Source organism: Oncorhynchus mykiss, chromosome 1 (genome assembly GCF_013265735.2).
Source record: "Oncorhynchus mykiss isolate Arlee chromosome 1, USDA_OmykA_1.1, whole genome shotgun sequence".
Lineage (NCBI taxonomy): Eukaryota > Metazoa > Chordata > Actinopteri > Salmoniformes > Salmonidae > Oncorhynchus > Oncorhynchus mykiss.
This window is the reverse complement of record NC_048565.1, coordinates 51,172,257-51,454,737: the sequence shown is the minus strand read 5'-3', so window position 1 is coordinate 51,454,737 and position 282,481 is coordinate 51,172,257. Positions and strand designations below refer to the sequence as shown.

Sequence of the window (282,481 nt, the reverse complement as noted above, 5' to 3'; positions counted from 1 at the left end):
AAGGAAGCTGAAACGCCAACAGACTGTTACACAGGGGACAGTTCTATAAGTGAATCCATAAGTAATTCAACCGCTTTCTTAATACGATTTTCTACTTTTTGACTACCGAAAATATTGGACGGGCTTCTCTTGCACAGAATATAATCATCAGACACAATATAACATGGTGCAAGTATCTCAAGACATACAATATCAACAAAACGTGTAATATGTTGATGCAAGGCACAAATAAGTTTAATCTTAAAACAGTTAGTGGCCTTATCAACCCAAGCCTCCTACTGTTCCATGAAGATGAGCTATATAAATTAATCGAATACAGTTCTCTTTTGCCTATCTGATCAACCTAACACAATGTAATATCCGTAGACTGTGCCAAGCACTTATGTACAATGTAGGCTACTAAGCCGTTACGCATAGGATGTTGAAATTGTCTGTTATTAGACTGAACTTCTGGCCCACGGTGAGTGAAGTACCCATGCGTAAAACACCCATATCAAAGGTTCACTCGAGATTTGAACCCCATGTGTGACCATCCACACCATGAAAAGCCTATTGTCACTTAGCCAGTGTAATACACAACCACCAACCGAGATGACATAGAGGTATCAAGTGACACGCACGGAGCAACGACTTTTGCACCTGCTCACAAGTTTATTCTTTTCTTTCGAACTGGGGAATTACTGGTGGAAACAACGCGGCTAATTGTTGTTAAATTATACCTAAAACTAACCATTTCGGGAATTTGTGTGGCAAATAATCTCAAATTATAGACGTCTTCTTTCATTTGATGTTTCAAAATATTACATTTTTCATTCAATAGATTCAAAATAATCGTTATTATTTGGGGCTGAAAGTTGAATACTTATATATATGTTTTTAAATAAAATCTAACTTCTACACTCTCAAGTAGACTAAAATTAATACATTATCATAAATATTCTATAGCGTTTGTTGACAGTAGTCTACCCACCTTTTGTATCAATGAAGAGCCAATATCGCAATAATAATTTAAGATAGGCTATTGAATTTCTGATAGTATCGTCAGAGTTTTCTCGTGTAGGCCAGACTACCTGTTCTCAGCCGCTCTCCAAGGTGCTGCATTTCAGTCACGTGGTTTTGCGTTATCATCACCTCACTGTGCTGGCCAGGGTGCTGCATCAGTGACGTCCTTGTTACATTTTGTAAGTGAGAATACTTTACTGAGATTAACAGATTAACAGGCCCTACAACTTTCTTGCTGTATCATTACAACAAATTACCTTTATGTTTTTGTTGTCATTGGGGAACAATAGATTTAGATAAAAGTAATGTTGCTCTCATGGAATGTCATTTCTTGGGTACAGAACCTCTGAAGAGAGAGAAGATGTTTGACTTGCTGCCTCTAGAGTGCAGTGTCGACAAAGGAACAGAACAGAACCAATCCTGTGCTTAACTCCGAAATCACACAGACCACATGCCAATGAAACGCAATGATAACTGACACAATATGCTAGCAGTAGCCCTGTGTTCAGAAAAAATCTCAACACTGCATATCCCAACACTTTCAGTCTGGTAGTCTTTATTATTCAATTGTTTTATAGATATATTTACTATTTATTTTAAGAGAATTCTTCAAAAATGTAGCCTAAAATACATCGGGAGACTGAATAATTAATATTGAAACTTGAGTTTCATAGACTAAAAAAACAATATACAAAAAGACACAGAAAACGTGTTTATGATATAACAAGTAATGGAGGCAAATAAATAAATTAACAACACAATGGCAGTCTATACACAGTGCATTTGGAAAGTATTCAGACCCCTTTACTTTTTCCACATTTTGTTAGGTTACAGCCTCATTCAAATATATTACATTGTTTTTCTTTCCTCATCAATCTACACACAATACACCATAATGGCAAAACAAAAACAAGTTTTTATACATTTTAGCACTTTTTTTTAATAAATACTGAAATATCACGTTTACATTTGGAAGCGATTATAGACTCAAGTCCTCTTGGGTATGATGCTACAAGTTTGGTACACCTGTATTCTCGGAGATTCTCCCTTTCTTCTCTGCAGATCCTCTCAAGGTTTTCAGGTTGTATGGGGAGCGTCGCTGCACAGCTATTTTCAGGTCTCTCCAGAGATGTTCGGGTTCAAATCCGGGCTCTGGCTAGGCCACTCAAGGACATTCAGTTGCTTGTCCCAAAGCTACTCCTGCGTTGTCTTGGCTGTGAGCTTAGGGCCGTTGTCCTGTTGGAAGGTGAACCTTCACCCCAATCTGAGGTCCTGAGCACTCTGGAGCAGGTTCTCATCAAGGTTCTCTCTGTACTTTGCCCTTGGCATTCAAGCCAAAGAGTTCAATCTTGATTTCATCAAACCAGAGAATCTTCTTTCTCATGGTCTGAGTCCTTTAGGTGCCTTTTGGTAAACTCCAAGCGAGCTGTCATGTGCCTTTTACTAATGAGTGGCTTCTGTCTGGCCACTCTACCATAAAGGCCTGATTGATGGAGTGCTGCAGCGATGGTTGTCCTACTGGAAGGTTCTCCCATAACCACAGAGGAACTGAGGTTCTTGACCATCGGGTTCTTGGTCACCTCCCTGACCAAGGCCCTTCTCCCCCGATTGCTCAGTTTGGCCAGACGGCCAGCTCTAGGAAGAGTCTTGATGGTTCTTCTTCTATTTAACTTCTTCTATTTAAGAATGATGGAGGCCACTGTGTTCTTGGGAACCTTCAATGCTGCAGACATTTTTTGGTACCCTTCCCCAGATCTGTGCCTCTACACAATCCTGTCTCGGAGCTCTACGGACAATTCCTTCAACCTCATGGCTTGGTTTTTGCTCTGAAATGCACTGTCAACTGTGGGACCTTATATAGACAGGTGTGTGCATTTCCAAATCATGTCCATTCAATTGAATTTACCACAGGCGGACTCCAATCAAGTTGTAGAATCATCTAAAGGATGATCAATGGAAACAGGATGCACCTGAGCTAAATTTCGAGTCTCAAAGCAAAGGGTCTGAATAGTTATTTAAATAAAATAAGGTATTTCTGTTTTTTTTTTTATTAACAAAAAATTATAAAAAGCGGTTTTTGCTTTGTCATTAGGGGGTGTTGTGTGTAGATTGATCCGATTTTTTATTTATTTCATACATTTTTTAAAAAGGCTGTAACTTAACAAAATGTGGAAAAGGGGGCTGATTACTTTCCGAATGCACAGTATATATATACTGTATATACATAATTTTGCAGATGATTTCATCCAAAGTGACTTACAGTCATGCCTGCATTCATATAGGTGGTCCCAGCTGGGATCGAACCCACAATCCTGGCGTTGAATGCATCAAAAGCTACTAACTGCGCTACAGAGGACAATTATTAGACCAATGTGCTTTTTGTATAACATATTATTGAGTAATCCACATGCATCCTTCCAGACATCTTTGTATGGAATGGTCCTCAAGAATAATTACACGGGACATTAACTGCATGTATTTCCGATAATGTGAGTTAACAATAACAGTACAAAGATACATTCAAGACATTGACCACTTTATTCACAAGACAGTATGATGCATGCAATCTCTATATAAGGTTGTACATTATTCCAACAGTATCATTATGCCAGTTTAAAGGAGGGAAAGGCGTCCTGGTATCTCTCAGTATCTCTCAGTCACCAGGTATCTCTCAGTCATCAGGTAGGTAGGTAGTCAGGCTTTGGGCAGTGTGGAATGACATGAGTCAGACTAGTCATCAAACTGCCTGGATATGGAAACATGTCTCTGTCTCCGTGGCCCTGTCTTTCCTGCAAGTCTGAGGGCAGTCTGTCTGTACCCGAGACTACTGTTGAACAACAGGTGAACCATGTCATGGTCCTTGTGGCCAAGGACCCTGGGCAGGAAGAGGGAGGCCTTCTCTGTCCTGCGAGTCTTCAGGCCACGCTTTGGCCGGCCCTTTCCATTGATTGACACGTACCAGAGCCTCTCAGCGCTCGCCCTTCGCCTGCTGCTGCTTCCTGTTGAGGTGGAGGGAGGGGTTGTCTGGTAGTTGCGAGAGGCGTACGTGTTGTAGCCTAACTCATGGATCCGCTCCATGAACTCACACTCCTGGTTGAAGGCAGCCTGAGAAAAGAGACATTTAGTTGAAACCAAATGCATTACAACGGAAGCTTTATGAATATGTTATATTAAAATGAGACTGAACATGAATGGTAGTCAATTATCCAATTATTAGAGAGAGAGAGAGAGAGAGAGAGAGAGAGAGAGAGAGAGAGAGAGGCAGACAGACAGACAGACAGACAGAGAAAGACCTCAGCGATCATGCCACATTTACCGATGCATATAGTCCTCCTTTTTCGTTCATGGCCAGATATCTATCAGAGAACAGTCCTTTAATCACCACCACTCCCACATCCACTGCTGCTATCTCCAATATGCCTGGACGGAAAAAGGTATTCATTCTCATTTCCTGCGACACCAAACGCCATGGCAATGTAATAACAATGCTATTATAATGTAGAGTTGTAGTGTCTCTACAACCATGCTTCTGTCTTCACTTTTTGAAGTTGCCTTCTGATCACTCCAATTTACCAATGCATTCGTGACGGGCAGAAAAACCAACAGCATAATAACGTGCGCAATTGGTAAGAAGTGTTCTTGTTTACATGATATATCCAGGCCTACTTTAAAAGTGTTTCTGTACAGGCTATTCTTATTCGGCTATAGCCTATATAGTGGCTGAACATAAACGTCACATGCATAGCATTTAACAAGGCATAAATATACGAGAGTAAGTTATATTGTACTCACTGAAAGGGTTATTCTCCTCCAGGGTCCCGTCTATTCTCCCGTTGGGATGTATTTGTAAGTGATACTTTGTGGCACAGTACAACTTTCTGTGTCTCGGTGCTCCCCCAAGGTGCTCGTACACTCCCCCACGCCCCGCAGCATCCCTGCGCTGCCTCGGGTTAAAGCTCTGATGCTGTGGAGTAGATGTCCTAAGCGTCATAGAATAACGGGGCTTTTGGTGACTGGGATGCATCAAATTCAACAATAACAAAACCAGTATTATAACCATTATGGCATGGCCGAAAATAGTATTTTAGTCCTTTTCCATGAGTGCCAAAATCGGAATCAATAGTTTCCATCGAAGTCTTATTAGGTCCATTGATTAATCCACCCCGAAAAAATGGGTACTTTTCAAACATCTACTTTTGATTGAAACAGCCTCTCGTGACAAATATAGCGCGCAAGAGAGAATGCCCAAGTTGCGCGCAAAAATCAAATTATCATCATTCAAGGCAAGGTACCGTTTTGTGTGAGCTGTGTGTGCAGTATGCTAGGCTATGGATGGATAAAATTACATGACATTACACACAGAGGCTCATTGCTGAAAGCCGCATCACAAAGGGCGAGCCAGCCATCTAAGGGCAGGGCTCTCCTCTCAGCTTTACTTTTGATGGATCCAAAACGCCAATTAGACATTCCCAAATTAGACACTGGGTTTCGACATAAATATTCTCCGGGTCAATTCCATTCTTGGCCACTTGGTGAGAATAAGCTTAAACGAGGACATCGGCTGCGAAGATAGCAGAAATTGTTTGAAATTCTAAACAGCTAGACATTAAAACGTTATTTAGAGGGCAGACATAGTAATACAACATATATACATATTGTTACATCAAGTATTCATACAAAGAATGCATAGGCTAGACCCCTAACATGATATTGGTAAATGTTATGACTGATGTCTGTCTGCTTGTTTTTCAGTGTCAAAATACATCTGACTGAATAACAAATGTATATTTCGAAGAGTTTGATGTATAGAGTAGAGTTATGGGTTATGCCATACAGTAACGGTGCGTGGTTAAAATCACTGGGGAAGCCATCGTTGTTTGCTGTTAATTCATATACCTTGCGACCATGATATATAGGCCTAAAGTCAGAGACAATAATAAGACAGTGGCAGAATAAATTCAACCACACCTTTGGTTTATCTCAAAACCGAATAGCAACCTCTCTCCGGTGAAGTCCACGATGCATTTTGCATGTACCAGACAGTTGTTTCCGACATTTTCGGACCACCAAACAACTATTGATTTAGAACCATAGCAAGTTGCAAAGAAAACAGCAGCTGCCTGAACTATTCCAGCAACTTCCACATTTCGGCATCACCAAATCACCTCTGCTTAGTCTGATACAGTGAAACTAATGTAGTCCTATCAATATAAACTAAATATGACGTGGCTGTCCATGGTTCTGATTTCTCCTTGCGTGTGTGCATGCGTGCGCGCGCGTTCCTGCAAGTAGAAAACATGTTGATCCAGCCTACTTGTAGAGAACCGCCAATGCCATCCTCCTTGCTTTCATGTTGAGGAAACGTCTACCACTATGCCATACAGTACATACAGTACACACCTATATTTTTATGTGTCCTGGGCTACCTTTCTAAAAATGCTTGCTCACTAGAAACCCTAGTTAACGTTAGTCTGCTACTGTACATCCAGCTACTGTACATATTGAACTTAAATCCTCTCAGGAAAGGGGCAGGACAATGTATGAATTAATGGTTGGATCAGAATTGCTATTATAATCATTGGCCAGTATGGAGAATTAAGTAAAACCACAAGTCCAAATCCCAATCTGTGTCCTTGGTTAATTTCGTAAAGGGACAATTTTAGCTAGCTAGCCACCGGAGGACAACAACAACAACGAGGTGCAACAATTCAAGTTGTTTCTGTTAATGATGTATGCCCATCAAAGCAATTTGATAAGAGTGATTTGATAGGAGTAATGCCAAATCCAAGCTGGCTTCCCATGACACTTTTATTTTCCCCGTCAGGACCATTCACAGTTGAGCTCGCTCAGTTTAACTCAACGCAGATTGGCACATTTTTTGTACTTTTTTTTTGTCAGAGGTGGCAAAATAATCGCTGGCTTCCCTTGCATTCAACGCTACAGGCAACAATGTCGTACTTTTTTGGACCAGACAGTATCAGACAGATGGCCTACACGTAGAGAGACAGGGGGCGCTGTTCCTCTCGCTCGGATGCTTTCTCCTGTGAGATACATTCACCCTCAGGCGAATTGAAGGAAAATGATGAAACACAGAGAGATGGACGATACATGATTTATGTTATTATTGTTTGTTTTCTTGCATTATTTTGTGGGAAGCCTGGTTTCCCTCGGCGCGCATGAATATACGCCACTGATGCGATATTGACTGCAAGTGTAAAGGACGTCACGCTGCTTTCTTGGCAAGTACCGCTTCCTCCTGATTCGGGTCATACTGAGGCTTGAACACAGGATCTCTGCTTCTCAAACACATCTGACCACCCTCCTGAAGAGTCTGAACCAGTCGCTCCGCGAAAAAGCTATCTATCAAGCATCGCAAGTGGAGACAGTTCAAGGTGACGATTGAGTTTCACAGATCCCCATCTGCTACACAAGCCAGTGTTACTAAGATTGTCCCTGGTCACCAGGATAAGGCAACACATGATCAGCCACAGAGCAACGCCCCTGAAGCAAGTTAAGTGCTTTGCTTAAGGGCACAATGGTAGTTGGTGGCACCTGATATAGTCAGATTTATACTGATGGCAGATTTGGTTAACAGCTCACTCCCACCAAATATATCCAGTCAGCACTGGGACTTGAACCGGCAACCCTCTGCTTACTGGCCTGTTTCTCTAAGGCTCATTGTTACTGTCTATTCACCTCACTTGGACGTTAGACCAAAGATTGGGACTCCATGTTCTCTCCATTCTTTCTCACACGATCCTAGTTCACCGTAAGATATTGAAGTTTGCTGAAGCCAAGATTTGAACCCGCAAATTACTCCTGCTAAAATTGCTTCCATCTCGACAGCATTGTGGTCACAATCTTGATAATTAGCACCCCATCGTTAAGCTAGATATACATCATGCCCTAGGCGTTATGTGAGAGTGGGGCGCTTGCTCATAAAGCCATAGATCCATGGCATATTGCACAGAGCGTACTCACTGGATGGTGTCGATAATTTGCCCGGCCCTTTATAGAATGCCTGTTGGCCACACTGTTTACCAGGGAAATCTGTTGTGTAGTTTGTTCCACTGTTTAGCTCATAGGCCTTAAAAACTGACTATCGTCTCATGTTTTTGCTGGTGACTGTGTCTGTCTGATGTGGTGGCACTGAGAGTATAGTTAGATGAGGCACTTTGAAGTATTTTTGATCTGAGGGCCCGGTTAGGGTTGTAGAGAATCAGGGCTGTTGGGCTTCAGGGTTGGAAAGTTGTGAGGCTGTAGGGTTGGAAGGCTATAGAGTTGTAAGCCCTTCTGGCTATTGAGCTAGGACTGTATAGGTGTTTTCTGTCTTTGAAAGAGAGTAATGTCATTTTTTTTGTCATTTTCTGTGTTATTCATCCGGTCAGTCTGGATGATGGACAAAACAATATTTTTCTCCTTTACTGAAGTCTGTCATTGGAGATTAATCTTGAGAGAGAAGTCAAAGTGTTTACGTCGAGTCGAATTGTTTTAACGGGTTCCAGATTGCAAGAGATAAACACTTGTTGATAGAGATCGCCGACCTCACAGATTAGCTAGCTGAAAATACTTACCACCCTCAGGGCACCGCAACAATTATCACTCGGAGTAGGAAATCACCTGAGATAAATGGTTCTGAACGGGTCTATGTATGAATATAAACTGCAGGCAGGCTGTGGAAACACAACACCTCCAGGGTTAAAGGGTTAAATGTTGTTCGCTTGTTATAGAGGGCCCTTGGCCCTGGATCGAATGATTGGTATACATCTTGCGTAGTCATCAACTTTGTCCAAAATAGAGATGATCCCAATATCAACAAAAAAAATTACATCAAATGATTCCCTATATTGTCTCAGAGAATAACACCCCTATTAACGAAAGTAGTAGGCTAATGACTTAACAATAAACCCATGCAATGCACATACAGGCAGATCATCGACCTTGCAGGTTATCTAGCTGAAAATGCCCTCCACCCCCAGGGCACAGTGACAATTATCTTAAGGAGCAGGAAACTATACAAGTGTAGCCCAGTACATCACTGGGGCCAAGCTTCCTGCCATCCAGGACCTATATACTAGGCGGTGTCAGAGGAAGGCCCTAAAAATTGTCAAAGACTCCAGTCTCCCAAGTCATAGTCTGTTCTCTCTGCTATCGCATGGCAAGCGGTACCAGAGCGCCAAGTCTAGGACCAAAAGGCTCCTTAACAGCTTCTACCACCAAGCCATGAGACTGTTGAACAATTAATCAAATGGCCACACAGACTATTTACATTGACCCCCTTGACCCCCCTTTGTTTTTACACTGCTGCTACTCGCTGTTTATTATCTATGCATAGTCACTTTACCCCTACCTACATGTACAACTTACCTCGACTAACCTGCAGCCCCGCACATTGACTCGGTACCAGTACCCCCGGTATATGGCCTCGTTATTGTTATTTTATTGAGTTACTTTTATATAATTTTTTACTTTCGTTTATTTCTTAAATATTTTCTGAACTCTATTTCTTGAACTGCGTTGTTGGTTAAGGGCTTGTAAGTAGCATTTCACGGTAAGACCTGTTGTATTCACGTGTGACAAACACAATTTGATTGGATTTGATTTGAGATAAATGACTCTGAAGTGGTCGATGAGCTATTTGTTGCCTGAGAAGTTTAGCTTTGTTCATCTTGATCATCTTCAGGTCTATTGATCATGACAAATTATTCATGGATATTTGGCCTTTGACCCTGGATCAAACTTTTAGTATATCTTACATAAAATGCTTCCATGTATATACATTTTAATATGATTTGATGATCCATATATTTATATAGATTATCAATATGAGTCTTTGTTGCTTATAGACCTCTGCTTTGGAAAAAAAGTAGTGAAACAATCAACAAACCCGCGCGTACACAGCTCATATAGAGGCGGTTGATTTGGATGTGGTAAATGATCATATCCATCTGGTCTGCTCCTTCAGGCAGATCTGATCTGAGCTGCAGGGAGAATGCAGGGAGCATGCACCCAGCATGGGGGGAGGACTGACATGAAATAAGCAGCAGAACGTTGTTCAATGAACCAGATGCTTTCTAATCTGTAATTAAGGAAGTGTTACATTTTGATGCTCTGCGTTCTCTCAACTGGTTGGTTGGCTCCTCTCTCTGAACGTCATCTGGAAAGGAGAAATGATGACACATCCTGGTGTCCCTACAGTATTATCAGAACATTATAATGGTTTTGGAAGTGAGAATTCGAACAGATTGTCTCACAAATCGCAGCAATGCAACATACAATATCAATCATTTCAGGAGGGATCTTTGATATCACAGATATGAGTATGACTGAAAGGGGGTTTGTCATCAGGTTCACTACTCATACATGGTATTATACCTCCTTGATTTTTGTCTCTTGAAGTCATCCGTAAACATAGCATAGCCATGATACAGTCGGGATAACTATTGCCTCCACAGTGGCCCTCGGGGGCAAAGTACCTCCCCACCCGGCACGCCCCCATAGACTTAATTGGTACGTAGTGCACCGAACCCCTCCATTCTCAATGCAATTAAGATCACTCAATGTTCAAACAGTATTAATTCACATGCCAACCAAGCAGGCTTAAGTACTGCATACACGGTACATTATCATCCACTCCAGCTTTACAAAGACACTGCCTTTGTCTCCATAGTCTAAGGGCATGTCCCAAATGGAACCCTACTCCATATGGGCTCTGGTAACAAGTAGTGCACTGTATAGGGAATCGGGCGCTATTTGGGATGCATACTAAGTATGGAGAGGCTCTACTTATCAGCTCAATAGAGATCCGGTGTTCATACTTACTACAGAGCCCTGCCCAATCCTAATTACCCCATTCACTGATATTTTAAAAGCATTTTATAGCTTCCCATTGATGTCTTAATTTGGATTATGTTTGATAGCCTATGTGCAGGAGAGAGAGGCAGAAAGAGAGGAGCAGCTGCATCTACGACCCTCCAGCCCAACTCCTTCCCTTCTTCAGTCGGGAGGTGCACGTGTGTCAGGGCAGGAGCAACACTCTAGTCTCGACTCTAAATAACCAGCATATAGTCAAATATCCACACAAGCCAGGAATATATCATTTGTCAGAGACCTTTAGGAATATTACTGTAACAAATTACATTTTTCTGGATTCAATTCTCCCATCCTTTAACAAAATAAACTAAGTTAAAGAATGGAAATGAAGCTAGTGGCACACAACTATCCAAGCTGTAGATACATCTCCTTTAAATGTTGTTATTTGGTTGTGTTGTTAACCGAACATCATTGAATATTACTTTTGGTAATACAGTAAATAGCGCAACGTAGCGTAATGTTACAAACTATGTGACATTCAACTTTAAAATGAGGAACACATCCATGGGCACATTTTGAGATTACTGTAACTATACATTTATTCTTACGTGATCATATAAAGCGTGCATGTTCAAGATAGCATGCATAGGTCGTTGCAGGTCTGTGGAGACCTTTACAATTGCTGTAATAGTCTGTGCAGAATCTCGAACAGCATTGATCACTTGAACCATGGATTTCGAATGTAATCTCAACTCCAATCCAGGTCATTAGAAGAAGCACTGTGAATAAACGTCAATCTGCTGTATAAATATACAAACTGTCTGACATTGTATTCCCATTTGAACTTTGCTGTGCTTTCGAATGGTTGAAAAGCATAGTGATAACACATTGGAAATTAAACTAACTTTTGGAATGTAGGTTTCATTGTAGTCTCATTGGTCAACGTCTCAACCAAATATTACACAATTATCCACAATTATCCCAATTATCCAATTATCCATTGAGATGACGTGGTGTGCCCAGTTGGTCTGCTCTTTCAGTCTGCTGAGAATACTGAGCCACCTACAGGGATTTCTATACTGAGCCACCTACAGGGATTTCTATACTGAGCCACCTACAATGGTTTCTGGTTGGTTTTACAACAGCCACCTACATAATAGTTTGAACAATATGCCTCACACAGTCCCTCTGCTTCAGCAGCTGTAAGCGAGAGAATGACCCTCTTGGCTACACTGAAAGAAGAGGAGGTTGAATGCAAGTACGCATGCCAGAAATTGTTCACAGCTTTCAAAGGAAGCCACATTTCACAACAGTGTGCTAAGGTCTACCATTCTGCGGTTTGGAAGTATTATGGTTTTATTTCACTCTGCCTCGGATTCCACAAATGGTTGGCACAGAAAACGAACATAAACAACGATAGAGAATAATACGGACCATATTTAGAATATGTCAACAGCAGCGTAGGGAGTCTTTTGGATTGCTGCCCTTTCTTGCCAGGTCAATAGAGACAGTACTCTTTGTCGAAATCCAGCTGTTAAATCACTTGGGTTTTCTTCTGAGATGGCACATTTCATACTCAACATGCTGCTTCATACTCCCGTACATACGACTGTAGTTTACTGTCTGCTCCCTCATGACCTTTTATTCTGGCACGTTTCGTACCAAGGAATGTTGAGGACTGAAAACAGATCACTTCATCTAAATCTTCACTGCAGTCACCTTCGTGAACACTTGTGGGTGGCGACCTTTGAGGACATTGTTTGCTCTTGGACTTCATCACTTGTCGTGTGGCTTCAGTTCAACGACCCAAGATTCTCCCAGCTGCTCAATTCAATCTGTTTGGGATTCAGGCTTGATATTTGGAGTGTAATCAAACAATGCAAATAGTCCAGGTAGCCAACATGTGGCTTAGCAACAAAAAAACACAAAATATTGGATTGCTGATTCTTCGGGGAAGACTACTTTCTAGGTGTCCATAATACGAGGCACGTTAATGAATTGTGTGACTTATCCCTTTAACACTAGTTGCATCTCAAATATTCCAGAACTGCTCCCTAGTGTCTGCCATTGCTATGGAGAAGAGGGAGTGAGAGAGAGGAAAACAGAGAGAGACGTCCCTGTACACGCAGTCTTAATGTGTTATTGGTTTGGTTCTTGGCTACGTCTTCAGAAGCAGACCTCTCTCTCTCGCTCTCTCTCTCTCCCTGTGTGTGATAAAGTGTGCAGGAAGCCCCAGGCACCCTGTATCCACTGACAGATGTTTATCCACTCGTGTTATTTATTACTCATTACACTAACAGTGCACACATTTTAGATTTCAACTTTCAAGTTTTAATGTCACGTGCACACGTACAGTGAAATGCCTTCCTTGCAAACTCAAAACCCAACAATGCAGTAATCAATATCAATGTATCACTAGAAAAAAACACATGAGAAATAAGAATAAGAAATATGGAATACACAATCAAGTAAGTAAGTAAGCATACTACATACAGGAAATCATTTTTTAAAGTCAGTTCCAATACCATATGTACAATGTGCAGGAATACTGGAGTGATGGAGGTAGATACCGTATGTAGAGGGGTAAAGGGGACTAGGTAACAGGATGTAAGGTACACAGAGTAGAAAGCAGCTTGTATGTCAGTGGTTGTGCAGGTGTGTAGAGTCAGTATACATGTATGTGCATATTATGAGCAAGTGGGCAAATTATGGCGTGTTTGTGTGTGTGTTGGAGTGACAGTGTGTGTGAGTGTGAAGGGCCCTGTGAGTGTGCATAGAGACAGGGCAAACATTGAAATTAAAGGTCCATAAAGATACGATGTTAACTCAGATAGTCCATGTAGCTATTTTGTTAACTATTTATCAGTCGTATTGCTTGGGGATAGAAGGTGTTCAAGAGCTTGTCAGACTTGATGAACCGGTACCTCTTGCCGTGTGGCAGCAGAGATAATAGTCTATGGACTGGGTGGCTGGAGTCCTTAACAATTTTTGGGGCCTTCTTTTTACACCAGCTGATACAGAGGTCCTGGATGGCAAGTAGCTCTGCCCCAGTGATGTACTGGACTGTCCACGCAACCTCCTGTAGCGCCATGCAATCGAGGGCAGTGCTATTGCCATACCAAGCAGTGACCAGTCAGTCAATGTGCTCTCAATGGAAGTGCTGTAGAACATTTTGAGGTTTTGAGGGCCCATGCCAAACATTTTCAGCCTGGCATTGTCCCACCTTCTTCACGACTGCGTGTGTATGTTTGGACAATTTTAAGTCCCCCCCCCCTTTTCCTGTAAGTCCCGATCAGCTCTTTGGTCTTGCTGACGTTGAGGGAGAGGTTGATGGTCCGGCACCACACTGCCTGGTCACTTACCTCCTCCCTTCAGGCTGACTCATTGTCGCCGGTGATCAGGCTTACCACCCACGTATCGTCAGCGAACGTGATGGTGGTGTTGGAGTCGTGCGTGTCCATGCAGTCGTGGGTGAACAAGGAGTACAGGAGGGGACTAAGCACACACCCCTGAGCAACCCCTATGTTATGTGTCAGCGTGGCAGAGGTGATGTTGCCTACCCTCACCACCTGGGGTCGGCCTGTCAGGAAGTCCAGGATCCAGTTGCAGAGGGAGGTGTTCAGACCTTGAGTCCTAAGCTTGATAGCGAGATTGGAGGGGACAATGGTGTTGAACGCTGAGCTGTAATCAATGAACAGCATTCTCACATAGGTATTCCTCTTATCTAGGTGGGTGAGGGCAGTTTGAAGAGCAATTGAGATTGCGTTGTCTATGATCTGTTGGGGCGGTATGCAAATTGCAGTGGGTCTAGGGTGGCTGGGATGGCGGAGTTAATGTGTGCCATAACCAGCCTCTAAAAGCACTTCATGATTACAGAAGTGAGTGCTACAGGGCGGTAGTCATTGTGGCATGAAGCCTTCGAGTTCTTAGGAAAAGGAATGATTGTGGTCATCTTAAAACGTGGGGATTACAGACTGGGACAAGGAGAGGGTGAAAATATGCCTGCCAGCTGTTCTGCGCATGCTCTGAGAACTCGCCCTGGAATACTGCAGTTGCCTTGCGTGTGTTGACCTGATTAAAAACTCTTCTCACGTTGACCTCAGAGAGCGAGATCATTCAATCCTCTTGGTCGGTGACAGTCCTCACAACCCAGGCTCGATGTTGTTGTTGTCAAAGCGTGCATAAAATGACTTGAGTTCGTCTGGCAGAGAGGCATCGTTGGACAGATCACGGTTGGGCCTTCCTTTGTGAGCAGTAATGGACTATAGCCCCTACCACATGTGGCTGCCATTTGAGCCTGTGTAATATGATTCCACCTTATCCCTATATTGTCCTTTTGCTCGTTTGATGACTCTGCGGAGGTCATAGCAGGACTTATTGTACTTATTCCTGTCCTTGGCTGTGGCATCAGGGTTGTCTAAGATAGCTCTGTGTGCGGTAGCCTTGTTCTTTACTTTAGTGCCATCTGTGTTAATCAAGGGCTTTTGATTGGGGAAGCAGCGAACCGTCACCGAGGGTACAACATTGCCTATGCATTGTCTAATGAAGCCGGTGACGGAGGTGGTTAGCTCGTCAATGTTATCAGCGGAGTCTTGAAACATACACCAATCAGCACGAGCAAAGCAATCCTGTAGAATAACCTCTGATTCTGTTGACCATTTCTCAACTGAGCGAATCACGGGTACTTCCTGTTTCAGCTTCTGCTTTTAAACAGGAAGCAAGTGAACAAAGTCATGATCTGATTAACCTAACGGCGGACGAGGGAGAGCCTTGCATGCTTGCTTGTGGGTAGAATAGCAGTGGTCTTGAACTTTATCGCCCCTAGTGACGTTGGAGAGATGTTGATGGAAGTTGGCAACCAGAAGGCAGCCTCTGGGTGTAGGTTTTCCTGCTTGTTTGTAGTCTTGTACAGTTTTTAGGCACCTGCTTCTTATTTTTACTGTCCTGAGGTGGAATGTATATACCGGTCACAATAACAGCTGGAGGTAGAAGGGTCGGCATTTGATCATCAGGTATTACAAGGCAGGTGAACAGTGGGTTGACACTTCCACCGAGCTGGAATTAGCACACCAGTCGGAGTTGATGTAGAGGCAACACCCCCCCCCCCCCCCCCCGATTTCCCCGACTACACTGTCCTGTTCGCCCGGTGAACGGACAATCTTTCGAGTTGGATAGCCGTGGGGGTGTATCTTGTCCGAGTGCTGGGTTTCTGAAAAGCAAAGACTATTGCAGTTCCGAGAGTCCCGTTGGTAGCACATCTGCGATCGGCGGTCATCCATCTTATTATCAAGTGAATGGAGGGAAGAGGTGGCCGGTTTTCCCTCCGCCTTAATCTCACCAGGATCCCCCCTCTCTTGCCTCTATAATGGCAGCGTTTCCTCTTGGGTAGGCCAAAGAAATTGGGTCGGAATTGTAGAGAGAGCCCCGGGCAGATGAGTCAAAGCCTAAGTAGAACTGGGGCAACTTCCGATCTAATGTTCAACGGTTGTTGTCGGTTATAAAAAAAAAAATGAGCGTATACATTCCATGAAACTAAAGAAATAATAAACCAAAAATGAATCACAAAAGGGCAAAGTTGGGTTGGAGCTTGTAAAACGACGGCCATCCAGTATGGCTCCATCTTCAGCCATTTTCCCCTCACAACAAAGACAGCCTGCAAAGCTATTGCAATACAATGAAACATCCTATGAAGAACACTATCTATGGTGTACTGGGAATCTCCATAAAGATATTCAGGGGGGGGGGGGGGCTTTAACACCTATTAAATGTTATACTCATGTTGTTACTATAGGATGTATAATTGACATCTAAGGCACTTTTTTATTTTGTATACCCAATAACATTTGTCAAGCTGATGCATCATGTTTAAAACCAGGAAAGGAGGCAAAAACATTATCCTTGTCCCAGGGCAGACCTGGGTCCAAATACTATTTAAAATAATTTAAACACTTTATTTGTGCTTGGTTGACCGTGCCTGGCTTAATGAACCTATAGAATGGTCCTACAACTTCACTAAACCCTTCCAACTGGCACTCCGGGAAGACTAAAGCAAAGGATCAAAGTATTTGAATGATTTTGAATAGGTACCGAGGTCTGGTTGGTCCTTTTGGAGGTTGTCCTGATACAGTTCTGCCCGGTGCAGCCCTGCCTCAGATGTAGCCCTGGGCTTGGGCATTGGGAGTCAAACTGTTGTTGTGTTTGAGTGAAAGCATGGCTCCCCTTCATGTCCTGCAGTCAGACTGTTGTCTGCTCCTCACATCTTAAACTTATTCCACATTCACAGAATCATGTTTATGACCACCAGCATCTCTATGGATTATAAAGCACTGGATAATTGGGTCTCTTACATGGCTAGTTGGGTCATTCCACCAATATAGTGAGTGCCCTTTGGGTTGTGTCATTTGGTTAAAAAAAACGAACAATTTATTTCACCTAATTCATAAAGAGCATATGTTCAACTTAATGAAAGAAATATTGTCCCGTCTCAAAAGGTTACATTAAGAGTTCATCTTAAAGGTCAAATGCAGCCATTTTTAGCTCAATATAAAATCATTGCAGGGTAACGATTAAGTACCTTACAGTGATTGTTTTCAATTAAAATTGTCAAAAAGAAACAAAAATAGCTTCTTCGCAAATGCAATTTCTCAAGCAACATTTTTGCTCGGACTGTTTTGGAATGGTCTGAGAGCGGCGTCTAATTGGAGGAGCCTAATGGGAGGCATGTGTAACCTGAAAAACCAGCTGTTATTGGCAGAGAAGAGGGAAAAAACTCTTTGTTATTGGTCTATAAACTTATATCGCCTGGCGATGTCCCCAGGCCGGACGTTTCTGAGATACTGGAACCGGCACGCCTGACACTGACGATCATGCCATGCTCAAAGTCACTTAGGTCACTGGTTTTTCCTATTCTAACATTTAATCGAACAGTAACTGAATGACTCTCTGCCTGTATTATATAGCCATGGCCACGTGACTCACTATCTGTAGAAGCAAACCATTTTCGTGAACAGGGCGGCGTACCTAATAAACTGGAAATCACATTTTCGACTGCACCGCCCCATTAAATGAGCCACGAATCCCCTCGTGACATGGGGAATGGAAGCTTGTCGTGTGCAACAGGGATGGGCAATTGAATGCAAGTTTCAAAACAAAACCAAACACAATTCTGAAATGACTTTGTCAAAGCAACAAACTTGTGGAAATGTGGGGTTAAGTGGGTTAAAATCTTCCTAGATGGAAAACATGAGGAAGGACATTTTTTATAATATAAATATCTATATAAATATCTATGTTACAGGGCACTTAATTAAGTATAAAATTCAATATTGTTGCACCATTTCTACTGAAAAAAATCAAGGTGACTCAAAAGGCACTCTTTTCATGGAAAGACCAAGTTTATTACGCTCTTGTTGATCAAATTTGCACATGCGAAAAGTCAATCCAGTGTTTTTTTTCATTCAAGTTATAAGATGGATGTCAAAAACAGTTATAGCTGTCTTTACAAGCAAGTGTAACTCACACTGCAACAATCCATTTATGAAATCCTACAACATCTGTGCTGTGAAAGTGAAAGTGAAAAGTAAAAACACTGCCATCTACTGTGTTTTTTGTGGTATTGCCTCACTTTGTAGTCTAGTCCCAAGACCGCTGTCCTTGGGACTGCTGCTATGCCAACTTAAATAAACAAATTTGCACACCATTATGAACTGCCTCATGTTGCGAGTTTATAAAATATGTGACTGTAGGATGTTAGATATGAAACTGGAGACGGGGTCCATATTCCACAGTGAAAAATCCAGAGAACCTTTTAAAAGGAAGCCATCAATACAAAATGAAATCAAATTGTGTTTGTCACATGCGCCTGTGAAAGGGCAGTGTGGAGGGCAATAGAGATTGCATCATCTGTGGATCTGTTGGGGCGGTAAAGCAAATTGGAGTGGGTCTAGGGTTTCTGGGATAATGGTGCTGATGTGGCTGCAGACATGAGTGCTATGGGTCGGTAGTAATTTAGGCAGGTTAAACTAGTGTTGCTGGGTACAGGGACTATGGTGGTCTGCTTGAAACATGTTGGTATTACAGACTCAGACAGGGAGAGGTTGGAAATGTCGGTGAAGACACTTGCCAGTTGGTCAGCGTATGTTCGGAGTACACGTCCTGGTAATCCGTGAATGTTGACCTGTTTAAAGGTCTTACTCACATAGGCTGCGGAGAGTGTGATCACACAGTCGTCCGGAACAGTTGATGCTCTCATGCATGTTTCAGTGTTACTTGCCTCGAAGCGAGTTAAGAAGTAATTTAGCTCGTCTGGTAGGCTTGTGTCACTGGGCAGCTCTCAGCTGTGCTTCCCTTTGTAGTTTGTAATAGCTTGCAAGCTCTGCCAAATCCAATGAGTGTCGGAGCACACCAACGAGTGTGTAGTACGATTCGATCTTAGTTCTGTATTGATGCTTTGCCTGATTGATGGTTCGACGTAGGGTGGATTTCTTATGAGCTACCTGATTAAAGTCCTGCTCCTTGAAAGTGGCAGGTCGGCCATTCAGCTCAGTGCTAATGTTGCCTGCAATCCATGGCTTCTGGTTGGGGTATGTACGTACGGTCACTGTGGGGATGACATCATCAATGCACTTATTGATGAAGTCATTGACTGATGTGACGTACTCCTCAATGCCATCGGATGAATCCCGGAACATATTTCCGTCTGTGTTAGCAAAACAGTCCTGTAGCGTAGCATCTGCTTCATCTGACCACTTTTTTATTGACCGAGTCACCTGTGCTTCCTGCTTTAATTTTTGCTGGAATCAGGAGGATGGAATTATGGTCAGATTTTCCAAATGGAGGGCGAGGGAGAGCTTTTCATGTGTCTGTGTGGAGTAAAGGTGGTCTAGAGTTTTTTTTCCCCCTCTGGTTGCACATTTAACATGCTGGTAGAAATGAGGTAAAACTGATTTAAGTTTCCCTGCATTAAAGCTCCCGGCCACTAGGAGAGCCGCCTCTGGATGAGCGTTTTCCTGTTTGCTTGTGGCCATGTACAGCTCATTGAGTGAGGTCTTAGTGCCAGCATCGGTTTGTGGTGGTAAATAGACAGTTACGAAGAATATACGCTCTAGGTAGATAGTGTGGTCTACAGCTACAGCTCTGCCTCAGGTGAGCAAAACATCAACTTCCTAACTTCCTTAGTTATTGTGCACCAGCTGTTGTTTACAAATATACACAGACCACCACCCCTTGTCTTACCAGAGGCTGCTGTTCTATCCTTCCGATACAGTGTATCACCTGCCAGCTGTATGTTATTCATGTCGTCGTTCAGCCACGACTCGGTGAAACATAAGATATTACAGTTTTTAATGTCCAGTTGGTAGAATATATGTGTTTTCAGTTCGTCCACCTTCTTATCAGCGATTGTACGTTGGCCAATAGTACCGATGGCAAAGGCAGATTAGCCGCTCGTCGCCGGATCCTCACAAGGCACCCCGATCTCCTTCCATGAAACCTCCGTCTCTTTCACCTGCGAACGACGGGGATAAGGGCCTGTTCGGGTGTCTGGAGTAAATCCCTCTCGTCCGACTCATTAAAGAAAAGTTCTTCATCCAATTCGAGGCCAGTAATCGCTGTTCTGGTGTCCAGAAGCTCTTTTTGGTCTTAAGAGACGGTAGCAGCAACCTAATGTACAAAATAAGTTACAAACAATGCTAAAAAACTTACAAAATAGCACGGTTGGTTAAGAGCCCATAAAACATCAGCCATCCTATCTGGCCATCCCACCATCCCACCATCTTATCAAGTACAACATGTTCAGTAGAGGTTTTATGTTAGTTTGTAGTCTTTCTGCAGTTTGGGATGGTGTTATTTAGGTCAGTTTAGGGGAGAAGACTTTGCTAACATATTCCCTCAGTGCACAGGACAGGTAATGTGATTGGTCAATGCACTCTAAAAATAGAGCGCTTATGAGTCATGAGCCGTCGGCTGTATGTGTCTTAAAGTGGACCCAATTTTATTTTATTTATTTATTTAACCTTTATTTAGCCAGGCATGTCAGTTAAGTTCGTATTTGCAATGATGGCCTCGCATTGTGACACCGTAGCTTTCACTGCTGTCATTTAGACTTTGGTGATAGTCATTTTCATTTTACAAAGTGTAATTATAGTTAGAGAATGTGCTAGTTCGATGAGCACAGGAGCTTCAGAAATGTGATGACGTAAAACACCATTTGAAATTAGTCTGGTGAGAATGTTGCAGCACATCAATTTGGTCCCTGATATATTTTAAATGTCAGCAGTGAATCATTTTAACACCTTCAGCCCCGTCTCTGTATGAGGCGGTATTACCTGCGGCTCAGAGACACCGTGAAAGGGGAATGAACCTGCAGACCTGGGTTCAAAAAGTATTCAAAGAGACAGCATTAGATCAGACGCTCAAAGTGAAATAAAAAATAATATTTGAACCCAAGGTTGGAACCCTGGGCAGTTCAGGCTGCAGCACTACATTGGGGGAAATGGCAGGAAATGACCTCAGCGGGTTACAGAGAGCCTCAGGGCGCTCCATGTCCACTCTGCTGGCATTAGGACTGTTCGGTTGGCCAAGCCACTCTGGTCTGCCACCATTTTGTATAGGTCAGTGCACCAGGGTGGCTGACGGTGGCTGCGTGTGCTTCCGTGTTGTACGTATATGTGTGAGGAGAGGAGAATGTAAAGCTGTGCTGTGGGAATAGTGACTCACCACCAACCAGTGTTGGGCATTAGTCACCCTCCATGTGCTCTGAATATGTACCAATGCTTTAGTACTAAATGTGTGTATATGAGTAAATGTCTCTTGAGTATGTGCATAGGTGTGTGAGTGTAAAGAATGTCACAATTTTGTAGAAATTGTATTATCTTAGATTTGCGCATTATTTAAATAAAACGTTTGAATAAACATGTTTTTTTCCCCCGTAACATTTCTACGAATAGCTTTACCTGCAATCAAATGATTTAACATGCATCACGAATGCAATATGATCAAACCTAACATGCAGGTTTAGTGTTCGGTCAGTTGGTCAGTGAGCATGTTGACCTGTTACGCAAGACCAGTGGCTTTGCTAACACTGGAGTGACGTGAGTCTGTAGGGGGAAAGTGTTTATGAAAGCTCCGGCAGCTTCGATCGTCACCAAAACCTTATCTACAGTGTCCATATTAGGACAGCTTCAGTCTCAGCAGGATCTCCCCCGTCGGTGTCTGTCCTTATCATCTCTCTGGTCTTTATTTGATTTATTTAACCTTTATTTAGCTCGGCAAGTCAGTTAAGAACACATTATTATTTACAGTGACAGGCTGGCCTGATCTGTTTGATGTTATAACACAGTTCCCATCCTGATGCTGTCGACCCGCTCAGGAGGACCAGCCCTCCCCTGTCAGCCTTCAAATGGAAGTCCCAGGGAGATGTGAGGACCTACCGCTGCTCTTTACCCCTCTCTGACGCAGCCCACGTCTGGGAAAATCAGCCTCTCCCTCCTTCTGGTGCATATATTTATTTGTCTGACTCAATTTGTTGGTGGAAATACGTATGCTCGAACAGACTCAATACAGCCACAGGGCCCAACGTTATAGGACATAGTTAGTCATTCACAGTCACTAGGTTTCAAAGAACTGGAAATAGTTGAGGATGAAAAAGTTGCTAAGTTTTAGACATTGATATTGTACACACAGGATAGCAGGGTTGTTCAATTAGAGTCCTGGAGGGTTGGAACACTTCTGTTTTTTTGTTTCTATCTGATTGTTAATTGCAATCACCTGGTGTCCCTGGTCTGAATCAGTCCCTGATTAGAGGGGAAGAATGAAAACCAGAGTTCTACTGTAACTGGATCAGTATAGGCTATTGTACCGTAGTGGTGGTCGTCAATAATAAGGATCTAGACGTTAAGTTTATCTCTAGCCCAGTGGCGGTCGGTGCCGTTTAAGATGAGGGAGGACGATTTAATTTTTCCATGACCATGGCCTTATTTCTATTACAACATATTGGATGGCTGTCACTCATGTTCCATTCACCCAGTTCAATGTAATAACGATAGGTTTAGGCTACTACATGATACTCAAATTTTCCCTATACCCATCATGAGGTTGCTACAACCTAGCCTATGAATGAAAGTTTACAACGTGGGTGCACATAGGCCGAGAGAAAAAAATTGAGGTGACACAGTGACACATTCAAAACCGCCTTGCACACTCTTGCCTGCACCTAGCTGATCTAGGGTGTAATCACTAGTCCAACAGTTGAAAATGAGAGTTTCTACTAGACAAATTCAGGTGTTTGTCCCCATTTCGTTGCATTTCCTTACGTTACATCATTTTTTTTCAACAGAATTGATGGAATTTATACACCATCCATCACACATAAAGACAGTTCACTATCATAGCAACGATGTTGTATTGCTTCTCGCATCTATGCACTCTCCTCCTCTCAACTTTTCCCTTCGCTTGTGGACTTCAATGCACAACACATCAGCTGTATGTGACCAGATGAAAAAACCTTTCCAAGCCAAACAATATCATAACCACTACACACAGCCTACACCATATTAGCTGAAGTAACGTCATAGTCAACCTAGATACTAGAACTAACGTGTTAGTAAACTAGCTACAATCATGCAGTAATGTTACAATGAACAGTCATTGAGCAGTTAAGCACTTACACCGGTGGGCTCCGGTGGCAATAAACTAGTAAAACCAATAGCTTACCTTGACTTGGAAGAGTTCCAGGTGTTGTGTTTGTTAGTCATAGCCAGCTAGCTAACATAGCATCCCTCTGTTTGAGCAGGTTGTTTGAGAAGCTGCATTTGCTAGCTAAGTAAGTGAAACTAAAAGTAAAAAGAAATGATGAAATCTCTCTAACTTGCTTCTCCTTCATTATGGAAGAAATTAATTTGTTCAAAACTGTTCAACTATTGTCTTTCTCCCTCTTTGAGTTAAGTACACACCATATTTTATGCAGTGCTAGCTAGCTGTAACTTACTGTATGTTTTCGGTATTAGATTAATTCTCTGATCCTTTGATTGGGTGGACAACATGTCAGTTCATGCTGCAAGAGCTCGGATAGTTTAGAGGACGTCCTCCAGAAGTTCTCATAGTTACTGTGTAAGTCTATGGAAGGGGTGAGAAACATGAGCCTCCCAGATTTTGTATTGAAGACAATGTACCCAGAGGAGGGCAGAAGCTAGCTGTCCTCCGGCTACACCATGGGGCTACCCTACAGAGTGCTGTTGAGGCTACTGTTGGCCTTCATTGCAAAATAGTGTAATATTGTTTTCTATAATCCATGCGCTGGACACAATGGATTGAAAGTGGTCCTTTGTAGATCAGTTGGCAGAGCAAGGTGCTTGTAACTCCAGGGTAGTGGGTTCAGGACTTGTAAAATTAAGCAGACATGACTGTTGCAAGTGATAAAAGTGTCTGCTAAATGGCATTTGTTATGCTCTTCACATGGTTTAGTGAGAATCTTTGGATAACTCCCAAATAGAAAACTAGCCTGACCAGATCCAACACTACCCCACGCCTCCACATTTCCACTTACAATAATTGGTGGCAGCGGTGAAATCTGAACTCACCCCTCCAATGACTCCCTAGGAAGACATACTGGCCTACATCTTCTCACACAAGACTCCAAGGTCTTCTCCAGTAAAACATCCAGTCAGGACTCCTTTGTTATCATACACAGGACTTACCTTACCTACCTTCTCAGTCATAGGACTCCCTAGGTCTTCCCCTCCATGACTCCCTACCTACATGGTTAATAAAGGGACTCCTTTGTGCTTTCACTGAGGACTTCCTATCTGGTCAAAACATGACTCCCTGCCTTTGTGCTGTCTCTGTACTCCCTAAAGGAGTCAAAGGACTCCCTGTGTGCTCTCAGGACTCTGAGGACTCACTACATGCTCACACAGGGAACTCCTACCGTGTCATACCAAGGACTCCCAACCTACTTGCATGCTCAGTCTCAGGTCTCCCTATGTTGTCATAAACACAACTCCCTACGTGCTCTGTATCAGAACTCCCTCTGTGTCATCAACAGAGTAGAGGCAGGGGCCGGAGGCGAGGGTTGCACCTCACTATGAGATGCAGAGAACCACCCAGGAGGCCTGCGAAGAGCACCGGCTGGGGGTATCCCCACCATGGCAGCTTGTCACCCCTGATCTGAATAGGCCCCATCCAGGGCCCATTTGGTCGGTCACCCAGGCCAAGTTTTCGCCCACTGGTCTATCTTCAGAGGGGCCTTCTCTCTCTCTGGGTGCTGGATGATGTATTGGGAATAGGTGTGTGCGTGTGTGCTGTGTGTTTGGGAGGGCTATGGGGGGGGGTTTGCAAGGAAGGGGGTACTCAGCCCTCCTGGAGGTTCCCATGAGGGGGCACAACAAGTGATGCGTCACAAGGAGCCTCTTCGATGGACCAAGGAGCATCTACCTGGATGCTTTGTAGGATGATTGGATGAGGACCCCTACTGGTAAAATAGGTGAATGCAGTTTTCTGGTACTACAGTGTTATAAATCTGTTCAGCGACAGAACTATAGTTTCAACTGTACTTTGTTCAATGAAATATGGTGACAATACCTAAGAAAATATTTGCATAGTAAATTATTTAATAATCCTAAACAGAACTTGAGATATACATAAGCCTTTTCAGAATGCTAAACTATGGCTCAGATTCCAACACATAGACATATAGGTAACTGCCAAAATAACGGAAACACTTGAGTAAATGAGGGATACAAAGTACATTGAAAGCAGGTGCATCCAAACAGGAATGGTTCCTGAGTGAATTAAGGGGCTTGTATAAAAATGTCCAGTTGACCATTATTTTGGCTACCATGGCTAGAAGAAGAGATCTCTGTGACTTAAGCCCCTTTCATACCGGGCGCTGACATGGGTTCTCTGTCCTGAACTTGTCTACATTCTGATCGTGCCCACATTTCCAGAAATGTGTCTACACATGGTATTAAAATGTGTCTGTTATCCGTCCACTGTGTCTGCATTGTGACCAGATATCCTGGTCCCTTCCTTTATGCAAATTATTTCACAGCTATTCTTTAAAAAATGTATTTGTTTATTTATTGTTAGACACATAATATGATTTTAGAGTGCAGAATAAGGATGATTTAAATGGTTTCTCTATCTACACTCGTAAGATATCCAGACACAATGCGTGTCTGACTACCTCCGGAGGTGGGCAGGTTGATCTGATCACAATCAGATCACAATGTGTCTTTTGATTATCTACATCAGTCAAAAGATGTGGGCACAATCAGAATCAGAACCAGATCAGGACAAAGGATGCAAGTTAGAACCAGGTATAAACAAACGGGGCTTCCGTAACCAGATCTCAACCCAATTGAATACTGGGAGATTCTGGAGCAGCGGTTTTCCACCACCATCAACAAAACCCCAAATTGTGTCGCATCCCTCCAATACAGTTCTAGACACATGTAGAATATATACCAAGGGCATTGAAGTTGCCCTGGGCTTGGGGTAACCCAACGCCCGACTAAGACCCTTTATGTTGGTGTTTCCTTTATTTTGGCAGTTACCTGTATGCCCCACACTGGCAATGATGAAGAGATTACTGTATAAAGACCACTGTTACCATCTAGTGGTTATAAGGAATAAAGCAGTACATACACAGTACAGTATATGCATTGTGCCAGCTGTGCACAGAGGAGCAGGTAGTGTGTCATCCAGACACTTGGCCATAGTGAGTTAGATAAGCCACCAGACACTTGGCCATAGTGAGTTAGATAAGCCACCAGACACTTGGCCATAGTGAGTTAGATAAGCCACCAGACACTTGGCCATAGTGAGTTAGATAAGCCACCAGACACTTGGCCATAGTGAGTTAGATAAGCCACCAGACACTTGGCCATAGTGAGTTAGATAAGCCACCAGACACTTGGCCATAGTGAGTTAGATAAGCCACCAGACACTTGGCCATAGTGAGTTAGATAACCCACCAGACATTTGGCCATAGTGAGTTAGATAATCCACCAGACACTTGGCCATAGTGAGTTAGATAAGCCACCAGACACTTGGCCATAGTGAGTTAGATAAGCCACCCTAACGTACCACATAGGTGCAGGAATATTGAAAAAACGTTTAAAAAGAAAAACACACACACAAGCAAAGAGGTATTTGCTTTCATTCAAAGATGACTGTTACTATACCATAAGGCTGAGCATTAGGTTTTGGCAAAACATTTGAAAGCATAAATATTTTGGAGCTAAATTAGTATTAGCAGGTTTCCGTCCAACCTTTTCATTCCAGTAAAGTATATGTTGGATAAACATTTTTACAACAGCCCTGATGGAAATAGCAAATTTGTCAATAAACTTTCCAAATGTCTACAAAAACAAAATACGCTAGACAAGGTGAGATCCTTTTGTGTCGGTAAAATGAATTATGCCGGATATTGCGGTAGAAATATTGATATAATATCCATCATATCGAAGTAAAGCTGGAGTCGTGTGGTCCTTCCATTACGACTATGGAAAGCATACAGTTTATTAGGCTACATATGAAATATGCTGAACAAAAATATACACGCAACATGCAATGATTTCAAATATTTTACTGAGTTACAGTTCATATAAGGAAATCAGTCAAATGAAATCAATTCATTAGGCCCTAATCTATGGATTTCAAATGACTGGGAATAGAGACATGCATCTGTTGGTCACAAATACCTTATAAAAAAAGGTAAGGGTGTGGATCAGAAAACCAGACAGTATCTCGTGTGACCATCATTTACCTCATGCAGCACGACACATCTCCTTCGCATAGAGTTGAACAGGCCGTTGATTGTGGCCTGTGGAATGTTGTCTCACTCCTCTTCAATGGCTGTGTGAAGTTGCTGGCTATTGGCAGGAACAAGAACACGCTATCGTACAAGTAGATCCAGAGCATCCCAAACATGCTCAATGGGTGACATGTCTCATGAGTATGCAGGCGATGGAAGAACTGGGACATTTTCAGCTTCCAGAAATTGTGTACAGCTCTTTGCGACATGGGGCAGTGCATTATCATGCAAGAGGAGTTGGTGGCGGATGAATGGCATGACAATGGGCCTCAGGACCTCATCCCGGTATCTCTGTGCGTTCAAATTGCCATCGATAAAATGCAATTGTGTTCGATGTCAGTAGCTTATGTCTGCCCATACCATAACCCCACCGCCACCATGGGGCACTCTGTTCACAATGTTGACATCAGCAAACCTCTCGCCCACACAACGCCATACATGTGGTCTGCGGTTGTGAGGCCGGTTGGACGTACTGCCAAATTCTCTAAAACAATGTTGGAGGCAGCTTATGGTAGAGAAATTAACAATCAATGTTCTGTCAACTGCTCTGTTGGACATTCCTGCAGTCAGCATACCATTTGCGCGCTCCCTCAAAACTTGTGGCACTGTGTTGTGTGACAAAACTGCACATTTTAGAGCACCCTTTTATTGTCCCCAGCACAAGGTGCACCTGTGTAATGATTATGCTGTTTAATCACCTTCTTGATAGGCCACAGCTTTCAGGCGGATGGATTATCTTGACACAGCAGAAATGCACACTAAAATACATTTGTGCAAAACATTTTAGAGAAATAAGCTTTTGGTGCGTATGGAACATTTCTGTGGATCTTTAATTTAAGCTCATGAAACATGGTACCAATATTTCACGTTGCGTTTATATTTTTGTTGAGTGTAAGTTATGATACTCTTTATTCGTTCCACTAGCCTATCTCATCACGCAACAAGTCAATTTGATGGAACATTTGCATATTTTATTTTTGCGGATTTTAGAATATCCACAGGAAAATCTGAAGCCAATTGGATGGAAACCTAATTAGTGATTGGAAAAAACAACTTCTGGGAAGATCCAGAATTCTATCAGTTTGCTTTATTTCAGAAAAGATTTTGTATTTTCCTCCAAAAAGTAAGTTTAGTCTAAAGTCTGAAAATATATATCTCTTCACAGTCCGTTTCTGATTTTTGGGTACGATTTCCAGTTAAAGTTGCTTCTTTTGTCTCGTCTTAAAAAATGTCATGAGTGCTATCAAGCCAAGGAGAGGAAGTTCCGTTGTAGGCTGAAATGGAACATTTCCCTTTATTTACATCAAGAAGTGCTTCCTCTGAGTTCCATCTCCTGAAAGCTCCATTAAAACTATCTGTCCTGTCCTGGGTCAGGCCTGGCCTATCTCAAATAACACCGGTTCCAGAACACTGCAAAGTGTCTAGGATCCTTGACTGGCTTGGCTTGGTAGGATAGTAAGTTACAATAGGATTTGGTAAACACCGTTTTGATTATGTTATCAAATGATGTACGGCACTCTTACATTTACAAATGTTACTATATATAGCAGGTACACTCTATGGCGAAAAGTATGTGGACGCCCCTTCAAATGAGTGGATTCGGCTATTTCAGCCATACCCGTTGCTGACAGGTGTATAACATTGTGCACACCGCCATGCAATCTCCATAGACAAACATTGGCAGCAGAATGGCCTGTACTGATGAGCTCAGTCACTTTCAACAGGACACCATCATAGGATGCCACCTTTCCAGCAAGTCAGTTCATCAAATTTCTGCCCTCCTAGAACTGCCCCGATCAACTGTTAGGGCTGTTATTGTGAAGTGGAAACGTCTAGGAGCAACTCTCCAAACTGCCTCTGGAAGCAACGTTAGCACAAGAACTGTTCATCGCTTCATGAAATGGGTTTCCATGGCCAAACACAAGCCTAAGAGCACTATGCACAATGCCAAGCGTCGGCTGGAGTGGTGTAAAGTTTGCCGCAAATGGACTCTGGAGCAGTGGAAAAGCGTTCTTTGGAGTGACGAATCGCGCATCACCATCTGGCAGTCAGACGGATGAATCTGGGTTTGACGGATGCCAGGAGAATGCTAATGCATAGTGCCAACTGTAGAGTGTGGTGAAGGAGGAATAATGGTCTGGGCTGTTTTTCATGGTTCAGGCTAGGGAAGGGAAATCTTAACACTTCAACATACAATGACATTCTAGACAATTCTTTGCTTCCAACTTTGTGGCAACAGTTTGGGGAAGGCCCTTTCCTGTTTCAGAATACACAAAGCGAGGTCCATACAGAAATGGTTTGTCGAGATCAGTGTGGAAGAATTTGACTAGTCTGCACAGAGCCCTGACCTCAACCCCATTGAACACTTTTGGGATGAATGGGTATGCTGACTGCAAGCCAGGCCTAATCACCCAACATCAGTGCCGATTTGACTAATCTCTTGTGGCGGAATGGAAGTAAGTCCCTGCAGCAATGTTCCAACATCTAGTGGAAAGCCTTCCCAGAATAGTGGAAGCTGTTATAGCAGAAAAGGGGGGACCAACTCCATATTAAAGCCCTTGACTTTGGAATGCGATGTTCGATGAGCAGGTGTCCACATACTTTTGGCTGTGTTGTGTATTTGAACGTTGAATGTCGAATAAAAAACACTGTTTAAACAAACTAGGTTCAACGAGATTCTATTGCATTTGATACCGATACTCTATTTTTAAATTCTAAGTTACTGCAAAGGCCACAATCCTTTTTGGAATTACATTTCTCTCCCAAGCCTAAGAACATGACAGCACTCAATAGCCATACCACATTGTTGTTTACATTCAATTTAATGCATTATTTATTCAACATCACATCAAAATGATTTACAACATAGTCAGTATCAATACAGTAAAATATGCTGCTATGAAATCACTCTCATTTTGTATGAAGACATTAGTTTGACATATAAAAGGATCAAAGTGTCCTTGTCCTCTGAAGAAAGGCAAGTAAAGAATGAGAAATATTATATTTCTTAGTATATCCAGTAGACAGAAGTAAGTGTAAACAATATACAATTTTAAGTACAACTGAAAGGTTTCATTATTATTGCTCCACATGTAAGAGAATATCCTGATTGGCTTTGAAGCGTAGAAGTCACATAGTATAATGTATGTCTTGTGGCAGAGAAAGGTTTGCCTGAACTGTACATGTTACAACAGGGGTATATTCTTACAACACTGCTAAGTCGTATATATTCTGAACTAAAGTGATTTAACGTATTTTACTATGTTTAGCAGCATTCTAGTCATCATACATTGCTATTTTACTTGAATACTGTAACGCAATAAAATACTCTACTAACAGCTTTTGCTATATGATAGCATGGGAGCCCACAACCAGGTGATGTATCAACCATGCTCAACTGTGTGCTTGGTAGCTAAAAACATTTGAGATCTTTGAATCAAAGACATACAAAAACCTGTCACCCATTTAAGATGATATCCTTTGCTCTACACACATACATTTCAAGATATCCAAGTTAGTTTTTTTTATAGTTAAAAATACAAATAAAAAAAAATCTAGGTAAAGAAAATAATTGTTCATTAATGTTGTGTAAGAATTGAATACAAAGTTTAGCGTTTATGAGAGTGGTTATTCGCACGGTTGCACCATGGATATGGTTGAGTCGTAAGAGTAAAAGGATTATGTATAATCTACATCCTGTTTATAAAGAGGCAAACATCGAAATACCTCAGATGCAAGATATGCTGTAACGTAAAGCACGTAAAGAACATTTTAAACAAACATTTTCTCTCTTCTCTGGCTGCTCTGAATATGGTATGGTCCGCCACATTTAAGATCATCCCTCAAAACCATGACCCCACTGGCTGGCAGTTCGTTATCTGGTTGGCAGTTAGCTAGTTAGTTATTCACTGAATGGTTTGACAGGAAGGCATTGTGCACGGGGACTGTTTCTGTTTCTCGTAGTTCGGCCTCCGACAACGTCTTGAAGGGAACACTTCTCCCTTTCTACGGAATGTCTGGACATGGATAAAGACACAGAGAGTAGTAACCCTTGGCTTAGCTAGCAAGGCTAGACCTTATAGGAGCTGCTAGAAGTTGTTGGCGTGCGTGTGACTGTGTGTGTGTGGGATGGAGCGCGAGCGGGCTATAGGGGCGTGGTTGTTGCGCCCCTTGCCGTCACAAGGAGTCATGCTGTCTATGAACTGCATCTTGCCCTGCTCCTCCTTCATGAACAGCTCCACCATCAGGATCTTCTCCTTGTGGATCTGAAGGCTGATGTCTTTAGGGATGTCTGGGATCAACCAGTCCACGATGTCACTCATCAGCATCACCACGTTCTACAGGGAGGGAAGAGAGGTATAAACTTTTCAAATATCTTTTGCCTAAAGAATATTCACTTTCTTTTCCCATATAATTGTAAATGTGTTAGCTAACATATTTTCTATTGACGCACTAATGACATCAATATTTATTTAATATTTAATAATATTTGGTCAGTCCACTAAGTCACTCATCAGCATTACCACACTCTACAGGAAGTGGAGAGACAGCATGTCATTGGTCAACCAGCAGGAAACAGGAAGTATACCAGGGTTCCCCAACTGGTGGCCTGTGGGTGTGGTTTTATTTGTCCCCCCATGTTTTTGAGCAAAAACTTGTTCAAAAAGAAAGACTGTAAATAAATAAAAGACTGTAAAAACACCAGGAAATCATCTCCAAGTGATTTTAATTCGGGAAATATGTTCTCAGGTATTCCCACGCATAATAGAGAAACACATGCGATCATATACAAATGTAAGCAAGATGCGAAATTATGTTTAAGTCTAATATATCTGTTAGGCCATCTTGCGGTCAATTTACAGTTTACAATTATGTTCCGGCCCCCCAACCATCCACTCAAGAAAATAAAATCGACCTGCGGCTGAGTCTAGTTGATGATCCCTGCTGTATACTAATCTCACAAAGCAAAATTAGTGTGTCTTTGAATACCTCATATACATACACTGTAGCTGTAAAATCTGGCACTAAGTGTACACTTCCATCAACTGCATTCTTTCTTTTTTCATGTTATATTTAGACAGTTCAGATGGAGTAAGATGAAGAGGGGAGACACAGTGGGAAGGGAGGGTGGAAACAGGGATCGAACTCCAGTCTCCGGTGGGGAGGCATATAGAAGTGCTTGCAGACAAGTGTGTTACCAACTACAAAGAGACTTCTCCTTCACTCACCTGAAAGACTATGACGAAGGCCAGTCGGGCGGCCAGGACCGCCCAGAACTCTTTAGAGACCACATAGGGCGTGTTGGACCATGGAGGCTCCCTGTAGTCCTTATACCTAGAGTCAAGAGTCAACTGATCACAAAGACTAAAGCAGATAGCAAAAGTCTGTGGAACAGACGACACCGCAACAACTATTTATTTTTTACGCATGACAAAAACTGGTAACACTTTATTTTACGGTACAGAAAATGAAGACATTACATGGTCATTACACTGTAATTACAAAAATCGAAGTTGTTGACCCAGTGCTGTGCGTTATCTCACCTACACATCTCCACCTGGTAACCCAGATGATGAGGATCCATAGGTTCTTTACCATCCTGGAAGTCTGAGACGTTAAAATAGGACATGGTGTGGTTGACAAAGCCGTGCATGGAGCCATCTGGGCTGTACATGTACTGGTAGACTAGCCTCGGGATGAAGTCTGACGTGAAGGAGATCACAAACGCCTGGCGAGAGACCGACAGTGATCAATGAGAAAGCACCTGAAGACATAAGTAAGAATGTAACAAATGTGAACCGTCTCAAGAAACTAGGCGTATGTCACACGTCGCTTCTTCACATTTGACCGTTTAATTTTTTTTAAATTCATATATGCCGGCTGTGGCAAGCTACTCACCGTCAAACCACCATGCCTACTCTCTCTCACATTGTGACTGAAGGCTGAATGATGTTCAATGAGCTGCTGGTAGAGCCAATGGTTTCTTCTTCAGGAAACCATTGAACATAACCAAAAAATTACCGCAAATGAGCAGACGTATTTGTTTATTCTATGTACAGTACTAGTCAAAAGTTTGGACACACCTACTCAGGTGTATTTCTTTATTTTGACTATTTTCTATGTTGTAGAAAAGTAGTGAAGACATCAAAGCTATGAAATAACACATATGGAATCATGTCGTAACCAAAAAAAAGTGTTAAACAAATCCAAATATATTTTATATTTGAGATTCTTCAAAGTAGCCACCCTTTGAGCCAATGAGTTGTGTTGTGACAAGGTAGGGATGGTATGCAGAAGATAGCCCTATTTGGTAAAAGACCAAGTCCATATTATGGCAAGAACAGCTCAAATAAGCAAAGAGAAACGACAGTCCATCATTACTTTAGGACATGAAGGTCAGTCAATCCGGAAAACTTCAAGAACTTTGAAAGATTCTTCAAGGGCAGTCGCAAAACCCATCCAGCGCTATGATGAAACTGGCTCTCATGAGGACCGCCACAGGAAAGGAAGACCCAGAGTTACCTCTGCTGCAAAGGATAAGTTCATTAGAGTTAAGAAATTGCATCCCAAATAAATTCACATCTCAACATCAACTTTTCAGAGGAGACTGCATGAATCAGGCCTTCATGGTCGAATTTCTGCAAAGAAAGCACTACTAAAGGACAACAATAAGAAGAAAGTACTTGCTTGGGCCAAGAAACACGAGCTCTGGACAGACAAAGTAGGTGACGCAGAGTAGGTGAACGGATGACCTCCACATGTGTGGTTCTTTGACCAAGAAGGAGAGTGATGGCCTCCACAATCACCCGATCCCAAACCAATTGAGATGGTTTGGGATGAGTTGGACCGCAGAGTGAAGGAAAAGCAGCCAACAGGTGCTCAGCATATGTGGGAACTATTTCCAAACTGCATCAGATGACCTGGCCTCCACAATCACCTGATCCCAAACCAATTGAGATGGTTTGGGATGAGTTGGACCGCAGAGTGAAGGAAAAGCAGCCAGCAGGTGCTCAGCATATGTGGGAACTACTTCCAAACTGTTGGAAAAGCATTCTAGGTGTGTCACGTTGGTATAAATGGGTCGGGAGACAGGCGCAGGAATGCATAATAGGGGTTTTTATTTCCAAAATTAAAGCGTGCCGTGTAAAGGCATGGGGGCGAAGACCAAACAAACACGTATACAAAACACAGGGTAGAAACCAAAACAAAAGAGCGAGGAGTACCTCGAGTAAATACACATTCGCACAATGATTTTCAAACGGGACGAGAACCGCAATCATCTGCATAATATACGTGGCACGAAAGCCAAAACAACATAGCACAGGTACTAACACAAACCAACAGACATTGTAACAATAATCGACAGGACAATGATGAACAAAGGGCACACTTATACAATTACTAATCAATAGGGGCCAGGTGTGTGTAATGAAAGTTCCGGAGGGATCCGTGACAAGGTGAAGCTGGTTGAGAGAATGTCAAGAGTGTGCAAAGCTGTCATCAACGCAAAGGGTGGCTACTTTGAAAAATCTAAAATCTAAAATATATTTGGATTTATTTCACACTTTCTTTGGTTACAAAATGATTCCATGTGTGTTATTTCATAGTTATGATGTCTTCACTATTATTCTGCAAAGTAGAACATAGCAAGAGTAAAGAAAAACCTTTGAATGAGTAGGTGTGTCCAAACGTTTCACTTGTACTGTATATAATATTTGCGCGTTATCTGTGGAGTAAAGACTGACACAAATGTTTCTGTTAAAGGCAAATATCGGCAGATAATATCGGCCAATGGCTTTATCGGTTGGGCTCTAGTAATGCTATATTGGTTGAATATAGGGGTCAACTTCAGCAAAAGGAGCGCTGTCTTCAGTGTGCTTTATACCATCTACAAAAATTGAATCACATTTTATTGGTCACATACACATATTTAGCAGATGTTATTGTGGGTGTAGCGAAATGCTTGTGTTCCTAGCACCAACAGTGCAGAATTCACAACAATACACACAAATCTAAAAGTATATGAACGGAATTGAGAAATATATAAATATTAGGAGTCGGAGTGGCATTGACTAAAATACAGTAGACTAGAATACCATAATACAGTATATACATATGAAATGAGTAAAGCAGTATGAAACCACTATTACAGTGACTAGTGTTCCATTATTAAAGTGACCAGTGATTCCATGTCTATGTATATTAGGCAGCAGCCTCTAAGGTGCAGGGTACAGTAACCTAGTGATTGCTATTTAACATTCTGATGGCCTTGAGATAAACTCAGAAAAAAAGAAAAGTCCCTTTTTCAGGCCCCTGTCTTTCAAAGATAATTCGTAAAAATCCAAATAACTTTACAAATCTTCATTGTAAAGGGTTTAAACACTGTTTCCCATGCTGTTCAATGAACCATAAACAATTAATGAATATGCACATGTGGAACGGTCGTTAAGACACTAACAGCTTACAGACGGTAGGCAATTAAGGTCACAGTTATGAAAACTTAGGACACTAAAGAGACCTTTCTACTGACTCTGAAAAACACCAAAAGAAAGATGCCCAGGGTCCCGGCTCATCTGCGTGAACGTACATTAGGCATGCTGCAAGGAGGCATGAGGACTGCAGATGTGGCCAGGGCAATAAATTGCAATGTCCATACTGTGAGACGCCTAAGGCAGCGCTACAGGGAGACAGGATGGACAACACATGTAACAACACATGCACAGGATCGAAACATTGGAACGTCACACCTGCGGGACAGGTACAGGATGGCAACAACAACTGCCCGAGTTACACAAGGAACGCACAATCCCTCCATCAGTGCTCAGACTGTTCGCAATAGGCTGAGAGAGGCTGGACTGAGGGCTTGTAGACCTGTTGTAAGGCAGGTCCTCACCAGACATCACCAGCAACAACGTCGCCTATGGGCACAAACCCATTGTCGGACTGGCAAAAAGTGCTCTTCACTGATGAGTTGCGGTTTTGTCTGACAAGGGGTGATGGTCGGATTCACGTTTATCATCGAATGAATGAGCGTTACAATGAGGCCTGTACTCTGGAGCAGGATCGATTTGGAGGTGGAGGGTCCGTCATGGTCTGGGGCGGTGTGTCACAGCATCATCAGACTGAGCTTGTTGTCATTGCAGGCAATCTCCACGCTGTGCGTTACAGGGAAGACATCCTCCTCCCTCATGTGGTACCCTTCCTGCAGGCTCATCCTGACATGACCCTCCAGCATGGCAATGCCACCAGCCATTATGCTCGTTCTGTCCATGATTTCCAGCAAAACAGTGTCATGACGTTGGCCTGGGGGTTGGTTTATGGCAGTCATAAATACCTCTTCCCCCCTTTTTCCTCTCTCTACCCTACTAAGGTTACATTTGCAAAACCCCTTGGTTAACATAGAGATTCTGGGAACGTCAGAATGTGTGGGGGGGGATTAACTATATTCTGGTAATCCGAACAATTGAACATATGCAGTGGTACTTAATGAATATGATGTCAGTTCGGGTGTCATCTGAGACATTCTCATCAATGATAAGATTACATAAACTCTACAGTGGAAAGTCTATACATCAGAGTTATCAGATTCACATGGAATTGTTGTTCAATTTAAATGTTTGAATTTGAAATTATTTGTGATGGGATGAAATGTGATTTTAGTTTCTAAAATGTGAGATTTGGATTTTCATAAGATAGGGCTGCTCAATCAGTGGCCCTCCCCTAGGCTATAAAACTATAAAACTTTTCAAACACATCCTCCTCTTCCTTCCTATATAAGCTCTTGACTACAACATAACTTTCTGTTCCGCGGATGTGAGGATGACAATCCCATGTCAGAATGGTTCAGATAAAACTACAAGCCAACATCAGCATGAGCTTTGGTTGCGAATGGTATGGACTTTGAACTCTTATTCACGACAGAAGTGATACCTCCTAGCTGTTGAGTTAGCGACCGCAGCTGCAAATGCAGGTTAGGAAGGAACAGACAGAGTATCCCATCTACCACACAACGGCGTTCTACCGCACAACAACGTTACTACAACTTATTCAAGTGACCACCAGAGACATTATTCAAAGGACAGAGGACTCGGTTTGGCAACACGGTCTTCCGTCTACCACCAACCTACTGAAGCGCAGCTCAGAGTAAATATTTATTGCATTTTCCTTTTCTAAATGGGCGGTAATTTAGAATGCATAAGATACTGTATTTACGATAGTATTGCTTCTCCTTTTGTCCCCCAGTCTTCCGCTCTTTCACTCAAACCCCGCCCCTTTTCCTTTGTGTAACAAGCTGTCATATCTGTTCCGCCCGCTAGGGACGTTTCCTATGAATTAAAGAATTATCCCGGTATAATTAATTCTTTGTATATGTTATTCTGTGTGATTAGTTAGGTATTTAGTAAATAAATAATTAAACCCAATTTTGTATTGCTGATTCAGCTTGTTAGCCAGGATTCTTGCAGATAACCAAGAATTTACAACTTTCAGAATTTGAGACTGAAGTAAGATGACGATTAATGTTGACTGCTATTGATGTAAAATATTGCTAAATCTTTAAGAGTTTATTCGGAAGATAACAGCTCTATAAATATTATTTTGTGGTGCCCAACTCTCTAGTTAATTACATTTACCTGATTAGCTCAATCAGGTGATATTAATTACGGAGAAAGTATTTTATAGAATAGCATGTCATAGCAATTAATCCGGCATAGCCAAAGACAAGAGAACAGGAATGTCAGTGTTCTGCCATGGCCAGCGAAGACCCCGATCTCAATCCCATTGAGCACGTCTGGGACCTGTTGGATCGGAGGGTGAGGGCTAGGGCCATTCCCCCCAGAAATGTCCGGGAATTTTCAGGTGCCTCGGTGGAAGAGTGGGGTAACAGCTCACAGCAAGAACTGGAAAATCTGGTGCAGTCCATGAGGAGGAGATGCACTGCAGTACTTAATGCAGCTGGTGGCCACAACAGATACTGACTATTACTTTTGATTTTGACCCCCCCCCTTTGTTCAGGGACACATTATTCCATTTATGTTAGTCACATGTCTGTGTAACTTGTTAAGTTTATGTCTCAGTTGTTGAATCTTGTTAATTAAGTTCTTACAAATATTTACACATGTTAAGTTTGCTGAAAATAAACAAAGTTGACAGTGAGAGGACGTTTATTTTTTTGCTGAGTTTAGAAGCTGTTTTTCAGTCTCTTGGTCCCAGTTTTGTTGCACCTGTACTGACCTCGCCTTCTGGATGATAGCAGGGTGAACAGGCCCTGGCTCGGGTGATTGATGTTCTTGATTATATTTTTGGTCTCCTGTGACGTCGGGTGCTGTAGGTGTCCTGGATGGCAGGCAGTGTGCCACGGTGATGCGTTGGGCAGACTGCACCATCCACTGGAGAGCCCTGCTGTTGCGGGTGGTGCAGTTGCCGTACCAGGCGGTGGGTGATACAGCCCGACAGGATGCTCTCAATCATGCATCTGTAGAAGTTTGTGAGGGTCTTAGGGGCCAAATGGAATTTCTTCAGTCTCCTGAGGTTGAAGATGCACTGTCGCGCCTTCTTCACCACACTGTCTCTGTGTTTGTGGAGCATTTCAGATAGTCAGTGATGTGTATGCCGAGAAACTTGAAGCTTTCCACCTTCATTGCGGTCCCGTCAATGTGGATAAGGGCGTGCTCCTTCTGCTTTTCACCTGAAGTCCATAATCGACTCCGCCAGGGCCCTCGCCTCCTCCCAGTAGGCAAAAAAACAAATACTGCAAAGTTGCTTAGGCGCTAGAAGCAGAGCTGCCATATCTGTCAGTGCCATCTTGCTGTTTCATCTGCAACTCTCTGCCTGCCAGCACATAGGGTGACTGACTGTTAACAGAAATGTTAGCCCTAACCCTAACCTGTGAAGCTGGCCAGTACCCACGCGATATTTGGTTCTGGGTTCCGCGATTGTCAGCACATAAACCTACAGTGAATCCAAGGCCTTAAAGTAAAAACACATTGACATCCTGTACTGTTGAAAACCTTATCAGTAAGAGAATGGAGGTGATGAAATCCCTCCCTCCCTTCCATCTTGATTGAATGTCATAAATAACCCAGATCTGGATCTCAACTCACCATTGCCATGACGATTGTGATCCCTGTGGAAGGGAAGTGTGAGCCCGGTGTCGGATTTATAACCAAGCTAGCTCTCTTTCTGACCAAGTATGGTCTTCTCTGCACAGAGGGGCAGGCATTTAAAAGCCGTATTATGAGCTTTTACAAGTAACCCCCCAAAAGTGGGGGTAAATTCCCAGTAAATGTTGTGTGGACCAGGGCTGAGCTTCAATGAAATATGTTCTAGTTTTAAGTGCAGACTTGTTATTGTTGAGGGGGTTGTGGAATGGATAAGATGGAATAAAAAACAGTACCTTTGGCAGAACATTCAAAACAATCAAAACAGTATATGTGATTTCTTTTACATTTTTATCATTTGGTCACTGTTATGTTTTGCTGGGAATACATGACTTACGTTTATGATGACGGCCACTTTAGCCACACCTCGGAGAAGGTTGTACCATATACCTAGAATAAGAGAAGCAGAATCACATGAGAGTTAGAACTCTTGATGGTAATTGACATTACAGTCTTATAACAAATATATTTGTTAATTAAGTTGATTATAATCACACAGAGTTCCATTCATTGGGTTCCATTCCTCAACAATCATTCTCTTTGGGTACATCTTAAATATGAATAGCCCCATTTTGGATGGATTTTCGTTATAATTTAATTGCTTTATCAAGGAATATCAAGGTAATTTGCTTATAAATGGCTTCACGGCAGTTCTGTCTAAAAGCTCAGCTTCCCTACTTCAAAACACTTGGCCTTGAAAGACTATGGGGTATCGGGTTACATATCCACAGCCATTAGAGGCTCGGGAGTCCCGCCTTAATGGTCATTTGCTGATTGGACGGTCTGTCAATTTGTGACAAAATGGTACGTTACAGGTACAGCGATAGGAAACAGTCGCATCTACTGCAGCGATAGGAAACAGTTCTATGACAAACACACATCAATTTATATTGAATAAAAAATGTAAAAAAACGAACACAATTGCAAGATACAAAACCACTTTGTCTTCATCACAAAAGGACAAATCAACTCATTCACAAGGCTAGAGACAGCAATGATTAAGAGCAGTGCACCACAAAATAAGTCAGATTTTCCCTTACCACTAACTAAATACAAAATTATTACAGTATTAAGGCAGCTGAAATCTTACATCATGTCAACTTCATAGTTGATCGTGAGTATATGTATATTATATGTAGATGAAATGTTTCAAGCCCTTTTCCCCCATGTTTCATGAGTAGGTTGATCATAGCATACGAAATTCGCCTACAGATCCACGTACGATGCAATCGCCATTGGCACTGCACACTGCCCTCACCTACCTGGGCAAAAGGAACGCATATGTGAGGATGCTGTTCATCATCTACAGCTCGGCCTTCAATACCAAAGTGGCCTCTAAGCTCACCACAAACGGCAACTGGGTCCAGGACTTCCTGATGGGCCGCCCCCTGGGTGGTGAAGGTATCCAATATTACCTCCTCGACACTGATTATGACCATCATGGACCCCAGCCACCTGAGCCATGGCCTGTTCTCCCCATTTCCATCAATCAGATGCGGGCAGTAGAGTAGCATCATGGCAAAAACTGTAAGACTGGCTAATAGCTTCTACCCCCAGACCATCAGGCTGCTGAATAGCCACCACTAGTCAGCTACAGTACCTACCCCCCCGGACATTTACCCCTGCACCAACCCCGATGGACATTTATCCTTGTCACAGTTGTTAATATTATAACTTGTATTTTTAATGATGATCTTTTAATTTTTATTATATTTGTATTGTTTTATTTAACATTGTCCTGCATTGTTGGCGCTAGGAGCGCAATCATTTCACTGTACCCTGTAATTACAACTGTGACCCTGTATATGTCACTCTGTAATCAAATAAAAACAATTGTCAAATGAAATCAGCGGTGTACTATTTACTATAGCGGTGCATACCAGTGCAAAAAAGGGCATACAAATCATTGATAAATAATAAATACAATAAAAAAAAAGCAAAGAATCTGAGCCTTATGCTTTAAGCGGTTAGAAAGCTATGTTTTATATGGTCATCCGCTTAACATTGACACTCCAGAGCGTCAAGTTTGTGACGATGTGCTATACATCCGTCATTCATTCATTCCTATGATAATTGATCTGAAGAAGCTATTCATTTCCTTTCTTTCTGTGCGCCCAAATGTTTGGATATACTGGTCAAGTTATCAGGTTCTTAGCTAGCTAGCTAGTTAATGAGGTACCATACATGACTGAAAAATGTGTAAAACAAATGGTTAAGATTCCCGCAAATAGTTTTAGAAGAGCCCCCAACATGGTTTAAAATGACATTTGGGCTCGAAAGAAGAAGTTTTCGCTGTAGTAATGCTGCAAGCATGACGCTAACGAAACTGCGCTTGTGAAACAACAGTACTGCGAAGCCTTATAATTCCAACCATTATTATTTAAAAATTATAATCCCAAATTCAAACTACAGGTCGCAGAGCAAAATATCGCACGCCAAATTGGTCGCACTTTTAAAGCCTTGGGTCATATGGTAAGGAAAAACTCAAGGGACCGAAGAATCCCAAAGACAACAAGTGTTTTTTTCCCTTCTTTGTAAATCACTTCTATTGGAGTGACTTCAATATTATGTTTAAGGAATCAATATAGGAGTGTAATAAAAAAACGAACCTGTGTGCAGACAGAGTTTGAACAGTAAACCCACCAATGTCTTTTGCCCTCGCAGCGACCGGCCTCCTGAGCTCAGCCACAAACTTCTTGGCATCCAGGCGTATCTCGATGATGTTGTTGAGCAGGGCGAACAGTGGGGCCAGCGGAAACGACGCCACGAACAAGGTCACAAACCCAAACTGGATTACTGCAAGGACACAGATATACATCGCCTTCAGAAAGTATTCACACCCCTTGACTTTTTCCGCGCATTTGTTGTGTTACAGCCTGAATTTAAAATGGATTCAATTGAGATTTTGTGTCACTGGCCGACACACAATAACCTATAATGTTAAAGTGGAATTATGTTTTTAGACATTTTTACAAATAGATCGGAAATGAAAAGCTGAAAGCTGTCTTGAGTCATTAAGTATTCAACCACTTTGTTATGGAAAGCCCAAACAAGTTGAGGAGTAAATATGTTCTTAATAAATCACATAATAAGTTACATAGACTCACTCCATGTGCAATAGTAGTGTTTTAACATCATTTTTGAATGACTGCCTCATATCTCTGTACACCACACACGCAATTATCTGTAAGGCCCCTAGCCGAGCAGTGAACTTCAAACACAGATTCAACCACAAAGACCAGGGAGATTTTCCCAATGGCTTGCAAAGAATGGCACCCATTGGTAGATGGGTAAAGAAAAAGCAGACATGGTATATCCCTTTGAGCATGGTGAAGTTACTAATTATACTTTGGATGGTGTATCAATACACCCAGTCACAACAAAGATGTTACAAAGATGCAACTCTGTTGCCGCAGAGGAAGGAAACTGCTCAGCAATTTCACCATGAGGCCAATGGTGACTTTAAAACAGTTACTGAGTTTAATGGCTGAGATAGGAGAAAACTGAGGATGGATCAACAGCATTTTAGTTACTCCACAATACTAACCTAATTGACAGCATCAAAAGAAGGAAACCTGTATAGAATACAAATCTTCCAAAACATGCATCCTGTTTCCAACAAGGCAATAAAGTAAAACTGCAAAAAATGTGGGAAAGAAATGAACTTCATGACCTGAATTACAAAGCCTTGTGTTTGGAGCAAATCCAAAACACCACATCACTGACAACCACTCTTCATATTTTGAAGTATGATGGTGGCTCCATCATGTTATGAGTATGCTTGTCATCAGCAAGGATTAGGGAGTTTTTTATTTAATTTAAATAAATGGAATAGAGCTAAGAAAAGGCAAAATCCTAAAGGAAACCCTGGTTCAGTCTGCTTTCCAACAGAGACTTAGAGACAAATTCACCTTTTAAAGCACAACACACTGGAGTTGCTTACAGTACCACGATGACATTGAATGTTCCTGAGTGGCCTAGTTATAATTTTGACTTAAATTGGCATGATCAACAACCAATTTGACAGAGCTTGAAGAATTTGTCAAATAACAATGTGAAAATATTGTAGAATCCAGATGCAAAGCTCTTGGAATCCCAGAACGTCTCACAGCTGTAATCGCTGCCAAAGGTTTTCAATACATTTTCTAACATTTCTAAAAACACGTTTTTTTTACTTTGTCATTATGGGGTATTGTGTGTAGAGGTGTGTATGGTGGAGAAAAAAAAGATATTTAATACATGTTGAATTCAGGCTGTAACACAAGACATGTGGAATAAGTCAAGGGGTGTGAACACTTTCTGAAGGCACTGTAGAGAGACGTCCTATGAATACAGGCCCTGATCACTCGACAAGACTAAACAAATCAATCAAAAGAGATTCTCTGAACCTCACATCACACTGCAGCTAGCACTGAAACATGCTCATGTTAAAGGTTTCTTCCCTCATCACATGTAGGATAACAAGAAACACTTGAATGACCCTTGTAAAAGTATAAATAAACTAATTAAGAACATTTGTTACGTAGTAACAACTTTGACCTTTAGGTAATTCAAAGCAACATCATCCTCCTAAGTGGTTAACTTATTGAAGCAGCTGAAGATAATTATGGGAGTGGACCAGACCAGAGAGAACAGAACAGGGACCCTCTTCATGGGGCAGGCAGGGAGAGGATATGGTGAGGGAAGGGGCATGGACATTCGAGGGGGAGGAGGAGGTGAGGGGCAGGGAGAGGCAGGGACAAGTCAGGGATGAGGGAGGGGCAGTTACCATGGAGAAGAGACAGTGAGGGGATGGAAAAGGGATGGGGGCAAGAGGGAGCACGCAGGGACCTGGGAGGGGACAGACAAGGACGCAGGCCAGAGGAAAGCTGATCAGACCAGAGACCCGGGCTGTAATCTCTACTGACATGGAGCCAACGCATGACCAAGCCCAGAATGCCACTCTCTCATAACCCCAGTACTACTCCTGTACCCCTAGTACTCTGTAATGTCACACCACAACCTCAGTAGTACCCCTAGTACTCTGTAATGTCACACCACAACCTCAGTAGTAGCCCTAGTAGTCTTTGATCCACACAGCAAGGGTACATTGAAAAACACTTCAGACAGGTTTTGCATTCAATCATGCAGGGCCTTTTGCTAATTGTAGTGTTTTCACTGTTAAATGTTCTCTCTCTCTCTCTCTCTAGCCACACTCACACACACACACACACACACACACACACACACACACACACACACACACACACACACACACACACACACACACACACACACACACACATACACACATACACACACACACACACACACACGCACACACACACACACACAGAGTTCTCAGTTGAGTTTGAGAAGCAGGTGCTCTTCAAAAGCCATGCTAGGGGAAATCGAACACCACAAGGTGCAGCATTTTGTGAAATTTTGACAACTCTTATAATAAATGTGTGGAACTTGGGTGTGCCTGACGAAGGCTTGGACTAATAGACCGATGCCTGCAGGTTAGGAACATTGGATAAGAACATTCCTCTTACAATCCCTTAATACCTATAATGTGGGAGCGTGAAATATATGCGATGCCATGAAAATGAAGTTAAGTCTTGAACTCTCTGAGAATAGACCTACTCACCGGGCATTAACTGAGAGTCACTGCGTCTTCTGAGAGTGACCTAAGTTAAAAAGCCCTGGAACTGGGGTCTCCTGTTGTTTAAGACATTCTCAAGAGTACAGAGAGCAGACAGAGAACAAACAATGTATGTCTTCAGAGCTGTCTCAACAGTCCTCTTAGATTGCAAATATATACGATAATCTGAGAGATACAGATGTAGGATCTTCATTTGAACCAGTTTGCTACAGCAGGAAAATAACCCCGCAGCAACAGGAAATGTTAATTATTATGTAGACATTTTTCTGTGAAGGGAAAATCAAGTCTGAAATTTCTAAATGGAAATTACAAACTTCAGAAGCCTTTTTAAAACCTCAAATACACGACACATTTTAAATTTCCTGCACCGCAGAAAAGTTCTCCTGCTACAGGGTTATCAAAATAAGATCCTACATCTGTAGATCTTGAAAGAGAGAGAGAGATGGAGTATCGATACAGTTGAGAGAGAGAGCGAGAGATAGATAGAAAGATGGAGCAATCGAGACACTTGAGAAAGAGAGAGAAGAAGACAGGCAAAGCAAGATGAGGGCCACAGGACCAGGGCGATGTTGACTAAACTACGGGACAGAAGAGGTGTGTGCCAACAGGAGGATCTGCATAAAACACTGCTGTCTGTCGTTGAGGAGAAGGCCCAGGGTGTAGGTTTGGTACAGAGTAAGGAAGTAATTCATTCAATTAGTTATGTGCTTGGCTTAGGAGCAATTCAATTATAAAACGGTAATGAGTTTCCAGGATGAATAAAAACAATATTCGTCTAACTCCCACACGAAGAGGAAGTATGTTTCTTTTAAATACTGTATCTTGCTGCTCCAGATATTCTTGTTTCACTCAATGAACATGAGCATCAAGTGCATTCGGAAAGTATTGAAAACACTTGACTTTTTCCACATTTTGTTACATTATAGCCTTATTCAATTTTTTTTTTTTTACAAAATTATCCTCCACAATCCTTCACACAATCCTTCACACAATACCCCATAATGACAAAGCAAACCAGGTTTTTAGACATTTTTGCAAATGTATTAAAAATCAAAACCAGAAATACCTTATTTACATAAGTATTCAGACCCTTTGCTATGAGACTCGAAATTGAGCTCAGGTGCATCCTGTTTCCATTGATCATCCTTGAGATGTTTCTACAACTTGATTGGAGTCCACCTGTGGTAAATTCAATTGATTGGACATGATTTGGAAATGCACACACCTGTCCATATAAGGTCCCACAGTTGACAGTGCATGTCAGAGCAAAAACCAAGCCATGAGGCAGAAGGAATTGTTCGTAGAGCTCTGAGATAGGATTGTGTGGAGGGAACAGATCTGGGGAAGGAAACCACAAAAAGTCTGCAGCATTGAAGGTCCCCAAGAACACAGTGGCCTCCCTCATTCATAAAAGGAAGAACTTTGGAACCACCAAGATTCTTCCTAGAGCTGGCTGACTAGCTAAATTGAGCAATCTGGGCATAAAGGTGGTCGGCCTCCTGGATGGCACAGTGGTCTAGGGCGCTGCACTGTGCCACCAGAGACTCTGGGTTCGAGCCCAGGCTCTGCCGCAGCCGGCCCATGGGGTGACGCACAATTGGCCTAGGATTAGGGAGGGTTTGGCCAGTAGGGATATCCTTGTCTCATCGCGCACTAGCGACTCCTGTGGCAGGCCGGGCGCAGTGCACACTAACCAGGTCGCCAGGTGCACAGTGACACATTGGTGCGTCAGGGAGGTGACCAAGAACCCAATGGTCACTCTGACAGAGCTCTAGAGCTCCTCTGTGGAGATGGGACAACGACCCAAGTCTCTGAATGTCCTTGAGGGGCCCAGCCAGAGCCCGGACTTGAACCTGATTGAACATCTCTGGAGAGACCTGAAAATAGCTGTGCAGCAACGCTCCCCATCTAACCTGACAAAGCTTGAGAGGATCTGAAGAGAAGAATGAGAGAAATTCACCAAATATAGGTGTGCCAAGCTTGTAGTGTCATACCCAAGAAGACTCACTGCCAAATATGCTTCAACAAAGTACTGAGCAAAGGGTCTGAATACTTTTAAAAATGATTTTAAATTAGCAAACATTTCTAACAACTGTTTTTGCTTTGTTATTATGGGGTATTGTGTGTAGATTGATGAGGGGAAAAAACGATTTAATTTTTAGAGCTATTTTAGAGCAAGGCCGTGACCTAACAACATTTTGAAAAAGTCAAGGGGTCTGAATACTTTCCGAAGGCACTGTACAAGTGACTCTACACACACGCACACCCACTCACATACAACCATCATATACGCTGCTGCTACTCTCTTTATCATATATCCTGATGCCTAGTCATCTTACCCAATATACATATACATTGACCTCTATCACTCCAGTATGCCTCCAGCATCTCTGTACTGCAAATATGGTACTGGAACTTACTAACCCGGTATATAGTATGCTTACTTACTTTCTTGTGTGTTTTTGTTTTACTTTATGTAATTTTTTTGTATTACATTGTTATAGATTTCTGCATTTTTAGGTTTAGTACTTAAAAGAAATACATTTCACTGCACATTAAAAACTTGAATCTTGAACGTTGCTTTTTTTGAGTACTTTAAATTACTCTAAAATGTCCATACTTACAGTGCAGGAAAAATTATGTCTTAAATAATCGATATTCTACTCAATCAATGTTACTTTACAATAGCAGTAAACACAAATACAGAATTTGAATAATAAAAAACTTAAGATCCTATCCCCAAATCTTTTTTTCCCCCATACAGCCTTTGCAACACATTATCCAATACCCTGTTAAATATTTAAGTCATAAATATCTTCTACTAGCTCATCAAAAGACATGGGCTCTAATTACCTAGCTGAGGAAAAAGGCCTGTGGGTCTCTCATCTATTAATTGTGTCTATCTTTGACATTTGCTAAAGCCAGCCACCTGAGGTTTCATCAGCATTCAAGTCAATACAAAATAAAAGCCATCTCCATCTAATTCTTGAATCAATCTATTCACATCTGCCGGTTTGAAGCCAGAGCCAAACTCAGTACAGTGAGACTAAAAAGCTTTGCTTATTTGATGCAATTAATTTACCATCGTTTCTAAACCAACATGAAGGCCTATCAGAATTCTCTCACGACGGGCTACATCTAAAGATCTCCATAACAACAAAAACAAGGATATTTGTTTTATTCATCACAGGGTCTCACTGGTCCTCTGGCCAACAGAAATAAACCCTGAGTTTACTCAGTAGAGACCCCAGTCCCCACAGTTTCCACAACTTTTACTGTGCCACTTCCTGTTGACATGACAGTGTTCCAGGCCGAATACACTGCAGTCACACTGCACGCATCAACCAATGGCTGTGTGGCACGTCATCGACTGCTTAGTCGGGCACCTCGGGCATCAGATTGCTAGATCATATGATGTGGTTCAGCTGATTTGTTAAACACCTATCCAGGTGCTATGTCATCCGTCATGCGACTGCAAAATAGTCTACCTAGAATGCTACCATTATACTGACCTTGAAAGGGACCTTCTTCCACCTGCTGTGACACTTGTCTTTGAATGAAGGTGCCAACTAACCAGCTTGTGGATTGTGCTACCAGTGGTCCTTCACATGTTATCACCTTTTGAGGATAACATGTATTAAAGCATTACAGTGATATTGTCCTACACTCTTGGAAAAAAGGGTGCTATCCAGAACATGAAAGGGTTCTCCGGCTGTCCCCTTAGGATAACCATCTGAAGAACCCTTTTTGGTTCCAGGTAGAACCCTATTGGGTTCTACATAGAACCCTTTCCCCAGAGGGTTCTACCTGGAACCAAAAACAGTTCTATGGGGACAACCCAAAAAAAATATTTTCTCTAAGAGTAGTATGTGATCAAAAATAAAATTCAAAATGGGAATGGAACCTTCTTCAAAGTACAGTACAGCTATTTCGGACTAAAGCCCACTCGAATTGCCATAGCAGAGGTGTGTAGTGTGAAATATCTGCCATACTAAAAACATGTCACAGTCACAGTGCAGCAGCAGAATGGGTTTGGTTACCTCACACCTAGAGGTCAGGCAACAGTTCCCTCACAACTCAATTGGAACATAAAGGAGAATCAGAAATGCTTTTGTTACCTTGCTTTCAAACCAAGGTGCATGAAAAATGGAGAAAACAAGCAGAGAAAGAAGAGGATTTTTAAAAAACTGGACAATGTAGACAAGACATGCATATCCAGATTACGATTTGCATGGCATTGAATGTAACTAAAGGCAACATTCTATATTCAAAACAAATAATTGAGAATAGGGTCTGTCTGACTGATTGGCCTTGCTACCGAAGGTCTCACAGGGAGTGTCAGAGGGTTCAACAAACGCACACATAAACGCTCGCAAGCACGCACACTCGTACGCACGTCCACACACACGCGCACACAAAGAGAGACTCACTCATCTCCATGTACTCTGGAGTGAGGCCTGCGAAGGGCTCTAGGAAGTGGTCCGTCTCATAGCGCTGTAACTTCTTCTCCCTCTCCTCTTCCTGGAAGGACCTTCTCTTAGACTTGATGTACCTGATCAACTTCTTCAGCTTCCTGCACACAAAGGATCACAAATCATAAGACGCCATACAGCATATAGGGCAGTTACAGACAGGGACACAGTCGCAGACAGGGACACAGTCGCAGACAGGGACACAGTCGCAGACAGGGACACAGTCGCAGACAGGGACACAGTCGCAGACAGGGACACAGTCGCAGACAGGGACACAGTTACAGACAGGGACACAGTTACAGTCAGAGCCAAAGGCAGGCAGTGGCACAGGAACATAGTCACAGTGGAGGGACAGGGACAGGAACACAGTCATGATTTGGGATCAAATCAGCATAGAAAAGTACTTATGGGCCTGGCATTTGCATCCTTGATATGTATTTATATAATGTATTTAACCTTTGTTTAACTAGGCAAGTCAGATATGCAGACTTTGCTTTGTGGTGTGTGTGACGAGGCTGGCGTGTGCGCTTGTGTGCGTACTCACGGGATACCGATTTCAAATAAATTGTTCTGGATGAGTTGCTTTCCCAACATGGTGATACTGAGCTGAATACACAACTCCATCAGACATCCTCCATGAGCACACTGCAGAGAAGGAAAAAAAACACTAGTTAATTAAACACTTCTGTACTGTAACACACTTTCATTACAGAAAGACTAACATGATAAAAGACAAGTACTAAGGACGGGATTCGAACAAACCCAGATTTACGACTTCCTCACAGCAAAAGGCAATTTCCCTGACATTCAAAGAGGTCGAAGTTCACTGTAAACGCTGCGTATCGGCTCAAGAGAGACACTCGTAGCCGTTTATCTATGTTTGATTGAATCCCAGCCTAACACTGTTCTTAGTGTTTTGATTGACAGCTTCAAGAGAGCAGCACTTGAATTCTACAGATTTATTTTGAACATGTGAACTCCTAATTTATGTTCCTAGGTTAACTAACAGTGTTTAATTCGTAGCCATCTGCTCTTAATGACATTATACTTCACTATGCAATATGATAACACGTATCAAAATTAAATATACCTGTATAACATGGCAAATAATGTGATAAATCTTTAATAAAACTCTCTAAAATTACTGTTCATGATGCAGAGTTCTCTCAGACTGAGAGGAGGGTTTATAGTGAAAAAGTGTTTCACCTCTTCCATGCGGTACGACTCAAACACATACAGATAACTTCCAGGTCGTCCAACAAGCCTGTATGAGGAGACATGAGGAAGGAAGTCGGGAGAGGCAACACTGAGAGAAACTCTACGACCTCTCACTTGACATAGACTGTGACATTAAAATGGCACGACATAAGATAGCATAGCATAGCGGAAAAGCATTGCATAACACCACATTGCGTCACACCCCACATCACATCACAAGCTCACACAGAACAATTGGGGGTGGAGAAAGCAGGTGCGGGAACTCACCTGCCTCTGAAGAATGCTATGTATATGATGGGAGTAAAGGCATTCACAAACTTTAGGACGAACGTCTTGAATATCAACCTCTCCTCAAAGCTCCTGTCTGTCTTTGGGACCTCTGAGAAAACAGACAGGAGATGAACAGACGTTAATGAATAACTATGAAGGCCATTGCTGCTCGAGACTTGACTCGAAAAGAGAACAGTAGGATCAGCACAAGGCCTATAGAGGAAGAGGAGTGTTTAGAGGGTTTCTGCATAAGCGCTTTGTGACCTCTGCTGATGTAAAAAAAAAAAAAAAAAAAAGGGCTTTATAAATACATTTGATCGATTAGATCATTCAGTACACCTAATGACGGTACGTTTGTTGTCACTTAGATGCAAATACATTTTGGAGCTACAGTATATTCAGTGGGAAAAGTCGGTGGCACAGTGACGCAGTACATTGGCCTGTTGTTAGAAATGGCCAACGGAAATCCTTGCTAGCGGTGACACAGCTAATAGGGAAGTTGGCGGACTGTCAATGCAAAATGCACACTTTACTTTCTGTAAATGGGTCTTGCCCGAGGAATTGTTCAAACAAGTTGTCAGACTGACCTAGGACACTGATAAATAGAACCCAAAATGCCTTGTTGATAGCTTGGGACAGTCTTTAAAAGCACATTAAATGTGCTATAGGCATGTATTATTATTATTACAGTATCGGAATTAGGTTGTCAGGCTGACATCCCGAGGACATGCAAAGATAGGGAATCTTTCTTCCATGACTTGATTTTGTATACCATGTACTGTACTTGATGGTTACTGGATGTGCATGCCCTACTTCTATACAAGTTGCCAGACGTACCGAGGACAGTGAGCCAGCGGGCCACGGCTCCGTAGACCTCGTCCAGGATCAGAATGACCACCAGGTTGATGATTGCGGCCGTTGTTTTTACCATCAGACGGACGTTGGATCGCGTCGTGGGGTTGTTGCTCATGTGCAGCGCTGCCGTGATGGAGATCCGGTAGAGGATGACCCCGAACACTATAGCAAAGGTCACCCCGATCTGGAAAGAGGTGACAGGGATAAGGCCTCCCGGCAAAGGTCAATACTGGTAGGTTTGGTTTTGAGAATCTTTTCCAGCGTGCCGTCAAACGCTTAGGTACTGTATCATCTGTTACACAGTTTAGGAATTGTAGGTCTAAACCCTTGGATTAAAATATTTACTAAGCTAACGTATGGAATTCTTTTAAGATGCTAATAAAATTCAGAATTTATCCATTTGATTTAGAATTCTAGGACCACTGTAGGTATAAAAATATATACATACAAAATATTTGATGAAAATTTGACCTTTACTGCTATAGCCCATAGAGACACATTGAATAACACATTTGTGCATGGCAAAACAGACAGTCAGAAAATAAATGATAAGGAATAAGGTTTCAAAGTGTCTGTCCCATATCTGAGAGATATAAGAAAACGTAGGAAAAATAATGTTTTCGACCCATGTTTACTCACGTTATTCGTGGCACATTTGACCCCCTATACACTTTTTGACATTTTTAAAGCCCGGTACTGTTTTACCTTCAGACCACTCCTCTGAAGCCGACGCCTTTGTGAGAGTCCCCCCTTTCGATATTGGTGACATATTAGTTTGTAGCTCCGACGGTTCGATCTGGAGAGTCGGTTTTGTGAGAAAACCTCTTTGAAATGAGGACATCCACAACAGAGAGTTCAGACGACTGCCGGAAAGTTTTGGGATGTCGTAGAGCCAAATCACCAACACTGACTTGTTCATGAGTCTCATCTGTCGATAGCGGTGACATATTAGTTTGTAGCTCAAAACGGTTCAGGTTTTACAGACGAGTTTGTGACGATTTTCTTGCCTGGATCCTCTCACGTGTAGAAAAATACCCCTTTCACAAGCCCCATGTTATGGAATAGGCACAAACTTTATATCGTCGGAAAGAGGGGGATTGAGATGCAGCCACTACAAATAACGGTAAGTCTATAGAATAAACACACAGGGAGCTATTCAACATTCAAAATGATGTCATTGTTGACGCACCGGTTTATTTTATGAACGATGTACGGTATTAGAAGTCTGTACAATGCATGTGGTTCAATCGTAAATGCCCCTTGGCAGTTGTGCTTTGCTAAATGGGTTGGACTCACCATCAGAAGCATCATGACTATGTTGGTCATGTATGCCGGTAACCGGTCTCTGCAGGTCAGCTTTTCTTTTTCAGTCTAAAAGAGGGGAGAAAATATTCAGATCTATAGGAGGTGCAGCCAAGTCTACTGTTACTGTTTGCACGTGGAAAACATCGCAGCCAGTCAGCAGAAGAATCCAAACAGCAATGGAGGAGGAGAGGAGAGAGGAGAAAAGCTGGTGTTTTGATGCGGACAAACCATTACGCCGAAATAAACGTTTCAAACTGAATTATTCAAGCCTGGAAGTCAAGATGACAGTGTTCCAGCAGTTTATTCACTGTATTTCAAGCATTTAGTCATTCATCGTTCTCATCATTCCATTCTCTATGCAGCAAATCTCAGGCAGAACATGACTAGTGTCTAAAATGGCACCTTATTCCCTACATACAGTAGTGCACTATTTTCGACCAGAGCCCTGTAACAAGCCCTACGGCATCGGTCAAAAGTAGGGCACAGTATATGGAATGGGGTGGCATTTTCGACGGAGCCAAGTCAATGAAGGGGTCAGCACCTTCCAGCAGCCATTTTGGAACAGAACAGGCTAACATGCTGTCCATGGAAGTACAAGAAAACAAACCATACAGTCTCCATCTCATTACCAGGACATTTTCAACATGCACCAAGCACCAGGCACTGTCACTATGGCGATCCAGGCACTATCGCTATGGAGAATTCAGATTCAAGTTACACAGAATAGAACAACAACAAATAAAAGAACAAGAAAGTCAAGAAAGAAGAAAGTGCACTGGTTCTGACAGACGGTGACAGTGTGTGTATGTGCATGTGTGTGTGTGTGTACATGGTCATTTGTGTGTGTGTGTGTGTGTGTGCATGTGCGTGTGCGAGTGAGAGTGAGAGAGAGAGTGTATGTGTGTGTGTGTGTGGGGGTGGGGGGGGTCTTAGTGAGGGGGCTGTTTAGGTCAAATGGACAGAGATGTCAAGTCACATCTTACTGTAACCCTTATACTCTATTCGTACTTTGTACTGGGAATTGTTGTGAAAATGTGCAACATGCTTTACAGACAAAAGAGCAGTTTCTCTCTATTCATTGAAATAGGCCAGGAGGAGGAGGCGAGGACACTAAAAGTACCAGTTTAAGCCCAGCCATGGCAGATTGAACCGTTTGCTTCCATTTGTTTGTTGGTTCTTCTGCTATCTCTGTAGGCTTCATACAGTCAGAGGACACAAACACAACAAAACCACAAGACAAAGAGGTAAAAGAAGACAAGACAAAACACACGCTAGTCATGTAAAGGCGTAAAGACTGTTACAAGACAGACAATCTCACTGGAGTCTTTTAAAGACCTGTGTGGTACGAGTGTCACGTCAATCTACCACAGGAGAGGATTGAATCATTATGTAAGAGGCAAACACTTTTCCAAACATCAGGAGTCAAGAAGAGACTGCAAATCAATTCACAAGAAGAAGTTGGATGACAGTAAAAACCCAGGAATAAGAAATCAGTACCTTCTGCGTCTTGTGTTCTTTCTTCAGGGACTTCTGCATAACGCAGAGCTCGTACTCAGCTCTCGGGTGGTCCTAAGGATGTAATAGAGGCAGAAGCACTTAACACTGTATGAGGACTGACTGGGATACATAGAATCCTCCCATCAGGTGCAGAATTTAATACAGGCGTTAAGGATGTCACTGTCCGTCCAACTGGGTCAACAAACCCGGCGTCGAGGTGAGGTTATACAGTCAAGTCAAGTTCTACAGCATAAAGTAGGTTGAAGATTTTCAAAGACTACAGTTGTCTGCAGTTGCTGGTACCAGGTTCAAGTCAGGTTCTACCTATTTCTACTGAGATGGGTAGGACATTATCACAAAGACAAGGCTGCAGTTGCTGCTGGTCTGGAGCAGGATGGATCTTTGCAGAGGGGACAGGTCAGGGGAGACAGAGAGAGACAGAGAGAGGACTGGCCAGGCCAGGAGATTGTGGGCTGGTGAGCTGGACCTGGCATCCGACTCCAAGGAGACAGGATGTTTCAGGTGCTGTAAAGCAGGCCAGAAGCAGTGGCCATTAGGGTTGTAAAATTCCCAGGTATTATACAGCAAACCCCAGTTGGAAGTTTGCAGAATTTTGTAACCCTAGATGGCATTCAGAGAAGGAGTAGTGGTTCAATGGGTCGTGGTAGTTTGTGGGTGCTTTGGGGGGGCGTGAAGGTGTCCATGGACAGTCTGAAGAAGAAGAGCCAGTGTGGAGGGTAGCAAAGCCAGATGGTGACCGAGGGGGGAAAGGATATTTGTGTAAAATGAAATGTTCCAAACCTTCAGCTCTTCCTGTAGGTACCCACGGGGGAAAGAGGAGGACAAGAGAGTTACAAAAATCTCCCAACCTTGAAATCTTTTTGAAAATGGACTTGAAGAAAAAAAAAAAATTCTGTCATAGTCTATTGTGACAGTTAATATTACTGTCTCCAAATAAAACAACACTGACAAGACAACTGAAATGTAGTTATGCCACATTTTCTCTTCTATTCAGTTTTCCATGGCTCGTGATGGAATTATGAATAATTAACTATTTGTGGAGAAAATATTCCTGGGAAGTAAGAGCAGTATTTTTGAAACAAACAACAACTCGCGGCATTATTTGGTCAGTCTACAATATGGCGCTCCCATTCACAAACAAATAGCAGTGAAATGCAAGACACCGACAGGAGAGCACTCACCTCCTCCTCCTCGAAGCCGGTCAGATCCCATTCGTAGTTGAGACGCATCTGTCTTCTCTTCCAGTGCTCCATGAACATGGCAGCTGCAGAAACACGACGCGGTTAAGAGTTAACGCTAAGAGAGAACATTATCCACAATATCAACAAGAGTGTCAGTCCCTCCATCTTGAGTGCTGTCTATGAACTTTGAGAAGGGTCCACACGTCCAAAGCCTCATCCCCCAGCTGTATGCCCAACAAGGTGATGCGCCTGCTGGTTTGATGTTTTTTCAAATCCCAGATGGTACAGTTTGATACAAATCTAAAGCCATTCAATCTCCTTAAAGCGTTTTATTCAGCAGTTTTTTCAACATTGGGCAGATGTTGCGTGGACGGGTGTCCTGCGTGGCTCAGTTGGTGGAACGTGCTGCTTGCGCTGTCAGGGTTATGGGTTCAATTCCTGGCGCCACCCGTACATAAAACGCACGCATGCATGACTGTACGATGCTTTGGATGAAAGTGTCTTTTAAATGGTATATTTGTATTAGTTATTATCAGTGACACTGGCAGTCCAATTATGGCTCCTCAGCCAGACTAGAAGGATAATTATTGCGGCATAATAAAGGTGCTAAAATTAAGATTGCAGTGATCAATTATTACATGTATAATGAGCATGTAATAATATGAGCAAAATGATCAATTGCCACGTGCGTGGGATGAGGGGCTAAACGTGTCACTAACTCAATGAAACTCAGTGTGGAGATGACATGGATTGAAGGTAGGTATTTTCTAGTCCAGTGGAACAGCAAGGGCGGTGGCAGTCTATATGCAGACAGGCACCTGGGGCGATAGCATGTTCTACATTTCCTCCGTATAATGGTCATCCACGAAAGCGTCTTGGCAAGAGTGGATACGCCGAGACTGGATGAGCGAGACTGGATGAGTGACCCGGGATGAAGGAGCCTGGAGGAGCGAGACGTCACGACTATACTGTTTCCCATAGTGTTGACGTCGAGCGACTGAATGAAAAAGAACCCCTATGTGGAGGATGACAATGTGTACAGGTATCTGACTACATTAGGGATGCTGCTATGTACATTTGTGGATAACCAAAACATCTATTTGTGCTCACGATATTGACTCTGACAACAGAGGCAGGGAGGGCATACAGACAATTATTTAAAAATATGCATCATTTATTTGACTTCAGTTGGCCTGAAACTCCCTTCAGAATGGCACCTTTTAATCCTAGTAGACCGGTAATGCCCTACGTCCTACTTCCAACAGCGAGGGACCCCAGTTGCATCACTCTTTCCCTAGTTAAACAACAACGAGACACAACATACTGTACTACTTGAATCGTGTACTGTGCTCTATCCTACAAAGCCTCATCCACGCCTGTCACATCACCGCCAGATGATAACGCCCAGTAGTGAAAATAACACACACAAATAAATCCCAGGGCTGTACCTGTGCCCTCATACAGTGCTCCAGTCTATTGCTTCCTCCCTTCAGTCTCAGGCCACACAGGCCCAGTGTTACTGTGACACTGAACAGAGCACAGGAATGCATCACCAAAGAGTCCGTTTTTTAAAGTGAATGTGGTTTAATTCACTTCAGCAAGACACTATACAGTCTAGTCTACAGGGCTTAGTGTTGCTTGGACAGCCATAGAGGAAAGAGCCCGGAAGGAGCGAAAGAAAGAGAGAATAGTGGATGCAGATGGTCGGAAAATGAACGGAAGAAAGAAAGAAAGAAGACAACCCGGGAGACTAAACATCTGGAAGAAGAAAATAGATGGAGCTGAGAAAAAGGAGTTTGTCCTATTGTTTCGAGGGGTCCTGTGTGGCTCAGTCGCTACCGACGCCAAGGCCGTAGGTTCATTTCCTGCAGGGATCACATACACACACTAAAAACATATGCACTGTGCTGTCAGTCGCAGGTGGGAAGCCGTACAGAGGAAATAGTCTGTCTAACTGTGCCCTCTAAGCACACAACTATCTCCATGTTTGAACACTTTGGATAAACACATCTGCTAAGTGGCCTATCTCATTTTTTACATTTTTTTTTTTTTTACAAAAGTTGAGATGCACTTTGGATAAAAAGGAACTGTCTAGCTAAGTCCGGAACTGTTACATTTTAGTATCATCTTGTCCAAGCAAGAACGGCCCATTGGGCAATAGCCTATTTCCTGTTTTTGTAGTGTGCGGCAGCTTGATGTACAAGTCCACCCCATGGGCAGGATGCTAGTCTATCGCTGGGCTTCACAGTACTGTCCGAGTGGTTGATTATTGAGTATTTATCCCTGTTAAATAAATCCTACAGACACAGACAGTGTCCTACAATCCTACAGACAGAAATAAAGTTGTGCTGTTCTGTTATGTGGTGTGGACGAGCCTCAGCCTCTTACCCCAGAGGGCCATGAAGATGGAGAAGAAGACGGTGGCAGGGTTGTCAAAAAGGTGGCTGGCCCGGGCTGTCCCGCAGGCTTCCTTCAGTTTCCAGTAGTTACAGGCTCTGTCACACAGCGGGCACATGGTGATGTTGTTCCTGGGGTGGCAGATCTCCATGCTGTAAAGAGGGAAGATGGTAGGAAGGAGGTGTAGAGGGAGGGGGGGGGTAGACAAACAGTCAGCCCTCTTCATCTCACTACCACCAGTGTTATTAGGCCAGCCTGTCAAGCCAGTGTTTCCCCTATATTCCTTTAGCAGCTGTGGCCCGTCACTGCTAAATTGTTGCCGCCAATCCCCCCAAAAATGTATTTGTATTCTGCAGAGATGCTCTTTTAAATGAATAGTGCGAGATTTTGGCAGAATGGATACTCATGGACACAGTTTATGTCTCTACATGCAGTTCAAAGGAAGTAGCTAACTAGCATTAGTGCAATTGCTAATTAGCACAATGACAGCTATTAGCTGTTCCTGTTGACTTCCAGTCATTGCGCTAACTTTAGTTAGCGATGGTCCTCGAAAACTACCTTGAACATCCTCAAACCGCACACAGAGACATACAAATGGTCTCCATGAGTTCATATGCCTTTGGGTAAGTAATAAAATAGCTCAATTGCCAAAATCTTGCATTATCCCTTTAATATTATATTTAACATTATCTCTTGCATTATCCCTTTAAGATCAGTGACAAGTTACATCATATATTTGTAACAAACAGAGCACAGTGTAGTGGCACGCGGTAGTTATATTTCAGATGGTGTCAACATACAGTAATTCAATTTTTGTGCATTTTGGAGTAGAATGTCTTTAAAACAATATCACCAGAAGTGACCTTCTCATAGTCGTTCTACAACATCCAAAAAAAACCTCCCTCGCTACCTTGTCCACCACCGCTGAAAGAAATCCTAGGAGAACCACTGCAAGCTATAGGGACTTTTGACTTCTATAGATCTAATATACAGTATTATAATATTATAGTGAGTATTGAATAAATCATCGTAAATGTGGTGAATGTACACCTGCCCAGAGTTCGCTGAACCGACTATTGATGAAAATATTTACACAATAATGTCAGGGATCTGGATTGTGTAGTTTAGCTGGCTCTAGTCTCACGAGCCAGGCTCTCAACACAGTAGAACGCTGGAGCTCGAGGCTAAGTCTAAGTATGTTCAGTTCCTGTGAACTCCAGTGGCAGAGAATTGAGACACAGAGAGCAGTGTCGAACTATCCTGACTGAGACGAGAGACGTTAGCCAGGGGTGAAGCTTCAGCTCGCCTTGTCGTCTATTCTAACATCAACCAGATGTTGGTCGTTAGAAATCACCCCTTCTGTCTCCGGAGGAACACGTTTCCTTGTTTCCTTTTTATTGTTCTGGACTGCCAAACCAAGACTAAGCTTAAGGCAGCAGGCAGTAGGAAGTGACCTGGTCTATCTTGTCAATGCGTTATTAAACTGCATTATTTATGCTAGCAGGAAGTGAAGATGATTGAATACAAATCGTTTACATGTCTGTTTGTTCCATCTTTGGCCAAGGCTTCAAGTTGAGCACTTGTCAGTTACCATGGCACAGTTCCTCTCTACTGTGTGTCACCATCCCACTGTTTACCACTCTACAGCCTACAGCTGTCTGTCTGTCACAATATTTGAAGCGATTCAATTGGATGTCTGATTAGGACGTGAGGTCATACCTCTACTTGAGCTATGTCTCCGGAGGACACTTTATGGGCTTTCCATTTGGTTTCAATGGTTCTTGGCCCCTTGCACACAGTGAACGAATTGTGTGTATCGTAACCTCACGTAGACATGCCCTATGATTCTGTCTGCTAGAACCTGTGACTATTTCCTTGGTTTTCTGACAAGCTGTGTATGGGGCCTTATGTTGCTAACCTGGGAATGTTGTTGTCTACAGTGGCACAGCCGTACAGGAACACGATGACTCCCACTAGAGAAGCAGGGATCAGCATCTGGGTGTACAGCCCCAGCCAAGCAAAGTACAGCCCTATCTTCTCCCCAAAGTACTTCCTGCATGGGAAGAACAGAACAATCTCAGCTTTTGGATAGAATAGAACACGTATAAAGGACTTCCTGCATGATAAACAACACGCTGCATTAGAAAGTAAGGTCCAACACTTTCTCCATTCCGACTTTTTATATATTTTTTACATGTAGATAAAAACATATTGTGACGTTTTGATCTGAACAGACATTAACCAGGCAGAGATTGAGGAAGAACAGAGCAATCTAAGCTTTCAAGATCCGGTTCAGAATTTGAAACTTTAACTCACCTCACTAGCCCGATAGGCTGGTATTTGTAAAATACACTGTAACTCGCCCACTCCTCATACAAGAGCTGAAACAAAGAACAACGTGATGGATTACTTTGAAACCATCACATGCATTAGAGGGTCCACACTCTCACACACTTTTTTTTTGCTTGATCTCTTCATTCAAGCAGTAAACAAGTGTAGAGGAAATGTTTTGGCTGTTAGTCTCCCGTCAGAGATATTGCTTTCAAACCAACATGCATTCACTTCAATCTTTCAGCATTAGACCCCTCTTCCCTATGACTCTCACTGACAAGTATATTCGTCTCAGCTCTAAGCATGATTGCTGGAGAGAGTGTGTGAGAACTGTGAATGGGTCTTTTGACTTCTGAGGGCTAACATGAGCTGCAGTTAGAGACCCGCGGGCCAAAGGGTGAGAGATGGTGCGAGAGCGTGAAAGGCGTTTGAAGCCAGCTCCTTTTTCTTCCTTCAACTGACAACAGATGACAGGGGGGACGAATAGAGAGACAGTGCTATCGTGGTAAAGTACAGATGAGTGAGGTTGTTAAGGGGGAGGTGGGAGTTGGGAGGGCTCAAGGAGTAGGCGAGACAGAGAGGGGGAGGGGTGAGGTGGTGAGGAATAGGGTGGAGAGACTGGGAGTAGGGAACGTTGTGACTGGTGGAGTTGGAACACAGTCTACAGTATTGGGGGGTTGGGGACACAGGCTGTGTTCCTTCCATCAAACACAGTTACTGTGTGTTACAGTCCTCCCTCTCCTCTCCATGACACCACTGTGTCTCTGATCAACACCCTTCATGCTGGTGTTTCGCTGAGTGACTGCTTTTGTCAAGTGCTAGAGTAGAACTGTGAAGCTGAACATCCTAGCGCAACAATGTCCTTATCTACTACTGAAAGACTGATTTATTTTTGACTCCGTCACGTCTCATTCATCTTCGTCTAATTCATAATCTCGTCTAGCCTCTTATGTATCCTTGATCATTTTATCAACCCCCCAAAAAATAATGGTTCTCTTGAAGTAAATGGAGTAAAGAAGACATGCTCTGTTTCTCTCTTTCTCAGCCCCCCCCCCCCTCACCAAAAAAGTGTTAAACAAATCAAAATAGATTTTATATTTGAGATTCTTTTAAATAGCCACCCTTTGCTTTGATGACAGCTTTGCACACTCTTGGCATTCTTTCAAACAGTTTCACCTGGAATGCTTTTCCAACAGTCTTGAAGGAGTTCCCACATAAGCTGAGCACTTGTTGGCTGCTTTTCCTTCACTCTGCAGTCCGACTCATCCCAAACCATCTCAATTTGGTTGACGTCGGGGGATTGTGGAGGCCATGTCATCTGATGCAGCACTCCATCACTCTTCTTCTTGGTAAAATATCCATTAAACAGCCTGGAGGTGTGTTGGGTCATTGTCCTTTTGAAAAACAAATGATAGTCCCACTAAGCCCAAACCAGATGGTATGGCGTATCGCTGCAGAATGCTGTGGTAGCCATGCTGGTTAAGTGTGTCTTGAATTCTAAATAAATCACACACAGTGTCACCAGCAAAGCGCCCCCACATGCTTTACGTTGGGAAATACACATGCGGAGATCATCCGTTCACCCACACCGCATCTCACAAAGACACGACTGCTGGAACCAAAATCTCCAATTTGGACTCCAGACCAAAGGACAAATTTCCACCGGTTTAATGTACATTGCTCATGTTTCTTGGCCCAAGCAAGTCTCTTCTCCTTATTGGTGCCCTTTAGTAGTGGTTTCTTTGCAGCAATTCAACCATGAAGGCCTGATTCACACAGTCTCCTCTGAACAGTTGATGTTGAAATGTGTCTGTTACTTGAACTCTGTGAAGCATTTATTTCGGCTGCAATTTCTGAGGCTGGTAACTCTAATGAACTTGTCCTCTGCAGCAGAGGTAACTCATAGCACTTTTACCAAATAAGGCTATCTCCTGTATGGCCAGCCCTACCTTGTCACAACACAACTGATTGGCTCAAACGCATTAAGAAGGAAATAAATAAATTAAATGAACTTTTAAAAAGGCACGCCTGTTCATTTAAATGCATTCCAGGTGACTGCCTCGTGAAGCTGGTTGAGAGAACGCCAAGAGTGTGCAAAGCTGTCATCAAGGCGAAAGGTGGCTATTTGAAGAATCTCAAAGTGTATATTCCCTCATGGACGAGGCCCCCTGGTATCGGGTTGTGCCTGGGCGGGTCACATAGTGGATCTCACAGCCATGCAGACATTAGTAAGTGATCTGTGTGCGTGCGACCCAGTTTTTAAGTTTTAGAACACACAAACATTCCTTCTAACACTCCCGCCCCCAACACCTCAGTGTCACTATGGGTGAGGCAAGGTACTCTGAAACCAAGCCATCATATCATATTTATACCACATTCAGACAATACATGTAGAGATAATCCAACTAATGAAGAAAACAATGAGTAGCCTCAGGGTCTCTCTCTCTATCTCAGTGATGTGTCATTCTCTTGCTGGGTCAAGTGCCACTGTACCAGAAACCAGTGTAAAATTTTAGGAGGTAGAGAGAAAGGGAGGGAGAAGAGATTGAATTAAGGAGAGAGAGAGTGAGTCGAATTGAGAAAGGGAGAGAGAGGCTTCCATCAGGCCACACATTAAATGCTGATTGGTGGAGTCCTCCCATCTCCACAGAGGAACTCTGGAGCTCTGTCAGAGGCTAGTGCTCAGATGTTGACAGTTCTCTGATGTGGACAGAGAAGTGTGGTGACGCACGCTTGGTGCCAGGGCTTTGTTTTCCTCCCCTTGCTCCTCTCGTCTCCTCTGCCTCGGGTACAAGATGCTGAGGTTGGCTGGGCCATGCCAGTGGCAGTGCAGGCTCAGAGTGTTGGAACTGTCCCCTCCTGATGTCCTGCCAGTGTCACAAGAGGGTGATGAGGCCGTTCTTTCTCTCTCCCTTTCTCCCCTCTACAGTCAGGGTCTCTCTGTCTCTCCACCCTCCACCCTTAACAGGCAGGGTTTCCACCACAACCATCCTACTGAAATACTGCAGAGGCCACATCAACATAACACACAAGACTTTTCTCTCCACAACGTCTAGTTAATCAACAGGCTACAGACAGGCAGCTTTCTTCTCTTGTTTTGTCACCACTCAAAACTACCCTCCTCCTCCCCCCTCTTCCCCCTCTCATTTCTGAGAGACACTTATCCTTTGTGAACTATATTATGCGTGCATTGATTTTATCAGCGTGATTATGCTAGCTATAAGAGTGTAAACAGTTGGATAGTTAGACACATTTTTGGTTATCGTGGGGATGGGACAGATGGTGGTGGTGATAAGTGATGAAACATGAAAAGGCATCTGGCTGAGGATGTGGCAGCACACACACACACACACACACATGCACGCACACACGCACACACTAGGAGCTATGTAGATTCCCTCTGTTGCCAAGCTGAGCTTATTGTAATCGTTCCCAGGGGGAGAAAGATAAGAGACTTTGAGACGTCTGCATTCAGAGAGAATTCCTCAATTACATGTCGTTATTCTCTTTTTCAATGATGGGGATGCCAAGGATCCTCCTTTTAGCACTCAACAGATGGCCCATACAGCACCACACCACCATTAATACGCACAGCAGCCTAGCTAAACAGCAATGAAGATGCTGGATATTTCCTACTTTTCATGTTGTTTTAACTCATTTATAGGCAGAATTATGCCTTTTTGCTTTCTTATGTTTTAGGGCATCATAAATGCCCTTTACCAGATTGGTAAAGACAAAGCACTCTTCTTGACTAGCCAATTTCCAGACCTCAAAGCACGGTCCAGACCTCAATTCCATACGACATCTGAGGTGTAAACTCAAGGACGTAGCCCATTAAAGAACAGAGGACCAAAAAATATGAAGGTGCTGAAGAACAGGAATGTCTGTTGGAAAGCCAAACAAACCTTTGAGTCTGCTCTAAACTAAAACTGGGTTCAAATACTATTTAAAAAAAAAAACGTTTATATATTTTATCTGTGCCTCTGTTCCAAATCCACTATACATATTTATATTCCAGTCAATGTTGTTATACTAAGCTGAGCGTTTCATATTTCAGATGCAATTGGAGTTGCAAAGTTAGAGTCTGATGGCCCTGGCACCTACTGTACATCGCTTATAACGCTCATATTGGCGGCCATCTTAGGTTGTACCGGTACGTCAGCTCAATTGCCAAGTATCACAGAATCAACACTGAAACAGAAACATGTTCATGGCAAGTTGCTATAGATGAAATTGGTCAAAACAACTGTTAAAAACATTTTGAAAAACATACAAAAAGTAATATTTTTTAAATATCAAATTTGACTATAAATGTTGAACATTTTCAAATATGTGCTTATTTTGGGGGGATTAAAACCAATAATTTATGTAACCAAAGTGTCTCTTTTACAATCATGACCAATTTGGGATAAAAACATATTTTTTAAAGACCCATGTTGGCACTTTTAAGAAAAAAACATGTTGGCGCTTTTAGGTTTTCACAAACACACACAGCTGTACTCCAATTGATTGTCGCAGCAGCAGAAACACGGCTGCAGTGTGGTATATTAACATCAGTGTCTCCTTAAAAAAAAAGTATTAGTTCAGTGTGGTCATGTTTATGTCACTCACCTTCCTATCATTGGGCTCCACGTTTTCACCATCCACATCTCCCTGCAAAACAAATGAAACAGAGTTATGTCTCTGTCTTGTGATTCGTCCAGACTAGGGTCACTGACATCTTGACGAAGATGAGCAAATCATTCAAAATAATGAGCCATATTGTATGCTCCAAAAAAAAAAAAAAGGGAAATCATATTATGTTAAACTAATACTAATAATTTCTCAGAGAAAGAGATTTTATTTAACAAGTAATAATTGTGTATCTCTAAAAGGTAGTGGTCAAAATTGACACCCCTAAAGAATCTTATACATAAAGTAGTCAAACGTGTAGTATTTGGTCCCATATTCCCAGTATGTAATGACTCTACAAACTTGTTGGACGCATTTGCAGTTCATTCGTTTTTGTTGTGTTTCAGATTAGAAAGTTAAAGGTCAAAGAAGGTCAAAGGTCAAAGATCACACCCCCAAGACATGCTAAACTCCCTTTTTATTGGTAATAGTGAGAGGTTCGCATTTCTTGGGGATCTTTGACCCTTTCTCACTCATCATTATTCACGATTAATTCAGGATTAGCGGTAATCATGGTAGCATTCACATTAATGTGAAGTGTTTAAAAACATATTCTATTCTTATTTATGATAAAAGTGACTCCAAAATGACACAATACATTATTACCCATTCATTTCTATTGGACACAAAATAATCTGAAACTCAATGAAAAAGAACTGCAAATGCATTCAACAAGTTTGTAGAGTCACAAGCTGTAGTCATTGCATGCTAGGAATATGGGACCAAATACAACATTTGGACTACTTTATTTATAAGAATCTTTAGGGGTGTCAATAAGTTTGACCGTTAGCATTTTGAGATAAAAAAAAAATGTAAAAACATATTAAACAAAATATATTTCTCTGAGAAATTGTATTAGTATAATTTTTTCGTACAATATTGCTCAGTATTTGAATCATTTATTTTATACAGTCATTTTTGCTCATCTTTATCAAGGGTGTCAATAATGTCGGACTCCACTGTACCTCAATTTACTGCAAGCCTAGGCCTGTAACGCATGACCTATTTGACTGAACTCAACAACACCTATTAAAATATTAAGAATCATATCCATAGACAGTCAAGTTGGAAGTTAAATGTATCGTATAGTCAGCACTCAAGAGTTGAATTGACTGCTGATGTCTCAAAAGTCATTAAAACAGCAACACATGTGATGTCCAGGTGGTTGGGAATAACATAATACTGCAAAAAGACACATTTCAGATACAAATTGTACAATCTAGTTTTATTGTAAACACACATGCTGATTGCAATGAGTACTCACATCATGTAGCGGATAGGCAGCTGTGTAGACTCCACTACCTAGCAGGCTGGTGATCCCTACAGGCAGAAAAAAAAACCTGTTTCAAATCCAAATGAAATAGCAGGTCATTCTGTTGATCTTTAGTCACTGCTTTTGGCATATCCAAGTACATGAACAAATGCCCTTAAAAGGGGTTGCACCTCGGGTACTAGTGACAACTCAGAGGTACCATTTCAGTCTAAAGGACCATTTGAGAATCAGCATTTTGTTCAGGCATATAGGTTCTAAAACACACACACACGCAAGGAACAGACTATTGTCTACATTCTGCATACTTACTGCGTTCTTGTGCATGATACATATGTACTACATAAGCACAGATATAACACTCCAACTAACCAGTGACAGGAGAACCCCTCCTAGATGACGGGTATATAAAAACAAGGCAGACTGTTATGACTTACCCATACTATACTTAGCCTTTGTGCATTTTGTACGTTTCAATACTTCAAAAACCTGATAAGATAAGAAGTGAAGAATAAGTGAATACAGAACAGCACATTCCTATTACGTTTCCCCTCAATACACTGAGAACATCTAACCAACGGTCATTATGACTGCAGTCTAGAGTCTACTGTAATGGAGGATTTGGCCGACACAATGAAGAAACACTTACTATTGAAGCTCTTGTTTTACTGTCAAAGAAGGAGTCTCTGTCTGATAAATCAAACCTGTTACAGAAAACGCACAGAGACCGTTGTGTTAACTGGGGACATACAGGCAGTTGGTCTTTGTAGTCATATACCCACATTATAAAGAGAGACACTCTTTCCTACTGTTGTACCAGCACACAATAAAGACCTTCCCAGAAGTGCTTTACACACAGACGTGGAATGAAACCAATTATAGAGAGGATGTCAGTGGTTAGGCACCCCGGACAAAGCCTGGTCCCAGATCTCTTCCTACTGTCTTGCCAACTCCCATGGCTATTGTCACGCGACGTGGAGTTGGCAAGACCGCAGCAACAGATCTGGGACCAGGCTTGCACATCCAGGGACTAGAGGGCCTAAAGGTCTTTAAAGGTCTTGCAGACCTGTAATAGATAACCCATGGGAGATTGTTTTGGTTAGCATAGGTACAGCTACACCAGATGAACAGAGAGCATGGATGGAATAGGATAGACTCCAGCATTAGGCCAGCAGCTCGAGATAGACTCCCACCCAATCTCTAGACAAAACAAATCAACAACAAACGCAGGCAGAAATAACCCTGTTTATAGCTTATGCCCTTAGACAAATACTGTTGTGTGTTGTTTGAGTAAGAGTAAAAGCTGACAAGACCTTTTTTTTTAAACTTTTTTTTTTACATTAAACAAAACATCAACATCATGTTTATTTGACTTCTGCTTCTGGGCTAGATCATGTGTGAGCTGGTATGTCTGTCCTTCCTGGTAATTCTTTCCTGGAAGAGTTACAGAATAATGGGTTCAATTTCAGCTCTCAGTAGAGTAACTCCATCTTTTCAGGAAATTGTTTACCATACCATATCTTCACGTTTATTGTCATTTGGCAGACACTCTTATCCAGAGCGATTTACAGGAGCAATTAGGGCGAAGTGCCTTGCTCAAGACCACATCAACAGATTTTTCCCCTAGTCAGCTCTGGGATTCAACCTAGCAACCATTCGGTTACTGACCCGACGCTCCTAACTGCTAGGCTACTATTTATAACTAGCCTTTTTGTTTTTTTGCTCTTCCTAAACTGTGTCACAGTTAATATTGATAGTCTCTCGTTGTTCAAGCCCTCAAACCTTCAGGCCTTTAGCTATTTTTCTGTTCGGCCTTCAGTGTGTGGCAATAGGTATGCCACATGTTATACCATATGCTGCTACAGTGGTCCATTTGAGGAAGTTGATGAAATGCTCATTAAACACAGATGGATAGGAGCGGCCATTGGGGCTTTAGAGAACAATCTTGTATATATAATCGTGATACTTATATACTCACGTATACAAGCCTTCAGCTGTTTCTCTTGCCTGTCCTTCGATGTGTGCCAACAGGCATATGCCACCACATGCCATACCATATGCCACTACACGTATACATTAAAAGTGCATTAAATGTCCTTGAAACCAAGATGGATTGGAGCAGGAATCGAAGTCCATATGTTACCGTACATGTACACAGTCTATACAGCCTTGTACATTGCATATCACCATAAGACATACAGTGTAAACTCACAAGTGTTGTTTTTCTCTGGAAAATGCGTAGGAGAGATGCTTAACGTGTTGTCCCCTGTTCTCTTCCACGTTGGGGTGAAGTGGTTCAGTGGCTTTGTTTACCAATGTGTTGATCTTCGCCCCAACACCACTGCACTGCTTCACTTCATATACCTAGAAGAAAACCACCAGGAGTTTAACCAGGGCACTATAGAACGGATCATCGGTGATGACAATGACTAGCAGGAAGTCTGTGTCTGAAAAGGTTACTAGTTGTCAAAGCCTCGCTTCCTCAGTCCTCGTTTCCTCTGATTCCTCGTCTCCCTCTCAAAGCTCATTGGAGGAGCAGGTCCAAAGGAGAAAAACGAGGACGGAGGAAGCAAGGACTTGACAGCTGGTAACCTTTACATGTCATTCAACAGTTGACATACTTTTTTCGTGGGCATCTTGAGCTTCATAAACTCTGCCTCTCGACAGAGCACATGCCATGGAGCGTGGATCTTCACAAAACCCACACCTGGAGTTTTAGTCTGAAATAAACAGAGCGGATTCATTTCATAAAATCAAAGTTTATTTTTGAAACAATACATTGTAAGTTTAAGGTTTGTTAAGAGCAAATATATCTGAGTGTCCAACACTTTGCCCATATGGCCCTTTCTATGCTAGACCAACAAACAGTACATGACATGGAGACATGGATAAACATCAGAGGGAAATAAGGTGACCGAATTAAATAATTAAAGAAATGCATGCATTTATCTCGTGCCATTAAGGAAAGCAATACATTCATCTGGATAACAGTTGGGTAAACAATAAACGGGACTCTCCAAACAAATCCCTCCTCCTCTACAGTAACTTCAATCAAAACAACGTCTGGGAACGGAAGGCTACTTACGCGAGACACAGAGGGAAAGACACCATGGGAAATCACGAGAGAAATATGCTACCATTCTTTAGAAACACATCATCATTATCATTACAAACAAGTCTCTCAACGTAAGCATTTCAATTTGATTTAATTTATTTCACCATTGTACATTTACAATGACGACCTGTCAGGGTCGAGCACACGTCGAGCACACAACGACAAAATAAAAGTAAAAAGTAGTACCAACACAAATATTATTTCGCAGTGTGTCTGTTCATGAACATCCACACAGGAGGGATTCACTGTGAAGACTTCGATGCTGCTGTCACTCAGTTACCCAGTTATGACCCACAGGATATCATGGTTAGTTAGTTGTTTATTTACATGGAATCAGTGGTTACTGAGATGATATTTCATGGTACAGCACAGAATATCTGATTCAATGTGCAACTCCTCCTGCAGCAGGGAATGGCCTTTAACTTTGATCTCAAATTCTAAACAACCAACTCTAACAGGCTTTCTCAGTTTATATAGTCTCCAATAGAGCTGCGACAAGCATCGTTAGCAACAAGGGACGCATAATCATAAAACAAAACACAGTCTCTTACTTGGATCTCGAACTCTGGAACCACTGACTGTCTTAACAGCTTTGTCACTTCTTAAGATGTCTTTCCCTTCCATTTCAGAGCCAGCATTTAGTTTTTGGTTGTGATACAGATCATCGGTCTTTGTATAACGTCTTGTCAAAGTACCTTGGACTTGACGTGCCTCTGTGCTGTGTTCTGCACGTCAAAACACAGATGTCACACTATCCAAAACATGAGGAATTGACATTTCCTACAACTCAAGACATGGTGGAGTCGTTGCTATCAAAAGGCTGTATGTCTGTGAGTAATCGGACCGAGAATGATTTTGGAATGCAACAACTAGTCTGTGAGACTGCATTATGTCTCCTGTTCCCACCATCACATAGCAAAACATACAGACCCCTCCTGGACAAAATTAGAGCTTTTGATAGAGCCAGTCTTGGATCAAAATGTAGTTGTGTATAAATAGGATCTTAATTTGATCAATTTTGTTGCCGAGACTTACCCTGCGAACCTAAAGGGGTTCTTTGGCTGTCCTCATAGGAGAACCCTTTGAAGAACCCTTTTTGGTTCCAGGTAAAAACCTTTTTGGGTCCCATGTGGAACCCTTTCCACAGAGGGTTATACATGGAACCCAAAAGGTTTCAACCTGGAAACAAAAATGGTTCTCCATGGAACCAAAAATTGTTCTCCTATGGGGACAACAGAAGAACCCTGTTGGAACTCTTTCTTTCTAAAAATGTAGCATATTAGCAGTATTACACTTTTCATGCAACCTCATTTTGACCTGCTAATAGCCTAAGCACCAATCAAGCAACATTATGGATTAAAATCCTGTTGCTGCAGGATTATTTTGCTGCTACAATACAGACCAAATGAAAATCCTACAACTGACCTTATTAAAGGTTTGTGGAGGAGCAATCGTGTGTGTGTACAGTACCCCTTAACAAGTGATGTGCCAGCTGAGAACAAGTTCTAATTTACAACTGTGACCTGGCCAAGATAAAGCAAAACAGTGCAACAAAAACACCACAGAGAGACACATGGGATAAACAAACATGCAGTTAATAACACAATAGAAAAATCTATGTACAGTGTGTGCAAATGTAGTAAGATGTAGTAAGATTAGGGAGGTAAGGCAATAAATAGGTCATAGTGGCGAAATAACATTGTAGGATTTCTAATGAATTTTTTTGCAGATTATGGTGGAAAATAAGTATTTGGTCAATAACAAAAGTTTCTCAATACTTTGTTATATACCCTTTGTTGGCAATGACAGAGGTCAAACGTTTTCTGTAAGTCTTCACAAGGTTTTCACCTTGTTGCTGGTATTTTGGCCCATTCCTGCATGCAGATCTCCTCTAGAGCAGTGATGTTTTGGGGCTGTTGCTGGGCAACACAGACTTTCAACTCCCTCCAAAGATTTTCTATGGGGTTGAGATCTGGAGACTGGCTAGGCCACTCCAGGACCTTGAAATGCTTCTTACGAAGCCACTCCTTCGTTGCCCAGGCGGTGTGTTTGGGATCATTGTCATGCTGAAAGACCCAGCCACGTTTCATCTTCAATGCCCTTGCTGATGGAAGGAGGTTTTCACTCAAAATCTCACGATACATGGCCCCATTCATTCTTTCCTTTACACGGATCAGTCGTCCTGGTCCCTTTGCAGAAAAACAGCCCCAAAGCATGATGTTTCCACCCCCATGCTTCACAGTAGGTATGGTGTTCTTTGGATGCAACTCAGCATTCTTTGTCCTCCAAAAACGACGAGTTGAGTTTTTACCAAAAAGTTATATTTTGGTTTCATCTGACCATATGACATTCTCCCAATCTTCTTCTGGATCATCCAAATGCTCTGTAGCAAACTTCAGACGGGCCTGGACATGTACTGGCTTAAGCAGGGGGACACGTCTGGCACTGCAGGATTTGAGTCCCTGGCGGCGTAGTGTGTTACTGATAGTAGGCTTTGTTACTTTGGTCCCAGCTCTCTGCAGGTCATTCACTAGGTCCCCCCGTGTGGTTCTGGGATTTTTGCTCACCGTTCTTGTGATCATTTTGACCCCACAGGGTGAGATCTTACGTGGAGTCCCAGATCGAGGGAGATTATCAGTGGTCTTGGATGTCTTCCATTTCCTAATAATTGCTCCCACAGTTGATTTCTTCAAACCAAGCTGCTTACCTATTGCAGATTCAGTCTTCCCAGCCTGGTGCAGGTCTACAATTTTATTTCTGGTGTCCTTTGACAGCTCTTTTTGTTCTTGGCCATAGTGGAGTTTGGAGTGTGACTGTTTGAGGTTGTGGACAGGTGTCTGTTATACTGATAACAAGTTCAAACAGGTGCCATTAATACAGGTAACGAGTGGAGGACAGAGGAGCCTCTTAAAGAAGTTACAGGTCTGTGAGAGCCAGAAATCTTACTTGTTTGTAGGTGTCCTTATTTTCCACAATAATTTGCAAATAAATTCATTAAAAATCCTACAATGTGATTTTCTGGATTTTTTTTTCTCATTTTGTCTGTCATAGTTGAAGTGCACCTATAATGAAAAGTACAGGCCTCTCTCATCTTTTTAAGTGGGAGAACTTGCACAATTGGTGGCTGACTAAATACTTTTTTGCCCCACTGTAGATGTGCAGATGATGATGTGCACGTAGAGATACTGGGGTGCAAAAGAGCAACAACAAAAAATAACAATATGAGGATGAGGTGTGCTATTTACAGATGGGCTGTGTACAGGTACAGTGATTGGTAAGCTGCTCTGACAGCTGATGCTTAAAGTTAGAGAGGGAGATATAAGTCTCCAGCTTCAGTGATTTTTACAATTCGTTCGTTGTTGGCAGCAGAGAACTGGAAGGAACGGCGGCCAAAGTAGGTGTTGGCTTTGGGGATGACCAGTGAAATATACCTGCTGGAGCTCGTGCTATGGGTGGGTGATGCTATGAGGCTTGACCTAGCAAAGACTTATAGATGACCTGGAGCCAGTGGGTTTGGCGACGAATATTTAGCGAGGGCCAGCCAACAAGAGCATACAGGTCGCAGTGGTGGGTAGTATATGGTGCTTTGGTGACATAACAGATGGCACTGTGATAGACTGCAATCAATTTGCTGAGTAGAGTGTTGGAGGCAATTTTGTAAATGACATTGACGAAGTCAAGGATCGGTAGGATAATTTTACGAGGGTATGTTTGGCAGCATGAGTGAAGGAGGCTTTGTTGCGAAATAGATTCTAGATTTAATTTTGGATTGGAGATGCTTAATGGGAGTCTGGAAGGAGAGTTCGCAGTCTAACCAGACACCTAGTTTTTTGCATTTGTCCAAATATTCTAAGTCAGAACCGTCCAGAGTAGTGATGCTAGTCGGGCGGGCGGGTCGGTTGAAGAGCATGCAGGCAGCAATCGGTGAAAGAGCATGCATTTAGTTTTACTAGCATTTAAGAGCAGTTGGAGGCCACAGAAGGAGTATTGTATGGCAATGAAGCTCGTTTGGAGGTTAGTTAACACAGTGTCCAAAGAAGGGCCATATGTATACAGAATGGTGTCGTCCGTGTAGAGGTGGATCAGAGAATCTTCAGCAGCAAGAGCAACATCATTGATATATACAGAGAAAAGTCGGACCGAGAATTGAACCCTGTGGCACTGCCAGAGGTCTGGACAACAGGCCCTCCGATTTGACACACTGAACTCTATCTGAGAAGTAGTTGGTGAACCAGGCGAGGCAGTCATTTGTGAAATCAAAGCTATTGAGTCAGCCGATAAGAATGCAGTGTTTGACAGAGTCGAAAGCCTTGGCCAGGTCGATGAAGACGGCTGCACAGTACTGTCTTTTATAGATGGCGGGTATGATATCATTTAGGACCTTGAGCGTGGCTGAGGTGCATCCATGACCAGCTCGGGGGGCTTGGGAAAGTTGCTGCGGAGGGTGTAGAGCTGTTGGCCAGAACACTCCTTCTGTGGCCTCCAACTGTTCTTAAATACTAGTAAAACTAATTATCGTAGATTTATCGGTGGTGACAGTGTTTCCTAGCCTCAGTGCAGTGGGCAGCTGGGAGGAGGTGCTCTTATTCTCCATGGACTTTACAGTGTCCCAAAACTTTCTGGAATTAGTGCTACAGGATGCAAGGATGCAAATTTCTGCTTGAAAAAGCTAGCCTTAGCTTTCCTAACTGACTGTGTATATTGGTTCCTGACTTCCCTGAAAAGTTGCATACTGTTCAATGCTAATTCAGCACGCCACAGGATCTTCTAATACTGGTCAAGGGCAGCCAAGTCTGGAGTGAACCAAGGGCTATATCTGTTCTTAGTTCAACATTTTTTGAATGGGGCATGCTTATTTAAGATGGTGAGGAAGGCTCTTTTAAAGAAAAAACAGGCATCATCTACTGATGGGATGAGGTCAATATCCTTCCAGGATACCCTTGCCAGGTCGATTAGAAAGGCCTGCTCGCTGAGGTGTTTTAGAGAGCGTTTGACAGTGATGAGGGGTGGTCATTTGACCGCGGACCCATTACGGACACAGGCAATGAGGCAGTGATCGCTGAGATCCTGGTTGAAGACAGCAGAGGTGTATTTAGAGGGCAAGTTGGTCAGGATGATATCTATGAGGGTTCCCATGTTTACGGATATAGGGTTGTACCTGGTAGGTTCCTTGATAATTTGGGTAAGATTGAGGGCATCTAGCTTAGATTGTAGGATGGCCGGAGTGTTAAGCATTTCCCAGTTTAGGTCACCTAACAGTATGAACTCTGAAGATAGATGGGGGGAAATCAATTCACATATGGTGTCCAGGGCACAGCTGGGGGCTGAGGGGGTCTATAACAAGTGGCAACAGTGAGAGACCTATTTTTGGAAGGATTTTCAAAAGTAGAAGCTCAAACTGTTTGGGCATAGACCTGGATAGTATGACAGAACTCTGCAGGCTATCTCTGCAGTAGATTGCAACTCCGCCCCCTTTGGCAGTTCCATCTTGTCGGGAAATGTTATATTTAGGGATGGACATTTCAGTATTATTGGTGGCCTTCCTAATCCACGATTCAGACATGGCTAGGACATCCGGGTTGGCGGAGTGTGCTAAAGCAGTAAATAAAACAATCTTAGGGAGGAGGCTTCTGATGTTAACATGCATGAAACCGAGGCTTTTACGGTTACAGAAGTCAAGAAATGAGAGCACCTGGGGAATGAGTGTAGTGCTGGGGGCTACAGGGTCTGGGTTAACCTCTACATCACCAGAGGAACAGAGGAGGAGTAGGATAAGGGTACGGCTAAAGGCTATAAGAATTGGTCATCTAGTGGGTAGGGAACAGAGAATAAAAGGAGCAGGTTTCTGGGCATGGTAGAATATATTCAGGGCATAATGTACAGACAAGGGTATGGTAGGATGTGAGTACAGTGGAGGTAAACCTAGGCATTGAGTGACGATGAGAGAGGTTGTGTCTCTGGAGGCACCAGTTAAGGCAGGTGAGGTCTCCGCATGTGTGGGGGGTGGGACAAAAGAGCTATCTAAGGCATGTTGAGCGGGACTGGGGGCCCTACAGTGAAATAAAACAATAATAACTAACCGAAACAGCAGTAGATAAGGCATATTGACATTAGGGAGAGGCATGTGTAGCCGAGTGATCATAGCGTCCTAATGAACAGCAATAGGTGAGACAGGGAGCCGTATGATAGTCGCTACTACACTAGGTGAGCGAGAGACACGGCGTTCAGAAATCTAGCGGGCCGGGGATAGCAGATGGGTCTTCGGCGACATCGCAATGAAAAGTCCTTTTGAAACCTCATTGGACGATTACATCGGCAGACCAGTCGTAATGGATCGGCGGGGCTCCATGTCGGCAATAAAGGGTCCAGGCCAATTGGCAAAAGAGGTATTGCAGCCCAAGAATTAGCTGGTATGCCTCTTCGGCTAGCCGGGAGATGAGCCTAGCTTGAGACTAGCTCAAGGCTAACTGGTGCTTGCTTCGGGACAGAGGCGTTAGCCAGCAAATAGCCACTCAGTTGAAGCTAGCTAGCTGCGATGATCCTGTGTAATGGTCCAGAGCTTGCGGCAGGAATCCATTGATGCAGTAGAGAAAAGCAGTCCGATATGCTCTGGGTTGATATTGCGCTGTGCAGACTGGCAGGTATTGACCGAGCTAAAGCTGGCTGGTGTCCGAGCTAACGGAGAAGACCACTAGCAGTGGCTAACTGAGTATAAAAATAGCAGATCCTTACAACATTGGGTCAGGCAGGTTGCATGAAAGTATATTCAGTTCGACTATTTACAAGGGACAAGACAAACACGCGTCCGACTGCTACGCCATCTTGGAATTCATGTTAAATGAAACATGAAATAAATGTTTCAACAAGTAATGAGTTTAGGCCTGCGGCTCTGAAAGACGTCCAATCAGGTATTATGTAGTCTTGCGCTGCCAGATATCACCCTGCATTCTCGTTCAAGGAGTCTGAGAAACATTCTGGAGCGGTTGTGGTCAGATTTAGGTAATGGGTTTCCAGAAGTTTCCATCACTGTTTCAGTCTCAAACATTCACACTCCTCCACATCCCGTTACCACCTCCGCTTCCTCCCTTCCCACTGCAGTCCCATCCCAGTATTAGATCCACTAAGTGTCTTCTATATACAGATAAGTTTAAGTCAACAGCACTTTAATGATCTATAATACTTAGGGCGCCTGTTTTAATCAACTAACTCCACAATGGACGGTCGATGAGAGGAAACGATAAAAAACCTAAACATTACTCCCTTCTCTCCACTCCACTAACATGATAAGAAAGAGATTATTCAGTATGTTTTCCCCCACAGAGAACACAAACAGTTGTAATAACAGCGGTATCTATGAGGGAATAAGCTTCAGTACTAGAATGGTTGCTTTAATGCAATTTGGGGACAAAATGGAAATTATAACCGGATGGTTTATAGATGAATCACAATTCATCTTGGCACCCAGAACCAATTCTCGAAGTGTACACTGCCTGTCACAAAGTCCCAAAGAACACTTGGCATACGACATACGTCTCTTTTTCTCACACACTTACTTTAATGATATCAATAGGACATCAAGCTTTTGAGAAATGTGCCCATTGTAAGTGTGAGAGTGTGTGAGAGTGTGTGAGAATGTGCAGGAGTGTATGTACAGTCAAGGTATTCTGTGTTATCTTCTAGCTGGCATTGCCACATTGCTTGTCTGGAGTGTGTGTATGTGTGTGTGTGCTTGTCTGGAGTGTGCTTGTGTGTGTGTGTGTGTGTCTGCATGGGCGTGCATGGGCATGGTGTGATCCTTCCACTGGACCATCCCTATCCTGCCCTGCCCTCTCCTGCCCTGCCCTGTCTGGTAAAGAGATCCACCATGGCAGCTGTCATCTTGCCATCATCAGCACTCGGACCAACTTGATAGTCTCAGATTACTGAGACTTCACCCTCATGTCCTTCTTACTCTCTATTACAGATTACAGTTGGTCAACACACCACAAGCACACTGAAGGCTATCACTAGAAGTGCACAGGGTTTTCCCTTTTTCATTCACTCTCACTCTCTAGTCCAAAACGTTGATTTGATGTGATCCTGATCAGTGATTTTGATTTCAAAATGCATTGGCTTTGAATGAAGAAAAATAAGATTACATTGAAATTACTGATGTAATGTTGAAAGGATTTTGAAGTCCATAATGGCATTTTCAAAGACAGCCAAACATTGTCAGGTGTGAGAAACAGAACCCTCTTCAGAAAACAGACTGATGATGCAGTTGGTTCTGTGATGCGGTTCTAAATAAATCCAACAAACAAACCAATGACAGCAGCCAGACAGGTTGACGCAGTTAACCCACCCCCCTGCTAGTCCAGCTAGCCTTCTATAGGCCGGTTTCAGCTGGTGCTGTGCCAAACTACAATGTATATTTTGTGTAATGTTGCATGGTGGGGACAAAAATAACCCTGATCCACCAGCCTCCTGGAAAACTCTAGGGGGGCAACAGTATTGTACGTGATGTTCTCCCCTCTTCCCTAAGCTAACGCTCAGCTAACACTAGCTAATGCTAGACCTGGCCGGACATACAGTATATCACAAAAGTGAGTACACCCCTCACATTTTTTGTAAATATTTGAGTATATCTTTTCATGTGACAACACTGAAGAAATGACACTTTGCTACAATGTAAAGTAGTGAGTGTACAGCTTGTATAACAGTGTAAATTTGCTGTCCCCTCAAAATAACTCAACACACAGCCATTAATGTCTAAATCGCTGCCAACAAAAGTGAGTACACACCTAAGTGAAAATGTCCAAATTGGGCCCACAGTGTCAATATTTTGGGTGGCCACCATCATTTTCCAGCACTGCCTTAACCCTCTTGGGCATGGAGCTCACCAGAGCTTCACAGGTTGCCACTGGAGTCCTCTTCCACTCCTCCATGACGACATCACGGAGCTGGTGGATGTTAGAGACCTTGCACTCCTCCACCTTCCGTTTGAGGATGCCCCACAGATGCTCAATAGGGTTTAGATCTGGAGACATGCTTGGCCAGTCCATCACCTTAACCCTCAGCTTCTTTAGCAAGGCAGTGGTCGTCTTGGAGGTGTGTTTGGGGTCGTTATCATGTTGGAATACTGCCCTGCAGCCCAGTCTCCGAAGGGAGGGGGTCATGCTCTGCTTCAGTATGTCACAGTACATGTTGGCATTCATGGTTCCCTCAATGAACTGTAGCTCCCCAGTGCCGGCAGCACTCATGCAGCCCCAGACCATGACACTCCCACCACCATGCTTGACTGGAGGCAAGACACACTTGTCTTTGTACTCCTCACCTGGTTGCCGCCACACACGCTTGACACCATCTGAACCAAATAAGTTTATCTTGGTCTCATCAGACCACAGGACATGGTTCCAGTAATCCATGTCCTTAGTCTGCTTGTCTTCAGCAAACTGTTTGCGGGCTTTCTTGTGTATCATCTTTAGAAGAGGCTTCCTTCTGGGACGACAGCCATGCAGACCAATTTGATGCAGTGTACGGCGTATGGTCCCACCCCTTCAACCTTTGCAGCAATGCTGGCAGCACTCATACGTCTATTTCCCAAAGACAACCTCTGGATATGACGCTGAGCACGTGCACTCAACTTCTTTGGTCGACCATGGTCTTGGCCACCATGCTGCAGCTCAATTTCAGGGTCTTGGCAATCTTCTTATAGCCCAGGCCATCTTTATGTAGAGCAACAATTATTTTTTTCAGATCCTCAGAGAGTTCTTTGCCATGAGGTGCCATGTTGAACTTCCAGTGACCAGTCAGTATGAGGGAGTGTGAGAGCGATGACACCAAATTTAACACACCTGCTCCCCATTCACACCTGAGACCTTGTAACAGTAACGAGTCACATGACACCGGGGAGGGAAAATGACTAATTGGGCCCAATTTGGACATTTTCACTTAGGTGTGTACTCACTTTTGTTGGCAGCAATTTAGAGATGAATGGCTGTGTGTTGAGTTATTTTGAGGGGACAGCAAATTTACACTGTTATACAAGCTGTACACTCACTTCTTTACATTGTAGCAAAGTGCCATTTCTTCAGTGTTGTCACATGAAAAGATATACTCAAATATTTACAGAAATGTGAGGGGTGTACTCACTTTTGTGATATACTGTAGCTAATAATATCAGGTGGGTTTGAGGCTGTAAAAAAGAAGAGAACAGAGAAGCCATAGAGAAGCAACTCACATCCTCATCCTTCTCCAGCTCCAGGCCCATATCCCTCAGGTTGCCCTCAAACTCTTCCCGGCGGTAGCGCTTGTCGTCCTCGTGGTAGTCCATGCTGTGGTCCTGAGAGGCCACCTCCGGGTCACCTCTGGGCTGCGGGGGCGGGGGTCGTCCCAGCCTGGCCGTCCCGCGGCGGAGGCTCCGTGTGAAGGCATTGTCGGTGAAGCGGGAGGACTGTCTGTTAGAGCGGGAGCTGCTGGGCTTTTTGATGTGGTAGGTGAGGATGTAGTCCACACGCCTCTCTCCATCCTGGAAGTATAGGCCGTGCTGGCATTGGGTGTTCTCCTCGGGTGTCAGGGAGTTCAGGAGCTGTGGAGAGAGGGGAGGGCTGTGCATTAGAGAGGGGAGGGCTGTGCATTAGAGAGGACTAGTTGCCTACCTGAACCATGTTCATGTGTGTGTGCTGTGAAGCTTTTGCCATTCGACTGGTCAGTGAGCCAGTTAGATTACAGGGGTCAAGTTGGGAGAGTCACTTAGTCCCAAAAGGGTTCCTGTGGATTTCTGGTTCCCCTTGGGAGAAGTGACCACTTAGTGACTTTGAACCTGAATGCTGATTTGCAAGGCAAGCACTATTGAGAATTATTCAGTAAACAACAAGTTATTAAACAAAATTGTGTCCAACAAAAGGCTAGTGTTGCTACTATGTATGTGTGCATACAAACGATTAACCAAACACACCTGATTCTTTATTTCATGATATATCATTCAATTATATGAATGGCATCTATAGGTATGATATTATAATTTCTTATTGTACAAACTTTGCTGAACATCAAACACAACATTTTTTTATACGGTAGATCATTCAAATCCCTGTGATTTCTCTACTCTTTCTAAGTTTGTTGACATCCACCTGAATATCTGGTGTCACAATTCTAACTAGGTTCATCACATACGCATATGTTTGATCCGGTCAGAGTTGGACATTTCCATGGAGTTTTCAGAGGGATCGACTCCAAAACTCATTGCTTATTCCTGATCTGCTGGCCTTTTATTGTATCAATAGTTGGTATTATCGTTGGAGACATCCAACAGTCTCATCTCTCAAACATCTGTAGCTATTCAAAGACAGAAAATACATTTGTTTTGGTAGACTGATGAAGAACCGCACATACCGGTATTCTGTGAGCCACTATCAATATAGTATTATTTACCTTAAAGGCAGTTGTACGAGGCACCTTCAAGACACCCTTGAACTGTTTTATTTCGGGTAAGAGTGCCAAAATGGTTGATGATTGTTTTTTGTGTGTGTGTAGACGTGGGTGTTTGGATGTTTGGGTGCAGACAAGACGACATGCTAGGCATATGCTGATGGTCTTGAGAGGTCTGGATTGGTTGGGTCCAGCTGACTACAAGCTGCTGTTCACAGTGTCCAGCCCATTGACCATACCAACATACTTCAAATTGTGTGACTTATCAGTTAGAATAATATTGTTCAATATTCCTGCGAACTATTTTAATAGAACAGACTGACCCCACTGATTCTCTATTTTTAATCACAATATTTAAAAAGTGGATTGTGGCCCGCCCCACATACACAATCATTTTGACCTAATTTGACAATTCCACATTCTACCCTCACATGACAGCAAGGAAAACTGAATACACTGTTCCATTTGTACCACTGGTTGAGAAGGTTTCAGGATCCACTCGCTACTAGCCGAACGTTATGTGTAAAACTGGAAACACATGGTCACAGACCGCAACAATGATAAGGGAGTTGAAAAAGAGTGATGCGTGATGACGTTATCGGATATATACATTTCACTCATTTCACACACACCCCTCTCTTATATAGTACAAGTCTTCACAGGGCTTCATGTGTAACGTGGAACGAGACAGACGTGAAAAAGTGTCAGACGTGTGCGGTAGATACTTGTTCTGTAATTCGGCTACGTGATCCTTTTCTCTCTGCAAGCTGGCAAACCAGGTCAAGCCATCTCTCAACTATATTGAGATTAAACAATCCTAGCACAACAGTTACTAAAAAGGGATTCACAACCGACAAAATGAATGTATTCATTACTTGACCAAGTTGAAGTGGAAACCTCATTTCCACAAAACAATCATACGTCTGACTTCCACCTACAGTATTATTTTCCAACAAATCAAAGTTTCAAATCATAAGCAAAGTGAAATACCTGCCAAATGAATCTTCACTCTAAAAACCAAATACCAAACTACGACAAAGCAGCAGTCCCCCTGAGATAGTTTGTCTCAGTCTCTACTGAAGCACTAGTACGTTAACACGTGATGTAAATCCACACATGCTGTATCTTCGTCATTCCACTCACTTGAAATTTGCCATGAAAAACCACATCCTTTAAGAAGTGCCTGGGCTTGCTAGATGTGTCTGCTGAGTTATGAAGCAGTGAAGTCCCTGAGCTCTCTGGTGTTTCTTCTGCCATCTTCCCATCACTAGGCGAGCGCCACCGCTGACTACTGCTATTAAACAGAGCTCTCTCTCTCTCTTTCCCTCGCTCTCTCGTTCTCTCTCCAGCTTTCTCTGTCACCGTCCACAGGGGTGAACAAGCCCAACGTCTCTCTGCTACAAGACCCACTACTTGTTACTTGAGAAGAGTCTGAGACGCCAAGTAGCTAATATTAGCCTTGATCTGAAAGCGACAAGGTGCCCTCTCCTATCTCAATCCCTCATTACATATAAAAGCCATACCAGATATTCAGCATTATTTCAGGGGCTGCTAATCATTCGGAGGTCAAGGTTAAGCCACAATACATTTAAATATAAACTGGGTGGTTTAAGCCCTGAATGGCTGTATGACAAAACATGTATTTTTACTGCTCTAATTACGCTGGTAACCAGTTTACAATAGCAATAAGGCACCTTGGAGGTTAGGGATATATGGCTAATATTAGCACGGCTAAGGGCTGTATCCAGGCACTCTGCATTGCGTCTGCCTAAGAACAGCCCATAGCCGTGGTATATTGGCCACATACCACACCCCTTCGGGCTATATTGCTTGATTAGAACGTAAACATTGGCCCAACCCAGAGGTGACTCCACAGGTCCCAGGGTGGTTTGGTAGAAAAACAATTCTGGAACCTAACCAGTTAAAACTAATACGGTATGATGCGATTAATCTGCCGTCAAAAGGTTTAATATGGCTATGAGGCTATGATGGGACCAGAGTTTTTCTAATCAGGTTGGTTTAAAAAAAGCATTGGGGAGGATGAAAACCCTCGTCAAACTGCAGCATCCTTGTGCTTGTTCATATGCATTATATTTTAAAGAAGGACTAGAGGTGGTACCTTTACGCAGACACAGAGAAAGCAACATGATTGGACAATAAAACTCTGAGCTTGCGTTCTGCAGGTTTGCATCGCCCAGTCCTGCTCTATGTTAGCTATTGTGTTTATTGATTCGTTCCAGTTCATCATTTTGGAATGAAAAAGTCTAGGTAGCCTAGCCAGCCCAAGTTTTAATATAAAACAAATTTGATCCCACTCACATTTTCTCACAAACGGGCTATAAATACACAATGTTACCACTTTGTTTACCCTGGCCAGAGGGACGCAGCCTACAGATCAGAAATGTTTTCTTTTGTCCATGCAATATACAGCATGCAAGATCGCTAATGATTAGGTGTGTAGGCTGCAACATGTATTGAATAGTTTTTGCTTGTGTCTGTCTGAGTGATGTGTTATCATGGTTGCTAAATAAATACCGGAGGAAAGCGGAGAGCGCCCACGACCTGCGATTTCCGTTAATCTGATTTGCATGAGACACGCAAACAGACTGCAACAGCACTCTGATGTGAAGGACAAAGAAATTCTTCGCAAGTTGACATATCATAAGGCCAACCTGATTGAAAAGTGCTGTGGCAAATGCCGCCTCACCACATGTTTTCCGGCGGCCTTTGCCCAACCAGTACAAACATTCCCCTGAGAGGGTCCTCGGTGACATAACTTCTCATCGCAACACAGAGATGGATCACCACTTCGGATGTGGCACAAAATACGCAGCGTTGAATGAGAGGTCATTAAACACATTCAAAAATGGTTTAAGCATCAGCCAATTAAAATCATTGACATAGTGTCACGTGATAGAACGCTACATTGTAGCTGGTCCAATCAGATAATATGGCACATGTTAGCCCCTATGCTAACCTCAACAGGTGGCAGTGAATATTTCCTGCAAGAAATTCCTCATCATCCTATTAAAGATATTACATTTGTTCTCCAGAAACCAATGGCATTTCTTAAAACAGGTCAACTCGGCCACCAGAGGGATAAATGCAAATCTCCAAATGTAAATTCAACCTTCATTCAATTCTTCAGCCAGCATTTCCCAAACGGCTTGTTACAGAACTGTTCCATGTCTACATAGACCCAAAATATCCAACACATAGCAGACATCGGTTCACATTATACAGTATCAGTCAGTCCAGTCCAAACTCTTGTCACAGAGTGGGACATATGCAGACAGAGGAGAAAAATGTGTAACACTAAGATCGTTTATTTAGCTAAGACAGACATCTTGTGACTTGTCATACGTACATCTGTGACATACAACAATTGACAGATAAAGTCGGTCAATGAAAAGGCCATCAAGACAAAAGCAAACAATCATTTCTGTATGGACCTCACTTTGTGCTCGGAGGCATTGTCATGCTGAAACAGGAAAGGGCCTTCCCCAAACTGTTGCCACAAATTTGGAAGCACAGAATAATCTAGAATTTCATTGAATGCTGTAGCGTTAAGATTTCCCTTCACTGGAACTAAGGAGCATAGCCTGAACCATGAGAAACAGCCCCAAACCATTATTCCTCCTCCAGCACACTTTACAGTTGGCACTATGCATCGGGGCAGGAAGCGTTCTCCTGGAATCCGCCATACCCAGATTAGTCTGTCAGACTGCCAGATGGTGATTCCTCACTCCAGAGAACGCATTTCCACTGCTCCAGAGTCCAATGGCTGCGAGATTTGCACCACTCCAGCCGACACTTGGCAATGCGCATGGTGATCTTAGGCTTGTGTGCGGCTGCTCGGCCATGCAAACCCATTTCATGAAGCTCCGAAAAGTTATTGTGCTGACGTTGCTTCCAGAGGCAGTTTGGAACTCGGTTGTGAGTGTTGCAACTGAGGACAGACGATTTTTCCACACTCAGCGGTCCCATTCTGTGAGCTTGTATGGCCTACCACTTCGTGGCTCAGCCATTGTTGCTCCTACACATTTCCACTTCACAATAACAGCACTTACAGTTAACCAGGGCAGCTCTAGCAGTGCAGAAATTTGACAAACTGACTTGTTTGAAAAGGTGGCATCCTATGACGGTAGAACGTTGAAAGTCACTGAGCTCTTGAGTAACGCCATTCTACCGCCAATGTTTCTCTATGGAGATTGCATGGTTGTGTGCTCGATTTTGTACACCTGTCAGCAAAGGGTGTGGCTGAAATAGCCGATTCCCCCACTAATTTGAAGGGGTGTCCCCATGGTTTTGCATACAGTATATAGTGTACAGCAATTGACAAATAAAGTCAGTTAATAAAAAGGCCATCAATACAAAAGGAAACAAACAATGCAGGAATGAGGTACCCCCACTGTCATCTAAACTTATCATCGGGAAAAGCAACCAATTAGTCTTGCAAGGGTGTTCGACACTGTCAACACTAGCTTTACTGTGCTGGGTGTTCTTTCCAGGAATCCGATGTTGCTATGTGCTAGCTACCATGTGCTGTGGACTGTGATTTAGCAGTTGCTGAAAAGTAAAGGTGGCTTACTATGGAATCCGGCTGGACATAGCCTATGTCCTCGATGCCCTTGATATTGATGATATCCACCTCTTTCTCTTTGCCAGGGATGGGGGTGGACCTCTCATTCTTCTCCATGGCTTCCCCAGACTGCTGGCCAGTCTCTTGGGGGTCTCCCGACGGGTCCGTGTCCTGGGTCAGGTGGGCTTTACCTGGGGAGACAAACAGCAAGGTGCACCTCTCAAGTCTCAACACATACATTCTGGGTTGGTTGTAAAGTACCATAGATGATGAATAAGCTTTTCTGTAGGCTATAATATAGGCCTACGTGAGTTCAAATGTATAGGCTCATATAATGTAGAGTATGTGTCCATGATATGTTTCCGGTGCTAAAATTGCAGGAGCATACCTTCAGGCACTCTTTATGCATGTTTCCATCTAGTTCAGGCCATGTTTCAAAGTTACAACTGTGAGTTATCACATGCAACACTGACAGCAAGCAGTAGATGTACTGGACATATAGTGGGCCATATCACAGAAATGATCTAGCTCATGGATGTTTGGCTATATGATTGTTTTTAGTGTTTTAAACTCAATTTGGGGTGGTCCACAATGTGGTTTTTAAAAATCTTTATTTTGTATTGTTATATCATTGCGGAGTGACAATTAAATCAATTGTTCTAACTCTAACTGGATGTGCATGCATATCAAATAAGGACATACTGGCTAAATAATATCAAATAAGGACATACTGGCTAAATAATATCAAATATCAAAAGATTTTTCATCCCCCTTGTGTAATTAATTTCCTTAATAATCTATGCAATAACAAAACAGTTATAAAAGTGTAAAGTGCTATTGTTTGTTTTTCATGGTCATCCATAACTAAAGCATCCAAAAGCAACATTTATATCTGTGAAATCGTCCCTCTCAATCTCCCGCTAGCTGCCCAGGCAGGCCAGGGTCCGACTCAGATGACATCTGAGAGTTTGCAGCTGAGCGTTGTTTATTTTTCAGACATACTGCACTATGTGAATTGCTCCTTGGACTCTGTTGAACCTCACCCGGATGGTGCTTTTCCTCAACTCAAAGGGAAGATGTGCGTGCATCTTCACTAACATAAGCTACTGTCCAGCTGGTCTCCATCAAGTCCCTGACTATCTCTGACTCAGGGCTCACTTCTCTGCAACATGAATTATCTGTTAGCTTCAAAACATTGGGCTTCCACCCAGTTGTGTGTTTGGCAGTTTAAATAAGCAGACCCGAGGATTAGAAGGAGTCTCCGTGGGAATCATTGTTTTTTTTTTTAAAGAATGAAGAGGAAAAGAAAAAGGGAAAAAATAACTTCCTCTCGTTCTAATATTAGAATGGTCTCTGTGGAATTTGGACAAGTTACACTTCAATTAATATCAAGTTGACCATAGGTCAATCTTTCTACACAGGATACTACAAAAATGTTGAATAAAAGAGAAACCAAAGTGCTGTGAATTCACAATTTGTGTTCAATAACCGAATGAAAATTAAATGCATTTAATATTACATATATAAATCAGAATAAAGGAGATCTAATGATAACCATAATGGGTCCACAAACACACCCACACATCTAAAGTCCTATAGACTGTATCCAAGTGAACTTAATAAATGGTTAAATGTTGTTAAATGCTGGTTTTGTTATGATAATGTCATGATGCTATAGGTTATCTTAAACATATTAAACATGACTTTTAAATGAACAATGGACTACACGGACAAATATTCGTACTAATAAAATGTGTCAATTTATTGTCATCGTTCATTCTTAACATGTCCTTTGTTGTCGTGTCCAGTCCCATTCTCATCCATTCTGTTCTTCTTGAACTCTAAAACTCTAAGAACTGCAGTATCTCGTCAACTCAAACGGAAACACTCAACTCGAAAGTAAAGTTCGAAATCCCAGTCCTGAAAGAAAAGTCCTAAAAGATTGCCAGAGTTCTCTTTGACCTGCTTTGAAAAAGTTTGACACTAAGTTATTCATAGACCGAGAAAAAGTTATTCACAAAAAAAATGTTTTAACAAAAAACATGCTTATTCAGCAGAAATCAGTAGACTCTCAACGGAGGTGCACTGTTAGATCTCCCAGACCAGACACGATGCTACTCCAATTAGAACAACCTAGCAAAGTCAACGGATCACAACAATCTCTCTAGACACACACGGTACTAGACACAGAATCAGGTTATCCTTCCACCACAAATTGTAATCCAACACCAAACCCTACTCAAAGTGTGTATCTAGCTCCATCCCGGGCCCCTATAAGACAATGGAAGAGGAAGTATAGGATCAATATAGGACCAGAGATGATGACATCATGGGCTATTGGGGTAATCAAATATGTTTTATGCATATATTTTCGTTAGTAAAGCAGGTGTTTACTGAGAGCCAAACGCCTAATCAGTCCTGAGGTCAATGCTCGTGACTCTTCCAGTTTGACAAACATATGAAGAGTTTAGTTCCATAACGCTATATCCACACATTTTTCACATTTGTGTTTTTTTAAATCAGAAATGATTGGTCATCGGTACCTTCTTTTGTGTGTAAAATATTACTGTTCTCAGATGTTTCATTCATAGTTTTTAGATGTGTATCAAAATGGGTTTTTGTTGCAAAACACTATGTTGCACTTCTGCCATCATCATTACGCTCACTACACTGAGCATGTAAACATACTCAGTGTAGCCTACCCCTTCATCTCAAACTGGTGCAGCCAGAAGAGCCTGGTTCCTCACCAGGTCTTCCTTCTAGAAATATGTTGTGGTCTATGTTACTGTAAAAGCACTTTATGACAACTGCTGATGCAAAAAGGGTTTTTAACATTTGATTGACCAATTGATTGATTGATTGATTCGATGGGACACCATAGGTCATAAGAAAACCTAGCAAAGTGAACGTGACCACAGTGTGTTGACACTACACGGTCACTGCATTTCATCCCACATCCCAAAAAGCATCTGCCACATGACGGTCCCCATGGCAGGAAGTAGAAGGGTGGTGTAGCAGCGAATCTTTCTGAAGACCCTGAGCTGATGACATTGCACTTTCCAGGGGCCCTACAGTTAAACTAGGATGTGATGTGTGTAAACACATAGTAATTCCAAAGCAGATATTGAGTTAACGATGCGGTCTCTAACCTATGTCTCATTTCAAACAGTAGTTTTGAAAGTGGTGCTCACGAGCCAAAACGGGTCCCTGTTTTTTGTTTACTGTGTCATCCAGTTGTACACTAGGTCATCTATTTCATGTGATATGTTACAAATGTAGCAATTTATATGATATCACCCTAGATGCAGTACAATTTGCATGCCGTCCCAACAGATCCATGGATGATGCAATTGCCATCACACTGTACACTGCCCTATCCCATCTTGGAAAAGAGCAATACCTATGTAAGAATGCTGTTAATTGACCACAGCTCAGCCTTCAACACCATAGTGCCCTCGAAGCTCATCACTAAGCTCGCTGCCCTGGGTCCTAACCCCGCTAAGCTCGCTAAGTCCTGGATTTCCTGACGGGCCAAACCCAGGTGGTGAAGGTAGGCAACAACACCTCCGCTATGCTGATCCTCAACACGGGGGCTCCACAAGGGTGCATGCTCAGGCCCCTCCTGTACTGCCTGTTGACCCAGGACTGCGTGGCCAAGCATGTCTCCAACTCAATCATCAAGTTTGCAGATGACACAACAGTGGTAGGCCTGATTAACAACAACAACTAGACAGCCTACAGGGAGGAGGTGAGGGACTTGAGGAGACAGCAGAAGGAGCACGCCCCCATCCACATCAACGGGGCCACAATGGAGAGGATGAAAAACTTCACTAAGCAAGGATGTGGTGAGGAAGACCTCAGGAGGCTGAACAAATTCCATTTGGCCCTTAAGACCCTCACAAACTTCTACAGATGCAAGATTGAGAGTGCCTGGTATGACAACTGCACCGTCCACAGCTACAGGGCTCTCAAGAGGGTGGTACTGTCAGCCCAACACATCACCGGGGGCACACTGTCTGCCCTCCAGGACATCTACAGCACCCGGTGTCAGAGAAAGGCCAAGAAGATCATCAAGGACCTCAACCACCAGAGCCATGGCCTGTTCACCCGGCTACCATCTTGTAGGTGGAGACAGTACAGGTGCCACAAAGCTCAAATCAAATCAAATTTTATTTGTCACATACACATGGTTAGCAGATGTTAATGCGAGTGTAGCGAAATGCTTGTCGAGAAGAATGCTAGGGAGTGGTGCACGATGTGCCCGTCTCCGGAGTCTGACCAGAAGACCGCCTCGTTTCCCTCTTTTTCTGAGTCGTTTTTTTGGGTCGCAGCATGGGATCCATTCCGTTGTCCTGGGTGAAAGGCAGAACACAGGATCCGCGTCGCGAAAAACATATTCTTGGTCGTACTGATGGTCAGTTGACCATCTTATATTCAGTAGTTCTTCTCGACTGTATGTAATGAAACCTAAGATGACCTGGGGTACTAATGTAAGAAATAACACGTAAAAAAACAAAACACTGCATAGTTTCCTAGGAACGCGAAGCGAGGCGGCCATCTCTGTCGGCGCCGGAAGTCACTCTGGGCTGGGACCAAGAGACTGAAAAACTAACTTTCTATCTCCAGGCCATCAGACTGTTAAATAGTCACCACTAGCCGGCCTCCGCCCAGTACACTGCCCTGAACAATAGTCACTGTTACTAACCACCCGGTACCTGACCCTGCACATAAGAAATTGCTGCCCTATGTACATACTGTAGTCATTGAACACTGGTCAGTTTAATAATGTTTACCTACTGTTTTACCTACTTCATATGTATTTACTGTATTCCAGTCAAGGATCATCCTATATACAGTCGAAGTCTGAAGTTTACAGACACCTTAGCCAAATACATTTAAACTCAGTTTTTCACAAGTCCTGACATTTAATCCTAGTAAAATGTACCTGTCTTAGGTCAGTTAGGATCACCACTTTATTTTAAGAATGTGAAATTGCAGTAGTAGAGAGAATGATTTATTTAAGCTTTTATTTCTTTCATCACATTCCCAGTGGGTCAGAAGTTTACATACACTCAATTAGTATTTGGTAGCAGCATTGCCTTTAAATAGTTTAACTTGGGTCAAATATTTCAGGTAGCCTTCCACAAGCTTCCCACAATAAGTTGGGTGAATTTTGACCCATTCCTCCTGACAGAGCTGGTGTAACTGAGTCAGGTTTGTAGGCCTCCTTGCTCGCACACGTGTTTTCAGTTCTGCGTACATATTTTCTATAGGATTGAGGTCAGGGCTTTGTGATGGCCACTCCAATACCTTGACTTTGTTGTCCTTAAGCCATTTTGCCACAACTTTGGAAGTAAGCTTGGGGTCATTGTTAATTTGGAAGACCCATTTGCAACCAAGCTTTAACTTCCTGACTGATGTCTTGAGATGCTGCTTCAATATATCCACATCATTTTCCCGCCTCATGATGCCATCTATTTTGTGAAGTGCACCAGTCCCTCCTGCAGCAAAGCACCCCCACAACATGATGCTGCCACCCCCGTGCTTCACGGTTGGGATGGTGTTCTTCAGTTTGCAAGCCTCACCCTTTTTCCTCCAAACATAGCAATGGTCATTATGGCCAAACAGTTCTATTTTTGTTTCATCAGGCCAGAGGGCATTTTTCCAAAAAGTACGATATTAGTCCCGATGTGCAGTTGCAAACTGTAGTCTGGCTTTTTATGGCAGTTTTGGAGCAGTGGCTTCTTCTTTGCTGAGCAGCCTTTTAGGTTATGTCGATATAGGACGCATTTTACAGTGGATATAGATACTTTTGTACCTGTTTCCTCCAGCATCTTTAAAAGGTCCTTTGCTGTTGTTCTGAGATTGATTTGCACTTTTCACACCAAAGTACGTTCATCTCTAGGAGACAGAATGCGCCTCCTTCCTGAGCGGTATGACGGCTGCGTGGTCCCATGGTGTTTATACTTGCGTGCTATTGTTTGTACAGATGAACGTGGTACCTTCAGGCGTTTGGAAATTGCTCCCAAGGATGAACCAGACTTGTGGAGTTGTACAGTTTTTTTCTGAGGTCTTGGCTGATTTCTTTTGATTTTCCCATGATGTCAACCAAAGACGCGCTGAGTTTGAAGGTAGGCCTTGAAATACATCCACAGGTACACCTCCAATTGACTCAAATGATGTAAATTAGCCTATCAGATGCTTCTAAAGCCATGACACCATTTTCTGGAATTTTCCAAGCTGTTTAAAGGCACAGTCAACTTAGTGTATGTAAACTTCTGACCCACTGGAATTGGGATAGAGTGAATTATAAGTGAAATAATCTGTCTGTAAACAATTATTGGGAAAATGACTTGTGTCATGCACAAAGTAGATGTCCTAACCGACTTGCCAAAACTATAGTTTGTTTACAAGAAATGTGTGGAGTGGTTGAAAAAAATAGTTTTAATGACTCCAACCCAAGTGTATGTAAACTTCCGACTTCAACTGTAACTACGGCTGTACACATCTTTTCTATTCATATACTGCCCATAATGTGTATACACACCATTATATACATGCACATTATATTTGTATTCCTGATTCTGACATTGCTCGTTCAAAACATTGATATATTTCTTAATTCCTTTCTTTTTCTTTTTGGGATTTCCGTGTATTGTTTTGCATTGTCAGGTATTACTGCACATTTGGAGCTAGAAACATAAGCAGAAACATAAGCATTTCACTACACCTGCGATAATATCTGCTAAATATGTGTATACGACAAATAAATCACATTTGATTTGATTTTGATCTGATGCGAATTTTCCAATTTGTGTGATATGTTATAAATTATGTTCCAATTCGTACAATATCTTATGAATTTGTTGTGATTAAGACACAGGAGTGCATTTTTAAGTATTTGGACTGGACTTAAGTAACAATCCCAATGTAACCAAACCAAAATGTATCTCATGCACATTGACAGCACATAGGGCCCAGACCTAATGACACTTTCGATTTGAGGGAGGCCCTTGAGTTTAAGAAAATATGCAATGCGTGAGCACATATTAGTCCAATTGTACAGTAAATATTGACAAGAAGAACTAGTGCAAACCAAACCAAAATGCAATCAGTCTTGTTGTCTTACATGATAAACCAAACACATTTATCAGTTACAAGTTACTCAAGTCTCTCACTTACCGTGTGGATAGCCGCAACCTACAATACGAACTTGATAGGCTGCACTGTAAAACTTTTCTCTCATAATTTACAGCATTATACTGGCAGCAGAGTTGCCAGGTAAATACTGTAATTTGCTTTACACCCGGGATGCTGTATAATGTTTTACAGTAAAAAGAATAGTGGCGTCTAATACAGTTATAGTAATATGAAGGCAACTCTGATGCCAGTATAATGCTGTCAATTTACAGTACAGCATGTTACCGAAACCAGTTTTACGGTACTAATACTCTTATTGTAGTCTTTTTTCTGGAATTGTATTGAACTAATGAATTCGTTAATGGATGGATGAGGGGGCTGGGTTTGCAATTTACAGTTTTACTGTAAATGCATGGGATTGGTGCAAGCAGGTTGGCTGCCAGGTAATGTGTTTACATATTACAGCATATGAAACACACACTGAGTTTGCAAAACATTAAGAACACCTGCTCTTTCCATGGCATAGACTGACCAGGCAAATCCAGGTGAAAGCTATGATCCCTTATTGATGTCACTTGTTAAATCCACTTCAATCAGTATAGATTATCACTCTAGATTAACTGGAGAAGACAAAGGGTGAATGGGCAAGACAAAATATGCAAGTGTCTTTGAAAGGGGTATGATGGTAGATGCCAGGCGCGTTTGTGTCAAGAAATGCAACGCAGGTCCTAAAGTTTTGTACACTCAGTATATATTAATATTTGGTCTTTAATATCACTTGTACTTCTAGAGTCCTTAACGAAGGCTTCCAAACCTGCAGTGACTACAGGACAAAACAGACCAAGGGCATGGCAAACACTCAACCATTCTAGGTTTTAGAGTTGCTACTATCCCCCCTATACACATTTCATTGTTGGGACACTACTAGCACATATCAGTTAAATTGGTACAGCACTCTCACTCAGAGATGCAACAAATGTAGCTTCTTACAAGGCACACCTCAGAATATGTTCATGAGCCAGAAATAACAATACCATGCACCCACCAAAAATACGGTAGGGTACTGTATTCTGCCGGGTGTAATTATAGTACCATTTGAAATACAGTAGATCTTTACAGAAATGTATACTGTTAAACCAATGTTTCATTGGAATTTAAGGTACAATTTACCAGTTCCACCTAAAATCACATGTTAGTTGTATTGTATAATACTGTAAAAACAACAAGATCTTTTAACAGTGTACCCAGAAGGTGCTGAAAATATTTGTCAATTTCACCGCCGCTTCAAGAAGATATTTACTAAAATGGTCTGAGCTTAATGCGTCTCACCTGAAAGCATGAGGTTGGCCCCTGAAACGGACATTTTTTATCTACAGTATACATAAGCAATTACTGTAAAGCAATACAGGGATGGGACTCTTTGATGGGGGTGGGGGCCACCAAAAACCTGAACTTATCAAGAGGGGCCGCAATTGCTAATATCCATATCCGCCCCTGTCCCCAATCGCACACAAAAAAAATGGCCCCCCTCTTGACAGTAGAGATTAGTTTTAGACAGTAAAACTTAGTTTTGGAGTAAATTTCATGCAATTCTACACCTTTTTGCCATGGGGTGTAGGGAAAATGTTGCAGTTTTAAAGCAAGTTTTCTGCAATTCAACACATTTTGCCATGGGGCGGAGAGAAGATTGTACAACACATTTCAGCTCATTTGGAGATCAAAATCCTATCTAAAAAAATGTTAGCTGACATAGGCTAATTGACTGACTATCAGTGACTGACAAAACAAGAGAAGAACTGCTGATCCACAACCAAGTTTACATATTGCACCTTGTGTATTCTACTATTCTAACTTGTAACAGTAAGTTGAGACCCCTGGTGGAAGTTGATCAGAGGGCCCATCCTTGAAATGCAGTGTGTTAAAGTAATTTTCACAAGAGGCTACCAATAATAGGCTACCAATAAAATTATTTTTCTGCATTTTACCCATAATGCAATGCAATTTAATTCTGTAAAAGCTGTAAAGTATTTTACTGTATGTTCTACAGTGTTTAACTGTTGAAATTACAGAAAAGTCTTACAGTGTGTAATGACTGAACACGCAATGCATGCAGCATCGACAATATGACCTTCTGAGAGCCTTGCACAGTGCACACCGACCTGACTGACAAAGACAGGTGAGGGTTTTGCTACAGGGAAACTACTTTCTCACAACATGATCGTCATACTCCTGGATTAGTTTGTACACCTGACACCATAGAATAGAAATTGGCTTCCCCTCCTCGAGCTCGACTGTCACTAAATCACATCCAAACAATAGGAAAGATACGAGTGGATGTTTCTGCTCCTGAGTGGCGCAGCGGACTAAGGCACTGCATTTCAGTGCTAGAGGTGTCGATTCCAGGCTGTATCACAACTGGCCGTGATTGGGAGTCCCAGCGTCGTTAGGGTTTGGCCGGTGTAGGCCGTCATTGTAAATAAGAATTTATTCTTAACTGACTTGCGCTCCAAGTCAGACTTTTGTAGCTTCTTATTTTAAACGGTCAATGGGATTGCCTAATGTTTGTACACCAAATCATATACTCACATTTTGTACAGGTACATACTGACGCCTAGTTTAATGTCTGTATAACAAAACTTTTTTAACGCTTGCTCAGACTCAAAAATATAACGACTTTCCCCTGCTCTCTCTGCTTGAATTCCCTTTCATCTAGCGGAGTCCGACCGATGCAAAGCGCCGCAGGTTAACCAACTCTCTTTACAGTTCAAATTAAAGATGCAAAAGACGAAAGTAAATAATTAATTCTCTGCATTTTATATCACACTCATAATTACACCATTGTATCAATTCACAAAACAATCGAAAAATAGATACACGTCTCGTTGTATGTTTATTACATCGTTATTACGCATGCAGATTAAAGGGTGTTATTGTCCTGCGTGAGAAATTGAGTTGACATGTATCATTTTGAAATATGCATTTAAACACGAAAAATAACAGTTTGCTGTGACAATGACTTAGGCAAGTCTTGTCATTGTTTCAACATCGCCACATAGCCATACCAACTGAAAAACATGATACAGAGATGTATAGCAGCAACTTTATACCTGCAGTGGATGAAATAAAAAGCCTCCGGTCCAACCTGCTGAGAAGGTTTACAGAGAACTTAAATCCATAGTGACCATCAAGCAGTCAGCCTCTCCTCGTTCTTCCGGAGGACAGTCGGTGCGCGCTGCGCTCTTGTCAGCCCTCCTTCGTCGAGTCGCGCGAAAAGTGTGAGGCAGAGGAATATGCACGAAGATCTATATCTGAGGCAGTCCCTCTTTTCCTCTTTGCCATTGAAGTATCAGCCCATTTTTTTTATGGCGTAGAGTAAACCAATTGTAATTTAGGAGCCAAACATGCCCAACTCAATAATTTAATTCGCTAATACATTTAGGCAGGCCATGTATTTAGGCTGTATTGAATTAGCCATCGGGGTTTGTTCCATATGCATGAGACTACTTCACTTGATTGGGCATTATTATGTCCCACAAATACCATAACTTACCACAATGTAATAATGAGGTGCTTTGGAACACTAAACCTGGTGGCAACTGAGCTGCCACCACCTTAAAGGAGACAAAACCTTTATTTTCCTGGAGTATTGAAACATATGGGTGTGAGGGTAGTGGGACAGATTTAAGGTGTACTGAAACATGACAAGGTGTGTTTTAACCAGTGGTGGTCGGTGCCGTTTAAGATGAGGGAGACTACTTTTTTTTCATGACCATGGCCTTATATCTATTACAGCATTTCGGATGACTGTCATTCATATTCCATTCACCCATTTCAATGTAATAACGATAGGTTTAAACTCACATTTTCCCTATACCCATCATGAGGTTGCTACAACCTAGCCAACGAATGAAGGTTTACAAAGTAGGTGCACACAGGTCGAGAGAAAGATTTGAAGTGACAGTGACACATTCAATACAGTGACATACTCTCCTGCATCTAGCTGATCTAGGGAGTAATCATTAGTCCAACAGATGCAAATGAGAGTTTCTACTGGAAAAAATCAGGTATGTTTGCCCCTGTTACGTTTGCTTCCGTTTAAGAAAAGTTGTTCAACAGATTCGATGGAATGAATACAACCCTGATCACCCGAAAACACAGTTCACTTTCATAGCAGCCGCATGGTATTCCTTCTCGCATTAATGCACTCTCCTCATCACCTTTTCCCTTCGATTGTGGACTTCAATGCACAACACATCAGCTGTATGAGACCAGGGGAAAAAACCTTTCCAAGCCAAATCATATCATAACCGCTACACACCGCCTACATCGTTGACCCCATATTAGCTAAAGTAACGCCATAGCCAACATGGCTAATAGATGTACTGTGTTAGTAAACCAGCTACAATCATGCAGTAACGTTAGTGTTCAGCCAGTAAGCAGATTAGCACTTACACCGGCGGGCCCTGGTGGCAATAAATTAGTAAAACCAAAAGCTTACCTTGACTTGGAACAGTTCCAGTGTTGTGTTGGATTGTCATAGCCAGCTAGCTGACATGGCATCCCTCTGTTTGAGCAGGCTAAACTAGCTAGCTGCATTTGCTAGCCAAGTAAGTAAAACTAAAAGTGAAAAAATGTATGAAATATCTCTATCTTGCTTCTCCTTCATTTTGGAAGAAATTATTGTTTTCAACTATTGTCTCTCTCTCTCTTTGAGTCAGCTACTCACAACATTTTATGCACTGCAGTGCAAGCTAGCTGTAGTTTACACTTTCAGTACTAGCTTAAATTCTCTGATCCTTTGATTGGGTGGACAACATGTCAGTTCATGCTGCAAGAGCTCTGATAGGTTGGAGGACGTCCTCCGGAAGTTGTCATAATTACTGTGTAAGGCTATGGAAGGGAGAACCATGTATTGAAGTCAATGTACCCAGAGGAGGACGGAAGCTTGCTGTCCTCCGTCTACACCATGTTGCTACCCTACAGTGCTGTTGAGGCTACTCTAGACCTTCATTGCAAAACCGTGTGTTTTATTCAATTATTTGGTGACATGAGATTAAATTTAGTATAGTTTTATCTAAAAAGGACAACTTTTAAAACGTTTTGCAATTTTTATTATTATGAAATTCACTGAGGAGGATGGTCCTCCCCTTCCTCCTCTGACGAGCCTCCACTGGTTGTAACAGCACTTAATAAAGAGTTGTGCAACACCTTGCCAGAGACTGGGAGCACTAACCCGGAAAATAATCTTTATATTCAGAAGAGGGTACATGGCATGGAAGGTTGTTCTGATGGATTGAATCCCAGTACAGTTGAGTTAGATTATATGATTGACAGTTGACAGTTCAGTTGACATTCCGATTCTTGTCTTGATTGCTTTTGGTTAGAATTGGCCAGCCTGTGTGTTATGTAGTTTGTATGTATGTTTTTCTACAGGGAGACAGAGAAATAGCAAATAATAACAAGCAATAATTAAAGTATATCAATGCATAATTAGGTTAACTTAACTTCTATAATATTAATACATTGCAAGACCATTGGTACACTAAATTGATGAAGCTTATACAGTTAGTAGGCAAACAAGCCAGCACTATTAACTAAATAGCAACATTTGCATGAAAAACAAGTGCACGAAAGGCGTAAACAATGACACGTGTCGATTAACAACTACACGTAGCATCAAGAAAACTGATCAATGAATCAAAATGTTTGTTTGACTTCGACTATTAGCGCACGTTTTAATTTACGCATCATCTCTTGGATTGTTTTGGAGAGTTTTGTCTGAGCATTTGGTGCTCTCACCTGTATGAGTTCAGGAAGAACCCAAACACTGGGGAGGTGCCTGCAAACGTGTTTGATACTTTACCACCTCCATGCCTCAGACTGGGGTAATGCTGAACAGTACTGCAGCACAATGTTTGAAGTTCACATTTTTCCTATAATCTAAACATTTGTCTTCCGATATGGGGGCCCACATTCTTCATTCGGCATGTGGCTGTGGTTGAGAGGGTTAAAATTCAGAAGAAATGTGCCATCTTACTTCCTTCACCCAGCAGTCTGGGGCTCAATTCCCACGTCCAACTTTCATAACTGTTTCTTATCTGTCTAAACAAAGCACTGACAAAATAAAGGTGGAATTTTACAGAAAAATATTCTCCTCAGGCCCTATTCAGACTTGCGATATGTTTATTTAACATAGACTTTAAAAATGTTTTTACTTAAGTCTATGCTTCATTGAGTCCCTGTTAAAGTCTACTTATCTCAAGTCTGAATCGGGCTCCATTTGCTCAGTGTTACAAGGGTGGTTCAGCACAACAGTTCAGGCTTGAACACTGGCTGAGTAGACTAAGGCATATTGTTCACAAGTGGGAGACCAGGGTTCACATCCACCTCTCACACAAAAGCCCACTTTATACATGTTACCTCTGCTATAACTTACATATCCCTAAACATTTTTATTGTAACATTATTTAGGATCTCACAATGGGCCTGCCTATAATTAGTGGCATTTTATACCCTAGGAAAAGTATTACATTCCCCTGTGTCTTCTTTAAAATGTTGATCAAAATATTGACTGAAAATCATCATCAATCAACAGTTATACCTTAAACCATTGGCAATTTAAAACCATTTCATTGTATGAGACAGTCTGCCAAACCAGTATTTTACATGCACAAAAAAAATCTTAAAAACACAATTTATCAGATTGAAGCACTAAATTGGGTTTCTTTTTCAAACACTTTCTGTGTATCATAACACTTACATTCAAACACCCTCCAAACACCAGATCTCATTTTAGATTTAAAACACCCTTACATTCAAAACACCAGATCTCAGTTTAGGTGCACTACTTTTCATGGTTTTTCTACACAGTGATAGTGGTTTGAGTCTTTCGATTTTAACAGTGAACAATAACCTAACCAATCCACTGATAGCTAGGTACTCCCCTTTGTAAAATGTAATAAGGTCCACCGTAAGAAAATATGAGCTCTGACTGTTGTATGTAGAGCTCTCTGAATCTCTATCAAACAGGTGCATCCTACAAGAGAACCCTGACCTTTGATATTTGTCTCAAGTGCATTCCATTAAGGGTAACTATGTAGTAGGTCCTTCATTCAACTCATACACTCAACTCTAATTGATTGCACTAGATCTGTCACCTCAACCTTTGGTGTGATAGAATCAACTATTTCAGGAAACCCTTGTTAGTCACGCATAATGATTACAATCATCATCGTTAAGGTCGCCCTTGTTAGTAGAGAATCTCACTTGCTTACGGCTCGTCATTAGTTATATGAGTTCACCTCAAATAGTAAGATAGAGCTTTTCTTGTCCATGCGACCTGACCAGGTAAAACTCTACTTGAGTATTTGAGTTGTCATTGAACTCACATGACTTCAAGCTAAACAATGTAAGGGAGATTCCCTCCTAAAATGATTATCCCCAAGGCCTGAGGCTTAACATTTGGCCAACATTCTTACAATTAAATGGCAATTGAATAATATGATTTGCCTTCACATACGCAGTTCAAGCAGACAAAACAGAAGTGAACAATTAGAACAAGAATTCAGTGGCCATGCCACAACATTATTAAAAGACTGGAACTTTAACACTTTAGAGTGAAGCAATCTGATAGTTTCTTGTTCTTTGGTGCAATATTAAGTGGTTATACAATCAATAGAGCCACACAACACATTTTGTGACATGATAGAGTGAACCCAAGAGCAGAGAATGAACCAGACCAGGAATCAGCGACTTGGAAAAAACCTAAATACTTGAACGTAACAATACAGGAAAAAACTCAAAACTCAAAACACACTCGAAAACTGATGTGGGGGAAACATTCAGGGAACTGAATTCAAGAGCTAACAAAGGCAAACAGAAAACAAACCTCTCTTAAAGGGGAAATAATGAAATGATAAGACACACCTGAGTAACAAAGTATCTAGGGCAGTCTCTGTTGCCAGGAGGAACCATGACCTGCTGAAGCCCTTCTAGGAGCGGCTTCAGCAGCGGAGCCATGACGACCACCACGTAGTCGGTTGAGGTTTCTAACAAGACCAGGATCCAGGATGTCCCAGGCAGGCACCCACGCCCGCTCCTCGGGACCGTAGCCATCCCAGTCCACCAGATACTGCAGGGTCCCTCGGAACCGACGAGCCTCCAACAGACACGGGACAGTGTAGGCTGGGCGGCCATCCACAAGTCGAGGGGGAGGAGGAGCAGGTATGGGGGGAGAGAAGGGATGGATCCTTACCAGCTTGAGACGGGAGACTTGGAAGGACGGACAGACCCCCATGGATCTGGGAAGCTGGAGACGATAGATGACCTGGTTGATGCGACTCGGGATCTTGAATGGTCCTACGTAGAGGAGCGAGCTTCCGCGAATCCATCTTTAAGGGAAGATCACGGGTGGACAGCTACACTCGTTGACAAGGTCTGAAGAGCCGAAGAGGTCTTCGGTGCCGGTTTGCCTGATGTTGATGTCGAGCATAGGAGCGGAGTAAGGAGGATCGTGCTCTGATCCAGGTGCGGCGACATCGTCGAATGAACGCCTCGGAGGGGGGGGGGGGGGCAAAACCAAACTGACACTCGAACGTTGACAGTTCAGTGGACGACTTCAGCAGTGTGTTATGAGCATACTTCGCTCAGATGAGGTACTTGCTCCAGTTGCTGGCCTGAGTGGAGACGTAGCGGCGGAGGAACTTCTCCAAGACATGAGATCAGCCCTCTCCACTGAAGGCAACTTGGGTAAGGCGATGAAATGGACTATCTTGGAGAACCGATTGACGACCACCAGGATAGTGGTAAGTCCTTGAAATTTTTATATTTATTTAAAGAAGAACAAATTCTTATTTTCAATGACGGCCTAGGAACAGTGGGTTAACTGCCTGTTCAGGGGCAGAACGACAGATTTGTACCTTGTTGGCTCGGGGATTTGAACTTGCAACCTTCCGGTTACTAGTCCAACGCTCTAACCACTAGGCTACCCTGCCGCCCCAATGATGGAGGTAACCCAAAGATGGAGGTAACCCAATGATGAAGTCTACAGACAGATGAGCCCAGGGCCGGTTGGGATGGCAGAGGTTGAAGCAACCCAGCCGGTCGCTGACGTGAAGTTGGGTGAATTTTGGCCCATTCCTCCTGCACAAAGTAAATGTCTTAACCGACTAGCCAAAACTATAGTTTGTTAACAAGAAATTTGTGGAGTGGAAAGAAAAGTGTATATAAACTTCAACTGTATATACTGTATGCATATTTACTTCCATAATATATGGGGGATTAGAAAAGATGCAGACAATTACATTGATGGACAATTACATTGATGCAATATTAAAGCTGATCCACCCCTTTAAAAAAAGAGTCTCACAGTGGGTCACCCCGAACCTGCAGTAGAATGAGCTTGATCTGACCCCTGACCCCTGGACGGAGCTAATGGGGCGTCCATCGAGGGCTTGAATCTGCAGAGGGATGGGACATTTCACACAAGGGGATTTGTAAATCTCCGGTGAAGTCTTGATTCATGAAATTATCTGTGGCCCCGGATTCCACAAAGGCTTGAATCTAGTGCTGACGGTTGTCCCAGTGGAGGATTGCAGGTAGTGACAGAGGGTGCCTGGGTTGCCGGGAGGTAACTGCACAGCTCGCCAGAGTTTCTCCCGGCCTGGCAAGCTCTGGTGTTTCCCGTCAGCTCTGGGAATGTAGCACGGAGATGGCTGAGACCTCCGGAGTAGATACAGCAGCCTTCGCGCATGTGCCTGTCACGCTCCTGTGGACTCATACGTGTGCGACCCAGCTGCATGGGATCATCCATGCTGGACTCGGTGGGCTTGGGGTGCTCAGGAAACCGGAATGCTGGAGTGTTGTCAAAAGGGCACTCTCTCACCCGTTCTCGGATGCGGTTGCCAATCCTGATTGACAGCGTTATCATGGACTCGAGATCCTTTCCCAGTTCCCGAGCGGCAAGTTCATCCATGATGGAGTTAGACAGTCCCCGGTGGAAAGCGGTAACCAGTGCCTCCGTATTCCACCCACTCTTGGCGTCGAGGGTGAAAATGAATGGCGAAGTCACCCACTGGTCTGGCCCCTTGGCGGAGGTTAAAATGGAGAACATAACAACACAGGGAAACAAAAAACTCTAAACAACAAACACCAACACTCGAAAACTCATGTGGGGGAAACATACAGGGAGCTAAATTCAAGAGCTAACAAAGAGAAACAGAAAACACACCTCTCTTAAAGGGGAAACAATAATGAAATGATAATACTCACCTGAGTACCATAAAAAGTCTCTAGGGCGGTCTCTGCCGCCCTCTGGTGCCAGGAGGAACCATAAAACATTTAGAGCATTCAATTCCCACATTTGGTTATTTCAGTTGGTTTATCTAAATCAAATCAAAATCAAATCATAATCTAACCATCTAGCTTCTTGTGAGTTGAGTTCCACAGGTTTCCTTTTTTGAACCAGTATGTTTCCTGACTAGAAGCTGTTTCTATCTTTGATTGACATAAATACAGATATAGTAGTTTATGTGGCTGCCCTGCCACTCTCTGTCCACAATGCACCACTGTGCAAACACATTTTGAGATTGACCCTGGTTCAAGAGACTGTATAGTTACTGTTTGCTACCTTAACCCCTTGTAAAAATTAGGAACTGCCCATCCACTGAAGCCAACAAACGTCAGTCTAACAGTCTTTCATGGTCCATGGCATGGCATTGATATAACTGAACTGAAGAAATCCACTGGGGTTGTCTGGCTGCCAGCAAAAAACACCATAAAATGCAATTACATCTCTGGAGCATCCCTTTACCCTGCCAGGAGTGCCAGAGTGGGAGGGGTTACACTTTTTTGACTATCCAATTGGTTCTATTGTGCCAGGCATGCTTAATCAAGCACAGCTCAAGTATTTGAAATAATTTCGAATAGTATTTGAACCCTGGTCTGCTGTGACGATAAACAGATAGCAGAGGCCTTAGGAAAGTTAAAATAGTTCATGTTTAATGGCACACATTCTACAGCCACGAAGGTCAACTGTGAGGTCAGATATAATCAGTAAAACAACGTAGAGGTAGAATGCATCGTTTATATATGGTTGAGAAATGTTAACTCATACAGATTTGAGATCCCACAAATCTCCCTGTTCGTGAGTCTGATCTTTTTCCACGAATGGCCAATCAAATCAAGGCCATGTTTCCCAGTTGCAATGTAATTTAAGCATTACGATGATCGTACCATATGCATCCTTATTTACTAAGCAACTTTTTAAGAGTGTTTCCCAAGCAAGCACGTAGAGAACATTCGCAAAGTGCGTCATTAAACATATGTCGATAATGATAGGATCGAAAGAAAAGCAGCTTTATCCATTCGGATCTTTCAGTAACATTAAAATTATTCCACAATACTGACGACAGATCAGCTCCTAGAGAGATATTACCACCTATGTCTTTTGAGGTGGTTTATGATGCTTACCCAATAATAATGCACTAAATCACATATTGGGCACATCATTGCGCACATGTTGTCACACATCATGAAACCCATTTAGGCAAAGCATTTAAGTAGCCTAGTCGCAAAATAGAACTCAACTGACTATGTGGGCCTAAATGTGATGTAATCACCTCGGTATTCATTTGAAGCATAATTTTGCCCTTCACTTGTTTGTAACAATTGCAAATACTTTGGCAACTTTGGATTTGTAGTCAACTTCGTTCTGAAGTTATCGGTAGTAACAGTCAGACAGACAGCATAAACAAATCTTGATTATATCTTTAGTGGATAACTTCTATGAATAAAGTGTATCATTATTTACGAGCCAACTTTTTAAGTGTTTCCCAAACAAGCAAGTGGAGAGAACGTTCGCTAAGTGCGTCATTTGACCATGTGTCGATATTGATAGGGTAAAAATCCCTTGCAGATGTGCAAAGGGGTTTTATTACGAGCTCTGGGAAACACCAGCGCTACTAAAGATATATCGTAAGAAGGTTCTAACGATGATTGTAATGCTAGGAAGGCTCTCGGAAACGAGGGCAATAATTAGGCAAAAAAATCTGAATTGGGCTGCCGTTGAAAGTTAGATACATGATTTATGGCTAAGACTATAGGTTTATTATAATTTGGGGCTAAGATTTTAAAACCTAATTCATAATAGATATACTGTGTCCGTGTTGAAAGAAAATGTGAAATTAGACACGTTGGGACCAGCAGGCAGTCAGTCACCTGTGTGTGACTGATTTTAAAATAAAGTATACCACCTTACCACCCAACACATTATTCTCCTTAATCTGTCCAAATAACTCGTCAATTCACCTCATAATGTTGAAATAGATATTGTTTCCTAAACCTCTATCCATTCGGTTTATTTTCCACCAGTCTTTACTTCACTGCCTGGAAATAGAAGCATGGGATGCTATATATAAATGACTAATAACTCTTTTTTTTCCCCCTTCTTTTTTTCCAGATACTAAAAAAACATCTGTTGTCTGAACTTGTGGCGTGGGACCATGTTAACCAGTAGAGTATGTTCGCTTATCAGCTGTTTGTTTTCGAGATGAATGTGAATATGCTGACCCATATATTTCAACGTTTTCATTTTATTTCACTGAATAAACCAAAATCCATTTTTACCGACTGAAGGTTGATTGTTCCATTGTCTCCAAGTCATATTTAAACATGTTATTGTTGGGGGTTGTGAATGTGTAAAGGGGTGAATGTGTCAATGCGTGCTGATAACTATTGTACCCCTTTTGAGGGAAAATGTACTTGCTACGATTGACTTCTTACCTAGCCATCTTAAGAGAATTGCACAAAGGTAGGCCACTCTGGATAAGAGCATCTGTTAAATTACAAAAATGTCAATGTAAAAATGGGTTGGGGTGGGGGAGTTTTATTGCTGATATGAGAAACACAGGAAGTGGAAACATTAGGGCAGGGATCGTCAACAAGATTCAGCCGCAGGCCGATTTTTTTTCTTGAGCTGGATCATACTGAACATATTATTTGTTGACAGACAATTGATCGCCCCGGACATATATAACATTTGACGAAAGCATAATCATTTCAAACATTGCTTACATTTGTATACGACCACATACAGTAGATCTCTCTATTATGTGAGGGAATACCTTGGAACCAATTTCCCAGAATGAAATCACTTGGAGCTGATTTGCTGGCATTTCTTACAGTGTTTTATGTCCAACAGTTGGGGAACCCTGCATTAGGATATTGCTTCAGTCACATTACTTTTACTGATGATATACATTTTTTTGACAAATGGATTTGTAAACTCCGTGTTTTCAACCTACAGCCTTATAAAAACCAGCACTGCAGTGAGTGAGCTAACTCTGAGAGCCTTCTATGTTCCTGTCATTGTCCCAAAGGACTCTGAAGGAGGATGGGTTAGTGATGAAGTGAGTCCTTCGAAACAGCTGGATGTGGATGTAGGAACACACAGAGTGATCTGGCAGAGTTCAGCCAGCCTCCAGAGACTGCCGGGCCAGCCTCGGGTCAAAGGTCACTTAGAATGACCAATGCTAGCGTGACTCTGCGACCACCTCCTCACGCACATCATGGACTGTGTCCCAAATGGCACCCTATTCACTATATGGTGCAATACTTTTGACCAGCGCCGGTCAAGAGTAGTGTACTATGTAGGGAATAGAGTGCTATTTGGGATGAAGCCCATGATAGACTACAGCTCTCTCACCAAAACAAACTGTAGGCTTTCTGCTATTTTTAAACAGTCTAGGGATCCTTAAGTAAAATAATTTTGAGGTTTCAACATACACAGTAAAAACCGGGTTAATCAAATTAAAAGGCAGTGCTTTAATTTTGTTGAGAATATTGAGACCATGAATATCCTATAGGTGAAAAACTAGATCTCTATGGTTGAGATTGGTTCAAGTGGCTCATTTGAATCACAAATTAGCCCTACAGCTGTTTAATGCAGTTTCAACCGGTATTATAATTTCTACATAAATGCACACTAATTGGTTTCCCCTCCTCTTGTGTACACACATTACAGATTAGTCTTGGTAATATGTTTCCTTTCCACTCCTCTGCAGGGTGTGCGTGTGTGTGTTCATGTGTGAATGTGTGTGTGTGTGTGTATGTCTGTCCGTATGTACAATATCAGTCAAACGTTTGGACACACCTACTCATTCAAGGGTTTTCCTTTATTTTTTACTATTTTCAACATTGTAGAATAATACTGAAGACATCAAAACTATGAGATAACACATATGGAATCATGTAGTAACCAGAAAAGTGTTAAACAAATCTAAATATATTTTTAGTTCAGAATATAATTATTCTGTTGGCTCCAAATGGACGATTACCCAGGTGCTCACACAATGAGTAATTATCCTTCAATTAAAATGATTATAAATCAACAAATGTCACACTAAAATGTATATTACAGCAGAATAACATTAGATCACACACACACACACACACACACCTGCTGCCAAATACGAGCTTAATATTGGACAAAAGTGTAATCCTGAGATAATTTAAAAGGCATCATTGGAAAGACACTACAATAGCAACAGCTCAGTATATCAGAAGGTATAACTTTAGCACAGGATTAGGTTGGGTGAGTGGAGTACTGTATATCGTACCTTTGATCAAGCTGCAAGGGTAGTGGAGATGATGACGTATGTCCAAACCTCCTGTGGATTGCATCACATCCATATATCTAAATGATTGAACACTAGGCTGATCTCAGATCTGTTTCGGCTGTCTTGCCAACTCCGATAATAATTTTCAAGCCAAACATTAGCCCTGTTTATACCTGTTGCTAATATGGGTCCCTTGTCTTGATCTTGTCTACATTCTGATCGTGCCCACATTTCCAGAAATGTGTCTACACATGGTATTAAAATGTGTCTGTTATCCGTCCACTGTGTCTGCATTGTGACCAGATATCCTGGTCCCTTCCTTTATGCAAATTATTTCACAGCTATTTCTTCAAAATAATATTTATTTATTTATTGTTAGACAAATATTGATGTAATCAGTTAATGGCGCCACCTGTAAGTGATTTTAGAGGGCGGAATAATGATGATTTAAATTGTTTCTCTGTCTACACTCGTAAGATATCCAGACACAATGCGCGTCTGACTACCTCCCGGAGGTGGGCAGGTTGATCAGATCACAATGTGTCTTCTGATTGTCTCCACCGGTAAAAAAATGTGGGCACAATCAGAATGTGGACAAAATCAGGACAAAGGAGACAAGTTAGAACCAGGTATAAAACAGGACTATATATATTTTAGATTCTTCAAAGTAACCACCCTTTGCCTTGATGACAGCTTTGCACACTCTTGGCATCCCTCAACCAGCTCCACCTGGAATGCCTTTCTAACAGTCCTGAAGGAGTTCCCACATATGTTGTGCACTTGTGGGCTGCTTTTCCTTCACTTTGCGGTCCAACTCATCCCAAACCATCTCAATTGGGTTGAGGTCAGGTGATTGTGGGGGCCAGGTCATCTGATGCAGCACTCCATCACTCTCCTTCTTGGTCAAAAAACCCTTACACAGCCTGGAGGTATGTTGGGTCATTGTCCTCTTGAAAAACAAATGATAGTCCCACTAAACGCAGACCAGATGGGATGGCGTATCGCTGCATAATGCTGTGGTAGCCATGCTGGTTAAGTGTGCCTTGAATTCTAAATAAATCACAGACAGCGTCACCAGCAAAGCACCCCCACACCATCACACCTCCTCCTCAATGCTTCACAGTGGGAACCACACATGCAGAGATCATCCATTCACCTACTCTGCATCCCACTAAGACTAGGCGGTTGGACCAAAAAATCTCAAATTTGGACTCATCAGACCAAAGAACAGATTTCCACCTGTCTAATGTCCATTGCTTGTGTTTTTTGGTCCAAGCAAGTCTCTTCTTATTATTGCTGTCCTTTAGTAGTGGTTACTTTGCAGCAATTCAACCATGAAGGCCTGATTCATGCAGTCTCCTCTAAACAGTTGATGTTGAGATATTTCTTGTTACTTGAACTTTGTGAAGCATTTATTTGGACCAAAATTTCTGAAGCTGGTAACTCTAATGAACTTATCCTTTGCAGCAGAGGTAACTCCGGGTCTTCCTTTCCTGTGGCGGTCCTCATTATAGCCAGTTTCTTCATAGTGCTTGATGGTTTTTGCGACTGCACTTGAAGACAATTTCAAAGTTCTTTAAATGTTCTGCACTGACTGACCTTCATGTCTCAAAGTAATGATAGACTGTCGTTTCTCTTTGCTTATTTGAGCTCTTCTTTCCATAATAGGGACTTGGTCTTTTACCAAATAGGGCGAACTTCTGTATGCCATCCGTACCTTGTCAGAACACAACTGATTGGCTCAAACGTATTAAAAAGGAAAGTAATTCCATAAATGAACTTTTAAGAAGCACACCTGTTAATTGAAATGCATTCCAGGTGACTACCTCATGAAGCTGGTTCAGAGAATGCCAAGAGCGTGCAAAGCTGTCATCAAGGCAAAGGTTGGCTACTTTAAAGAATCTCAAATATAAAATATATTTTTGATTTGTTTAACAATTTCTGGTTACTATATGATTCCATATGTGTTATTTCATAGTTTTGATGTCTTCACTATTATTCTACAATGTAGAAAACACCTGTAATGAGTGGGTATGTCCAAACTTTTGACTGGTACTGTATGTGTGTATGCATGCATTGTGTATGCATTTGTACATGCATACGTGTGTGTATATGTGTACGTGTGTGTATGTACACCCATTGGGTATATAAAGGAACTTTCTCACATTATCACAATGGGCGTCCAGTTTAATGAACCCCAGCTGGACGTGCAGCTGTCCTTAGAGACCTGATGACCACTGAGGGATGAAATCAAATCAAATCAAATCAAAATCAAATCAAATTTTATTTGTCACATACACATGGTTAGCAGATGTTAATGCGAGTGTAGCGAAATGCTTGTGCTTCTAGTTCCGACAATGCAGTAATAACAAGTAATCTAACTAACAATTCCAAAACTACTGTCTTGTACACAGTGTAAGGGGATAAAGAATATGTACATAAGGATATATGAATGAGTGATGGTACAGAGCAGCATAGGCAAGATACAGTAGATGGTATCGGGTACAGTATGTACAAATGAGATGAGTATGTAAACAAAGTGGCATAGTATAGTATAAAGTGGCTAGTGATACATGTATTACATAAGGATACCGTCGATGATATAGAGTACAGTATATACGTATGCATATGAGATGAATAATGTAGGGTAAGTAACATTTATATAAGGTAGCATTGTTTAAAGTGGCTAGTGATATATTTACATAATTTCCCATCAATTCCCATTATTAAAGTGGCTGGAGTTGAGTCAGTGTCAGTGTGTTGGCAGCAGCCACTCAGTGTTAGTGGTGGCTGTTTAACAGTCTGATGGCCTTGAGATAGAAGCTGTTTTTCAGTCTCTCGGTCCCAGCTTTGATGCACCTGTACTGACCTCGCCTTCTGGATGATAGCGGGGTGAACAGGCAGTGGCTCGGGTGGTTGATGTCCTTGATGATCTTTATGGCCTTCCTGTGACATCGGGTGGTGTAGGTGTCCTGGAGGGCAGGTAGTTTGCCCCCGGTGATGCGTTGTGCAGACCTCACTACCCTCTGGAGAGCCTTACGGTTGAGGGCGGTGCAGTTGCCATGACTGGCCTGCAGGGTGTGTGTGTTTTGTGTGTGTGTGTGTGTGTGTGTGTGTGTACCTCGTGCCAGCAGAACCACTGACCAAGGCCACTCCAGGTCCCTGATTGGAACCCTCCAGTGGCTCAAGAGGTTCACCCCAAAAAAAGCTACATTCATAAGTTATTACAGTGTAATTGCAATTGAATTTGCATGTACTTTCAAAGCAAATGCCTTGTGAGGAAAAACAATCTCCTATTGTTCAGTGTAGCCTATATCTGTGCGATATCTTCCGTTAGGATTGACTTCTTCTCTCCTAATTTGTGCAAAAATGTAATGATGGATTAAAAGGCATTCAGGGGCAATTTCTCAGAATCATGATAACCACTAGAGGGCAGGATTCTTCATCTATATAAAGGGCACCTAATTCTAGAAGGATAGAGTTCAGAATATAATTATTCTGTTGGCTCCAAATGGACGATTACCCAGGTGCTCACACAAGGAGTAATTATCCTTCAATTAAAATAATTATAAATCAACAAATGTCACACTAAAATGTATATTACAGCAGAATAATATTAGATCACACACACACACACACACACCTGCTGCCAAATACTAGCTTAATATTGGACAAAAGTGTAATCCTGAGATAATTTAAAAGGCATCATTGAAGAGACACTACAATAGCAACAGCTCAGTATATCAGAAGGTATAACTTTGGCACAGGATTAGGTTGGGTGAGTGGAGTACTGTATATCGTACCTTTGATCAAGCTGCAAGGGTAGTGGAGATGATGACGTATGTCCAAACCTCCTGTGGATTGCATCACATCCATATATCTAAATGATTGAACACTAGGCTGATCTCAGATCTGTTTTGGCTGTCTTGCCAACTCCGATAATCATTTTCAAGCCAAACATTAGCCCTGTTTATACCTGTTGCTAATATGGGTCCTTTGTCCTGATCTTGTCTACATTGTGATTGTGCCCACATTTCCAGAAATGTGTCTACACATGGTATTAAAATGTGTCTGTTATCCGTCCACTGTGTCTGCATTGTGACCAGATATCCTGGTCCCTTCCTTTATGCAAATTATTTCACAGCTATTTCTTCAAAATAATATTTATTTATTGTTAGACAAATATTGATGTAATCAGTTAATGGTGCCACCTGTAAGTGATTTTAGAGGGTGGAATAATGATGATTTAAATTGTTTCTCTGTCTACACTCGTAAGATATCCAGACACAATGCGCGTCTGACTACCTCCCGGAGGTGGGCAGGTTGATCAGATCACAACGTGTCTTCTGATTGTCCCCACCGGTCAAAAAATGTGGGCACAATCAGAATGTGGACAAAATCAGGACAAAGGAGACAAGTTAGAACCAGGTATAAAACAGGACTATTGAGAGATACAAAGCGACCATATGATTTACCATAGGCGTCGGCAAGGCAGCACAAAACGGATCTGGAACCAGAATAATTGAACACATCGTTAGAAGTCATTGCAACACCCACTGTATCAGTTGTCAATCAAACATGGAGCACCATTGGACATGTCCTTTCAAGACAAAAAAGCAATACAACATCAATGTGATCAAATATTGCGCAATATTACATTTATTAACCTCCATAAAATGTTGGTTTGTGAACTTAGGGGAAAGTGCAGTTACAAATACTTATGTTCCTTTGATCGCGATAATATGAATTTCTCTCTAAAGTAAATGAATTATTTGTCGCATAAAATTACAGCAACATATATAGCATGAAAAGGACGTTGACAAAAAGCAGAGTGATTCTGTATCTATGAAGAATAAAACAAGAGGACATAACGTTTGGAGCTGATGCCTGTCGGTTTACGGCATCTTAACATGTCCAATGTAGCCAGACTGCATTGTACTACATTTCACCATTGTTTCCCAGTGGAGTGAAATAAACCTGAAATAAAGCAGAATTCAGTCTGGATTGCTATGCTATGTTCCATTGACAGCATACTACGGTGGCCCTACAGGGCAAAGTAAGGAAAAGTAGCTTTTAAAATGAGCTTCAGATGCCTTATTAAGTATATAGGTCTAGTCAGCTTCACTACTAGGCCTTTAGGCCTGTACATGACCTCAGTGCAACGTGCAGCCGTCAACTCTACTGTACATCAAATGTCACATTCAAGTGGTGTGATTTTCTCTCGGTCATATAGTGGTCATATAACGCTTTCTATAGCAAATAGTGTCGAAATGTACAGCCTGAGAATCTTCATTTATACACACGTGATGCAAAAAACTATGCAAATTAGTTTATATCAGCTTTTAATAATTACAGAGGCTTTGTAAATGCATGACTATCAATTGCTAAAAGTTTCAAATATGCTCTATAGGAATATGGATTATAACACAATTATTTATATCAATTTTAAAAATAGAGAGACTTGAAATCCTGTTACATGTATAATTATCCCCCTGGAAAAGAATAAGAAAAACAACAACTTGAAACAGAATTTATATTATATTGCTTCTTAACCATATTTCTCTTCTTTTTGGAAAACCTAACCACAGCTCAGGGTTGATATGGCAACAACACGGATAGGAATACATCCTAACATTAAATATCTCTGCGTAATCAAAAAAATACTGTACTCTTTCTTGTTCCTATGGTTCTTAACATAAGATCTCATCTCAACGTGTGCCCGCGTGTCAACAGTGACAACTGACAGGTGACAAGTACCCCTCTACAGCCTATCGCACTGGAACTTTTCTGTTATGAGGTCATACTACAGTCATCGGACAGTCGTAGATGAATACCGTACACATTAAGTATGCTTTAGGCAACATCCTTTTGATTGCGGACCATCACACTTTTTAAAAACTTTTTTTGTTTTACAAAGTCATCAGACAGTCATCAGTCATCAGTCCCCCCCCCCGGGATGTCAATCCAAAAGAATGTTTCGTAAATACTGATGTTAGAATTTTAGCTAGCACCCTCATTTTTTTGGGGGGGGGGAGGGGGTTTCAATATCAAGAAGTTTACACTGCAAACTGAGTGGAAAATACCACCTCAGACCGTTTCAGTAAGTAAAAACAGTGGAGAGAGTAAATTACATTTAAACTCATCAACATTACGATGAGCGAATCCCTGCCCTTTTGGACTGGCGATGGTATGAGGAGACTTTGCCTTGAGAACACGGAGGGAAATGATGCTGCACTTCAGGACATTCTTATTCTGGTGATACTGTTTTGGATTTGGCCAGTTTCAGACGTGTTGTATAAAAGAGACCTGTCAAAGAAGTCCAATGGCACATGGTTTAGCAAATGTCCTGTGGCTCCCATATGTTCCAGAACAGCAGTCACTGGGAGTAAAAATCCCCCCTAAAAGCATCACCTAATTCTAAAAAGAAGCATGTTGAGCTCTGTGGGTATCTACAACTTTCTTCCTCATCAACGAAACACATCAAAACACCATCATAGAATAAATACTATCTCTAATACTTCAATAATCATACAACATTTCTAGCAACTTGATTCTTAGAGGTATCTGCCTCTCTTCGATTGCCAAACAAGTTGAACTATTCCTATTCTAGGGGAAGGGGAAAAGGAAATTCCAGCTTTAGTGTTTGTTCGCCTACTTTTTCTCATCGTTGCATAAACGTGACTGATGTTCGTCTTCAGAAACATGCCTATTCTGCAGTGTTGGTTTAAATTCCTTTTAAATTCAGGAAGTAAACGGACATTCTCTTCAATGCTTCTCTATGAGAAAAATGTAGAATTGGAATTTCACTTTACTTCCTGAATTGAAATGAAATGGACCCCATCCCTGCTACTCTGTTGAACTAGGGTAATCCATTCCTGAGTCTTCAATCCCAAAGCCGTAAACATCAGTTCAGGGTATAGTAATAACCTAATGTGATAATGTGTGTATTATTCCTCTCAGAGGACATAGAAGACTGCGAAAGAAAGGATGATGGTTGGTGATAACGATTGGAAAGCCCTGACTGCCAAGCTCTGCTCTCTCTGCCATGTCATGTTCAGGAGACAACAGTAGGGAGAGCTGTTGGCACACATTTCAGCTTCCTGTGGAAGACAGTATAATGATTTATAAACTGAATTTACATTTTCAATATGTATTGTGTTCCACTTTCCATCCTCAAGTAAAACATAACTACAAACAAATATTAAAACTTGAAAGTATGTTGAAAACATGGCAAGTGAAATCTAAGGGCAACAACTTGCTACTGTACCTATTTTGTAATCCATCTGATGTGATCTCCCTTTCAGGAGTAGAAATGTGCAATACCTTCGTCTGAGAAAACACTGCACTGTCCCTCAAATCAAACTACATCCCGGTAAAAAGGGAGAGAGAGAAAAATGAATTACACACACTGCAGGGCCATGGCCGGAGTTATGGGCAATTGCCATGGCCCGCCCCCTAAGCCCTATTGAGTAACACAGTACAAGTCATAAAACCAGGAAATGGTTGAAATCATTTTTTGTCACCATTAATTTTTGTGTCTGGGATTTTAGAACTACTTCGTATAAGCCGCGCAAATCTCTCCGGACAAGTAAATGTTTCTCAATAACTAGCTTTTCACATTGATTATATTAAATTATTAATATATTGATAAAACTCACCTTGTCCGTGGGGGAATTACACAGCTTTTATGGGTATTATAACGCGTCCACTGTGGCGTATAATTTATTTGACCGAGACGCGCGCCGACATAAAGACAGCATCAATCTCAGATAAAGCATCCGAGAGAGCGAAACAGCGCCCCCTCTGTCTCAGTAGGTGCAGTCCACGTATGTGACGGTGTCTGGAATTAAAGAGCATGGCATGTCATTCTCTCTGTTTTTTGTTGCCAGATCTCATCAGATACATGGGCTACATAGAGTAAGACAGAGGAGCGCTGTCTCGCTCACTCGGATGCTTTTTTGGGACGAATGCACGAAGGTAACCTATCTCTTGAAGTGATTTGCTGGACAATCGGATGAAAACATCATGACTGGTTATGTTCATGCCACATTAAAAGGTCATACATTTTTACAGCTAAATGTCTTTACCATAAAAACCCACACAAGCACCGCTAAAGCGGTCATTTGGACTGCCCATTCATTTAAAACATGCACTACTCCCCTTTCGTCCTTGACCTTTCCTAAATAAGTCTATAAATCACACTGTTGTTGTTAGAATCAAACAGAACCAGTTTTATCATGTTTTTTTTTCTCCCCAATTGCCTACTGCCCTGCCGACAGTAGGGCCTGCTCCCCTTCTTCTCATGATAGTGCCATGCCCAGTTGATAACCACCCCGATAACGGTCTCGAATCTGAACCTAAACTATACTGAAACTAATTTCACACATACAACAGATTCAATAAACGAAGTAAAGCACGATGTGGGGAATGGGTGAGTTGATGAGCGAGGGGAAGCGAACAATACATCATTATATAATCACCAATTGTGAATGAAGAACAGTGCGGAACATTCTATTGTATTGATCTATTCTAATTATAACCTCAAAATAGTATGTACCCTATATCAGTTCACCGAAACCAAGCAGTCTTTTCAGTCCTAGTCTGGCCTACTTGGAGTAAACAGCGAGAGCGTGCGTAATGTAAAATGGCAAGCGTTGCTACAAAATCTGAATGGAAAACGATTCAGATGGCAGGGAAAAAATGAATCACGATGAAATCTCTGATGATTATTCTTCTGATTCTGAGCCTCAGGCTGAATCTACACCTCCGAGGCGTAAAGGCCAAAAAAAAAGCCAGAATGGTGCACACTGAGCAGGTGCCTGCGCCACCAACAAGTGAAAGGGTGAGACAGGAGAGAGGAAGGGATGGCACCGCTTGGAAAAGAACAAGCCGGTGACAATGCTACAGGCCAAATAGCAGCACAAAATGTCGTCACTGAAAGAGCAGGGCTCAAGCGCTGTCGTTGTTTATATGAGGTGGACATTCTCCAACTGATAATTGACCATTTCTTACGGCTGTCATCGACACTTGCTGTATATCCATTGTAAAATGCCATTATTGCTTTGTGATGATTTCCACTGTTTATCAAGCACACTTGGCGCTTATATGTTTAGGCTACTGATGTTTTCATCGTTTGACTGCACACCGCGCGTCTTGGTGGTTGGGGTGCGTTTTATTTTGTTGTCATAAAAAGGAAGCTGTTACCGCGTTCCCACACCTATGCTTTCTGTTTCATAGTTGTAACAAAGGCACTCCACGAATACAATTTATTGAACACTTGAATTTGGATGTTTTTTTTTGTCGTCGTGTTTTTCAGCTTTTTACATACTGTATCCCACAGTAACATAAACGCATGAAAATGCTCGTGTTTTTTGAAACATATTTGTTGTATTCTAATGTTACTTAAGATAAACACAAGCCAAATTATTATTTTGGAAATAGCATATATTAAATGAATGCTCAATTTAGCTTGAGGGGGGGAGGGGGGTACCTTGAGGCCAAGCACTTACACACATAGGAGGTCCCGTAAAAAAAAATGTGCCCGGCCAACTGATTGGTTCTAGTGCCGGCCCTGTGCAGTGCAGATTCCCACCCTTTTTCCTGAAGAGATCAGTGTTCACATACTTTCTAACAGAGATACAATAGAAAATGAAACCCCTGCAGAGCTGACTCTGGTTTTGCATTCAAATGGGGTTGATTTCAAAAGTCCTTAAGTCTCGTAGTGATTAGGCTGCCGTTCTGTTTGATAGTGTAGTGTATTTCACATCGCAGCCAGGTCCCTGTGTGTCTGCTTCCTTACTTTCTACTGACAGAGCGGCTGTGTCTCACCTGGGATCACTCTATCCCACCCTGGGGGACTTTTGTGCTTATTCAGGAAACTGCAGTGCTGTTTCAAGTTGCAGTTTCTTCAGGATACATGAGGATATTTCTAAGTTTCAACAAAACAAGCATCGTCATAAGAATTATACAGTAAGTATAGTTTGAAATAAGTCAACGTAAATAAAACTATTATGTGAAGTTGTCGTGTTGGAGACTGAGAGACCTCTATCCTCTCTTCTCATCTGTCCATCAGCAGTTTCAAAGCTCTCTCTATGTTCATCCGATGGCCGACTCTGGTCACCCCGAGATCTATGAGGTCGTCCTTCTGCAGGCTGGGCAGATGGGAGCCCTCGATGTCGTTGTCCATGAAGGTGTCTCTGTGCTCTGCCAGGTTTAGGCTCTCCAACCAGTCGGCCACATCGTGCTTGCTCCACATCAGAACCGGCTTGGTGGCAAAAGGCTTGTTGGAGACGGCCTGCATGAGGGTGAGAGGGGAGGGTGAGCGGCTGCTCCCCGTGCCCAGGCTGAGAGGGGGGGTGGGCAGGCCGAACACATCCGAGAGGGTGGGGGAGGTTGCGGGGAGGGAGGAGGCACAGCCGAGGCCTGAGTCTGGAGGAGAGAGGATGGGGCTGGGGGCTCGGTGGTGGGGGAGACTCTCTGTCTCTCGTTTTGGAGATGGGGCCGGCACGCTCGAGCCGAGCTGGGCAGCAAAAGTGACTGTGGTATTCCGCAGTGTACCTGAGGCAAGGGACCCACCGTCTGGACCCCTACAGAAATTACAGAACGCACCAGGTTAGAGGACGAGAGAGGGTGTTGTTTATCAGAAAATATTGAACTTACATTAGTAAGAGACGCTAAGTCAGCCTGACAAACAAACTGAAATATTCCACAACCACACCTGGATGCAAACAAACACAGTACATAGTATATACATTCATCCACTAATCCTTCCCCCTCCCTCACGGACTGCTCTGACGGGGCCAGTAAGAGACGGACGCTTTGATGTCTCTCTTCCTGCGAGGGGACGGGAAAAAGTAGTCTACCTGACCTGACAGACCTACTGGAGAATAAAACTATGCTACACCAACTCCTGCAAAACTGCAGACTGGGAGTAGGCTACAGTGTGTGTTTGAGTGTGTGTGTGTGTGTGTGTGTGTGTTTGTTTGTTTGTGTCAGAGGAGAGGGAAGTAAAAGAAGTTAAGAATAAAAACAAAAGAGATACTGCATTCACTCCTTTGTAAGTAGGAAGTGGGGAATTCATTCCAAATACCAAATGAACGAACTGTGTTTTTCTTCCCATATAAAGTGACAGCCATTATTTTGAAAGGGTCAGAAGATCTCTATGCTATTCATCGATTCACACTTTGAATCCGGTTGAATCAGGTTAACCTAATGTCTCACTCAGATCACACGGCAGGGATGTGCTCTGCTCTGCAGCATATTCAGCTTGTAGCCACCACAAGCAGAACTTTGCTGGTATAGCCATGCATTTTAGGGTTAGCCTCGTCTGGTTTGCTCTGTAAATAACGGCAGCTTTCCATAATAAGTGCTGCTATCACAGGGGACTGCTGTGGTGAGGAACGCGCAGTGTCTAAGAAATGCCACGCAGGCTTAGGTAGGTAGCCTACTGTACAAAACAGATATATGCAATTTACACAAACGGACAAACGGCAACTATTCACACACCAAATAAACAAACGTACAGAGAGAAACCTGTGTAGCCGACACAAAGCTGGTGACATAAATACGTTTCCACACTGGCAAAAACCGACCACACAATTACAGGCTACAATCGTACATCGCACACACACACAACACTGCATAGCCTACATCTGTTGGAGCCTCAATGTATACACACTTCTAGTCTACAACGCCATTCTACTTTAGTAATCTGACATGACTGGTAGAGGAATGAAGAGGAGGGTTAACTGAAGAGAGAGCCCCGGCTGCTCATAGATATTTCACATACTCTGGGTTTGTTGAAATGATAGATGATAAAGAGACAGGTTACACACACCATCCACCCCGGGTTTAAAGAGACTCTGGGTGGGTCTCAAATTGAACACTACTCCGTATTTCCTTACAGGCCCTGATCAAAAGTAGCGCACTAAATAGGGAATATGGTGCCATTTGGGACGTAGCCTCTGTGCTATTTTGAACCGTGCTGCTTGTGACACACACAGTGACACATGGCTCACCCCTTCCTTCCAAGGAGAGCGCTGTGGCGGTTGGGTCTCTATGATAATCAGACTGACATGACGTTGTTGCTCATCTACTCCTCAAGGCTGCTGCTCTCATTATTAGGTTGCTAGGCAACTCTTTTTGCTCTCCGGTAGAACACACACACACACAAAAACGCGGACACACACACATGCACGGCATGCACACACACAGCAAAAACAAAGATTACCTTGATCCAAAAACGGTCCTACATCCTGAGGAAGAAGAGTCTATCCCATCCCCTGGCTTTGGTGTCTTGTCCTTGTTCTGCATGTCATAGGGGTTAGAGCCTGGCGGGTCTCCCCACAGCTTTGAGGTCCTTTGCGTTGGTGTTCTGGGGGGCTCTGAGTGGACGCATGCCCCGGGGGGAGGTGGCGGGACAGAGGAGGGCGTTCCGAAAGTTCTCAGGTTCTCTTCTCTATCCATCAAGGCGGGGTCCTTGTAAAGTGCATTACTCTTGTTGGCGGCAGGTTGCCTGTTTTTTGGCTTTGAGGTCCGGTCCACCAAAAAGGCCTGTCCGTCTGCATAGACTGTGCAAGTGTTGTCCAGCATCTCACCACCGTCTGACGACAGCGTAGAGATACTGGACACAGTGGATACAGTGCTCGTAGTCTCCATCTGAGGGTCTCCACTACTGCGGCTGTCGGGCTCCACATCGATCCCAGAGTCACTGATAGGCTCGTAGCTCTCCAGGGCGTTGGGGGTGAAGCTGGGGGGCATACAGTTAGTGAGCACTGCAGGCCGTTTGATCATCGTCTGGTCAGGGTGGCTTGGGGTGTTACCGTGATGGGGGTAGAAGGGAGCTAGAGACGATGGGGCTCTGCCAGCGTTTCGATGCTGTTTGAGCAGTTCAGCGATCGCCCCCTTCTGGTCCTCTGGGATGTCGAAGCTGTTGGCAAACTCCAGCGGCGGTGGCAGTGGGTCAGCGAAGAAGTCATCGTCGATGTCAACAGAGGGAACGCAGGGCGGAGGGGGGATGCCGAAGGGGAGTTTGACCGGCTCATCTACTGAGGTGACGGTGATCATGGTCTTACTACCTCTGGGACCAGGGCCCATAGAGTGGGAGTTATGGGGGTTAGGGGAGGACATTTTGGAGGTGTTAGGCTGGTTGGGATCCCGGAGCTCGCTGGGGGTGCTGTCCGGACTCACTGCCCCGTCCCTGTCCCCCTCAGACAGGCTGTTCTCCTCAGACCTGGCTCCGTCAGTGGTGTGAACCATCAGCAGACCAGCAGACTTCTGCTGAGACGTGTCCACGTTGTCTATCAACATGTTCTTCTTCTCCTCTTCTCTCTCAGGCCGGGATAGACTCTTGTCCTGGTCTTTAGCCAGCGGGTGGTCGTATTTGGACTCTGTCTCGTACTTGGCCTCGGTCATCTGCCTGCGAAGCCCTGCCCTGCCTGGTCGACCCATGGTGGCCGTCGCGGAGAAACTCGCATCCATGCCAGTCCTTAGCTTAGTGTCGATGAACAGAGGCTTGTTCAGGTCAGGTTTGGGTAGCTCAGTCTTCAGTGGGAGAGGCTGGGACTGCTCTCTCATGGCCCGGTCCCGTGCAGCTAGAGCCAGTGCAAGAGGGGAGTTAGGGTCCAGAGGCTTCCCAGTTACTGGGTGGACGTAGTGTCCGCTGCTGGAGGTGTAGGTCTTGTTTGGCAGACTGACCGGGCTGTGGTGACCCGTGCGGGTGTGGAGTGGCTCCCTCACCATGTTGGGCTCTGAGGTATTGAAGTTGGTCACATTGCCTCCTCCTTTGGGGATGTTGAGGAGAGAGGCAGGTGGGGCCATGATGCGGCGCAGGCGTTCATCACTACTGAACATCCCCTCGTCGATGGACTTGGAGTGGCGGAGGCGAGGGGTTGGGGCGGGAGGCGAGTCTTCATCACCCTGGTCGGTGAACCTGTAGGATGGGGAGTTCTGGTGAGACTCCACCATCCTCCTCTCGCGCTCTCGCACGGCGCCCGCCATGGCCGTGGCAAAGGGGCTGCTGGGGTTGTGTCCGTCGTCGGGCCGGAGCTGTCCCGGGTGGTCGTGGGCGCCAGTTTCTATCTCCATGCTGCTGCCCTGGCTGCTCTTACCACTGCTGGATGTAGACGGCTCCTTGATGATGATGGTTGGGATTTTGATGGTGCAGATCTTCTCAGGGCTGTCCTCGATCTTGTCCTGCTTCACCAGCATGCCCTTCTTCCTCTGGGGCTTGTTGGGGGCAAACAGCCCCAGGTTGCCCATCTTCCCCAGGTCTGAGTAGGGGTTCTCAGGGATCTGGGCCCTGCGGTTCAGGAAGCTCTGCTGGGCTGTGAGGCCTTGGCCTGGGCTGTGGCTTCCCTGTTGGTGGTCCTCAGACTGGTACTGTTCCGACTGGGGCTCTCTGTAGTACATACCCCCCTGCTCCCTCCACCCATCGCTGCCGCCCGCGGTGAGGTCCCCTCGCTCTGGGGCGGTGCCTTTAGGAGCAGAGTGTCTGATGATGCCGTAGCCTCTGCCCTGGGGGTTGGGGGCGTTGTTGTAAGGGGGAGATGGAGGGGAGATGGCGGGTGGGGGTGGGATGTCCTCTGATGTGTCCGGCATGGAGAGGCTCCTGGTGAATTTCAACATGGGAGGGGTCAGAAACTGAGGGGTCTCCTCTTCTGTTATTCCTGAAAAAGAAAAACGCATGATGAATTACAAAACATCGATGGCAATTACAGTGACTTGCGAAATTATTTCAGGCTTCAAACATAACGATATAAAACTGTATTTTTTTGTGAAGAATCAACAACAAGTGGGACACAATCATGAAGTGGAACGACATTTGTTGGATATTTCAAACTTTTTTAACAAATCAAAAACTGAAAAATTGGGCTTGCAAAATTATTCAGCCCCCTTAAGTTAATACTTTGTAGCGCCACCTTTTGCTGCGATTACAGCTGTAAGTCGCTTGGGGTATGTCTCTATCAGTTTTGCACATCGAGAGACTGAAATTTTTTCCCATTCCTCCTTGCAAAACAGCTCGAGCTCAGTGAGGTTGGATGGAGAGCATTTGTGAACAGCAGTTTTCAGTTCTTTCCACAGATTCTCGATTGGATTCAGGTCTGGACTTTGACTTGGCCATTCTAACACCTGGATATGTTTATTTTTGAACCATTCCATTGTAGATTTTGCTTTATGTTTTGGATCATTGTCTTGTTGGAAGACAAATCTCCGTCCCAGTCTCAGGTCTTTTGCAGACTCCATCAGGTTCTCTTCCAGAATGGTCCTGTATTTGGCTCCATCCATCTTCCCATCAATTTTAACCATCTTCTCTGTCCCTGCTGAAGAAAAGCAGGCCCAAACCATGATGCTGCCACCACCATGTTTGACAGTGGGGATGGTGTGTTCAGCTGTGTTGCTTTTACGCCAAACATAACATTTTGCATTGTTGCCAAAAAGTTCAATTTTGGTTTCATCTGACCAGAGCACCTTCTTCCACATGTTTGGTGTGTCTCCCAGGTGGCTTGTGACAAACTTTAAGCGACACTTTATATGGATATTTTTAAGAAATGGCTTTCTTCTTGCCACTCTTCCATAAAGGCCAGATTTGTGCAATATACGACTGATTGTTGTCCTATGGACAGAGTCTCCCACCTCAGCTGTAGATCTCTGCAGTTCATCCAGAGTGATCATGGGCCTCTTGGCTGCATCTCTGATCAGTCTTCTCCTTGTATGAGCTGAAAGTTTAGAGGGACGGCCAGGTCTTGGTAGATTTGCAGTGGTCTGATACTCCTTCCATTTTAATATTATCGCTTGCACAGTGCTCCTTGGGATGTTTAAAGCTTGGGAAATATTTTTGTATCCAAATCCGGCTTTAAACTTCTTCACAACAGTATCTCGGACCTGCCTGGTGTGTTCCTTGTTCTTCATGATGCTCTCTGCGCTTTTAACGGACCTCTGAGACTATCACAGTGCAGGTGCATTTATACGGAGACTTGATTACACACAGGTGGATTGTATTTATCCTCATTAGTCATTTAGGTCAACATTGGATCATTCAGATATCCTCACTGAACTTCTGGAGAGAGTTTGCTACACTGAAAGTAAAGGGGCTGAATAATTTTGCACGCCCAATTTTTCAGTTTTTGATTTGTTAAAAAAGTTTGAAATATCCAATAAATGTCGTTCCACTTCATGATTGTGTCCCACTTGTTGTTGATTCTTCACAAAAAAGTACAGTTTTATATCTTTATGTTTGAAGCCTGAAATGTGGCAAAAGGTTGCAAAGTTCAAGGGGGCCGAATACTTTCGCAAGGCACTGTATACAATTGAAACCATCAAGGGTGTGTGTGCAAAAAGGTAATTTCCTCATTATTTTGCTCTGTCGATTACAGGGATTCACCCACAGATGTGTGCATGTGTGTGTGTGTGTGTGTGTGTGTGTGTGTGTCCACACATTGGTTCTGCATGTGTGTACCATACAGTATGTACTGTATGCAGGTTCAATATTTAGCCTTGACAGAAACATGTTGATATGTAGTTACCAGATGTTCCTATGGACTTCTGTCGTCTCATGGTCCCCTGTCTGTTAGGCACCCCCAGGTAGGGTCCTCGACCTCTGGGACTGCCTGGCTCTCTGGGTTGGGTCTGGGTCTGCATCGACATATCCTGGCTCTCACACATGGACTGCAACGCAGAGAGAAGACAATGGGTGCCTGGACTGATCTTTACTACATAGTATTACAGAGGTATTTTCGAGGTACATTAAATCAACAATATCCAACTGTGTTTGTTAGTCCTCAGCGTTGCAGATAAACTTGTGAAGGAAATGAAGGACAACAAAGAACAAGAAGCTGTTCAACCTTCATATACTCTTCTGAGACCAAGCAAATCAGGGAATGCAATTCCCATCAGGGCCATGTACAGCGTCTAACAAAGGAAGCCAATCATGCATTTATATTACCAGCCAGAATAGAGCAGTAACTTCCAACAGGCAATGGTGCAGCCACCAGAATTATCTGAGCACTAACTTTAAAAAAAAATCCAGAATGCACAGTTTTTCAAAAAATGGCTATTGATTCCCAGTTGGATTTTCAGTCCCAGCTGATTTTGGGAAAACCTGGGAAATTTGGTCTCACTCCTGTGCCACGCAGCCAACAAAATGTACACTGACGGTAGGGTTTATACCTACATTCATCTCGGGGCTCATGGCGAAGCACCTGCTGTTGGGCCGTGACTTGACTGTGTTAGCGACCCTTACGTCAGCATTGGAGTTCTCCCACATAGGCTTCTGAGGAGGCATGTTCTCGTCCACTTTATCTGGAACACAAAGTAATACACACCTCTACTGTCAGTACAGGACACTGTAGCCTACATCCGTCTCTAAGCTAAAACGAGCCTTCATCTCAGGCAATGGCAATCCAGGCCCGTAAGTAAGAACTGATATCAAACCGAGCAGAAAGGAAAAGAAAGAGAACAGAAATAGTCACACTGACATTGGTCAAAGTCAAAGCCGTGCAAGCTTCCCTTGCTAGCTATACCTCCATCAGGCTTTTCCTTTTGTTTCTATGGTTTAGCGATCCTGGGTGCCAGTCTATTTCTGCTCTCTTTCCAACTCCTTCCCGTGTCCCAAACGGCACCCTACTACATATAGTGCACTACTTCTGACCAGGGCCCATTGGTCTCTGGTCAAAAGTAGCGTAATATGTAGGGAACAGGGTGCCATTTAGGACACAGCCCTTAAATCATTTACAATGAGTGACAAGAAGTCGGTAAGATAGCACAAACAGATCTGGGAATAGGTTTATGGTTCAGCAGCCACTGCACAACCAACATGCTAGCTTTTTTTTTTGTTTTGTAGTTTTGCGCTCCCATGCATGGGACGATTACTTAGAGTGACTGAGAAAACAATCCTCTTCTTTAGACTCTCATTATCGGAAGACTGATCATCTACAACAGGAATACAGTGGAAGAAAAGGCAGTTCAGATACGGACATGCATCCTTATTCTATAGCTAGTGATGAGTACATTCACACACACACTTGTCCCTCAAGTCACTGCTGTCAAAACGTGTCAACGGAGGAGAGAGAAAGCTGTAGGCTACATACATCCCTCTTTATTGTCTTCCTGAAACACATGATTCATTCATCTAACCAAGAGCAGACGTCCCCATGCTGTAGTGTTTTTGCAGTCATAGTATTTACTGTAGTGTTTTTGCAGACATAGTATTTACTGTAGTGTTTTTGCAGACATAGTATTTACTGTAGTGTTTTTGCAGACATAGTATTTACTGTAGTGTTTTTACAGACATAGTATTTAGTGTAGTGTTTTTGCAGACATAGTATTTACTGTAGTGTTTTTGCGGACATAGTATTTACTGTAGTGTTTTTGCAGACATAGTATTTACTGTAGTGTTTTTGCGGACAGAGTATTTACTGTAGTGTTTTTGCAGACATAGTATTTACTGTAGTGTTTTTGCGGACATTACAGAAGTATTTACTATAGCGTTATTGTTTTATTCGCTTTGACATAGAAGTGGAGGTCTTTCTCCTTGAAGAAACCTAGTGGAGAAATACTGAAAGAGCAAATAATTTATCATAACCTCTAAGCAGGTAGGACTGGGGTCTGAACCAATAGTTCAGAGCTTCTGCTCTTTTCTATTATCCTGAAAGGGAACACACACATATACATATATATATATATATATATATATATATATATATATATATATATATATATATATATATATATATATATATATATATATATATATATATATATATATATATATATATATATATATATATATATATATATATATTGTTGTTGCTATTTTACTAGGCAAGTCAATTAAGAACAAATTCTTATTTACAATGACAGCCTAGGAACAGTGGGTTAACTTCCTTGTTCAGGGGCAGAAAGACAGATTTTTTACCTTGTCAGCTCTGGGATTCCTTTTGGTTACTGGCCCAACACTAACCACTAGGCTACCTGCCGCCCATTATATGGTCTACACTTGGCATGTAGGTTTCTCACTTATGGGTGGAACAAATTGGGAAAAGGGGGAAGGGAATGGGCAGAGTATAGGCAATTAAATACTTTAGTATTTACTATAGTAAAAAAAGCTGTTCTGTTTTTGCGGACTGTAGTATTTTTGCGGACATTAGTGTAGTATTAACTACATACGTGTTTTTGCAGATAACATTGTAGCATTTACTATAGTATTTCACAGCATACTACACAATTCTATAGCAATAACTAAACATGATCAAAGGATTCTCAGTGTGTAGTATAGTATTCCATGGTACACTATAGTTTACTACATAATTCTATAGCAAGTACTGTAATATTCTGTAGTAAACTCTAGTTTTTTTTAAATGTCAGTTTAGCTGGATTTTTGATATATGTTGCCTTTTTTGCATTGACAGATACTGTACAGTAGAATCAGTGTATCGTAAATAATAAGCATGTTTGTTATTCTCTTTAAGCCTCCCTTTACTTCCCCTACACTTTTAGAAAAAAAAAGGTGCTACTGGTTCTACCTGGAACCAAAAAGGGTTCTCCTTTCAGGACAGCCCAAAGACACCTTGGAACCCTTTGTTTCTAAAGGTGTACATCTTAAGGATACATCTTGCTCTCCCTCTGCTACATAATAAGCTTGAACACATGCCCATGTGTGTGCTGTAGGATTAAGATGGAGAAGATTCCAAGGCTGACCCTCTCCTCTCCATGAACCCACCCACCTATCATCCACCCCCTCTTCCTAAAGCCATATCTGCCTCTCAATTCAATTCAATTCAAGGGGCTTTATTGGCATGGAAAACACATGTTAACAGTGCCAAAGCAAGTGAAGTAGATCATATGCAAAAGTGAAATAAACAATTAAAATTAACAGTAAACATTACACTCACAGAAGCTGCAAAAGAACAGTAAACATTACACTCACAGAAGTTCCAAAAGAACAGTAAACATTACAAATGTCATATTATAAATATATATAATGTCGTAACAATGTGCAAATGGTTAAAGTACAAAAGGGAAAATAAATAAACATAAATATGGGTTGTATTTACAATGGTGTTTGTTCTTCACTGGTTGCCCTTTTCTTGTGGCAACAGGTCACAAATATTGCTGCTGTGATGGCACACTGTGGTATTTCACCCAGTAGATATGGGAGTTTATCGAAATCGGTTTGTTTTCGAATTCTTTGTGGATCTGTGTAATCTGAGGGAAATATGTGTCTTTAATATGGTCATACATTTGGCAGGAGGTTAGGAAGTGCAGCTCAGTTTCCACCTCATTTTGTGGGCAGTGTGCACATAGCCTGTCTTCTCTTGAGAGCCAGGTTTGCCTACGGCAACCTTTCTCAATGACAAGGCTATCCTCACTGAGTCTGTACATAGTCAAAGCTTTCCTTAAATTTGGGTCAGTCACAGTTGTCAGGTATTCTGCCACTGTGTACTCTCTGTTTAGGCCCAAATAGCATTCTAGTTTGCTCTGTTTTGTTGTTAATTATTTCCAATGTGTCAAGTAATTATCTTTTTGTTTTCTCATGATTTGTTTGGGTCTAATTGTGTTGCTGTCCTGGGGCTCTGTGGGGTCTGTTTGTGTTTGTGAACAGAGCCACAGGACCATCTTGCTTAGGGGGACTCTTCTCCAGGTTCATATCTCTGGATGTGATGACTTTGTTATGGACGGTTTGAGAATCGCTTCCTTTTAGATGGTTGTAGAATTTAACGTCTCTTTTCTGGATTTTGATAATTAGCAGATATCGGCCTAATTCTGCTTCGCTTGCATTATTTGGTGTTTTACGTTGTACACAGAAGATATTTTTTTGCAGAATTCAGCATGCAGAGTCTCATTTTGGTATTTGTCCCATTTTGTTAATTCTTGGTTGGTGAGGGGACCCCAGACCTCACAACCATAAAGGGCAATTGGTTCTAGAACTGATTCAAGTATTTTTAGCCAGCTCCTAATTGGTATGTGAAATTTTATGTTCCTTTTGATGGCATAGAATGCCCTTCTTGCCTTGTCTCTCAGATCGTTCACAGCTTTGTGGAAGTTACCTGTGGTGCTGATGTTTAGGCCAATCAGCAACCTCTCTCTCTCTCTCTCTCTCGCTCGCTCTGTCACATCCTCTGGCTACAGTAACGTTGCAGTATTTATGACAGTAAGGAACACTGGTGGATTGATGAAGCCACTCATTCTAGGACACCTCAGTGTCTGGTGTCACCACACATTCTAGAAGCATTCCTGCAAATCTCCAGTGTTGTGGTTTAAAGCAGTGAACACAGAACGAGGCCAACACAGCTGAAGAACGTGTCTAAGAGTAGGAAGCTGCAGGACTGTAGAGAGAATTTTTTTGCAGGTACTATGCTGTGCTGCTACAGTATATTGGACGACACACTACACTGTATGCAGCATTATTTCCATGGCAACACCTTGTTTCCGTATGAGTCAAAGCCTATCTGTAGTGGGCTCATTGTATAACAGTGTTGTGCCCTTAAAGTTAAGTCACAGTGTATTCTGAGAAGGTAGCTAGCTGCTCTTTGAAATGTGCAGCTGACTGTTGTGCATTACCTAGGCCCCTAGTTCTTATTCCATAAAGGTGTTTCAAATCCTTTTATCGTTACAGAGAACAGTGCAACTATTTCGGAAGGATAAGAATCTGTGGTGAGCTGAGCCCTGCATCCCAAATTGAACCCTATTCCCTTTGTAATGCACTACTTGTGACCAGATCCCATGTCAAAAGTAGTGCACTATAGAGGGAATAGGGTGCCATTTGGGATGCATGTGAGATCTCGGCTGTTGTTTTTTTCCTGATCTTGCATAACTGTGTTTAAAAGAGGGGCAGAGCAATGAATAATGCATGGCAATAGCATTGCACTCTCACACCGAACTGAAGTACGTATGATGTGAACGCTGTGAAAAGCTAAGGACATATCAAGTGTTGTGATGTGCTAACAAGTCTTTAAAAAGCTTCTAGTTCAGAAGGGCACTTTCTTATGTTCTTAATGTGCTTGCACACCCGTTTACAACCCTGAGACGGCGAACATTAGTTGACCTTCATACCTGCCCTCTTACAGTTTAGTAGGCATGCAAGTAAAATGCACAAATTGCGTTGATAAAGAAATAAGGGATCTAAGAGAAAAAGTGAAAAGTGCGTCAAGCATTTTGTACTTTCTATGGACGTACAGATAACATGTAATGTGTGAAGCATGCCGATCACACTTACCACCGGTCACTTTTTTCCTCAAAGTGGCTTAGAAAAAAAGAGAATATACAAACGTATGTAACAAATGGTGATCAAAAAGAAATCAACAAAAAGTATCTCTCAACAAGAACACAGGCAATTTATGCAAAAATAGTGGAATATTGTCATTTAAAGCAGCGTAATATAAAGACCACTACTCATCACTTCTTTGCCAAATGTAAGCCTAGGGGGTGGTCAAAAGTATATGGACACCTGCTCGTCGAACATCTCATTCCAAAATCAAAGGGCATTAATATAGAGTCGGCCCCCCCTTTGCTGCTATAATAGCCTCCGCTCTTCTGAGAAGGCTTTCCACTTGATGTTGGAACATTGCTGTGGGGACTTGCTTCCATTCAGCCACAATACCATTAGTGAGGTCGGGGACTGATATTGGCCGATTAGGCCTGGCTTGCAGTCGGCGTTCCAATTCATCCCAAAGGTGTTTGATGGGGTTGAGGTCAGGGCTCTGTGCAGGCCAGTGAAGTTCTTCCACATGATCTCGACAAACCATTTCTGTATGGACCTCGCTTTGTGCATGGGGACATTGTCATGCTGAAACATGGAAGGGCCTTCACCAAACTGTTGCCACAAAGTTGGAAGCACAGAATCGTCTAGAATGTCATTGTATTCCCTTCACTGGAACTAAAGGGCCTAGCCCGAACCATGAAAAACAGCCCCAGACCATTATTCCTCCTCTACCAAACTTTAAAGTTGGCACTACAGTATGCATTGGGGCAGGTAGCGTTCTCCTGGCATCTGCCAAACCCAGATTTGTCTGTCGGAATGCATCCTAGGTTGAAACATTCAGTACCCCTTGGCCATGGGAAACCCATTTCATGAAGCTCCCCGAACAGTTCTTGTGCTGACGCTCCAGAAACACAGTAGTGAATGTTTCAACAGATGAGAGGTGATTTTTACGCGCTACTTGCTTCTGCACTCGGCAGTCCCGTTCTGTGAGCTTGTGTGGCCACTTTGCGGCTGAGCCGTTGTTGCTCCTAGACGTTTCCACTTCACAATAACAGCCCTTATAGTTGACTAGGGCAGCTCTAGCATGGCAGAAATTTGACAAAGAGACTTGTTGGGACTGAGCTCTTCAGTAAGGCCATTCAACTGACAATGTTTGTCTATGGAGATTGCATGGCGGTGTGTTCGATTTTATACCCCTGTCAGCCACAGGCGTGCATGACATAGCAGCAGTCACAATTTTTGAAGGGCTGTCCACATACTTTTGTATATATAGTGCATTTTCGTAAAGCAATTGTATACATGTTTAAAAGCTTCTAAACATGACACCTGACAAATAGACATAGAATGATCAACCCTTTCATGCCATTTCTACGACCGGCCCTTCAAAAAACACCTACTGCAGAACAGTTATAAGCGACAGATGAGTCAGCAATAAGGTGAAAGCTTTTTCAAATGGTGAAGTTAAATCAAAGCTATTTACATGCTTTATACGGCTCCGAGTTAAAACAATCAAACAATAAATGAAATGATTAAGTAAATGAATAATCCAAAGTTCATTAGGTTAGATGTATGATGACATAGAATGGAATTATGCAATTGTTATGATCATTCAAAGTAGTCAAAATGATCAGTCACGCTGTCTAATGAGCTCTTTATCACATTAGATGTTTCCGCACTGTCGTTAAAATGTTTTCTCTTCAGCCCTCTTCAGATCAAATGGTACAGAGCAGAACACCTTAGTGCCTTTGCGCAAAGTGCATAATTGCCTATGCCCCCTCAAAGTCGAGTAAATATAGTACTATATTAAATGGAGGAAATTAACATTTAAAAATGAGAGAACAAAACTATTTTAAGACAGTTGCGAGCAGCTGTGACCAAACAGTAGCTACTGTATGCTGCGTACCTTTGTCCACTGTAGTCGTGTATTGACAAACAAATCAGGAGGACATAATTACTTTTTTTTTTTTTTATATCTTCCAGAGAATAACATCACTAAACAAACACACAGAGAACAAACCAAGAGGATACAAAATGCATTTGACCTCTTGGAATTACAATCTCCCATGTACGGATGGTTTCTTACCAAGCTCCTCCAGCTCTGATGTCATGGATTTAGAGCGCATGGCCATGGACAGGGCAGTGGAGGGAGCCCTACGCGGAGGTGTGGGCACTGCAACAACACAGAAAAGCAGGGGTGTATTCAGGGTCGTGTTCTGAACGTTTCAGATAAAGATCGAATGAATAGAGCTGACACTATTCCCGATTCCATCTGACAAGAAAATCATTTCTGCTTTATGCCATAGGCCTATATTTATATGTGAGCGTTCTGTAACGTTACATCATCCTGAACAAGCCCCAGATGAGAGATCGACAGTATACAGCTGGGCGTGTTAAAAAGTTCCTTTCCAAAATGCTTGTATGCGCTTCAGCAACGCTGAGTTGTTAATGTGACAACTTCACAAGTCTCGTAGGGTGACGCCAAGCAGGCGACCAAGTTCAGCAATCATCTAACAAAGTACCTTACAAATGCCCTTCTAAAATATGCCCCTGACAGTTGATGTACATCAGCTTTGAAATATTTTTACCTGTGCTGCAGTACGGGCAATTTTTTTGAATGCCCCCAACTGTAAAACCACCATCTTAACTTCAAGGCTGAAAATCAGCACAGTCATCAGGAAAAACTGCAATGTGGTCAATGCTCTTCTAGCTCGTCAGCTTCTAGCTTCCCGATGCACTACAGTACGAGGACGAGCCAAGACGGTTTAGAACAGACCTGGGTTCAAAAACTGATTCAAATACTTTGAACATTTGCTCTAGTCTGACCAGACTGCGGGGTTCGCAGTTTCGGGCCTATCTATTGGTCAAGCACATATGAAGTATTTGTAATAATTCAAATAGTATATATAGAGAGCTAGAGAGCTAGAGAGCTAGAGAGATAGAGAGAGAGGATAAAAGGCTTACCTTTCTTCCTAGCCGTGTCATCAGGGTCCAGATTCCTGCTAACCGTCACCACTTTGATGATGAGCCGGTTTCCCCCGTGTCGGATCGTATTGACCACCTGTTTGTGGCCCACCTTCACCACATTTTCCTGGTTCACCTGCAACACAGAAGACAAGACACCTAGGGTACAGTCTACATCGCTACATCACGCAATGACTGGGCAGAAACATAGCATCACAACCCTAAAATGCAGGTGAAACAACACGTATTCCCACGGCTGTTACATCTCTTAACAACAACTCACTATCAAGCTGATCTTCGCAAAGTCAACATCCCTTCATCACTCAATGACTGGACAGAAATATAAAATCACAACCTGAACTAAAGCCTCTTAGCCATTATGGTGACGATTTAGGGGACCTTGAGTGGTTCTGGACCAGTTCCAACAGACATTTCTGTGTACAGCACTCTTTGAACGACACAATGTCCATTCCTGTGCACTCTGTGAAAGGTCTGGTTGTCCCGCTTCTGATGCCGTCTCCGACTCACCTATGAGATCCAGTATTTGAAACCTGACACCTAATTTGCACGGCGAGAGACACGTCACATTTCCTGGCCTATCTAGACAAAGGATATTTTTGCTCGGGTTGTGGAGCACGCGGCTCAGACTGCGATTACAAGTGAAACGGAAGAGTCTAGCGAGTCTAACATCGCTGTGATGTTCTCAGATGGATTTAGCACTTTCAGCATGAAAAAATATGAATTTCATTTAGTAGAATTTAAACAAGACTTTCTCTTTTTCACAGAAGGACCAAAACCACCGTGTGATTAGAGCAGAAGTTGTAATGAGTCTGCAGCCACTTGAATGGTGTCTCTGCATCCCTCAGAGGACGTTTTGGAGAAAACTCTCTGTAGTCAGTTACGTGACGTGGTGCCAATATTGTACTGTCATAAAAGCATGATCGTATTTATTAGAAGGTTGTAAGACAGGTGAAATACGATGGTAGATCATTTATCATTTCAATGTTACTATATCTAGAAGGCACTGCAGTCATTTCGTGCCCTATCACACCACTTTTGTTGAAGAGGAAAAACATAATATGTTGTACTACGTATTTGAGCTTGTGTCCTCAAAAGTGAGTACACCTAAGCAATGTATAACTATTTATTTGTCATCAGAAAGGCAAGTTCCAGAACTTTCTAAAAGTATGCAGCATTACTGGATATTGTTTATGGGCAAGTCATGAAAAAATAATTACCTTGGGGCATGTCCATTTAGGTGGAGATCTACATTTTCCCTTAATGTTCATTAAAGTATGCTATAACAACTCCTTAACCACACGGATACAACTCTCCAACAAGTTGATCTGAACTTGGCAAAGTCATGAAGTCAGCATCTCGTCGTGACTCAATGACTGGCCTGATATACTGTATAAAACCACAACCCTTAAAATAGAAATGCAACAACCCAGAAAAACATGGCAAAGTACTGAGGTCTGACTGACATTAAAGGTGACTAGATATCTTCAGCTCTATTAGCCGTGACATTTCTTGTTGTATGGTGTAGGCTAGGTTTCTCAGCATTTCCTGCTCAGAGGTATCTTGTGGTGATTCAGCCAGGTTTTATGTACTGTTCTCAGAACAGTATTTCCTACTTGGAGGTCTCTGGTGGTGTTTCAACCATCCTGTATTACACTGTGCTGCTTTGTCTAATTAACGGTTTATGGACTGTTCTCAGGCCTGTATTTCCTGCTCAGAGGTGGTCACTTAGGTGTTCAACCAGTCTGTACTACCCTGTGCTGCTGTCTAATATATCATCATTTCAAGCCACTCAATCAGGTCCATTACTCTTCCTATAACACCATGTTAAATCTGCAGTCGGTATTGACAGGCTGCTCTGCTCACTGCACAGGCCTGGTCAGTAATGGAGGAGGGGGTCCTTCTATTGATTCCACTTTGTCATCTGGCAAAGGCAAAGACACACCATGTGCGCGTGTGCGTTTGTGTGGGATTTGGTTTATTCAGATCCCCATTAGCTGTTGCCGAAGCAGCAGCTATTCTTCCTGTGGTCTACACAAAAACACAAAAGATGACAAGTAACAAAACACTGATAGACCGACAGACAAGAACATTCACAGAAATAAAAAATACAACAATATACAAACAATACAACTAAAGAATAATGTGTGTAGATTGTGTGTGTTAGAGTGTCAGTGTGTGTGTGTGTGTGTGTCATTTCCCAATCCCTATAGTGCCATAGGATGTTTTTTTTTTTTTAAATGGAGTACATTTTGCTGTTTGCTTATGGCTCTGTATAATACTGTGCATTGCCGAGAATTCGTTTTGGACATGGGGACTGTGAAGAGACCCCTGGTGGCATGTCTTGTGGGGTATGTATGAATGTCTGAAGAGACCCCTGGTGGCATGCCTTGTGGGGTGTGTATGTTTGTCTGAGTTGAATGTTATTTGATTATCTAGACGATCTGGAATTATAATCACAGTAATATTTATCATAAAAACTAGAAGAGAAGCAGTCAATCTCTAGTCAACCCTCAACCAGGAAAGACTGGCATGCATGTTGTTGATGTTAGTTCTGTATGTGCAGTTCAGGGCACGGCTTGTTGCTCTGTCTTGAGTCAGCTGCAGCTTTGCTGCACTTGACCATATTACCAGACAGCAATCAAGATGGAACAAGACCAAAGCCTGAACAATTAGTACAGTTGATTTTTGTGTCAAAAATGCAGACCAACTTTTTATAACATCTCTACAAGAACTTTGTCAATATGACTTGACCATGATAATTGACCATCCAATTTTATACTTAGGAGTTTAGCTTCCTCAACTTGCTCAATGGTCACACCTCGGGCTGTGATGGTCATGACATTTTGTCACCCGGTGATAGTCATGTAAATAGCTGCCAGTCTCACGGTAATTGACCATTCACTAACATAAACACGTTTAGCATTTCCTGGCTTCCAGCCCATTTCAGAAGAACAGAACAGAATAGTATATTCTGAGTTGTCCTTATGTTAGTTTGTGATCTGGCTATGCCAACAATATTTGCTTATTATTCATTGGCATTATTTTATATGATTTTATAGTAAGAAAAATACAATTGAACATAGCTGAATAAAATAGAAAGGACATTTTCCCCCAAACGATTTCCGAGGTGAGCACATGCGGCTTTTCTATGTTGAGCAGATAAAAAAGAAACATGTCCTCGTATATGCTTAATGTAGAGTTATTTATGCAACTTTAGTGATACAAACGTTAGGCTGTGTTTAGATTGTTAATACATTCGAAGGCTGCCATGATGCGACTCTAATGATGATTTGAAAAAAGTCGCATGAGAGGCCTGTGCTCTTCTCTGTTTCTTGCGAAGGCTGCACACACTTCATCAGTCTCTCATTCACAATTTGACAAGCACTTTGTAATATTCTCAGCCTTCAGACTAATCTCAATTGAATCTGTTTTTCTTTATACCTATAACCTACTAATAGCCTATATGTGTGGAATTATTTTTAATTTTCGAACGGCGCACAAAAACAAAACATGTCATCTATCTATTTAACCTAATTAGATTACTCCTTTCTATACAGAAATACATTGAATTATTCAAAATAGACTACTAGAGCTTGGTTTGGCTAGAGCATGAGTTGTGGATTGTTTTAAATCTGCCTTTCCTTCTACAGTGAGAAGGAAAGGCAGCGCACGCAAAGTAAAGTGATCAACCCAGGCATCTCGCAATATATTTCTAAATATAATCACGGGAAAACAGTTTGGAAAGAATATGGTTATTGCTGTAAAGGGAAGACAATGAAAACACAAATCTGTCTTTTAGTATTCAAAATGTGCTAAATGAATTGTTTGAACAACAATAGAGCCTATCTTATTGGCACCAGCAGAGAGCATCAGCAATATCCCTGGTGATTCCCCGTGCGCATATTCACTATTTATCATTGTTGAGTCAGTGCTACTTCAAAGTTTGTTTTTGGACAATACATGTCCTCCAGTTAAGATGGACGTCATATTATATTTGTGTCTCCCCTTCAAGTCACTTTAATTGGTTTGTCAGTGTCAGCGAAGTAGGCTACCCTTTCATTTGTAGTATTAAAAAAGATTAATCTAATGTCTCCAGTCATCGAAAGTGTCGTAGAATTGTATGAAATGTGTTCATAAAAGGCCACATTTTTCCCCATGCAAAGAATGAAGAAATAGATCTTATATAGTCTATAACCTAGGCCTACTCTAAACTATATGTGCTCAGCCAAGCATGGAGCGATATAGTTTGCAAACAGTGATTGAGTTATATTATTAGCCTAAATTATGACTATCCAATCTACTCAATCACAATAGGGATAGCAGGCTATCTTACATAAGTCTGCAAATGCGATGATGCACGTAATGCTTTATTATAAAGGGGCATTTCTATGGTGAAAATGTTCTTCCCCAAACTTGAAACTCACAGGCCTATGTAGGCCTATGCCAGGTAGGCTACACCGGTTGTAAAGCGGATTCATGTGCTTGATTTGAAGAATTGAGCAATAAATATAGCAGAACGAGAAAGCTGGGATCCGCTTTTAAATAGTGGCTAGTCAAAACTCTGTTTTCACACGCGATTGTGCAATTGGGCTTATAAGAACACGTTTCACTGGGTTCTGTAGTATGTGCTCTCTAACTGTGTTCCATGGGTCCTAGGTCTATAGGCCTATGGGTGATCAAAACATATAGGCCTATGGGCGCTCAAAACATATAGGCCTATGGGCGCTCAAAACATATAGGCCTATGGGCGCTCAAAACATATAGGCCTATGGGCGATCAAAACATAGGTCTATGGGCGATCAAAACATATAGGCCTATGGGCGATCAAAACATATAGGCCTATGGGCGATCAAAACATATAGGCCTATGGGCGATCAAAACATATAGGCCTATGGGCTAGGCTACATGCTTCATGCGACACGGATTTGAAAAAGTAGCACAAAAAAAGGTATGCAACATTTATTTCCTTAGACTGCACACGCTGGGCATCATTCACAAGCGATGATACATCATTCACAAGTGATAACATTGTCCCCTATCAGACTATTGATATTGTCTTTACATATCCTAAATGATATAGGTGTGGAATTAGTTTTGATTTAGAATGGACCACTATCATGCGTCTGTTGGAACTGGAGTAAAGAAATTGAAAAAGCTATATTTTGGTTCTCTCTATAGCAACTGCCTCCGGGAACAATAAAAAAAACAATATTTACATCTTACAGTTAAATGAGAAAACGAGGAAAAGGAAGGAAACAACCATATGTACATAACTGCCACGCGGCACAGTATTTGGAGTTTCAGTACAGAAAAAGATCATAGCGAATGGAGGCCGCTTTTCCAGCGGTTCATTTCCATGCCAGCCAGGTAGGCAACTCCTGTTGTAAAGTAGAGCAATGTGCTTCATATTAGGAAAGATGAGAAATAAATATAGTAGGTCTAGCCTCTAGAAAGCTGATGGGATCCTCTTTTTAATAAAGGCCATCAACAACAAAACAATTCTCCCGCAATTACATAGCCTATAGAAATGTTGTGCAACATGAGCTCATGGGCTCTCATGAAGTGTCTGATTTCATTTTTGATTGCATTTGCATTGATGCCAAATGATTAGAGAGGGATTAGAGGGACATGTCATTAGCGACAGGCAGTTAGCAAGTTTGGTAGGCTACTAATGACCGTTAGCAGCATCAGAAGCACAGTTTTGGAGAAGCCGAGTTACCGTGACTACACGTTCACGTGGAATTTGACTGTGTTCATGACTCGTGACAGCTGGTGTGGCAGTAATATGGTCACCATAACAGCCCTAGTCACACCCTTAATACACAGTTGAGGTTTAGGCCTTAGAAAATGTTCTGAACCAAATACAATGCTTTTAGTTTTAGATGCCTTTAAAGCTGCAATATGTAACTTTTTGGGCGACCCGACCAAATTCATATACACCGAACAAAAACATAAACGCAACATGTAAAATGTTGATCCCATGTTTCATGAGCTGAAATAAAAGATCCCAGAAATGTTCAATATGCACACAACGCTACTTTCTCTAAAATTTTGTGCACAAATTAGTTTACATCCCTGTTAGTGAGCATTTCTCCTTTGCCAAGATAATTCATCCTCCTGACGTGTGGCATATTAAGAAGCTGATTAAACAGCATGATCATTACACAGGTGCATCTTGTGCTGAGGACAATAAAAGGCCACTAAAATGTGCAATTTTATCACACAACACAATGCCACCGAAACAGGAACATTTATGTCTGTAATAAAGCCCTTTTGTGGAGAAAAACTATTTCTTATTGGCTGGGCCTGGCTCCCTAGTGGGTTGGCCTATGCCCTCCCAGGCCCACCATGGCTCCAGCTCCACCCAGTCATGTGAAATCCATTGAATAGGGCCTAATTTATTTATTTCAATTGACTGATTTCCTTATATGAACTGTAACTCAGTAAAATCTTTGAAATTGTTGCATATTGCGTTTCGATTTTTGCTCAGTATAGAAATATGAATTACAGATCTGCATTGAAGGCAAGTCTAAGAATTGCTAGACTGGTCCTATGTGCGCTCTTTCTATATTCCAATTCTTAAGTTTAGTTTTTGCTTCTTTTAACTTCAGTTTTGTACACCAGCTACAAACAGCTAAAAATACAATATTTTTGGTTACTTAAAATATATTTCACAGCGGTTTAGATGGTACAATGATTCTCTATACAATACATGCTTATTTTGTCACATACACTGAAACTATATTATAATTTTAGCAACCAGGTAAAATGGTCCTTTACTATTTTTAGGCAGTGAAATGACTTTAGTTTCTGTCCACGCCTGTGGACACACGCTCCTTTAGGCTTTAGGTAAAGATATAGCACATAGAGTTGCTAATACAGTCTGCTACCATTCTTAATAGTTTCCCATTATGGTTGTCTATACCTGGTGGGTATCACTATAGATGGATAAGAATCACTTGAGTGGGTTGAGTCACTGATGTGATCTTCCTGTCTGGGTTGGCACCCCCCCTTGGGTTGTGCCGTGGCGGAGATCTTTGTGGGCTATACTTGGCTTTGTCTCAGGATGGTAAGTTGGTGGTTGAAGATATCCCTCTAGTGGTGTGGGGGCTGTGCTTTGGCAAAGTTGGTGGGGTTATATCCTTCCTGTTTGGCCCTGTCCGGGGGTGTCCTCGGATGGGGCCACAGTGTCTCCTGACCTCTCCTGTCTCAGCCTCCAGTATTTATGCTGCAGTAGTTTATGTGTCGGGGGGCTAGGGTCAGTTTGTTATATCTGGAGTACTTCTCATGTCCTATTCGGTGTCCTGTGTGAATTTAAGTGTGCTCTCTCTAATTCTCTCTTTCTCTCTTTCTCGGAGGACCTGAGCCCTAGGACCATGCCTCAGGACTACCTGACATGATGACTCCTTGCTGTCCCCAGTCCACCTGGCCGTGCTGCTGCTCCAGTTTCAACTGTTCTGCCTTATTATTATTGGACCATGCTGGTCATTTATGAACATTTGAACATCTTGGCCATGTTCTGTTATAATCTCCACCCGGCACAGCCAGAAGAGGACTGGCCACCCCACATAGCCTGGTTCCTCTGTAGGTTTCTTCCTAGGTTTTGGCCTTTCTAGGGAGTTTTTCTTAGCCACCGTGCTTCTACACCTGCATTGCTTGCAGTTTGGGGTTTTAGGCTGGGTTTCTGTACAGCACTTTGAGATATCAGCTGATGTACGAAGGGCTATATAAATACATTTGATTTGATTTTGATTTGATTCGCTTTCCCACCACTCCCATACCAACTTCACCAAATTCAAAAGAGCAATCCTTCTCTTTCACGATTAGATGTTTTATACAATAAAATATGATGATTCACTGCTCAATGTTGATTATTTATTGATTTGGATCCCCATTAGCTTTTGCAGAAGCAGCAGCTACTCTTCCTGGGGTCCATTTTTTCCCCACTTTACTAGTGAAATAAGAGTTGAACAGATTGGCAATATCGAAAGGTTTTGTTATAAATGACCCATCAACTTCACTGAACGATGGAAATGAATTGTGCTTTCTGCCCATGATATAATTTAAGGTACTCCAAAGTATGTTTCCATTGTGTTTTATGTCATTCATGTTGGTTTGGTAATATCATTTACCTCTTCCTTTTGTTAAGTTTAGTCCCAAAATGTCTCAATTTACAGAATGTAAATGCATTTGCTATTTGCCTCATGACTCCTGCATGCTTTGTTGACTACAAACTTTCTTTACCCAACCGTGGGACAGACTATGTTTGTTCCCACACTCGGGGCTCGGACTTTCTATTGGTTACACTGGCGTTTGGCCTCCCATCCTATTCTAAACACCTCTCGCCGGCTTTGTAGTCATGTTACCTGATGAAATTGCTGTACAATATGATCTTGTTGTCATCTGATCACAATATGATTTGCTGGTTTTAAGTATTAAACTTTCAAATAGCTCTTTGTTGACTGTTGCTGGGTGCTATCGTCCCCCATCAGCACCGGCCTGTACCCTACCTGCCCTAAGCTCTCTCCTGGCCCCCTAAGCCAAGTCTGAATTTCTCCTGCTAGGTGACCTAAACTGGGACATGCTTAAACCACCTGACCAAGTTTTAAAGAAATGGACTCCCTAAATATTTCTCAGATTATTACCAATCCCACAAGGTATGACTCCAAACACCCAGAAAAGGCTACTCTTGATGTTATCCTCACAAATAATCCTGATCGGTATCAGTCTGGTGTTTTCTGTAATGACCTTAGTGATCACTGTTTTACAGCCTGTGTTCGTAATGGCTGCTCAGTGAAAATGACCTGTCCTGGTTAGACAGACACATGCTAAAAAAACTCAATGAGCAAGCCTTCATTCATGAACTGGCCTCTGTAAAATGGTATAGAATCAGCTGGATCCCCTCTGTCAAAGACGCTTGGGCCTTCTTTTTGGATATTTTCAGTGGTATTGTTAACAAACACGCCACCATAAAGAAAATGAGAATTAAAAACAGGTTCAGCCCCTGGTTCGACCGTGATCTTGCAGAGTTACTCCACCTCAAGAACTGCATTTGGTGAAAGGCTCAGCACACGCATACTCAGGCTGACTGGCTCTCGTTCAGGCAAATGAGAAATAAGTGCACTTAGGCTATCTGGAAGGCCCAAGTTAGTTACTTTAAGGAGCAGTTCTCGCTCTGTGGGTCTAACCCCAAGAAGTTCTGGGAAACGGTTAAAGACCTGGAGAATAAACCCTCCTCCTCACAGCTGCCCATGTCCCTTGATGTTGATGATGTGGTTGTTACTGACAAGAAGCACATGGCTGAGCTCTTTAATCACCACTTCATTAAGTCAGTATTCCTATTTGACTCAGCCATGGGGAAAAATAGGAATTTTGCTCGTCCAAAATTTCCTCATCTCCCACCCATTCGACTGCGACTATCCCCGATGCTTCTCCCTCTTTTTCCCCTGCCCCGCTACAAAGTTTCTCCCTGCAGGCAGTCAATGAGTCCGAGATGCTTGAGGAGCTCCTGAAACTTGACCCCCAAAAAACATATGGGTCAGATGGTTTAGAATCTTTCTTTTTTAAGGTTGCTGCCGCTATCATCGCCAAGCCTATCTCCAACCTTTTTAACCTGTCTCTCCTTTCTTGGGAGGTTCCCATTGCTTGGAAGGCAGCCACGGTTCGTCCTTTATTTCAAGCTGATCCTAACTGTTATAGGCCTATTTCTATTCTGCCCTATAAGTGTTGGAAAAACTTATCAACTGACTGGCGTTCTTGATGTCTATAGTATTCTCTCCAGTATGCAATCTGGTTTCTGCTCAGGTTATGGATGTGTCACTGCAACCTTAAAGGTCCTCAATGATGTCACCATTGCCCTTCATTCTAAGCAATATTGTGCTGCTATTTTTATTTACTTGGCCAAAGCGTTTGATACGGTAGACCATTCCATTTTTGTGAGCCGGCTAAGGAGTATTGATGTCTCTGAGGGGTCTTTGGCCTAGTTTGCTAACTACCTCTCTCAAAGAGTGCAGTGTATAAAGTCAGAAAATCTGCTGTCTCAGCCACTGCCTGTCACCAAGGGAGTACCCCAAAGCTCAATCCTAGGCCCCACGCTCTTCTCAATTTACATCAACAACACAGCTCAGGCAGTAGGAAACTCTCTCCATTTATATGCAGATTATACAGTCTTATACTCAGCTGGGCCCTCCCCGGATTTTGTGTTAAATGCCCTACAACTGAGCTTTCTTACTGTCCAACAATCTTTCTCTATCCTTAACCTTGTTCTGAACACATCCAAAACAAAGGTCATGTGGTTTGGTAAGAAGAATGCCCCTCTCCTCACAGGTGTGCATACTACCCTTGAGGGCTTAGAGCTTGAGGTAGTCACCTCATACAAGTGCTTGGGAGTATGGCTAGACAGTACACTTTCCTTCTCTCAGCACATATCAAAGCTGCAGTCTAAAGTTATACCTAGACTTGGTTTCCTCTATCTTAATCGCTGGATGGGTTCTGACTTCTAGATTTGAAATACAGTTAATCCTATGGAAAGGAGAAGGGCCACAGTCTTGTTTCTACACCAGAAGTTAATGGTTTATCTGTAGGAGGAATGTATATGGTTGCGGTCACTGATAAGGGTGGAGAGCTGTGGATCGGTGAGGAATAGGGGCCCAGGTCAGGTCAGGTCACATTAAGGGAGTCACTTAACTCCCTGTCTAGCAATAAAGATGGAATGTTTAGAGGGAAGGAGGAGACTTCACCCAAATTGCGGTATACTGTATATACTTGTGCTGGTGGGAACATGTTTTTGTCTGTTCAGCTGTCTGACCCATTGGGTGAATAAACTTAGTTTGAGCTTTTACTACTTGTCTGTGAGTTTTTACTCTTTATTTAGAACCTAACAGCTAGAAGGCTGTTCACACATGGTGTTGATAATGGATGGCCAGTTTGTTTGCCCATTTTGCCCTGAGAAGGTTACTCGAACCTAGTTTGAATTGTTGAAATCATAAGAAAACAAAAAAAACATGACCAGCTGTTATGCAAACATAATAGAATGCCAAAGCTTCTATAACGCCAGTTCCACAGTCCCAGTGTGACAGACAATGCTGATCCTTTGGGGAAGGCAAGTCTCCTCACTGACCTCTGATTCCGCATTAAAGTTCAAAAGCCTTCTGCACACAGCAATCTATCCCCCAGCTTCTAAAGTGTCCAGAAAGAGAGACTACAACCAAAGCTCATGTATTTCATAATGATGATGCCTCCATAACAGAAAGAGTCCCCAGAGTGACAGGATCATGCTCATCCCATGGGGAAGGTGAAATACTCCTTCCCCTCTGTGAACCTCTGCCTTATACAAGCCACCACCACGACTCCCCTAAGGACACAACCACCCTAATGCTGCTTTCTCTACACCACCACAACTCCCAAAAGACACAACACCCTAATACAGGGGTGAAAGTAAGGCGTTACGGTCCGGTACAGCATCCCGGCAAAATAAACAGCGGGGGTTACGCAGGAAGAGTAAAACATGAGCCCATCACAATAATAAATAAAAAAATGTCAAGAAAACTGTGGACTACTTTTAAATCATTACCGCATGTCAGAGGCATGAAAAATGAGCGAATGGACTTGAATACGGGTGGTATGGTCTACACTCCAAAATGTGATGTGGTTTGACGAGAACAATGATATTTTGCCAAGGCAGAGAAGAGTGGCCCGACACTGAGGCATGCACGGACAGCAGTGGACGCATACATTCTAGCCTAATAGCAATTGCCACATTATTGCAACTTCTTGGTGTTTAGTGTCACAGATGATTCTTTCCGTTCACCACTAATTTGGAGGCTGTAAATATGTTTTGGATGAACGTGCACGGGTAGCCTAGTAAAGGTGCCCTTTGTGGTGATTGTTTGGCAATGTTTTTGCCACAATAATTTTGGCCACAATAAAGTGTTTTTGCCACAATAAAAATAATACATTTTAAAAGGGAAATGACAAAATATTTACAACTAGGCCACAGAGATCCTATTGCATTAATAGGGATTCTATGTGTAGTTCTATGATTATGCCCCCCCAGGAAGAAGTGTATTCTACTTTCACCCCTGCCCTAACATCACAACCCCCTAATTCCACCACACCATAACGAGATCTCAAATCAAATTGTATTAGTCACATGCGCCCGAACACAACAGGTGTGTAGACCTTACAGTGAAATGCTTACTTACAAGCCCTTAACCAACAATGCAGTTTTAAGAAAATACCTACAAAAAAGTAAAAGATAAGAACAACAAATAATTAAAGAGCAGCAGTAAATAACAATAGCGGGGCAATATACAGGGGGTACCGTTACAGAGTCAATATACAGGGGGTACCGTTACAGAGTCAATATGCAGGGGGCACCGTTACAGAGTCAATATGCAGGGGGCACCGTTACAGAGTCAATATGCAGGGGGCACCGTTACAGAGTCAATATGCAGGGGGCACCGGTGTCGAGGTAATTGGTAATAGGTACATGGTACATGGTACATGTAGGTAGAGTTATTAAAGTGACTATGCATAAATAATAACAGAGAGTAGCAGCAAAGTAGAAGGGGGGGCAATGCAAATAGTCTGGTGATTAGCTGTTCAGGAAACTTATGGCTTGGCAGCTGTTTAGAAGCCTCTTGGACTTGGCGCTCCGGTACTGCTTGCAATGTGTTATGGTAGCAAAGAGAACAGTCTATGACTAGGGTGGCTGGAGTCTTTTACAATTTTTAGGGCCTTCCTCTGACACCGCCTGGTATAGAGGTCCTGGATGGCAGGAAGCTTGGCCCCGGTGATGTACTGGGCCATACGCCTTGCGGTTGGAGGCAGAGCAGTTACCATACCAGGCAGTGTAGCAACCTGTCAGGATGCTCTCGATGGTGAGGCTGTAAAACATTTTGAGGATCTGAGGACCCATGCCAAATCTTTTCAGTCTCCTGAGGGGGAATAGGTGTTGTCGTGCCCTCTTCACGACTGTCTTGGTGTGCTTAGACCATGTTAGTTTGTTGGTGATGTGGATGCCAAGGAACTTGAAGCTCTCAACCTGCTCCATTACAGCCCCATCGATGAGAATGGGGGCATGCTTGGTCGTCCTCTTCCTGTAGTCTACAATCATCTCCTTCGTCTTGATCACGTTGAGGGAGAGGTTGTTATACTTGCACCAAAAAGTCAGGTCTCTGACCTCCTCCCTATAGGCTGTCTCACCGTTGTTTGTGATCAAGCCTACCACTGTTGTGTCATCAGTTAACTTAATGATGGTGTTGGAGTCGTGCCTGGCCATGCAGTCATGAGTGAACAGCATGGCGGATGTGTTGTTACCTACCCATACCACCTGGGGGCGGCCCGTCAGGAAGTCCAGGATCCAGTTGCAGAGGGAGATGTCTAGCCCTAGGGTCCTTAGCTTAGTGATGAGCTTTGAGGGCACTATGGTGTTGAACCCTGAGCTGGAGTCAATGAATAGCATTCTCACATAGGTGTTCCTTTTGTCCAGGTGTGAAAGGGCAGTGTGGAGTGCGATTGAAATTGCGTCATCTGTGGCTCTGCTGGTGCGGTATGCAAATTGGAGTGGGTCTAGGGTTTCTGGGATAATGGTGATGATGTGAGCCATGACCAGACTTTCAAAGCATTTCATGGCTACAGATGTGAGTGTTATGGGTCGGTAGTCATTTAGGTAGGTTACCTTAGTGTTCTTGGGCACAGGAACTATGGTGGTCTGCTTGAAACATGTTGGTATTACAGACTCACACAGGGAGAGGTTGAAAATGTCAGTGAAGACACTTGCCAGTTGGTCAGAGCATGCTCGTACACTTCCTGGTAAACCGTCTGGCCCTGTGAATGTTGACCTGTTTAAAGGTCTTACTCATCATCGGTTGTGCAGAGCGCAATCACACAGTTGTCCGGAACAGCTGATGCTCTCATGCATGTTTAAGTGTTACTTGCTTCGAAGCGACCATAGAAGTTATTTAGCTCGTCTGGTAGGCTCGTGTCACTGGGCAGCTCTTGCCTGTGCTTCCCTTTGTAGTCTGTAATAGTTTGCAAGCCCTGCCACATCCGACGATCGTAGGAGCCAGTGTAGTGCGAGTCGACCTTAGTCCTGTATTGACGCTTTGCCTGCTTGATGGTTCGTCGGAGGGCGAGATTTCATACAAACTTCTGGGTTAGAGTCCCGTTCCTTGAAGGCGGAAGCTCTACCCTTTAGCTCAGTGCAAATGTAATTCATGGCTTCTGGTTGGGGTATGTATTAGAGGTCGACCAATTAATCTGATAACGAACGCAATAACGACCTGCCTCTCGTTGCACTCCACCAGGAGACTGCCTGTTACGCGAATGCAGTAAGCCAAGGTAAGTTGCTAGCTAGCATTAAACTTATCTCATTAAAAAAAATAAATCATAATCACAAGTTAACGACACATGGTTTATCATATTACTAGATATTATCTAGTGTGTCCTGTGTTGCATATAATCTGACTGAGCATACAAGAATCTGACTGAGCGGTGGTAGGCAGAAGCAGGCGCGTAAACATTCATTCAAACAGCACTTTTGTGCGTTTTGCCAGCAGCTCTTCATTGTGCGCCAAGCATTGCGCTGTTTATGACTTCAAGCCTATCAACTCCCAAGATGAGGCTGGTGTAACCGAAGTAAAATGGCTAGCTAGTTAGCTCTAACTAGAGGGACGGAAGCTATACTGTTACACTGGCAATACTAAAGTGCCTATAAGAACATCCAATAGTCAAAGGTTAATGAAATACAAATGGTATAGAGGGAAATAGTCCTATAATTCCTGGAATAACTACAACCTAAAACTTCTTACCTGGGAATATTGAAGTCTCATATTAAAAGGAACCACCAGCTTTTATATGTTCTCATGTTCTGAGGAAGGAACTGAAACGTTAGCTTTCTTACATAGCACATATTGCACTTTTACTTTCTTCTCCAACACTTTGTTTTTGCATTATTTAAACCAAATTGAACATGTTTCATTATTTACTTGAGGCTAAATTGTTTGTATTGATGTATTATATTAAGTTAAAATAAGTGTTCATTCAGTATTGTTGTAATTGTCATTATTAAAAAAAAAAGAAAAAAAACATATTTTTTTAAAAAAATCGGCAGATTAAATCGGTATCTGCTTTTTTGGTCCTCCAATAATCAGTATCGGCGTTGAAAAATCATAATCGGTCGACCTCTAGTATGTATGTACAGTCACTGTGAAGACGACGTCCCCAATGACTGATGTGGTGTGCTCCTCAATTCCATCAGAAGAATCCCAGAACATATTCCAGTGGGCGCTAACAAAACAGCCTTGAAGTTTAGCATCTGCTTCATTTGACCACTTTTTTTGTAGACCGAGTCACTGGTGCTTCCTGCTTAAATTTTGGATTGTAAGCAGGAATCAAGAGGATAGAATTATGGTCAGATTTGCCAAATGGAGGGCGAGGGAGAGCTTTGTACACGTCTCTGTGTGTGTAGTAAAGGTGGTCTAGAATTTTTTTCCTTCTGTTTGCACATTTAACATGCTGATAGAAATGAGGTAAAACTGATTTAAGTTGCCCTGCATTAAAGTCTCCAGCCACTAGGAGCGCTGCCTCTGGATGAGCATTTTTCTGTTTGCTTTTGGCGATATACAGCTCATTGAGTGTGGTTGTAGTGCCAGCATCGGTCTGTGGTGGTATGGAGACCGGTACGAAAAATACAGATGAAAACTCTCTAGGTAGATGGTGTGGTCTACAGCTTATCATGAGATACTCTACCTCAGGCGAGCAAAACTTTGAGACTTCCTTAGATATCGTGCACCAGCTGTTGTTTACAAATATACATAGACCGCCACCCCTTGTCTTACCAGAAGCTGCTGTTCTATCCTGCCGATACAGTGTATAACCCGCCAGCTGTATGTTTATTCATGTCGTCGTTCAGCCACGACTCTGTGAAACATAAGATATTGCAGTTTTAATGTACCGTTGGTAGGATATACTTGCTTTCAGTTTATCCCATTTATTTTCCAGCGATTGAACATTAGCTAGCAGGGTGCCACTCCTCGCCTAATCCTCACAAGGCACCCTGATCATTTTCCGCTAAATCTCTGTTTCCTTCTCAAGCGAATGACGGGGATCTGACGGGGATCTGGTCCGACTCACTGAAGAAAAACTCTTTGTCTAATCTGAGGTGAGTAATCACAGTTCTGATGTCCAGAAGCTCTTTTCGGTCATAAGAGACGTTTGGGCTACAGTGAGAGAGCAGGATACGGACAGGCTGAGACAGAGAAGGCATAACAAACATACACACTTGCATATTAATTAAGGGGAGAGTGTTGCTCTGTGGTATGTATCCCATAAATCATTAAACCCTGATGAAATTAAATGACTATTTACCAGCACCAAGTCACATTATGATGGCTTGCAAAGTGATGTCTAATTCCTATATTAGTCCCACCCTTCAGCTCCATTATACCCCTCACATCCATCTCTGAACACCATCTGGTTTTGATTGCTATTTGCCATATATTTTTCAACAGTGCTGTGATGTTTCACAAGAGTTCTTTCTAAACCTTTCTATTCTCATAGTTTCTAAATTAAATAATGAATTACCTTTTTTTCTATGAGTATTATTATATTGTTGATCGACTGACTGACTTTTTAAATCCCCCAGCAGTGCTATTTGCAGAGTTAAAATTCTTCTATTTATCTTTGTGTCGCATGAAAGGTGAAATAAATACAATTGTGTAAATGTCTAATAGTTATGTCTAGATATTTTTTTAAGCACTGGCTAGCATAAAGACACTATAAACAAGGTCCCTGTGAGAGAAAACGTAGCAGTTTTAAAGCTAGTTTCCTGTAAAAAAAAGAACATATTTTTAATTTTTTAAATTTTATTTCATCTTTATTTAACCAGGTAGGCCAGTTGAGAACAAGTTGTCATTTACAACTGAGACCTGGCCAAGATAAAGCAAGCAGTGCGCAAAAAGACAAAAACACAGAGTTACACATAAACAAACGTACAGTCAATAACATAACATACAAATCTATGTACAGTGTGTGCAAATGTAGAAGAGAAGGGAGGTAAGGCAATAAATAGGCCATAGAGGCGAAATAATTACAATTTAGCATTAACACTGGAGTGATAGATGTGCAGATGATGATGTGCAAGAGGATAAGTAACAATATGGGAATGAGGTAGTTTGGTGTGCTATTTACAGATTGGCTGTGTACAGGTACAGCGATCGGTAAGCTCCTCTGACAGCTGATGCTTAAAGTTAGAGGGGGAGATATAAGTCTCCAGCTTCAATGATTTTTGCAATTTGTTCGTTGTTGGCAGCAGAGAACTGGAAGGAAAAGCAGCCAAAGGAGGTGTTGGCTTTGGGGATGACCAGTGAAATATACTGTACCTACTGGAGCGCGTGCTATGGGTGGGTGATGCTATGGTGACCAGTGAGCTGAAATAAGGTGGGGCTTTACCTAGACTTATAGATGACCTGATGCAAGTGGGTTTGGCGACGAATATGTAGCGAGGGCCAGCCAACGAGAGCATACAGGTCGCAGGCTATTTTGTAAATAACATCGCTGAAGTGAAGGATCGGTAGGATAGTCAGTTTTACGAGGGTATGTTTGTCAGCATGAGAAAATGAGGCTTTGTTGTGAAATTGGAAGCCAATTCTAGATGTAATTTTGGATTGGAGATGCTTAATGTGAGTCTGGAAGGAGAGTTTACAGTCTAACCAGACACCTAGATTTTTGTAGTCTTTCACATTTTCTGAGTCAGAATGTCCAGAGTAGTGATGGTAGTCGTGCAGGAGGGTGTGGGCAGCAATCGGTTGAAGAGCATGCACTTAGTTTTACTTGTATTTAAGAGCAATTGGAGGCCACGGAAGGAGTGTTGTACAGCATTGAAGCTTGTTTGGAGGTTTGTTAGCACAGTTTCCAAAGAAGATGTATACAGAATGGTGTTGTCTACGTAGAGGTGGATCAGAGAATCACCAGCAGCAAGAGCGACATCATTGATAAGAGTCAGCCCGAGAATTGAACCCTGTGGCACCCCCATAGAGACTGCCAGAGGTCCGGACAACAGGCCCTCCGATTTGACACACTAAACTCTATCTGAGAAGTAGTTGGTGAATCAGGCGAGGCAGTCATTTGAGAAACCAAGGCTATTGAGTCTGCCGATAAGAATGCGGTGATTGACAGAGTGAGTTGTGGTTGTTTGACCGCGGACCCATTACGCATGCAAGCAATGAGGCAGTGATCGCTAAGATCCTGGTTGAAGACAGCAGAGATTTATGTAGAGGGCAAGTTAGTCAGCATGATATCTAAGAGGGTGCCCATGGTTACGGATTTAGGGTTGTACCTGGTAGGTTCATTTGTGCGAGATTGAGGGCATCTAGCTTAGATTGTAGGACGGCCGCATGTCCCAGTTTAGGTCACCTAACAGTACGAAATCTGAAGATAGATGGGGGGCAATCATCTCACATATGGTGTCCAGGGCACAGCTGGGGGCTGAAGATGGTCTATAACCAGCGGCAACGGTGAGAAACTTGTTTCTGAAAAGGTGGATTTTTAAAAGTAGAAGCTTGAATTGTTTGGGCACAGATCTGGATAGTATGACAGAACTCTGCAGGCTATCTCTGCAGTAGATTCCAACTCCGCCCCCTTTGGCAGTTCTATCTTGTCGGAAAATGTTATAGTTAGGAATGGAAATTTCAGTATTATTGGTGGCCTTCCTAAGCCAGGAATCAGACACGGCTAGGACATCTGGGTTGGCGGAGTGTGCTAAAGCAGTGAATTAAACAAACTTACGGAGGTGGCTTCTAATGTTAACATGCATGAAACAAAGGCTTTTATGGTTACAGAAGTTAGGCTAGCAGGCTAGCAGATGGGCCTCCAGGGGACGTCGTAACGGAAGAGCCTGTTGAAATCCCCTCGGCCAGTTATGTTAGCAGACCAGTCGTGATGGATCGGCGGGGCTCCGTGTCGGCAGTAAAGGGTCCAGGCCAATTGGCAAAAGAGGTATTGCAGCCCAAGAATCAGCTGGTGATGACCGCTAGCAGTGGCTAACTGACTACTAGCTAGTAGCTAGTTAGCTGGCTAGCTTCTGATGGGGGATCCGGGTCTAAAGTATAAATAGCAGATTCGTACCACATTGGGTGAGGTGGGTTGGAGGAGATGGAAATTGAGATAAAAAAAATATATACCAAATATATACGTAGAAAACTATATAGACATGGGACGGGACAAGACAAAACAGACATCCAACTGCTACGCCATCTTGTTGTATATACCATAGCCTATGACGTGTTTGTTACAGGTCCAAGGATTGAGACCAGGAAAACAGATGTTTCCTGTAAAACACGAGAAAATATGAGACAAGAGAAAGTTGGCTGGTTTCAGGAAAAGTTCTTAATAGAATTTAATAAAGATATATTTTCCAATAGTGTCAAGTGTCAATTATCTGGTTCATCACAATTGCTTTGTAGAAAAATAGAAATTCACAGTTCTCATTATCAATAGAAAAATATCTACATTAAAAAAAATGTACATTCCCATACTTTCATATCCTATATGCAGTCCCTTTCTACAGTACATATACAGTGCTGTGAAAAAGTATTTTCCCCCTTTCTAATTTTCTCTACTTTTGCATATTTCTTTATACTGAATGTTATCAGATCTTTAACCAAAACGTAATATTAGATAAAGTGAACCCGAGTGAACAAATAACACAACAATTTCATACTTATGTAATTTATTTAATCAACAAAGTTATGCAACACCCCCTGTGTGAAAAATGTATTTCCCCTTACACTCAATAACTGGTTGTGCCACCTTTAGCTGCAATGACTCCAATGAAACACTTTCTGTAGTTGTTGATCAGTCTCTCACGTCGCTGTGGAGGAATTTTGGTCCACTCTTCCATGCAGAACTGCTTTAACACAGCAACATTTGTAGGTTTTCAACCATGAACAGCTAATTTCAAGTCCTGACACAAGATCTCAAATGGGATTAGGTCTGGACTATGACTAGGCCATTCCAAAACTTCAAATTTGTTGCTTTTTAGCCATTTTCATGTAGACTTGATTGTGTGTTTCGGGTCATTGTCTTGCTGCATGACCCAGCAGAGTTCACAGATTGATGGCCTGACATTCTCCTGTAGAATTCTCTGATACCGAGCAGAATTCATGGTTCTTTCTATTAAGGCAAGTCATCCAGGTCCTGAGGCAGTAAAGCATCCCCAACCATCACACTACCACCACCTTGTTTGACCTTTGGTATGAGGTTCTTACTTTGGAATGCAGTGTTTGTTTTTTATCCAGTCAAAATGGGACCCATGTCATCCAAAAAGTTGACTCAAGTTTTCGAAAGAGCACATGGAAGCACCTGGGTGATCATCAAGACTCTTGGAAGAATGTTCTGTGGACAGATGATTCAAAAGTATACGCTTTTGGACAACATGGGTCCAGGACTTAATGTTAATAACCCTACAGGCACCCAGTAGATCTTATGGGGATGTGGTATTCATGGCTTTGACTTTGAAAAACAGATAGCATGGAATGCAGTGAGTGATTTGCCAAGGAGAGAGGTTGTGTGAAAGTGTCTACAGGGCCCTTACATCTTTCAGAAATAGGATTTTGTGTCACTTCTGGTCACTTCCAGCAGAATTAACATTGTACTAAAAGGATGCACACACACACACACACACACACACAGTCATTACATAATGTTGAATGTTTGCCAGCCCAATCATTAAATAGCACTGCTCAGTGAACTATAGAGACCCTCGGGTACCCCTGCCCAGAACACAGAGATAGAGAGATGATCCATTTTAGATTGATAAGAAAATAACTTGAGAAAAACAACCCAATCCAGATACAGCCAATTCGAGGAAAGAGAGAGATGAGTAGATACAGCCTGTATCTACAGTAACAGAACAACACAATCATTATTCATTGCTTGATTCATCACCCAGTACACAGGCTCAAATGCACAGAAACCACATACACTTCACCTGATGTATAAAATATGTATCCAGGTTATGTGTAAAAATCCTTCTGAGACACACCTGTTGTCTTGTGGTTATGGAGTCATACAGTGCAATCAGCTCCAGCTGCCCGGAGAGAATGGATGAGTTCCAAATGGCAACCTATTCCCAAAATAGTCCACTAATTTTGACCAGGGCACTATAAGCCCTACATAGGGAATAGGATGCCAACAAACATTTTCTTCCCTTTTGGACAGGGATGTTATCATGTAAGAGGGAAAAGGCCAGTGGCTGGCAATCAATGGAGTTCAGGCTGTTTCACTGCGGTTTCACTGAGCCACTTCAGAGAGCGGGAGGGTTAACAGTGGCCAATCACCCACAGTCCCATTGCAATCCCATGATCAAGTGCAATCTCCTCTCTGCTATTCTATTCTTCAGTCTTCGGGGCAGGCAAAACTCTTTTGTCTTGAGTAGGCTAATTACCAAGTGCACAGAGGAGCTGCTGGGTGTGATTACTTATCCATTCCATTTTAGAGCCTTTTCTGGGTGGCCTGAATTGGAGCTACCTCAGCTCAAAGCCCATGTATTAAGAGTAGGGGTATCGTACGTCAGGCACACACAGATAAGAGACTAATGAAGAGAGGAAAGGGATCCCCACACACTGATAACATTCAAGAGAAAGGAATTACATAACCCACATTAGATACTATGTGATGTCATTGTCGAAGAGTAAGCATATGGAAACTTAAAGTATAGAAAAAAAGTATAGAAAAACAAAGTATCAATGGTGTACCCAATACCTGAAATGTAAACACCACAAGAAAATATACACTGAGTAAACCAAACATTATGAACACCTTCCTAATATTGAGTTGCACTCCCTCCTTTTGCCCTCAGAATAGCCTCAATTTGTCGGGCAATGGACTCTACAAGATGACGAAAGCGTTCCACAGGGATGCTGGCCCATGTTAACTCCAATGCTTCCCACATCTTGTGTCAAGTTGGCTGGGCGTCCTTTGGGTGGTGGACCATTCTTGATAGATATGGGAAACTGTTGAGCGTGGAAAACCCAGCAGCGTTGCAGTTCTTGACACAAACCGGTGTGCCTGGCACATACTACCACACCCTGTTCAAAGGCACATACATTTTTTGTCTTGCCCCATTCACCCCCTGAATGGCACACATACACCATGTCTTAATTGTCTCAAGGCTTAAAAGTCCTTCTTTAACCTGTCTTCTCCCTTCAGCCTGAATACATTTGAATGTTTTCTAGACTCGGTGTATAATCTCTCGCTTTGGTTTGATCCGTGCACATCTGAGATGACCTTGAAGTGAATACCATAAAATGTAGCTAATCAGCTAAGTTAGAAATAGTAATAGTATACTGTCTGAGTATACAGGCTTTACTACAGTATATAAGACAATAAAGTAACATTCATGGCTTGGGACACACAGCGACACAGCTCAATCACACTGTCACCGAACCCCAGCCACCCGCATACGTTTTAAAAAACACGTTCAGATTAGAGTACCCAGACCGTCAGAGAGATAGAGACAGAGAGGGTGCTGCTAGTAAATCTCTAACAGCTGTCTGCCTCCCTTTTATCCATCCCAGCGAGCCCAGGGACACAATGTGAAGCTGGTTGCTAGGTGACCATTGTGATGTATTACGACGTGCGTGAACCCTGGACGTCCAGCAGCATGTGTAGGGAACAAATGAACAGGTCCCCACCATCGCTAATTAGATTGTATTTACAAGAATCCCCATTACTCAATGAATAGGAAGTATAATGATTCTACTGGCTATTCATTGGGTAATAATGGTGATTCCTGTAAATGCATTGTCCCACATTGCATCTCCCACATTTTCCCTTGGGGAATGTGTAACACTGAACAACGTCATCATTCTAAAAGCTCGGATTGAATTATTTCAAATACATTTGACTACAATATTAACAAATAAACAACTAAGAGACAGTTGGAAATGTTACTAATTCACTTTCCTCCTATCCTCAAAATAGGTTACACCAAGCAGGGATGTGACAGGTTGTGTGGTTATTAGGCCATGAGGTACCTCCAAGGCATGCCCTGCATTCTCTGGGCTACCGTCCACACTCTGGGCTACTGTCCATGAGATAGTCATGGTCACAGAGAAAGCAGAGCACTGCAGAGGGCTGAGAAGGGCTGGCTGAGTGTCATATCAATACAGTACCAGGTAAAGGGAGAGAATGTGCTCAACTCTTATCTTACGCTTATTTAAAATCAATGAAATGGTGTTTGAACGCAACAAAACATGTAACAAAAAGGCCAGTTGCAATTGGAGCTTTGTTTTAACTTTCTCTCTCCTCTACCAAAACAATGGTGGGGAAAAGGCTTTGTTATTGTTTCATCTTCTGATTGTACCTTTAAACAGTGAAAATGCGTTCCTTCTTCACATGCGCGCGCGCACACACACACACACACACACACACACACACACACACACACACACACACAGACCAACCGCATTCACAAACACACCTGCACCTACACCCACAAACACAAACACACCTCCACCCACACCCACACCCACACCCACAACCTTTCCCACTGAAAATGTGTTCCTGCAGGGAACATAACATCAGTGCTAAACATAAGCTAGATTATAGGTTATTTCAAGCAACTGCTGTGTTCTCTGTGAGAGGAGAGGGAGCCACACAGACAGATAAGAGCTCCTCATCCAACGGGGAGCTAAAGAGCATTGGAGGGCCACTGCTAAGAGCTTCTGTATTGTTGTGAGGATGCACTGAGGCTGAGTCCCAAATGGCATTCCCAAATGGCCCATAAGGAATGGTCAAAAGTAGTGCACTATGTAGGGAATAGGAGGCCATTTGGGATGAAGCCTGAGTCCTTTTATCTACACTCTCAGAGAGAGAGGCTGTTCAAACAAACAATGCTTGATTGTGACTGCCTCACATCCGACCTGAACGTCAGGTGAATATGAATGTTAAATTGTGTATCTGAGCTATGATACACTGAGTGTACAAAACAGAAAAAACACCTTCCTAATATTGAGTCGTCCGGTGCGCCTGGCACCTGCTACCATTCCCCGTTCAAAGGCACTTACATTTTTTTCTTGCTTTCATTCACCCTCTGAATAGCACACATACACAATCCATGTCTCAATTGTGTCAAGGCATAAAAATCCTTCTTTAATCTGTCTACAACCCCACCCCACCACTTTCACAGGCTCATAACCAATTGTTTTTTCACATTGTTTTTAACTCATTTTGTACATAATGTCTCTTCTGACCGAGAAGAGCTTCTGGACAATTACTTGCCGATTACTCACCTCGAACTGGACTAAGATTTTTTCTTTAATGAGTCTGACGTAAGATATACTGCTTTATCAAGAGAAGGCCCAAATCCCTATCATCATCAGAGGAAAAGAGGGAGGAAGGCGGGCTGCCTTGTAAGAATTAGCCGACGAGTGGGTAATACACCACTCCCCCCCCCCCCCCCCCCCCCATATTATTGGCCGTGCAATCATTGGAAAACAAATTGGACGATCAACGATTAAGACTATCCTACCAACGGGACATTAAAAACTGTAATATCTTATGTTTCACCGAGACTTGACTGAAGGACGACACGGATAATATAGAGCTGGCTGGCTGGCTTTTCCGTACATCGGCAGGACAGAGCAGCTACATCTGGTAAGACGAGGGGCGGGGGTGTGTGTCTATTTGTCAATAAGTGCTGGTGCACAATGTCAAATATTAAAGAAGTCTCAAGGTATTGCTTGCCTGAGGTAGAATACCTCATGATAAGCTGTAGACCACACTATATACCAAGACAGTTTTCATCTATAATATTCGTAGCTGTCTATTTACCACCACAAACCAATGCTGGCACTAAGACCGCACTCAACGAGCTGTGTAAGGCCATAAGCAAACAAGAATATGCTCATCCAGAGGCGGCACTCCTAGTATCTGGGGACTTTAATGCAGGCAAACTTAAATCTGTTTTACCTCATTTTTACCAGCATGTCACATGTGCAACCAGAGGGAAAAAAACTCTAGACCACCTTTACTCCACACACAGAGAAACATACTAAACTCTCCTTCGCCCTCCATTTGGCAAATCTGACCATAATTCTATCCTACTGATTCCTGCTTATAAGCAAAAACTAAACCAGGAAGTACAAGTGACTCGCTCAATACGGAAGTGGTCAGATGACGCGGATGCTACGCTACAGGACTGTTTTGCTAGCACAGACTGGAATATGTTCCGGGAATTATCCAATGGCATTGAGGAATATGCCACCTCAATCACCGGCTTCTTCAATAATTGCATCGACATTGTCGTCCCCACGGTGACGTACATTTCCCAACCAGAAGCCATGGATTACAGGAAACATCCAAATGCTAGAGCTGCCCTCAGACGAACCATAAATAGGCAAAGCGTCAATACAAGACTAAGATTGAACCCTACTACACCGGCTCTGACGTTCGTCGGATGTAGCAGGGCTTGAAAAATATTACAGACTACAAAGGCAAACCCAGCCGCGAGCTGCCCAGTGATGCAAGCCTAGCAGATGAGCTAAATGCCTTTCATGCTCGCTTTGAGGCAATCATCACTGAAGCATGCATGAGAGCACCGGGTCTTCCGGACGACTGTGTGATCACGCTCCCTGTAGCCGATGTGAGCAAGACCTTTAAACAGGTCAAAATTCACAAAGCCGCGGGGCCAGAGATATTACCAGGACATGTACTCAAAGCATGCGCGGACCAACAGGCAAGTGTCTTCAATTACATTTTCAACCTCTCCCTGATTAAGTCTGTAATACCAACATGTTTCAAACAGACCACCATAGTCCCTGTACCCAAGAAAGTGAAGGTAAACCTATCTAACTGATTCCTGCCCCGTAGCACTCACGTTGGTAGCCATGAAATGCTTTGAAAGGCTGGTCAAGGCTCACATCAACACCATCATCCCGGAAACCCTAGACCCACTCCAATTAGCATACCGCCCCAACAGATCCACAGATGACGCAATCTCAATCGCACTCCACACTGCCCTTTCACACCTGGACAAAAGGAACACCTATGTGAGAATGCTGTTCATTGACTATAGCCCAGCGTTCACCATAGTGCCCACAAAGCTCATCTCTAAGCTAAGGACCCTGGTGCTAAATACCTCCCTCTACAACTGGATTCTGGACTTTCTGACAGGCCACCCCCAGGTGGTAAGGTTAGGCAACAACACATCTGCCACGCTGATCCTCAACACTGCGGCCCCTCAGGGGTGTGTACTTAGTCCCCTCCTGTAATCCCTGTTCACCCAAGACTGCATGTCCAAGCACAACTCCAACACCATCATTAAGTTAGCTGACCACAATGATGAGACAGCCTATAGGGCAGAGGTCAGAGACCTGGCAGTGTGGTGTCAGGACAACAACCTGTCCCTCAATGTGAGCAAGACTAAGGAGCTGATTGTGGATCATAGGAAATGGAGGTCCAAACACGCCATGATAGTTGTGAAGAGGGCACGACAATACCTTTTCCACCTCAGGAGACTGAAAAGATTTGGCATGGGTCCCCAAATGCTCACTAAGTTATACAGCTGCACTATCAAGAGCATCCTGACCGGTTCCATCAACGTCTGGTATGGTAACTGCTCGGCATCCTGTCCAATACAGAGGGTAGTGAGTAGGGCCCAGTACATCACTGGGGTCCAGTACTAGGCAGTGTCAGAGGAAGGCCTCAAAAATGGTCTCCAGTCACCCAAGTCATAGACTGTTCTCTCTGCTACCACACGGCAAGGGGTGCCGGGGCGCCAAGTCTAGGACCAAAAAGCTTCTTAACAGCTTCTCCACACAAGCCATGAGACTGCTGAACAATTCATCAAATGGCCACCCGGACTATTTACATTGACCCCCCTTTGTTTTCACACTGCTGCTACTCGCTGTTTATTATCTATGCATAGTCACTTTACAAATGACCATGACTAACCTGTACCCCTTGTGTATATCCTCATTATTGTTACGTACATTTCTTGCGTTCATTTTTGATTGTATTTTTATAGGTTTTTTTCACTTTAGTTTATTTTCTTGACTATTTTCATGACTATATATTTTCAACTGCATTGTTGGTTAAGGGCTTGGAACTAAGCATTTGATGGTAAGGTCTACTACACCTGTTGTATTCGGAGTATGTGACAAATACAATTTGATTTGATTAATCTAGTGGTGGATTTAAGAAGTGGATTTAAGAAGTGACATCAATAAATGGATCATAGCTTTCACCTGGATTCACCTGGTCTGTCTATGTCATGGAAAGAGCAGGTGTTCTTAATGTTTTGTACACTCAGTGTATATTGTCAATTGGTTAAATTGGAGCCGGAGTATATGTGGAGGTCCGTTTGGCCATGGCCGTTCAGGCCAGCAGCACTGTCATATTATCTTCACTACCAGAGCCATACATACATGTTTATGTAAATATACAGTTGAAGTCGGAAGTTTACATACACCTTAGCCAAATACATTTAAACTCAGTTTTTCACAATTCCTGACATTTAATCCTAGTAAAAGTTCCCTGTCTGAGGTCAGTTAGGATCACCACTTTATTTTAAGAATGTGAAATGTCAGAATAATAGTAGAGAGAATGTTTTATTTCAGCTTTTATTTCTTTCATCACATTCCCAGTGAGGCAGAAGTTTACATACACTCAATTAGTATTTGGTAGCATTGCCTTTAAATTGTTTAACTTGGGTCAAACGTTTCGGGTAGCCTTCCAGAGGCTTCCCACAATAAGTTAGGTGAATTTTGGCCCATTCCTGCTGACAGAGGTGGTGTAACTGAGTCAGGTTTGTAGGCCTCCTGGCTCTCACACGCTTTTTCAGTTCAGCCCACAAATGTTCTATAGGATTGAGGTCAGGGCTTTGAGATGGCCACTCCAATACCTTGACTTTATTGTCCTTAAGCCATTTTTCCACATCTCTGGAAGTATACTTGGAGTCATTGTCCATTTGGAAGACTCATTTGCGACCAAGCTTTAACTTCCTGACTGATGTTTTGAGATGTTGCTTCAATATATCCACAAAATTATCCTGCCTCGTGATGCCATCTATTTTGTGAAGTGCACCAATCCCTCATGCAGAAAAGCACCCCCACAACATGATGCTGCCACCCCCATGCTTCATGGTTGGGTTGGTGTTCTTCGGCTTGCAAGCCTCCCCCTTTTTCCTCCAAACATAACAATGGTCATTATGGCCAGACCAGAGGACAATTCTAAAAAAAAACGCTCTTTGTCCCTATGTGCAGTTGCAAGCCGCAGTCTGGTATTTTAATGGTGGTTTTGGAGCAGTGGCTTCTTCCTTGCTGGGCGGCCTTTCAGGTTATGTCAATATAGGACTCGTTTTACTGTGGATATAGATACATTTGTACCCGTTTCCTCCAGCATCTTCGCACGGTCCTTTGCTGTTGTTCTGGGATTGATTTGCACTTTCCGCACCAAAGTATGTTCATCTCTAGGAGACAGAACGCGTCTCCTTACTGAGCGGTATGACGGCTACGTGGTCCCATGGTGTTTATCCTTGTGTGCTTTGTTTGTACAGATGAACGTGGTACCTTCAGGTGTTTGGAAGTAGCTCCCAAGGATGAACCAGACTTGTCGAGGACTCAAATTGTTTTTCTGAGGTCCTGGCTGATTTCTTTTGATTTTCCTATGATGTCAAGCAAAGAGGCACTGAGCTTGAAGGTATGCCTTGAGATACATCCACAGGTACACCTCCAATCAGAGGCTTTTGACCCACTGGAATTGTGATACAGTTAATTATAAGTGAAATAATCTATCTAAACAATTGTTGGAAAAATTGCAGGCACAAAGTAGATGCCCAACCCGACTTGCCAAAACTACTATAGTTTGTTTACAAGAAATTTGTGGAGTGGTTGAAAAACAAGTTTTAATGACTCTAACCTAAGTGAATGTAAACTTCAACTTCAACTGTACATCCACTATGTGCATTAACAAACCATATTACAACCTGCCGTGACCCTATGGGCTTCCCACTTCCAGTACCTCCTTCAGCATTCACCTAAGCATATACAGCCACTTAATTTGACTGCTGTGTGTGTACCTCCTGGATAGGTTGGTGTTCATACAGCATGAATGCTCATTTGGACCAAATGTTGAATAATTCCGTTAGCAACGAAAAGCTGACACAAGCTCACTGACAACAGTACTCTGTTTACTGGGCTTTGACAGAATGCAGAGCTATGTGTCTATCTGGAAAAACAACAGAGAAAAAGTAGGCTACAACCGTGAGGAGAAAATAAAAGTAGAGATGCGAGAGAGGAGACGAGATGAAACACAGTATACTGAATAGGTGCATTCAATATACATATTCAATATACACATTCAATATACATACAGAGCATTCGTTAAGTATTCAAACCCTTTGACTTTTTCCACATTTTGTTACGTTACAGCCTTATTATAAAATTGACTAAATAGTTTCCTTCCTTCATCAACATACACACGACACCCCATGAATACTAAGGAAAAATTGGTTCTTTTTTTTTGCAAATGCATAAAAGAATACAAACGGAAATATCACATTTACATGAGTATTCAGACCCTTTACTCAGTACTTTGTTGAAGCACCTTTGGCAGCGATTACAGCCTTGAGTCTTCTTGGGTATAACGCTACAAGCTTGGCACACCTGTATTTGAGTTTCTCCCATTATTCTCTGCAGATCCTCTCAAGCTCGGTCAGGTTGGATGGGGAGTGTCGCTGCACAGCTATTATCAGGTCTCTCCAGAGATGTTCGAATAGGTTCCAAGTCCGGGCTCTGGCTGGGCAACTCATGGACATTCAGAAACTTGTCCCGAAGCCACTCCTGCTTTGTCTTGGCTGTGTACTTATTTATTTATTTTACCTTTATTTAACCAGGTAGGCAAGTTGAGAACAAGTTCTCATTTACAATTGCGACCTGGCCAAGATAAAGCAAAGCAGTTTGACAGATACAACAACACAGAGTTACACATGGAGTAAAACAATTGGAGGCCACGGAAGGAGAGTTGTATGGCATTGAAGCTTGCCTGGAGGGTTGTTAACACAGTGTCCAAAGAAGGGCCGGAAGTATACAGAATGGTGACGTCTGCGTAGAGGTGGATCAGAGACTCACCAGCAGCAAGAGCGACCTCATTGATGTATACAGAGAAGAGAGTCGGTCCAAGAATTGAACCCTGTGGCACCCCCATAGAGACTGCCAGAGGTCCGGACAACAGACCCTCAGATTTGACACACTGAACTCTATCAGAGAAGTAGTTGGTGAACCAGGCGAGGCAATCATTTGAGAAACCAAGGCTGTTGAGTCTGCCGATGAGGATGTGGTGATTGACAGAGTCGAAAGCCTTGGCCAGATCAATGAATACTTAGATATACACCGACTTAGGGTCGGTGTATATACTGGTACTCCCTGGTACTCCCAAAGGGGAACCTTTGCCCCAAGTCTGAGGTCCTGAGCGCTCTAACAGGTTTTCATCAAGGATCTCTCTGTACTTTGCTCCATTCATCCTTCCTTTGATGATCAATGGAAACAGGATGCACCTGAGCTCAATTTCGAGTCTCATAGCAAAGGATCTGAATACTTTTTTTTGTAATACATTTGTCAAAAAAACAGTTTTCGCTTTATCATTATGAGGAAATGTTTTTATTAAATCAATTTTAAAATAAGGCTGTAATGTAACAAAATGTGGAAAAAGTCAATGGGTCTGAATACATTCCGAATGCACTGTATACAATATACATATACATGTGGTGTTTGTATTTTCTTTCCAGCATACAGCATATGCTAGAGTACTAAAGTAAGGAAACACACTGTAACAGAGACAATCAGAGATTCAGCACCACATCACAGTGGACAGCATCTACAACTTGAGCTACTGTCACAGTGGACAACAGTGGATCACCAAAGTAACCTAGACTACAGTGTCACAATAGGTTATTTGGGCTATATGCCTGGCACAACCAACTACATAGCAGCATTGGTCTGCTTCTTTAAATGAAGTCTTGGCTGGCCAACATCTGTAATAAAATGGAGCAGCCAGAACCAGAGGCCACCCAAAGAAAAACAACACACTTTCTCGCAGCGAAAAGAACAAGGGATAGTAACTAGGGATGTGACAAATGTGACCATTTTAAACAGGTTTTCTGTTAAATATTTTTTTTGAAATCATAAAATTCCACCTGGCACCATCTAATTTAACTTCTCAAAGTATTTCCATGCAGGACCTCAGAGTACCCCCCGGGCAGAGAAAAAAGTAACCGAAAAGGGTTGGGACATATTTTGCTAGGATATTCAACATGCAACAGACTGAAGACTGAACACACACTCACATCCTTTGCAAAGAGAAAGAGCAGTTGAGCCAGTGCAAAGGAGAGAGAGGACGGGGGAAGGAGAAAGAATGTGTGCACATTCACATACACTACACTACATACACACACACACACACACACACACACGTATCCCGACACAACACAAACACACATTCATACACATTACACACACACATACAAAACCTACACGCATACCGACACCACAAACACACATTCATACACATTACACACACACACAAGTACACTCCTATTGTTCTGCTTCTACTCTGTTTTTAATTTGACTCTTATTACTCCTGATGTCTAGTTACTTTATCCTGCCTTCATGTACATATTTACCTAAAATACCTTGAACCCCTGCACATTGATCTGGTACTGGTACTCCCTGTATTGATCTGGTACTCCCTGTATATACTGGTACTCCCTGTATTGATCTGGTACTCCCTGGTACTCCCTGCTCCATTCTTGTGTGCTTTATTTTATTACTCTTGTGTTACTATTTAATTAGTATTGTTATTTTTAAACTCAGCATTATTGGGAAGGGCTCATAAGCAAGCATTTCACTGTAAAGTCTACAGAAGTTGTATTTGGTGCATGTGACAAATAACATTTGATTTGATTTGGTAATCTTTATATCGCAAAGTCTTATCTTGCATGCCTCGCAAATTCACCAAAGTAGCCTAAAGTTTTCCTCTTCCTCAAAGGTTTTATATATTTATTTTCCTAACATTAAGGATCTCAATATTGTGTTAAACATATTAACATTCACACTCCTAATAGTAACATATCACTGATAGAGTGAAGGAGATAAGAGACAGATCACTGATAGAGTGAAGGGAATAAGAGACAGATCACTGATAGAGTGAAGGGGATAAGAGACAGATCACTGATAGAGTGGGCTTCAGAGACAGATCACTGATCGAGTGAAGGGAAGAAGAGACAGGTCACTGATAGAGTGAAGGGAATAAGAGACAGATCACTGATAGAGTGAAGGGAATAAGAGACAGATCACTGATAGTGTGAAGGGGATAAGAGACAGATCACTGATAGAGTGAAGGGAATAAGAGACAGATCACTGATAGAGTGAAGGGAATAAGAGACAGATCACTGATAGAGTGAAGGGATTAAGAGACAGATCACTGATAGAGTGAAGGGAATAAGAGACAGATCACTGATAGAGTGAAGGGCCTACGAGACAGATCACTCTGAGGTCCCAGACACACCCATCTGTAGAGCAGAACCCCCTCTCCCTGAAGACAGGCGATAAACCTTCACCTCCACATCCCCAGGAGATTCACCCACAACACCCGACAGGCTTTAAACCCTCCATCCCCATCCCCGTTCCCAAAGCTATCCACATCTCAAGTATTGACTGGACCATTAAACAGGGGTTTACTGGCAGCCTGCAAGGACATTGGAGATGTTGGGGATGACCAAGCAGAGCACCAAAACACACAAGAGTAAGCTGTGAACTCCCGAGACTGCCATTGTCCCCCAACCAGGGCACAGATTTGCTGTAATGTCATCATACTATTTGACAGGAATTTACTGTTGAGCTAAAGAATGTAATATTTAATGGGCAATGCTGTACATTATTGGCTAGTTGGATGACATCAAATCAAGATCAAATCCTATTCTGAGGAATAATCACCAAAAAGACGGGAGAAGTGTGACAAATCTTAAAGCTTCCCATGATTAATAGACTGTAATAGCACGACAACAACTTTGAACGCAAAGGGACAATTCCCTGGGGCTATCTCTAGCTTGACTATACAGTAATATGGGAAGTGGTAGGATGATATTAGTTTAGCTGCAAGACATACACCACTGTACTCTATTCAAAACTGTTACAATGAAGTGTTTTGTAACACCAAAACTAGTGGCAACTGAGCTGCCACCAATGCGAAGGAGATGAAACCTTAACTTTGCTGTGGTACCCTAAACACACCATCCTGAGACGTTTTTGAAACCATGCAGAATTAGATCCCTCCTCTTTTGGTGTCGTTTCCTCTTTCTATAGCTTCTAAACACTGTTATGGTGTTTCACCTCCTGTCTAGTGAAGAATTAGATCCCTTCTTCTGGAATATTTTGATGTTTAACACTGATTTATGTATCTGGTCACTTGCCAGTTTAACACATTTTGGCAGGCATTGTTGAGCTCAGGGCTCAATTCAACAGCAGTAACTAGAGGTTTTACATAACAAATGGCAGGATACTGTAATTACCTCTACCATTTAAAGTTGGGAATGTAGGAATGGGTGGTCTCATCCCTCAACGTCATTTTGCCTGACGGTTTTGATATCCGTTCATCATGATCCATTGAGCCTCAGGGCACAACGAGCTGCTTAATACTCATATAGAAGTATATGCTTCTCTCGTCAAACATGCAAACAACGTTGCGTAAAACACTCATTAAGTCTGAGCATTTTTTAAACACACACAACACTTTCAAAACAGAGCAGGATAGGAGATTAGAACCAGACTTCCAATGAGTTAAATCATTCCATGTCCTCTGTCTTTGGTTGTCCTCATAAAATACACTGACATTTGGAGCAACATATTACGTTGGATTTGTTCTTACATTTTTGGGGTCAAATGAAATTAACAAAACATTGAAATGACTTGCATTAATTTATATTAATTATATGTTGCTGTTTTTTTGTTTTGTCAATTTCAATTCACCCCATAATATATTTTTTTACAGTGCGGCTGTCTGGTTGAGTGTGTAAAATTACAATGACATTCCATTTGAAGTTGGAGGTTGAATTCCCACTTCCTCCTGTCCCACTTCTACCTGTCCCACTTTCACTCCATACCTGTTTCCCTCTTGTTTCTAATCTGTCTAAATAAATAAATCACTGAAAAGAATGAAGGTGGAAAAAACCTATTCTCTATCGGTCCTTATCATCAATCAATATTCTGGCTATAAACCATTTGCATTTCTAAACCACTTGACAATATGAGAGACAGTCTGCAAAAAAAAATATATATATATATATTTTTGTGTGTAATGAATAACCCCTTTGGGTGTTATTCAGAGTACTTCTATTCTGTTTTTAAAAATACTTTCTCTGTATCAGAACACGTACACGTTGGGTTTACGTTCAAACACCACATCTTAGTTTAGGTACACTACTTTTCAGGGTTTCGTTACACAATCACTGTGTTTTGACTCTGTCTATTTTTACAGTGTAGTTGATGTCTCCCCCCCCCCCCCCTGTTTTGTAACATCATCACCGTCCTGCTCTGACAGCTGATTTTAAAAACACAGGCTGTTCAGCGCCCAATGAGTCCATGAACACGGCGTCTGTATGCTCTAGGAAGACAGATGGCCAATCGTTATCTCCCCTCTATTCTGCCTTGTAGTACAAAATGACTTCCACCCGTCCCTGTTCAAGTAACCCTAGAAATACAATCTCATTGTAGTTCTGTTGAAGTAACACACTGAAGAACACCGACACGGATGAAATCTAGGACGTGCCTATAAAACATTCACACAGCATGCTGAGTTGGAGTTCTGAATTTATCTCAAGCGCAAAATGCATTTGTTTTGCTGACATAGAACTGAAGTGACAGCCATGGAAAAAAGGATGAACTGGAACGGACCTCTCCTCTCCATAGTCTGTTCAAGCATTCATTAATTCATTCATCTCAACTACTAGACCAGAGGGTCTGTTCCACCACAACCTGTTGTGGTCAAATGTTAAGACAATGAAGTAAAGAAATAAAGAATTTAGGTGAAGCACTGTCCTGACAAAGGGAAGATAAATCCACAGCAAGAGGAGCTGAGTGCTACGCAATACTACAGTATGTGCTGTGTTCAAGTGGAAATCTAATCCATAGTGACTGTCTGAGTTAGCCTGGAATTTAACTGTTCATCCTGTTACGTTTGGGGAAACGACAGTGAAGCGGAACGTATCGGTTTGGATTTCAGGCTATGCTTGGGGATGAACTCAAATCGCCTTACAACCCAAAAAGACTGACAGACAGAACTGGACAGTGTACTGCATGGGAGGACGTTACAGTAGTTCAGGAGGGGAGCAGACAGCGCTTCAACCAACATGAGACGAGGTGCAGCCAAAAAACAATCTTTCAGCACAGTAGCGTAGTATTCCTTATTTCAGCATTAACAGAACACAGATTTCTCATTAAGTATGTTCAGGAGGAATCTTTCTGGAGCTTATCCAGACTTTTATAACTCACTTTTTGAGGTTCACTTCACTTGGAGGCAGAGAAAACTATGCCAGAATTGGCTGTTCTGTTCTGAAAGCCATTATTTTCTGGGTCAAACAAAACTCTAAATGCTAAATGGAGTAAACTACCCTAAATTCCCATAAAAGAGACCCATGCTTATGGAGCTTGTCGGGCCCACATTCATAAATGCTTTCAGACAGACCTCCCATCCAGTTTCAAAAGGCACATAATCATCACAAATTCTTCACACTGAAAAGGCATCTTCCAAGTCCAGGAAGGAACGTTTGAATCCTCACATCCCATCTCCTCGCCTCCCTCTCAACCGTACTGGAGAAGTAGGCCCATCAGACCCTCTTTTCCAATGCATTTTATGGAGGAGGCAAGGAGAGAGGACACAAGCAATCGAGGAGAGATGAATTGAGAAAGACTATGTTTCCTTACCTCGATGAGGAAGTCTCCGTTGCGAAGCCCCGCCCGCCACGCAACCCCGCCCTCGTCCACAGACTCCAAGTACTGCAAGGCGGGGAAGGCAGGGGTGGGAGTAAACTCCTCGATAGGCGTGTCCGCTGGAGGGGTGGGTGAGCAGGGCCAGGCAACGTCCCAGGTAAAGTCAGAGAGAGAAGAGAAGGTGAGAAATGCAGGGAAGCAATGTCACTGGGACAGTATCATTACTGCACATATGTAATACAGGTCATTCAATTCAATTCAACACAAGTGTAACGTGGAATAGACACCTTTGAATGTCAACATTCAAAACAGACACCATCTGGGAAATGGAAAACATGTTTTACTGGATCCAATAATATGACGACGTTGCAAACCGTGTTGCGTACGCGTGTACGCACAAACACATGGACATGGAAGCTGTGCGTGCATTGACGATATACAGTAATACATGCAGGAACATCATTACAGCAACATTGCAGTAACATTTGTATTTAGACGGGATCATCCCAATGCAATGTAATTATCAGTAAGACACGGAAAACATGCATGTAGAAAACAATGGCAATGTAATCACAGCTTAGTGGCATAATCATGCTGTCTGGCCAGGGACAGCGACAGAGACTGTGGGCTAGGGCTGGGGCTGCAGCAGAGGTTTGGAGCTGGGGAGACGCATCATTCACCCCTCCAGACCTGGTCCAAATAAATTCCCTGCACTGACTGTGTACAGTTCAGTAGAGAGCTGTGTGTGTGTGTGTGTGTGTGTGTGTGTGCGTGTGTGTGCGTGTGTCTCAAACTGCAGATCTGACAAACTGCAGATCTGACAGGATCGCATGCCATATACTACACACCTAAACCTATGCAAGTAGATTTTTTTTTTTTTTTTTACAAATATCAGCAAAGTCACATCAAAGTTGACTTCAGTTTAGATGTTGCAGATTGCTACAGATGTCACATGAATACTGTGTAGCATCTTTCTCTAGCAGAACTGAAGTCACAGCACCTCCAAGAAACCGGTGGTGACAAGTGACACTTGCAATAAATCAGCCATGAAAAAAACTCCAAAGGCCGTTGTTAGTCTGCTCATTCAATACAGTAGCTTATGTTCATTTCTACTCTATGGAGCAGATGCAGAGGCTCTTGTCTACTTGATCAGGCACATATGTTTGTGATGGGGGAACCTGTTTAAGTCAACAGAATATCAGTAGTTATTCAGTTATTATAGGCTCCTATAGGCACCAATATTATACTTATTATGGTGGTCACACAAAACATGATATGGGGCAGAGCTGACTTGAGAATGAGCTACAACACAAAAACTATCACACGGTCGTCAACAGAAGGGGGAAAAAAGTATTGGAATTTCTATGGAAGGAAGTGGGTGTTCAAAACAGCATGGGTGCATAATAAGCAATATGTGTGTGATTCTCATCACTGACGCAACGGAAACAAATATTGCAACGTGGACCGGGGACGACACATGAACATAACAAGGGAGCAACAGACAGACACTAAGTTAAGGGTCCGTCTCCTACCTTTCGCCCCTCGCAGCACAAACCCGAATCCCTCATTATCCTTCTTCTGTAGAACTACCGTCTTCTCGTCAATAACACAGTCGCTGTGGAGAAAATTCCGCGCAAAGCGACCGTTGTTACTACATCCTATCATCCGCATCATAGCCACAGCTGCTCGCCCCGAGTGCTTCATCATGACAGCTCGTCGGCTGCACACCGAATTAATCAATTATGGTAATGAGTGATGCTCCCTGTGTCGATGTGACAGCGACAGCGCACCGTCACAGTGCTCCTCCAAAGATTAAGTCCACCTTTGCCGAAAACGTTGAGGCAAAACAAAACAAAAAACGGGTGGAGCCGGAGACAGCGGAGAGAAAACATTTCCACCCAAAGGAGAGCAAAATCAAAAGCGGTTAACATTAGAAGAAAATAAAAAAAAATGCTTCTGAAAAGCCAGCGGCTCTGGGAAGGATGGAGGGAGGGAGCGGTGAGGGGTAGCCTATAGGGTGCAAAGCTGAGTGGATGAATGAACGAACGAATGAATTAATGGATGAATGAAGACAGGCGATTTGGAGTAATTTATTTCAATTTAGTGGAAGCGACCACCCATAGCCTGCCTATCAAATGTATGTCATTCCTCAGTCGGCAGTATCCTTTAGTGTATGCAACCTGGTCTCAGAGATTTCGTATTATTCTGTGTATACAGCAACATCTGGATGAACATCTGTATCATGGGTGAAAGCTGAGAAGAGTTAGGCTATATTAGCCTACATATGTTTGCAAAATTGCATGCAGACCAACATGCAGTAATGTGATTTATTGGAGTAAATAGCCTTTAACTAAACAAATAATTATACCAATATTGTGCCAAAAGAAAGAATACACAATTTGGTGAAAAGGTTTAAAAAAAATAAAAAATACATGAAAAGCGCTCACTTATTATTTTCTCAAGAAGAATTTGCTGAATTTCATTCTCAAGAACCCCTGGAGTAGAAGTAGTTAACAATTTCAGATGCATGGACAATCTTACTGTCATTCTTCCAATCTGGTAGGCCTATGCTTGAATAAAAACAGTAGGTCAGCCTGATTGTCATAAACCAGGCTACAGAAGTAGACATCATTCCAGAATTAGTATTGTGTTCAATGCTTTGGTTGGGTTCCAAGGATGAACTTGAAGGGAGAGCAGCAGAGGTAGCAGCGTGATTGTGGTGGGATGCTCGGTTGCCATGGTAACCAATTCTACTTTGAGCTGGTGATCAGAATGGGGGATGGTCATAGTATTCCAGGACCAAAGTGACGCTACAGGTCATCATAGTGCAGGGTTTCCTAAACTCGGTCCTCTGGACCCCAAGGGGTGCAGGTTTGGTTTTTGCCCTATCACTACACAGCTGATTCAAATGATCAACTAATCATCATCAAGCTTTGATCATTTGAATCAGCTGTGTAGTGCTAGGGCAAAACCAAAATGTGCTTGGGGTCCTGAGGACTGAGTTTGGGAAACGCTGTCTTTGTGCAACAAGGTTATGGTAGATTCTGCAGAATAACTGCAGTGGACTGCAGTTGAACTGAAGTTATACTGCACTCTAACTGCAGTTACACTGCAAAATTACTGCAGTAAACTATTTTTTATTTATTTTGGATGCAGTATTTGCAACACACTGCGGTTGTACTGCACTCTGACTGCAATCGTTTTGTAAGGGTGTTCCACATGTAATACAGGGATTACAGACCTTCAGGAAACAGAGTCTAATCATCTATATTCCAATATCCTAGTATGAACCCAGAAGGCAGCCTATAGCTATCCCAAAAGGCTACCGTGAAATATGTACGTGAAGCCGAAAGGAGACAAATCTCAATGCAGACAGTATTTACCAAGCTAATCAGTAGTAGTCTCCTTTCTGCTACATGTATTAAGAGATTACACTGTAGCTTGAACATCAACAGACGTTTGAAGAGATTACATTCATTTATTGGAGCAGTGCAGTGCAACAATGCAACTGGTCAAGAGGACCAATCCCCAAATATGTTGTCTGTTGAGCAAACCAGAAGCCTGGCCAAGTTTACAGAGAGGCTCTGTCCCTATAGCCTGGTCCCAGATCAGTTTGTTTCGGGCTGAGTTGGCAAGGCCCAGATCTGCTATGCTGAGTTGGCAAGACAGCAGCAACAGATCTGGGACCATGCTGAAGTCCCTCACCTCTGTCACCCCCCATGCCAGAGCAGATGAGCAGAGCAGCATGCAAACAGCCATCACAGCACCGGTAACAGGGACTGTCTGTGTGTCCATGACAACCTACTTTGCTCTTTACACTGGCTGTACTGGTTGGTGGGTACGGTGCATTCGGAGAGTATTCAGACCTCTAGTTTTTCCACAGTTTGTTACGTTACAGCCTTATTCTAAAATTGATTCAATAGTTTTTTTCCTTCATCAATCTACACACAATATCCCATAATGACAAAGCAAACAAAGGTTTTTAGAAATTTTTGCAAATGTATTCAAACTAAAAAACGGAAATATCACAATTACATAAGTATTCAGACCATTACTCAGTACTTTGTTGAAGCACCTTTGGCAGCGATTACAGCCTTGAGTCTTCTTGGGTATGACGCTACAAGCTTGGCACACCTGTATTTGGGGAGTTTCTCCCATTCTTCTCTGCAGATCCTTTCAAGCTCTGTCAGGTTGGATGGGGCGTGTCACTGCACAGCTATTTTCAGGTCACTCCAGAGATGTTCGATTGGGTTCAAATCCGGGCTCTGGCTGGGCCACTCACGGACATTCAGAGACTTGTCCCGAAGCCACTCCTACGTTGTCTTGGCTGTGTGCTTAGGGTCGTTGTCCTATTGTAAGGTGAACCTTCGCCTAAGTCTGAGATCCTGAGCGCTCTGCAGCAGGTTTTCATCAAGGATCTCTCTGTACTTTGCTCCGTTCATCTTTGCCTCGATCCTGACTAGTCTCCCAGTCCCTGCCGCTGAAAAACATCCCCACAGCATGATGCTGCCACCACCATGCTTCACCGTAGGGATGTTGCCAGGTTTCCTCCAGACCAGAGAATCTTGTTTCTCATCATCTTTGAGTCCTTTAGGTGCCTTTTGGCCAACTCCAACTCTGTCGTGTGCCTTTTACTGAGGAGTGACTTCCGTCTGGCCACTCTACCATAAAGGCCTGATTTGTGGAGTGCTGCAGAGAACGTTGTCCTTCAAGAAGGTTCTCCCATCCCCACAGAGGAACTCTGGAGCTCTGTCAGCGTGACCATCAGGTTCTTGGTCACCTCCCTAACCAATGCCCTTCTCCCCCGACTGATCAGTTTGGCCGGGCAGCCAGCTCTAGGAAGAGCCTTAATGGTTCCAAACTTCTTCCATTTAAGAATGATGGAGGCCACTGTGTTCTTGGGGACCTTCAATGCTGCAGACATTTTGTGGTACCCTTCCTCAGATCTGTTCCTCGACACAATCCTGTTTCGAAGCTCTACAGACAATTCCTTCAACCTCATGGCTTGGTTTTTGCTCTGACATGCACTGTCAACTGTGGGACCATATATAGACTGTGTGCCTTTCCAAATCATGTCCAATCAATTGAATTTACCACAAGTGGACTCCAATCAAGTTGAAGAAACATCTCAAATATGATCAATGGAAACAGGATGCACCAGAGCTCAATATTGAGTCTCATTCCAAAAGGTTCTGAATACTTCTGCGTTTTTCTTATTTTTTTCTTATACATTTGCAAACATTTCTAAAAAAAAACTTGTCTCGCTTTGCCATTATGAGTTGTGTGTAGATTCATGAGGATATTCTTCATTTCTTCTTCATTTTACAAGTAGGCTGCAACGTAACAAAATGTGGGGGAAAAGGGAAGGGGTCTGAATACTTTCAGAAGGCACTGTATGTTAGTACTGTTGGATGGAGGAGGATATCTCTCTGTCTCTTCTCTTGGTCTCTCCATTAAATCCATCCGGTATGTAGGCTAGTGCATGGGCTGCAATACAGTCTCCTTGGGATGTTCGTTAGTTAAAACATGTAGTTACCCCATGCTTTCTCATGTGGACCGTTCCCCGGGAAGAAGCTGAGGACATTGTGAATGGAGTGCTTTCTTTCCTAGGTATACTTTTCTTACTTTGTTACTGTTTGCATAACAGTCCCGGCATCGAATGCCCAAGTGCGAACAAGCGAGGCCCCGAGCTCAAGCATTTCTTACATCACCATCCATCTGACAGCGAGAGGTTTCACACACACACACATGCACACTCCTACCCAGCCTATCTCCTCTCCTTTGGAGACAAACACATACACGCGCACACACACTCCCACCCAGCCAAATTCCTCCTCAATGTTCTCCACTTGCACAAGTTTGCTTTGCCATAAAAGGCTTTGGCACAGTACACTCTTGGAAATAAAAAGGTCCTTAGGACTTGCACCTGTAGAAGAACGCTGTACGGTTCTAGGTAGAACCCTGTCGCCCACAAAGAACCCTTTTAGAAGCTTTTTTTTTACCAGAGAGAAGGATCCAAAGAGTCCTCTCAGAGCCCTTTCTTGTGCTGTAATCAGTGGCGCCACAGATTAGAGTGCAGTACTACTGTAGATGATCTGACATACAAAATGAATGCGGTTGATACGAATGAATGAAATAACCGAAATATGCACATGAAAGCCAGGTAAAAGGGTAACATGCAATGTCCCATACGTGCTATTCCCAAACGAAAAATAAAATACATGAAATAAGCCAAGTGCCTTATACGCTTGAGTTCACAATTCACATTCACCCCTCGCCTCATCATCAGGGAGGATTGGCTGACGAAGACCCCCCCAGATGAATAGCTTACTATGTGCATAGTTGCTTCCTCCATTCTTTACAATTGAATAAGGCCGGTGATGCTACTTCAGATCTGTAGTCTGAAGTCAGACACCAAACATTAGGGGTTATGTGTCAGCAGCATCTTCGTCACAGAAGCTATAAATGTCTGCAAAACTTATCATATGCTATAGCAGTTTAGAAGAAGATATCACACCCTGTAGAGTATCATGGTTCCACCAATTTCCTCTGAACATCCCCTTGAATAGGCATTCGGAAAAACAGTAAGTAAACCAAGACCAATCCTGAAACCAATCCTTACCTTGACGCATCAAAGCTGTCGTAGGATCCCACAGTGTAGTGCCTGAAGAGCTTCCTCCTCTCAGCTCTGTCTGCCCTGGCATCTGCAGTACAGACAACAAAACAATCAGTAAAAGGGGTGAACAATTAATTAAAGGGGTGACCATGACTGTTTTCCAAAAGGCACCCTGTCACCTACAGTATATAGTGCACTACTTTTAACCACGGCCCATAATAGGGTGCCATTTGGGACGCAAGCCATTAAGTTAGTGACGTGTAAAGGGGTAACCAATTCAACGGATGCAGCATTACATCATTTCCTGCCCTCCTCATGCTCTAAATTAACATGGATTACTGGAGTACGGTACTGTTTCGAAGTAAGAGGCAGAATATAACAGCTTTTCATTTTCAAAATGAAGCTTATGGAGAGATACAAGAGATATCTTATCACATTGAACCCTTCCAAATCAATAGGTCATTATCCATGTTTATTCTATGTGGCGGTTGTGTTCAACCCATTTTATGAAATCAAATAGGTACGAGTACTGAGGCAGAAAACCGACAAACATTATGACCATTACGTCATTTATAATTGTTTGAAGAAGTCCCTCTTAACCCCTGAAAATAAGCAGAACATGTACCCCCGTACATGTACTGCTAGAAATAGCTTTACTTCAATGGCGGCTACTACCAAAACCGCACAACAGAGCCAGTCAGCCAGTGTCACAAACCACTCAGAACAAACAGATCCCGCGTCCCAAATGGTGCCCTATTCACTACACAGTGCACTACTTTTCACCCGAACCTCATAGGGATTTGGTCAAAAGTAGTGCACTATTCAGGTAATAGGGTGCATTTTGGGACTCCATGCAGAAATAGAAGACGCCGTAGTGAGATTCATAGAGGCTCTTTCACAGAAACAAGCACTGCACCATATGGCACTTTATTCCCAGGTGCTGTCTCCCAGCAAATTGAATTATGCAATATAAGCCGGACCCTCAATGTACTCAAGCTGATCAAGCAGTCAGCCCAAGCCACTGTGAGTAACCTTAAGCAGCACGTTATTGGTATAATGTTGGAACCCAGGCATGGATCAATATTGCCTAACAATCAGTGTAGGGAAGTGTGTAATGGCTTTAGAAAGAAGTGGCTGCAAATGCTGTAGTGGATTGACGCAAATTAAAGAAGGGGACAAAAGTAAGGTGTGTGTGTGTGTGTGTGTGTGTGTGTGTGTGTGTGTGTGCGTGTGTCACGATTTCCGCCGAAGTCTGTCCCTCTCCTTGTTCGGGCGGTGTTTCGCGGTCTACGTCACCAACCTTCTAGCCATCGCTGATCCATTTTTCATTTTCCATTGGTTTTGTCTTGTCTTCCTTCACACCTGGTTCCAATCCCATCAATTACATGTTGTGTATTTAACCCTCTGTTTCTCCTCATGTACTTGTCGGTGATTGTTTGATTGTATGTTATGTATGTTATGTTCTGGTGTGCGACGGGTTTTGTACCCACTTTTATTATTTTGTATATTTTGGTCTTTGGAGTTTTGTGAGCACTTATTAAACGACTTCCGTTTATAACAAGCACGCACCCATTACAGAATCACCGACCCGAACTATGGAGTCAGCAGGAGAAGGTACCCCAGCCATTGAGGTGGAGGAGCGCGTCCAGGAGCATGCAGTTATGCTTCACCATCTTGGCGCCGCCATGGATCGTGTTGTCCAGACAATGGACCGCTGGGAGAGACAGGGAGTTCTTCCAGCACCTTCACCAGCACAACCGGGGACTCTCCTGAGCGCCCCTTTCCCACCTGAACCCAGTGGGATCTGTCTCTCCTTGCCCCAGGAGTACGACGGGAGGTCTGCAAACTGCCAGGGGTTCTTATTGAAATTAGACCTCTATCTGGCCACCGTCCACCCGGCTCCATCGGGCCGTGAGAGGGTGTCCGCCCTCGTCTCGTGCCTCACCGGGAAAGCCCTGGAGTGGGCCAACGCCGTGTGGAGAGAGGGAGATGCGACGTTGGACCAGTTTGAGGAGTTCAACCGCCACTTCCGGGCAGTCTTCGACCACCCGCACGAGGGTTGATCGGCGGGTGAGCGCCTCTACCATATGAGGCAGGAGACGAGGAGCGCCCAGGAGTTCGCCCTGGAGTTTAGGACCCTGGCTGCCGGCGCTGGATGGAACAACAGGCCCTGATCGACTATTACCGTTGCAGTCTGCGCGAGGACATTCAAATCAAATCAAATTTATTTGTCACATACACATGGTTAGCAGATGTTAATGCGAGTGTAGCGAAATGCTTGTGCTTCTAGTTCCGACAATGCAGTAATAACCAACGAGTAATCTAACTAACAATTCCAAAACTACTACCTTATACACACAAGTGTAAAGGGATAAAGAATATGTACATAAAGATATATGAATGAGTGATGGTACAGAGTGGCATAGGCAAGATGCAGTAGATGGTATCGGGTACAGTATATACATATGAGATGAGCATGTAAACAAAGTGGCATAGTTTAAAGTGGCTAGTGATACATGTATTACGTAAAGATGCAGTAGATGATATAGAGTACAGTATATACGTATACATATGAGATTAATAATGTAGGGTATGTAAACATTATATTAAGTAGCATTGTTTAAAGTGGCTAGTGATATATTTTACATAAATTCCCATCAATTCCCATTATTAAGGTGGCTGGAGTTGAGTCAGTGTGTTGGCAGCAGCCACTCAATGTTAGTGGTGGCTGTTTAACAGTCTGATGGCCTTGAGATAGAAGCTGTTTTTCAGTCTCTCTGTCCCAGCTTTGATGCACCTGTACTGAACTCGCCTTCTGGATGATAGCGGGGTGAACAGGCAGTGGCTCGGGTGGTTGTTGTCCTTGATGATCTTTATGGCCTTCCTGTGACATCGGGTTGTGTAGGTGTCCTGGAGGGCAGGTAGTTTGCCCCCGGTGATGCGTTGTGCAGACCTCACTCTCTCTCTGGAGAGCCTTACGGTTGTGGGCGGAGCAGTTGCCGTACCAGGCGGTGATACGGTGAAGTTTGTGAGTGCATTTGGTGACAAGCAGAATTTCTTCAGCCTCCTGAGGTTGAAGAGGCGCTGCTGCGCCTTCTTCACGATGCTGTCTGTGTGGGTGGACCAATTCAGTTTGTCTGTGATGTGTACGCCGAGGAACTTAAAACTTACTACCCTCTCCACTACTGTCCCATCGATGTGGATAGGGGGGTGTTCACTCTGCTGTTTCCTGAAGTCCACAATCATCTCCTTAGTTTTGTTGACGTTGAGTGTGAGGTTATTTTCCTGACACCACACTCCATGGACCCTCACCTCCTCCCTGTAGGGCGTCTCGTCGTTGTTGGTAATCAAGCCTACCACTGTTGTGTCGTCCACAAACAGTCGTCCCATTCGTCAGGAGCTGGCCTCCAGAGACACCACCCTCACGTTTGACCAGCTGGTGGATCTGTCCATCCGACTGGACAACCTGCTGGCTACTCGCGGACGTTCAGATCGGTGTCTGGTGGTTCCATCCTCCCGCACTCCCTCTCCAATAACCATGGAGCTGGGAGGGGCGCTGCGCAGGGAGACCGGAGGGGATCCCCGCTCGTGCACCATCTGTGGCCTCAGAGTTCACACTGCCGGTTGGTGCCGGGTTGGTTCCTCTGGGAATCGTGGCAGCAGGCAGGGCGCTCTGGCGTCACCCCAGGTGAGCCGGCACCATTCTCACCCAGAGCCCCCTGTTGCATATATGTTTGTATCTGTCACGTTCCTTGAGTTTTCCCCACATTCCCAACATAATGCGCTTGTAGATTCAGGCGCGGCTGGGAATTTTATTGATAGAGCCTATAGTTTAGGGATCCCCATCGTTCCCGTGGGTGTGCCCTTCCCCTTTCACACCTTAGATAGTCGACCATTAGGGTCAGGGTTGATTAGGGAGGTCACCGCGCCTTTGGGCATGGTGACGCAGGGGGGTCATACGGAGAGAAGTCTCTTCCTTATTGACTCTCCCGTGGTGCTGGGCCTACCCTGGTTAGCTTGTCATAACCCCACTGTTTCTTGGCCACAGAGGGCTCTCACGGGGTGGTCGTGAGAGTGCTCAGGTAGGTGTTTAGGGGTTTCCGTCGGTGCTACTACGGTGGAGAGTCCAGACCAGGACTCCACCGTGCGTGTTCTCCCTGAATATGCTGATTTGGCCTCGCCTTCTCTAAAAAGAAGGTGACTCAATTACCACCTCATCGACGGGGCGATTGTGCGATAGAGACGCTGCACTTCCCAGGAGTCACGTGTATTCCCTCTCACAGGCGGAGATGGAGGCTATGGAAACATATGTCTCTGAATCCCTGCGTCAGCGGTACATTCGGTCGCCCCCTTCACCCGCCTCCTCAAGTTTCTTTTTTTTGAAGAAGAAGGAGGCCTCTTGCCTGGTGGCGCCGGTAGTGTGGGAGCTGAATGCGGACATTGAGCAGGCGTTACATGCAGAGTCCCCTCCCCTCCAGTGTCCAGCTGGGCATCTGTACATTCTGTCTGCTGTCCGCGACCGGCAGATCTATTGGGCCCACACGTCACCCTCCTCTGGTCATCCTGGGATCGGTCGGACGGTGTGCTGTCTTAGTGGGAAGTACTGGTGGCCCACTTTGGCTAAGGATGTGAGGATTTATGTTTCCTGCTGCTCGGTGTGCGCCCAGTGTAAGGCTCCTAGGCACCTGCCCATAGGTAAGTTACAACCCTTACCCGGTCCACAACGGCCGTGATCGCACCACCGATCTTCCTCAGGGGCGCCGACAGAGATGGCCGTCTCACTTCGCGTTCCTAGGAAACTATGCAGTATTTTGTTTTTTACGTGTTATTTCTTACATTGGTACCCCAGGTAATCTTAGGTTTGATTACATACAGTCGGTAGGAACTACTGGATATAAGGGCAACGTCAACTCATCATCATAAAGACCAGGAATACAACTTTCCCAAAGCGGATCCTGTGTTTTGCCCACCACCCAGGACAAGGGATTGGATCCCAGCCGGCGAACCAAAACAACAACGCCATAAAAGGGGCAGACGGAGTGGTCTTCTGATCAGGCTCCGGAGACGGCCACATCACGCACCGCTCCCGAGCATACTACTCGCCAATTTCCAGTCTCTTGACAACAAGGTTGATGAACTCCGAGCAATGGTTGCATTCCAGAGAGACATAAGAAACTGTAACGTTCTTTGCTTCACGGAAACATGGCTCACTCGAGACACGCTATCGGAGTCGGTACAGCCAGCTGGTTTCTTCACGCATCGCGCCAACAGAAACAAGCATCTTTCGGGTAAGAAGAGGGGCGGGGGTATGCCTTATGATTAACGAGACATGGTGTGATCATAACAACATACAGGAACTCAAGTCCTTCTGTTCACCTGACTTAGAATTCCTCACAATCAAATGTCGACCTCATTATCTACCAAGAGAATTGTCTTTGATTATAATCACAGCCGCATATATTCCCCCCCAAGCAGACACATCGATGGCCCTGAACTGACTTTATTTGACTCTATGTAAACTGGAAACCACATATCCTGGGTCTGCATTCATTGTAGCTGGGGATTTTAACAAGGCTAATCTGACTCCCTAAATTCTATCAGCATATCGATTATGCTACTAGGGCTGGTAAAACCCGGGATAATTGTTATTCTAACTTCCGCAACGCATATAGGGCCCTCACCCGCCCTGCTTTCGGAAAAGCTGACCACGACTCCATTTTGTTGCTCCCTGCCTATAGACAGAGACTAAAACAGGAAGCTCCCGCGCTCAGGTCTGTTCAACGCTGGTCCGACCAATCTGATTCCACGCTTCAAGATTGCTTCGATCACGTGGATTAGGATATGTTCCGCATTGCGTCAAACAACAACATTGATGAATACGCTGATTCGTGAGCGAGTTTATTAGCAAGTGCATTGGCAATGTCGTACCCACAGCAACTATTAAAACATTCCCAAACCAGAAACCATGGATTGATGGCAGCATTCACGCGAAACTGAAAGCGCGAACCACTGCTTTTATCCAGGGCAAGGTGACCGGAAACATGACCGAAAACAAACAGTGCAGCTATTCCCTCCGCAAGGCAATCAATCAAGCTAAGTGTCAGTATAGAGACAAAGTAGAGTCGCAATTCAACGGCTCAGACACAAGAGGTATGTGGCAGGGTCTACAGTCAATCACGGATTACAAAATAAAACCCGCCCCGTCGCGGACCAGGATGTCTTGCTCCCAGACAGACTAAACACATTCTTTGCTCGCTTGGAGGACAATACATTGCCACTGACATGGCCCGCTACCAAAACCTGCGGACTCTCCTTCATTGCAGCCGACGTGAGTAAAACATTTAAATGTGTTAACCCTCGCAAGGCTGCAAACCCAGACGGCATCCCCAGCCGCGTCCTCAGAGCATGCGCAGACCAGCTGGCTGGTGTGTTTACGGACATATTCAATCAATCCTTATCCCAGTCTGCTGTTCCCACATGCTTCAAGAGGGCCACCATTGTTCCTGTTCCCAAGAAAGCTACGGTAACTGAGCTAAACGACTACCGCCCCATAGCACTGACTTCCTTCATCATGAAGTGCTTTGAGACCATATCAAGGACCATATCACCTCCACCCTACCTGACACCCTAGACCCACTCCAATTTGCTTACCCCCCCAATAGGTCCATAGACGACGCAATCGCAACCACACTGCACACTGCCCTAACCCATCTGGACAAGATGAACACCTATGTGAGAATGTTGTTCATCGACTACAGCTCATAGCTCTAACACCATAGTACCCTCCAAACTCGTCATCAAGCCCGAGACCCTAGGTCTCGACCTCACAATGTGCAACTGGGTACAGGACTTCCTGATGGGCCGCCCCCAGGTGGTGAGGGTAGGTAACAACATCTCCACCCCGCTGATCCTCAACACTGGGGCCCCACAAGGGTGCGTTCTGAGCCCTCTCCTGTACTCCCTGTTCACTCACGACTGCGTGGCCATGCACGCCTCCAACTCAAGTCATCAAGTTTGCAGACGACACTACAGTGGTAGGCTTGATTACCAACAACGACGAGACGGCTTACAGGGAGGAGGTCAGGGCCCTCGGAGTGTGGTGTCAGGAAAATAACCTCACACTCAACGTCAACAAAACAAAGGAGATGATTGTGGACTTCAGGAAACAGCAGAGTGAGCACCCCCCTATCCACATTGACGGGGCAGTAGTGGAGAGGGTAGTAAGTTTTAAGTTCCTCGGCGTACACATCACGGACAAACTGAATTGGTCCACCCACATAGACAGCGTGGTGAAGAAGGTGCAGCAGCGCCTCTTCAACCTCAGGAGGCTGTAGAAATTTGGCTTGACACCAAAAGCACTCACAAACTTTTACAGATGCACAATCGAGAGCATCCTGTCGGGCTGTATCACTGCCTGGCATGGCAACTGCTCCGCCCACAACCGTAAGGCTCTCCAGAGGGTAGTGAGGTCTGCAAAACGCATCACCAGGGGCAAACTACCTGCCCTCCAGGACACCTACACCACCCGATGTCACAGGAAGGCCATAAAGATCATCAAGGACAACAACCACCCGAGCCACTGCCTGTTCACCCCGTTATCATCCAGAAGGCGAGGTCAGTACAGGTGCATCAAAGCCGGGCCCGAGAGACTGAAAAATAGCTTCTATCTCAAGGCCATCAGACTGTTAAACAGCCACCACTAATATTGAGTGGTTGCTGCCAACACACTGACTCAACTCCAGACACTTTAATATTGGAAAAATTGATGTAAAAAATGTATCACCAGCCACTTTAAACAATGCCACTTAATGTAATGTTTACATACCCTACATTACTCATCTCATATGTATATACTGTACTCTATACCATCTACTGCATCTTGCCATCTTTATGTAATACATGTATCACTAGCCACTTTAAACAATGCCACTTTTATATGTTTACATACCCTACATTACTCATCTTATATGTTTATACAGTACTCGATACCATCTACTGCATCTTGCCTATGCCGTTCTGTACCATCACTCCTTCATATATCTTTATGTACATATTCTTCATCCCTTTCATCCCTTTACACTTGTGTGTGTAAGGTAGTTGTTGTGAAATTGTTAGGTTAGATTACTCATTGGTTATTACTGCATTGTCGGAACTGGAAGCACAAGCATTTCGCTACACTCGCATTAACATCTGCTAACCATGTGTATGTGACAAATAAAATTTGATTTGATTTGATCCTTCACAGAGTAACACCACGATCCTGGTCATTGTGGATCGTTTTTCTAAGTCTTGTCATCTCCTCCCTTTGCCCGGTCTCCCTATGGCCCTACAGACTGCGGAGGCCCTGGTTAACGACATCTTCCGGCACTACGGGGTACCTGAGGATATAGTGTCTGATCGGGGTCCCCAGTTCATGTCGAGGGTCTGGAGGGCATTCATGGATGGTCTGGGGGTCTCGGTCAGCCTTACCTCAGGTTTTCACCCTGAGAGTAACGGGCAGGTGAAGAGAGTTAACCAGGATGTGGGTAGGTTTCTGAGGTCTTATTGCCAGGACCGGCCAGGGGAGTGGGCAGCGTTCGTGCCCTGGGCAGAGATGGCCCAGAACTCGCTCCGCCACCCCTCCACTAATCTCTCTCCCTTCCAGTGTGTATTGGGGTATCAGCCGGTTCTGGCTCCTTGGCATCAGAGTCAGACTGAGGCTCCTGCGGTGGACGACTGGTTCCGGCGCACGGAGGAGACATCAGCGCGCCGTGCTGCGCCAGAAAGTTGGCGCAGACCTTCACCGAAGTGAGGCCACGGTGTTCGCACCGGGGGGACCGGGTCTGGCTCTCGACCCGAAACCTGCCCCTCCGCCTGCCCTGCCGGAAGCTGGGTCCGCGGTTTGTGGGGCCATTTAGTCCTGAGGAGAGTGAATGAGGTTTGTTACAGGTTACAGCTTCCCTGCAATTACCGCATTAAACCCTTGTTCCAAGTGTCTCTCCTCATGCCGGTGGTGGCTGACCCGCTCCTGGAGACTAAGGTGCTGGAGGTTCCTCCGCAATACTAAGGTGATGGATGTTCCTCCGCCCGGCGTACTCCGTTCCTTCCATACTGGATTCGAGACGTCGGGCGAGGGGCCTTCAGTACCTTGTGGACTGGGAGGGGTATGGTCCAGAGGAGAGATGCTGGGTTCCGGTGGAGGATGTGTTGGATCCTTCAATGCTGCAAGAGTTCCACCGCCTCCATCCGGATCGCCCTGCGCCTCGCCCTCCGGGTCATCCCTGAGGTCGGTGTCAACTCGCTGCTGGAGCCGCGCGTCAGGGGGGAGGGGGGGGGGGGGGGTGCTATCACGACTTCCGCCGAAGTCGGTCCCTCTCCTTGTTCGGGCAGTGTTCGATGTCACCGACCTTCTAACCATCGCTGATCCATTTTTCATTTTCCAATTGTTTTGTCTTGTCTTCCTTCACACCTGGTTCCAATCCCGTCAATTACATATTGTGTATTTAACCCTCTGTTTCCCCTCATGTCCTTGACTGTGATTGTTTGATTGTATGGTATGTGCTAGTTATGTTCTCGTGTGCGACGGGTTTTGTACCTACTTTTATAATTTTGTATATTTTGTGAGCACTTATTAAATGACTCTGTTTATACCAAGTTCGTTCTCCTGACTTCCCTGCCACCGGCACGCACCCATTACAGTGTGTGTGTGTGTGTTAGGGATAGCACAGAGAATAATTAACACTGGATACAATCCAAGTTGTATAGTGCACATACTGTATAGCCTTTCCTAAGAACACCCTTTCCTAATTGCAATAAACACCACCAAATATTCAGTATTTGACAAAAGATGAACTCTAAATATAGACATATAATAACAACAATAAGCCAATGTAAAACCAAAAGGCCCTTTTAAAACAGAAAACATTTAGCTGTCCGATAGCCATCCAAAAGCCTTTAGAAACTAGGATAATTAATTCAAAGGATGTGGAGATGTTGAAGATGTTGTTGAAGACCACAGTGAGTGTTATTTTGGCATTGTTCTGTAGGTTCTCTATGTTGATATGTGATGATATCAGTTGTCAGAAGCTGGGCTGCGTGGGACTCAACACTTTCCCCTCCAACCTACTTCCTCGTTGTCATAGTCACTGATTTATTTTCTAAGCACAGCCTCTTTGATAGCAGGGTGAGTTATATGACTTATATTATGTGCACGTATCATCCATGTAGATAACATGTGATGTGGGCATTACCCTATTCAAGGCCTCTTCTAGAAAGTACACTATCCCACTGTAGGTCATCCCATCTGCTTTTTCATGAAAGTCCACTATTTTAAATCTCATAGACATCTGAAATGTACATCACGGCTTAAATCACCATCTTTAGTTTCAATTTTAAGTTCAAATTTTAAGGCTCAGATATAAAACTGCCAAGCTAATATATTCTGAGATACGCCCAGATTGTAGGCTATGCACACCATGGCAATGAGATAGACGTGTAAAGCACCTTTTTAGCACAGGTTAAATCCCCCAGCCATCCACAGTACTAATGAAACACCCTGTCAGTGTTGTTGCTCTGGCTATGTCCCAAATAGCAACCTATTCCCTTTATAGTGCACTACATAGTGCTCTGGTTAAAAGTACTGCACTATATATGGAATAGAGTGCCATTGAGAACAAAGCCCGTGTCAGTGTTGTGCTGTACAGCAGCCCCCCGTGTCTCTCTTTCATCCCCAAATCATCCCCAAATGGTACACTACAACCTGTCAGTGATATACACTTCATGACCAAAAGCATGTGGACACCTGCCCATCTCATTCCAAAATCATGGGCATTAATATGGAGTTGGTCCCCCCTCTTTGCTGCTATAACAGCCTCCACTCTTCTAGGAAGGTTTTCCACTTGATGTTGGAACATCGCTGCTGGGACACAGGAACATTAGTGAGGTTGGGCACTGATGTTGGACGATTAGGCCTGGCTCGCAGTCGGCGTTCCAATTCATCCCAAAGGTGTTCGATGGGGTTGAGGTCAGGGCTCTGTGAAGGTCAGTCAAGTTCTTCCACACTGATCTCGATAAACCATTTCTGCATGGACCTCGCTTTGTGCACGAGGGCATTGTCATGCTGAAACAGGAAAGGGCCTTCCCCAAACCTTTGCCACAAAGTTGGAAGCACAGAATCGTCTAGAGTGTCATTGTATGCTGAAGCTTAAAGATTTCACTTCCCTGGAACTAAGGGGCCTAGCCTTAACCATGAAAAACAGCCCTGGGCCATTATTCCATCTCCACCAAACTTTACAGTTGGCACTATGCATTCGGGCAGGTATCGTTCTCCTGGCATCCGCTAAACCCAGATTCATCCGCTGGACTGCCAGATCGTGATGCGTGATTCATCACTCGAGAGAACACGTATCCACTGCTCCAGCGTCCAATGGCGGAGTTTAGTTTAGTTTATTAATTCGACCATTTTAAAAAACAAGCACACATAAAACTTAAAAGCCATACATGCACATTAATAAAATCATTGAGGTTATTATTTTATTTTATTTCACCTTTATTTAACCAGGTAGGCTAGTTGAGAACAAGTTCTCATTTACAACTGCGACCTGGCCAAGATAAAGCATAGCAGTGTGAACAGACAACAACACAGAGTCACACATGGAGTAAACAATAAACAAGTCAATAACACAGTAGAAAATAAAAATATAAAAAAGAGTCTATATACATTGTGTGCAAAAGGCATGAGGAGGTAGGCGAATAATTACAATTTAGCAGATTAACACTGGAGTGATAAATGATCACATGGTCATGTGCAGGTAGAGATACTGGTGTGCAAAATAGCAGAAAAGTAAATAAATAAAAACAGTATGGGGATGAGGTAGGTAAATTGGGTGGGCTATTTACCGATGGACTATGTATAGCTGCAACCATCGGTTAGCTGCTCAGATAGCAGATGTTTAAGCAGATGTTTATCCAACTTCAACGATTTTTGCAATCCGTTCCAGTCACAGGCAGCAGAGAACTGGAAGGAAAGGCGGCCAAATGAGGTGTTGGCTTTAGGGATGATCAGTGAGATACACCTGCTGGAGCGCGCGCTACGGGTGGGTGTTGCCATCGTGACCAGTGAACTGAGATAAGGCAGAGCTTTACCTAGCATGGACTTGTAGATGACCTGGAGCCAGTGGGTCTGGTGACGAATATGTAGCGAGGGCCAGCCGACTAGAGCATACAGGTCGCAGTGGTGGGTGGTATAAGGTGATTTAGTAACAAAACAAATGGCACTGTGATAAACTGCATCCAGTTTGCTGAGTAGAATATTGGAAGCTATTTTGTAGATGACATCGCCGAAGTCGAGGATCGGTAGGATAGTCAGTTTTACTAGGGGAAGTTTGGCGGCGTGAGTGAAGGAGGCTTTGTTGCGAAATAGAAAGCCGATTCTAGATTAGATTTTGGATTGGAGATGTTTGATATGAGTCTGGAAGGAGAGTTTACAGTCTAGCCAGACACCTAGGTACTTATAGATGTCCACATATTCTAGGTCGGAACCATCCAGGGTGGTGATGCCAGTCGGGCGTGCGGGTGCAGGCAGCGAACGGTTGAAAAGCATGCATTTGGTTTTACTAGCGTTTAAGAGCAGTTGGAGGCCACGGAAGGAGTGTTGTATGGCATCGAAGCTCGTTTGGATGTTAGATAGCACAGTGTCCAAGGAAGGGCCAGAAGTATACAGAATGGTGTCGTCTGCGTAGAGGTGGATCAAGGAATCACCCGCAGCAAGAGCAACATCATTGATATATACAGAGAAAAGAGTCAGCCCGAGAATTGAACCCTATGGCACCCCCATAGAGACTGCCAGAGGACCGGACAACATGCCCTCCGATTTGACACACTGAACTCTGTCTGCAAAGCAGTTAGAAAAATCGAGGCTACTGAGTCTGCCGATAAGAATATGGTGATTGACAGAGTCAAAAGCCTTGGCCAGGTCGATGAAGACGGCTGCACAGTACTGTCTTTTATCGATGGCGGTTATGATATAGTTTAGTACCTTGCGCGTGGCTGAGGTGCACCCGTGACCGGCTCAGAAACCAGATTGCACAGCGGAGAAGGTACGGTGGGATTTGAGATGGTCAGTGATCTGTTTGTTGACTTGGCTTTCGAAGACCTTAGATAGGCTGGGATAACATCAAATAAAGTCCGGGACTTATTTCCATTGTGGTCCTCTTCATTGTGGAGCTATACACCACTCCAGCTGACGCTTGGCATTGCACATGGTGATCTTAGGCTTGTGTGCGGCTACTTGGCCATGGAAACCCATTTCATAAAGCTCCCAATGAACAGTTATTGTGCTGACGTTGCTTCCAGTGGCAGTTTGGAACTTGGTAGTGAGTGTTGCAACCGAGGACAGACACTTTTTACATGTTATGCGCTTCAGCACTCAGTGGTCCTGTTCTGTGAGCTTGTATGGCCTACCACTTCGCAGCTGAGCCGTTGTTGCTCCTAGATGTTGTTTCCAATTCACAATAACAGCACTTACAGTTGACCGGGACAGCCCTAGCAGGGCAGGAATTTGACGAACTGACTTGTTGGAAAGCTGGCGTCCTATGACGGTGCCACATTGAAAGTCACTGAGCTCTTCAGCAAGGCCATTCTAATGCCAGTGTTTGTCTATGGAGATTTAATGGCTGTGTGGTCAGTTATATACACCTGTCAGCAACGGGTGTGGCTGAAATAGCCAAATTCACTAATTTGAAGGTCCACATACTTTTGAATATATAGTGTATGTTCTGTACCCACCATCTCTCATTCTGTCTCCCTCTCAATGCTGCTGCTGTTCTCGAGAGTGCAAACACACCTCTCTCTCTCTCTCCCTCACTTGCCTCCTCTCCTTAACACACGGAGAGCAGAATTAAAAAAGACTACTTGACAAGAGCGTGCACTGTTCTGACAGCTGCTGACACTAAATCACATCACCATAGGGGCACTGTAGCTAGCCTAGCATAGCACAGTCAGTGGCTAGCTTGGTAAATCCACAGAGGCTCCAACCTGACTCCTGCGATTCAAATGGACACTGACACAGGCCAAGGATACTAAGTGTTTGGAATAGAAAACTAGCACCGTGGAATAGATTCGGCCCTGAATAGATTCAACATCAGTGCTGAACTGTACTGTATATGTTGGGTGTAATCAGATGTCTACATCCTTTGAATTACTTCAACTGAGGAAGATGAATGCATACATGTACATACAGTAAGGCCATACATTAAAGGAACATACAGTACAGCGCATTAAAATCCTTATAATTTACCATTACGAATTCTTCCGCCTCCTTTATATAAGCAGCACTATACTCAACTTGAGAATAGAATTTACCCAATCCGTTGTCCACGCAATAAACTCACACACACACACACTTCCAACTAAAAACACTGAAAATAACTAACAGAAATACCACCTACATATGCCTTTCTCCCTTCCAGGTAAAACACTTTCCGTTAGGATTCCAGAAAACATTTTGAATAATGTTTACAACCAGACTACCAGCTAGATATGGTCCTCGCTTCAATCCCCCCCCCCCCCCCCAACACTCACACAGTGCTGTACCTCCAAAATGAACCTTCTTCCTGGATTTGGCAGTTTCTTCCATTTGCCCCCTTCTGTCCTCTCCTGAAATGGAGTGCTTCCCAGAAACGCTCACACCTCCACCTTCAAGTCCCCGTCCTAAGTCAGGATACCTCACCTCTCCACCTCTAGTCCTCAGGTTAGAAAGCCTTTCGTCAACATCCCCAGAAAGTTTGACCAATCCCGGTATGTGAATTTATAGAGCCCATAACCATGTCCATAGACATGAAGAGAACAACTCTATCTGGTAATGACAAAATCCCACGTAAGCTCCGTTCTTAGTGCAGAGAGAGAATGAGAGAGAGAAAAAAATTGTACAAAAAGAGAGAGAGAAAAAAATCTTGCCAAGGCCCACTCCTTAGCAACCGGGCTTGTACAGTGTACAGAGGACGTTTCCATGGCAATATATCAATCAGGAATGTACATGAGTGTTACAGTAAGGGTTCATGCTGGTACGACTGCATGATGTTAGTAACCAAACAGAAGCACAGGTAGCCACTACTATAATATTCAGATGGTCCTTCGGTAGTAATTATTGACCTCGAGCAATAACAATGTCTGAAATCCTCTGTGCTTTATCTTCCCTTCAGGTGTATGAAAACAGACGTATTTGTGAGGACAAGACTGGATGAAAAGTACCTGCTAATTATAGCCTCGTCCACATTGCATTGTCAAATAGTGAATTATCATATCCTTCACAAACTGCATTTGTACAGTAGCACGGACTGCTATAATTCACAGATTCGGTCAAAATGTACTGACTGAGTCATTGTGACTCTGTCCAGTCACTGAGTACAGCAAGTAGGTCTTTCAGGATTCACAAATAAACAAAAGAAAAATCTGAACGTAACATGTAAAGTGTTGGTCCCATGTTTCACGAGCTGAAATAAAAGATCCCAGAAATGTTGCATATGCACACAGTTGTTTACATCCCTGTTAGTGAGCATTTCTCCTTTGCCAAAATAATCCATCCACCTGACAGGTGTGGCATATCAAGCTGATTAAACAGCATGATCATTACACAGGTGCATTTTGTGCTTGGGACAATAAAATGTGCGGATTTGTCACACAATACAATGCCACAGATTTCTCAAGTTTTAGGGAGGAGTGCAACTGGCAACCAGAGCTGTTGCCAGATAATTTTATATTAATTTCTCTACCACAAGCCGCTGGCAAAACATAATTTTAGAGAATTTAGCAGTACATCCTATCTGCCTCACAACCAAAGACCACATGTAACCACACTGGCCCAGGACCTTCACATCCGGCTTCTTGACTTGCAGGACCGTCTGTGACAAGCCACCTGGACAGCTGATGAAATTGAGGAGTATTTCTGTCTGTAATAAAGCCCTTTTGTGGGGAAAAACTAATTCTGATTGGCTGGGCCTGGCTCTCCAGTGGATGGGCCTGGCTCCCACAATGGTGGGCCTATGCCCTCCCAGGCCCACCCATGCCTGCACCCCTGCCCAGGGCCTAGATAATTTATTTCAGTTGACTAATTCCCTGAAAACTGTTGCATGTTGTGTTCATATTTTCGTTCAGTATAGACATTATTGGACTTTAAATACATTTAGGCCAATACACATTTTAAGGGGTAAACACCAAAGCTAGCCTCCTCCTATCAAGAGACCTCTCCAGTCACTGCACATTGTTCTGATACTATATAAGCCACAGGTAAGTGTCTGGAACACACACACACACACACACTCTGGAACACATAAACACACACACACACACTGGACCACACACACACAAACATGAGGGTCTGGAACATTCAATGGCATATCAGTGTTCTGTCAGAGTGGAGTAGCAGGCAGAATGACATCATAATGACTCATATTGTGATGCCACACACACACACACACACACACACACACACACACACACACACACACACACACACACACACACACACACACACACACACACACACACACACACACACACACACACACACACACACACACACACCAGACCCTCCCAGCCAATTGCATCACAGATGGTTTGCCAATGCTTCTCAAGCCTGCCTGACTTCTAATTTAAAACATCATTCATTTATTTCTGTACACCACCCTCCTAACAGTCCATTTAGAAGACACTTTTATGCAAAATGACCTACAATAGTGACATCATATATTTTGGTCCCCGGTGGGAATCCTGTATATTATTTTGTTGTTCAAGAAGATTGATAAGACAGTGATGGCGAAAGTGAAAGCATTGAAGTATCGCTTTATTCAAATGCTGCTTTTTATAATGTGTTATAAAACGGTTGTTTGGATCCTGGATGCTGATTGGTTGATATGCGGTAGTTGTGGAACAGCAACTCCTGCAAGATCAACCCGGACTCAGGCATAGACGTAACATAGTAAAAGTTAATGTCTCTCTCTACCCACAATCCAGAAGACACACTAGGAGAGGTCAGGGAACCAAGGGTGAAACACACAGGTTATAGCATGTATGAGGTCCGCACAACCGCTTCTGTACAGGCAAAGATAGGCTACCGTAAAATGCGCGTACCCTGTGGCTTAGCCTACTGAATGCAAATAATTCACGCAAACACTGCGTTGTGAAGGACGCATGTGTAGGCTGTGGACGGTGTCCTTGCTGCTGAGGGCTAATTGTGTGTGTGCCTGCCATGGCCAGAAGGCCCTTCACATATTCAGTTGGAAGTAAGAGGTAGATGTGCATGCTAGCCGTTCCGGTAGACTTCCAGTCATTGCGCTGACGCCAGTTATTAACGTCCTTAGAACCGCATGCAGAGACATACAAATGGTCTCCATGAGTCCATCTGAATTTGGGTAGGTCGAAAATGGTTTGACAAAATCTCGCACTATCCCTTTAAGCGTTTTCAATAGCTGCCTTACTATTATGTCAGTACATCAGTGCAGCCGGATCATGCAATCATGGTGTGCTTTAAACTCAAGAGAGCCCTCATCCCCTCTGGCCTGAGCAGAGCTGCATGGCCTCATAAGCTACTGAACACTGGCTGCACTGATGTGGAAGGCATTTATTTGGACCAAAATAACTTTCAACAGAATGTTGCCCCCAGGAGCAAGGGGCACACGCAGACACACAGAAGCATACACGCGCGCCGCACACGCACACCCACACACACACACACACACACACACGTAGTATGCGCACAGAGTACACACACACAAATTCACACAAACTGTACAAAAATACTGTACTTGCACAAATGCAAAGCAAGAAAGCAGTCTACCGGCCAACATCTCAGACATTTTAACATCTTCACTACAGTACTACAGCTGCATTGTAGTCTAGTCTCAGGTATCAGTGTGGCTCTCTCTACCCATAATCCAGAATGACATACTAGGAGAGGTCAGGGAACCAAGCGTGAAATACACAGGTTACGCATGTATTGAACATGATCCGCATGCTCGCTACTGTACAGGCAAAAATAGGCTACTGTAAATGCATGTACCCTGTGGCTTAGCCTACTGAATGCAAATGATCCACGCAAACACTGTGTTGTGAGAGAACGCATGTGTAGGCTGTGGACTGTGTCCATGCTGCCGAGTGCTAATTGCATTACCAGCCTGCCATGGCCAGAAGGCACTTCACATATTCAGATGGTTATCGAAGCATAAGAGAGCTAAAGCTGAGACCGAGCACAGGAGAAAAATATCTCACAAGAATCTGATTGCTTTTTTCTTTGAAGAAACGGAGTGTGTGTATTTGAATAAAACGATAGGTCACGAAATAACTCTTGTTACAAAGGTCCATTTCCTTCTTTTATTCATATAATGGAGCCCTATTGAGTTGTAGAGGAGGAGAGGGACGGGATGCGTGAGGCGAAAAATGAGGCCGTTTGGCATCAGACTTTACACTAACAACTGTTCTACCAATCAATAAAACATCAATCCTCGTGGCGCTGCGAGCGGAGATTTAGAAGTGATTTAGAACAGCGTGGTGATCTGTCTTGAGAGGAGGCTTCTCCTAGTGGGCCTGGCTAGGGATCACACACACACACACACACCGAGGACTTACATGGTTTCTCCTCCTGGACTTGGTTAGGGATGTTCTCCTCCACACACTCTGCTGGGAACCACCCCAAGTTACCACGGGCACTGCCCTCCCAGAAACCACTTTCCCCTACGGAGAGCACTGCGAGGGGGAGAGAGAGGAGGGGAAGGGTGGGTGAAAAGAGAGAAAGAGAGAGGGTGGGGAAGGGGGAGTGAGATAAGGGGGGAAAGACTGTGTAAGAACAATGTAAATAGTAGTATGTAAAAGAAGAATTGACTGCATTAGTCATTATTCATCTAAAAAAGACCCCAGCTCCACTCCACCAATGTGCCTGTGGTCTCTTCAATGCCACTCTAGCTTGCCCAACATGACAACCTGACAGGTAAATACTATGTAACCTTTGAAAAGGCACAATTGAATTTTAAAACTCAAAAAGCACTGAGGAAAAACACACCCGTAAACGAAATAGTCCTTTTCCCTAAGAGACAAAGCTACCACTGATGTTAGAAATAACTAGAGTAGAAGTGAGAGTAAATAACTAGAGTAGAAGTGAGAGTAAATAACTAGAGTAAATACAATGCACTGCAGTCTTTTGCATAAGTGTCTTGCTTTTCACTGTTTACTTAGTTGGGAAAAATCGTTTAGCTAAATCTAAGCAGGTTACTGATGGACTTCTTAATGACATCCTTCTGAGTGGTTGCCTCTAATATCTCTCTCCCCAGTGCTTAAAGTGAAATGAAAAAGGTGCCGGAACTATTACTAATGTACTGTACCGGCGCTCATACTGTATTTGAGAGCCATTATACTATAAGAACGCCCAGTACTCAAGCAGTAAAAAAGGTGTCCCAATTAAAACACTACTTCGCTCTGGGATACAGCATAGATCGACCAGGATGTTTACCTTTGACCTTGTCGTTCTTGTACAGGGGGATCTCTCCTTCGGCCTGTGGTTGGTAGGACTGGGTCACCACATAGTGCTTGCCTGGCACAGCACTGTACAGCTTACGCGTGGGCCCCTGGCTGTCTATGCCATCAGAGAAGGCTTCCCGACCCCTGTGGGGGCTGGAGAGGGGAGAGGGGAAAAAGATTGAGGTTAGTCCGTAGTCCGTAGTCACAAAAATAGAAACATACTTTTTTTTTGTGGTCACATACAGTGATTTTATTAAATGGAGCACAGCCTTTTGGTATAAAGCACACTTTAGCAGCCTGTGCCCCCTGTAAACGGTATACTGTGGGTTGGGCATATTCGGGGAACAGGATAGGGAAGAGAAAAAAGTGCAAGGTACATATTTTCACATAGCAGTGAAATTATATGGGTATGTATTTAGTAGGGCTCTATAACCGTGTAACTGCAGATTATGGATGAAGACCGTCTATAATAAAATAACTGTCATGAGCGTTTTAATAATAACATTATTCAAAAATAAATATCATCAACTTCATTTTAAAGTCGCAAAAACTTTACCCGAAAGCAGCAAAGTAAAAGTAAGCTTGGTTTACATATAACAGCCGACATAAGGAGAGACAAGAGGTGGAAAAAATATCATTTTGTTTGGAAAGAACAGCTGACAAGACGAGACACCCGGGCATTCAAAAAGATATCATGTGTGGTTGAGTCCAGTCATTATCTTGTATTTATTTATTTTGTATATTTTATAACGGTGACCAATAGTTGTCAACAAAATCCCATGATCGTCACATCCCTAGTATTTAGTGAACTCTACTCTACTCAATGAGCAGCACATCATAGCAGCTGAGGAAATTCACTGACAGGAATGAAAGGTTGTACAATGGCCCCCTCTGTTGGACTGCTGTAAAACTGACGGCCTACAATAGGAGATCAGAGCTGGAACGGGCTCATTATCCACACTAATGACAGGAGTATCATCAAATCTGTGTTGATCATCCATTTGATGTTGATATATTCCATTCCCCACTCAAAAGTCTGACATTCGTTAGCGTGGAGATGTGAAAAATGTAGCAATTGAGAGACATTACATTATCAAATGATTGGATAGTGCTTGGACAATATAATTCCTATGATGGTCCACTCGTATATGTTTACAATCCCTTGGACATAGCTTTATATTGAAGCCTGAGGCAGTAACGAGGCTCTCCTCTGTTGAATACGAATGCTCCTTCTAGCTAATTAAAGCAGCAAACTCTCTCTGTCCATTCGGTTGTTTGGAGTTGCTGTACAGTGTCTGGGTCCCTCAACAGGGGCCCTATTACCACTCCTATCCCAGCTTGTGGTCCAGACCTACTCTCTGCACACATCATCTATTCTACAACACAATGAGGAGAACAGGGAAACCAATCAGAGCTATTATCCGCAGAGCTCTTGGCATTCACCTGCTTTGTAGAGAGAAATGACACAGGGGAAGAGGATGTAGATGGAAACATTACAATGTCTTCTGCAATACAGTATGAAGTTAAGGGCCCCAAATTTAGATTATCTTGTGTATTTAGCACAAGAGCCTTGTACAGCAAAGCTTATTTGCATAGAAAGAACTTTGTGGACTGTGTTTAGACTTAAAACGGGTAAAAAAAAATAATCTGTCAATGTCACTGGTATGAACACAGTGTAATTCAACAAGATCTACACCGAAAATGACAACACATTTTGAAGCGCCACAGATGACATGCTGTACTCATGGAGATGATGGGGATGGTGTACTGTAAACGTCTGACAACCAAGGCAGCAGCAGAGCAGTGATATGTGATGTCCTGGTATGTTCACTTCCTGTGCTCGGCCTGGGGGATGAGAGCCTACCCACCTCGCTGCTCCACCTGCTAGCCCAGGGACACAGCATGACACACACACACACACACACACACACACACACACACACACACACACACACACACACGGCGATAGAGGCCAGCAGAGCGGCAGAGAGAGAGAGAGAGAGAGAGAGAGAGAGAAAGTGGGCCAGATGAGAATTCCAGCTGTACATGCCCTCAGTGGCTGGTGCTTCATTAAGACTCTATAGAGACTCTGTCAAAGTCACAACCAAAGGCATCCCTCATGCTAACTACCTAGTTTAGCATCACTGTAGGTACCTAGTGTAGCACAGCCTCCTCCGCTTAACTGTAGGCAGGGACTATACCATGTCATATCTAATGTACCCGACTGCGTGAACGTAAATGGTTTAATCGAGCATCCGACCGGATTCCGCAGACCAAACTAACCGAGATCAGATTTCATACCAAGTGAATCACTATTTCTGTCGAAATCACAGCCAAAGGCATCCCTCATGCCAACTGGATAGGCTAGCATAGCATAGCATAGCCTCCTATCCTTCACACTCTTAGAAAAAAGGGTCCCAAAAGGGTTTTTCAGCTGTCCCCAAAGGAACAGCCTTTTTGGTTCCAGGTAGAACCTTTTTGGGTTCCATGTAGAAACCTCTGCGGAAAGGGTTCTACATGGGAACCCAAAAAGGTTTTACCTGGAGCTAAAAAGAGTCCTATGGGGACAGCCGAAGAACCCTTTCAGGTTGTAGATTTTGAGAGTGTGAAGCAGTATAAGGGAAACCATGACACATCCATTGTCTGAGCAGGTGCTGACGATAGCAAACTATCAAGACAAGAGACTCTGCAGAGTCCACACACTGAATACAATGCAGTGTGTACATTTGACCTTCATTTAACTAGGCAAGTCTGTTAAGACAAAATTCTTATTTACAATGACAGCCTACCGGGGGAACAGTGGGTTGGTTACCTGCCTTGCTCAGGGGCAGATTTTTTACCTTGTCAGCTCGGGGGATTCGATCCAGCAACCTTTCGGTTACTGGCCCAACACTCTAACCACTAGACTACCTGCCAGCCCATAAAGCATGATAGGGTCTCACCAACAATACCGACATTCACGTTACGTAACACTTTTTTGTGTAACTACAGCAACACAATTTGAGATTTTATTTGACTTAGTACAGATGCTACACACTTTATAGCCTATAAATGCATAGGCCCAAAGTCACTGCCATTCATTCACTGGTAGGTCGAAATCATAAAAACGTGACCTTTGTACATGGCAACAGTCAAACCAATGTTAACCTTTTAGTCATGACTTTACGCTTAGTAGCCATGGCAGTGTGTGTGTGTGTGTGTGTGTGTGTGTGTGTGTGTGTGTGTGTGTGTGTGTGTGTGTGTGGAGAGATGGCAGACCACTGTGACTGACAGCAGCTCACTGCCTGTTTAACAGTCAAGCTGTCACATCAAATCCTCCAGATGCTTTCGTGGCTCTACACACACTACTGTGTCGAGCCAAGCTGTCTTGAGCTGGTTTGGTTACACATCCACCATAGTTGCTGTAAATGTGCTGGAGCCAGCACAGTTTGGTTGGGGTCGACACAATTGTGTGAAAAAAATGTAATAGTTGGAGAAAAAAAGAGTGTCTGGGGGATCTGCTAGAATAGTGGGCATCAAACTTAGCAGTGTGATGCAACCAAAATGTGAAACTGGCACCGGGTTACTGCATGATGGAAAGACTATGGAGATAAGGTTAGGCTAACAAACAGGTCTGGGTACTTTAGTGTCTACATAGTTATAGTGTCGTGTAGGGTCGTGACGGTCATTCAATTGCAACGGGACACTCTTGCGTTGCCATATACCAAATAGGAAGAACACAAGGGTATTGTACTGCGCACGTGTGCTATGGACGGTATGAGACGTAAGAGAAACTTATGAACGGGATGAATAATAGATCATAAAAAAACTGTTGACGGTGTAAATAACCCAGTGAGAGGTTTATAGGACACAAGCTACCAACTACCGGCTAGATAACCGCCCTTACAAACTACAAAAAGGCACGTCCTTGTTTACCACTAACCAACCATGGTTGATGACCTGTGTCCCAAATGGCACCATATTCCAATCCCTATATGGTCCACCACTTTTGACCACGGGAAAAGTAGTGCACTATGTAGGGAATAGGGTGCAATGTGGGGCACAGCCCTGGCTACCAGCTACCCGCCTCTACAAACTACAAAGAGCAAGTCCTTGTTTACCAGCAACCAACCCTAGTTGGCAACATGCTCAAACCCACCCGTCTGTGTTCCAAATGGCATCATATTCTATATATATACAGTGCCTTGCGAAAGTATTCGGCCCCCTTGAACTTTGCAACCTTTTGCCACATTTCAGGCTTCAAACATAAAGATATAAAACTGTATTTTTTTGTGAAGAATCAACAACAAGTGGGACACAATCATGAAGTGGAACGACATTTATTGGATATTTAAAACTTTTTTAACAAATCAAAAACTGAAAAATTGGGCATGCAAAATTATTCAGCCCCTTTAAGTTAATACTTTGTAGCGCCACCTTTTGCTGCGATTACAGCTGTAAGTCGCTTGGGGTATGTCTCTATCAGTTTTGCACATCGAGAGACTGACATTTTTTCCCATTCCTACTTGCAAAACAGCTCGAGCTCAGTGAGGTTGGATGGAGAGCATTTGTGAACAGCAGTTTTCAGTTCTTTCCACAGATTCTCGATTGGATTCAGGTCTGGACTTTGACTTGGCCATTCTAACACCTGGATATGTTTATTTTTGAACCATTCCATTGTAGATTTTGCTTTATGTTTTGGATCATTGTCTTGTTGGAAGACAAATCTCCGTCCCAGTCTCAGGTCTTTTGCAGACTCCATCAGGTTCTTCCAGAATGGTCCTGTATTTGGCTCCATCCATCTTCCCATCAATTTTAACCATCTTCCCTGTCCCTGCTGAAGAAAAGCAGGCCCAAACCATGATGCTGCCACCACCATGTTTGACAGTGGGGATGGTGTGTTCAGCTGTGTTGCTTTTACGCCAAACATAACGTTTTGCATTGTTGCAAAAAAGTTACATTTTGGTTTCTTCTGACCAGAGCACCTTCTTCCACATGTTTGGTGTGTCTCCCAGGTGGCTTGTGGCAAACTTTAAACAACACTTTTTATGGATATCTTTAAGAAATGGCTTTCTTCTTGCCACTCTTCCATAAAGGCCAGATTTGTGCAATATACGACTGATTGTTGTCCTATGGACAGAGTCTCCCACCTCAGCTGTAGATCTCTGCAGTTCATCCAGAGTGATCATGGGCCTCTTGGCTGCATCTCTGATCAGTCTTCTCCTTGTATGAGCTGAAAGTTTAGAGGGACGGCCAGGTCTTGGTAGATTTGCAGTGGTCTGATACTCCTTCCATTTCAATATTATCGCTTGCACAGTGCTCCTTGGGATGTTTAAAGCTTGGGAAATCTTTTTGTATCCAAATCCGGCTTTAAACTTCTTCACAACAGTATCTCGGACCTGCCTGGTGTGTTCCTTGTTCTTCATGATGCTCCCTGCGCTTTTAACGGACCTCTGAGACTATCACAGTGCAGGTGCATTTATACGGAGACTTGATTACACACAGGTGGATTGTATTTATCATCATTAGTCATTTAGGTCAACATTGGATCATTCAGAGATCCTCACTGAACTTCTGGAGAGAGTTTGCTGCACTGAAAGTAAAGGGGCTGAATAATTTTGCACGCCCAATTTTTCAGTTTTTGATTTGTTAAAAAAGTTTGAAATATCCAATAAATGTCGTTCCACTTCATGATTGTGTCCCACTTGTTGTTGATTCTTCACAAAAAAATACACTTTTATATCTTTATGTTTGAAGCCTGAATTGTGGCAAAAGGTCGCAAAGTTCAAGGGGGCCGATTACTTTCGCAAGGCACTGTATATACACATATATACACTGCTCAAAAAAAATAAAGGGAACACTTAAACAACACAATGTAACTCCAAGTCAATCACACTTCTGTGAAATCAAACTGTCCACTTAGGAAGCAACACTGATTGACAATACATTTCACATTCTGTTGTGCAAATGGAATAGACAACAGGTGGAAATTATAGGCAATTAGCAAGACACCCCCAATAAAGGCGTGGTTCTGCAGGTGGTGACCACAGACCACTTCTCAGTTCCTATGCTTCCTGGCTGATGTTTTGGTCACTTTTGAATGCTGGCGGTGCTTTCACTCTAGTGGTAGCATGAGACGGAGTCTACAACCCACACAAGTGGCTCAGGTAGTGCAGCTCATCCAGGATGGCACATCAATGCGAGCTGTGGCAAGAAGGTTTGCTGTGTCTGTCAGCGTAGTGTCCAGAGCATGGAGGCGCTACCAGGAGACAGGCCAGTACATCAGGAGACGTGGAGGAGGCCGTAGGAGGGCAACAACCCAGCAGCAGGACTGCTACCTCCGCCTTTGTGCAAGGAGGAGCAGGAGGAGCACTGCCAGAGCCCTGCAAAATGACCTCCAGCAGGCCACAAATGTGCATGTGTCTGCTCAAACGGTCAGAAACAGACTCCATGAGGGTGGTATGAGGGCCCGACGTCCACAAGTGGGGGTTGTGCTTACAGCCCAACACTGTGCAGGACGTTTGGCATTTGCCAGAGAACACCAAGATTGGCAAATTCGCCACTGGCGCCCTGTGCTCTTCACAGATGAAAGCAGGTTCACACTGAGCACATGTGACAGACGTGACAGAGTCTGGAGACGCCGTGGAGAACGTTCTGCTGCCTGCAACATCCTCCAGCATGACCGGTTTGGCAGTGGGTCAGTCATGGTGTGGGGTGGCATTTCTTTGGGGGGCCTCCATGTGCTCGCCAGAGGTAGCCTGACTGCCATTAGGTACCGAGATGAGATCCTCAGACCCCTTGTGAGACCATATGGTGGTGCGGTTGGCCCTGGGTTCCTCCTAATGCAAGAAAATGCTAGACCTCATGTGGCTGGAGTGTGTCAGCAGTTCCTGCAAGAGGAAGGCATTGATGCTATGGACTGGCCCGCCCGTTCCCCAAACCTGAATCCAATTGAGCACATCTGGGACATCATGTCTCGCTCCATCCACCACAGACTGTCCAGGAGTTGGCAGATGCTTTAGTCCAGGTCTGGAAGGAGATCCCTCAGGAGACCATCCTCCACCTCATCAGGAGCATCCCCAGGCGTTGTAGGGAGGTCATACAGGCACGTAGAGGCCACACACACTACTGAGCCTCATTTTGACTTGTTTTAAGGACATTACATCAAAGTTGGATCAGCTTGTAGTGTGGTTTTCCACTTTAATTTTGAGTGTGACTCCAAATCCAGACCTCCATGGGTTGATAAATTTGATTTCCATTGATAATATTTGTGTGATTTTGTTGTCAGCACATTCAACTATGTAAAGAAAAAAGTATTTAATAAGAATATTTCATTCATTCAGATCTAGGATGTGTTATTTTAGTGTTCCCTTTATTTTTTTGAACAGTGTATATATATATATATATATATATATATATATATATATATATATATATAGTGCACTGCTTTTGACCAGGGCCCATAGGGCTCTGGTCAAAAGTAGTGCACTATGTAGGGAATAGGGTGCCATTTGGGATGGAGCCGTGCACAAACCCACCCCTCATACCTTGAACCAAAGACAGTGATTACATAAGGATGTTAAATTTGGAAGAGGCAGTCGTGGGCTGAGGTATTTATGCAAAACAAGAACAGGAAGAAAATAGGTCCTCCAACAGCAGCATCAGCCAATGGTTGTGTCTGAATATTGTCACAATGTGTCTATTTCTGATCTACTGCTATGCTGAGGCAAAAACAGATGAGTGTTCATGTAACACTCACTGTCATGGTATATAATTGCTTCTTTTAAGGTATCATGTCAGGATATATCAGCGTTTCAATGAAACTATAACAGGCACTGAGTGGCTCAGTTAGTAGAGCATTGGCACTTGCAACGCCAGGGTTGTGGGTTCAATTTCCCCAGGGGACCAGTATGAAAAATGTATGCACTCACTACTATAAATTTCTCTGGATAAGATCGTTGGCTAAAATGACTAAATCAAAAACAGAAGGAATGGCCTATACGTGTGAGCTATTTTTCATTGCTCTTTCTAGGTACAGTATGTAAACCAAGATAGAGTGTCTACTACAGTACCAAGTAAAGCAATAATCTAGGTGAATTATCTAATACAGTTAAAATAGCAGGCTCTAACCCTGAACAGTTATTTAGCACAAGTACTGTCTACGCCTTAGAACTAAATACAGAAAATAGTATGTTTTATATTGGCCTCTGAATCACCGTTGTCCACACGGACAACAGGAGCGTAATAGCAAACAGCAATTATCAGATCGCATCCGAAACACACTACAGCTGTTAGCGCTTTGCTTTGGTCCGCAGTTGGAGGATATTATCTAACACACCGTGGAGTAAGCTAGTTAGCTGCTAAAAACACATATGCACCATATGGCAGTAATGGCCATAGCAACCACTCCAGTAACTAGGGAGGAACTAACGGTGTCCCATTTGAACCGCTCTACTCCAGTAACGGTGCTAGTAATAATGTATTCATACACCAGTAGGCCTGCTGACCTGGCTGAGAGGAGGCCGAGTGAAGGCAATCACAACAACTCATTATGCATCCTGAACACGGGCTGAACACGGGCTGAACACGGGCTGAACACGGGGAAGCTGAAGGGGAGAAAAAAAAAGGTACAATTCCCATAGGATCATTTATTGTGTGACATCTGTCATATTTAGATTCAATTTAGATGAATTTCCGTTTTCCTTTTATGCGAGCAGTGAGTAATTGGCGTGGCCCACTTACTGAGCCTGCTCTGTTCTCCACAGACCCCCTGCTATGGTGAAGAGATTCACACGCTCGCACGCAAACACACGTCATTGACGTGGACCAAAAAATGGTCTCAACTCAAATCTGGTGGTACATCCATGGTGACAATGACAGATGTGAAGTAGGAGGGTGGGGGGTATATGTGATGAGACCGGGATCCAGGGTATATCTGGGGTAGGGGGGTTGGAGTGTCAAATTAAGTAAACCAACCGAAAGCAGTTTGCTGAAGTAGGACTGGGGTATTGTTCACGAAGAGTAACAGTTGTCACGATTGGCATTGGGGAATCTGTACACATTAACCAAGTCGCAGTGGGACAGCTGTACTGCCAAGCCTCTCCTCTGCCTGCCTGTAATTCCTCTCACCTTATTCCCTGTACGGTGTACTACTTTTGAGCAGGGCCTCACTCATCCCAACTGAACAAACCCTTCCCTCCCCTGTCTGCAACAGAAACCCCCACTCCGACGTTGCCACTTTCATAAGAGTGACTGATTGGACCGATGGTGGAGCACATCTAGAATCTCTACTCCCCAAGATGCAGTGAACACCAGGGACTGTTTTTGGGCCAACATCCACACACATCCATGAACACACATCCACACTCTCCTGAGAGAGACTGCTCAGACCTACAGTGAGCGCCACACATCTACCATCTCTATTCCCCAGGCTGCCATGTGCACCAGGGACTCATTTGGGACATATTTTCTGGGCCAAAATCCTTCTTTGTAACTGCACTCTGTTTGTAGAGGTTCTGTAAACTACCAAGGGCACTAATTGGAAAGTCACTCCCTATAGCAGTCGCACCCTAAAGTTGGTGACATTGTTTAACTAAAAGGAGGTCTAGTAAGCCTGGGTGGCCCCATAACAAATCAGGGCCCACCCATAAGTATGGAGATATCAATATGGGCCGGGCCCCCCCCTAAAAAAATCCACGATTTCACTTTGGGCACCTGCAAAAGAAGTTGGGAGCCCTCAAGAGCCAATATATAACTCAAACCCTGGTTGGTGACTGACCTGGGCTGTCGCTGAGGGGTCTGTCTCCGTGCTTCCTCCCCCAGGCGCCCCAGGGAAGGTGAGCGGGGAGGGCGGGGAGCCCCCTTCCCCATGGTCCTGACTGTTCCATTGGGGCTGGGCATCTGCTGCTGCTGGGGCCGGCGGGGGGAGAGGCTACGCAGGGGAGAGTGGCTCGGGGACGGCAGGGGTGACCGGTTGTTCACGTTCAGGTTGTTGTCGCTGTTGGAGCGCAAGAGCGTCGGCCGTGGTGCAGCGAGGGTGCTCCGTGGGGCTTGCTTGCGCCGGGCAGTCTGGGCCGGCGCCTCACGGAAAGGCACTAGAGGGAGGGAGGGAGGGAGGGAGGGAGGGAGGGAGGGAGGGAGGGAGGGAGGGAGGGAGAAATTAGACCAAGTTTCATTATGGTAGAGATTCTTCATTGTTCCTTTGAAACTCAAATAGAAGCAGGTCAGTAAGCAGAATACTCCACACACACACACACACACACACACACGCACGCACGCACGCACACACACACGCACACGCATACACCTTCAATTAACAACCTTGAGGTATTAAGCATCTTGATTCTCAATGAAGATGCAAGGAGAGCTCCAAACGCGCTAGGCTCACGGCCTCAGAACAGCCAGCCTGGCTGTGGAGAGGACTCTATTCAACACCAGCTATAATAGGAGCCTTGGTGGAATTCCCCTGTGTTTGAAGCAGCGCACCGTGCACACAGCTGAAGCATGATTAATGATGATGTTTATTTCTCCGCTGCCTTCTAAACACCAAGGAGGAAGAGGAGGCTTATATACAGCATCCACATGATTTAACCCTGCAAAGACAGGCCACTTAGTGAGAGAGAAGACACTGCTTTGTAAAACAGCCAAAATCACAGTACACCGTCCTAGGAAAAGGGTCATCTATTTAAAACATTTCCAAAAGACGTCTTACAAAAAAAGAAGTCTACGCATTCCCCCCGAGGAAGAGTCAAGTCCTGATTGCACAATGTAAAGCCGTACCAGTGAACCTCCAAAACTCGGTGAAAATGATCCACAATAAAGTGTACGTCCGTGAGGCAGGAAAGAGAGGAAAGGTAAGGGAAAGGAAAAACACCCAACCCACCACTACCTGAACAAGACAGATCCCACACCCTCTTCACCTCTCTCCCAATAACCGGTGATATCTGAATGGCCTATCATCAACGGAAGAGGCAAAGCGAATAAAGTTATGGCGATATGCTTGGATCTGCTTTAACAAAGTGACATATGCTAACAAATGCATTCCCTGTGTGTCTGTATGACAGTTCAATATAACTCCATCTCTTCTGCAAGAATGGTCCGATTACATGTACAATTCACCGGTCGCAAAAAGTCCGTTCCCTTTGCAGAGTCAGATATTGTGAGTTGTCGACATTGATCATCATTCGTCAAATCAACCTACAAGTACCAACAACCTAGGTTGCACTCTACAGTATATCCGGTAAACAGACATTACTTTCCCAGGCTGTGTTCTTTGAAAACCGTAGGGCCAAAATAGTTAGCATCCTCTTGAGACTTTTTGAAGCGGTTATGAAAGCAGCCATCAATATTTATATTAGCAAAACAAGTTATACAACGGTGACTATTAGTGATTCAACAATTGCCTTAGTTAATGAACAGTTGCTATTAAACTACACGCCGAGTTTTTGTTAAGCTAGAACTACCATATCAATTAAAAGGCATACCACAACGTACAGTCTAGAACTCATTTTCTCAGCTCCTGTATGCCACACAAACTTTCAATCACACACTCAAAACATTGAGAGACATCAAAATCCTCCAAAATCAACTACAACAGCTCACCTTCTTTCTTCAAGGCATTCAGAAAAGACTTCATTTCCCCTCTTTTCCTTATTGCTTAAATATTAAGGGGAATGTGGAGAAAGAGTGAATGTGAAATGTATCCGAGTCTTGTAGCGCGAAAAAGCAGCAGCGAATAGCTCCAGTGGTATAGCGAGTCACAATGGGAGGGAGAGAGATTGACTGGGCAGGGAGGAAGGCAGGGACGGAGCCAGGCAGGCAGGCACGCTGGTGACAGAGAGAGCCCACCCCACATGATTTCGCTTGTCACTGACTATGAGGATGGGTGCACAATGCACCAGATCCACACATATCCCTTTCCCTCTCTCTCTCACACACATACACTCTCTCTTGCTCTCTCTCACAAACACACACAGACACTCTCTCTCTCTCTCACACACACACGCACACAGACACAATCTCTCTCTCTCTCTGACACACACTCACTCTCTCTCTCTCTCTGACACATACACACTCACTCTCTCTCACAGACACACACTCACTCTCTCTCACAGACACACACTCACTCTCTCTCACAGACACACACTCACTCTCTCGCACAGACACACACTCACTCTCTCGCACAGACACACACTCACTCTCTCGCACAGACACACACTCACTCACTCTCTCTCATAGACACACACTCACTTTCTCACAGACACACACTCACTTTCTCACAGACACACTCTCGCTCTCTCTTTCAGACACACACTTCTCTCTCACAGAAACACTCTCGCTCTCTCTCACAGCTTCACCCAGGCACATAGACAAGCAGCACAGCATATCAGGCTGGACTCGAAGGAGCAAGAATATGTCCATTATTATAATCATCACGGATGGGGAGAATTAAACTAAACCACATCAACTCTGATTATTATCATTAGCACTGCCAGCTGTATCAACTAGAGTAAGGGCTGCATTAACTAAAACTACTTCAATAACAAGTTAATGATTTTGCCATAGATGACAGGACAGGCACATTTTCAATATGTGACTGTCAAACATGGCGAAGAGATGCATCGCTTGCAATCCCATAGCACCCAAATGAGACATGCAATGTTCAGTGGGAGATGGGATTTTAACCCTTGCTTTCGCGGGAACAGCTGTATCGGAAACAAACCCTTTGTGTTGCTAGGCAACCTTAGTGAGGAAGTCTAAATTTGTCACTTGCAAGTTGCTTGTTGGTTGTGAAAGGATCTGACTCCTTATGTATATTATGGTGTGGTTCCACAGCCCTTGCAACCAATCATTGACAGCACAAGACACACTCCAAATCCAATGGGAATGTGATGGAAATGAAGAAATGTTCTGATATTATAACATGTTATAATGTCAGACTCAGCACCTCTTCAGAATACCTTTGGGACTTTCATTGGGGAAACAACATAATGAATTCAGAGCCTGGCATTTGGAAATACTCCTACCATCAACATTGCTCAAACCATTGGTGTGGTCATTGGTTGCCTAGCTAAATAAATATATAGGAATCAGTCCATTTAATGCAACATTTTCACTTACTCTGATGGTTCAGGAAATGATAATGGTGGCTCTATCCCGTGCCGGAAAATGTGCTGTCTATGACGGATTTCAAAGCATTATGACATCAAACCAGTTTAAAATCTAACATCTAAATGACTGTAGGCTATAGGGGAACTGTGGATGGGGGAATCCCTATGGATCACCTCTTCGCATCTACGGTATACGGATTGTAAGATACAGCGCCTTGCAAAAGTATTCACCCCCTTGGCGTTTTCCCCATTTTGTTGCATTGCAACCTGTAATTTAAATGGATTTTTATTTGGATTTCAAGCACAAATTGGTGGGGTGAAATGATAAAAAAGAAAGAAAAAGTGGTGCGTGTATACAGTTGAAGTGGGAAGTTTACATACACTTAGGTTGGAGTGATTAAAATTCGTTTTTTCAACACCCCACAAATTTCTTGTTAACAAACAATAGTTTTGGCAAGTTGGTTAGGACATCCACTATGTGCATGACACAAGTAATTGTTCCAACAGTTGTTTACAGACAAATTATTTCACGGTATCACAATTCTAGTGGGTCAGAAGTTTACATACACTAAGTTGACTGTGCCTTTAAACAGCTTGGAGAATTCCAGAAAATTATGTCATGGCTTTAGAAGCTTCTGATAGGCTAATTTACATTATTTGAGTCAATTGGAAGTGTACCTGTGGATGTTTTTCAAGGCCTACCTTCAAACTCAGTGCCTCTTTGCTTGACATCATGGGAAAATCAAAAGAAATCAGCCAAGACCGCAGAAAAAAATTGTTGACCTCCACAAGTCAACTTCAAAAGTTGACAAAGTTGGTTCACAAGTTTGGTTCATCCTTGGTTCATCCAAAAGTATCTATATCCACAGTAAAACAAGTCCTATACCGCTCAGCAAAGAAAAAGCCACTGCTCAAAAACCACCATAAAAAAGCCAGCCTATGGTTTGCAACTGCACATGGGGACAAAGATCATACTTTTTGGAGAAATGTCCTCTGGTCTGATGAAACAAATAGAACTGTTTGGCCATAATGACCATTAAGAGGAAAAAGGGGGTGGCTTGCAAGCCGAAGAACACCATCCCAACCGTGAAGCACGGGGGTGGCAACATCATGTTGTGGGGGGTGCTTTGCTGCAGGAGGGACTGGTGCACTTCACAAAATAGATGGCATCATGCGGTAGGGAAATTATGTGGATATATTGAAGCAACATCTTAAGACAGTTAAAGCTTGGTCGCAAATGGGTCTTCCAAATGGACAATGACCCCAAGCATACTTCCAAAGTTGTGGCAAAATGGCTTAAGGACAACAAAGTCAAGGTATTGGAGTGGCCATCACAAAGCCCTGACCTCAATCCTATAGAAAATGTGTGGGCAGAATTGAAAAAGCGTGTGTGAGCAAGGAGGCCTACAAACCTGACTCAGTCAGGAGGACTGGGCCAAAATTCACCCAACTTATTGTGGGAAGCTTCTGGAAGGCTACTCAAAACATTTGACCCAAATAAAACAATTAAAAGGCAATGCTACCAAATACTAATTGAGTGAATGTAAACGTCTGACCCACTAGGAATGTGATGAAAGAAATACAAGTTGAAATAAATCATTATCTTTACTAATATTCTGACATTTCACATTTTTAAAATAAAGTGGTGTCCTAACGGACCAAAGACAGGGAATTATTTTGAGGATTAAATGTCAGGAATTGTGAAAAACTGAGTTTAAATGTATTTTGCTAAGGTGTATGTAAACTTCCGACTTCAACTGTATGTATCCACCCCCTTTGCTATGAAGCTCCTAAATAAGATCTGGTGCCAATTACCTTCAGAAGTCACATAATGACTTAAATAAAGTCAACCTGTGTGCAATCTAAATGTCACATGATCTGTCACATGATCTCAGTATATATATACACCTGTTCTGAAAGGCCCCAGAGTCTGCAACACCACTAAGCAAGGGGTACCACCAAGCAAGCAGCACTATGAAGACCAAGGAGCTCTCCAAACAGGTCAGGGACAAAGTTGTGGAGAAGTAAAGATCAGGGTTGGGTTCTAAAAAAACTATTCTAAACTTTGAACATCCCACGGAGCACCATTAAATCCATTATTAAAAAATGGAAAGAATATGGCACCAGAACAAACCTTCCAAGAGAGGGCCGCCAACCAAAACTTACGGACCAGGCAAGGAGGCCATTAATCAGAGAGGCAACAAAGAGACCAAAGATAACCCTGAAGGAGCTGAAAAGCTCCACAACGGAGATTGGAGTATCTGTCCATAGGACCACTTTAGGCCATACACTCCACAGAGCTGGGCTTTCCGGAAGAGTGGCCAAGAATATAAGCAAACATGTTTGGTGTTCGCCAAAAGGCATGTGGGAGACTCCCCAAACATATGGAAGAAGGTACTCTGGTCAGAGACAAAAATGTTGCTTTTTGGCCATCAAGGAAAACTCTATGTCTGGCGCAAACCGAACACCTCTCAACACCCCGAGAACCTCATCCACAGTGAAGCATGGTGGTGGCAGCATCATGCTGTGGGGATGTTTTTCATTGGCAGGTACTGGGAAACTGATCCGAATTGAAGGAATGATGGATGGCACTAAATACAGGGAAATTCTTGAGGGAAACCTGTTTCAGTCTTCCAGAGATTTGAGACTGGGACAGAGGTTCACCTTCCAGCGGGACAATGAGCCTAAGCATACTGTTAAAGCAACACTCGAGTGGTTTAAGGGGAAACATTTAAATGTCTTGGAATGGCCTCATCAAAACCCAGACCTCAATCCAATTGAGAATATGTGGTATGACTTAAAGATTGCTGTACACCAGCGGAACCCATCCAACTTGAAGGAGCTGGAGCAGTTTTGTCTTGAAGAATGGACACAAATTCCAGTGGCTAGATGTGCCAAGCTTATAGAGACATACCCCAAGAGACTTGCAGCTGTAATTGCTGCAAAAGGTGGCTCTACAAAGTATTGACTTTTGGAGGGGGGGTGAATAGTTATGTACGCTCAAGTTTTCAGGGTTTTTTTGTCTTATTTCTTGTTTGTTTTACAATAACACATGTTTTGCATCCTCAAAGTGGTTGGCATGTTGTATAAATCAAATGATACAAACACCCCAAAAATCCATTTGAATTCCAGGTTATAAGGCAACAAAATAGAAAAAATGCCAATGGGGTAAATACTTTCACAAGCCACTTTTTCAACCTGACAACCACCAACCACCGCTCTTCTCCCCAAGGAATAACATGAACTCTTCAAAACCTAAACATTTGCATTAAAACATCAACCACTCAATCAATCAAACACAACACAAATTAACGAGCAGCTTGTGCTGGAAAAGATCAATCGCTAAGAGTGTAAAATACTGAGGAACCATCGTTTGAGCATCACAAACCCTGAATGATGGATCCATAGATATAGGAAATTCGTTAGAACACTTCTGGCATCACATGAATCACCACATAGATCAGTGATACAGTAGACCATAAAATGACGCAAGGCGGTTAATTGTTCACAGGACATTGATGTAAACAACACTAATGAGTTAAAAATGTTTTAGGAAAACTAACCATCAATGCATAGATGTATACTATATAAAGAGGCTACCTCCCTACCCATGAGTCTCCCATCATCATCATCATCGAGGAACCAAAGATTCAGATCCCCTAAGCCTATTATCACATGGATCTGGGAACCATGGCAACCACTGGTATGTGACAATGATTTACATAGTTGACTGTTGAACAAGGCAGATACTATAGGTTTTCATGTCATGACTGTACGCAGAGGTGTCATGCCCATAAGGGGCACAAGGGCACATGCCCCCTCAGATTTTTCAGGTCAGTTTTTTTATTAAATTAAATAAATTACAAAACTAAATTTTTAAGCTGACGTTTTATCATAATTATTTAAAAAAAGATGTGTAAGCTGTATTTTGCAGAGGGCGCACACTGACTGGAAAGAGTATCACGCCTATTCGCCCTAGTAAGTAGTTCCTTCCAAGGTGCACCACAGAGCAAAGATATGTTAGGCAGGACTCTAGATACTACCTACACACTCACACATATTACACTGACACTTCAACACACACACACACACACACACACACACACACACACACACACACACACACACACACACACACACACACACACACACACACACACATACACACACACACACACACTCTTCACACACGCTCCTGCTACTCTGTTTATTATCTATCCTGATTACCTAGTCACTTTTACCCCTACCTACATGTACATACTACCTCAACTACCTCGTACCCCTGCACATTCACTCGGTACCGGTACTCCTGGTATATAGCCTCTTTAATGTTATTTTATTGTGTTACTATAGTTTTTGTATTTTTTTGCTATTTATTTTAATTTTAATTTGATCAAGCTAGGTAGCATATTGATTCCTTCTTGATGAATAAATCAAATGCAAATGTTTTGTTGTTTCTCTGTTGTCACGCCCTGGTCTTAGTATTTTGTGTTTTCTTTATTTATTTGGTCAGGCCAGGGTGTGACATGGTTTTTTTTATGTGGTGTGTTTTGTCTTGTTTTTTTTTGTACGTATTGGGATTGTGGCTTAGTGGGGTTTTCTAGCATAGTCTATGGCTGTCTGGAGTGGTTCTCAATCAGAGGCAGGTGTTTATCGTTGTCTCTGATTGGGAACCATATTTAGGCAGCCATATTCTTTGAGTGTTTCGTGGGTGATTGTTCCTGTCTTTGTGTTTGTTGTCACCAGATAGGCTGTTTAGGTTTTCTCACGGCTATTGTTTTGTTAGTTTATTCATGTATAGTTTTCTTCATTAAAAAACCATGAATAGAAACCACGCTGCATTTTGGTCCGCCTCTCCTTCACCTCAAGAAAACCGTTACATCTGTAATACTAGCCACCTAACAATTTTATGAAGTTGGCTTTAGCTAGCCAGCTAGATAGGTTCCAAATCTCCCGACCTCATGGCTAGCTACCAAGCCATTTCAGGCTATCAATCAAGTTAGAGTGAGTTGTCAAACTATCTTAGCTGGCATGCCAACTGGCAAGGTTGCTAGACTTTAGAAAATACTCGAATTGCTTTAATTAGTGTGTTACGATAGTATATACCAGTGTGGCAGTTGTACTAAAACCCTAAAAGGCATAAAAGTTCATACCCTTTCCTGCAGTCAAATTACCAAATCACCCTCTATTGGCTTCATGGGTGGAATGTTATTAATATTTTTCATTTTATTTATTTTTTTAATTCCAAAAATCTTTTTTTCTATGCCAACTGATTTAGTTATATTTCAGTCTTCTGTGTTGTATATAAAGTGTACTATTGGGATGCAAACATTTGATACATTTCAACTCTATAGCTGACATGGTACAGGTGTCTTCTTTTTTTAAGCTAATAATGATGTGTGTGAGGTGTATACGTTTGTTTAAGACCACTAAGAAACACTCTGTGTGATCCTGGTTTAGCCCACTCCAGTAATAGGTTAAAGAATCAATGTGCACCCCCCCCTCCATCGCCATATACTTCGTCCCCCATCTAAAATAATGGGTGCATGACGCCCCTGTCTGTAGGCATGCTGTTGTACTATATCGTACAGAGTTATAAATGAACATGTACTGAGGTCCACTGTTACAAAGACTTTTCAGTTTGACTGTTTAGATCAGATAGAAGGTGTTCAGCAATTTACAAAAGAAGGTTACAAAACATTAAGAAGCGATAACGGAATGGAAGACAGAGAGAACAAAAATTCTCTTGGGAGGTTGAAAATGCATGACAAAATGAGTTAGTGTAAGTGTCAGTGCCTATTTGGAGAGGAAAAGACAGAAATGCTCCGGCAATTGCACAGTAAGATTGCTGGCAGTAGCATTATGTTGACAGCATGCCAGAAGGCCGAGGAGAGTTCATAATGTCAAAACCCTGGCCTAAGGACATAGGAAAGACCTGACTCCAGCAGTTACAAAGTGACAAGCAAAGAAAGATTAGAGAGAATCCCCATCACCAGCACCTTAGGGCACCTGGCAGCCTTATTAAATAATACCCGTCTCAACGTCAACAGTGAAGAGGCAACTCCGGAATGCTGGCCTTCTAGGCAGAGTTGCACAGGAAAAGACATATCTCAGACTGGCTAATTAAAAAAGAAAAGATTAAGATGGGCAGAAGAACACAGACACTGGACAGAGGAACTGGACAGAGGAACAGCATCCTGGAGTTGCCTCTTCACTGTTGACATTGAGACTGGTGTTTTGCGGGCACTATTTAATGAAACTGCCAGTTGAGGACTTGTGAGGTATTTGTTTCTCAAACTAGACACTAATGTACTTGTCCTCTTGCTCAGTTGTGCATCAGGCCTCCCACTCCTCTTTCACTTCTGGTTAGAGCCAGTCTGCGCTGTTCTGTGAAGGGAGTAGTAAACAGCGTTGTACGAGATCTTCGGTTTCTTGGCAAATTCTCGCATGGAATAGCCTTAATGTCTCAGAACAAGAATAGACTGACGAGTTTCAGAAGAAAGTTAATTGTTTCCGGCCATTTTGAGCCTGTAATCGAACCCACAAACGCTGATGCTCCAGATACTCAACTAGTCTAAAGAAGGCCAGTTTTATTGCTTCTTTAATCAGAACAGTTTTCAGCTGTGCTAACATAATTGCAAGAGGGTTTTCTAATGATCAATTAGCCTTTCAAAATGATGAACTTGGATTAGCTAACACAACGTGCCATTATAACACAGGAGTGATGGTTGCTGATAACGGGCCTCTGTACGCCTATGGAGATATTCCATTAAAAATCAGCCATTTCTAGCTACAATAGTCATTTACAACATTAACAATGTCTACACTGTATTTCTGATCTATTTTATTTAATTTTAAAGGACAAAAAAATGAGCTTTTCTTTCATAACACAGACATTTCTAAGTGACCCCAAACTTTTGAAGGGTAGTGTACACTCTTAGAAAAAAGGGTTCTTTGGCTGACCCTGTAGGAGAACCCTTTTAGGTTCCAGGTAGAACTTGAGGTGGAAAGGGTTTTTACATGGAACCAAAAATGGTTCTACCTGGAACCAAATTGGGTTCTTCAATGGGTTCTCCTATGAGGACAGATGAAGAACCCTTTTAGATAACACCTTTCTAAGAGTGTCATGTGAGGATAAGAGAGGATGGATGTGCCCTTTGTAAAGAATATAGGGAGATTGTCCCATTCATATCACAGACAACCACTGGAACACTGTTCTTAGTTCTCAAAGGCATGCTGTCTTTTTAGGGGTATTCTATAGTGTACTACATACAGTACACATTATACAGCAAAGTAACCTATTATAAAGAGTACACTTTATACATGTTTGTGTGTGTGTGTGTGTGTGTGTGTGTGTGTGTGTGTGTGTGTGTGTGTGTGTGTGTGTGTGTGTGTGTGTGTGTGTGTGTGTGTGTGTGTGTGTGTGTGTGTGTGTGTGTGTGTGTGTGTGTTCATACATGTGTTCATGCGCACATGCGTGTGTGTATGTGTGCATGCAGGATGTGTGTGACGCGTGTGTGTGTGTTCTCATCCCAGGCGCTCTACTCTGCACTATGTAGGTCAGCTCCACTGTGTACTGTGGCTAAGTGTGGAAGTAGATGTGGGATTGGAGCAGAAAACAGACTGTCTGTAGGTGAGAGGAACCACAGTGCAGGTCCATCAAACAGTAAACAGCAGGGCCCATTCAGAGAGGAAGATCTTTGGTCAACAACATACAACATTTATAAAGAAGCACATGAATTGGACATGACTTGAATCCCATTCAATACAACAGATTTGCTTGCAACCATTTCCTAGCCTGGTCAACCATACTGACTGCTGCGCTCAATGGTTTACCAGTCTCACCATTTCCTATATTAGAACAAGAACGTCTTTTCTTCTTCTCTTAAAATACACCCAGTTTAGACACACATATACGTGTTTAGTTCAGTAACTTACCAATATCAGTCTCTTTGTGATTCTTGATTAATTCTGCCAATTCAAAGTTCCCCGCGATGATGGCCACCTGGAACAGAATGATAGATTTGTCTTTTAGCATTTATCACAGTACCATTTTTAAATCAAGCAAAATGGCTGACCTATGGTATTCATAATTCAAAATGCCTGACTACCTGGTCTGATGGCCTCCCACATGCGGTGCCTCAGTTATTTGCCCGAAAACAACTTAATACCCATTGTCGAAGGACTCACTTTTATGAAATGCAACCTGAAATGATTATAGCTACTAATAATAACACAACAAACAGCAGCCCGCTAAGAGTTGTACTGTCGTGGGTGGCGGACAGCCGAGCTACAGCCACAGTGGGTGAGTCAACACATATCCAGCCAGTAGACCCTGCCGGCTCAGGCCACCTTTAGCTCGTCTTACATAAGTCAGGTCAGTGGAGTAGGAGAAACGACTTGAGGCTCTGGCTGCATCAAAGCAGGTCGACCATAGTTTTAGTCGCTGGAGACAAAGACCATACAAAGTCTCCACCTGAGTCATACAGCACCTCTCATGAACATCCAGCTAGTTCAGTCACGGAAAAGAACAACCGAAATCACAACTTGAATCGCTACTTATCATGGAAATAAACGGAATAAACTCATCCCTCCATTGCAAATATGAAATTGCCTCCGTATTGAAAAACAAATAGCATTTTCCATTAATGATGCATAAGTGAAAATTAGCCCAAAGTATACTTCCATTTTCAATAGCACAGCTGAAATGAGTGCAATGAACCTATCAATGTAATACAGCATTGACCTTACGGTAGCTACTGTATATTGGCTTGGAGTAGTAGGGCTGTAATTCAATGCCAGCTAGAGTGTGGAACGAGGCTGTATAATCTCCAGCTGATGGTTTCACGATGATGAGAGCCAGGAGGTCCTCTCTGGGGGTGACAACACATGTCATGACTCCTGCTTCCCAGCTCATCTCCCAGAAACAACCTTCTGCTACAGTATAACCACCATGATAGCCTGCTATAGAACCCTTTCTGCTAAAACGATTATACCCCCCTCTTAACTCTGCACAGCAAAGTACACCATACGCGCTCCGCTCTCTGCTCTGCGGTCTGTTTACCTGGTCCCCAAAACCGTGTGGAGGTAAGTTATGACGGCTGGGCAGAGAGGGACAGAGAGAAAAAAGACCACAGAAACGGAGAGCAGAAGGAGGGTGGGAGAGAGAGTGGGAGAGAGAGAGATGAGAGAGAGAGGGAGATGGAGAGGGGGGATGAGGAATGATGTGAGGCAGGGGAGGATTACCTTGTCCCAAACCATATGGAGATAAGGTGAGGTATGACGGCAGGGTGTACTAGGAAGTGGAGCGGGATGTGATTTTAGGATGAAAGTGGGTCAGAAAAGAGGAGCAAGAAGTGAAGTGGTCCAATTTGCTCTGAATCAGTGATGCGTCCCAAATGGCACCCTGTTCCCTCTATAGTGCACTACTTTTAATCGAGGCCCATAGGGCACTATATAGGGAATAGGGTGCCATTTGGGATGCTACCTTAATCTCAGCTCTTAAATTGTCACCATCAGTCAGCAGACGCCTGTTTAACTGGGAAGACTTAATCAGAATTTGATTGGGTGTGGTGAATGCAGTTTATGGACCCCTTCAAATTAGCTGTAATTAAGGAGTCACTGAGGCAAGAAACAATTTCAGAAGTATGAAGGGATGAATGAATAATAGAGAGAATTTGAGGACGCATCAGCGCTCGGCGGAAATGTACATTGCATAAACAGCAACACTCCACTGACTCCAACGTGATGCAAGAGAAGACAGTTGGCTCCGCCGGGGATCAGACCAAGTAATAGGAGTTCAGAGTAACTGAGGATGAGTTCAGACTGCTAAGAAAGCATGAGGAGGAAAAGAGGGGATTTGGTGAAAAATGTTCAACTTTGTACCATAAACGTACCACAATGGGAGACTCTTTCCCAGAATAAACTTTATTTGTGTTTGTGCGCTTGGTACTAATGTACCTCATGCAGTAGTTCTTATTTTGCCATGCTACTTAAATAGCAACATGTCTTAGCAGCTATATGGGCCTGCTGCCAGTAAAATAAAATAGGTCAAAACAATGTCGGTGTGAATTCACGGCTCAATTATTTGTGGGATATGGAATATCTGCATGAAAAGTAGTACACAGTTGGTAAACAGAATAGGAATGATAAATGGGAAAAATAAAACATACAGTCAACTATAGCTAGAAAGCTATTTCGATATCCATTCGATATGTTTTACTTTCAACCCCCAAAATGCATCACACCTACAGTATGACTAATTGGTTGAAATTTAGAACACCGTGAAACGCTGACACGTGCATGTAAACAACCATTAAAACATGAATAATTATCCCAGGACCACTGACTGCTTGTTCACAGCGACATAAAATACTACCATATAAGCAACCACTGACTCATATAGTGCTTTGCTTAAATCATTATCAAACCTATTGCATTTCCCTTCTGAAACGGCAAGTGAACAAAATGAGACCCGAAAACACAGACTTATTAGACTTGCCACCTGCCCGCAAAAATAGTATCACATACTACACTACTGTAACAAGCTCTCTACTGATGTAATACATCGGAGAAAAGAAGAGTAATGGAAACAATGGATGACCATTATATAGCATACCATATAGAAGAAGGAAGCAGTGTACTGGCCATGTGGCATGCTAGACTGGAGATTGGAATGTAGCCATCTATCCTCAACAGCACACCTTTACTGTAAGCAGTAATGGTTAGAGGTGTGAGTCAGTCCATACCTGGAATGATGTCTGGCTTCTGTAGTTCTTCACTTCCTTGTTGGCACCACGAACAAGCAGTACTCTGGCACAGTGTTCCTTAGGGAGGATAAATACAATTAAAAAGAGAGAGAGAGAGAGAGAGCGAGAACAGAGTAAGACACTGTAAGGGTTGTGACCAGGACCTCATTAATTTAAACTCCACTTCACCTCTCTATCTCTCTCTCTCTCTCTCTTTCTCCAGCCAGCTACTGTACAGTATGACCCTCTTCTGTACTGAGCCCATTAAACGAGAGAACCAGAAACCATCTTGCTCAGGCATTCCATTCCATCAACTGATCCAGACTGATTCCAGAACATTCCAGGACTGATCATTGTCCTGGAGCTGCAGCTCACCCTGTTCTGGCTGATGATGCCCTGTGTCTGTTACCAGGTAAAACCTCAGTTCTCCAGTAAGAATCTCAGTGCAGTGAACACACGTAGTGTAAAGATTGGTGAATAAAGAGATGGAGCTGTGGTAACTGTATGTGGCACTATAGCCTGCTGCTAGCTGGATTCAGCAGCCCACCCACGGAAGGCTCCACTACAAACACACACACGCACGCGAACACACATATACACGTGCCCACACACACACACACACATACACACACGCAAGCATACACACACCCATACAATCAGGCTCACAAACACGCAGGCGCCCACACACGAACAGTGCCTGCACATACACACACGCGCATAGTGCTTGCACACACACAAACAAACACACACACACCCCAGTTCAGGGCTAATACTCCGCCTACTGGGCGATTCCACGCCAGCATGGCCTGAATTTTTATTTAGTAACTCACATTTCAGTTGAATGCGTTCAGTTGTGCAACTCATTAGGTATCCCCTTTCCCTTTCCATGCAAATGTTAAGGATGTTTAACATGCTTTTTACATAGAAAATCATGATGAAAGTGGCCATTTTAGGTCCTTTTTAAACCAATGCATGCCTCCTGTTAGACCTTATGGACCATGAACCATACCCTATACAGACAACATCTTGATGACATTGTACTCCTTATAGTGTGCTCGAAAATATGGAGTAAGGCTATATTCTGAAATAGAATTTTCATGTGAACTGAGTCAACATTAACAATATTAACAACATTAACCAATGGCATCCCTCCTGTAGGATTGCGTGTTCAGAAAATGGGTAGTGCTATCCGGGGTCCTTGGGACGTCCCTGCCCTACACCTTAACCCCTACTCTTACCCTAACACTAACGCTAACCCTAACCATAACCCTTACCTAACCCTAACAATAACCCTTACCTAACCCTAACAATAACCCTTACCTTAACTGTTATAACTTTCTACTTAATTGTGTGACGGTGGAGTTGGACGTCCAAAGGATCCCTGCTAGCACTACCCTTCAGCAAATCACCAGCAGAGGGAGTTCCCGAATCCATTTTCCTAATCACTGTGTTGGTGGTGCTCATAAAATGTATCATAACTTTAAAAGTAGCAGAGAGCCCACACTGGAAATTTGATAAACTTTTAAAAACAATCTGCCGAAAAAATTATAAAAATCAAAAGGGTACTTTTGAGATATGAATATTCATAGTTTTAATGTTCAATAAATTCAGAGGCATCATGTCCATAGGTGGCACAGGGGCGCGTGGCCTCCTCAGATTTATCTGGTTAAATGTTTTGTTGTTGGAATAATACTAGCTACCTAGAAATTGTAAGAAGTTGGCTTTAGCTAGCCCAGATAGATTCCCAATCTCCCAACATAACTAGCTACCAAGAAGCCATTTCAGGCTATCAATAAATTAAGAGTAGCTAGCTTGTCTTGGCTGGCATGCCTGCTGTCAATGTTGGTAGACTTTAGAAAAGCAAGCGATTACTAAATGTACAGAATAAGACTCATTCCTTTCAATCTGCTACCCAGATTTTAGCAGAGATGCAAAGAAGCATACTTAGCATGCTCTTTTTTATATTCTACTGCCACTAGTCCTCAGATGAACAACAAATTATGCATAAAACATGGGGCAGATATCTATAATAATAATAACATTATGTGAAGGTTAAATCAGGCTGAGGTTGATGTACAGTGAAGTTTATCCCTCCCAGTGGCTGTCATTACAGTCATTAGATCACACTAACGCTGTCATGCAAAAGGGCGTCCAATCAGAAAGCCATTGAGATAAACCTTGCCCGTGTAGGAGCTGAGCAGAGCACTTGAGGAAAGAGACTGCACAACACCAAACAATGGAGAGGGAATCATCTCTCTCTCTTTCTCTCTCATTCTCTCTCTCTTATTCTGTCTCTATGTCTCTCTCATAATTCCTCACTCTCTCTCTCTAATGGCAGGAGAGAGTTTAATTTATTTTTTATTTTTTTAATCTCTGCCATATCTCATGGGAGCAGTGAACCCTACAGAGAACAGGAGAGATATCTCACACACACATCCCATGCTAAAACCACCATCTGGAAAATGTGTGTGTGTTTGTGTGTGTGTGTGTGTGTGTGTGAGTGTGTGTGTAATGCTCATATGACAGAGTGGAGGGATTAACATTTAAACTATAATTCATAGCCATTGACACAAGGGTCAGCGCACACGCACAGTAATGAATGGCATTTTCATAATTGTCATCGTTCGTTTCCATCGATCTCTAAGCCCATATAGAACATGGGTAGATGGGTACATTTTAAAATGTTAAGACAATATTGACTCGTGTTCCCCCAGGATTCATCCATCGCAGTGAAATGTATCATCAGCAGCGCATCCAGTCAATCTTTATCCATGTGACGAATCAACAGCATATGTATTCATCATAATTTCCCCCCTTCGCTAATAATAGCATAATTTTCAGGATTGGGGTGAATTCCATTTCAATTCAGTCAAATCAGTTTACTTCTTGAATTGCATGAATTCAAATGGAATTGACCCTAATCCTGAATACTATGGGCCTGTACCAAAACAATATGCTAATGTTATAATTAAAACATTGTAGGTGGTAGAATATAAACCCCTCTGTACTGTTGATTGACAGCCGATTGGTGGTTTGTGTTTTCTCACCTGCTTGTATAGAGCACAGATGTGTAGAGCCGTGTTTCCCGAGGCGTTCTGGACACCCATGTCTGCTCTGTAGAACAACAGGTGCTCCAGGTGCTGGACATGTCCATATCTACATGCCTGACACACAAACACAGAGACCAGGTCAAATAATGTCCATACCTACAGGTCTGACATACAAACACAGAGACCAGGTCAAATAATGTCCATACCTACAGGTCTGTCATACAAACACAGAGACCAGGTCAAATAATGTCCATACCTACAGGTCTGTCATACAAACACAGAGACCAGGTCAAATAATGTCCATACCTACAGGTCTGTCATACAAACACAGAGACCAGGTCAAAAAATGTCCATACCTACAGATCTGTCATACAAACACAGAGACCAGGTCAAATAATGTCCATACCTACAGGTCTGTCATACAAACACAGAGACCAGGTCAAATAATGTCCATACCTACAGGTCTGTCATACAAACACAGAGACCAGGTCAAAAAATGTCCATACCTACAGGTCTGTCATACAAACACAGAGACCAGGTCAAATAATGTCCATACCTACAGGTCTGACATACAAACAAACTAACAGAGAGGAGGTAAAAACATTTTTTTTTTAAAAAGGCATGTCCATATCTACACGTCTGTCACAAATACATAAACAAAGAAAATGAAACAATCTATACAGCAGCCTAGCTTTCATAAGGCACACCGGGACTATCATAGAAAATGACCAAACAGGAGTCGGTAGACTACGGATATTCTCAACTGTATCGTCTTGCTCTGCACACTAGATGTCAGTCAGAGTACCAACTGAGCTGAGCTATCTTACTGTTGTTTTTGCTGCTGATGGTCTAGCCAAGCTTGCTTCTCAACCAAAGCAATTCATAAAGTGAAACATCTACCAAAAGCAGAATTATATCTAATCAAAGACAAGATAGCTTATTCAAGGGAGTCCATATAATTTCAATGGCTTGGCTAATTTGCTTTAGTACTGTATCAGGCGCTGTAACTTGAGACTCTCAACTAAACCATTATGTAGAACGCTTGTATGTAAAACCCTTCGGGAAAGGGGGATACCTAATCAGTTGCACAACCGAATGCACGGGGAGTAGTTGTTGTTGGGGGTTAACGGCAGATTTTTCCACCTTGCCAGCTTATTGGCCCAAAAGGTTACTGGCCCAAAGCTCTTAACCGTTAGGCTACCTCTATATAAATCCAATCGATTATTACACCTGGTGAATCTCGTGCCAGCCGTTCTCGTCATGGCAAGAGACAGTGGCGTGGGCCCTCAGTAGCAGCTCACAGCAGCTTGGGTCTCCCTCCACCAAGACTGTATGGTAGAGGGGGGTGAGACTCTGGCTGTCCTTGTAGTCTGGAGATGCGCCCAGGTCCAGTAGAGCCTGAGGGGGGCGACAGAGAGTATTAGGGTGAGCAATTTAGGTTTAAGTTGACGTTGCTGATCTTAGGTCAGTTAAAAAAAAATTCCACTAATGGTTAAGGTTAGGTTTGGGGAAGCTGATACATCCTAGATCTGTACACAGGAGAAACTTCAGCCCTGAGCTACACTTTCTTTAAAATAACTGTCCAATGTTTCCCGAATTCTATAAAAGATGACCTATAATTAATTACAATATGAGTGAAATAGCTTTGCTTCCAAAAAAAGTGTATTCAAGCAAGTTAAATAGCCAATTTTCTGTGTTGGAATGGTGTGGGCAAACCACAACAACAGAATGGTGTGGGCGTATACTGGTCATTAAAAACATTCATGCAGTAGCCCGCTTATTGGCCAGCTCATCCTCCTTAGGATGATGACAGGAGGAAATAGTACAAAAAATAAATAAACAGTCTGTTTGAGATACAAGTGGTGTTTTTTAAGTGTTTTTTCTCCAATTTATACACTGAACAAAAAATATAAACGCAACATGCAACAATTTCAAAGAGTTACAGTTCATATAAGGAAATCAGTCAATTTAAATACATTCAGTAGGCCCTAATATATGGATTTCACATGACTGGGAATACAGATATGCAAGATACCTTAAAAAAAGGTAGGGGCGCGGATAAAAAAAAAAAATCAGTATCTGGTGTGAGATACATCTCCTTCGCATAAAGCTGATCAGGCTGTTGATTGTGGCCTGTGGAATGTTGTCCCACTAGTCTTCAATGGCTGTGCAAAGTTGCTGGATATTGTTTGGGAACTGGAACATGCTGGATTACACGTCGATCCAGAGCATCCCAAACATGCCTCAGGATCTCGTCACTGTATCAAATAGCTAGTTAACGGTGGTGCGCACTAGTGGAGTTTCAATCGGTGACGTCACTTGCTCTGAGACCTTGAAGTAGTGGTTCCCCTTGCTCTGCAAGGGCCGCGGTTTTTGTGGAGCGATGGGTAACGATGCTTCGAGGGTGACCGTTGATGTGTGCAGAGCATCCCTGGTTCGTGCCCAGGTCGGGGTGAGGGGACGGACGTAAAGTCTATACTGTTACATTGATGCTGTTGACCCGGATCACTGGTTGCTGCAGAAAAAGGAGGAGGTCATAAGGGGGGGTGAGTGTAGCCGATGTGAAATGGCTAGCTAGTTAGCAGTGGTGCGCGCTAGTGGCGTTTCAATCGGTGACGTCACTTGCTCTGAGACCTTGAAGTAGTGGTTCCTCTTGCTCTGCAAGGGCCGCGGTTTTTGTGGAGCGATGGGTAACGATGCTTCGAGGGTGACCGTTGATGTGTGCAGAGCATCCCTGGTTCGTGCCCAGGTCGGGGCGAGGGGACGGACGTAAAGTCTATACTGTTACACATACATAAAATGCAATTGTGTTCATTGTCTATAGCTTATGCATGCCCATACCATAACCCCACCGCCACCATGGGGCACTCTGTTCACAACTCTGTTCGACATCAGCAAGCCGCTCGCCCACACAATGCCATACACACTATCTGCCATCTGCCCGGTACAGTTGAATCCAGGATTAATCCGTGAAGAGCACACTGGAGAAGCGTGAGGATGAAGAGCACGCAGATGAGCTTCCCTGAGACGGTTTCTGTGTAGAAATTATTTGGTTGTGCAAACCCACAGTTTCATCAGTTGCGAGGCCTGTTGGACATACTGCCAAATTCTCTAGTGGAGGCGGCTTATGGAATAGAAATGAACAATTTAATTATCTGGCAAAAGCTTTGGTGGACATTCCTGCAGTCAGCATGCCAATTGCATGCTCCCTAAAACTTGAGCCATCTGTGGCATTGTGTTATGTGAAAAAAACCTCAGCACAAGGTCAGCACAAGGTGCACCTATGTAATGATCATGCTGTTTAATAAGCCACACCAGATGGATTATCTTGGCAGAAATGCTCACTAACAGAGATGTAAACAAATTAGTGCACACAATTTGGGATTTTTTTATTTCAGCGCACGAAACATGGGACCAACACTTTAAATGTCGCGTTTATATTTTTGTTCAGTGTGGTACAGGATTGGTATTTGATGAGTCAACATTATTTTGGTAAGTTTTAACAGAATATTAACTTCTAAACGTGAGATTTTCACTGGACAGTTACTGTACAGTCTGCATGTCTGCATAACCCTTGTTATTAACATGTTCGGAGCCTCTTTATTGCTTTACAATATTGTAGCGACCCTTTAGCTCTATTATGTGCAGGGGCTCATGGGGAAAGTATGGGGGAAGGAGTTGCCCCTAGTTCAGATAACTCACTAGGTTTGGCGTGTTGAGGGGGATCTGAGCGAGAGCGAGACAGATCGAGACTGAGGGGAGAGTGATAATGTTCCTCTGAGTTCCGCTAAGTTCATCCTCGATACGGATGCCAGTAATGACCCAGGAAAGAGAATGAGTTGTTGCCGATTACAGTCACATCTTTGACAAGCCAGAGAATAACTATTGTGTAACACGCCGGGAGCTTCTAGAAGTTGATAGCCTGTCCAGGCGGCCATGTGCGCCAGAATGCCGCGACTGTGATCGAGCAGAAACCCTGTAAGGCCATGAACCTGCAAGTGGGTCAGATCTCAGAATTTCGGGTCTGTTGGATCCGTAAAGACCTCTACCCAGACAGTTTTGTTACTCCAATGTGGGTCTTTGTTACTCCCAGAGCTGCTACCAGGAAATGAACAGTAAATAAACTTTTGTGAAGGTTTGGTGTGGTATGGCTATTATTAGCCTTAGCTACTGCAGGCCAATGAAGGCAATGCGCACTGGAGCTCCAACTGACTTTGACAGTTGAACTTGAGGTGAGGAAGAAGGCCTAACAGAGTTACTCTTTTAATCGAACAATATAATGCTCATCAAAATAATATTTGGTTCGAAAATTAACAAATTAGCCCCGTTCTGTATGCCTATATCGGTATAGCAGTAGTAGCCTATCTGACAAAGATAAAGAATGCATGTTGGTGTCGGGAACATGGCACCTAAGTGTTTCTTCCTTTATATTTATTTTTGAAATATTAACATCATACAGTGGATGCCTAAGCCTATTAGGTCTATAGGAATGCAATACCCTAAAGCATTTAGCACTCAAATCACTGACAGCTAAATTGTGAGGTGGACCATTATTGTTTTAGGAAAGTAAAAACCTGTCACCCCCTGATCTGTTTCACCTGTCTTTGTGATTGCCTCCACCCCCCTCCAGGTGTCGCCCATCTTCCCCATTATCCCCTGTGTATTTAAACCTGTGTTCTCTGTTTGTCTGTTGCCAGTTTGTCTTGTTTGTCAAGTCAACTAGTGTTTTTTGTCTCGGCTCCTGCTTTTTCCAAACTCTCTTTTTTCTCGCCCTCCTGTCACGACCCTGAGCCCGCCTGCCTGACCACTTTGCCTGACCCTGAGCCTGCCTGCCGTCCAGTACCATTGCCCCACCTCTGGTTTACTGACCCCTGCCTGCCTTAACCTGTCTATTGCCTGCCCCTGTTGGATTATTAAACCATTGTTAATTCGACGTGTCTGCATCTGGGTGGTACCTTCATACCTGATAAAAAACAAAAAAAACAATAGGCTATAAAGTTTTTAATATGCTACACATCAAACCACAATGAATAGGTTTTTTTGTCATTTGTTAGAGGCATTTTTTATGGACACGTAACTATTGGTTATTTGGCCAATATTTCTTGTTTATTGATGCCACTGGCAGTGCCAGGTCTGTGGTTTCTTCCTCTCTTTCTTTCTTCTCTCAGATCTGAATGGATCTCTCGGATCTGAACCTGCACGGGTCTTTTTGGATATGTTTTTACATAGGTTGTTTCAAAATGGGTCCGATTGTCATCCTTGGGTCCATTTCGGAACAGGTCTCCGTTTAAATGTTTTAATTTATGCATATCGGGTCCGGTGGGAAAGCCACGGATCCATTTCGGAACAGGTCCAACTTTTTGGACACATGAAGACCTCTACGGCTGGGTAACAGGAAGACGCGGACTACCCACTAGCATCCGCACAACGATAGGCTAGTCGAAAGATTCATATGTACTTTAGTTGCCCGACTAGCCCTTGAGACTGCCCAGGAACCAGAGCGATTGGGACATCCAATTTCTCCTCATTCTCATGGCCTATCAAAGTGAGGTGCAGGAGTCAACGGGTCAACATATAGTATTCTTTCTAACAAAGATATCTACATGCACTCACCGGCCAGTTTAGGTACACCCATCTAATACCGGGTCTGACCCCCGCCCCCCTTTGACTCCAGAACAACCTGAAGTCTTTAGGGCATTTTAAAAGGTGTCAGATACGTTCCACAGGGATGTTGGTTCATGCTGACGCAATGGCAGTTGCAGCAAATTGGACGGTAGTACATTCATGCTGCGAACAGCCCGTTCCATCTCATCCCAAAGATGCTCTATTGGGTTAAGGTCTTGGGACTGTGTGGGCCACTAAAGTAAACTGAACTCAATGTCATGTTCCAGGCTATGTTTTTCCACTCCTCAATTGTTCTCTGTTGGTGATTGCGTGTCCACTGGAGCCACTTTTTCTTGTTTTTAGCTGAAAGGAGTGGAACCCGGTGTGGTCGTCTGTTGCAATAGCCCATCCGTGACAAGGATCGACGTGTTGTGCATTCCAAGATGCTGTTCTGCGCACCACTGTTGTACCTCGCCGTTATTTGTCTGTTTGTGGCCGGCCGTTTAGCTTGTACGATTCTTGCCATTCTCCTTCGACCTCTTTCATCAACAAGCTCTTTTCGCTGAAAGGATTACTGCTGACTGGGTGTTTTTTGTTTGTCTCACCATTCTCGGTAAACCCTAGACACTGTCATGCGTGAAAAGCCCAGGAGGGTGACCGTTTCTGAGATACTGGATCCGGCACTCCATATCAAGCTCAAAATTGCTTAGGTCACTTGTTTTCTTCATTCTAACGGCTCAGTGCCTACCTGCCTGCTTTATATAACAAGCCACGGCCACGTGACTCACTGTTTGTAGGAGTGATCCATTTTCATGAACGGGGTGGTGTACTTAATAAACTATGGGGTAAATTGAGCATAGGGACAGGGTAAGTTGAGCCGCCTTGGGGTAAATGGGTGATGGTGTCATGTGACAGGTGGTGATGGTGCTGGTAGGTCAAAATTTAATACATGGAATGGGGGTGGGGTACTGTATAGCTTAAATGTATGCCTACTGTGGCATACAGCAGGTTAGCCACCAGCGGGAGACTTGTCGCGTCGAAGGCTCCCTCTGCTGGACGTGCCAGGTCTCAACGGGCTCTCCAGTCAGGACTAATTCGGGCTGATTGTGGTTGGTGAGTAATTTGTAATTGTTTACATTTTTTTATTTAACCAGGCAAGTCAGTTAAGAACGAATTCTTAATTACGATGACGGCCTACCCAAGCCAATTGTGTGCAGCCCTATGGGACTCCCAATAACGGCCGGATGTGGATCTGGATTCAAACCAGGGACTGCAGTGATACTTCTTGCATTGAGATGCAGTGCCTGAGACCGCTGCGCCACTCGAGAGCCCAGTAATCAAGGGGCTGATTGCTCACTAGCTGGACGAGTCCCATAAAGCTGCCAGAAGGGCAGCACACAAGTTTGGGGACTAGGCGGAAGAGAGGTAACTCCTGTATAATCGTGCTCAGTACCAGAGATAACGGAGGGAGCTCGGTTTTGTTCCCCACAGGATACCGCAAGACTCCGGAGCCCAGAAGATGATATCCCGGAGGAGGTCTCCTATTCTTTTCTCTATGTTTGTTATTTAATAAACACCCTTGAAACCGAGCTAATACGATTGTGTCTGTGTCTGATCTGTTAAACGTCTTGACCAAACCCCCTGGTCTGCCACAATTGGTGGAGAATGCGGGCATTCTGATAACATGGTCAGATCTGGGTTGACGTTTACGCAGCAGACGCTTGGACACGTTGATAGTTCAGCTCGTCCCGGGCCCAACAGACGGTTCATGAACGAATGCTGGAGGAAAAGCGGCAACAAAATGTTTGCCTCGTTGAAGAAAACAGGAAGCTACAAGGAGGAACGTCTACTGAATCGCATCCAGACCGTATCTACGGGTCCGGAGTCGGAGTCCGAGGGGGTGACGGAACCCGATCCCCCCCCAGTGAACAACTGGAGGAGGAGCCCATTCCCCGCATCAGGTGTCGTGCAGACAGGGGGAACTTAGAGAGGTACTGTTGCTGCCCCAACTGTACGCAGGAATTGTTCACCTGTTAGAGGCGCACCTGGGAATGGATAAGACCCGGGAACGGATCACCGCCTAGTTCCACTGGCCCGGGATGAGAAGGGCTGTGGAAGACTATTGTCACAGCTGCCCGGAGTGTAAAATCACTCCCCCAAAAGCACACTGCCCCAGAAAAACTGTCTGGGCCAGTTCGTCTTGTTTGTCAATGTTACTAGTGTTTGTCCTGTCATCTCCTGTCTTTTCCCAGCCTCTCTATTTCTCGTCCTACTGGTTTTTGACCCTTGCTTGTCCTGACCCTGTACCCACCCGCCTGACCCTGAGCCTGCCTGCCGCCCTGCACCTTTGCTCCACCTCTGGATTACTGAACTCTGCCTGTCCCTGACCCTGAGCCTGCCTGCCGTCCTGTACCTTTGCTTCTACTCTGGATTATCAACCCCTATCTGCCTTGACCTGTCGTTTGCCTGACCCTGTGGTTACAATAAACATTGTTAATTCACACAGTCTTCACTTGGGTCTTACCTTGATTCCTGATACATTACTGTGCACTCTCCTCAAACAATAGCATGGTATTCTTTCACTGTTATAGCTACTATACATTGGACAGTGCAGTTAAATGAACAAGAATTTAAGCTTTCTCCCCATATCAGATATGTCTATGTCCTGGGACTTAAAACGTCATACTAATCACGTTAGCGCACGTTAGCTCCCGTAGAGCAGTGGTTTCCAAACTTTTTATAGTCTCGTACCCCTTGGACAGTCTCAGTCTTAAATCATTTCCCACGCATAGTCTGTATCTGTATTTAGTTTTCTTGCTTAGTGAGGGCTGAGAATCCACTCTCACATGCAGTAGTGTGAAGTCGGAAGTTTACATACTCTTAGTCATTAAAACTCATTTTTCAACCACTCCACAAATTTCTTGTTAACAAACTATAGTTTTGGCAAGTCGGTTAGAACATCTACTTTGTGCGTGACACAAGAAATTTTCCCAACAATTATTTACAGACAGTTTATTTCACGTATAATTCACTGTATCACAATTCCAGTGGGTCAGAAGTTTACACACACCAAGTTGACTGTGCCTTTGAACAGCTTGGAAAATTCCAGAAAATGATGTCATGGCTTTAGAAGCTTCTGATAGGCTTTTTACACCTCTTGAAGGTGTATCTGTGGATGTATTTCAAGGCCTACCTTCAAACCCAGTGCCTCTTTGCTTGACATCATGGGAAAATTGAAAAAAATAAGCCACCTCCACAAGTCTGGTTCATCCTTGGGAGCAATTTTCAAACGCCTGAAGGTACCACGTTCATCTGTACAAACAATAGTATGCAAGTATAAACACCATGGGCCCACGCAGCCGTCATACCGCTCAGGAAGGAGACGCGATCTGTCTCCTAGAGATGAACGTACTTTGGTGCGAAAAGTGCAAATCAATCCCTGAACAACAGCAAACCCTGTGAAGATGCTGGAGGAAACAGGTACAAAAGTATCTATCTCCACAGTAAAATGAGTCCTATATCGACATAACCTGAAAGGCCGCTCAGCAAAGAAGAAGCCACTGCTCCAAAACCACCATAAAAAAAGCCAGACGACGGTTTCCAACTGCACATGGGGACAAAGAGCGTTGGACTAATGTTCTCTGGGATGATGAAACAAAAATAGAACTGTTAGGCCATAATGACCATCGTTATGTTTGGAAAAAAGGGGGAGGCCTGCAAGCCGAAGAACACCATCCCAACCGTGAAGCACAGAGGTGGCAGCATCATGATGTGGGGGTGCTTTGCTGCAGGAGGGACTGGTGCACTTCACAAACTAGATGGCATCATGAGGGAGGGAAATTATGTGGATAAATTGAAGCAACATCTCAAGACATCAGTCAGGAAGTTAAAGCTTGGTCGCAAATGGGTCTTTCAAATGGACAATGACCCCAAGCATACTTCCAAAGTTGTGGCAAAATGGCTTAAAGACAACAAAGTCAAGGTGTTGGAGTGGCCATCACAAATTCCTGTGGGCATAACTGAAAAAGCCCTGACCTCAATCCTATAGAACATGTTTGGACAGAACTGAAAAAATGTGTGCGAGCAAGGAGGCCTACAAACCTGACTCAGTTACACCAGCTCTGTCAGGAGGAATGGACCAAAATTCTCCCAATTTATTGTGGGAAGCTTGTGGAAGGCTACCCTAAACGTTTGACCCAAGTTAAACATTTTAAAGGCAATTAATTGAGTGCATGTAAACTTCTGACCCACTGGGAATGTGATGAAATAAATAAAAGCTGAAATAAATAATTCTCTCTACTATTATTCTGACATTTCACATTCTTAAAAAATAAAGTGGTGATCCTAACTGACCTAAAACAGCGTATTTTACTAGGATTAAACGTCAGGAACTGTGAAAAACTGAGTTTAACTGTATTTGGCTAAGTTGTATGTAAACTCCCGACTTCAACTGTAGGTACGTGGTTGCAAAGGGTATCAGTGTCTTAACAGCGCGATTTGCCAAGGCAGGATACTCTGAGCACAGCCCAATGCCTTCTGATTAAATACATTTTTTCACAGAACCAGTTGTTGCAATTTCGATGAGGCTCTCTTGTTCAGATATCGGTAAGTGGACTGGAGGCAGGGGCATGAAAGGGATAACAAATCCAGTTGCGTCATCCGTTTCTGGAAAGTACCTGCGTAATTGCGCACCCAACTCACTCAGGTGCTTCGTTATATCACATTTGACATTTCACACTTCTTCGGGATCGATTAGCATGAGGTTGTAAGTGACAAGAAAATTTCCCAGGACATAGACATAAAGTATCTGGGTGTGAACAATGCTGAATAGGTATAGACAAAGAACAGCTCTCTAGTAGGTACCAAAACATGCAAATACCATTATCTCAAAAGTGATGTTACAAGTTTATCAACTTTCAAAGCAGAATTGCACCACCTATCACACTTTCACAAAAAACACGGCTAAAGGTCAATCAGATTTGTGAACATTATCCCTAGCTGTGTATTGCTGCTTTCCATGTTGTCTGCTGCCTGTAGATTGTGAGGTGTGAAAACACTTTGTTGCTTTTATGGGTTTTGTCTTGTTGCTTTTTGTGCTATGTTGCTCTGTCTGCATGCTATGTCTTGCTTGTCCTATGTTGCTCTGTCTGCATGCTATGTCTTGCTTGTCCTATGTTTCTCTGTCTGCATGCTATGTCTTGCTTGTTCTATGTTTCTCTGTCTGCATGCTATGTCTTGCTTGTCCTATGTTGCTCTGTCTGCATGCTATGTCTTGCTTGTCCTATGTTGCTCTGCGTGTGCTCACTGCTCATTGATTGTCTGTATTGTAATTAATTTTAAAAACCTGCCCAGGGACTGCAGTTGAAAATTATGCAGTTGGCTAAAACCGGCACTTTTACTAAAACGTTGATTAATGTGCACTGTCCCTGTAAAAATACAAATAAACTCAAACTCAATTACTTTCCCATTGTTCCTCAACTGCAGTGTATGATATACCATGTTGTAGCTATGAGTCTTTACTCTTATCCAATGTATTTAAAAAAACACACACCATTTCAAATTTTGCTACATACGACCGACCAAATCCAGGTGGTCGTTCACAAGTGTTATGCGTAGGACATTGTCAATTATGATTCCTATATGTGGGGTGTTGGTTAAGGGCTTGTCAGTAAGCATTTCACGGTAAGGTCTACACTTGTTGTATTCGGCACATGTGACAAAGTTGGATTTGATTTGTTATGGGATAGATTGTTTAGAAAAATCTAAAGGTATCAGCCGATACCAATTCTCTCTCTTTCCCATATCCTTGGTCCTAACCCTTCTACGTTTGCAGATCTGAAGGGTCTGGAGAAAAGCAGTAGTGGCGGATGTTCCACTATGTTGCTTCAACCATACAGATCTGCACACATCAAAGGGTAAGGCCAAGGGGAAGGGGTAGAGAGGGGAATTGTGGCCGACTTTATATAAGCTGTAAAAGGCATAGAGATGCTGGATAACCTTCAGCGTGGCCTGATTCTTGGCCCTGACCGCATGGTGGAGAGCGGTCATCCCATCTTGTGATCTGAAGTCCAGATGTGCTCCACCTTGTTTCAATACAACGATGACCTGCTCCACATTGTAAAGGTGGGCTGCGAAGGTCAGTGGAGTTTCTACAAAACAAACACACAACATGGTGCTGTTCAGTGTTACGGATATTACTTAAAAGAAGAAACCCTGAGTTTATTGTATGAACATCATCAAAGCAAATGCGATGGGTAGGTTTCCTGGAATAGGAGGCTAATTCTGGAATAGAAGGCATGTTCAATGAAGAACGGCTATCGAAATAACTTTGTAGTCTAGGACGAGACTTTGTCCTGGAAACCAGCCCTATAGGTCCTACAGAATGAAGGTGCACAAAAACACAAGCAATTGTCTCAGTCTACTGTAGCCGTAAACTGAGATTTTAAAAACATTTGAGGTGAGCTGATCTCTAATTTCCTTTTTCAGTAAACTAAGCTATTCATAATTTATCAGACACTGTTTACTTCTCAGCAGCTGCTGTATAATACAACATGAGGTGCACATCACAATATTGAGTAAGAGCCTAGGTGTGTGTGTGTGTGTGTGTGTGTGTGTGTGTGTGTGTGTGTGTGTGTGTGTGTGTGTGTGTGTGTGTGTGGCGTACCACCAGTATCAGGGTCTTGATAGTTGGGGTCGAGGCCTTTCTCCAGCATCTTTACCACTTTATCCAGCTGGAGATGCTGAATGTGGTCCATGAATTTCCTATAGTTGGCCTAGGAGTAGGAGGGGGCAGAGAAAGACAGAGAGAGAGAGCAGGGTGGGGTGGTGATACAGGGACAGGGAGGTTGGTACAGTAGGGAGGTCAGATGATGGTTACACAGGTCTCTGCACTGCTGTTCTTCTCATGGTGCTTTCCCAGGGACCAGGGACACATGTGCTGCTTTCCAGGCCAGTTATAAATAGCTAAGAGAGCAGGTCCCAGAGCTGAGCTGAGCTGAACAGTGCCAGGCAGAGGGAGAGAGGCTCGCCTGCAGCCTTCAGGCAGGACAGAGACACTACAGGGGGACTGACGCTGACCAGAGCACTCTAACGCAGCCACAGTACACACACTTTGAACAACTCCAACACACACACACACACACTACACACGCACGCGCGCACGAACACATATAAAGGAAGAGTGGACTTGAAAGAACAGGGGAAACAGCAGGGATGGAATTTGATGGGTGAATTATTTAGTGTGGCATTCCTTTTTGACCGAGAAGGACAGGGATAGAATTTCTCCTGGACTCAAGTCGTTTTCTGTCTTAATCCAATAATCCATCCTGTTCTATGTGTTAAAACGCATACCTGCTGAATATTGAGCCCATTGAAATGATGCACTTCAATAATTCACACTTTATATTCAGCTTGTAGCCGAATAGTGTATTGATTTGATCAGTATTACAGAGAAAGGCCCTGAGATGTTCTTTCGCTCGTAATACAATGAAAGTCTCAGAGACAAGCTCCGTTAATAATATCACTTTTTCACACGACTGTAATGACCCGAGCCGTACTCTACTGCGGCTGATATTGTCTTTTCACATTGCTCTTTTCAGCACGGTTCCATCATTGACGGATATATAGTGTGAAAAGGGTCCAAGATATAGCTTTCACCTGATCCAATACAATAAATTACATCAGCAATAGATATTCAAGGCACTTGAAAGAAGAAGTGAAAAAGGAATATGAAGCCTCATTTATTTTTCTCACCTGCGTGTGGATTTTGGCAATCTGCTTTTCGTTTACATTGGGCTGCTGGTAGACCCTGCTCTTGTAACGGAACTGTAAATAGGAGAAGAGAAAAATTGGTAACGCTTTACTTAAAGCCAAACAGTATAATACACTATGATGTTGTTGTAATGCATTGTTAATACTAATCATGAGCATGAACACCCTATATAACATCCTCTTATAATCAACTCGTAATGATCCCGACTAACAAAACAGATATAATCATCCCCTGCGGCGCTGGGACCTTGCTCTTATAACAAAACTGTAGAAAGGAGATTCAAAAAAAAGATTACTTCCCAATCATACCCAGGGCCCATATTCACAAAATCATCTCAGCGTACTGTTGGAGTACTGATCTAGGATCAGGTGTCTCCCCCCCCCCCCCCCCCCCCCCCCCCGTCCATGTCATTGTTCTATAAAGACTCAGTTATGATCTTAAAGGCAAAACTGATCACCACTTCTCTGAGACACTTTATGAATACTGCCCCAGAATGGGTGATCCGTATGTCTAATACTAACTAAGTAACTAGATAATATCACCCAGGCAGGCAGTAATTAAGTACTTGTGATACCAGGGGACCACTGACTGAGGCTATATAGAACAAAGAACAGAGAGAGGGAGCCAAGAATGGAGTTTCCCGCTATGCCGCCTCATCACAAATCCAGCTGAGCTGTTTGGGAAAACAAGACTTATTATAGTGATGCAGTCCCTCGATCATTCATTAAGTGGCTGAATTTTCTACAGATTAGATTCTTTGATAATGATCAACCCGGAGAAGTGCTTATACAGCACCCCTGGTTGGGGTACGAGCAGCGTGTCCAGTGCTGTGTTACTGGACCGCCGGGATGGAGCAGTGCTGGATGGAGGAAGTAGGGCACACACACACACACACACACACAATCCATAACAACATTGTGCTCGCCTAATAAAGGTCTGTTGTCGAGCAATCAGTGACTTACGTTTGCCAATACAGGAGGACTGGACTTGAGGGATGGAGCCGTAGTGGGTTATTTAAGTAGAGCCTGCAATGCACACACGATTGCTCTACCGCATACTTTATAGTGTAATGTTTTGAGCCAGGAGCGCATCTATTTGACAAGACGAAGATCCACTCTTTGATCAAAACGTAATAGCTTGATGAAAGTACTGTATGTGGTGAAGCAATCAGTTATGGATGTGCGTTTTAATAATACAGACTAACGGTGTAGCACTTTTTTCTGTACAACCAGAGTTGGGTGAGTTAGTCTGAGGGTTAGAGTTAGGACTCGGGCTAGGGTTAGGGCTGGACCTGAGGGATGGATCAAAGCAGTACTTTTACTGTACCTTCAGAGTTGGAACCCCCTTGCTGCTGGTGGGTGAGTTAGTCTGAGGGTTAGAGTTAGGACTCGGGCTAGGGTTAGGGTTGGACCTGAGGGATGGATCAAAGCCGTACTTTTACTGTACCTCCAGAGTTGGAACCCCCTTGATGCTGGCGGGAGTAGGGTAGTCTTTGAGGGGGCGCTCTTCGTCCAGGAAGCCAGACTTGCGGCCCTCCACGGCGGGCTGAAACAGGCCATAGTTCAGCACGTCCCTCAACGTCTGGGTCAGTGTACACAGGATCTGCTGTTTAGCAACCCATACGGTGGCCTCGGGTTTAAACCTCATACATGTCTGCTCCAAAACAAAGACAACATATGCAAAGATCATGCTAACATACCAAACCTGGAGTTTAAACATACATTTCTGCTCCAAAACATTAGAGGACAGGTGGCGTTGGGTTTAAAAAGCATACATTTCTGCTTCTAACACACACATGCAGATGTTCCATTCTGGCAGCAGGTGGTAACAGATGGACCTGGACAAACAATAGCACACGTCTCCCTGCCAGTGAGACAATGGCTGTGAATATAGTATTTTATTTACAGTAGAATAGACTAGGAAGTCCTGTATAGAACAGTATGGAAATGTCTACGAATGATATTCTGCTTCAGTAATTAGCTAGCCTCTTCCCAAAAGAAGCTGGACAAAAAAATGATAATTCCATATTCACGAAGTCATTTGGCAGAGGTGTACACTACACAGTATTGGTGGAAGGAAACAATAACTGGAATTAGCTCAATCAATTAGTAAGGATTATAGCAATGGATTATGCTGTTATCCAGAAAATCCTAGTGGGTTTATATGAGAGTGCATGTTCATTTCTGATAAGGAATTTGGAAAAACAACAGCACTTCTTCTCAGCAAGAAAATATGTGTTTTGTGGCTGAATAACCAAGCTACCGATTTTCAATTGCTTTCTTTCTCCCTCTTACGTACAGAGCCTTCAGAAAGTATGCATATGCCTCGACTTATTCCACATTTTGTTGTGTTACAGCCTGAATTCAAAATGGATTAAATTAGACATTTTTACACCCATCTACACCCAATGCCCCATAACGACAACGTAAAAACGTGTTTTTAGAGGAATGTCGCAATGTATTGAAAAGGAAACATAGAAATATCTCATGTATGTAAGTATTCACACCCCTGAGTCAATCCTTTGTAGAAGCACCTTTAGCAGCGATTACAGCTGTGTGTCTTTCTGGGTAAATCTCGAAGAGCTTTCCACACCTGGATTATGCAACATTTGCCCATGATCCTTTTCAGATTTCTTCAAGCTCTGTCAAGTTGATTGTTGATCATTACTAGACAACTATTTTCATGTCTTGCCATAGATATTCAAGTAGATTTAAGTCAAAGCTGTAACTCAGCCATTTAGGAACATTCACTGTCTTCTTGGTAAGAAACTCCAGTGTAGATTTGGCCTTTATGTTTAACGTTATTGTTCTGCTGAAAGGTAAATTAATCTACCAGTGTCTAATGGAAAGCAGACGGTACCAGGTTTTTCCTCTCGATTTTGCCTGTGCTGAGCTCTATTCCGTTTCCTTTTTATCCTGAAAAACTCCCCAGTTCTTAATGATTACAAGCATTCCCATAACATGGATACACTACCCAAAACGTAATTAATAACTTCACCATGCTCAAAGGGATATTTAATGTCTGCTTTTTTTTTTTACCCATCTACCTTCTTTGAGAGGCATTGGAAAACCTCCCTGGTCTTTGTGGTTGATTCTGTGTTTGAAATTCACTGCTCGACTGAGGGACCTTAAAGATAACTGTATATGTGCAGTACAGAGATGAGGTAGTCATTCAAAAACCATGTTAAATAATATTATTGCACACAGAGTGTGTCCATGCCATGCATTAGGTGACTTGCTAAGCACATTTTTACTCCTGAACCTATTTAGGCTTGCCACAACAAAGGGGTTGAATACTTATTAACTCAATACATCTCAGCTTTTCAGTTTTTATTAATTTGTAAACATAAAAATAAAAAATAAATCATAATTCCACTCTGACACTATGGAGTATTGTGTGTAGGACAGTGGAAAAAAAACTCAATTTCATCCATAATAAATTCAGTCTGTAACACAACAACATGTGGAAAAAGTCAAGGGGTGTGAATACTTTCTGAAGGCACTGTATCTATCTAATTGCTTGGCTGAGAACAGTCTGACTTTCAGTTGATACATTATACAGTACATAGCAATTGTAGTTCGCTCTTTCACATTGACTGTTTGCAGCTAGGTTGGCGTAAATATCCCACGATTGCTATGACCTCGTTTTTGTTAACAGCTTTGTGCTTTACTTACAATTTTACTAGCCTAGGGTTTAGTCTTTCATATAAGCAAAACGCAGTAACAAACTGCAGAAACAACTACCGGTATGTCGTAATTCCAACAAACATCCCAATTATTTTTCTACTCTCATTAGCACTGATTTCGCAGATAGCTGCTGTTTTCTTTGAAGATGTTTTACTTGTAATGATTGTGATGTGGTCGTTGTTCCACACCGGGCCATGATTACAGACACCTGTGTGTGTCCTTCCAAACGATAGAAACTAGTGACCTGCAGTGTTTGTCATTATACCCTGATGAAGACAGCTTGTCTGTTGAAATGTTGGTTATTAAATTATTGCTTTTGAGCTCATAGTGTGAGGCTCTCCTTTCTTTTTCAAGTTTCTTCATTGTTTTAACTATTTTAGTTGAATGCACTGATTGTAAGTCACTCTGGATAAAGCTGTCTACTAAATGACTAATATGAAAAAAATATATATACAATGTCCCTGTCCCTACTCATGGATTGCTGTCGGTCAGGGATGACAACACAAATGGAAAGTGAAACGTGCTTATGTTTTGGCTTCGAACTGGATTTAGATAGTATATTCCTGCAGTATGATAAGAAAAACAGTTTAATGAGACAGAAGTGTATACTCACAGACTGCTGCAGGTCAGGGATGACCACACAGAAGACCAGTGACTCCCTGCGGGCGGCCTTATCCTTCTCTGCTCTCCTGTCGGTCCTTCTGCTGGCCCTTTCCCCTCTAGGTCCTCCATGGCCAGCCTCCTCCTTGGAGCTGTCTGTCTCAAAACCTCCAGACCCGTCAGAGACACTCTGGGCCATTTCTTCCTCACTGGACGTAGGACTCCGAGGCATGATAGTCTACTGGAGAGAGGAGACAGTGCTACACAGTGTACATTATGCAGTATATACTACTAACACACATACAGTTGAAGTCGGATCAGTCTTTCACAATTCCTGATATTTAATCACAGTAAAAAATTCCCTGTCTTAGTCAGTTAGGATCAACACTTTATTTTAAGAATGTGAAACGTCAGAATAATAGTAGAGAGAATGATTTATTTCAGCTTTTATTTATTTCATCACATCAGGTCGCAGTTACAAATGAGAACTTGTTCTGAACTAGCCTACCTGGTTAAATAAAGGTGAAATAAAAAATAAAAAAATTCACAGTGGGTCAGAAGTTTACATACACTCAATTAGTATTTGGTAGCATTGCCTTTAAATTGTTTAACTTGGGTCAAAAGTTCCGGGGAGCCTTCCACAAGCTTCACACAATAAGTTGGGTAAATTTTGGCCCATTCCTCCTGACAGAGCTGATGTAACTGAGTCAGGTTTGTAGGCCTCTTTGCTCGCACACACTTTTTCTTGTTCTGCCCACACATTTTCTATAGGAATGAGGTCAGGGCTTTGTGATGGCCACTCCAATACCTTGACTTTGTTGTCCTTAAGCCATTTTGCCACAACTTTGGAAGTATGCTTGGGGTCATTGTCCATTTGGAAGACCCATTTGCGACCAAGCTTTAACTGTCTTAAGATGCAGCTTCAATACATCCACATAATTATCCTGCCTTGTGATGCCATCTATTTTGTGAAGTGCACCAGTCCCTCCTGCTGCAAAGCACACCCACAACATGATGCTGCCACCCCCGTGCTTCACGGTTGGGATGGTGTTCTTCGGCTTGCAAGCCTCCCCCTTTTTCCTCCTAACATAACAATGGTCATTAAGGCCAAACAGTTCTATTTTTGTTTCATCAGACCAGAGCACATTTCCTCAAAAAGTACGATCTTTGTCCCCATGTGCAGCTGCAAACCGTAGTCTGGCTTTTTTCTGGCGGTTTTGGAGCAGTGGCTTCTTCCTTGCTGAGCGGCCTTTCAGGTTATGTCGATATAGGACTCATTTTACTGTGGATATAGATACTTTTGTAACTGTTTCCACCAGCATCTTCACAAGGTCCTTTGCTGTTGTTCAGGAATTGATTTGCACTTTTCGCACCAAAGTACGTCCATCTCTAGGAGACAGAACACGTCTCCTTCCTAAGCGGTATGACGGCTGCGTGGTCCCATGGTGTTTATACTAGCGTACTATTGTTTGTACAGATGGACGTGGTACCTTCAGGCGTTTTGAAATTGCTCCCAAGGATGAACCAGACCTGTGGAGGTCTACAATTGTTTTTCTGAGGACTTGGCTGATTTATTTTAATTTTCCCATAATGTCAAGCAAAGAGGCACTACTTTTGAAGGTAGGCCTTGAAATACATCCACACCTGGTACACAATTGGTACACCTCCAATTGACTCAAATGATGTCTATTAGCCTATCAGTATAATTTTCTGGAATTTTCTAAGCTGTTCAAAGGCACAGTCAACTTAGTGTATGTAAACTTCTGACCCACTGGAATTGTGATACAGTGAATTCTAACTGAAATAATCTGTCTGTAAACAACTGTTGGAAAAATTACTTTTGTGGAGTGGTTGAAAAAAAATAGTTTTAATGACTCCAACCTAAGTGTATGTAAACTTCCGACTTCAACTGTACAAGCTCTGAAGGTCTGGCTATGAGGCATACTGGACTCTACTGTGGTCGGGCAGGGATAGAGGACACAGTGTTATAGGGTTTCATTATACTGTAACCGACCCCAGGTACAAACATTGACACAGGGTACTTCACACATAAAAGACTAATACACACACACACACGCCATCTCTGGACTCAACGTTGCGCTTCGAGGTATGATACCGTACTACGCTGTTGCCGGGGGAGGGAGGGGAGAAAGGAGAGAAGAGAGGTGAGAAGAGAGAGGAGAAAATAAATATTACACAGTGTACTTTATACACATGTACACACACAAAAGTTCTGGTCCATCTCCTCCTCACTGGACATTAGGCAACGAGGAATGATACCCTTCTGGTCAGGCCAGCAAGAGAAAAAGAGGAGAGGAGCGAGAGAGAGAGAGAATGGAGGACACAGTGTTACCTAGAAATCTGTACAATTACAGACACAGATATACATACAAACACAGTGTACTTCCCACACAGACACATGCACACAGCGTCGCACACACAACGTTGCACGCACACACGACATCGCACGCACACACACACACACACACTGTGGATTTCCTCCTTCTCACTGGACGTCGGGCCTGATATCGGACTGTGGCCGGGGGAGGGAGAAGAGAGAGGAGAGAAGAAACAGGGTCACCCAGATCCATACATTTATTACAACGTCACACGCACACATACAAACAGGACTGTGATAATGCTATATCCCAATCATCTTTCTTTAGTCCCAAAGTGTGCACCTGTTCACTTCCCTTCACTGAAATGAAAGGAATTTACTGGAATAAGAAATAAGGTGGAAACCTCCACTCACCCATGTCTCCACCAATCCAATGCTTTTAGATTTGTGGGAAGTAGTGAACGAGTGAGTGCACACTGCAGGAGAAAGGAGATATCATTGGGACGTGATTCCTATCCCCTCATTTGGGGCCAAACACAGATTTTGAATGTTTGCTAATGTTTACTTGTGTTGCTAGCGTGTACTGTACAAGCATATTCCTATAGCTAAACATGTTCCACAGTTGTTATGCAAAAGATTACACTAGAGTAGAAATGTTAATTTGTTTGTTATAGTTTAAAGTTATATTATCGGGCATTCACATGCTTGTGGTAAGTGGGAAACTATAAATCAAATCAAACTTTATTTGCCACATGCGCCGAATACAAGTGTAGACTTTACCGTTAAATGCTTACTTACAAGCACTTAACCAACAGCGCAGTTCAAGAAGAAGAAAATATTTACCAAGTAGGCTGAAATAAAAAGTAATAATAAAAAGTAACACAATAAGAATGTCAATAATGAGGCTATATACAGGGGGCACCGGTACAGAGTCCATGTGCAGGGCTACAGGCTAGTTGAGGTAATCTGTACATGTAGGTGGGGGCGAAGTGACTATGCATAGGTAACAAACAAGCAGCGAGTAGCAGCAGTGTACAACGGGGAGGGGGGGGTCAATGTAAATTGTCCAGAGGCGATTTTTAAGAATTGTTCAGCAGTCTATGTTAATGCATTATGTTAATGGGGGCCTGTTCGGCCCACCTTTTCCTCTAGTCCACGATCAGCTCCTTTGTCTTGCTCACATTAAGTGAGAGGTTGATGTCCTGGCACCACACTGACAGTTCTCTGACCTCCTCCGTATAGGCCGTCTCATCGTTGTCGGTGATCAGGACTACCACTGTTGTGTCATCAGCAAACTTAATGATGGTGTTGGAGTCATGTTTGGCCATGCAGTCGTGGGTGAACAGGGAATATAGGAGGGAACTAAGTACACACCCCTGTGGGGCCCCAGTGTTAAGGATCAGCGTGGCAGACGTGTTGTTGCCTACTCCTGACGGGGGGCAGCCCGTCAGGAAGTCCAGGATCCAGTTGCAGAGGGAGGTGTTTAGTCCCAGAGTCCTTAGCTTAGTGAGCTTAGTGATGAGCTTCGTGGGCACTATGGTATTGAACGCTGAGCTGTAGTCAATGAACAGCATTCTCACATATGTGTTCCTTTTGTCCAGGTGAGAAAGGGCAGTGTGGAGTGCGATTGAGATTGGATCTGTTGGGGCGGTATGTGAATTGGAGTGGCTCTAGGTTGTTTGGGAGGATGCTGTTGATGTGAGCCATGGCCAGCCTTTCAAAGCACTTCATGGCTACCAACGTGAGTGACACGGGGCGCTAATCATTTAGGCAGGTTACCTTCGCTTCCTTGAGCACAGGGACTATGGTGGTCTGCTTGAAACATGTAGGAATTACAGACTTGATCAGGGAGAGGTTGAAAATGTCAGTGAAGACACTTGACAGTAGGTCCGCGCATGCTTTGAGAAGAAGTCCTGGTAATCTATCTGGCCCAGCGGCTTTGTGAATGTTAACCTGTTTCAAGGTTTTGTTCACATCGGCTACCGAGAGCGTTATCACAGTCATCCAGAACAGCTGGTGCTCTCGTGCATGCTTCATCATTGCTTACCTCAAAGCTAGCATAAAAAGGCATTTAGCTCGTCTGGTAGGCTCGCGTCACTTGGCAGCTCGCATCTGGGTGCGTAAGTAGTGCGTAATAGTTTTCAAGCCCTGCCTCATCTGACGAGCATCAAAGCCGGTGTAGTAGGATTCAATCTTAATCTTGTATTCACGCTTTGCTTGTTTGATGGTTCGTCTGTGGGCATAGTGTAATTTTTTATAAGCGTCCGGATTAGTCTCCCACTCCTTGAAAGCAGCAGCTCTAGCCTTTAGCTCGATGCAGATGTTGCCTGTAATCCATGGCTGGTTGGGAAATGTACATACAATCACTGCGGGGACGACATCATCGATGCACTTATTGATGAAGCCGATGTCTGAGGTGGTGTATTCCTCAATATCGATAGATGAATCCCGGAACAAAGTCCAGTCTGTGCTAGCAAAACAGTCCTGTAGTGTAGCATCCGCGTATTCTGACCACTTCCGTATTAAGCGAGTCACTGGTACTTCCTGCTTTAGTTTTTGCCTGTAAGCAGGAATCAGGAGGATATAATTATGGTCAGATTTGCCAAATGGAGGGCGGGGTAGAGCTTTGTATGCATCTCTGTGTGTGGAGTAAAGGTGGTCTAAAATTTTGTTTTCCGTGGTTGCACATGTGACATGCTGGTAAAAAAATGTGGTAAAACTGCTTTAAGTTTGCCTGCATTAAAGTCCCCGGCCACTAGGAGCGCCACTTCTGGGTGAGCATGGTCTTCTTTGCTTATGGCCTTATAGAGTTGGTTGAGAGCGGTCTTAGTGCCAGCTTTGCTTTGTGGTGGTAAATAGATGGCTACTAATAACACAGATGAGAACTCTCTTGGTAGATAGTGTGCTCGACAGCTTATCATAAGGTACTCTACCACAGACGAGCAATACCTCGAGACTTCTTTAATATTAGACATCGCGCACCAGCTGTTATTGACAAAAAGACACACACCCCCACCCCTCATATCCCGGCAGCTCTATATTGTCCATTTCGTCGTTCAGCCACGTCTCAGTGAAACATAAGATGTTACAGTTTTTAATGTCCCGTTTGTAGGATAATCTTAATAGTAGGTCATCAATTTTATTTTCCAAAGACTGCACGTTAGCTAGAAGAATGGAAGGCATTGGGAGTTTGCTCACTCGCCTCCGGAATCTCAGAAGGATCCCCAATCTGCGTCCCCTTTTTCGGCGTCTTTTCTTCACGCAAAAGGCGTGGATCTGGGCCTGTTCCAGTGAAAGCAGGATATCCTTCTCGTCGGACTCATTAAAGGAAAAAGCTTCTTCCAGTCCGTGGTGAGAAATCGATTTTCTGAGAGACGGTAGCAGCAACATTATGTACACAATAAGTAAAAAAATAACGCCCCCCAAAATATAACAGAATTGCACAATTGGTAAAACATCAGCCATGTTCTTTGGCGCCATAAATCCAGCATTATTGTGTTTAAGTTTTGAAGTCAGAACAATTCTCTTATTCTCTTTGTCAACAACAACTAATGAACAATCTCTAATATTAAGGAAGTCTCAAGGTTTTGCTCAGGACGCGTACTCAGAGTAGGGATTTTGTTTTTATGAGCGTTTATGTCCGCTTGTTCTCATGTTGTATTTTTGATCTCCTCCCCTTCGCCCCTTTGTGCTGTGTGCACCTTCCCAGTTACACCAGAGATCTGTAAATTATGACGAGATACACGTCTCCGCCCTAAAAATGGTACTTGTTGTCCCAAAGTCAGAAGGCAGAAGACACGCTAAGGTCCAAAATAAGTCCATAGAACCACATTGGCCTTATTTTGGACATACTTTCGCGAGACTGAAGCCTCTTCCTCTATGGTTTACACACACACCAAGCCCCTCTCCCTGCCTCTTATGCCAACAAAGTTGAGAGATCTTCCTCTCCTACAAGTGCATTCAACTTGTAGGATTCAACTGCAACTAACTAACATTCATTCCCAAGATGGCATAGCAGTTCAGACGTATTTTTGTCCTCGTCCTGTCGTGTATATAAATATATAGATATATTTACAACTTTTTTTTCACATACATTTTTAATTTTCCAAAAACTCATCTTCAGAACACTCTCCTGCAATCCGCTTCACCAATTTATATTTATATAAAAAAGTATTATTTACCTCAGATCTGTAATCCTCCGAGAGGCTAGCCAGAAATTAGCCAGAAGCTAGCCGGGAGCTAGCCAGAAGCTGGTCCAGAAGCTACTCTGAAGCTGGTTCAGAAGCTAGTTAGCTTATTTACTGGCTAATCATTAGTACTCAGCTAACCACGGTTTGTGGTCATCGGCTGTCCTTTGGCTCGAGAATCTATCGCCAGTTTTGTACGGCGCGGTGCAGCGCAGCACGGCTCGGAACGGAACATACCGGATTTCGGCCGCTGGCTCTGGACATCCATACCTGGATCTCACAGCTAGCTAGCTGCTATCCATGTGACTATCGGCATTCGTCGATTCCGGAGCTAACATCAATTGTTCCGGAGCTAGCCAGCAGAAGAGTTCCATCAATCACTCCTGGGCTGCAGTCACCTATCTGGACCCGTTTTGCTGCCTACGCGGAGCCCCACCGGGCCTTCACAGTTGGACTGCCGACGTTGTCTACCCGAGGGAATTGTCCGGCTGGCTCCTCCGGCGCAACGTTGCCTGGGCGCCCATCTGCGGCCTGCTAGCCATTGGCTATCTTATCGGCTGCTATCTGAATAGACAATCGGACAATTTTTATTTTATTTTATTTGTATTTATTTATTGATTTTTCTTCTTGGGCCTCTATAACTATATCTATTGTTTTTATTTTTGTTGTTGTTGTGTGATTTGGATTAATCCCCTCTACCACACGGAAACCCACTAATCTACTGACGGAACGCAAGAGTTGGCTAATAACAGACCTCCATTCTATTTAGCTGTCTAAATCGCCGTGACCCCCAACCAACCTCTCCACTCACTGGACCCTTTTGATCACTCGACTGAGCATGCCTCTCCTTAATGTCAGTATGCCTTGTCCATTGCTGTTCTGGTTAGTGTTTATTGGCTTAGTTCACTGTAGAGCCTCCAGTCCTGCTCATTATACCTTATCCAACCTATTAGTTCCACCACCCACACATGCAATGACATCTCCTGGTTTCAATGATGTTTCTAGAGACAATATCTCTCTCTTCATCACTCAATACCTAGGTTTACCTCCACTGTATTCACATCCTACCTTACCTTTGTCTGTACAGTATACCTTGATGCTATTTTATCGCCCCCAGAAACCTCCTTTTACTCTCTGTTCCAGACGTTCTAAACGACCAATTCTTATTGCTTTTAGCCGCACCCTTATTCTACTCCTACTCTGTTCCTCTGGCGATGTAGAGGTGAATCCAGGCCCTGCAGTGCCTAGCTCCACTCCTATTCCCCAGGCGCTCTCTTTTGACGACTTCTGTAACCGTAATAGCCTTGGTTTCATGCATGTTAACATTAGAAGCCTCCTCCCTAAGTTTGTTCTATTCACTGCTTTAGCACACTCTGCCAACCCGGATGTTCTAGCTGTGTCTGAATCCTGGCTTAGGAAGACCACCAAAAATTCAGACATTTTAATTCCAAACTACAACATTTTCAGACAAGATAGAACTGCCAAAGGGGGCGGTGTTGCAATCTACTGCAAAGATAGCCTGCAGAGTTCTGTCCTACTATCCAGGTCTGTACCCAAACAATTTGAACTTCTACTTTTAAAAATCCACCTCTCTAAAAACAAGTATCTCACCGTTGCCGCCTGCTATAGACCACCCTCTGCCCCCAGCTGTGCTCTGGACACCATATGTGAACTGATTGCCCCCCATCTATCTTCAGAGCTTGTGCTGCTAGGCGACCTAAACTGGAACATGCTTAACACCCCAGCCATCCTACAATCTAAACTTGATGCCCTCAACCTCACACAAATTATCAATGAACCTACCAGGTACCTCCCCAAAGCCTTAAACACGGGCACCCTCATAGATATCATCCTAACCAACTTGCCCTCTAAATACACCTCTGCTGTTTTCAACCAAGATCTCAGCGATCACTGCCTCATTGCCTACATCCGTAATGGGTCAGCGGTCAAACGACCTCCACTCATCACTGTAAAACGCTCCCTGAAACACTTCAGCGAGCAGGCCTTTCTAATCGACCTGGCCGGGGTATCCTGGAAGGATATTGATCTCATCCCATCAGTAGAGGATGCCTGGATATTTTTTTAAAATGCCTTCCTAACCATCTTAAATAAACATGCCCCATTCAAGAAATTTAGAACCAGGAACAGATATAGCCCTTGGTTCTCCCCAGACCTGACTGCCCTTAACCAACACAAAAACATCCTATGGCGTTCTGCATTAGCATCGAACAGCCCCCGTGATATGCAGCTGTTCAGGGAAGCTAGAAACCATTATACACAGGCAGTTAGAAAAGCCAAGGCTAGCTTTTTCAAGCAGAAATTTGCTTCCTGCAACACTAACTCAAAAAAGTTCTGGGACACTGTAAAGTCCATGGAGAATAAGAACACCTCCTCCCAGCTGCCCACTGCACTGAAGATAGGAAACACTGTCACCACTGATAAATCCACCATAATTGAGAATTTCAATAAGCATTTTTCTACGGCTGGCCATGCTTTCCACCTGGCTACTCCTACCCCGGTCAACAGCACTGCACCCCCCACAACAACTCGCCCAAGCCTTCCCCATTTCTCCTTCTCCCAAATCTGCTCAGCTGATGTTCTGAATGAGCTGCAAAATCTGGACCCCTACAAATCAGCCGGGCTAGACAATCTGGACCCTTTCTTTCTAAAATTATCTGCCAAAATTGTTGCCACCCCTATTACTAGCCTGTTCAACCTCTCTTTCGTGTCGTCTGAGATTCCCAAAGATTGGAAAGCAGCTGCGGTCATCCCCCTCTTCAAAGGGGGTGACACTCTTGACCCAAACTGCTACAGACCTATATCTATCCTACCATGCCTTTCTAAGGTCTTCGAAAGCCAAGTCAACAAACAGATTACCGACCATTTAGAATCTCACCATACCTTCTCTGCTATGCAATCTGGTTTCAGAGCTGGTCATGGGTGCACCTCAGCCACGCTCAAGGTCCTAAATGATATCTTAACCGCCATCGATAAGAAACATTACTGTGCAGCCGTATTCATTGATCTGGCCAAGGCTTTCGACTCTGTCAATCACCACATCCTCATCGGCAGACTCGACAGCCTTGGTTTCTCAAATGATTGCCTCGCCTGGTTCACCAACTACTTCTCTGATAGAGTTCAGTGTGTCAAATCGGAGGGTCTGCTGTCCGGACCTCTGGCAGTCTCTATGGGGGTGCCACAGGGTTCAATTCTTGGACCGACTCTCTTCTCTGTATACATCAATGAGGTCGCTCTTGCTGCTGGTGAGTCTCTGATCCACCTCTACGCAGACGACACCATTCTGTATACTTCTGGCCCTTCTTTGGACACTGTGTTAACAACTCTCCAGGCAAGCTTCAATGCCATTCAACTCTCCTTCCGTGGCCTCCAATTGCTCTTAAATACAAGTAAAACTAAATGCATGCTCTTCAACCGATCGCTACCTGTACCTACCCGCCTGTCCAACATTACTACTCTGGACGGCTCTGACTTAGAATACGTGGACAACTACAAATACCTAGGTGTCTCGTTAGACTGTAAACTCTCCTTCCAGACCCATATCAAACATCTCCAATCTAAAGTTAAATCTAGAATTAGCTTCCTATTTCGCAACAAAGCATCCTTCACTCATGCTGCCAAACATACCCTTGTAAAACTGACCATCCTACCAATCCTCGACTTCGGCGATGTCATTTACAAAATAGCCTCCAATACCCTACTCAACAAATTGGATGCAGTCTATCACAGTGCAATCCGTTTTGTCACCAAAGCCCCATATACTACCCACCATTGCGACCTGTACGCTCTCGTTGGCTGGCCCTCGCTTCATACTCGTCGCCAAACCCACTGGCTCCATGTCATCTACAAGACCCTGCTAGGTAAAGTCCCCCCTTATCTCAGCTCGCTGGTCACCATTGCATCTCCCACCTGTAGCACACGCTCCAGCAGGTATATCTCTCTAGTCACCCCCAAAACCAATTCTTTCTTTGGCCGCCTCTCCTTCCAGTTCTCTGCTGCCAATGACTGGAACGAACTACAAAAATCTCTGAAACTGGAAACACTTATCTCCCTCACTAGCTTTAAGCACCAACTGTCAGAGCAGCTCACAGATTACTGCACCTGTACATAGCCCACCTATAATTTAGCCCAAACAACTACCTCTTTCCCTACTGTATTTTATTTATTTATTTATTTTGCTCCTTTGCACCCCATTATTTTGAATTATACTTTGCACATTCTTCCACTGCAAATCTACCATTCCAGTGCTTTACTTGCTATATTGTATTTACTTTGCCACCAAGGCCTTTTTTTTGCCTTTACCTCCCTTATCTCACCTCATTTGCTCACATCTTATATAGACTTGTTTCCACTGTATTATTGACTGTATGTTTGTTTTACTCCATGTGTAACTCTGTGTCGTTGTATGTGTCGAACTGCTTTGCTTTATCTTGGCCAGGTCGCAATTGTAAATGAGAACTTGTTCTCAACTTGCCTACCTGGTTAAATAAAGGTGAAATAAATAAAAATAAAAACTAACTTCAGCTACTTGCATTTGAGGTTTGGTCAAACAGAATCGGTCATAAGGACACCAAAACACATTGAGCATTTAAAAAAAACTGTAATAGAGTAGTTAACTCTTCTAACGATACCCTTTTTACGTCTCAACTACTACAATTGTGCGCAGAGCAGACCCTACTAAAGCGAGAGTATTAATGAGCATTAATTCTGGAAAATGAATGTCCAGTTTGTTGTGCACAGCATTGGGGTACCACGTACCGCTAGCAGCATTTTAGCCAAAGACTGCTATACTAGTTGTCTAGTCTGTTTTATAAATGTGCAATAAGCATAAAACACTATAAGGAATTGGCAACTCGTTCTCATTCTGAGAAATAAGGTAGGCCGTTTGATTTCAACATCTGAACAAAGTGGACAGGCTAACATGCCTTTAAAACAGTTGGAGACAGACAGAAGGGTGTTTTCATAACAATTCAACTGTTCAACCTTGTTAGCTAGCAAATAGATCCAAGTTGACTATACTTGAAATATAAAGATTAGCTGGCTAATCCCTAGCACGTGGGCTTGAGAGATTGTTGATGAGACCTGTGTCTATAGCCTAACGCCTGCTTCAAGAAGTTAGTCATTATTAGTCAATGTTGTTTTAGTTTAATTCTTTTTTTAAAAAAGGGCATTTTCAAAGACAGACTTGAAAGCCAGATTAGTGATTATTGCAACACCAAAAAAGCAGGTTCAACTATCTTGACAAAATAAAATACATTAAAAGTGGGTCTTATGGCTGTGGAAGGCTTACAGTGCATTCAAAAAGTACTCAGACCCCTTCACTTTTTCCACATTTTGTTACAGCCTTATTCTAAAATGGATAAATCAATCTACACATATAATGACAAAGCAAAAACAGATTTTTAGAAATGTTAGCAAATACAAAAACATTCAGACCCTTTGCAATGAGACTTGAAATTGAGCTCAGATGCATCCTGTTTCCATTGATCATCCTTTAGATGTCTCTACAACTTGATTGGAGTCCACCTGTGATAAATTCAATTGACTGGACATGACTTGTAAATGCACACACCTGTCTATATAATGTCCCACAGTTGACAGGATATGTCAGAGCAAAATGCAAGTAATGAGGTCAAAATAATTGTCTGAGGAGCTCCAAGACAGGATTGAGTTGAGGCTCAGATCTGGGGAAGGGTACCAAAACATTTCTGCAGCATTGAAAGTCCCCAAGAACACAGTGACCTCCATCATTCTTAAATGGAAGAAGTTTGTAACCATTAAGACTCTTCCTAGAGCTGGCTGCCCGGCAAAACTGAGCAATCGGGGGAGAAGAGCAGAGTGACTATGGAGTTATTGGTCATCTCAAGAGCTCCAAAGTACCTCTGTGAAGATGGGAGAATCTTCCAGAAGGACAACCATCTCTGCAGCACTCCACCAATCAGGCCGTTATGGTAGTGTTGCCAGACGGAAGCCACTCCTCAGTAAAAGGCACATGACAGCCCGCTTGGAGTTTGTCAAAAGGCACCGAAAGGACTCTCAGACCATGAGAAAAAAGATTCTCTGCTCCGATGAAACCAAGATTGAACTCTTTGGCCTGAATGCCAAGCGTCACATCTGGAGGAAACCTGGCACCATCCCTATGGTAAAGCACGGTGGTGGCAGCATCATGCTGTGGGGAGAAGGGCACGTGAACATGATGGAGGTCAGCTGCAGGAACTGGGAGACTAGTCAGGATCGAGAGAAAGATGAGTGAAGCAAAGTACAGAGAGATCCTTGATGAAAAGCTTCTCCAGAGCGCTCAGGACATCAGACTGGGGCGAAGGTTCACCTTCCCACAAGACAACGACCTTAAGCACACAGCCAAGACAATGCAGGAGTGGCTTCGGGACAAGTCTCTGAATGTCCTTGAGTGGCCCAGCTAGAGCCCGGACTTGAACCCAATCGAACATCTCTGGAGAGACCTGAAAATATCTGTGCAGCAACGCTCCCCATCCAACCTGACAGAGCTTGAGCGAATCTGCAGAGAAGAATGGGAGAAACTCCACAAATACAGGTGTGTCTATCTTGTAGCGCCATACCCAAGAAGACTTGAGGCTGTAATTGGTGCCAAAGGTGCTTCAACAAAGGGTCTAAATAGTTATGTTAAATGTGTAATACATTGGCACATTTTTTTTTGCTTAGTCATTATTGAGTATAGATTGTATAGATTGATGAGGGGAAAAAAACTATTTTATCCATTTTAGAATAAGGCTGTAACGTAACAAAATAGGGAAAAGGGGATCTGAATACTTTCCGAATGCACTGTATAGCCGTGGTATAACTTCACAAGCACTGAACTCATTAGATTATTGATGACTGTTTTGAAATTGAGTGTTTTTGACCTTTAATTGTACAACATTTATTTAGACAAACTAACTCAGATATGGCCAGCCCTGGCCAGCTGGCAAGTGTCTTCACTGACATTTTCACTGACATTTTAGAAATGCCCAAAGCGCACTCTGGCATTCCAGATTGAATTTACGAACACACCCGATGTCATAAAAAGTCTAGCTAGTAATTTGTTATGCTAACAAGCTAGCAAGAGGTTGCATAGCAACAGCATCTATGTCCGGTAGACATGAGTAGCGCTACGCTAGTATGATCAACTGAAAGGATACCGTTTGCTACAGTATAGTGTCTTGTTTTGCACACTTTGTACAAAATAATACAATGCAGTACTACAGGATATTTCTTATCGTAGCTCTTTATTAGCCAGCTAAAACTGGGATGTTCACGTATCGCCAACAAGGATCAAACTGCCCATGACCTAACCATTTGGGTGGTCTTAACCAATCATAGCACAGTATGATATGGTGGTAAAATGCATCCAATTACAATTCAGTATGTTTACACATATGAATATTACATACCCCTTCTTTTAAAACAAAATAAAAATGTTTACATATTCTAAGCGTTTCTTTTGAATACATGCTCTGTAGTTTGAACTCAAGGTAAGTAACCATTTATGTTGCATACTACACCAACTGAATCAACATAAACTCTGTGTCACGACTCCTACCGAAGGTGGCTCCCCTTCCTGTTCGGGTGGCGCTCGGCGGTCGTCGCCACCGTCCTACTAGCTGCCACTGATCCCTTTTCCCCCCTTTCTGTTTATTAGTTGCACCTGTGTTTAGTTTAGGCTAATTGGTTGGGCTTTATTTACCAGCCGGCCCGGCCCGTCTGCTGGTTGGGCGGGCGGGATTATTTCAGTGTACGTGTGTACACGGCTGTAGGTCACGGTTGTCCGTGTGTTTGTATTTTGCTGGAGTGTTTAAGTTCCCCGTGTTTGGGGCATTTGTTTGGGTTGGCATTGTTTCACCGTTGTGGTGCATTAAAAGTAGCGCTACCCTGAACTCTCTGCTTCCTGCGCCTGACTTCTTCCTCCACTACACCCCGGGCGTTACACTCTGAAACAATAATCCAACATACTGTTACTTTTCAAACAAGGGATTCTCAGCAACTCAGCTTTCACTGTAGAAATAACATCTCAACATTTCAAACAAATACAATACCAAAGCATTTCAAGTGAACTTTCAATAACACATTTACAGTCTGGAACTCTTTTAGGGCAGCGATCTGCCTACACCCTTTGACATTTCACAGGTCTAGGACAGCTGTGGGCTTGACCTCTCTTCCTGACCTTGTGCGATATGATGCTGAGCATGCTTCTGTGTCAGTCAACAGTTCTTGTGGTGTTGCAGGTAAGAATGGTGTATGTGTTGTGTGTGTTTAGTCCATCACGTTCTCTTTCAGGGGAACAGTTCATCTCATCAGTGTGTTGTTCTTTTGTGTTCAGTAGGTGACGACGTGATATGAACGTTCAGTGTCAGCTGGCTGGAGGACGACTGTCGGCCTCCAGAGGCCATGCTCCTGGATTCTAACTGACTCTCCGTCGATCAGTGGTGGCAGTGGTCTAGCTGACCTGTCGTAGTATCGCTTTTGTTGTTGTTGTCTCTGTGCACGTTTTTCATGCATTTCCTTGTAGCTGACAACCTCAGGTTGCAGCTGCTGGTTGGTGCTGGGAAGGATTGAGCGAAGTCTGCAGCTCATCAACAGCTGGGCTGGTGATTTGAAGTTGTCAACTGGAGTGTTGCAGTATTCAAGGAGACTGAGGTAGGGGTCTGTCTTGTCTGCTTTTACTTTGTCCATGAGTGATTTAGCAATCTGCACAGATTTTTCAGCAAGGCCATTACTTTGAGGGTAATGTGGGCTTGTGGTGACATGTGTAAACTCCCATGCTTTTGTGAAGGATTCAAACTCTTTTGATTTGTAACAGGGCCCATTGTCAGATATTAAAGTCTCTACAATGCCATGCCTGGCAAACTCTGCTTTCAGCTTGTGTATCACAGCTGCAGATGTGGTGCTGTAAAGCTTGTCGAGTTCAAAGTATCTGCTGTAGTAGTCCACTGTTACAATGTAGTCCTCGTTGTTCCAGGTGGACAGATCGGTTGCCACGACCTGCCAGGGTCGGTCTGGGATACAGTGAGGTAACATTGGCTCTTTGGTGTTTGAGGGGCGTCGTTCAAGACATATGGCGCATTTACCAATAATGTCCTCTATTTGTTTGCACATTCAGCGCCAAAACAAAATGTCCCATGCTCTCTGTCTGCACTTTTCCATGCCCATATGTCCAGCATGGATCTTTGTCAAAATCTCTTCTCTGAGACTGGTAGGAATAATGATTTTCTCACCTTTGAAAATTATTCTGTTGATCTGTGATAGTTCATCACGATGGTCCAGAATTCTGAGACACTGTGAGGGCATTTTCTCCTCTCCTCAGGCCATCCATCCTGTAAGACCTTCCTCAGCTGTGCGAGTTGTGAGTCCGTTTCTGCTTCTGCCTGGATCTCCTTCAGTTTTGTGTCACTAACTGGTAAGTTGCTGTACACAGTGTGCACTTGCATGTCCATGCCTTCTCTGAGGCTGATGTCCTTATAAGTAAGAAACTTCCTGGAGAGTGTGTCTGCGACAGGGATGTCTTTGCCTGGACGGTGAGTGATTGTGAAGTCGTATTTTTGTAGTTGAAGGATCATTCTCTGCAGCCTTGGTGGGGCTGCGGCTAGTGGTTTCCTCATAATTGACTCAAGGGTCTTGTGGTCGGATTCCACAATGACTTGTCGTCCATATATGTACTGATGGAAACGTTTACATCCAAACAGTTTGGCGTAGAGCTCCTTTTCGATTTGAGCATAGTTCATTTCACAGTCTGTGAGAGATTTGGAAGCGTAGCCGATGGGCTTTCCTTCTTGCAGTAGCGCTGCACCTAGTCCATACTTTGACGTGTCCACTTGGAGTCTGAGCTCTTTGTCAGGGTTGTAGTAGGCAAGGATTGGTCCTGGTTCTCTTGTGATCAATTCTTTCACATTCTGGAAAGCAATGTTGTGTTGCTTGTCCCAGAGAAACTCACTGGACCGCTTTAGCAGTTGACACAGGGGTGCATTAGCATTGGAGAGGCTGGGTGCGAACTTGACTAAGTAGTTGACCATGCCAAGCACTGTTTCCAGCTCTGCACGGTTCTTTGGTGGCTCCATTTATTTTATGGCTGAGATCTTCTGTGGATCTGGCTTGATTCCATTTGCTGTGAGAAGATGTCCGAAGTAGCTGACCTCTGTAGCACCGACTGTGCTCTTCTCAGGGTTGAGCCAGACTCCTCTCTCGCGGGATCTTTGCAGCATCGCGCGGAGGTTTCGGTCGTGCTCCTCTTTGGTTCGACCATAGACAAGGATGTCATCCACAATGGCCACAACTCCGTCGAGGCCTTCGTACACTTCGTTGATCTTTCACTGAAACTCGTCTTGGGCTCAGATAATCCCAAAAGGCAGGCGACGGAACCTGTAGCGTCCAAACGGTGTGTTGAATGTTGTGAGCTTAGATGCCTCTTCTGTGAGCTTGATAGCCTGATCTAGCGTCCATGACACTGAAGTAGTGTGCTCCCGCTAGCTTGTGTGTTATGCTATCTATAGTCGGTAAAGGGTAATGGGGGCGTTTGATAGCCTTGTTCAAGCCTCTTGGGTTGAGGCATACTCGGAGCTTGCCTGTGCGTGGTTTCTCTACCAACACTAACGCGTTTACCCAGTCAGTCGGTTCTGTAACCTTGGTGACTATGTCAGATTGCTCCATGCTCTCCAACTCTACCTTCAGACAGGCACTGGAGAGCAAGGGGAATCTTTCTCGGTGGGTAGACCACAGGGGTTACGTCTGGGTCAAGGTGAATGGTACATTCTCCTAGGAATAATCCTATTCCCGTAGAAACATCAGCAAACTCCTCCAGTAAATTGTCTGTCTCTACTGGTGCTGTCACTGATAAAACTAGCTTGATGAGGTCCATGTCTAAACATGCTAGCACTGCAGGTGCTCTAGTGTCAACAACATAAAAGTCCAACATCATGTCACTTTCCTTGTATTTGCATTTGAAATTGCATGTGCCTTCTACTGGGAGCTGTTCACCACCATAACTATTAAGTCTGCGCGTGGTGGGCTGTAGCTCGCACTCAAATGTCAGGCAGTGGTACTTATTCAGAGGAATAATGTTTACTTGTGCACCAGTGTCTAGTTTGAACTTTAGCTCTGTGCCTTATGTTCCTGTCTCAATGTCAGCAAAGGCTTGCTCTGTCTCAGATATTTGACTTTTCTGTGTCACTGAATCAATAAACAGTTCATCAGCGTTTGACTCTTTGATTGGCATTTCATCTTCACTTCACTGTTTTTCCACAGTAAGCTCTGCACACTTTTGCAAAGTGATTCCATTTTCCACATTTAATACATTGTTTGCCTTTAGCTGGGCAATTTCCTTGTTCGCCATGCACTTTGTATCCACAATATCCACATGTTTTGGGGCGTTTTGAGTCTGTGTCGCTCTGTTTTGGAGTTATGTCTCTCTTGCACTGCTTGTTCACGTGATGCGCTCGTGCTGCCGTGTGAAATGTTTTTCATCTGAGCCTGTGCTAGGTCGTGAGATCTGGCTATGTCGATAGCTTTATCCAGCGTTACCTCAGACCCAACATTAAAAAGTTTCTCTCTCACTCGCGGTGAGTGTATTCCGAATACAATACGGTCCCTGACCATCTCATCATTGTTTGCATAATCACAGTCTTTCACAAGCAGACGCAGCTCTGTTACAAACTGTTCAAAAGACTCGCTAGCTCCCTGTACTTTCTCATGGAATTTGTACCTAGCGAAAATCGTATTGGTCTTCGGCGCAACATATGCTTCAAAACGATCCTAGTATGTTTTCAGTACCTTTGATTCAGCCTCGGTAAGTGTCCATGTGTTGAAAATATCTCTCCCTTTTTCACTGATCCAGAGGAGCAGGTAGCTGCATTTTCCCCTCTTCTCCTCTGTCCTTCAGAGGACCCGTGAACATTAGCTCCACATGCTGTTTGTACTTACGCCATGCATCGGGTAAGTTTTTAGACTCCCAGTCCATTCGAGGTGAAGGAACTCCAGAAAAATGCATATTTTAAGACCTTTCACCATGTCTTGTTTTGCACACTTTGTACAAAATAATACAATGCAGTACTGCAGGATATTTCTTAAGGTAGCTCTTTATTAGCTAGCTATAACTGGCAAGTTCATGTATCGCCAACCAGGATCAAACTGCCCATGACCTAACCATTTGGGTGGTCTTAACCAATCATAGCACAGTATGATATGGCGGTAAAATGCATCCAATTACAATTCAGTATGTTTACACATATGAATATTACATATACTAAAATGAACTAATAGTATATAGTATGTAGCATATACTCATTAAGTATGTAGTATACAGTATGTTAGTATGGGTATTCGAACACAGCCATAGACTGTCCTCTCTGCTACCGCATGGCAAGCAGTACTGGAGTGCCAATTCTGGGATCAAAAGGCTCCTGAACAGCTTCTACACCCAAGCCATAAGACTGAAAAACAGTTAATCTAATGGCTACCCGGACTATTTACATTGACCCCCTTATTTTATTTATCATTTTTTTTGCACTGACTCTCTTGCACAGGCTCGATGTACACTCACTGGACTCACTCACTAACCACACAATCACACATAGTACACTGACACTCCAACACACACACACAAAACACATACATTTGCATATTGACGCCCTGCACACACACATATACAGTACATTCACATTCCTTCACACTCTTCACATACACCGCTGCTACTCTCTGTTTATTATCTATGCATAGTCACTTTACCCCTACCTACATTAACTGGAGTCACCAGTACCCCTGCACATTGACTCGGTACTGGTACCCATATTCCTTATTGAAATGTTGAAATGTCTCATTTGCAACTGTGACCTGGCCAAGATAAAGCGTAGCAATTCGACATACACAACAACACAGAGTTACACATGGAATAAACAAAACATACATAAACAAAACATACAGTCAATAATACAGTAGAACAAAAGAAAACAAAAAGTCTATATACAGTGAGTGCAAATGAGGTAAGTTAAGGAAATAAATAGGCCATGGTGGCAAAGTAATTACAATATAGCAATTAAACACTGGAATGGTAGATCGGCAGAAGATGAATGTGCAAGTAGAGATACTGGGGTGCAAAGGAGCAAAATAAATTAATAAATACCAGTATGGGGATGAGGTAGGTAGATAGGTGGGCTGTTTACAGATGGGCTATGTACAGGTGCAGTGCTCTGACAGCTGGTGCTTAAAGCTAGTGAGGGAGATGTGAGTCTCCAGCTTCAGAGATTTTTGCGATTCGTTCCAGACATGGGCAGCAGAGAACTGGAAGGAAAGACGACCAAAGGAGGAATTGGCTTTGGGGGTGACCAGTGAGATATACCTGCTGGAGCGCGTGCAATGAGTGGGTGCTGCTATGGTGACCAGTGAGCTGAGATAAGGCGGGGCTTTACCTAGCAGAGACTTGTAGATAACCTGTAGCCAGTGGGTTTGGCGACGAGTATGAAGCGAGGGCCAACCAACGAGAGCGTACAGGTCGCAATGGTGGATAGTGTATGGGGCTTTGGTGACAAAACAGATGGCACTGTGATAGACTGCATCCAGTTTGTTGAGTAGAGTGTTGGAGGCTATTTTATAGATGACATCACCGAAGTCGAGAATCGGTAGGATGGTCAGTTTTACGTATGTTTGGCAGCATGAGTGAAGGATGCTTTGTTGCGACATCGGAAGCCGATTCTAGATTTAATTTTGGATTGGAGATGATTAATGTGAGTCTGGAACTACCTGATAGCACGGGAACGCATAATCGATCGCTGAATTTTAGGTCTCCTCACCCCCACCGGTGATGTCCAAAGATATCCTTTAGGTGTGCGTGCTCAGTAGTAACGTTGAGGGGTGTTTCCATAATAGCCTACATATTTAACAAATAACGATATGTGATATTATCTTTTGATATATTGGACATATAGTATTGGCCATTGGTATAGAACCTAGTGAAAGGAATTGATAATTGGATATGTATGTATTGGAATACCTGTTTGGGAACATTTTGCATTATCCAGCGCTCTCTTCAAATCTGACCACCAAAATCTGCGATATCAGATGTCATGTGACAGGAGCCCTCCACACACACACACACACACACACACACACACACACACACACACACACACACCATGCAGCCTTTGCAATATTGTTGCCCTAGTTTAGAGCTCTGGATGACACACAGGATGACACACATTCACACACTACTACCGGTATCCTGCATTTGAACAGGCACTGCTTTAAAATTGGATATTGATAATGCTTCAAAATACATTTTACAATAATGCTTTGCAAAACCCTAATTCTGTCTAACAGGGAAGTTTTTCAAATAGAAAATGCTGTATGTAGGATAGATTTTGTATACTGGTTATATTTGACCGATACCACTTTACACAGTAATTGAGACCCAAGTCATTGTGTGTTTAAAATGGTTCTACTATCCTTCCTTTTGTTCATTTCCTGTCCATTTCTCTCACTTTGTGATGCCGGGTTCATTGTCCTTGACTTCCCTTTTAGAGCTCTGTGCTGAGAGTTACTCAATCACTGCTCACAAATGTAATTTAAAACTGAGCTGTGAAGTAAAGGAAGCAGACCAGAAGCTCACCTTTTCTATTTGTTGTTTTCAGACAGCCAAGAAACTGACGGGCAGCTTGAAATCAAATGCCATGACCTTGGCAGTACCAAGTGGTGGGATCCATCCTGCAATAAGAGAATAGCAATGTGAGAATAGCATCTTAAAAACAAAATTTGTCCGAGGCCTCCTACAGTGAAAACTCTGAAATTCACTACTCTCATTCATATGCTTGCTCTGCAATCATATTTAGCCTCACATTGAAGCGTTTTACCATGTTCATTTCAAGTAGAGCACAAAACAATTTGATATAAAAAGTTGTATTCATGAGTTTTATTGACAAATGTCAATAAACAAGTAACGTCCGCCAATCAAGAACCTGATGAAAAATGCATTTATAAGAATGTTGTAAGTACAGAAATTGTTTTCTCAGTGGGAAATGGATATCCAACTTGTCAGTGACAACTGCGTGGTCATAATAGTTTTTTTAGCTCAAACCGTTGTGACTTTACAGTCGTTTTTGTGATCCAGTAAACACTCTACGTTGTGGTTCTCCCTCAATCCAGTCCAGTCGAGGCCACGGCCACAGTCGAAAAAATGACTAGCTCCATAAAAAGTGGTCCAGCAGCACATAACCTCCCTAGAGCATCTTCCCCAGACAGCCACATCATTCATCATGACTGTCTGTTTTCTCCACTTCCTCCTTCCTCCAGCCAGACCCCTCCAATCACCACGGAAACACACACACACACACAGACCCCTTTGAATCACCACGAGACACACTAAACCCAGGAGGAAGGAAGTATCATGTTGGTTTGTTTAACGCTTGCTTAGCCTATAGGGTCTTGGAGGCAATTAAACAGTTGCCTAGCGCAGCAGGTCTGACACACTGATATACCTTAGCTATTACATGGGTGTTCCAACACACTGTTCAAGCATGCTGGGCCCGGAAAGAATCTCTGCAAAGTGAAAGCCAATGCCAGACAGAACCATTGGCAAAATGTCGAACCCAAGGTAGCTAAAAGTATGACACGTAATGTAAGAGGATATGGATTTTGTCTTTGAAGTGAATTCGGATAGCACCGTAGGCAGACCTTATTCAAAATCTCTAACTTTCAATCCATGCGGTGTGATGAGATCAAAAGTGGGCACTATAACCGAACCCTGTACTTTTAAGTCCCGGTCAGTCTTGCATCTAGCCCATTTGCTGTGTACTGAGCTCTAATGAGAGCCCCAGTGGATGGGATGGGGATCAGCTGGCCAAGCTGGGACTCTGTAATGAACTCAGTCATGCAAGAGAGGATATAACACTCCAAAATGCTAATCTGACACGGTCAGGGACCATAACATCCCATCCCTGGGAGGCTCTACTCTGCTGGATCCAGGGACTAGTTTCACCTCTCAGTGACCGTACCTCTTACTGTGATTGGTGTATAGCACTGCAACTGTTTACAGTCGTTTTTGTGATCCAGTAAACACTCTACGTTGTGGTTCTCCCTCTGGTGTACAGTCTCCTCTACAGTGAGCTGTTCTAAAGATCTACTGTGTCCCTGTTGGTGTCATTAACCTGCAGTGAGGTTGAGCACCAGGGACCTCTCTGTCACACAGGGTCACACAATGTGGCCCTGACTGTCCTCTAGGATCAGGGCCAGGGGCAGCACCAGAGGGAGTAACTCAATCATATTAAGGTGAACAAACCTCCAGTATACACAACCAAAGGTGGAATTGGGAAGGAACTCTTGGGAGTTCCCAATGTGAAATCAAGTTTGACATGTTTTGTAAGGAGAGAAATTATGCGATTTTGCATTCCCAGAGTGAACTTTTGTCCAATCCGCACCTGAACACCTTGACTCCAGATGGTCTGACACATTGGCTTAGTGTCCAGCATCCGTCTGACTGCCTGAATCAGGTCAGAGTTGTCAAGGACCTCCATCATACTGTAAACAATTCTGTAATTCACATAGGAATGGGCTATATAACATACATTTCATGCCACGGTATATTCCAGATTTATTCACAACTCATTTCTATTTCACAAAATAAATACATTAAAATGGCATGCAGTACATGTGCCATGCTATCCAGCTGCAAAGCACCCTTAGGGGAGAATGTCAGTGTAATAGCAATCTTTCTAGGACCATAATGAGGACAGTGATGGGTTTAGCCACTGAAAAAGACACTCAAATCAGAGAGGAGAGCGTTCTAACCATGGCCCATTAGCATCGGAGACCTCTTTTATTTCAGACCCCCTGAATGGACAGCGTCTTTAGGAAGGTTTGACTAGATGTGGCTCACATTACAAGCACAACTGTGTAACCATGTAGACCTAATTTCCACCACGCATCAGACTTTACGAACATGTGTTTTCTTAAACTCAATATTATCATAAAACAGACAAAAATACCAATCAGGAAACCGTGCCTTCATGAAGCACAAACCCATATCAAATACTGTATTTCTTCTCCATGCTAACAATATTCAGTGAATTTGATCTAGGCCGTTTTTATGTATTCTGGACGAAGCAGACAGACATTGTCAGTCCCCAGGCAGTGATAGGGAGAAACATCACTCAGTGTCCCAGTGGATGGAGGCCTAATGATATAGCTTCTCGGTCAGTTTGTTTCCTATGGACGACTGGAAGGCATCACTAGCTATGCCACAGTAAGTAGGGCAACACACATAGGATTGTTTAGCAGGCCGGTCAGAACATCTTGGTCTCAGATGGGTGTGTAAAATGCCAATACTGTTGGTTGAACAGTTTAACGCATCACTGGCTGAACAAATAAATAGTTTAGTTTGCTAGAAAAGGCTGTCCACCTTAAAAGTATGCCCGTCAATTATTCGTATTACCTAGGTCAGGGATGGGCAACTTTGATGGTGGTGGGGGACACAAAACTTCTGAACTCATCATGAGAGGCCGCAGTTGACCACCACAATTCTACACATTTTGCCATAGGGGGGAGAGAAATGTTTGCAGTTTTAATATGATATCTGAATGAGACTGACTAACAAAATCAATGGGGGCGAGGGGGGGTCCTTTGCCCACCCGTGACTTAGGGCTTATGCTGTGCAGTGGGCTGCGACATTCAGTAGAGCTGAGTCAACACAGAACACAGAACTACACAACATTTCTTTCTGAGTTCTAACCTGGTCCCAAAACTGTTTTGCCGTCTTGCCATGACCATAGGAGTTGGCAAGACAGCACAAACAAATATGGATCTAGGCTAATGATGTTCCACTCTCCAGGGGTAAATCCCTGATATCAAGAGAAACACATTTACGCTCATCTCCATTCCTGTCAATCTCAGGAACCAGATTCACCAGCCCGTGACTTTACTAAACATAACAGAATTGCGACCCAAGTCCAAGAGTCAATCCGGAGACATGGAGACACTCAGCCAGGTGAAATTAACTGTCCTATGGATACAAAAGGGTAATGAATAATTTATAAACCTCTCTCAGTGTAAGGGAATTGCCAGAGCCAGGAAAGCCAGGGTATCACGAGGAGATGAGAGTGGATTTAAACAGAGTTTCTTGTGTCTCTGTGGTTATGCTTTATATTATACCTTCTATCTGGCTCTAGATTACACTATTCTCTATCGTACTCCACTTAAGTGGAGAACAGGTAGGTGGCAGGTAGCCTAGCGGTTAAGAGTGTTGCTGGTTCAAATCCCTAAGCCAAATAATTGAAAAAATCTGCCAATGTGCCCTGGAGCAAGGCACTTAACCCTAATTCTGGGTTTTCCAAACTTGGTCCTGGGGACCCCAAGAGGTGAACACTTTGGTTTTTGCTCTAGCACTACACAGCTGATTCAAATAATCAACAAATCTTCAAGCTTTGATTATTTGAATTAGCTGTGTAGTGCTAGGGCCAAAACCAAAATGTGCACCCCTCTGTGTCCCCATGACGGAGTTTGGGAAACACTGTCTTAATTGCACCTGTAAGCCGCTCTGGATAAGAGCGTCTGAGGATAAGAGCGTCTGTGGATAAGAGCGTCTGTGGATATGAGCGTCTCTGGATAAACCTAACCACAATTAACATGAATAAGACAAACGATAACCAGCTGGGTGAAACTAAAGTGGAAGTAACAGTTACATACAAGTCTCTGCTAAATGACAAAACATATATATATTTTTTTTATTTTTTTATTTTTTTAGGCACAGAGAACAGAGAAGAGCCCTGTGAGCATGGCTGTTATAGTTACCACGATCCTTCTATACCTTCAGTGTACCAACTGGAGTGCCAGTTGGGATGTTTTTTGTTGTTGTTGACTGTTCTATTTGAATCATATTTGAACCCAGGTCTGCTATGGAGCATGAGCAACCTACCGTGCTAGGGTCTAGGAACCAGCTGAAACAGCTCTACCCATGCGAGGCGCACTCGTTGACATGCTTTTCATACTACACATAGTTGCTGGAACTGTGCTGGAAAGGGCAACGTGAAAAAGGAAACGTCACAGCCAGCACAGCCTTACCCATTGGAGGCACATGGCAGCTTTAGGAGGTGCTCTGCTCTCGTCTCCATCCAGATGATCTATGGATCTGTTCATCTGCTCTGCTATCTTTGCATTATTAATAAGGAGTGTGGTGAATGAGATTATTAATAGATTTAAAGTGGAACTTACAGCATTTGAGCAACATGTTATTAAAATCTGCTCATATACACCCCCATGAAGAATATGACCATTTTCCGACAAGCTAGCACATAGATATGGTCATTTTCAATTTTTTCATAAATTCATAGAATGTTTGGGAATTTCGTGTAGTAAGGCATTTGTGAACATTCTATAGCAATGTAGAGTGGGAAACCGACCTTGCATTTGGACAATTAATAGACACACCACTGTCCAGGACCGGAGTCTACGCAGACCGGTGCGCCCAAGCCAATCAGAGAGACAGTAGGCCTATATGCAAATAAGCTATTTGCAACAAGGGCTTGCCATCATTCCCTTTGAACTGGACTGTGTGTTTACAGGCAGTAGCAACTTTAGATCATTAGAACGCATTCGCCAAAAACCACAAAATGCACCTGAATAGATTTCTGGAAACATGTAAATACCACGGGAGTCCTGTTACATTTGGGAACTTCACAATCCTATTGATCAAACGACCATTGAAAAGGTAAGCTCTCTCTCCCCCAGTTGCCTACGCACATCAACAACAAGATAAACAACTAATGCTAGCCAGAGCGAGATGAGCTAAAAATCTAACGAGGGAACTCTCTCAAACTTTTTCAGCTAGTTGGGCGTCAGAATTGCACTGATAAACGATGGGGAATAGTTACTATTCAATAGCCTGCTCATCTATCTGCAGATTGCCTGCCAATGCTTGTCCAAAAAACTGAATGGGAACTAGGCTGCCAGCCCACCCATTTGATTAATGCCAAATACATTTAATTGACAACAAAGAGATATGCTAACTGTGGATAACAGTCGTTAAAGTTCAGCATAGCTAGCAAAGCAATTCACATTTCTTGCTAGCTAACCAAATGACACCTGCAGCATTTCAGCTGTAGTCAACAAAAAACACCCTCCCAGCAACTAGCTAGCTTTTTAACGTTAGGCTCTGTGTTTTTAGCTTGCTAAATTAACTAGCTAGTTACAAAAATACATACGCTAGCCCAGGGATGCCAAACACAATCAGCGAATGGGCCATAATGAAAAAACACAACGAATCGAGGACCAGACAAAGCATATTTGTTTTCACAAAAAAAGTGCAACTGCGACCCAAACTGGTCATTGTTTTATTTGAAAACATATGGCCCGTAATAATGTCCACTTACAGTGCATTCGGCAAGTATTCAGACCCTTTGACTTTTTCCACATTTTGTTAAGTCACAGCCTTATTCTAAAATGTAATCAATTGTTTTTTTCCCCTCATCAATCTACACACAATACCCCATAATGACAAAGTAGAAACAGGATTTTAGACATTTTTGCAAATATATACTTTTTTTTTTTTACTGAAAAATCACATTTACATAAGTATTCAGACCCTTTACTTAGTACGCTGTTGAAGCAACTTTGGCAGCGATTACAGCTTTGAGTCTTATTGGGTATGACGCTACAAGCTTGGCACACCTGTATTTTGGGAGTTTCTCCCATTCATCTCTGCAGATCCTCTCAAGCTCTGTCAGGTTGGATGGGGAGTGTTGCTGCACAGCTATTTTCAGGCCTCTCCAGTGATGTTCGATTGGGTTCAAGTCGGGGCTCTGGCTGGGCCACTCAAGGACATTCAGAGACTTGTCCCAAAGCCACTCCTGCGTTGTCTTGGCTGTGTGCTTAGGGTCGGTGTCCTGTTGGAAAGTGAACCTTTGCCCCATTCTGATGTCCTGAGCGCTCTGGAGAAGCTTTTCATCAAGGATCTCTCTGAACTTTGCTTCATTCATCTTTTCCCCAATCCTAGTCTCCCAGTCCCTGCCACTGAAAAACATCCCCACAGTATGATGATGCCACCACTATGCTTCATCATAGGGATGGTGCCAGTTTTCCTCCAGATGTGAGGCTTGGCATTCAGGCCAAAGAGTTCAATATTGGTTTCATCGGACCAGAGAATCTTGTTTCTCCTGGTCTGAGAGTCCTTCAGGTGCCTTTTGGCAAAGTCCAGGTGGGCTGTCACGTGCCTTTTACTGAGGAATGGCTTCCGGCAGGCCACACTACCATAAAGGCCTGATTGGTGGAGTGATGCAGAGATGGTTGTCCTTCTGGAAGGTTCTTCCATCTCCACAGGGGAACTCTGGAGCTCTGTCAGAGTGACCATTGGGTTCTTGGTCACCTCACTGACCAAGGCACTTTAAAAAAAAATTTTAAACAAAGTAGGCAAGTTGAGAACTAGTTCTCATTTACAATTGCGACCTGGCCAAGATAAAGCAAAGCAGTTCGACACATACAACGACACAGAGTTACACATGGAGTAAAACAAACATACAGTCAATAATACAGTGGAAACAAGTCTATATAAGATGTGAGCAAATGAGGTGAGATAAGGGAGGTAAAGGCAAAAAAAAGGCCTTGGTGGCAAAGTAAATACAATATAGCAAGTAAAGCACTGGAATGGTAGATTTGCAGTGGAAGAATGTGCAAAGTATAATTCAAAATAATGGGGTGCAAAGGAGCAAAATAAATAAATAAAATAAATGCAGTAGGGAAAGAGGTAGTTGTTTGGGCTAAATTATAGGTGGGCTATGTACAGGTGCAGTAATCTGTGAGCTGCTGTGACAGCTGGTGCTTAAAGCTAGTGAGGGAGATAAGTGTTTCCAGTTTTAGAGATTTTTGTAGTTCGTTCCAGTCATTGGCAGCAGAGAACTGGAAGGAGAGGCGGCCAAAGAAAGAATTGGTTTTGCTGGTAACCAGAGAGATACTGTACACCTGCTGGAGCGCATGCTACAGGTGGGTGATGCTATGGTGACCAGCGAGCTGAGATAAGGGGGGACTTTACCTAGCAGGGTCTTGTAGATGACATGGAGCCAGTGGGTTTGGCGACGAGTATGAAGCGAGGGCCAGCCAACAAGAGCGTACAGGTCGCAATGGTGGGTAGTATATGGGGCTTTGGTGACAAAACGGATGGCACTGTGATAGACTCCATCCAATTTGTTGATTAGGGTATTGGAGGCTATTTTGTAAATGACATCGCCGAAGTCGAGGATTGGTAGGATGGTCAGTTTTACAAGGGTATGTTTGGCAGCATGAGTGAAGGATGCTTTGTTGGGAAATAGGAAGCCAATTCTAGATTTAACTTTGGATTGGAGATGTTTGATGTGGATCTGGAAGGAGAGTTTACAGTCTAACCAGATACCTAGGTATTTGTAGTTGTCCACGTATTCTAAGTCAGAGCCGTCCAGAGTAGTGGGCAGATGCAGGCGGGCAGGTGCAGGCAGCGATCGGTTGAAGAGCATGCATTTAGTTTTACATGTATTTAAGAGCAATTGGAGGCCACAGAAGGAGAGTTGTATGGCATTGAAGCTTGCCTGGAGGGTTGTTAACACAGTGTCCAAAGAAGGGCCAGAAGTATACAGAATGGTGTCGTCTGAGTAGAGGTGGATCAGAGACTCACCAGCAGCAAGAGCGACATTTTTGATGTATGCAGAGAAAAGAGTCGGTCCAAGAATTGAACCCTGTAGCACCCCCATAGAAACTGCGAGAGAGGTCCGGACAGCAGACCCTCCGATTTGACACACTGAACTCTATCAGAGAAGTAGTTGGTGAACCAGGCGAGGCAATCATTTGAGAAACCAAGGCTGTCGAGTCTGCCGATGAGGATGTGGTGATTGACAGAGTCGAAAGCCTCGGCCAGATCAATGAATATGGCTGCACAGTAATGTTTCTTATCGATGGCGGTTAAGATATAGTTTAGGACCTTGAGCGTAGCTGAGGTACACCCATGACCAGCTCTGAAACCAGATTTCATAGCAGAGAGGGTATGGTGAGATTCGAAATGGTCAGTAATCTGTTTGTTGACTTGGCTTTTGAAGACCTTAGAAAGGCAGGGTAGGATAGATATAGGTCTGTAGCAGTTAGGGTCAAGAGTGTCCCCCCCTTTGAAGAGGGGGATGACCGCAGCTGCTTTCCAATCTTTGGGAATCTCAGATGACATGAAAGAGAGGTTGAACAGGCTAGTAATAGGGATGGTAACAATTTCGGCAGATCATTTTAGAAAGAAAGGGTCCAGATTGTCTAGCCCGGCTGATTTGTAGGGGTCCAGATTTTGAAGCTCTTTCAGAACATCAACTGACTGGATTTGGGAGAAGGAGAAATGGGGAAGGCTTGGGCGAGTTGCTGTGGGGGGTGCAGTGCTGCCGGGGTAGGGGTAGCCAGGTGGAAAGCATGGCCAGCCGTAGGAAAATGCTTATTGAAATTCTCAATTATAGTGGATTTATCAGTGGTGACAGTGTTTCCTATCTTCAGTACAGTGGGCAGCTGGGAGGAGGTGTTCTTATTCTCCATGGACTTTACAGTGTCCCAGAACTTTTTTGAGTTAGTGTTGCAGGAAGCAACCGACCGCTTGAAAAAGCTAGCCTTGGCTTTTCTAACTGCCTGTGTATAATTGTTTCTAGCTTCCCTGAAAAGCTACATATCACGGGGGCTGTTCGATGCTAATGCAGAACGCCATAGAATGTTTTTGTGTTGGTTAAGGGCAGTCAGGTCTGGAGAGAACCAAGGGCTATATATGTTCCTGGTTCTACATTTCTTGAATGTGGCATGCTTATTTAAGATGGTTAGGAAGGCATTTAATTCATTTTTATTTTTTTAAATGATTCCTTAGTTTTGCCGTGCGGCCAGCTCTAGGAAGAGTCTTGGTGGTTCCAAACTTCTTCCATTTAAGAATGATGGAGGCCACTGTGTTCTTGGGAACTTTCAATGCTGCAGAAATGTTTTGGTACCCTTCCCCAGATCTGTGCCTTAACACAATCCTGTCTTGGAGCTCTAAGGACAATTCCTTCAACCTCATGGCTTGTTTTTTTCTCTGACATGCACTGTCAACTGCGGGACCTTATATAGTCAGGTGTGTACCGTTCCAAATCATGTCCAATCAATTGAATTTACCACAGGTTGGACTCCAATCAAGTTGTAGAAACTTCTCAAGGATGATCAATGGAAACAAGATGCGCCCAAGGTCAATTTCGAATATCATAGCAAAGGGTCTGAATAGGTATTTCTGTGTAGATTGATGAGGGAAAACAATTATTTAATCCATTTTAGATTAAGGCTGTAACAAAATAAAATGTGAAAAAAGTCAAGAGGTCTGAATACTTTCCAAATACACTGAACATAGGACGCTGTATATAGCATTTGAACATGTTAAAACAACAGAGGAAAAGCATTTGTCCAGCCTTTTCTGCTAGCCTGCAGATGTGCATAATATGCTGCGACCCTAATCAAAAATGATTTAATTAATAACTCCAAATAACAAAAACTTTAATATAAGTTGTTGTAACATTTAAACTTAAAACATGTTTTTTTTTTTTTTTTTGCACTGCATGGATTACTGGTGTGGTTGAATGCAGCATTGCTGTACGATGTACTCAAAATGTATTGTAGCTGAGTAGCCTAGGCTACTGCTCAAATCTTGCTCTAATAGGACTACATCAAATGTCGAACTCATTCCACGGAGGACCTGGGTGTCTGCGGGCTTTTGCTCCACCCTTGCACTTGATGTACTTAATTAGTAAGGAACTCCCCTCATCTGGTTGTCTAGGTTTAAATTGAAAGGAAAAAACAAAATCTGCAGACACTCGGCATTCTGTGGAATGAGTTTGACACTGGCCTACATGTTTCTATTTTGCATTTTGTTGCAGGTTTAGTTTTTTGCTTATTCATTGTCGAGCTTTAAAAAACGAAGGCGGAATGCACAATTTCAGTAGCCTAGCTAGGACTGTGGCATGTGTCTGTACACTTTCCCACCGCTGAGTGCTGTAAACAGGACACACGAAAGCAGCGCAATTGTTGAAGTTGAATTCACCTATGCAGGCTGTAATTTCATAAAGTATATGACTCAGCGATTGACTCATCTAGACTCGCTTGTGTGTCCTATTTGGCCCGCGGGCCTTGTCTTTGACACATGTGCGCTAGCCTATTAGCCACATTATGACTGACTTGTGATCTTTGCCCTTGCTAGTTTGATTGTATTGACATTCCCAGCCTTAATTACAGTCGCCCGTTTTTGTACAAAATATTGAGTAATTAAAACTGAAACGGTGCATCACGAATGGGTGGCAGCAGCAAACAATGTACCAGGCCGTTGTGATTTAAAACCTGATAGCAAAATTTTTGGGACTACTAAAAAATGTATCGGTGAATTATATTAATTATATTGTTCTGTCAAAAATGCCTTACTGTATCTATTTTTAAAACCTCTCATAAAGTTGGGTTTGAAGCATAAACTGGGAATTTGATATTTTTCGCTGATATTATGATTGTGAATATTTCATATCTGCAAAGTAGTTCAAACGCTGTCAGTTCCCCTTTAAATATTGATCAGCTCTTTCCTTCATTAGCAACATTACATTACCCTGCTGTGGCAAAGGTAGTCTTGTGCAATGGAAATTATGGAGGTATGTAAAAGAACAATATTGCATGACTATATTGTATGTATTAAGCCTGTCGTGTGTGTGTTGTGTGGTGGGGCTGGTTAGAGTACTGGGCACAAAACACTTCTTATGCAAAAACTTATCAAGCATCTTATGAAGAAAAAGAAGATAGTTCATTGCAAGTGCAATTCCTCAACAGTTTTCTTATGAACTTCTCAAATATATTGTAACAACCCTGGGTTTATAAGCGCAGAAATCGACTCTGCCGCACGAGCATGCTTTTGCGGCACAGTCAATAGCGCGCCGGACCTCGGGCTAGAAGGTTGAGGGTTCAAGACCTGCTCCCTGCTGTTTCATTACAATATTCTTACAAATCTTCTTAACATGTTTGTTGCTAGGCAACCGTTTCAACTAGCTATCTAGCTAGCAATTGCAATCATGTCAGCATGTCAGCAATCAGCATATTTCTTAATGAGATCAATGTTCTAAAACATGTTCTAGGGTTTAAAATAATAAATACGGAACATTTCAGATCAAATTTGTGAATGAATTAAACAATTCAATTGCTTTCATGAGCTTTTTCTCTCACTGCCTTGAGTTTAAGACAAGGGTCATCAGGAATCAAGGTAAGACCCAAGTGCAGACTGTGTGAAGTAACAATGTTTATTGTAACAACAGGGGCAGGCAAACGACAGGTCAAGGCAGGCAGGGGTCGATATTCCAGAGTAGAGGCCAAGGTACAGGACGGCAGGCAGGTTCAGGGTCAGGTCAGGCAGAGGTCGGTAATCAAGAGGTGGAGCAAAGGTACAGGATGGCAGGCAGGCTCAGGGTAAAGAGTCAGGACAGGCAATGGTCAAAACCAGGAGGGCTAGAAAAAAGAGACTGGGGAAATGCAGAAGCTGAGAAACAAACCGCTGGTTGACTTGACAAACAAGGCGAACTGGCAACAGACAGAGAACACGGGTATAAGTACCCAGGGGATAAGTGGGGAAGATGGGTGACACCTGGAGGGGGTGGAGACAAGCACAAGGACAGGTGAAACAGATCAGGGTGTGACAAGGGTTTAGTTATCTTGGTATTTCAAATAACTTTATTTTCAAGAATCTAATTTCTTGTTAACTTTTTGCTAAAGAAGAAACATAAGAAATAGCGCAATAACATTTCCAATAACCTTTTTGAGGAATAACACGTTTGCTTAACTTTCTTCTTAAGTTTATAGTTAAGGGAAAAATAGCAGTTAGCAGGATTGGTGGGTCCACTGCGGGACAGTTGAGCTAACGTAGGCAAATGCAATTAGCATGAGGTTGTAAGTAACAAGAACATTTCCCAGGACATAGACATATCTGATAATGGCAGAAAGCTTAAATTCTTGTTAATCTAACTGCACTGTCCAATTTACAGTAGCTATTACAGTGAAATAATACCATGCTATTGTTTGAGGAGAGTGCACAGTTTTGAACATGAAAAGTTATTCATAAACAAATTAGGCACATTTGGACAGTCTTGATACTACATTTTGAACAGAAATGCAATGGCTCATTGGATCAGTCTAAAACTTTGCACATACACTGCTGCCATTTAGTGGCCAAAATCTGAATTGCATCTGGGCTGGAATAATACATTATGGCCTCTCTCTTGCATTTCAAAGATGATGGTACAAAAAAAAAAAAGATTGGTTTTGTCTTTGTATTATCTTTTACCAGATATAATGTGTTATTCTCCTACATTCCTTTCACATTTCCACAAACTTAACAGTGTTTCCTTTCTAATGGTACCAAGAAAATGCATATCCTTCCTTCAGGGCCTGAGCTACAGGCAGTTAGATTTGGGAATGTCATTTTGGGTGAAAATTGAAAAAAAAGGGGTCCGTTCCTTAAGAGGTTTAAGAACCAATTTGTTCTTAACAAGGTTTTGTGAATCTGGGCCCTGGACTGTGACAATTAAGGTAACCAGGTCGCAGTTGTAAACAAGAACTTGTTCTCAACTAGCCTACCTGGTTAAATAAAGGTGAAATAAAATAAAATAAAAAAATATTGTCTCTGTATAATGGAGTGATGAAGATGTATTAGATTTGTATGGTAGAAAGAAAGCATCCATTGGGGTGGGGGGAATAAACGTATGCTGTCTGAGGTTATCTAAGTGAGCTGTGGGGGACCTACAGTGCCTAGTTGAAGTTTACACAGCCCTTGCACATTTTGCTGCCTACAAATGTAATCAAAAGTTGATTGAATTAGATTTTGTTTTTACTGATGTACACAACCTATTCCATATTTTAAAAGGGAAAGAAAAACCATTACAGCTGTAAATCATTTTGAATAAGATTCCTAGGGAAACATACAGTATACCCATTGTTTTAGTCCAAATTTCTCAAGATCAGTAAATTTGGTTGGGAGTCATTGATTGACAGCAATTGTCAAACATTGTCTGATTTACTTTTTGGCCTAAATTAAAAACCACAGGCTTGGGTCAAATCCAACACTACACAACACAGAGTGAAATCCTTTGTATTTTCAAGTATTGTGGTGGCAGCATCGTGTTATGGGGATGCTTGTCACCAGCAGGGACTGGGAAGTTTATCAGGATTTGATTTGATCTGTATAAATAAAGCTTGATTTGTCAGCATCAAAATAAATATGAAAGGAGGAAAGCTCAGTTAAAAAGTTTGAGGATACCCTGCCTTCAGTCTTCTGAATACCTAACCCTGGGATTGCGTTTTTAATGCCAAGGACACACCAGAATGGTTTTCCAATAGCTGTTGAGTGTTCCTGGATGGTCCAGTCTCAGTGATGACTTAAACCTGCTCTAAAAAACTATGGGTATATGCTGCCCTAAGAGTTGTACAACATTGGTAGAATCTTATTCAAAATCATTTACAGCTGTAATGGCTGCCAAAGGTGTTTTCACCAAGTATTAACTCTGGGGTGTGAAGACAAACTCAAGAAAACTCAAGAAACAAACTCAAGAAATTCATTATAAACAAATTACATAACTGTTCTTTCACTTTGATAATGTGGAGTACGTTGTGTAGATCAGCAGGGAAAAAAATCAAATGTATTCCCTTTTTGGATTTCATTTTAAGGCAGCAAAATGTGAAGACTAGTGTAAGGGATGTGCAGACTTTCACTATGGACAGTAAGGTCTATGTGGAGGATTATCTAGATTGTGTGATTATGTTATACGACAGAAAGCATCCAGTGTTGGTGGAGAAACCCTTAAGTTACGTTGTTGTGTAATACATTCTAAGTGAGCTGTAGAGGTCAGGTAGTAGGTGTGACATCCATCCGTTTGTCACAGCGATGCAGAGCCACCAGGATTTCCTACAGATTAAAAGTGCCACCCCGTAAAACCCTCTCCTCTCTGCTGCCGTTGCTATGGAGGCCATGCTTGGAAACCCCATAGGACCTTCCGCCCAGTATAACAGTGATGGAAAAAAAAAAAAAACGTCTCGCCTGTATAATATCGCATGCTTGGAAAAATGCTGCTGTCCTAAAAACTCATTGAAGAAACAAATCAATTATAGCCGTACTGTGAATTCCTGGTAGGCTGCATGGTCTGCTGGGAATAGTAGACTTAGAGGAAGTAAACCAGATATGTGCATTCAAAGGAGAAACACCCCACTGAGCACAGATGGCAGTTCATCTATTTTTGATTTACATTTGGTTGAGTTGTCAACTAGCGTGAATTCAATGTGAAAGTAATCATTGGATTTAGGTTAAAAGTTGGTTGAATTTTTTTTTGAATTTCCCTTACGTTGGTGACTATTTGCAAGTCGATTGATTCCAACATTGATTCCATTCAGACTTCCACATTCATTCATCACATAGATTTTTTGGGGTTGAAATGGAATGGAATCAATGTTGATTCAACCAGTTTTTGCCCAGTGGGACACACTTTGCTGAATGAGTAAATGTATCTAACAGAGGAAGGATGTTCCTAACACCAGGTACTGCTGTTCTGCCTCCCTTTAGTGTGCTACTCCCTGTACTAAAGCCAGGTACTGCTCCCTTCCTTACATTTTTGATGGTAATGCTTGAATGCTACAACAGAAAATGGAACAGAAACTATGTGCACATGTGGTGTTCAAAACGTAATGCAAAGGATATGTACAGTACTAAATAAGTAACCAAATGAACACATTTCCCCTCAGGGATTACTAAAGTATTTAGCCTCCTAATGGTGGTGTTGGTATACACCTAGAAAAAAAGGGTTCCAAAATGGTTCTGTGGCTGTGCCCATAGGAGAACCGTTTTTGGGTCCAGATAGAACCGTTTTTTTGGTTACAGGTAGAACTCTTTTGGGTTCCATGTAGAATCCTCTGTATAAAGGGTTCTACCTGGAACCAAAGGGGTTCTTCAAATGGCTCTCCTATGGGGACAGTTGAAAAACCCTTTTTTGGTTCTAGATAACACCATTTTCTTCTAAGAGTGTACAGTTGTCCCATTTGTGCTTAGATAAGGATGGGACAGATAGTGACTACGCTCTCTGTTGCTGATGTGAGTAAGACCTTTAAACAGGTTCACAACATTCACAAGGCTGGGAACAATCGTCCCATAGCACTCACATCTGCCATGACATTTTTTGAAAGGCTGGTCATGGTTCACATCAACACTATCATTCCAGACAGCCTGGACCCACTCCAATTCGCCCCAACAGATCCACAGATGACTCACTTCCTTTTGCACTCCACACTGCTCTCTCGCACCTGGGCAAGAGGAACGACCTATGTGAGAATGCCGCTCATTGACTACAGCTCAGCGTTCCACACCATAGTGCCCTCCAAGCTCATCACTAAGCTGGGACTGAACCCTGGGACTGAACACCTCCCTCTGCAACTGGATCCTGGACTTCCTGACGGCCCGCCTCCAGTCCAGCTGAACGTGAACTACAGGAAATGGAGGGGCCGATCATGCCCCCATTCACATCGATGGGGCTGTCCTGGAGCGTGTCGAAAGCTTCAAGTTCCACGCTGTCCACATCACTAACGATCTATCATGGTCCACACACACAAACACAGTTATGAAGAGGGCACAGCAACACCTCTTCCCCCTCAGGAGGCTGAAAATACTTGGCATGGGCCCTCAGATCCTCAAAAGGTTGCACGAATGAGAGCATCTTGAATGGCGCTGCATCAGCGCTTGTTATGGCATCTGACCTCAAGGAGCTACAGAGGGTAGTGCATATGGCCCAGTACATCACTGGGGCCGAGCTCCCTACCATCCAAGACCTCTATACCAGGCAGTGTCAGAGGAAAGCCCTGCAAATTGTCAAAGACTTCAGCCACCCAAGTCATAGACTGTTCTCTCTGCTACCGCATGGCAAGCGGTACCGATGCACCAAGTCTGGAACCAACAGCACCCTGAACAGTTTCTGACTTAAAGCCATAAGATAAATAGTTAACAAAATAGCTAGCAGCATTGACGCATTTTGCACAAACTTTTTTTTGACTCATCACATCACATGCTGCTACTGCTACTGTTTATTATCTATCCTGTTGCCTGGTTACTTTATTCATAGTTATATGTGAATGTCTGCCTCAATTGCCTCGTGCCCCTGCACATGGACTCAGTGCACCGTGTATATAGCTAAGTTATTCTTACTCATTGTGTATTTCTTATTCATGTTATTATTATTACGTGTTATTACTTTTCTATTATTAATCTATTTGATAATGAAATGTGGTATTAGCATTTCTCAATTAAGGTCCTCCGATCCCTTCAGTACTTGTATACCTGATTGTGCCTGTTTGTTCAACATCAACAAGGTCTACAATGGCACTATTTGCATTGGGGAATGAACTTCACATCTGTTAATCATTGTAGTCTTATGAAATTTGGTATTAATGATACTGAAAGTGAATACATAGGGAGATTGGGGGAGCAGCTTGGAGACACTGTCCTGGCCATAGAGATAGTGTTATTTGTAATTCTATGGCTCTGGCGTGCAAACAGCTCACAGCCTGGAAGCTAGCCCAGTGACTTTGAAAGGACACAGATAAATGTGTCAATAAGCTATAAGTTGTGTGTTCCTCCACACCCTGCCTGCCAGCTAGCCAGTCACATTCTACTCTCTTTCTCCCCTCTGACTATATCTCTCTCTCTCTCCCTCCCCCCCTCTCTCTCTCTCCCTACTTCAGCCACACCAATGCTTTCGATTGATTATTCATCATCCAGATAGAGTAACAAAACACACTCTGTCCTCATCACCTATGGCAGATTTATAAACCTGGCAATAAAAACATGTAAAAGTAACTCAAGCCACCCTCCCGATATGACAATGAGTGAATGAACTACAAAATTGAAGTTGTTAAAGGGAGGAGAAATGGGCAGCTGCTTCGGCCAAAGGACATAAACAACATACAAAGTGAATACATCCCAAACGGCACCCTATCCCCTACATGGCCCATAGGCTCCGGGTCAAAAGTAGGGCAGTATACAGGGAATAGGGTGCCATTTGGGAGAAACCCAGTATCTCAAGGTGAGACAGTTTTCTGTCAAGAGACATTATGTACAACTGTGTTCACCATCATTGACAGACTTGTAGATGGTAAGTGATTTCATATTTCTGACAATAATTATTTAGAAGTAGGCTAATATTTGACATATGGGGGAAAAAATTATTGCATTTGACAGATTGTGATATTTCATTGGGCTATTTCCTTTATAGTGTGTTTGTGTACTCTTGTTAGGAACATAGCATACATAGCAATAAGTGAGCTTGAAAGTGTAATTGGTAAATTGTCATTACTGTTGAAGATTCAGTAATTGACCAATTAGGCTAATGGCCACACCCACGTTTTTACTGCAAAGCCAGCAATGCCATAAAGTATTATAATTTACTTAAAATGTCAAATCTATTGCAAAAGCATAAACTGCTACACTGATTCATTGCTTGATACATGTTGATTGATTGAACTTATTTTAAATACAGACCTTTGACATTGTACCAAGCAACAGCATTGAACACAAATAACATTTTAATTGTCATATAATTATACTACGTAGTTTTTAAAGTGACCAGGTAGCTTTCTCCTCCCAATTCTTGAATTGAGAATGCCAAACTATAGGCTATTTAAAACAACATTTTTGCTAGGCTACATCGAAGTTCATTCGTCACAATGTGACTAGAGCAATGTAAATTAAATTATTCTGTAGGCCAATTTCAACTTTGAGACCCAAGTCCCTATTAACAAACCCTCTGCGTCTTATTTTTATAAATACGCGCAGTGCAGGAAACAATAGCCTTTGCACTTACCTTGGGGTGATTGGAGCCGGAGGTACGCGACTTGTCCCCCTCTACTTCTCCACCTTCGTTTGGAGGGAAAGCAGAAACTGCCAAAGGTGATTCTCCGCAGCTTGGACCGGGTAACCCGAGGGTAACGTTATTTTCCGTTTACAGTATCCTTTTCAGAAAGGGAAAGTGGTGTGTGCACTACCGTACATCTGCTGAGCTCGCTTGCCCGCCGCCCGGGGTATCTGGGGGGAAATGGTGTAAAAAGGGTTTGGAAACATGCGGATGATAAACATTACCGAGCAGAGGAGAGGGAGCAGAGAGAGAGAGAGAGGGGGGTTCACGGTGGAGGAGGGGTCGTTATTGCACCTGTCTTTCCACCACCGCACAGCTCAGCTACAGTAGAGTACGGACTTACCACGGATAACATCTCCACCCTAATGATGCTGGTTTGTAATGGTCCTAGCGATTCCCACATGTTTTGTTTTACACACAAAGACGATTCAAACTGCATCGTTACATATGTATCAGCTGCTGGGGTTAGTATCCAACCTAACCTGCTGGGGTTAGTATCCATGAAGTATAATAAAGGTTAAGAATATTCCATGCAACCTTATGTTTTAATATAAAACACTGCTTTATGTGTTAGTCTATTAACATGGTTGTAAATAATAGTCAATATTCAAGACGTGTGCTTGAATCATAGAACTGACCACATTAAAATAATTATCTGCAAACCTGTTTAATTTTATTTCATTTTATTTTAAAAACCTTTTACTGCAGTGGGCTAAATCAGGGTCACACACAGTCTTGAAAGTCTTTAAACTAATCTACTTTCAAACACACATGGTTATGGGCTTAAAAAAAGACCCCTGTACCATGTCAGATATATATATAGCTGAAATGTATTCAATTTCGAGTTTGCATCCAAATATTTCACTTTATGTACATCACAGAAGACTGAAAAATAAGACAACTTTTTGACTTCGAAACACCAGATTTACATCTGTTTAAGTATTTATTAATTATGAAAATATTAATAACATTACCCCCATGAGGCCAAAGAGGGCACTTTTGGTCATTGACTGCAGGAAAGGTTCTGCCGGTGATGGACCAGATTGAAAAGGTGTCATCTTCACAACTTCTATAGTCTATATCTGCCTCTGTGGTTTCTCTCTCTTCCTGTGTGATTCCTTCCTTCCTTCCTGTTGCGGTTCGAGGAACGTAAATAATTTTGCCCTCCCTCCCCGATGCCTCCACCTTCATTTGTCTTTGACTCCTCTACCCAGGCTAGGAGAGGAGAGGCGAGCCAGAAGTGGGGCAGCAGCTTGCTGGGCTGTCTGGCTACAGAATTACGTTTGGCATCATAACCTTGTGTTACAGTAGCTCCATCTTATGTTACAGTAGCTCCATCACAAATCACAGCCACTCACAGAGCAAGAAACTGAAAAATATGCCTGGGGTTGTTATAATAAGAAATCATACAGGTGAAGAAAGTTCATGTCTGTCTGGCTGCTTAAAGAAAGATGACCAAACAGCAAAATATGTTGTTTCCCCATCCTTCTACGGGTTCTGGATCCTTTGTCAATCTTTTCCATTCTCACGATATTGGGGCTCTTGTCTACCACACACATCTATAAAAGGGAATGGGTTTGTCTAGAGATATTAGGGTACAGAAGCACATTCTATACAAAAATGAACAGATATTTACCCCCCCCAAAAAAATTGACATGGTACTTCCATAGTAATAACCAATTCATTATACTGTGCCTTCAGAAAGTATTCACACCCTTTGTTGTGTTACAATTTAAAAATGGATTAAATTGCGATGTTGTGTCACGGATCTACACATAATGTCAAAGTGGAATGATGTTTTTAGAAATGTTCACAAATTAATTCAAAATGAAATGCTGAAATGTCTTGAGTCAATAAGTATTCAACCCCTTAGTTATGGCAAGCCTAAAAAAGTTTAGGAGTAAACAGTTGCTTAATTAACAATACTTCACATACTGTGATAAGTTGCATGGACTCACTCTTTATGCAATAATAGTGTTAAACATGATTTTTGAATGACTACCCATCTCTGTAAAATACCAGGGAGGTTTTCCAATTCCTCACAAAGAAGGGCCCCTCTTGGTAGAGGCCATTAATTTTTTTTGTACCCTAAAGTAAACATTGCATAATCATTTGTACAATGAAAGGATATTTTGTCTTGAAGACGATGTTAATTTGCTTTGACTCTAGTGTTCTATTTGTGCATTTGCAGAGCACAACAAATAAAAGCAGCAGATAAAATGTTATTGATCACATACTGTACATACTGAGCAGATGTTATTGCGGTTGTAGCGAAATGCTTGTGTTTCTATCTCCAACAATTTCACAACAATTACACACCTTCTCCACTGCAGTCCCGTTGATGTGGATAGGGGGGTACTCCCTCTGCTGTTTCCTGAAGTCCACAATAAGCTCCTTTGTTTTGTTGATGTTGAGTGAGAGGTTATTTTCCTGGCACCACACTCCCAGGGCACTCACCTCACCCTTGTAGGCTGTCTTATCATTGTTGGTAATCAGGCCGACTACTGTTGTGTCATCTGCAAACTTGATGATTGAGTTGGAGGTGTGCGTGGCAACGCAGTCATGGGTGAACAGGGAGTACAGGAGGGGGCTGAGCACGCATCCTTGTGGGGCCCAAGTGTTGCGGATCAGCAAAGTGGAGGTGTTGTTTCCTACCTTCATCACCTGGGGGCGGCCCGTCAGGAAGTCCAGTACCCAGTTGCACAGGGCGGGGTTCAGACCCAGGGCCTCGAGCTTAATGATGAGCTTGGAGGGTACTGTGGTGTTGAATACTGAGCTGTAGTCGATGAACAGCATTCTTACATAGGTATTTCTCTTGTCCAGATGGGATAGGACAGTGTGCAGAGCGATGGCGATTGCATCGTCTGTGGATTTATTGTGGCGGTAAGCAAATTGGAGTGGGTCTAGGGTGTCAGGTAATGTAGAGGTGATATGATCCTTGACAAGTCTCTCAAAGCACTTCATGATGACAGAAGTGAGTGCAACGGGGCGATAGTCATTTAGTTCAGTTACCTTTGCTTTCTTGGGTACAGGAACAATGTTGGCCATCTTGAAGCATGAAGGGAACAGCAGACTGGGATTGGGAGAGAATATGTCCATTAACTTTTCAGCCAGCTGGGCTGCGCATGTTCTGAGGACGCGGCTAGGGATGCCATCTGGGCCGGCAGCCTTGCGAGGGTTAACACGCTTAAATGCCTGACTCACATCGTCCACGGAGAAGGACAGCCCACAGTCCTTGGTATTGGGCCGCATCGGTGGCACTGTGTAATCCACACAGTTCTTCTCCCTAAATTCCCTTTCCCCTCCATGTCTCATTCACTCCATTACGTTCCGACCGCTGCCTCCACACATGTGCCGAGTGCACATACAAGCTCCCTTTAGGCCTACAGGAATGACTATAAAATCTAACTGATGGGATATACAAGCTACATTCATTGCCAA

The 282,481-nt window shown here is 43.1% G+C and overlaps 3 protein-coding genes across 12 annotated transcripts; all 3 read right to left on the bottom strand.

Annotated features, from left to right (window-relative positions):
- Positions 1–3,277: 3,277 nt before the first annotated feature.
- Positions 3,278–5,385, bottom strand: LOC110524575 (fibroblast growth factor 3). The gene is made up of 3 exons (XM_021604377.2): positions 4,795–5,385; positions 4,319–4,422; positions 3,278–4,107 (listed from the first exon to the last, which is right to left on the bottom strand). Exons 1-3 carry the CDS (start codon positions 5,060–5,062, stop codon positions 3,733–3,735), a joined length of 747 nt encoding a protein of 248 aa, XP_021460052.2. The 5' UTR covers positions 5,063–5,385; the 3' UTR covers positions 3,278–3,732.
- Positions 5,386–30,434: 25,049 nt separating this feature from the next.
- On the bottom strand, positions 30,435–96,450 carry LOC110524569 (anoctamin-1). 9 transcript variants are annotated; one of them, XM_036979578.1, is made up of 27 exons: positions 96,272–96,450; positions 86,034–86,215; positions 80,253–80,600; positions 69,540–69,638; positions 69,131–69,282; positions 67,568–67,622; positions 67,356–67,407; positions 66,913–66,968; positions 65,589–65,630; positions 60,963–61,027; positions 60,565–60,699; positions 58,638–58,798; positions 56,250–56,332; positions 55,849–55,860; positions 55,048–55,119; positions 54,671–54,745; positions 53,542–53,616; positions 52,228–52,429; positions 51,388–51,499; positions 51,109–51,166; positions 50,447–50,547; positions 49,861–50,003; positions 42,430–42,582; positions 40,124–40,176; positions 33,172–33,356; positions 32,857–32,962; positions 30,435–31,965 (listed from the first exon to the last, which is right to left on the bottom strand). In XM_036979578.1, exons 2-27 carry the CDS (start codon positions 86,139–86,141, stop codon positions 31,717–31,719), a joined length of 2,952 nt encoding a protein of 983 aa, XP_036835473.1. In that variant the 5' UTR covers positions 86,142–86,215; positions 96,272–96,450; the 3' UTR covers positions 30,435–31,716. The 9 variants fall into 9 exon arrangements, with proteins under 9 accessions (XP_036835473.1, XP_036835469.1, XP_036835488.1 ...); XM_036979574.1 differs by lacking the exons at positions 86,034–86,215; positions 96,272–96,450 and adding an exon at positions 82,586–82,797; XM_036979593.1 differs by lacking the exons at positions 54,671–54,745; positions 96,272–96,450 and having other exon boundaries at positions 86,034–86,141.
- Positions 96,451–113,104: 16,654 nt separating this feature from the next.
- On the bottom strand, positions 113,105–239,908 carry shank2b (SH3 and multiple ankyrin repeat domains 2b). Of its 2 annotated transcripts, XM_036979571.1 has the most exons (21): positions 239,608–239,908; positions 236,755–236,961; positions 235,290–235,361; positions 234,202–234,310; positions 233,535–233,686; positions 223,164–223,331; positions 221,931–222,047; positions 218,884–218,961; positions 216,074–216,140; positions 204,805–205,120; positions 195,040–195,200; positions 194,163–194,279; positions 175,569–175,650; positions 170,479–170,561; positions 168,941–169,065; positions 132,939–133,074; positions 132,061–132,147; positions 124,950–125,077; positions 124,303–124,444; positions 120,009–122,445; positions 113,105–118,365 (listed from the first exon to the last, which is right to left on the bottom strand). In XM_036979571.1, exons 1-21 carry the CDS (start codon positions 239,824–239,826, stop codon positions 117,837–117,839), a joined length of 5,532 nt encoding a protein of 1,843 aa, XP_036835466.1. In that variant the 5' UTR covers positions 239,827–239,908; the 3' UTR covers positions 113,105–117,836. The 2 variants fall into 2 exon arrangements, with proteins under 2 accessions (XP_036835466.1, XP_036835464.1); XM_036979569.1 differs by lacking the exons at positions 223,164–223,331; positions 233,535–233,686; positions 234,202–234,310; ... (1 more) ...; positions 236,755–236,961; positions 239,608–239,908 and adding an exon at positions 129,993–130,019 and having other exon boundaries at positions 221,931–222,577.
- Positions 239,909–282,481: the final 42,573 nt, after the last annotated feature.

Coding starts and splice junctions, on each gene's coding strand:
- shank2b (XM_036979571.1), bottom strand. CDS start 239,826: ATGCCTCGGAGTCCTACGTCCAGTGAGGAAGAAATGGCCCAGAGTGTC. Junction 175,651..194,162: donor AGTCCAGGAGGAGAAACCAT/GTAAGTCCTCGG, acceptor TCTGTACTGCAG/ATGCCAGGGCAGACAGAGCT. Junction 169,066..170,478: donor TGTGCTGCGAGGGGCGAAAG/GTAGGAGACGGA, acceptor CCACCCCTCCAG/CGGACACGCCTATCGAGGAG.
- LOC110524575 (XM_021604377.2), bottom strand. CDS start 5,062: ATGGTTATAATACTGGTTTTGTTATTGTTGAATTTGATGCATCCCAGT. Junction 4,423..4,794: donor GGAGGAGAATAACCCTTTCA/GTGAGTACAATA, acceptor TTTTCCGTCCAG/GCATATTGGAGATAGCAGCA. Junction 4,108..4,318: donor AAGGAGGACTATATGCATCG/GTAAATGTGGCA, acceptor CTCTTTTCTCAG/GCTGCCTTCAACCAGGAGTG.
- LOC110524569 (XM_036979574.1), bottom strand. CDS start 82,699: ATGGCAGAAGAAACACCAGAGAGCTCAGGGACTTCACTGCTTCATAAC. Junction 60,700..60,962: donor CAGCCTATCGGGCTAGTGAG/GTGAGTTAAAGT, acceptor CTTCCCATGCAG/GAAGTACTTTGGGGAGAAGA. Junction 53,617..54,670: donor CCATGGCTGGGCTTAAACTG/GTACTTTTAGTG, acceptor CCCCTCTTTTAG/ACTGAAAAAGAAAAGCTGAC.